The 281419-nt window shown below is 34.3% G+C and overlaps 37 protein-coding genes, 1 long non-coding RNA gene and 1 pseudogene across 47 annotated transcripts; 19 read left to right on the top strand and 20 right to left on the bottom strand.

Annotated features, from left to right (window-relative positions):
* Positions 1-353: 353 nt before the first annotated feature.
* On the bottom strand, positions 354-3080 carry LOC130974264 (inactive beta-amylase 9). Its single transcript, XM_057899067.1, has 3 exons — positions 2686-3080; positions 1601-2083; positions 354-1502 (listed from the first exon to the last, which is right to left on the bottom strand). Exons 1-3 carry the CDS (start codon positions 2917-2919, stop codon positions 618-620), a joined length of 1602 nt encoding a protein of 533 aa, XP_057755050.1. The 5' UTR covers positions 2920-3080; the 3' UTR covers positions 354-617.
* A 12335-nt stretch (positions 3081-15415) lies between these two features.
* Positions 15416-20626, bottom strand: LOC130976661 (probable serine/threonine-protein kinase At1g54610). Its single transcript, XM_057901574.1, has 8 exons — positions 20390-20626; positions 19543-20079; positions 18863-19147; positions 18434-18751; positions 18050-18277; positions 17533-17633; positions 17026-17143; positions 15416-16059 (listed from the first exon to the last, which is right to left on the bottom strand). The coding sequence occupies exons 2-8, from the start codon at positions 19894-19896 to the stop codon at positions 15808-15810; spliced, it is 1656 nt and encodes a 551-aa protein (XP_057757557.1). The 5' UTR covers positions 19897-20079; positions 20390-20626; the 3' UTR covers positions 15416-15807.
* An 8158-nt stretch (positions 20627-28784) lies between these two features.
* LOC130972878 (uncharacterized) lies at positions 28785-32276 on the top strand. The gene is made up of 8 exons (XM_057897208.1): positions 28785-29195; positions 29715-29887; positions 30628-30721; positions 30976-31087; positions 31199-31287; positions 31546-31631; positions 31809-31873; positions 31984-32276. The coding sequence occupies exons 1-8, from the start codon at positions 28845-28847 to the stop codon at positions 32088-32090; spliced, it is 1077 nt and encodes a 358-aa protein (XP_057753191.1). The 5' UTR covers positions 28785-28844; the 3' UTR covers positions 32091-32276.
* Positions 32277-32359: 83 nt separating this feature from the next.
* On the bottom strand, positions 32360-37578 carry LOC130972876 (auxin response factor 1). Of its 3 annotated transcripts, none has more exons than XM_057897205.1 (14): positions 37414-37578; positions 37221-37298; positions 36732-36847; positions 36313-36408; positions 36171-36227; positions 35842-35994; positions 35656-35740; positions 35407-35497; positions 35111-35275; positions 34757-34876; positions 34425-34666; positions 33873-34354; positions 33105-33295; positions 32360-32998 (listed from the first exon to the last, which is right to left on the bottom strand). In XM_057897205.1, the coding sequence occupies exons 2-14, from the start codon at positions 37261-37263 to the stop codon at positions 32827-32829; spliced, it is 2013 nt and encodes a 670-aa protein (XP_057753188.1). In that variant the 5' UTR covers positions 37264-37298; positions 37414-37578; the 3' UTR covers positions 32360-32826. The 3 variants fall into 3 exon arrangements, with proteins under 3 accessions (XP_057753188.1, XP_057753189.1, XP_057753190.1); XM_057897206.1 differs by having other exon boundaries at positions 33873-34336; XM_057897207.1 differs by having other exon boundaries at positions 33873-34261.
* Positions 37579-40561: 2983 nt separating this feature from the next.
* LOC130974427 (uncharacterized) lies at positions 40562-43728 on the top strand. The gene is made up of 3 exons (XM_057899314.1): positions 40562-40638; positions 42953-43495; positions 43539-43728. Exons 1-3 carry the CDS (start codon positions 40562-40564, stop codon positions 43726-43728), a joined length of 810 nt encoding a protein of 269 aa, XP_057755297.1.
* An 8017-nt stretch (positions 43729-51745) lies between these two features.
* Positions 51746-54807, top strand: LOC130974123 (glycosyltransferase BC10). Its single transcript, XM_057898876.1, has 2 exons — positions 51746-52641; positions 53803-54807. Exons 1-2 carry the CDS (start codon positions 52045-52047, stop codon positions 54442-54444), a joined length of 1239 nt encoding a protein of 412 aa, XP_057754859.1. The 5' UTR covers positions 51746-52044; the 3' UTR covers positions 54445-54807.
* Positions 54808-54936: 129 nt separating this feature from the next.
* Positions 54937-60181, bottom strand: LOC130974124 (uncharacterized). Its single transcript, XM_057898877.1, has 14 exons — positions 59961-60181; positions 58977-59096; positions 58706-58765; positions 58483-58584; positions 58003-58086; positions 57806-57924; positions 57609-57710; positions 57338-57454; positions 56819-56884; positions 56645-56711; positions 55931-55984; positions 55749-55838; positions 55595-55633; positions 54937-55503 (listed from the first exon to the last, which is right to left on the bottom strand). The coding sequence occupies exons 1-14, from the start codon at positions 59982-59984 to the stop codon at positions 55384-55386; spliced, it is 1164 nt and encodes a 387-aa protein (XP_057754860.1). The 5' UTR covers positions 59985-60181; the 3' UTR covers positions 54937-55383.
* Positions 60182-62393: 2212 nt separating this feature from the next.
* LOC130974193 (protein FAR1-RELATED SEQUENCE 11-like) lies at positions 62394-65979 on the top strand. Its single transcript, XM_057898970.1, has 4 exons — positions 62394-62557; positions 63069-64080; positions 64544-64987; positions 65110-65979. The coding sequence occupies exons 2-4, from the start codon at positions 63103-63105 to the stop codon at positions 65725-65727; spliced, it is 2040 nt and encodes a 679-aa protein (XP_057754953.1). The 5' UTR covers positions 62394-62557; positions 63069-63102; the 3' UTR covers positions 65728-65979.
* A 238-nt stretch (positions 65980-66217) lies between these two features.
* On the bottom strand, positions 66218-67938 carry LOC130974194 (mitogen-activated protein kinase kinase kinase 17-like). Its single transcript, XM_057898971.1, has 2 exons — positions 67832-67938; positions 66218-67508 (listed from the first exon to the last, which is right to left on the bottom strand). Exon 2 carries the CDS (start codon positions 67436-67438, stop codon positions 66386-66388), a length of 1053 nt encoding a protein of 350 aa, XP_057754954.1. The 5' UTR covers positions 67439-67508; positions 67832-67938; the 3' UTR covers positions 66218-66385.
* Positions 67939-71470: 3532 nt separating this feature from the next.
* On the bottom strand, positions 71471-74423 carry LOC130976069 (uncharacterized). The gene is made up of 2 exons (XM_057900815.1): positions 74250-74423; positions 71471-73126 (listed from the first exon to the last, which is right to left on the bottom strand). Exon 2 carries the CDS (start codon positions 72829-72831, stop codon positions 71632-71634), a length of 1200 nt encoding a protein of 399 aa, XP_057756798.1. The 5' UTR covers positions 72832-73126; positions 74250-74423; the 3' UTR covers positions 71471-71631.
* A 4871-nt stretch (positions 74424-79294) lies between these two features.
* On the top strand, positions 79295-84411 carry LOC130973927 (probable serine/threonine-protein kinase At1g09600). Of its 2 annotated transcripts, none has more exons than XM_057898624.1 (9): positions 79295-79383; positions 79583-79943; positions 80338-80622; positions 81275-81442; positions 81884-82111; positions 82274-82374; positions 82677-82791; positions 82876-83262; positions 83656-84411. In XM_057898624.1, the coding sequence occupies exons 1-9, from the start codon at positions 79334-79336 to the stop codon at positions 83839-83841; spliced, it is 1881 nt and encodes a 626-aa protein (XP_057754607.1). In that variant the 5' UTR covers positions 79295-79333; the 3' UTR covers positions 83842-84411. The 2 variants fall into 2 exon arrangements, with proteins under 2 accessions (XP_057754607.1, XP_057754606.1); XM_057898623.1 differs by having other exon boundaries at positions 81125-81442.
* Positions 84412-84566: 155 nt separating this feature from the next.
* On the bottom strand, positions 84567-85451 carry LOC130973928 (ras-related protein RABA2a). The gene has a single exon (XM_057898625.1). It carries the CDS (start codon positions 85320-85322, stop codon positions 84669-84671), a length of 654 nt encoding a protein of 217 aa, XP_057754608.1. The 5' UTR covers positions 85323-85451; the 3' UTR covers positions 84567-84668.
* A 2805-nt stretch (positions 85452-88256) lies between these two features.
* LOC130974426 (uncharacterized) lies at positions 88257-93003 on the bottom strand (annotated as a pseudogene).
* A 544-nt stretch (positions 93004-93547) lies between these two features.
* LOC130976295 (uncharacterized) lies at positions 93548-95646 on the top strand. The gene is made up of 3 exons (XR_009084640.1): positions 93548-93823; positions 94569-94839; positions 95310-95646. It is a non-coding gene; the product is annotated as an uncharacterized LOC130976295 (long non-coding RNA).
* A 1590-nt stretch (positions 95647-97236) lies between these two features.
* Positions 97237-101360, bottom strand: LOC130976387 (KH domain-containing protein At1g09660/At1g09670). The gene is made up of 8 exons (XM_057901239.1): positions 101202-101360; positions 100913-101062; positions 100173-100258; positions 99642-99781; positions 98551-98694; positions 98357-98473; positions 97913-98056; positions 97237-97830 (listed from the first exon to the last, which is right to left on the bottom strand). The coding sequence occupies exons 2-8, from the start codon at positions 101017-101019 to the stop codon at positions 97672-97674; spliced, it is 897 nt and encodes a 298-aa protein (XP_057757222.1). The 5' UTR covers positions 101020-101062; positions 101202-101360; the 3' UTR covers positions 97237-97671.
* An 11842-nt stretch (positions 101361-113202) lies between these two features.
* Positions 113203-120835, top strand: LOC130974112 (regulator of nonsense transcripts UPF3-like). 2 transcript variants are annotated; one of them, XM_057898863.1, is made up of 13 exons: positions 113203-113645; positions 114269-114375; positions 114738-114833; positions 114951-115049; positions 115184-115260; positions 115359-115472; positions 116354-116498; positions 116861-116928; positions 117724-118156; positions 118609-118701; positions 118792-118910; positions 118996-119047; positions 119857-120835. In XM_057898863.1, the coding sequence occupies exons 1-12, from the start codon at positions 113506-113508 to the stop codon at positions 119032-119034; spliced, it is 1530 nt and encodes a 509-aa protein (XP_057754846.1). In that variant the 5' UTR covers positions 113203-113505; the 3' UTR covers positions 119035-119047; positions 119857-120835. The 2 variants fall into 2 exon arrangements, with proteins under 2 accessions (XP_057754846.1, XP_057754845.1); XM_057898862.1 differs by having other exon boundaries at positions 116858-116928; positions 119857-120834.
* A 3733-nt stretch (positions 120836-124568) lies between these two features.
* Positions 124569-130423, top strand: LOC130974114 (shaggy-related protein kinase kappa). 2 transcript variants are annotated; one of them, XM_057898864.1, is made up of 13 exons: positions 124569-124847; positions 125145-125400; positions 125527-125619; positions 125734-125793; positions 125897-126169; positions 126533-126607; positions 127464-127520; positions 127605-127745; positions 127820-127870; positions 128288-128383; positions 129484-129567; positions 129652-129754; positions 130021-130423. In XM_057898864.1, the coding sequence occupies exons 2-13, from the start codon at positions 125254-125256 to the stop codon at positions 130107-130109; spliced, it is 1269 nt and encodes a 422-aa protein (XP_057754847.1). In that variant the 5' UTR covers positions 124569-124847; positions 125145-125253; the 3' UTR covers positions 130110-130423. The 2 variants fall into 2 exon arrangements, with proteins under 2 accessions (XP_057754847.1, XP_057754848.1); XM_057898865.1 differs by having other exon boundaries at positions 129652-129764.
* Positions 130424-138556: 8133 nt separating this feature from the next.
* LOC130977076 (stromal 70 kDa heat shock-related protein, chloroplastic) lies at positions 138557-142054 on the top strand. The gene is made up of 8 exons (XM_057902078.1): positions 138557-139226; positions 139356-139608; positions 139698-139777; positions 139880-140022; positions 140130-140228; positions 140394-140583; positions 140775-141173; positions 141373-142054. Exons 1-8 carry the CDS (start codon positions 138672-138674, stop codon positions 141766-141768), a joined length of 2115 nt encoding a protein of 704 aa, XP_057758061.1. The 5' UTR covers positions 138557-138671; the 3' UTR covers positions 141769-142054.
* A 262-nt stretch (positions 142055-142316) lies between these two features.
* On the bottom strand, positions 142317-143933 carry LOC130977077 (uncharacterized). Its single transcript, XM_057902079.1, has 2 exons — positions 143471-143933; positions 142317-143387 (listed from the first exon to the last, which is right to left on the bottom strand). Exons 1-2 carry the CDS (start codon positions 143676-143678, stop codon positions 142474-142476), a joined length of 1122 nt encoding a protein of 373 aa, XP_057758062.1. The 5' UTR covers positions 143679-143933; the 3' UTR covers positions 142317-142473.
* Positions 143934-151525: 7592 nt separating this feature from the next.
* On the bottom strand, positions 151526-152029 carry LOC130977027 (uncharacterized). The gene has a single exon (XM_057902023.1). It carries the CDS (start codon positions 151978-151980, stop codon positions 151654-151656), a length of 327 nt encoding a protein of 108 aa, XP_057758006.1. The 5' UTR covers positions 151981-152029; the 3' UTR covers positions 151526-151653.
* Positions 152030-154177: 2148 nt separating this feature from the next.
* LOC130974401 (MACPF domain-containing protein At4g24290) lies at positions 154178-160451 on the top strand. Of its 2 annotated transcripts, XM_057899286.1 has the most exons (8): positions 154178-154496; positions 154585-154944; positions 155820-156058; positions 156712-156913; positions 157648-157716; positions 157925-158111; positions 158763-158929; positions 159421-160451. In XM_057899286.1, the coding sequence occupies exons 2-8, from the start codon at positions 154684-154686 to the stop codon at positions 160108-160110; spliced, it is 1815 nt and encodes a 604-aa protein (XP_057755269.1). In that variant the 5' UTR covers positions 154178-154496; positions 154585-154683; the 3' UTR covers positions 160111-160451. The 2 variants fall into 2 exon arrangements, with proteins under 2 accessions (XP_057755269.1, XP_057755270.1); XM_057899287.1 differs by lacking the exon at positions 154178-154496 and having other exon boundaries at positions 154771-154919.
* On the bottom strand, positions 160386-162180 carry LOC130974402 (uncharacterized). Its single transcript, XM_057899288.1, has 3 exons — positions 161746-162180; positions 160923-161368; positions 160386-160843 (listed from the first exon to the last, which is right to left on the bottom strand). Exons 2-3 carry the CDS (start codon positions 161232-161234, stop codon positions 160709-160711), a joined length of 447 nt encoding a protein of 148 aa, XP_057755271.1. The 5' UTR covers positions 161235-161368; positions 161746-162180; the 3' UTR covers positions 160386-160708.
* Positions 162181-172723: 10543 nt separating this feature from the next.
* Positions 172724-176687, top strand: LOC130977028 (leucine-rich repeat receptor-like serine/threonine-protein kinase BAM3). The gene is made up of 2 exons (XM_057902024.1): positions 172724-175589; positions 176074-176687. The coding sequence occupies exons 1-2, from the start codon at positions 173006-173008 to the stop codon at positions 176481-176483; spliced, it is 2994 nt and encodes a 997-aa protein (XP_057758007.1). The 5' UTR covers positions 172724-173005; the 3' UTR covers positions 176484-176687.
* Positions 176688-177952: 1265 nt separating this feature from the next.
* On the bottom strand, positions 177953-178779 carry LOC130976407 (protein DMP3). The gene has a single exon (XM_057901270.1). The coding sequence runs from the start codon at positions 178705-178707 to the stop codon at positions 178051-178053; it is 657 nt and encodes a 218-aa protein (XP_057757253.1). The 5' UTR covers positions 178708-178779; the 3' UTR covers positions 177953-178050.
* Positions 178780-190990: 12211 nt separating this feature from the next.
* LOC130973110 (uncharacterized) lies at positions 190991-195190 on the top strand. Its single transcript, XM_057897520.1, has 8 exons — positions 190991-191194; positions 191486-192110; positions 192203-192280; positions 192563-192806; positions 193222-193303; positions 193582-193720; positions 194183-194605; positions 194750-195190. The coding sequence occupies exons 2-8, from the start codon at positions 191505-191507 to the stop codon at positions 194945-194947; spliced, it is 1770 nt and encodes a 589-aa protein (XP_057753503.1). The 5' UTR covers positions 190991-191194; positions 191486-191504; the 3' UTR covers positions 194948-195190.
* A 266-nt stretch (positions 195191-195456) lies between these two features.
* LOC130976289 (uncharacterized) lies at positions 195457-198131 on the bottom strand. Its single transcript, XM_057901110.1, has 9 exons — positions 197762-198131; positions 197594-197671; positions 197460-197513; positions 197285-197367; positions 197001-197100; positions 196847-196909; positions 196378-196644; positions 196237-196297; positions 195457-196122 (listed from the first exon to the last, which is right to left on the bottom strand). Exons 1-9 carry the CDS (start codon positions 198023-198025, stop codon positions 196022-196024), a joined length of 1071 nt encoding a protein of 356 aa, XP_057757093.1. The 5' UTR covers positions 198026-198131; the 3' UTR covers positions 195457-196021.
* A 1511-nt stretch (positions 198132-199642) lies between these two features.
* Positions 199643-201184, top strand: LOC130974425 (uncharacterized). Its single transcript, XM_057899313.1, has one exon. It carries the CDS (start codon positions 199643-199645, stop codon positions 201182-201184), a length of 1542 nt encoding a protein of 513 aa, XP_057755296.1.
* A 2004-nt stretch (positions 201185-203188) lies between these two features.
* On the bottom strand, positions 203189-207213 carry LOC130973096 (uncharacterized). 3 transcript variants are annotated; one of them, XM_057897499.1, is made up of 9 exons: positions 206964-207213; positions 206382-206449; positions 206221-206296; positions 205559-205770; positions 204780-205382; positions 204309-204524; positions 204028-204157; positions 203737-203819; positions 203189-203523 (listed from the first exon to the last, which is right to left on the bottom strand). In XM_057897499.1, the coding sequence occupies exons 1-9, from the start codon at positions 206998-207000 to the stop codon at positions 203404-203406; spliced, it is 1545 nt and encodes a 514-aa protein (XP_057753482.1). In that variant the 5' UTR covers positions 207001-207213; the 3' UTR covers positions 203189-203403. The 3 variants fall into 3 exon arrangements, with proteins under 3 accessions (XP_057753482.1, XP_057753483.1, XP_057753484.1); XM_057897500.1 differs by having other exon boundaries at positions 203191-203520; XM_057897501.1 differs by having other exon boundaries at positions 203287-203520; positions 203644-203819.
* A 7798-nt stretch (positions 207214-215011) lies between these two features.
* On the top strand, positions 215012-220269 carry LOC130977088 (ion channel POLLUX). Of its 2 annotated transcripts, XM_057902093.1 has the most exons (12): positions 215019-215494; positions 215640-215708; positions 215785-216402; positions 216562-216744; positions 216894-216953; positions 217051-217254; positions 217357-217605; positions 217832-217930; positions 218049-218243; positions 218751-218843; positions 218962-219225; positions 219418-220269. In XM_057902093.1, exons 1-12 carry the CDS (start codon positions 215138-215140, stop codon positions 219634-219636), a joined length of 2610 nt encoding a protein of 869 aa, XP_057758076.1. In that variant the 5' UTR covers positions 215019-215137; the 3' UTR covers positions 219637-220269. The 2 variants fall into 2 exon arrangements, with proteins under 2 accessions (XP_057758077.1, XP_057758076.1); XM_057902094.1 differs by lacking the exon at positions 219418-220269 and having other exon boundaries at positions 215012-215494; positions 218767-218843; positions 218962-219187.
* Positions 220270-221139: 870 nt separating this feature from the next.
* Positions 221140-222215, bottom strand: LOC130973362 (glyoxylase I 4-like). Its single transcript, XM_057897846.1, has 2 exons — positions 221974-222215; positions 221140-221849 (listed from the first exon to the last, which is right to left on the bottom strand). The coding sequence occupies exons 1-2, from the start codon at positions 222114-222116 to the stop codon at positions 221459-221461; spliced, it is 534 nt and encodes a 177-aa protein (XP_057753829.1). The 5' UTR covers positions 222117-222215; the 3' UTR covers positions 221140-221458.
* Positions 222216-227757: 5542 nt separating this feature from the next.
* Positions 227758-228264, bottom strand: LOC130976952 (glyoxylase I 4-like). Its single transcript, XM_057901919.1, has one exon. It carries the CDS (start codon positions 228222-228224, stop codon positions 227763-227765), a length of 462 nt encoding a protein of 153 aa, XP_057757902.1. The 5' UTR covers positions 228225-228264; the 3' UTR covers positions 227758-227762.
* Positions 228265-229891: 1627 nt separating this feature from the next.
* Positions 229892-235026, top strand: LOC130974424 (uncharacterized). The gene is made up of 3 exons (XM_057899312.1): positions 229892-230309; positions 230394-230782; positions 230881-235026. The coding sequence occupies exons 1-3, from the start codon at positions 229892-229894 to the stop codon at positions 235024-235026; spliced, it is 4953 nt and encodes a 1650-aa protein (XP_057755295.1).
* A 3502-nt stretch (positions 235027-238528) lies between these two features.
* LOC130974826 (uncharacterized protein At5g49945) lies at positions 238529-241047 on the bottom strand. Its single transcript, XM_057899671.1, has 3 exons — positions 239917-241047; positions 239197-239400; positions 238529-239108 (listed from the first exon to the last, which is right to left on the bottom strand). The coding sequence occupies exons 1-3, from the start codon at positions 240895-240897 to the stop codon at positions 238878-238880; spliced, it is 1416 nt and encodes a 471-aa protein (XP_057755654.1). The 5' UTR covers positions 240898-241047; the 3' UTR covers positions 238529-238877.
* Positions 241048-241786: 739 nt separating this feature from the next.
* On the top strand, positions 241787-242960 carry LOC130976621 (protein WEAK CHLOROPLAST MOVEMENT UNDER BLUE LIGHT-like 1). Its single transcript, XM_057901530.1, has one exon. It carries the CDS (start codon positions 242124-242126, stop codon positions 242844-242846), a length of 723 nt encoding a protein of 240 aa, XP_057757513.1. The 5' UTR covers positions 241787-242123; the 3' UTR covers positions 242847-242960.
* Positions 242961-243847: 887 nt separating this feature from the next.
* On the top strand, positions 243848-245838 carry LOC130974056 (nifU-like protein 2, chloroplastic). Its single transcript, XM_057898798.1, has 4 exons — positions 243848-244105; positions 244207-244315; positions 244583-244893; positions 245463-245838. Exons 1-4 carry the CDS (start codon positions 244031-244033, stop codon positions 245652-245654), a joined length of 687 nt encoding a protein of 228 aa, XP_057754781.1. The 5' UTR covers positions 243848-244030; the 3' UTR covers positions 245655-245838.
* Positions 245839-246421: 583 nt separating this feature from the next.
* Positions 246422-250022, bottom strand: LOC130974055 (ATP phosphoribosyltransferase 2, chloroplastic-like). The gene is made up of 11 exons (XM_057898797.1): positions 249680-250022; positions 249395-249454; positions 248943-249056; positions 248562-248627; positions 248361-248468; positions 248188-248271; positions 247729-247830; positions 247467-247580; positions 247302-247382; positions 246984-247103; positions 246422-246773 (listed from the first exon to the last, which is right to left on the bottom strand). Exons 1-11 carry the CDS (start codon positions 249920-249922, stop codon positions 246678-246680), a joined length of 1188 nt encoding a protein of 395 aa, XP_057754780.1. The 5' UTR covers positions 249923-250022; the 3' UTR covers positions 246422-246677.
* Positions 250023-255344: 5322 nt separating this feature from the next.
* LOC130976808 (ribosome biogenesis protein BOP1 homolog) lies at positions 255345-261005 on the bottom strand. Its single transcript, XM_057901733.1, has 17 exons — positions 260889-261005; positions 260650-260808; positions 260420-260574; positions 260025-260142; positions 259814-259915; positions 259525-259681; positions 259308-259416; positions 259118-259220; positions 258793-258943; positions 258579-258711; positions 258381-258487; positions 257923-257993; positions 257778-257838; positions 257109-257336; positions 256653-256737; positions 255810-255988; positions 255345-255653 (listed from the first exon to the last, which is right to left on the bottom strand). Exons 1-17 carry the CDS (start codon positions 260955-260957, stop codon positions 255568-255570), a joined length of 2073 nt encoding a protein of 690 aa, XP_057757716.1. The 5' UTR covers positions 260958-261005; the 3' UTR covers positions 255345-255567.
* A 10139-nt stretch (positions 261006-271144) lies between these two features.
* LOC130976054 (probable magnesium transporter NIPA4) lies at positions 271145-276253 on the top strand. Its single transcript, XM_057900794.1, has 9 exons — positions 271145-271727; positions 272522-272578; positions 273177-273267; positions 273344-273504; positions 273596-273723; positions 273816-273953; positions 274472-274564; positions 275278-275383; positions 275478-276253. Exons 1-9 carry the CDS (start codon positions 271571-271573, stop codon positions 275576-275578), a joined length of 1032 nt encoding a protein of 343 aa, XP_057756777.1. The 5' UTR covers positions 271145-271570; the 3' UTR covers positions 275579-276253.
* A 1190-nt stretch (positions 276254-277443) lies between these two features.
* Positions 277444-280631, top strand: LOC130973231 (protein EI24 homolog). Its single transcript, XM_057897667.1, has 11 exons — positions 277444-277712; positions 277780-277930; positions 278011-278063; positions 278230-278364; positions 278470-278533; positions 278616-278701; positions 278814-278896; positions 279338-279414; positions 279581-279696; positions 280023-280121; positions 280267-280631. Exons 1-10 carry the CDS (start codon positions 277537-277539, stop codon positions 280087-280089), a joined length of 1008 nt encoding a protein of 335 aa, XP_057753650.1. The 5' UTR covers positions 277444-277536; the 3' UTR covers positions 280090-280121; positions 280267-280631.
* The last annotated feature ends 788 nt before the right edge of the window (positions 280632-281419 follow it).

The raw sequence follows: 281419 nt of genomic DNA, 5'->3' as shown, positions 1-281419 counted from the left end.
ACAGGCCAGAAAATTTTCTCTTGGTGCTTCTCACTGACTCTCTGAATCAGTGTTCATCTGCAACCTTCTCTTCTTCTATAAGCTTCCCTGTAATAGATTGAGATTGTTATGGACCTTAAATTTAAGTCTAATTCATTGGATAACATTGTCATGTCATGGCTATCACAAGACACAAGTGCTTCTCCCTTCTTTGTAAAAGTATTGCTCCCTCCTCACCTTCCCAGTAGAGCAATGTTATTTGAATCCCCAAAAATACATCCAACAAAATGTTGAGGTGAACAAAGATTTTGTATTAGAGTGAAGATCACATCAAAATCAAACACATTATGAATGAGAGAGAGAAGGTAACCACATTAGTGAAGATAAAGTATTACTTCTACCATATAAAATGTTTTTAAGCTAAATAATAATATATTGACTAGCAAGGTCATTTGACATTCACCTTGACTATTTTACAAGACACATAATTGTGACGGAACTAAGCTTGTTGAGGTTATAAATAAATAGGCAACCTCACTCACTCATCTTACAAAATAAGCTGTCCTCAAATCTGTTGCAGGAATAATAAATTGGTATATATACATGAGACTATCAACATCACAAAGTCACAATATTGCTTAGGCTGCTTGCATGCTAACGCTTGATTCTTGGCTCGTAATCATAGATTGAGTGCCTTCTTCTTCTCCCGCAATTGGTAGATCATCAGAGTGCAGTTCCGGTTGATTAAGGCTCCTCACAAATTCAGTGAATGATGGAAAATGATCTGGAGAAAAGAAATATGCTCCCATTCTTTGATATGTGAACAAGTCCAATACATTATCTCCTCCTAAATTCTTCTTGATTTGTTCAAAACCTCCCAGAACTGCAGACTCGGATGAATTCTGACCGGAAACTTGCACGCCATGCTTTTTGCAAGCTGCCATGATTTGTGCAAGAAGCAACTCAGGGCTTGAACGGGTTTCATTTGGCTGGTATGCATCGGACAGGTCCATTCCAGGTAGTATCATTTTGCATGAGTTCCTAGCAAACAACTCGGCCACTGGCTCATACCCGTCCCCCTTAGCCGTGTTATAGAACCCTGCTGTTAGCTCGGAAGGATGGGATCTAGTTCCATACCAAGAGTGCATAAGTGGAATTTTTCCATATACTGTCACTCCAGTGTCACCAAAAGTTGAAGAAGCTAATGAAAGGATTCTATCTCCATGAGCCATAAGCTGTTTGGAATACCATGAAAGAAAGAAGTCCCCATATGGAGACTCCCAAGAAGCCCCATCCATGAAGAAACCGGAGAACGGTGGCTGATCATAGGTAGGGGTATCATGCGGGCCACCAAGCCCCCATAGAGGATTTCCAGATGCTTCAGCATGCTGCTTGAGAACGCTGAGCATGTTTTGGTCATAACACTGGAACTCCCCAACTCCTTGAGTTTTACCATCACTTGAGAGACGATGGTGAGACGGATAACGTAGCTCGCCATCTGGTCCTAAACCCATCGATATGCCCTGCAATATTTAAAGATATTGATTACAACCTTGTCACCATACATACTAATCTTAAATTGGATATTTGATCACATAGTTGTTGGATCCAAAAATCTTACCGTAATTGTAGAGCCCATGAAGGGAGAGAACGAAGACTTGAAGCTCTTGCAGAAACTCTGATACACTTGAATTGGAGTCTTCCCATCAAGAACAGGAAGAGTATCAACTGCCAGCGACAGGCACTCTTTGTAATGCTGTCCTGACCGATCCTTGAAGTAAATATTGGGTTGAGACTCGCCAATCCGGGTAACCCAATTGGGCAAGGGGATATTGGGTTTTGTAGATCCATGAAAGCAAAGTGTCACATGGAGCTTAAGACCCACCTTCTGAACCATCTCAGCAATAGCAAGATAGCCAGACCAGTCATATTTTCCTGCAGCATCTTTCTCAACAATTCCCCACCAAACAGGGAGCTCAACACCTTCAACTCCTAATAACTTCAAAGCTTTTAGACCAGCTGCAATTGCTCTAGCATGGTTTAGTGAATTGCAGTCTTTAGAAACTGCATCTAAAGGCAGACCCACAAATAATCTTACACCATCCTGCATCATATTATCTAAGCCATGTCAGTTTCTTTTTAATCCTTGACCTTGAACATCATATAACAACACCTAATGCATTTAGTTTGACCCAACATGTAACATGAGATTTGAAATGATGCAAACAAATCATATCAAGAACTTCAACAATATATCATACAGGGATAGCTCTAGTGATTAGCATAAAATCCAGATGAAGAGAGAATATCTTATCCACATTTAGCCCTTACAAAACACTCTAGTCTTTGATTCTCATAGTTTTCAGTTTTCATTAATAAAAAAATCTAGGTAAATGTAAGAAAACCATACCCATCCAAATAAAATAACATAAAATACTAATTTGTGTTGACTTATTAAGTTATTATTCATCTAGCTGGGTGGTTGATGTTGTTGAATAATTCAACACAAATATTTACATACTCTGAATTTAATTCAAAGCTAACAATATATAGAAAAATCAGGTCAAAACAAGAACAACACAGAACTATTTAATTAATTAAAAGCTTCTTCCTTGGTTAAACCCAAATAAAAATCCGATTTTTTCACAAGATTCTCACCAACCAAAAACAGAACCCAGCATGCAAATCAAAACAGAAAAAACTTACCGATTTGGATCTTCTACCAGCACCAGAATGCTTCTCCGCTTGAACAGGTTCAGACTGAATAGCTCTCAGAGTGAATCTCATCCCAGCTTTCTTCCACCTAATGTTTTTCCCAAAACAAACCCTATCATTCGAAACCCTAAAACCATCCTTCAAATTAATAAAACCCAGCTCCCTATTCCCCAATTCGGGCATTCCCAATTTAGCTTGGGAGCTTCCAATCACCGAAATCTCCATGATCAACAGCAAAAACCCTAGTAACAATCACACCGAACGAAATATACCGTAATAAAAATGAATCAGAAAAATCCACTTGAAATTTCCGATATAATTAACACAAGAAATGAAGTATCTGAATGAAAGAAGAGATTTTGAAAATGGATAAAGAAGAATTGGGGGTAACATCATATATAAAGGTGTGGAACTCGCACACGCGCTTTTTCTTTGAAACCGTAAACGTGAGACAAAAGATTGCGTAAGAATGTGCCACGTGTCCCTTTCATAGGAAACCAAAATTGAACCGCATAATAATACTGTTGTTATTTTTTTTTCCCTAAAGAAAGAAAATTATGAATATTAAGAACCGAACAATAATATTAATTAATTAATGAATATTAATAATATAATACAGTAGAGAATAAAAAAATTGCGTGGTCGGCACTAGCTATTGGCCAATTCATGAGTTGGACATGGCTGGATTATCCAAAATTATTAACCTACTTAAATTGTTATATTCTATTTTAAAAAAACAAATTTGATATATGTTTAACAATTTGTTAACAAGTATTTTAAGAGTATTAGTTAAGATGAGTAATAGAAATAGTAGTTTTGTAAAAAATAGGTGAACTTTTTTGTATTTGTAATGTGTTTATAAAAAAAATAGAATTTTTAACAATAATAACCTTGTCTTAATTAATATCCTAAAAATAGTTATTTAGCAACAAGATTATTTTTAATTATGTAATCATGAACAGAAGCTGCTTACGAGGATAGATTCCAATCCAGTCCCATGAATCTTATCGGTTATCCCATTATTGCAATTTGCATACTTTATCCAAAAGAATAATGTTACTTTATTTACAGTAACTGAATAACTGAATATCACAAATGTGGAAGGAAATAATAAAAATAGAATAACGCGTAGGGGCAGCAACACTAACGAATCTGCGGGTACTCATTCCACGGAAATAGATTATCTTTATTTTTTTAACACTTGAGAGAATAAAATGTGATTTCTCACCTTTAATTTTATAAGTGTGATTAAAATTAAATAGGAGAGAGAAAACAATAAAAGGTGAGATCTTCCACTAAACACAATCCAATTTTTTGTCCACTTTAGAGGATCCATTCCCCTCATTCCACTTCCATCAAATAGGATGAATTTTCTACGAGGCAAAATTTTAGGCTGAACATAATCGGATTTAGGTAATATTCACTCTTATTCGTTCCATATATATATATATATATATATATAATATATATATATATATTATATATATATATATATATATATATATATATAAAATAATTAATAAAATGATTAAAGATTATATTATTAAAATTTTTATTTTAATTTATGTGATATATATAATAGTGATTATATAAATTTTAAATTTTAATTTTATTTGTTGAATTTTAATAATTATAAAAACAAATAGGAACAAAATGAATTAGAGTTCAACTTTTTACTATCTACATATAGGAATGAGACGGGTCTATGTGAATTATTGTATGACAAAATTGAATGTATGACAAAAAGTCGCCCTATTTACGTTATTGCCACCTTAATAATGTGGTAAATAAAAATTTAAAAATTTATATTTTAAATAGATTAGTCTCTAAAAAATATTAATTAAATCCTTTAAAATAATAAATATGGACATATTACCTTCAATTTATTTTCTATAATTATGATAAAAAAATCTTAATTTAAACTAATATATCTATGTTATTGTGAAAATTTTCATTGATACTTTTTTTTTTAAATTAATTTATCTAAAATATAAATTTTTAAAAATTTATTTATCCCTTTAAACATAAAAATAAGATTGATAATGAATATAGAGTTAACGCCTAATGTTTTATTTCACATTGGATTCATGCAATTAACTCCACTATCCCTAACAAGTGTAACAAATTTAAAAATCCTAACAAAATAAAAAAATTTTCGGTGACTTAACAAAACGAAGTTCAATTATTGTTAAATGTTGTACTTAGGGTAGCTAATAAAAGTTGGGGCATATTTGCTTTCTGTTTTATTTTGGTATTAAATCAAAACAAAAAAACTGATTTGTTGTCTTGACCTCTTTTTCCTTTTAGAAAAAAATTAAAATTGAAACTAAAAGTTCCTTATTTTACCAATGTGAGCTATTACAAACAAATCTTATCTACAAATTAATAAATCAAAATTTACAAAATACTGAAATAGTCGTATTATATATTACTCTTAACTCTAGTTGGATAGACTTTCTTATCAAACATTAAAAATCCACCACAAAAATGTTGTAATAGTGAGTCTACACCCTCATTATCCTATCCAAATCTAATAGACTACACTGCACATTTAACTGTTGATTAAATTATTGGTTTAACAATAATTTGTACAATTTTTTATCACAACCATGTTTTGAATATATTAAAAAAAATTTTACTAACATATATCCTAATACAGTACAATAAGATTATTATTAATGAAAATTTTTTAATAAATACAAAATAAATATATTAAAAACTTAATTTTTGTTATAATTTTAATATAATTTTTTAAATTTATAATCTTTAACATGTATTTTTAAAGTATATATTAATTAAATTTTATTAAAAATTAGCTACTAAATTTTTACGTACTTTTGTTCATATTTTTATTATAAATATAAATTTAATTTGTTCATATTATTTATATAGCATTATTATAATTTGTGTAGGCAAATCCCATAAATATCGGGAGAATGCAAGTGGCATATATGACTACTCGGCTAGTAGTAAATAATGAAAAGTTGAAAAGTAATAATATATAAATACTAGTGAAAAATTCTTTTAAATAAGTTGATAAAATAAAAAGGCAAAATTGTAATTATAATTAATTCATAATTTTAATTATACATAAATCATAATATCTTAATTTAAAAAAACTAAAACATTACTTTCTTATTTTATAAATAATTTCGCTAAGTCCACACCTTTTATAATAAATGTCGTTTTAATATTAGTATTTTTCAACAAGTAAATACATATTATTTTTACTAATGAGTTATAGTTCAAATAGCATAATTTTTTCATACTCACCTAAAGAAAAAGTATGAGGAGTCAATTGAATATTTGTACAATATGTACAATAGAGATTTAGAGAATATTAGAGATATAATCATTAGTGTTACCTTTTCCCATCAGCCGAAACTTTTGGGATGAGTGGTATCATGACGTGATATTAAAGCTCTAAATCCGAAAGGTCAAGAATTCGATTTTTGGTAAACCCTTTATTATTCCTAGTACTCGAATGATTATTCTAAATAGTATAGGGGGTGTTCATTTTGTAACTCAATAGCCCATTATACACATTGTATCAATAGTCCATTAGCTCTGTAACAGGACTCCTCACTCAAAAAATTGTGGATTCGAGTCTTTTTTATTTTTGGTAAAAAAAACACATTATGTTTATTTTACTGATTAAAAACAATTTATATACATAATTAATTAACTGCAACTATTTAGTTTATGAAATTTTCATTTTTGACAAATTTTTATATTCGAAAAAAATTGATCCTATGGTACTATGCATGTAGCTATGGTGGGGGAGGGTGTGTATGAAAAAAGGGACAGAACAGAAGGCGTTGGTGTTTAGGTTCACGGATTGAATGATAGGTTGTGGATTAACATGCCACGTGGACCATAGATATGCTTCATTGGTTGCTGCTGCGTCTGTGCTGACTCACACCCCCTTTTTATGTGCTGTGTGTTGTGTGGGTGCCATCAGATTTTCATTCAATTCATTGGTCCATCCAGATCTCTAATTCTTTTAGGGAAAAGTCTAGGGAGCCAGCAGTTTTATTGAATTTTGGCCAGCATGTAATCAGCAGAGGAAAATGAGTCATTGAATGAAATTTCACACCAATCTCACACCATCAAATCATCATTGATGGTTAGTTGATGGCTAACACTCACAAAAATTACTAGCCCCCTAGCATTGCTCTTCTTTTAATAGTACGCTACATATCTAAATTTTTTTATGAATTAAATTTAATTAAATTAAATAATAAAATTTAAAATAATATTAATTATAATTACTTTTTATTATATCAGACGAATTTAATTATATTTAATTAATAAAAAAATTTATATGTGTAGCATTATTTTTTATTATAACTTTTCCATGGTTCTCTTTTTGGAATCTCTCTGACTCTTCTATGACTAGGATCAAACCATGCACTTTTATTTCTTGGATAACAAAAACTAAAAGCTCCTTCCCTTTACACAAAACTCCTGCTAAAATTTTTATATTTCATTATATAAGAGAAGAGAAATCTTTTATGTGGACCTTGCTTGTCTTGCCAAGTTTGCCATGTTCAAAATCCAAAAATTTTTAATCTTAAGTTAGTGGTTATGATCTTTGTTTTAAATAGATACACTTGGATTCAAAATTTGTCTTAGTTAAGTAATGGATAATAAATGTTATTATTATGTGTGTAAATATGTAGTATATTGTAAAGTGAAAATTCGGATACAGTCGACTTTACGTGAAATTAATATCTGAAAACTGTCAGATGATTTGACTGATTTGACTAAATTTTCATCTAACGACTCTTAAATATCAACTTCACGTAAAGTCGATTTCACCTGAAAATAAAAAATTGTCTAACTCGTTATCTAATAAGAAAAATCCAAAATTTTATATTTTATTTTTGTGGATAATTAAAGTGATTTTTAATGGAAGATTTATAGCACTAAAGTGGTAAGAGATTGAAACCATGTTGACAAATAAATTAATCTTCTTTTTAATTAGTATGTTGGGTTGCTGCTATCTACTACTAATTGTTGCTTAGAAGTTAAATTAAGGATTAGAACAAATTATTATGAAGTTTGTGCTTCCAAGTATTTAACAAAGTGTTATTGTTGTGCAAGGTTTACTCTGTCTTGTTCTTTTTATTTTCCAAAGAATTTTATTATTTGTGAAAAGGAATTTGAATTATAATAGCCGGAAAAATTGAAGAGTTTATTGTCATTTTGTGGCCACCCGAAATTGATCAAAACCAACTTTGAGCATTGAAGGCGTTATGGAGCCACATGATAAACACGTTGCTTCTAGTAGATTTATGTTTTAATCTCTTAAATTCCTAAATCGTAATAATTTTTCAGTGTAAAAAGTATACTTTTTAATATTTAAAATTTGTTAAAAATTTTAAAAATAATTATTATTTTATTTTATTTAATTTTATTTCAAAAATTTTCGATTTACATTAAATATATTCCTGTCAGTTAATTTAAAAAAAAAATTAGAATCAATTTAGTAACAATTTTACAAGAATAACCATCAACACAAACAAATTAGAGGTAATTATTATGCATTATTACTGAATTAGTTTTAAATTGTTTAAAAATTTAACTCTCGGAGATATATTTGATGTAAATCGAAAACTTTAGGAACAAAATCGAAACAAAATAAAATTTTAGATATATTTTTAAAATTTTTAACAAATTTTAAGAATAAAAAATATACTTCACCATAACCTTTAATTTTATAAATTAAACTTATTGTATTCTTAGTTAAAAAAACATGAATAATTTAACAAGTAATAGTAGTGTAGAAATTCATAAGCAACTTTGAGCCGGATCTGATGGTTTATTTTTCTTAAAAAAATTATTTATATATAAAATTAGTTTTAATAAAAATATTATACAATACTAAAAATTAACTGCTAAATATGTGTATATTTGTAGGTAACTTACGAGTATATTTTCTCTATAGAATAATATTAACTATTAAAATAATTAAACTTTCTAATAGTGGAAAATAATCAGATTTTTTATATGAATAAAAAAAATTCCTTCATTATATATGTACTTTTATCCATATTTTAATTATGAGTATTAATCTAATTTGATTAGTGTATGATCATAAATATGAATCATGTTTCATTATATTGTTTATAAAAATTAATTATAAATGTGAATTTAGTTTTGTTATATTGTTTATGAAAGTTGATTAAAATATGATTATTGTAGTAGATAGATAATTGATTTTTGGTATCCATATAATATGGTGAATTTTTTAAGGAGTAATTACAAAAAAAAAAAAAAATTAAAGAAGCAAATTTCCACAAGTAATTATTTTTCAAACCCAATGATTGAAGCTTGATTACCAAAAACATTATTGAGTCTTGACAAGTTGGAAAAGAAATCTTAGATTAGTATAATAATACTACATATACCACTAGTTATATCTGAGATTTGTGTGGCCTTAAAGGAAGTTATATATATATATATATGAAAAGTTTGATCCTATGTACTACTAATAATGAAAAGGAGACTATATTGATAAAGATAAAAAAAAAAAATATTTTTCTAAAGATGTTTACATATATTATAATATTATTGAATATTTTTATTAAATTGCTCAATAATCTATTTTTTAATAAATTATAATAAAATTAATTTATTATAGCAACAATAATAAATTCAGTTGTTCGCACTATAGTTATTAAACCCAATTTGATTCGACCAATTTATATAATCTAAAGTGAATTATGTTTAAATTTTTTTATAAAAAAATAAATATATCCCTAATTTTTATTTTTAAAAAATATAAATAAAAATTATGATCCAGTAGATTATATAAATTGGTCGGTTTGACCGAATCTGATAACAATTAAATTTATTATTATTGTTTAAAAAAATAAATTTTATTCTAATTTTTTAAAAAAATTAAAAATAACTAATTTATTAATACGTTTAATAATAATATAACACATAAATATTTTTACAAAAAGATGTTTTATGCATCTTTACGAGAGAATCTCCTAACGAAAAACAGTTTAAAAACAACATAACTTGTGGTAAAAAACAATTCCTAAAAGTTATGCATAGCTTATCGTATAAAATTATTAAACATTTGAATTAATTGCTCATGTCAATTCCTCTTTGAAATCCCAGTTGATTAGCATCTTCCCAGAAAATTATTGAGAAACATGTAAATTGACAAGAATGTAACACATATTTTGTTGTTATTATAATTATAGAAGAGAGATTACTAACATACCTCTTAACATCATTATTGCACTAATAAAGTAAAAGTTATTATAAAATAAAGTATTGTTTTTTGATAATTAATTAATAGTCTGGAACTATGTTTTTGTTTTTTTAAATAAAAGGGTAACCTTACTGTATTTTATTTAGACTAAAATTTAGTTAAGTGAAGTTCCGTTTAATTAAATTAATTTTTGATGTACACTTCCAACTAAACAATTTTTTTAGGAGTTAACCTCCAAAGTGAATTTTGATATTGACATCGTGTATTAAAATTATTTTTAAAATTTTAATAATAACATTTATATTTTTGAGATTAGCAAAAACGTACTATGTTAATTTCTGATTTATTTCTTATAAATGGCGTGCTGATGTGATTTGATGATGTGAATCATTAGTGACACGTGCTATTTTATGATTTGACAATATATAATGGTATAATGTCGAATTGATTAATAATATGTGACATGTTGATGTAGACTATTACGCCCACAACCAATTTTAGATACGACTCATAATAATAATTATGTTATTTAATAAAAAAAATATATGATTGATTAAAAAAATACATATTGTTAAAGTCCAAAATACAGGCACGTATTTTATAGAAACTGAAAAAATAAAAAATATATATTTTAATTATTGATCTCTTGTTAAAAATAAACATTTTGTTGGATTAAAATAAAAAAATGTGTTTAATCAATAATATAATTCTTTTTGACAAATAATATACTTATATATTATAAAATTTATCAACATTAAATTATTGTAAAAATTATATAATTAAAATTAAAAACTCAAAAATATACTATAAAGGTACTTGTATTTAAATGATACGTGAACAAATAGAATTAAAATTAGTGCATCTAAAGATGTTGAGAATTTTAATTTTACAAAAAAAAACTAGTGGAAGAACTAATTGATATACCATATTCAATTTCGGAATTAAAATGAGTCACTTAATACAAAATCAAAAATTAATTTGGTGTATCTATAATGATGACATGATGAATGACATGTAAACGAACAATGTTGTGACACGTGGCACAAATTAACATATGGCCAAATAATATTATGACGAGATAAATACCAAATCGGTATCCGAAAGATTTTGGCGCTGACAAAATAGCACCTGACTTTTGTTATTAACAAAATAGTCCTTAAATAATTTTTAAATTTGACAAACGTGCCCCTAAGCTTGCCAGAGTACATTTCCAACAAGAAGGATGCTAAGGTGACTACCGAAAAATTCAAGGTAGAATTTTTAATTAATTAATTAACCAGTCCAACCTAAAAAATCTAAAATCCTCCTTTCTGAACCGTAATCCTCCCTCTCTCCCCCCTTTGAACCTTAACCTCCGCCCTCTCCAATGCACTCTCTCACTCATAAGTTGCCATAAACCTGAAAAAATTCTTGAACCCTAATCTAGCAAAAGATTCTCCCTTCCCATCACACTCTCACTTTTTCAACCATGAATTATTCCAAATTTACAAATTAATTTACAATTCAAAAAGATTAATAACAATAAAACTCAGATAAATGCAAACAGATTCATATACAATAATCAAAATAAAATAAAATAAAGTTCAATATAAACACCACAAAAGTAAGAGGCATATTTAGACCAGATCAGAAGAATAAGAGACAAAAAAGGCATGACACAACGGAATTAAGACGGAACACAGATAGAGGAGATAGAGCAGCGACTAGTGGTGGAGCAACGAGCAGAGGTAACAGAAACAAGGCCGATGAGTAAGACACTGCTGTTATGTGTGTCTGTTCTTATGCTTGACCACATGGAGGGAAGCGAGCCACTGTGAAGCACATACCTACGAGGTGACATTGAGGAGACAACAATGAAGGTGCAGGGACGACGAATAGTGGGTTTATGCAAGGCGACAACGGTGAAGGCTCATGGACAACGCGACACCAACGGAGGAGACAAACGACACAGGAGTTGGCAGACGCAGAAGACCCAGCGACGAGATGCCAACCGTGCGGTGTCAGTGACAGCAGCTCTGTGAGACTGAGAAGGTTGAGTTCTATTGTCGTTTTTGGGAGAGTGCATTAAGAGTGTGAGATAGTGCGTTGGGGAGGGGGATTAGGGTTCAACGGGGAAAGGGAGGGGGATTAGGAGGGATTGGGGATTAGATTCTGGATAAGTAATTAATTAAAATTTTCACTTTGAATTTTTTGGTGGCCACCTCAGCATCCTTCTCATCAGAAATGTGCTCCGACGAGTTTAGGGACACGCTTGTCAAATTTTAAAATCATTTAAGGATTATTTTGTCAATAACAAAAGTCATGCACTATTTTGTCAGCACCAAAATCTTTCGGGTATTGATTTGATATTTACCTCTATTATAACACTTGACACAACCGTTCATATCAGCATGTCACGTGTCACTAAGCGACTCATCATCATACTATCACACGTGACTAAAACATAAAGTAATGTGTCACTTATGATCTACATCAGCAAGTCACGTTAGTCAATCATTAACGAAAAATGGATAAAAAACTAATGTAATACTCTTTTGCCAGTTCATAGACGTAATTAGTGCAATTAAAATATCATAGATAATTTCAATATACGATACCAATCTCAAAAACTATTTTAGAATTTAACTCTTTTTTTAAGTAAGAAAACAACATTTAAAAAAAATTAGTGACTAAAATATTAACATTTATCAAGTAAACTATAATTCCATTCAACTTATTTAAAGTTTCTCTAATTTTTTTTGTTTTTCATAATATCTTTTAGTTTGACAGATTAAAATTTAATTCGTCATAATTTTAAATTTTATTTAAAAATTTATTTTTGATCAATAAATTATTATATACACAAAATAAAATTTAAATTTAAATATTTATTTTTTTTAGTGATAAATTAATAAACTAACCACTTGATTAATTTAAATTTATTTTTGAACTAATATTTTGACATTTCTACATACAGGGTCCATTAAAATAATAAAATAACCCTGAAAATAATAAGAAATACGTGGTTCATATGGATATGGATTCATTGGGACAACACCGCAAAATAATTGACCCAATTCAATCATTCAAATGTGACTATGACCTGTACTTGTCCACACGATAATATTATTTTTTATTTTTCTATGATAAAATATCTGAATTATGGATAGATTTTTATTTTTTACTCTTCTATTGTTTTTTAATTAAAAGAAAAAGCACTACTTTATTTCCAGTTTCTACTTTCTAGTTTCTACCACCCATCGCCTTCTAAGCTCTATTTGCCATGCCAATTAAATGGAAAAAAATAATTACCTTGCATTATTTCTAATCAATGTGCGTAAAACAATTTGTTTAAATTATCAAAACAACTATGCGTGTGCTCCTACGTCACAAATACGTTTTCAATTTGTTAAGAAATCGTCGTAGAAATATTTGAATATCTTAACTAAAGTCAAGAAATTGCAATGACATAATTTAGATACAATCACATGCAAAGTTAATATATTATCTTCGTATGCTAATGCTAATAATCATCTAAACAATAACATAAAACAAGCATTAGACTAGGGATTTTCTCATGGCAATGTAATCACCATAATTTGTTTACATCATTAAGCTCTTTGGTCTAAAATTATTATTATTATTATTATTTAAAATGTAGAAACATTTATATTTATTCTTTCTTTGAGCCGTTGGTTTTTTTTTTTTTTTGGACAAGGAGCTGTTGGTTATAAGTTATGATGGGCCGCCAAAAATTACTTCCTTAATAAGGAGGTGGGCCAATAGGACCAGGAGGCCCGGGAGGAGAATATGGGCCTGGAGGACCAGGAGGCCCAAAAGGATTTGGAGGAGCAGGAGAAAAATCAGGGCCAGGAGGTCCGGGTGGTGGCGGTGTAGGTACAGGTGGCGCCGGTGGAGGGGGAGGTGGAGGTGGAGGCGGAGCTAGCAGCGGAGTCTGCGGAAGAGGCGGCGATTCAGCTGGCCCACCAAAACACTCTTGTAGCAAGCAACAACAGCAAACTATGTAGAAACTGTGTCAAAAATTGGAAAAATTGTAGAAAATAATGTTCAATAATTTCCACTTTCATAAATCATAATCATAGTAGTATATTCTAATTTTCTTTAAAGTTCTAAGTCATCATTTATAAATTACATATTGACTAATGCTAATTAAAGCAAGAAGGAAAAATGTTACATACCAAGAAGATATGGCACTACATAGCCCATTGAAGAAATTGCCAAGTACGGATATTGGGCCGGGAAAGCCCGGAGGCCCAGGCCCTCCAGGAGGAGGTGGAGGTCCTTGGGGCCTCATCCTTAAGATATGGCTCGATTATTGCACTCTCCAACTCTAGTGAGAACAAAATATATATATATATATAAGATATAGGTGCACCAAATAATTGAATGGTTGATAAGACCAAAATTAGTACTTGGGATTCTCTATAGATGCCACGTGTCCTACAATACACAAACCTAAAAAACTTAAATATAAAGAGGTTTGGAATCTAACTATCAAACTCAACAACTGATTTTCTTCAATCTACCCTTCTTTATAATACTTAGGGAGAGACCATAAATGTTGGTACATTTTTATTTTAATGATGAACTAGAAATAGCACCAAATTTTGAGATGGGGAAGTTTGTTTTATTCATCAATGGAAAGATGTTGTGTACCTATAAAAATTGATGTAGAATGGTAACTCAAATTGGTTCTAGACACCTTGTATCACTTGAATTGAGCACAATGATTTGACCATATGAAAAGAAAAAAAAAATGAGTTAAAGAAGAAGAATGAAGGGGAGAGAAAGTGAAAAAGAGGGGTTTCAAAAAGAAGGAAAAATAAAGTAAAATTGACCACGGTTTAGATCCCAATGTAACACTTTATTTTCTCCCATGCAAGGTGATTGTAATAGGCTTATCCATAAATTTTAGGTTAAATTATCCAGTGAGTCCTACACTTTCAGTAAAATTGCAAATTAATCTCTACATTTTAAAAGTTTATAATTAAATCTTTAAAGAGAATTAAAATTTACAATTTAGTCCTCATCGTTCAAAAAATGTTTGATTTAATAGAATATTCTTAGTATATTCTCTATTTTAACAGAATATTCTTAATATATTATGAAAATATTTTATTAAATCAACACTTTTTGACCGGCGAAGACTAAATTACAAATTTTAATTCTCTTTAGGGATTCAATTACAAACTTTTAAAGTGTAAAGACCAATTTACAATTTCACTGAAAGTGTAAAAATCAACTGTGTAATTTAACCTAATTTTTATTAGCCCTAGGTTGAATGATGATTAAGATAGATAATTACTTTCAAATAAAGGTAAAAAAATGTTTATTATGTCGCTTTCACTTTGTCATGTTGAGTTTTGATATAAGCTCCACTTTAACATGCTAACTCTTAGTTTCTACTCCAAGGTGCAAAGGAAAATAATGGAAAACATTCATTCATTCATATTTAGAAATAACAGCTTGAAAACTATGTATTAAGTACTGCACAATTCACATGATTCTGGATAAGCTGAGGTGAAATGAAAAATGAAATGGTTTGAAAAAGTAACAAAATTAGAGAGAAGGGTAAATAGCAAGGTTTCCAAAACCTATTTTATTAGAAGTTCATCTAACCTAATTAAGCTTTTAAAACTTAAGAAAGGGGAAAAAAATTAATAATAAATAATAATAATATTAATATTAATAAGATATACAAGATAGAGAATAAACCTCTGATCTAGTGGCTTTGTTACCAACTTCATGGATACTCCTAAAAAATGATTTGGTGTTATACTACAAGAATCTTTCTCTTTGAATCCTCACACAATTGTGTGTTTGAGTCCTCCTTTGAGATGTTTTTGAGTGTATATGCCAATATGCCTCCTCCGACCGACCGGTCACCTACCGTGTTTTTTCTTTCTTCTCGGTGCACCACCGCCGGCAGATTCTACCAAGGGGCCAGACCACGTTTGCATGCTTGATTTCGGTTGTGAGAAGTTCGTGGAACTAAACGGAACATCGGGAGGATCAAATGCCGGATCCATGTGATGCGAAGAACCCAATGGATAGCCTAGAGTTCCATCTTGGTGGGGAGGGGGGAACTTCTCACTCTTGCTCTTCGCGTTCGCATGTGTTATCTGTCTCCGTCTCTGTGACAAGGGGTTAAACTGTTAGAACTGCTATCAAGAACTGGAAGCAACCGATCATCGACGAAGTGCAAATGAATACACTAATTTGACAGAGAGTTAGGGCTCTAATATTCTCTAGAGACTCTTACCAAATGATGGTGGAAACTCAGGTGCAGTCGACTTCACGTGAAGTTGATAGTTGAGAGCCGTTAGATGAAAATTTAGTCAAATCAGTCAAATAATCTAACAACTCTCAGCTATCAACTTCACGTGAAGTCGACTGCACCTGAGTTTCCACCCCAAATGATTAAAGACACCTTTCTACATTATTCTATCTATTTATACTATTTACCAATTCCTTACTAATCATTCCTAACTAGCTAAACTAACTCGCTCACTCTTAATAACTAACAAAAAGGCATGAGGTACTTTAGGAATATAAATTAGGAGTTCAAACAGACTTGCACACACAAACAGTACAGCACATTCTCCTGAAGGGAAATCAAATATCCATAGAATTTAATGTACCACACTCTAATTTAATTATGATATGAGCTACAATATCCAAATCATTCTATTGTCAGTAACAATTTCAAGGCTTCAAAAAGTGGAAGAAATTTAGATAAATGTGATGAGTTGCATGTTTACACAGCATATACAGATACTGTGATGATCCATAAAGCCAGACAAATGCAGTTATATACACTATATACGTAGGACCAAATTACGCCCGGTGTTAATTTAAGTAAATGTTACATCGTTGAATAACTTTTTATTCGTGTAATTTTTAAAATAGTTTAAGTAACTTATGGGTGCTGCAACTTTGCTTATATATATATATAACTTCATTTGCCATGAGACAGTTTTCTTCCCATTAGTTCAGTACTAGGTTCCAGTTTTCACGAAGTTTCATGTCTATAAGCCAAACGGTGAAAATTAATACCGAGGCAAAATTTTAAAGAGAATGAGATGCCTTATCTGACATACATCAATATTTGCTTGCAATTCAGCATTAGCCTCTGGAACTGGAATTCCCCTGCCAATTCTATCACGTGGTCGGGATTTCTTGACACCATCAGCATTAGCTTTACCAGCTGCTCTCAATCTACAGTCATGACATATCTGAATCGTCAATTTCTCATCTTTGAAAGAAATATCTTCTACTCGATGAAGTATGATGAGGAGGTGGAGAGAAAGTAAAGATGGTGAACGATAACTAAATAAACATGTTCCAAGTTCTATACATACATGCTGAGAAACTCCCTCAACTATGTAAAAGGAAGAAACAAAAGCAAAATAAATAAAATGCAACATGGCAGAAATAGAATTAAAAGATGGATATTTATATGGATGTAAAAAGACGCATAAGCAAAACCGCGTCATAACATGATCAAGACATAAATAACATGCAAGCTTTCTGGTTAATTTGTACGAAAACAAGGTTTCGTCAGAGAAGCTATCAATGAAATCATGTCAAAAGTGACTTAAGCTAACCTTCTAGCTTCTTCATCACGTAGTTTTGCATCCATCTCCTTGCTGGGAGGATATTTTGGAAGACTTGACGGATCACAAGCATAAGGTTTTGTTGTAAAGAACTGCAAAAGAGAAGCAAATAATGTCAAATTCGGATCCTTACATTGCTACGATTTTCCCAGGAAAAAAGCAACCCAATTTGTTGATTAAAAGTGTGAACAAAAATAGGTGCTCAGCAGTTCATCCATCAATAAATTCATTTTAACTTTGTTCATGGTCAATTTCAAAATCCAAAAGATGGCAATTCAAAACTCAAATAACAGTTATTAAAAAGCAAAGAAATGTATTTTGTAAGTTGATAGTTGCTAGTAACATGGTATAATCCAGTATAAAATTGCTATTCATAGTTATTGCATTAACATATGAATTTTGTTGAATAATTTAAGAATGAAACATCATAGAGATAGACCAATCAAGCAATTTTAGCAGAAGTGTTAGTCTTCCATAGTCAATTTAATGAATTCAATTATTATCTTACTTCACTATGCAATGCAGCAGTGGCAGTCAGACGCTCTGCTGGATCGATTGCAAGAAGGGTCTCAATAAGTGGAAGGGATGACGGTGGAAAATCTTTAAAAGTATCTGCTATGCACCGCTTGTACGATTGTTGGGGTTTAAAGATTGTTGCATGTGGCAACTTTGATTTTTTCCAATATTCATCAGAAGGAGAACCACATAGCTTAAATATCTTATGTAGCTGTTCCACCTACGAAGCATGAATCGCATATTATATTACCAGCAAAAGTTGCGAAAATAGAGAAGCCATGGAGAGCAAAACCTTCTAACATAGATTAGTAAATTACAGACTGCTCTCAAGGTGCAAGTACAGAACCCATATAATGTAATAAACCGTAGAGATTACCTCTGTTCGACCAGGCATAATTGGCTTTCCAGCCAACAATTCAGCAAGAATGCAGCCAGCACTCCAGAGGTCCACTCCGACACCATATTCGGTGGCCCCGAGAAGAAGTTCGGGAGGACGATACCATAAGGTCACCACTCTACTGGTCATAGGATGCTTGTGATGAGGATCAAAGAACGATGCTAATCCAAAATCAGCAATTTTAAGAACTCCATCATTGTCAATAAGAAGGTTTGATCCCTTTATATCACGATGCAGCACATGACGGTTGTGACAATGTTCCAGCCCCGAAAATAGTTGCTGCATGTAACATTTAACCTAACACACACAAATATGATCAGATATTAAAGGCCAACCTTATGAAACCACCAATTAATCATATATTTCAAGCAACAAAAAATGTACTTAAGCACTTAAATAAAGTAATACCTGAGGCTCTGTGAACTTAATCGCTGGATTTGTAGCGAGTCCAGCCAAATCATGCACCATGTATTCGAAGACAAGATATAGGCTACATGACATTCTAGAAGTCACTAGACCTTCCAATTTGACGACATTGGGATGATCCAGGCGACGCAGGATCAGAATCTCCCTGGCCATGAATTTCACACTCTCGGGCTCCAAATTGTCAAAACGAACTTTCTTTAGGGCAACAATCTTTCCCGTTAAGGTATCCCTAGCCTTGTAAACATTGCTGTATGTACCTTGCCCAATCTGATTGGAAAAAAATAGTAAGGTGCCAGTGAGAGCAAGTAATGTGATGATTTTTTATTTCATTTTTTTCATATATTACTAATTTTAGGTGTTGCTCTTGATTACATTAACAAAATAATCAAACAACATAAACAATATGGTAATTCATTTGGATTAAAGAATCCCCAACTGCAGGCAAAGAGCAACACATTCATAACATCAACATCCTTCATTTAATGAAATGAACAATGAAGAACATCTAAAAAGAAAAACAACAGATGCTCAAAATTCAAATAGCAAGAAAACATGACCACCATCATCAACATCAAATCAAATCAAATCAAATCAAAATAACAACCAAGCTTCCCACACTCCAACAGAAAACATTAAACTTAAGAAAAATAAAATCCTCTCACCTTATCAAGCTTCTCAAAAGTGTCAGCTCTCCTAGGGGTCAATCCATTGATGGCTTCACCAGCAACCTTGGAAAGCCAAGAGGGCCACCCTGCTGCCACCTGCTCACCATGAACATTGTTTGGTGGATTACTCAGTCTTGGATTTGGTTTTGAAGATCTTCTCCTCTCACCTCTTTGCCTTGAACTCCTCTTCTCTTCTCCACCACCACCACCACCACCATTCTGAGTCTCAACAACCACTTCTGCTTTTGCTTCCCTCACTTCCTCTCTCCTCTCTCTCCCCTCCGCCGCCGCTTCCCCTTCTGCCGCCGCACCGGACTTTTGTGATGACTGTCTCCCAAACACACACCCCATCTCTCAAAATATCTCCTTTACTCATAACCTCAACTCATTACACACATTTCCACCAAACCCACATTTTTTCCCTCTCATTTTCTCGCCATCCAAAGAAGCTGCTCCACCAGAAACAACAACAACAACAACCACTCCTCAGCTCTGAGAAAAAACCCTAGTCATGATTCACCCACCACACTGACCCTGGAAGAAAAAAATAAAGGAAGCTTGAAATGTGGAAACGCTAATTCAAAAGACCCCAACTTTTGCAGACAAAAGTGAAGGAGCAATGATTTGGAGACACCCCACAAACTTGTGGTGCAGTCAAAGGAAAACAAGACCAGTGTTTTTGTGTATTGTGTGTGTGTGTGTGTGTGTTTTTCTTTTGAAGGTGGGTCTCATAAAAATTTAATCTTTTTATATTTTTATTATTTTTTCCTGCTTTTGGATTTTGGATATGGAAGAGAATCAAAGTTGAATTGAAACAGTTGTGTGGGTGGTCTTAGACTCTTACCAGATTCAAAGATCAGTGAAAAGAAAGAAAGTAATGGTTTTTAGAGAGAGAAAGATGTGGGGAGTGGTGGTGGATCTCACTCTCTCTTACTTTTTCTCTCTCTCTCATTCTCCCACTATGATCTTTTACTCTCTTACTGAGTTATTGTAGTTCACTCTAATTGGTACTGTGTGTGCTGCTGTTATCAAGTGAAGAAGCTTCCATGGAAAACCTTAGACTCCAATCAAAGTAATGAGACTGTGTACACAAGAATCAGACAAATGCACTATACTACTATTCTGTTTAACTCTTTGTACAGTTACATTTATGTTAATCACAATCACTTTTTTCATTTTTTATGTTTTAAATAATCATATTATATATAAAACTTAATTTTAATGTCTTTTATATAATTGTATAATCACATTCATTTTTTTGGATTATTCACGTGATTAATATAAAAAATAATTATTTTTACTGACATGTCATTACGTAATTTAATAATATGTACAAAAAATCAATCATAAAATAAGTTATTTATATAAAATATATATTACAATTATGTAAAAAACATGTATATTTTACATAAATATATTATGGTTGTTTTTTGGTGTAAACATAATATTTTTTCCTAAACTCTTGGTAACAAGCGTTTCAATTTTTTTTAAATATAAGTTAATATACAAATTTTATGTATTAAATACATTAAAAGAATTTATATTTGCATATTTTTAATCAATATTCTTAAAATATTTTTTAACGAAATTTTTTTAAAAAATAAAAAATGTTACGTACCAAAATAAATATTACTAGATAGTAGGTAGGTCATTTTTCTTTTAATTAAACCATCTCTAAATTTTTAAATCAAATATAGCCTATAAATGACCACTACAACTACAAGTGAGGAGGATTCACTTCAAAATGTTGTAAATTTAGTAAATTAACTATCAAAATTATTTTTGCAGATGTAAATAATTTTACTATATACTAATAATATTAATTAAAATATGATAACATTTACTTTTTAAACAATTTTATAAAAAAAAATTGACAACACCGTTGAGCAAGAATCTCATGTAATAAAAAGTTAGTGGATATGTAATAATCTCTAAATTATAACATATTAACTTATCTAACTATCTATTTAGGGAGAAGAATGAATATTGGATACGGTAAAAATACAATTGTATTGTTTATACATTAAAAATTAATTATTAATTTGTCATTTCGTATAAACATGTGTGTTTTTTTTGTGACTATAGAAATACATATTTGATATTCTATAAAAAAAATATTCTACTATTAATTATTTATCTATTATTATATATATAATTATTTTACATTAATATATTTAATTATTTTAATGACTGATTATTTAATTTAATATATATAAATATCTATATCATAGTTAATTTAGTAATTCATTTTTAATATACAAAGAATATTGTTGGTAAAAGTGTATCGTTTGGTTGGTGGGGAAGGTACATTGGATCACATGATGAAAAATAGTATATGAAATTTATTACTCCATCTTTTGAGGGACCTGAATTAGAAATGTGAACTTGGAACTTGGTAGTTAATTTGGTCTTAGATTAACGATCAAATTTCAAAACAAGGGAAAATAAATATGCATACTCAATTTTTTTTGTTAACAGTATTTTCCAATTCAATAGATTAATTTTTGACTTGTTAGATTGAAAAATATCGTAAATAACAAAAAAAATTTGGGTTGAACTTGTACTTCAAAAACTAAAAGAGAAAAAACAGTTACAATTTCGTTTAATTTACGGTGTAAATGTGTAATATGGTATTATTCTAGTAATTATTTTGAGTTGTTGAGGAAGTATTATTTTATTTTATATATAAAAAAAATTGTTAATATAAGTAGTATATTTATTTTATCCAAATAAATAATTAATCTATATCTTTTAAGATTAATTTGACTAAAAATTTTATATATTTCAGTTGAACTCAAAATCGTATATACAACACTTATCCTTAAAATTTGAGCGTAGTTCATTCAAATCTATTTCAAGAGGATGTGCTTTTTATGATGTTTTAATTCTCTACTAAATTATTTATCTATTTTCCTACCACATGTTTGTGGTTCTTATTCAATCAAGATGTGGAAAAAGAGAGCATTAAATTCGTGTTCTATTTTCTGAAAATAAATAAATAAATAAAAATAAATAAATATATCTCTAATTTTTTAATTTAAAAATACATAAATTTTAGGATTTTTTTATTTAAATTAAAAAAATAATATTTACTGATTTAAATAAAGGTATAAGTATTTACCAAATTACATTTGGAGTCAAATCTCGGACAATGGAAAAAATCGAAAAACACATACGGGACGCGCTGGTCATATCCCGGATGCACTCGAGATATGAACAAAAGAGCATATCGGATACACTGCATCCGAGATATGCTTTGACATGAGGCACTGCATCCGAGATACGTGTAAGGAAGCAAAACAGGGATACTGCATCTGAGATATAGTCAATATCTGATGTTATAAATATATTGTATGCTTTTTTTTTTAAATATTGTAATGTTATAGATGAAAAATAGTCTCATAACAATCGAAGGTAACTAGTTATATAGAAATTATGCTTCATTACACATTAAACACATTTAATAACAATTAGTACATTAAAGTGACAACATTGGAACAAAAAGACCTAAACGCTAAACTGCATGCGTCGTCATGGATCCGAGTGGAGCGCATTGGGACACCCACGTCTAGTGTGGCCCTCTCCGCGGCAGAGCCCACATCTCTTCTCCGCACGCTCAATGGCATCCATCTTATTCCGGATCCAAGTGGACACCGGCCTACCCGATGCCTTCATGCTCATGGCTTGGTTGGGCTTCAAGCGTGCACCGTACCATGGAGGCCACATCTTTTCGTCTGGTATCGGCGAAAACTCCCTCTCGTATACCTTGAATATAGAGACCATCGTGTACACAGGGTCCACAAAATGACCCCACTCAATACTCACAGCTGCACATGCCGCCAGGACGTGTCGACATGGGTAATGCAATGACTGGAACAAGCCACATCGCATGTACGCTCGAAAAGGCGAACCCGATATGATGTCTGTGACCAACCATCTACTAGCTCCATCTCTTCTACGCTAAAAACGGACGCCCTACGATCACAATGGGTGACTCGCAACATCGGCAAACTCTCTGTTCTTATCAATAGCTGCCAATAGCTGTTGCCAACAGACAGGTATGCGATCCACCGAACCGACGTACCTCCCTGTGAATATTAATCCAGTGTCAACAACATGCTAAACAAAAAACAAACGTATAGAGTCTAATGCATCCACAATATAATGTGAAATATACCAGTAATTCAAGTTCTGTCGTAATGCCACACGAAGACTTCATGGACAACCATTGGAGAATTGCTTGCATTGGCAGTGATATTTTAGCCTATATGACTCCAGCACTCTGTACTCCGGATTCCGTCGAATACTGTAGTTCTTCACTACCAGTAGGACTGCTTCTCAGTTGCTGAACCTATGTCCAATTCGGAATTTCACCCCCACCATCCGTGTTGTAATCCTCCCCGTCCCCAGCGTTCAAAAGATCGTCCGAGTGCATTGTATCCAAGTTCAACGTCTGGTAAAGGCTAGGAACATCCGACAGTCGAGGAATGGCCAAAGGCAGAGGTAGCAGAAACCTACCAACGCTGCCACTGGGAGTCTCCGGCACAAATTCATCCTCTGACACTGTATCAATCGATGACTCAGACCCGGCAACATAGGTGGAATCGCCCTCACCGTCGGAATCATCGGCACTATCATGAGGCTGGGCATAGTGGATTGGTGTCGCCTCGAGCGGCACGACTTCAGGACCCGGAGGAGACAGCCCATCCCCATCAATTACATCTCGGACTACATCATACAACTCCATCACACGGTGGGGTATCAGTCGCGCATGTACGTCGAACATGGCCCTCACATACTGATCCCCATCTATCCAGAATAACCGGTTCATAAACCCACCGTTCGGAACCACATACAAAAATCTATATGCAATCTTCCCAACCTCCTTTGTTCCTACTCCTCCCATATTACGCAGCATGATCGTCTTTAGTGCATCCAGGGTATCAACCCGTAAGTACGCAGCATCACAGTATTGTCTGACTCAAATATCACCCATTCATCACCGTGTCTGACTATCTCATTCGGATAAACCACCACAAAAAAGTATTGATTGTTCTCCATCAGAGCAAAATCGAAAGAAGACAAAGAAATGAATGGATTGTGAATTGTGTGAGGAGAGGTATTGGAACGGTCTTTATAAATAGACTTATTGTACAACATATCTTGAGTGCTGAGATCTTAATTATAATCTTGACTATATCTCGGATATAGTGCCCCTGTTTTGCTTCCTACACGTATCTCGGACGCAGTGCCCCATGTCAGAATATGAGCATATCTCGGTGCACCCGAGATATGACCCACGAGTCCCGTTATATATAACGGGATCACTGCATTCAAGATACGTTTGATTTTCGATTTTTCCCACTGCATCTGAGATACGACTCTAAATATATTTCAGTAAATACTTATATATTTATTTAAATTAATAAATATTATATTTTTTCAATTTAAAAAAAATTCTAAACTTTATGAGTAATTAAAAATATAAAAATATCTCACATTTTAAAAAATAAAACATTTAAATTCTTTGGTCGTCCAAAATATATAAAGATAAAATTGATTCCCAAAAACAATTTATATATCATGTTTTAAAAAAAAATAATATTTTTATATTTTTAATTAATCAATAATTTATTTATCTTCGAAATAAAAGATTAGACACTTAACCTAACATATGCACCATGGTTAGGGGAAAAAGTGTTAAACTTTTGTGACAAGCTAAGACCAAATTTTAGCTTTATTGTAAGCGTACAAAATATATTTGCCAGTCCAAGAATATTATTGATCTTTAGGCACAGTATTTTTCTACCATCTTTATGCAAAGTTTGTGGCAGTCCCAAGTAATTTATTCTCCTTTCTTTTTTGACATCAAATAATTCATTCTTATTTTGTGTACCATTCTGATTTTGCTTTTCTTTTATAGCAAAGTGTGACAATGACAAAGTAATAGAATCAATTCAATCGTTCATAGCCATGAAAGTTCAAGATTGCATGCCTCCGACATCATCACCAAGTGTGAAAATAATGCCTTTTTTACATAATAATTGGACTCTTGTATATATATATTTTTTCTACTTATATTTAAAAAACTATAACAAAAAATGATTGAAAAAAAAGTTAATTAATTAATTCTTTCTCACAAAAATATTATTACCTATGTTAAAATGTTTAAATTCATTAAATTTTTCTTTCAATTTTTTACTTCCACTTAAAAAGATTTTCTTCTTTATTAAATTGCATGCCCAAAAAAATAAACCCACAATATTGGTTATAAAGATATATTGATTACGGATTATCTCTGCCACTTAATTATTTAGTATTCAATCAAAATATAGTTTGTGGTGACCCTATTATATTAAATCGAATAAATTTAATTTTAAAAGTTAGTTTTTTTTTGTGACTATTCTAAAAGTTAGTTTATATAGCAAAAATTACCTCTCATTTATAAATACTATAAAAAATTATATCATAGTTCAATGTGAGACCTATAATAAAAGTATATACAATATGATTAAGTTGCGTTGGAATATAATGATACACAATGAACACCAATATAATTATGTGGTATATGGTAATGTTATAGGAATTGATTTGCAATTGTCTTGTATCACACTTATTGTGTGAAAATTATATAATAATATAATGGATAAAATATAATTTTTATCTTTTAATGTTTGTAATTTTTTTTTTAAAGTATCCCAAACATTTAGTTTTATCTAGTTTTATCTTTTAATATTTTTAATTTATGCCAAAATTATTTTTGAACGTTAATTTCATCTAAAATTTTAGGAACAAAATAAAAAACTATCATAGATAATTTTGATATAAATAAAAAATGTTAAAAATAAAATTGAATAAATAAAAAATATTAGAGACAAAATCGAGTGAAATTAAAAGTTAGAGATATTTAAAAAAAATCATAAATATTTCTAACCCTAATGCATGTTGCACACAATGTATTTGGGAGAAAAAAGGATAAATAGGTCATTGACCTTTTGGTTTGTGGACATTTAAGTTTCTGAAAATTTGAAAATATATTTAAATTTTTTACCTTTTCAAAACCTGGACATATTGATCCCTGAGTTTAATTTGTCTTATTTTAAAAACTCTACTCTCACGTATGCATCTGTATATCGGCCAAATTAGAACGACGGAAGCCACATTTGATTTTTCTGTTAAGTCTGATAGATCTAAGTGAACAAAAAAATCGATATATCTAAATTTTGAAAAAATTAAAAATTTAAATATATTTTTAAATTTTCAAAAATTTAAATATCTATAGACTAAAAGATCAATGACATATTTATCTTTTTTTCGTATTTGGGGGGTGACAAGTGAGATTGGTTGTTGCTTTACATCATGGTAATTGGCACTGTCTTTTCCATTAAGGATAGAGAAACATTGAAGTGTAAGGACAGCTACAACAAGATAAAAGAGATTATTGTTGTTATAAGGCAGGTGAACCTAAACATTTTCATATTGTCTCTGTCCCTTGGGATGTTGATTCTCATACATGCATCTATAATTTGGTTATATTTTAATGCACATCATGTATAATTTGGTTATTTTTTTATTACTTAGCTTGTGTTTATGTGAGTAAATTTGTATTATTTTTACCAAAAGTTTTTATGTACTTAAATATCGGACCATATTAATTATCATACATTAACAAAATAATAATATTAGGTATATACTAAAATTAATTATTAATTTTAATGTACTAATATATTTAGATAATTTTTTAATATTTAGATAATTTTATTCATCTAAACTCATCTTTTATAAATATAACGTTAATTTTATTTTTTCATAAGTAAATTTATCAATTTTTTAAACATTTGTAAATAAAAAAAGTAGTTTATTCAATTTTTTTTAAACTTTAATAAGGGTTTAAAGATAAATATTACCAAAACTAAAAGTGATGCCCAAAATGAAAGTCAATAAACGGAAAATTTTGTCTCTGTTGTTCCGGAATCATTTAATATAAATAAATGTACACGCCATGGAATATTGATGCATATGTAATTTATTAACCCATATTACATCATTCATATTTCATAATCATAAAATAGTCATAATAAAAATTATTATCCATACAGTGCTACAATTTGATTGGTTTTAAAACAATTAGGTGGAATTGACTTCAGGGTATTGAAAGCAACACTTTTATTTGGTACTAGTAAGTAAATATTTTGTACTAATATGCAGAACTATATATTTATTTCTTTTAATTATTTATATTTATATATATATATATATATATATATATTCTCTACAAATTATTGATTATTATTTTCTTATTCCCATTTCTTAATGACTAATGTTTTAGTACTGTAGTTTTTTTATTATTGACCACATTTCAAACTATAGCTAAATGCATTTTGCCACACCCTTGCGAGTAGTAAAGAGAAAACGTGGCATTGTGATTTTTTCTTGTTATAGATGGAATTAGGGGTGTTTGCGGTGCAGTTTGGATCGATTTTGAGTAAAAAACTCATTCGATCCGAACACTAATTTTAGTAGTAGTGCAGTTTGGATTGGATGTTTTTTTAAAAAAATTCGATCCCATCCGATCCAATTTCAAGCGATTTAGATGAGATTGGATTTGCGGTTTTTTAAATTAAAAAAATTAAATACATATAACAAATCTCAACATCAAATTTTAAATAATTAACAATAATATAACAAATCTCAACAATATTTTAAAAAGCCAACATTAACATAACAATAGAAATAAAATTATAGGTTAGTTAAAATAAATAAATAAATAATATTTAACATAAAATATTTATTAAATAACAATAATACATGAATAATATAAAAATGTATAAAAAATTGAACATATTATAAGTGTAAATTAATAATAAAATAATTATATTATAACACATTGTGCGGTTTAGATTGAATTGGATCGGTTAAAAAAATTAGATCCGAAATTCGATCCGATCCAGCGGTTTAAAAAAATAGAATCCAATCAAATCCGAATTAGTGCGGTTTTAATCGGTTTTCGATTTAAACTGGATCAGATAAACGGTTTAATTTGGATCGAATTGAATTTGAATACTAATTTATCACGGATCTAAGTTCTATTTAAAAGTCTGTCGTTGACCAATAAATTACTAAATTACTATATGTACAAAATAAAATTCGAACTTCTAATTACTTATTTGCGAGTAAATTCATCACTAAGTTGGTTAAGGGACATTGTGATTGGTTGGTGGTTCACACACGTTATGCCCAAAAAAAATGTAATCTCGGGAATTGAGATAACATCAAAGAGTTAAAAAATTGGTTTTTTGATGAAGATGGGATTGAGATCAATCGTTCATCTCAGCTCCATCACTCTCTGCATGCACCACACTCAAACTCAAATTCAGTTTCAACGTTTTGGGTTCCCTTATTCTAAGTCCAAAAACTTGTTACCCTCACTATCCACTACTCCAAGTTGGGGTATTAAGCTAAAGTCAAACACTTTATCTTTATCTTTGTCTTTGATGGCTAGTGCTACCCATTTTCAGGTCTCGGCAGAAGATGGTTCTGTTCCCAGTCAAGAATTGGGGTCTTCACCTTCTCATGCAATTGGACAACACGACCTTCTCATCGTTGGTCCTGGTGTTCTTGGTCGTTTGGTTGCTCAGAAATGGCGTGAGGTGCTGTTTTTATTTCCTTTTCATGTCTCTTGTCTATACAAATTTGATGTACTTTTATTTGTAGCTATGATGTTGGTGTATTTGATAATTGTGTCATCACAGAAAATATATGATACTGAGAGTTAGAGACGGAGACAGAGACAGAAATCTAGACAAAGACACATATATTACATAAAAATTGTGTCTTTGCCTTTGTTTTTGTCTTTGTCCCGCTGTTCCCGATTTTGGGGTGGACAGAAAATTGATATACTTTTCATACCGGGACAGAAACATTTGACATGTACATGTTTCTATGTTTGTGTTTTCTTCCAATGTCTTTGTATTTGTGACTTGATTCACTCATTCAGCATACATTCAAATCAGTAAGTTCCTAACTAACTTGAATGTATGCCGAATGAGTGAATCAAGTCACAGTATTTCTGTCTTTAAATGTAGCCCAGATTCGAAGATTTGAATTTTGATCCTTGTTATCAATATGCTTCTATGGATATGTTTGTAACTTTGTATTGACCGAAGCAGGAATATCCGGGTTGTCAAGTTTTTGGACAAACTGTAACCACTAATCATCATGAAGAGTTGATTAAATTGGGTATTAGTCCCTCTTTGAAGTGGACAAAAGAAGACTACAAATTCCCTTATGTGATTTTCTGTGCTCCACCTTACCAATCTGCAGACTACCCTGGTGATCTAAGGTGAGCAATTTCAGAGTTGATTAGCTTGAAATATTGAGCACCTTTGTGAATTAAGTCCCTTTTTGTGAACAATCTTCTGCTAAGTAGGGTGTTCTTACTCCCTATAATCACAAGGCTTTAATGTTTCTGTTGACTATATATATATATATATATGAAATACAGATAAGTATTTTAGATGCGAAAATTGCTTCTTTGAGGATTATATTGTTTTGCTAGATTTCTTGTATAAATATTAAAGCTTTGCACTTTCAAACTTCGTTCACAAGGATTATTGGAAAACATGCCATTATGGAAACTTAATTTACGTGGGAAACATGCTTGCATAAAATGGTGCTGAATTATGTGAGAAGTCTCAAGCCTTCAACTGTTACACTTGATTTCCTTCCCTGGTTTTATGTTATAACTTGCAAAAAAGCAACAATTATTGTGGGTCATGCATGATCACTCTTGTTTTCGGTGTTCTTATATATGAAGAGTTTTCCCAAATAGATATCTGTAAATATCTTATCAGTTGTATGTTAGAGCTATTTCTATATAATCAAAACAAAACTGAGAAAGTGTAAATTTAATGTTTATGTGTGTTAGCTCTTGTTCTTCTTCAGAGTTTGACAAGGGCCTCGAATGTGATACTTATGTATATCCTTCATAAAAAACATAAACATACTTAAAATAGAAGGAAACTAAATCAGTTTACAAGGTGTAGTTCCGAACTGACGTGTTGTGAACTGTCAACCAATCAGGCAAGCTGCTTTGTGCTGGAATGGCGAAGGTGCTTTTCTGTTTACATCAAGTTCTGCTCCGTATGATTGTAACGACAATGGCTTTTGTGATGAGGTAGGAAACATTGTTTTGCTGCTTGTTTTTTGTTTTTCTTGTCATATTTGAATCAATGATATTGATATTGTTTACATATCACATCTACAAGTTTGAATCTGTTTGTGGTTGCTTCATTTGTGCAACTGTGCATCACTTTTTTCCTTGTTATCTTCGGATTTATATAATTATAGAATCATGCTTCCGCATCTTCTGGTGTATGAATGATGGTGCCAAAGTGTCTTGTTCCCAAGGTTTGATTTACTTCTTTGTAGGATACTCCGGTTGTGCCATTTGGGAGGAGCCCCAGGACCGACGTCCTTCTTAAAGCTGAAAATGTTGTGCTGGAGTTCGGCGGCTCTGTCGTAAGGCTGTCCGGACTTTATATATCCTTTTCAGTTTTCGGTATTCTATTTGCTCTGATCCCAAAGATCATTTTCGTCTCGGTGGTTTTTTCTTCTATGTTTACACTTGATGTCTACCTTGACCTTTAAAACAAAGAAGATAGAGGCGCACACGTTTATTGGTTAGAGAAGGGGATTGTCGAATCTCGACCTGACCACATCCTGAATCTTATACATTATGAGGTCAGAATGTCATTGCATCATCTTATTATACTTGCTAGATTATCGAAGCTCGATATTATTTGGCTTTAGCAGCTCAAGTGTTGAGGTTATTCCACTATGTTCTTTCTCTTATGTCCTTTGTACTTGAGTATTTTGTTTCCTAGTTGTATTTTCTCAAACCATGAAATTGCTTTTTTCCTTTCCATGTTTCCATATATTGGCTGTCATTTTGAAAAGATGAGTATTTTGTTTTGAAAAATGTGTCGGCATGGAAACCAGGATGCAGCTTCCCTTTCGATTACAATCTTGAAGAAGAAATGTCGCAGAAAGATTTTCTTGGGTTGTGATAACCACCCTTTATCCAGGTTACAAAGCTTCCCTTTACTTTGAGACTATGTAAAATGTTATTCATTTGATAATTTGCTTATTCTTTCAAGTTTCACATATTTGTTCATTATTGTCACAAGTGTTAATTGTTTCCATCATTTCCTGTTTAATCATATTTCTTGGAAGACTCTCACACCTTTTCTACATCATGGCAGGCAGGAAGTGATGGATCTAGTCAACCAAAGTGGGAAATTTAGTAAAAGATTTGAGAAATTCACAGGTAAAGACTTGTTTGATTTTGAAAACAGTTGAGATTGAAAATCAAAAGTAATTAATGAATCATAATCACAATTTATCTTGGTTTACTTTTTTTTTTTTTTCTTTTGGTAGGAACCGATGATCCTCTAGGTAAGAGATTAAACAACTCGAGAACGCGCGCCGAGCTAGGTTGGGAGCCCAAGTACACTAGCTTTGCACATTTTCTTGAGACCCTCTGAATGATTATAACTGCTGATGAGTGTATCATAATTTGGTGTTGAAACCAACTTATTCTGTTGTGGCTAAAGTGCTGAGGTTTATAGTATTTTTTTTTATCCCACATTCTTGTACAGAAAGGATCATCATCATTCACCAGTTGTTAAATGGCCTCAATTTCATTGTGGGCAATTATATTTATACATTCATACCCATAATATACCGTTTTAAAGTACAATTCATCAATTTTGAAATAATGATAGAAAGAAATACTACCAATTATCTGAGATAATTCAAATGAAAATTTGGCTTGTTATACATACATTAAATAGTATTCAAAGATTACAGAAGGTTATATACAGAAATGACATACAATACATCGAGATAACTACTCAAGAAGCAGAAAAGAAAACCAAAGCATGTGTATTAAGATACTCGATCACAGACTGATTTCTTAATGCTCGGGGAGCATTCAAAACTGAATAAGCTAGGAACATGAACCATTGGAAGAAGCATAGTGCCCAAAATAACAGAAGCCTATCTTTCCAGGCAGATCAAACAGCATAGTATCAAACCAGTCTTCTGCTTGGAAGTGTTGATGCTGCCATGCCGCTTGGGATAAACAGAGAGTAAACCAGTAGTGGCTCCTATAGTCCATGATGAAGTGCTTGTCAAGTTCATCTAATTTCTCTCGCGTTACACTTCCATTCTGATGTTTATTGTAATATGGCGACGAGTTTTGCTTTTCTACTAGAAGTACTAGCAACCAGGCCCCACAACGGATGACTGATCCTCTGGATTCACACCTGCTTCAGCATCCAGTTTGCTTGGTTTAACCACTTCATTAATTGGAAGTCCAATTTTCGGTGAAAGTTTCTTCACCTCTTCTACTGTGTAGATGAAAATTTTCCTCACGACACTACAGAACTCACTGCAGTAAATTAGCAAGCTAGAGTTTAACATAGACATACAAATATCCTAATAATATGTGACAAAAATATTATTCTACGTAAAAAGCTAGCACCAATGGATCTTACAGCCATGGATCATCTCCAACCATCATCATGTCATCTTCATTATCAGTGTAGACAACCTGCCACTTCTTTTCAGATCCACAGAGCTCACCCTTGATGTCAAACATCTCTTCCAATTTCCAAAGCAGATCCTCATATCCATCAAACCTTGTCAAATCCACAGCCCTTCCAACAGCCATACCTTGCATGTGAACCTGGAATGATATTAGAATTTTATCAAAAAAAATCTCATTAAACAAATTGAGGCAGGCACCACCATCTTGTAAAAAAGGAGGAAGTTAACCCTTTTTGCAAATTCTAGGAAGAAAAAAAAAATGAACCTCTAGATTGAATTGAATCATCCAAAAAGCAGAAGCTTTACAACAATCTTATTGTAGCATTTATGAATAAGTACCTAAGAGAATATTTAACTACCGATAATATGTGGATTCCATTTAAAATATTTTGGTTAGTTGAACCATTTGATCATGATTCTGAATGGACTAGGAATGAAGTTTTATTGTGTATCAATGTCAAAAACTTTCAATCCAATCTCATACTAATATGTATTCATTGTGTCAAATGCTGTCAATCAATGCAGAATCATTCTAAAAAATATATCAGAAGCTACAAATCATCAGACAATTCTGTATGATGAAGACATTCAAATAATTAACCTACAGCTAACTAAGGAAGTGCATAGGGAAAATGTCAAGAATGTTCAAGGATTCTAAATGGAAAGCGAACAAATGTGTCTTACACCAACATTAAGTACAAGTTATGCTATCTAACCTTTGTGCAGCTTCTTATTTGCCTGCTTTGTGACTCCTGGGGAGACCGCAGGCATGATTTTTCAGCATCACAACTTGCAGAAGGAATATCCGATTGATTAACATTTGATGGTTCAGACTGCTGATCAGACTCACCATCCAAAGATGGAACAGACCTATCATCACCTACCCTTACTGACAAGGTGACAGTTGGCAAACTTTCTTCTGCATGAGCATTGTCAAGTAACTGAATTCCAAAGAGTCTACAGCCATTTCCAGTGCCTTGTCTCTTTTCAGCAGATTCTTTAAGTGCTATAGGTGAAAATGATTCTGTAGAGTTTTCCATCCTATTCGACCAATATATGGACTTGTTGGGTGCAGAGATATTCCCGCCAAAACCAAGAAATTTGGCTGCATTAGAATTGAATTTAGGTGATGGATAGAGGTCTCGGCCATGTTCGCGATAGGAGAAAGATGGAGATTCAACTGGTGGTTTCCATACACCTGGTGCAAAGATAAGAATGTGTGCAAAAGAATAACATTTGCTTGAATAAATTGTATAAGAGCAAGATACCTTGCATTGATGAATCAGGCATTGGTGAAGGCAGGATGGGAGGCCGCGATCTCTTTGTTCTTTGGGCTGGCTGGGAGTTTGCTGCGGTGGTAGATACAAGTGGCTCCAATTCCCATGGAGAAACTCTATCAGGACGCAAAATTGACGATGGTTCATCCCATTGAACCTTCAACGATCGCCACTCAGAATCAGCCCAAACTGATGATGTGCTATCTCCAACGCCAACAATTGTCCCACTGAACCTGTATTCACAAGATAGGAATGTTTATCAGACAGGATGACGTGCTAAACTTAAAATAAAATAAAAAAGGTAAAGCAACTAGCTTGTGCACCTTCTTTCAGGAACCTCATCACCTTCAAATCTCATTTTGAATCTCATACCAACTGAGAGTTTATGATTTCGAGCTTCAAGATATTTATTGATACTCACAATAAACTCCGACCGGCTTGTTCTGAGATAAACTTTGATAATCAGCAGAGCTTATAGTCATTAAAGTAATAGACAATAAATAAAATTATCATCCCTATCCCTATCATATATAAAATAAAAATTTTAAATTTTAAAAACTACAAATTAAAAGATGGTATACCAATCTCTCTGAAAAAATGACAAACTGAAAACACCAACAACAAGAATTAAAAGCATACTACAACAAATAATAACTTCATAGCGCTAAATACAAGACCTGGGTTTGTAAAATACTGAAAACAGTGTTCCGGTGGCAATGGCGTGAGATGCAGTAGCCAGAACACCGAGATGCATGCTGTGACTGGATATAACCGAAGATGGCATGTTGTTTTGCTGTCTCATGAGCCTCCTAACTCCTACTCGGAGCTCTCCATTTTCACCCCTAGAGTAATTCATGGAACAAAAACCAACCACAATGACTAAAACAACAAAATTAAATGAAAAATGCAAGCTATTTTTGTCTTGCTCCTTCAGAAAGAAACAGCACTTCCCCTATTAAAATAAACAACTTGCCTTAAGAATATAAATGCATCACCAGCCACTAATTTTTTGGAACTGACGAAGACACTCCAACCAGTTGTCAGTAAGTGGCGTCTTGGTTGCCCTGCAAATTAGTTTGTGCATTCAGGAACTTAACGGACTGAGCGAACATCAAATATCAAATTATACAGATCAACAAAATGATAGATGAGTGTCAAAGACCCCACCCATTTATATATGCTTTCAAATAAGGAAATATGAAAAATATAAACCACTTAATACCTCGAAAAATATGCCGAAAATGCCATTCATTCCCATGCAAATCAGTTGCAACCAATTCTTGCCATGGTGGCTGCTGAGACATATCCTGAACAAAATAAGGAAATTATGAGGAGGCTAAATGTGATCATAATAAAGAACTTTTATGTTTACTTTTTTGTTTTTAAAAAAAGGTTGAAAGATGCAAACCAGTGGTGGCAGACAATCATCCGCATGTCTTCGAAGAACAGAGAAACCTCCATGGGTGCTGGTGTCAGAAGCAGTAAGTGTCTTGCAAAATGAATGGACTGTACACCTTGGTGGCTCAGGCAGAGGATCATCAGGGCTTACCACCTCACTTTGCTAAACCACAACAGAAAGAGAGGGGGGGACAAACACAATATGAGAGGGGGGAAAAAGGAGAGAAACCAAAACAAAATACATCATAATAGGAAAGGGACTTGAGAAATAGAATCAAAATAACCAAAAAGATTTAACTATAAAAGTAATATCAAATAAAGAATAAGACAGGAACTAACATCTGCTTCAGGAAGCAAAGTTATCTGTGCATATACTTCATCGGTTTCAGGTTCAGCCTACAAGCATGATGAATTGATAAGTGAATGATGATCATTATATAACTTGACCAATTTCCAAATGAAAAGGAAAAGTGCAACTCACCCGAAGATGAACATTGACCACTTTACATAGTATCTTAGATGGAAGATTAAAGGAAGGCATTTGCTGCTCTAAACCTTGATTCATAGATGCCTCGAGCTATATAATAATAAACGGCACAGGTAAGAGACTAAAAGAATTCTATAATAAAAGAATGGGAACTGAACTTAACAATACCACAAAATCCATGTAATCAACAAAAAATTGGCATGAATTATAGCTCAAGATTAGTCATTCTTCAAAATGAATAAACATAGCTGATAGCTCAGCCTAGTCAACATCAATAAAATCTTCAAGGACTGATAAAAGAACAACTAAGCTACAGCATCCAAGACTTCAGCTACAGCAAGGCTTAGAAAAGCACAAACATCTCACTGGAATTGAAGCAGGAAATTAATAACTCAAGGCCATGCAACCTTTACCTGTTCCATATGACCTTGTGGAAAGTAATAAACCCTTTCCCCTTCACGAGGAAGAGTGACAAGAGGTCCAGCACAGGCATGCCACAGTTCCTTGTATAAAGCATCATTGGTTGCCCCTGTAAAAGGATGAATAAACAACAAAAGGGGTTTTGAACTTTTTTTTGCTTCCAGATTTGTTTTCCCTTAAAAAGAAATTTAGAAACAATGCAGAGCCGCTGACTTAAAAGTCCCTTTTTTAATCCGATTATATCACTGAAATTCAGCTGCAGCTCAACGTGGCAGTTCTAACTAGTGATGTGTGCTACTTCTTTCTTGGCCAGAAATCCAGAAATTACAATCCCAGTTAAACAGAAACGCATTCGAAATCCACCACAGTAAGCATATTGGGGATACCGAGGTAGGCTTGAAAGTAATTTGCATTTGTAACTACGTTTGAGTAAATATAGAATTAACTGAAAACTGCGCAAAAGGGGGCAAAAAAAGTCAAACCTGCATGAATTGTAGTAGATGACTGAATCTGATTTGAAGCCATATGTTGAAGAAGTTCGTAAGTGATGTGCTAGTTTGCTGGAGAAGAAAAGAAGGGAAAATGAAAGGAAAATAGAGAAGTGAAGAGAAAGAGTAGATCCAGGTGAGAGAGAGAAGAGAAATGAAATCAGAATGAGAATCGAAGAAAGCGTACCAAGTTGAATTGAGAGTAGGCTAGGGTTTGGGAAAGGAAGGGGGGGAAAGAAGAGCAGAAGAGCGTAGATCGAATTAGATCGCTGATAAGGTCGTGTTTGGTTGAAGCCGACAAGACCCACTCTGTTCCCTTTCGCTGCTGCTACTGCCTCGATTCTTTCACCTATTTCCTTATTTCTATTTCTGTAATAATATCATTTTTTTCTGTATTTTATTTTAGTAGAATTAAGGACTTATTTGGACTTGTTTGACCGAGTTTAAGAGAAGAGACTTTTTTTTTAAGTTATTTTTTTTTGAAAAATTTTATAAAAAAATAAAATAATTTTATGTTTGGATATTAAATATAAAAAAAATTTATTTATTAATTATTGTTGAGTTACTAAATTAATTAGTGGTTTTTTTAAAAGATTTTATAAAAAAATAAAATAATTTTATGTTTGGATATTAAATATAAAAAAAATTTTATTTATTAATTATTGTTGAGTTAAGAAATTAACTAAATTAATTAGTGATGACAAATATTATTTTTAGGCAAAATAAATAATTAGTGTTGATTAATTATAATTGTATATTACTAATTATTTATTGTTGCAAGCCAAAATTCAATTTTATAGCCCAAATAGAATGAAAAACAAATAGCAAGAATGGTGGGCTAAAAGCAAAAATAGAAGCCCAAGGAAAAGCAAAGAAAGAAGTCAGATGGGCCAAGCGGGTTGCTTAATGGATATCCGATCCAAACCCAACTCAATTTCAAATCCCTCCAAATTGATCTCACTACCAAAGCAACGTTCTTCTCTCCCATGTCTTAGTCAAATCACAAAACTCAGAAAAGTGAGAAAGAGAAAGAGAAAGCTTCTTTCCTAAGGTGATCATCAAATAAGCAAGAAAGAGAAAGTCCAAGGTTGAAACGCAGAAGTCTAATCAGCAAATTCAAGCCATATCAAGCTTAGGTTAAAGGTAACCCATTTTCTTTTACATGCAACACACTTTCTTCTCTTCATCTTCAACTCTCTGCCACTCCGTTTTGAGCTATATGAAAAAGAAGATTTATGTTCTTCTCTGCTATAAATCCACAGTCTGAAACATGTCTTGGGACCAAGTTAGTTTTCAAGTGTTCAGATTCGGTTTACCATTGGAAGACTCTTGTGGTTGCTGTTTTATGACTTTCGGTCAAGATGGAGAAGTCAGAAGCAAAGGTTCTACTCTGAGAAAAATGAGAAAAAGTGAGACAGTGGGTTGGTGAAGTTCAAGGCTCTAGGAGTTGACCTAGGAAGAAGAACCCAGCAACATGTAAAGAGATAAAAGAAGACTTTCTGCTCATTCAGGACCAAGGAGAGAAAACCAGAGAGCTTGGTGAGTTGTGTTCTGAGAGGAAGTTCCTCTACTTGGATAATGCTTTCTTTCAAAGAAGCATTCGGTCAATACTGAAGAACTGAATTTAAGGTTTGCAAATCTGGTTTTGCACATAGTGAAGAGGCTATTGATGAAGTCAATCTCCTTCATGTTTTACAGATTGTGATGTACTTTTCTATGTTTATCTTTCTGTAATTTCTTGTGAGAAAAGGCATAGTAAGAGAGCTAAAGTAAAAGCCATGAGTAGAAAAAGGCTAAGTGATACACTTGAGAGAAAAACCTAGAGTTATTTTCTGATTTCTTTAGGTATGTCTATGTCTTGTATCTTGTACCTGTGAGGTATCTCTTTCTTAGTTGGGTTAGCACTAAGAGTAGATAGTTAGGTATTAGCATAGCCAATGTCAAGTTAGGTTAGAACTTGAGTGTGAAATGATTGGGTCAATCCTGTGGAATTGGTGTATGTAATACTTTTAACTATAGTGAAAATTTCTCCATTGTTGTGGAGGAGACTGGACGTAGGTTGCATAGCACAAGGCAACCGAACCAGGATACATGCTGGTGTTAGCTTTTCTCTTCTCTGCTGTGTTTTGTTTTCTGATATTCATGAGACAAAAATAAATTATCTCATAAATTTCCGCTGCTGAGTACAAACAGAATCAAAATTGAAAGTTTGTTTTAAAAGATCATAGCTGCAACTTAAAAGGAAGGCATAGATTCAACCCCCCTTCTCTAAGCCTACCACAACCTTCAATTGGTATCAGGAGCTAAGGTCTCAAGAATCAAGCTTAACCGCTTAGAGCAAAGATCCAATGGCGAACAACTTGGGCACAACCACAGTTGCCTACACTCTCATTAAAAGCCAGTCAAACAATCAACCACATTTCTTCAACGGAAAGAACTATGCCTACTGGAAAGAAAGGATAAGGATCATCATCCAATCCATTGACTACAACATATGGAAGATAGTTGTGAGCGGTCCCAAGATTCCAACAAAAACAAGTGATGATGGAGTGGTGACTCCAAAAGAAGAAGCTGAATGGAATGAAGATGATAAGAAGAAGATGGAGCTGAATGCTAAAGCAATCAACCTTCTTCACTGTGCTATCAGCTTTGAAGAGTACCGGAAGGTATCTAGATGCAAGACAGCCAAAGAAATCTGGAAAAAACTCCAAGTTACACACGAAGGCACTAAACAAGTCAAAGAAACGAGGATTGATATGCTGCAAAAAGAGTACGAGATGTTTAACGTGAAGGATGGAGAAAGTATTGATGAAGTGTTTGAGAGATTGTCAATCATAATCAACAACCTTGATGCTATGGGTACAAACTATGCAGAATAAACCTTGGTGAGAAAACTCCTTAGAAGCCTCACAAAAGAATGAGAAACCACTGCCACTGTCCTAACCGAGAGCAACAACCTAAGCCCCATAACCTATGATGAGCTGAGAGGAAAACTCCTTGCATATGAAACCACACACATAAATCCGGACTCAAAGAAAAAGGGAATAACCCTCAAGTCAAAAGTAGAAACCAAAGAGAGCGAGTCTAGTGATGTTATTTCAGATGATGAACTCATATTTTTTGTTAGGAGATTTAGAAGAATGATGAAGAACAAGGGCAAGCACAAGGGTTCAAGCTCAAAGGAACACAAGATGGACTTGAGTAAAGTGACGTGTTATCATTGTAAAGAGTCTAGACACTTCAAGCTAAACTGTCTCAAGCTCAAAAAGGAGGACAAAGGCAAAAAAAAAAAAAAAGGAAAAGAGTGCCCATGGCAGCTTAGGAGGATCTTGAGAATGACTCAAATGAAGAAGAAGAATCTGAAGGTGAAGATAAAGACTGCTTCATGGCTGGAACCAACAATCTTGATGAGGTAAATTATTATGATTTGACCATTGATGATTTACATGCTATCATTGATGATCTCACTTTAAATACTTCAAAACTGCTTGACAAGTACAATGAATGCAGATCTGAAAGAGATGTGTTGAGAGCTGAAAATGATTTTTTAAAAGAAAAAGTGAAGGAAACTGAATGTGCTTTAGACATTATTGAAGAAAACAGATTTTTAAAATCTGAACTTGAAAATTTAAAAGGAAAGCATATTATGGATCATTCCCAATAGCTAATTGCTGAGAATGAAAGATTAAATGATATGATTAAAAGGTTGAATGGTGACTTAGCAAAATTTGCTCAAAGTTCTAGTAACTTGGACAAATTACTTGCAAGTCAAAGACCATTATTTGAAAAATCTGGATTAGGTTAAATAGCCAAAGAAGATGCAATTTTTAATGATTCCTCTATAAAATTTGTAACTTCTTCATCAAATATTAAATCCACACCAATCAAATCTGGTATTGGATATGTTCCAACATTTGAAGAAAAATTTGATGAAGTATACACAAGTGAAACTGAACATTCACGAAGAACCAAACCTAGTTCAAATAGGTCAGGTTTGGGATTCAACTCGAAGAATGAGGTAACTTTCAAGAAACCACATTTTTACAACAAAACCTCATTTTCGAAAAATCTAAAGGTTTTCAAAAATTCTGGTGAAAATACTTTTGCAAAGAGGAATAATTATAACAAAAATCAGTTTGTTAAAAGAAATGCACCTCTTCCAAAAACCAGAAAATTTCAATCATTTAATCATTTCCAGCATGGTAGCTCATCAAATTTTCAGCAACATGCATCAGAAAATCACTGTTTTAATTGCAAAAAAATTAGTCACTTATATACACAATATTTCATTGAAAAGAGAGTTGTGGGAAACCAAATTTATAATGTGGTTTGTGATTTTAATGCACTTGGACAACCAAGATGGATTAACTTCAAAAGATCCAAATTAATTTGGATACTTAAGGCTACTTGAAACACTTCATGCAGATTTGCCTAGCATCCAAGAACAAAAAGGACATGTGGTATATGGATAGTGGATGCTCAAAGCACATGACTGGAAGGTCAACTTATTTCATCAAACTAAACAAGTATGATGGAGATTTTGTGACCTTTGGAGATGATGGTAAAGGTAAAATTATTGCTGTTGGAAAAGTAGGTAATGAACAATCTACTTTCATTGATGATGTATTTTTGGTATGTGGTTTGAAGCACAATCTTTTGAGTATAAGTCAGCTGTGTGATTTATGATATCTAGTGACTTTCAAAAAACTTGAATGTTGTGCTATTAATGAGAAAACAAATGAAGTGCTTTTTGTTGCCAAGCATTTTAATAATGTGTATGGACTTACTCTTGATAAACTAAAGGATCAAAATATAGCTTGTTTTCATTCTAAAGAATATAAAAAGTGGTTATGGCACAAGAGATTGGGCCATGCAAGTATGTTTCAAATAAACAAACTTGTAAAGAAAGAATTAGTTAGAGGTCTTCCTTTGATAAAGTTTGATAAAGACATCACATGTGATGCTTGCCAAATGGAAAAATAAACAAAAAGTTCTTTTAAACCAAAGGAAGACATCTCTACTAAAAGACCACTTGAGTTGCTATACATTGATTTATTTGGTCCAACAAGAACTCAAAGCCTAGGTGGTAAACATTATGGTTTAGTAATTGTGGATGACTATACTAGGTTTGGTTGGGTTTTATTTCTTGCACACAAAAATGAAGCATTTTCGGCCTTTAAACCTTTTTACAAGAAAATTCAAAATGAAAAGGATTTAAAAATCTCTTCTATAAGAAGTGATCATGAAATTGAATTTGAAAACAATTTATTTGAATTCTTTTGTGAGAAATTTAGAATATCACACAACTTCTCTTGTCCAAGGACACCACAACAAAATGGTGTTGTGGAAAGAAGAAATAAAAGCATATAAGAAATAATAAGAGCTATGCTTTGTGAGAGTAATGTTCCAAAATTCCTTTGGGCTGAAGCGGTTAACACAACTTGCCACATTTTGAATAGAACAATCATAAGGAAATTTTTGAAGAAAATCCCTTTTGAATTTTGGAAAGGTTACCCACCAAACTTAGACTACTTGCACATCTTTGGATGCAAATGTTTTATTTTAAATAACAAGGATAATTTGGATAAATTTGATCCAAAGGCGTATGAGTGTTTGTTTGTAGGATATTCCACAATTAGTAAAGCATATAGAGTTTATCATCAAGATGCTATGATTATTGAGGAGTCCATACATGTTACATTTTGTGATATTAACTTGGTGCAAAGTATTTTGGAAGATTGTGATGCAGGGAATCAAGTTCAAAAGGAAAATGAAACAGCTCAAAATCATGAAAATGAAAATTCTGGACAAGCTAAACCAGAAACTGCAACTGCTGAAAATTCAAGAGACAATTCTATTTTGTCTCATGAATCTGAAGGAACTCCTGAAGCCAGTAGCACTCAGAATCCATTGGTACCTGAATCTGCCTCCAAGTCTACCAGACCTCATGAATGGAGATTCTTGAAGAATTACCCTGAGAAATTTGTTATTGGGGACGTCTCTCATGGAGTTATAACTTGGTCCTCAACTAGAAAGGCCAATAAAGAGACAAACATTGTCCTTCTCTCTCAAATGGAACCTCAAAATGTCAAAGAAGCCCTTAGTGGCCCTTCTTGGGTTAAAGCAATGGAAGATGAGCTTCTTGAGTTTGAGAAGAACCAAGTGTGGACTTTGGTTCCTAGGCCAAGTGGAAAGAAAGTGACCGACACCAAGTGGATATTTCGGAACAAGTTAGGAGAAGATGACAGCATTGCAAGAAACAAAGCAAGGCTAGTGGCACAAGGATATGACCAATGATGATTATCAAAATAGACATTCATATCTAAAGGGAGGTGGTGCAGTGAAACAGCCCAAAGGACCTACTCGATCTGAGAGGGTGGTCTTAGATGATAAAGATGATGAATTTGTCCCTGAAGAATCTCCTGCTCCTTCCACCAAGGGTACTTCCATCTCTACTGGGAAGAAATCCATTCTGCTGAATGTGGTCAAGGATGTTGTTTAAGAGTTTGTCTCCCAATCCAATCATATGATTGCCATGAGTAAAGAACAAAGGAAGCTGGCTAGCAAGCATGAGAATTGCCTAAGGAAATCAAGGGATAGAGTGGCTGTGTTTATGATTTTTATTGATAACCTTCAAAAAGATGAAGACCTTGCCACTGATGATAAAGAGGAAGCTGGTTCGGAGGAGAATGGTTTTGATGCCTAGATTTGTCTCATAAAAACTGCTGCTGATGCTCTCTTTTTGTCTCATGAATTCTATTTCTTTTGCTACTATTGAACTTCTTTTTTTGGATAACTGTAATAATTCTAAATACTGCTGCACTTTTGGTAGTTTAGTTAGTATTTTGAACTGTGCACTAACTCTATCTTGCAAGTTTTACGGTGCTATTTTTGTTGATCTTGCTTGTTTTTTACCCTTGATGACAAAAGGGAGAGTAGTAGTAGCTAGCTTTTGAAACTTGAATTTGGACTGATGAATACCACTGCAGCTACTATTATTTTTTGTGATGTCTGTCTGACCGCTGCATTAAAACTTGTCTTCACATGTTGAAAATGTTGCTGCTTATTTGATATGTTCAGTATTGGGCTGATTTTGTAGTTGTTTAAACTCCCTTAATCAAGATAAAGATGCGTAGCTCTTTATTGTGCTCTCTATAAATGAAATGCAAAACATGAACAAAGAGAAGAAGCATGAATCCAGGGGGAGCCACTCTTGAAAAAGAAAGGGAGAGCAACATAAACACCATTCAAAGGGAAGTTTCTTGATCTTACTCAAATTTATCTCCTTTTTGATTTTTTGTTTAAATATGTTTGTCATCAAGGGGGAGATTGTTGAGTTAAGAAATTAACTAAATTAATCAGCGATGACAAACATTATTTTTGGGTAAAATAAATAATTAGTGTTGATTAATTATAATTGTATATTACTAATTATTTATTGTTACATGCCAAAATTCAATTTTATAGCCCAAATGGAATAAAAAGCAAATAGCAAGGATGGTGGGCTGAAAGCAAAAATAGAAGCCTAAGGAAAAGCAAAGAAAGAAGTCAGATGGGCCAAGCGGGTTGCTTAATGGATATCCAATCCAAACCCAACTCAATTTTAAATCCCTCCAAATTGATCTCACTACCAAAGCAACGTTCTTCTCTCGTCTGTCTTAGTCAAATCACAAAACTCAGAAAAGTGAGAAAGAGAAAGAGAAAGCTTATTCCCTAAGGTGATCATCAAAGAAGCAAGAAAGAGAAAATCCAAGCTTGAAACGCATAAGTCTAATAAGCAAATTCAAGCCATATCAAGCTTAGGTTAAAGGTAACCCATTTCTTTTTACATGCAACACACTTTATTCTCTTCGTCTTCAACTCTCTACCACTCCGTTTTGAGCTATATGAAAAAGAGGATTTCTGTTCTTCTCTGTTATAAATCCACGGTCTCAAACATGTCTTGTGACCAAGTTGGTTTTCAAGGGTTCAGATTCGGTTTACCATTGGAAGACTTTTGTGGTTGTTGTTTTATGGCTTTCGGTCAAGATAGAGAAGTCAGAAGTAAAAGTTCTACTCTGACACATTGTTTGGATTGAGGGATTTTGAAGGGAAAGAAAATGGGAGGAAAGAAAATAAATGGAAAAGAAAATTTTTTGTTGTTTGGATGAGAAGAGAAAATAGAGAGGAAAGAAAAAAATAGTGTAGGACCCATTAAATTATTTTCTCTCCACACATGAGAAGAAAATGAAGAGAAATGGGAGCAATATGAATAAAATTACACATTTACCCTTATCATTAATAAATTATAATTTACATACATATAATATATATAAGGGTATTAATGTAATTTTATACTATTATGATTTTCTTTCTTCTCACTTTTCTTTTCTTCCAAACAAAAGAAAATTTTCTCTCTATTTTCTTTCCATCCATTTTCTCTTAATCCAAACAACATACAAATAACTCTAATTTTCCTTCTATTTTCTTTCCACTCATTTTCTTTCCTCTCATTTTCTTTCCTTCCATTTTCTTTTCTATATCCAAACAAAGCCTGAGAAAAAGTGAGACAGTGGGTTGGTGAAGCTCAAGGCTCTAGGAGTTGACCTAGGAAGAAGAACCCAGCAACATGCAAGGAGATAAAAGAAGACTTTCTGCTCATTCAGAACCAAGGAGAGAAAACCAGAGAGCTTGGTGAGTTGTGTTCTAAGAGGAAGTTCCTCTACTTGGATAATGCTTTCTTTCAAAGAAGCATTTGGTCAATACTGAAGAACTGAATCTGAGGTTTTCAAATCTGGTTTTGCACATAGCGAAGAGGCTGTTGATGAAGTCAATCTCCTTCATATTTTACAGATTGTGATGTATTTTTCTATGTTTATCTTTCTGTAATTTCTTGTGAGAAAAGGCATAGTGAGAGAGCTAAAGTAAAAGCCATGAGTAGAAAAAGGCTGAGTGATACACTTGAGAAAAAAGCCTAGAGTTATTTTTTAATTTCTTTAGGTATGTCTATGTCTTGTATCTTGTACCTGTGAGGTATCCCTTTTTTAGTTGGGTTAGCACTAAGAGTGGATAGTTAGGTATTAGCATAGCCAATGTCAAGTTAGGTTAGAACTTGAGTGTGAAATGATTGGGTCAATCCTGTGAAATTGGTGTATATAATACTTTTAACTATAGTGAAAATTTCTCCATTGTTGTGGAGGAGACTAGACGTAGGTTGCATAGCACAAGGCAACCGAACCAGGATACATGCTGGTGTTAGCTTTTCTCTTCTCTGTTGTGTTCTGTTTTCTGATATTCATGAGACAAAAATAAATTCTCATAAATTTCCGCTGCTGAGTACAAACAGAATCAGAATTGAAAGTTTATTTTAAAAGATCACAGCTGCAACTTAAAAGGAAGGCATAGATTCAACCCCCCTTCTCTAAGCTTACCACAACCTTCAATTATATTTGGATATAATTATATAAAAATATTTTTTATTTATTTATTACGTGAAAATATATTTTTTGTAAAAAAAAAGATTTTTTAAAAAAATATAAATTGTAATTTCTTAAAAAATATTTTTTAAGTAATTTTATTTTTATTACTAGAAATTTACTAAATATGCTAAAAAATAAAAAAAATTATTAAGTTTTTTTTATTAATTTAACATCACCCAAACAAACACTTAATAGTAAAAAAAATAAAAAATAAGTCACGTACCTTTTTTTCTACAGACATTTTCGTCTCAAAAATTAAAAAATACATTCATGTTTTTTATCCCTCTAAAATCTGGACAAATTTACCTATCTGTTAAAGTGATTCCATTGGACCCGACGAAAAAGTCTGACGTGGCTCCCGTTGCATTGACTTGGCCGTTATGAGAGCACACGTGGCATGTAACTTTTTAAAATAGGACATATTAGTCCTCCCACACCAAAACAATGCTGTTTTACCAAGACCACTCCATACACATTGTAATCCCTTTATGCAATATGCATAACACCCATATCACACTCGGAGAATTACTGAAAACTCTAAGAAAACAAACAATCAAACTCCCTCCTCTCTACTTCTCCCTCTAAAAATTAGACATGTAGAAGAGCAATTGTTGTGGTGTGAAGTCAGTGTCGGAGGCGGTGAAGAAGGTTGCATTGAGGTCGTGGTTGCTGTCTTTGTTAGAAGGTAAAATCGCGTTGCTTAGCGATGAAGTTTTTGTTATTCATCTGTAAACTAATTTTGAAAGCATTATGTGTGCATGTTGATAGTGTGGGTAAAAATGGTGGATGTCGAATTTGAAGGAGGGATTGTATTAGGACAAAGGTGTTTCATTCATAAATTTTGTTTCTGATTTTGGAGAGCAGTTGATTTTTGAAATGTGACTATATTATCTGTTGTGTATATAGTTGGTTGAACTTACACATAGTTGTTCATGGATTAATTTCAGATGGTTGATGTTTTTGTAGTGTCAATTTTTTATCATAGAGATAATTTTGTCAAAGCAAGTGATGGATCCTTAGTTTATCAAAATGAAAAGGTAAAAGGATTCCCTGAAATGGACCTGGACTTTGTGAATTTTGGAGATCTGGTAATATTGTTTAAGGATTTGGGATACCAGTCATACAAGGCAGTATACTGGTATGATCCAACAAGAACCAAAAGATACCTGAGTTTCACATATACTTTGACCACCTTGTTGATAATCTCGAAGTTGTTAATAATGTTGGCAAGGACAGTGATGGCACAGTGGACATAGATGATATTTTAGGGGAACTTAAGACATCCTCCTCCTCAGATGATGGGTATGAGATTACGGAGGATGTGTTATATAAACTTTCACCAGTTAAATTTAAAAGTGATAGTACTAAAACTCACAGTAGTAAGGGGTTGTTGGTGGCAAGAGAAAAAAAGTCTAAAAGGTAAAAAGAAGGTAGTGACCTCGAAGAAGCCAGTTGCAAAGAACTCAGAAAAAATCTGGTATTTGAGGATAAATCCTAATACAAATACAGTTTCACATAGTTGCTTTACTTACTTTATAAAATGGACACCCTATAAATAATCTGTTAGGGTTGCTGCTCGTTTTCGACATGAACATGATTGCATATACTGCACAAAAGAACTTTGGTGAGACGTCATTTTTGTCATCTGTTGCGTTAAGACCCGAACTCGCAGCGAACTGGTATTGTCTTCTTCCACCTCCACTTCTTCTTGAACTTGATGATATTCTGTCGGGTGCTATGGGACGAAATACTGCCCCCTTTTCATTCACCACTTCACCGTTTCTATGCATTCGAAGGATTAAGGCTCATAAATTTAAAATATTGTGGGTTTTGCTGAAATAACATTATTTTAGTGTGGGAGGACTAATATGTCTTATTTTATAATTTACATGCTACGTGTGCTTTCATAACAGTTAGGTCAGTATAATGGGAGTTACGTCAAACTTTTCTATCGAATTCAATGGAGTCACTTTAACGGAAGGATAAATTTATCCAATTTTAGAGGGATCGAAAATATAAATATATTTTTTAATTTTTGAAAATATTAATATTAAAAAAATTCAAAGACCTGTTTATTATTTTCTCTAATATTAGTATTATGAGTAAAGTATCGTTTTTGTCCCCAACGTTTGGAATAAGTCTCAAAGTTGTCTCTAATGTTTCAATCATCCTATTTAAGTCCCTAACATTTCAAAATTGACTCAATGTTGTCCTGCCGTTAGGAATCCGTTAACAGAATTGACGGTGGGACAAAATTGAGACGATTTTGAAACGCTAGGGACTTAAATAGGACAAAAATGTTGGGGACAAAAATAATACATAGAAATAATATTAAAGAAAAGAGACTGATACACGATTTTAATGGTGGGATTGAATAATTAGTGATAAATTATTCACCAATTTATAATGTTAATATTAAAGAAAAGATAAGATTAGAGTATCTAAATCAAAATAAAGTCTTAAAAATTGAAGATAGAATTTTAAAGTTAAGATAGATGAATAATAAGATAATAATTTATAAAAACGATAAGAAAATTGAAAATGGCGTCGTACACAATTCAATTAATTGGGTAACACAACCAACCAATCGATTGAATTGGACAAATCCATATTGCTTTGATGACTTCAATCGATTGGGTAATACAACCAATCGATTGAATTGTGAGACCTCAAGTTGCTTTGAAGCATTCAGTCGATTGGGTAGTATAAGAAATCAATTAAATTTTAAAAAACCAACATTTTAGTCATCGTTCAATCTATTTGGTAATATGACCAATCGATTGATTTTTGCAAAAATCATGCTGCCTTGCAATTTTCAATCAATTGTTTTGTGATGACCTGTAGTCCAATCGATTAAGTTATGGAAAACCTGAAATTCAATCGATTGTTTTGATAATCCAATCGATTGATTTTCAAATAAACACGATTTCACAGCCTGAAGAACGTCACGGATCAAATGTAAACTTTTAATCGATTGGAATGGCCAAAAAATTTATTACGATCAATGGAAGATATAATTCATTATTGTTTTTTATTTTGATTGTTAATAAACATAACAGATGAATGATAAAATAATAATTTATAAAATAAAAAATAATTTTTATAATTAAATAAACATATGAGGTTAATTTATAATTAAAATTAGAAAAAAACTATTTAGCAGTTGTTAAAAAAACTTAAAAAATATATTTTGTTATAGGATCATTTAATGGTCTAAACGTTTTGGACCATCAAATTCAATCGCATTAGAGCAGCTCCAATGGTGAGTGCCTTAGCAACTTTTTCTGACACAAAATGAGTTCCTTCCGTTGAAGCAAAATGAAATAAGTCCTTGCACAAGACCCAATGAAACAAAGTCCCTCTAAATAGGGACTGAAAGTAGCGAATAATAACTTGCCATTTGGCAAGTTATTATTTAAATAAATAATTATATAAAATTTTAATTAATTATATTAAATAATTATATTAAAATAAATAATTATATTAAATAATTAAATAATAATTAATTTAGTAATAATTATAATTAATTATATTAAATAATAATTAAATTATAGTTAATTTATTAATAATTATAATAATTAATTAGATTAAATAATTAAATTTCTATTTAATTAATGATTTTTCTTTGTATTAGGCAATTTCACAATGTTTGTCGTTAACTATAAAGTTTAATTATATTTTTTTTTTGTATTAAGTAAGTTTATAAATTATTGTAACCCTGAATTATATATTGTGTATTACTGTTATATATAAATTTATTTAATATTAATATCTTTAATAGTGAATTATTTTTAAATTTAAATATTTAAATTATATTGTTGAAAAAAATTAATTACATTAATTTCAAGTATTTTAATTAATTAATTAAGTGAGATTATAATAGGGACTAAAATTAGTTTTTTCTAATGAAAAAGAAAGAGATATTTTAAATTTTTATTTAATATTTATAATATAAAAATTAATGTGAAATTATTTTTTATGACAGATGAATTATAAACAGGAACTGCGATGAATTTCTTACGGAGATGGTATGAATTTCTTATGGGGATGGTCTTAACTCCTTTCCTCGCAACTCTTTCCTCCTTGACTTACTAGAGACGTGGCTAGGTTGTAGGGCTTGTTTAGGTAAGTTTCTAAGAAAAGATTTTTTTTTCGAGTTATCTTTTTTTAAAAGATCTTATTGAAAAGCAAAAGTAATTTTATGTTTGGATATCTCATGTAAAAATGTCTTTTTATCTATCAATTATGTTTTGATATAACAATATAAAAATACTTTTTTGTTTATTTATTACATGAAAAATATCTTTTTTTAAAAAAAAAAAGATCTTTTAAAAAAAAGATGTAAATTACAGTTTTTTAAAAAAAATCTTTTTTTAATTTTACTAGTGCTTTTACTTTTACTACTAGAAGTTTGTCAAACACGTTAAAAAATAAAAAAAAATCTTTTTTTTATTAAAAAAGATCTTTTTTTAACAAAATAATGGCGCCCAAACATGCACTTAGTCTTTGACGGATTTGATTAATAGAGAGGAGCGATGTGCCTTGAAGCATAAATAAATTATTAAACTTCTTTGTTATTTAATTTCTGAGTGGTGCAGAATCTTTGCAAAAATAGAGAATGGACCGGAATATATATTTTAGAAATAATTATTAAAATTAAGAGAAATAAGATAAATTAATTCTTTACTATTTAGTTATCAGATATTTAAATTTTTAAAAATTTAAAAATATATTTAAATTTTTAATTTAGACATATCAATTTTTAAATTTAATTTATCTAATTTTAATTTTTCTTTTACATGTACATTTTTTGTATATAATAAAAATCCTATTTAATTTTTTGGTTAGGTATTAAAGTATAACAGACTCAAATAAACATAAAAGATTGACATTTAAGATTTAAAAAAATTAAAAACTTAAATATATTTTTAAATTTTAAAAAATTTAAATATATCCAAATCAAAAAATTTAAGAGATAAAAAAATCAAACACTTATTGTGCTTTTCTCTAAAATTAAAAATAAAAGTCCAACCATCCAATAATAATTGGAACGCAAGCGTGGGCTGTGTCTGTGTTCGTGTGCGAGAGAGAGAGAGAGAGAGAAGAGGGTTCGAAGAGAAGAAGAGGACAAGATCCGATGGAAAGACAAGAGAAGACAACATCATGGTCATGGTCGTCTTCGTCAACCGCACCATGTTCCACCAATTCCTGATCTCTTTCTTTTCCCGTCTCCATCATCAACAACCCCACTCACCACCACCAATCTTCCAATCCAATCCATTGATTTGCCTCTCTTCTCTTCCAGATCCAATTTCCTCCGTCTCTTCAAATTCTTAATCGCAACATCATAATAGAAGGATATGGGAAGAACTCGAGGAGGAGAGGGAAGGGATGATTCAAGCGCAGTTGGGGAAAAAGAGAAGCACACTTGTTTGCTTCGAATGGCTCAAATGCTTTCATATTTGATGGTTTTTGCAGCTGGTGTCATGATTGGCCTAACCACGTGTTCCCAAATCAATGGAATCTTTGTTTCACAGAGACAACAATACTCTTTAATTAACCGCGGACTGCCGCGCCCGCAACCCAGTAATTGCAGCCTCAACCAACCGCCGCGGATTCTGCTTCCGCCGCGACCTCCTCTTGATCCCGAGGATCAGTTCCAGTGCATGGACATTGACAACTTCGTGCATCCAACCAATCTCATCCATTCCATGTCGGATAATGAGCTCTTCTGGAGGGCTTCCTTGCTTCCCAAGAAAGAAGAGTACCCTTATAAGAGGAAACCCAAAGTGGCTTTCATGTTCTTGACCAGGGGACCATTGCCTATGTTGCCACTCTGGGAGAGGTTCTTTCTTGGACATTCCAATTTCTTCAATATTTATATCCATGCTCCTCCCGGATATCACCTCCAGGTCTCCAATTATTCGGCTTTTTACGGCCGCCAGATTCCGAGCAAGGTATCAAACTAGATACTGTTTTTTTCAGTCATAGATTTGTAGGAAGATAGTTAATAGTATGCTTCACTAGCATCCTTTTAGTAAAAGTAAAAGACTTGAAAGAACACTAGATTTTGCATGTTATTTGGAGATAAATTTTTAGCAGATTGATAATCAGATCCACTCTTAATGCATAGAGATTATTCATGGTAGACTTTTGAACACAAGATGTATCTATTTGAATTCGTGTTTGAGAGACTTTTGAGCTAACTTCTTGTTACAGAGCAAGGATGATCATAAAGATAATCAATCATCTTGGATGATCATTAGATTATTTGGGTTCTATACTTACAGGGTCCAATATTGGTAGATTCTATTCTTGTGACTTTCTTGGCTGCAGTTCATAGATACATTGGTTATTTCTTATCGAACGAAGTCCTAGGTATCATCGGCTACCCTAGCAACGGATGGTACTTCATGCATTTCGTGCAATTATATTATCTATCTCGGTGGAGATCATCAAACAGTGAGCTCTTCTTACCTGCAATTAAGAAATCACACGACCAGAATTTGTTTGGTCATAGGAACAACTATAGACATACATGCTTAGCAATGTCTCTTGAGTCTCGACTCAGGAATGTAATCATATAAGAACATGACTTCCTAGTATATTATTGCACTCGCTCTTTATCGAAGATAACAGTTGCAGCCTACAGAAGACAAGGGACATGAGTTGCAATAGTGAGTAACTGAGGAGGAAGAAGAATGAGGTGAACTGATTTTTTTGGATAGAAGTTATGGTTTCTAATTAATTTGTAGCATGAGATGTGGAAGTGGACAAGGGGTATGTGATGTTTGAACAATTTGTGGATACTAGAGCCTAGAGGGGAAACTACAAGGGGTTTGGATTTCCTTTCAGAATGCCAATCAGCATATATGATTCTCTAAAATTGCAATCATGATATTTTTAAAGCTATAAGCAGATTCATTGGCCTGATCATGTCAATATTTAGTTTCCTAGCTTGATGTAATGTGCATATGCAGTGATGTCACAGTAGTAGGTACCAGTAACATGCATAATCATGTATATATTTGTGTCAAGGACTGCAGCTAATTGTCCTTATTGAACATATTTTTTCTTATATGCCAAATTTTGATAGATTCTTATGATTTCTTGTTCAGGAAGTTTCATGGGGAACAGTAACCCTTGCTGATGCTGAGAGGCGCCTTTTGGCGAATGCACTGCTCGACTTTTCAAATGAGCGGTTTGTTCTTCTTTCGGAGAGTTGCATCCCGGTCTACAACTTCCCTACTGTGTACAGATACCTCATTGATTCCTTCCACAGCTTTGTTGAGTCATATGACGATCCTTCCCGTTACGGGCGTGGACGCTACAGCCGGAGTATGCTTCCTGATATTCAGCTTAGACACTGGCGGAAAGGGTCTCAGTGGTTCGAGCTTAACCGTGTTCTGGCTGTTTATATAGTGTCCGATACCCGATACTATACCCTCTTCCGCAAATACTGTAAACCTGCATGCTACCCAGATGAGCATTACATTCAAACTTTCCTTAACATGTTTCATGGCAGTCTTAATTCTAACAGAACAGTGACATGGGTTGATTGGTCTCTGGGGGGACCCCATCCAGCAACCTATAGTAGAGCCAATATAACTGTAAACTTTCTTCAAGCTATAAGGAACAACGGAACGCTTTGTCGATATAATTCCGACATGACTTCCGTTTGTTTCCTCTTCGCTCGCAAGTTTGATCACACTGCACTGGAGCCCTTGCTTGGCCTTTCTTCACAAGTCATGAACTTTTGATTCTTTGCACATTCATTCATTTCTCTGATATTTCTAGGTTCTAATTTGGTAGGGAACTTACAACTTTGGCACTTAATCGTTTTGCATTGGTCTAGCTGTACAGGTATTGTTAGAGAGAATTTTGTGTCCCCTACCACAGTATATTAAGCCAATAGGGAGAGATTTGGTTAGTATGCATCGGGTTTTAGGTTCAACTTTTATTGTTATTTATGTAACCAAAAGAGAAACAGAAACATTATTGCAAAAACAGGACATTGTTCCTTCAAAGAAGGACATCCGGTAATACACAACTTCTTTGGTAATGTCTTCTGTCTCAGTTCTTGATTTTCATGTCAGCTAAAATAATATAAGCCAGCTGTAGTAATTTTACATTTACAATTCTGAGAAATAAATAAACTACATTACATTCTAAACTGTAAAAGAATGCCATTTAAAAAAAAAATACTAATTACTTTTGAGTTACTTGTCATGAACAATAATAGTACAGTGCAAGGCTTGTGTTATTTTAATTAGTTGAAGATTTAGTTGGTTACAAAGAATAAGGGTATATTTTTTATGCCCAAAACAACAGCATTTTACTTTGATAGTTCCTTTAGTCCAAACCATGAAACCTATTTACATTAATTAGCATTCACAGGAAATAGAAATCTACAACTTCACACTTCTGTGACTGTTATCAAATAAAGTAATGAACACCCCTATACCTCCCTATGTACACCATAATACAACAGAATGATGGAAAAATTACCCTTCAATGGCAAACAGGCAATGTCTCTATGAACTCTCTTCTCTCAGATTCCACACTTGACAGCAAATCAAATGCTCCATCCAAGACTTGAAAACCAAAATCGGATGCAAAGTAACTTATCTCGTTGACTCTGAATGATAACCGAAAATGCACACTGTATTTGGATTTTGATCAACCAAAGCCTCAGTATATTAATGGCTAGTCTGGTTTGCCTGTGGTTTATATGGATCAAGCCAACATTTATCCTTCTCTGCTGCATCTTTCCATCTTTTCTCAAAAACTTGCATTTCAATATATGATTGCATCCTAACCTGCATATAGTAGATTGTTTTGTAACATTAATGGGCTGCAATTGGGTTAAAGGTGTATAAAAATCTAGGTTACACTCATAAACCTACTTACTTTAGCTCTATCACTCTCTCTATGGGAGTCTGATGGCACCTGCAAACAGAAGGACATTCCCTTACTAAAATTTATCGAAATGTGCTCGAACTTAAAAAGCAGGGGCTAACCGTTATCCTTAAGTTACCCTACTTATGAAATTGAAACCACTTGCCTCATTGCCATTTGAGCCACCAAGAGTAGGCAAACCCAAATGAACTATGTACTCAGAATCGACCACACCAACGTTTCTCATTCGATCACCCTGAAACATTGTTAAGAAGAGAATAACTGACATGCCAGAAGAATTTTGCATGGAATGAATATGCATTTGCTACTGCTGTCGAAGCAAGTTACCTGGGCGCAATAGCCAAGCTGCCTGTCCAGGCCCCAGGCATGGATTAAGTCATTCTGTAGAGTGTAAAACAAGGATATGATTGTATACATAAACGCGGATGGCTACAAAGGACTAAACCAGGTGTAATTGAAAGGTTGAGCATGCACTAATATAAGACGATAGCAGTAGTTCACCAACCACATGAGAATTTAATTGCATAATGAAATAGACCCTTTAGTAGAACACAGTACCAATAAGACTGAGAAGAACATCAAATCAAATGTAGCACATGGACATGAATATATGATCAAGATCATATCCAGAGGATTTGGCAACATTTTGGTCCTTGAAGAAATATTTCAAGGGACAAAATCCTGTCTCAGGTTTCAATATCCCTGGGGTGGTCCCTCAGATCCTCACAAGGAGGACAAATTAGTCATCGTGTATAAAAACATTCTAACAGTACGGACCGCCGGGGACCAAAATGGCATACAAATTTCACCTTCAAAAAAGCTTTTCAATTGATTTAATCCACCATAGACAAAGATTCTTTGGTCAATACAGAATTTTAACATCCTTACCTGAGTCATTTGACTAGGTATAAACTTAGACAATTAAACCATAACAAATTGGAAATGGAAATCTTTGATATCATGTCATAATGTTCTCAGGCAGAGATAATTTATCATAATATTCAGAACATGGGACAGAAAAATGGCCATTCTTATACACACCTGGATCAAGTGCCATACACATTGCCAAGATTTTCTAGAGAACACTGGTGCCATCATTTCCACCCAACTGCAAAACAGTTTCTTCCCTTTTATATAGCGGCAAAAATGATCCAAGTAAGTTTAGAACGAAGTTAAGAGAGAGCAACACATGATATCAGGTTTATAGCTGTTTACCCTATGCAAGGAGGAGCAATGCTATGGTCATCACACCTTCCACTACCTTTTAACTTATAGTACCTTCTGCACAAAGATAATACCAAACGCAGTTGCTTAAGATAAAATAATTATTTAAAAAAAAAAAATCAAGGGTGTGATCTAACAGCAATCTTGGTAATAATGCATTACATAAGCAGGGACGTACAACCTCAGGAGATATATTATTTAAGGACAATGTTAATCTTTAGAATGTGTTCCACAGGTGTGTAGCAGACAAGTATGGTTCATATAATACGACAAGAAGGTAACTTTCTTGTGTTGTCAAGTTTTTCGCATTAGCACAGTTAACAGAGATGCTGTATCTGCGGGTGTGATTGTGCACATATAATTTGAGACATAACCAGCAAAACAACAAGGAAGTGTGTAACATTGTAGTTGATTAATAAATTGTGTTAGTTATAATGTAATAACAGTGTAGGCCAAGCAATAGAGCAATGTTTGTTGCAACTTGAAAGAGGTGAGGAAAATAAGGTTAACCTGTGAACTTTTGATCCGGCTCTATGAACTGTCAGCGGATGATGAACTTCTGATTTATTAGGATCCAAAGCAGGTTGCGATATCTCTAGTCCCTCTTCCTTAACAATAGATAAATATCTAGTACATAATCAACAAGCCAAAATGTAAGGGATAAAACCAAACCATTAAAAGAAATAAGAATTTGCTACTTTTCACCTAATTTTGTCCTACTCTTCTTGTGAAGTGTGTTGTGTGTGTGAGGAAGTTTCGAAGACAAGCAAAGGTAGCTTACCTTTTTGGGTCAAAATTTTCAACAAGAAGGTCCTCATCCCAAAGAAATATATAATTGTATTCAGCAACTATGTCTGGATGCAAAAACCGTTTCGCAAACCACCTGTGCCATCATATAGCACTATTTTGTTCAATATCAAACATGCATTCATCCCCATGCAGTACAATTTGGGAAACAAATTCAAGAGTTAGTTATACCATTTTGTTTGATTGATAGCAGACACATGTATGGCGCGATTACTCCAAGCTAAATTCTTCCATCCATCCACAAATCCATCATAGTGAAAAAGCATCACAACAAAATCACTTGAAGGGAACTACCAAGCAATGTGAGTCAGCAAATGTAATATGAACATTATATCAGAACCATATTGTATAAGTAAAGCAACTATCACCTTTTCAACAATTTTATTAACAATTTCTTTCTGCTTAACTCCTACTGCAATAGCCAATAAGCTCAATGGGTGCTTTGAACTTATCTGAAAAAAAAAAATGCAAACAACCACTAAAAAGAACCGTTCAAGAGAAATAGAATACAAAAGTAAAACTAATTTATAACCATTTTTTAGTACTGAATTATGAGAAAATCAATTTATGTGTAGATATTAACATAAAATTAATTTATATTTGGATGTATTAACTCAAAGCAATTTGAAAGTGGTAAAGTCTGCTTATAATCAACAGATTCCAAAATTTGTTCATGTTATAAGCTACTATCCAACTTAATTATTTTTCTTGTTAATCCATATACTTTTTTCTAATCAATCTCAAAACTTATTTAAGAATAGCTGTTATTTCCCCCGAAACCTGGATTTAGATTATAATAATATGTTGTTACCGAAACACACACTTATTATTGGAAGCTTAAGACTAACATTATTCTTTCCAGAGTCCCATAGCGGCCGCATTTCTAAGTTAGATGTTTTAGCAACAACTCCTTCAGGCAACGCCTCGCTTCCAGAAGGCCAGCATTGTCTCTAAGGAAACAAACACAGGAATAGAATTAGAGGTAGCTCAAGTATTTAACAAGTTACATGTAAAGAAGCCCCCCCAAGAAAAACCAATCACCACCACCAGAATTTCCACACAAAGACAAACCTTGCATGCATGCGATTTTACGAGTGGCATTTTATAAATTAGTCCCCATCGTGCTAATCTCTGCATGTGTAATGCCCAAAAGTATGTGAGATTCATTGTTTTGAAAATATATAGCATTAATGAAAACTCAACACATAATTAAGGAAAGTCCATAAACTCAACACATAAATATTTTTGTTTACAGTTTACTTTTATACTTTTTTAGCTACATATACTTTCTGTCTAGCAATTCAGATTTCAGTTAGAGTTCGGAATAGAAATTCGTACTTACTTGTTTATACTCCTTCATGGTGAACGCATTGCCAACTAAGTAAGCACCACAAACCAACGATATCACAATGAGGAAACTCCAAAGGAACATCCTATTCTTTGGATCAGACAGGACAAAGCCCTGACAAAGATGAGCATACTAACATGAGAAATTGCTATAGTTCAATAAACTAAATATAATCTCTTAGAAAGTTAATCTTAAAGGAATTATAAATAATTCCTAGGAATTTTAATATGGGAATATCATATTCCCATGTTTGGTTCAAAGTTTGAAAAGCTATTCTTAAGCAAGTTTGATTCCAGGGAATCAAAATACCATCATTTCAATTCCCACCTTCCCCTTGGGTATCTTTGATTCCCATGAGAATGGAATGTTTGTAACAAAGTAATACTTGAACCACACACACCCTAAGAGTATTCTGTCGTACTCAAATCATAACTCACCCAGAAAAGCAAAGCAATGATATAATTTATATGGATATGATTAGGGGGGAAAATTTAAAAAAGTATCTACTAACAAGTCAAACAAAGTATAGAGGAATGAGAATAACTTGTACTACATATCTAACAAGTTACGAAAAGTGAGAAGAATAAGGTTTCCTCTTTACTCTGGTAATCATAAAGTAGTAAACTTTTGGATTTATACAAACACTGGAATTATTACAACACATCATCCAAAATTTTAAGCAGAGTAAAGCATAAGCATAACTGGGTTGAACATCAATTGATACAGAGCTTCAACACTAAACAGAAGTCAAAGTTGAATAATCAAACTACATAGATACAGAGAGCAAATGCAACTCGAAACTAAACCCAACATGCTGATTTCAAAATTCAAATACATTACCTTATTAGTATTTCTAATTCAACGTTAAATAGCTCAAAATAATAGTAACACAAAAAGCAGGGTATCTAAAATGAACAGCAACAGCGATGAATAAGAACACGATAATCCAGAGAGAGAAAAGCCGAGTGAGGAGCTTACCGGTGCAGAAGTGAAAGGCTTCATCTTTTTTGAGATTGAAAGAAGAAAGAGGAGTACATAAATAGAGGGATCAATTGAGATGAAAAGAAGAAAACTTTTGGTGGGTTTCTAATTGAGAATCACCGAAAAGCAAAGGAAAGAAAGGAATAAATAGTTGGAGAAGAAGAGAAAGAAAGGGAGGAACCGAATACTATGAAAAAAAATACTAACTTCATTATTCGAACACAAAGGGACAAGACAAAAAAGAGAAGAGAATAGAGACAGACTTTAGTCAACGTGTTCTCGTTAAACGACGTCGTAAGTCGTATTCAGGCACCAAACCAAACAGGGTACCAAGTTGGTGGAAATTGATCTTCTCCAGATTTTTTAACACTTGACAAAATACAGTGTGATATATAACATTTGATTCTATAAGTGGGATTAAAAATAAATAAAAAAAGAGAATAATAAATGGTTAAATTAAACACTACACACCATTCAAATTTTTTTTCATTGAAGAGGATCCACTCCCAGTTACCAACTTCCAATTTTCTTTCATAATTTCATTACTTTTATTATTTTATTTTCATGACATTTTAAGACAAGAAACGTTAAAAATAATAAATAGAAAATTAAAACAAAAACCAATTAGGTTTTTATGTGACTCGTTTACTTGTGTTTTTAAAGATAAAATAAGTATTTGTTTTCTTTTTTTTTAATCAATTGTTTATAGTTTTAAAAAAACACAAGAATAAACGGTTTTTATGTTATTTTTTAGAACTTGCTTTTAAGTTGAAAAGAAAAAATAATAAGTTTACAATTTTTTTATTTTAGAAAATAAAAATTCTCATTGTTATTCTATTGGATTAATAGTTAAATTAATTTTTGAAAGATGAAATATTTTTTAAATTCATTTCTAAAAGATTCTATCAATCAAAATGGTCTTTCAAAAATTATTAATTAATCATATTTATTTTTCAGTTACTCAATTAACCATTTTCGTCAACGTAAAATGTTAATTGATAATAATATAGTATATATGATACATAATATGTCTAATTGGACTGATTAAATATATTTTGAAAATCTATCAATTTAGTTACTAGATTATTTTGGGAATAAAGTTTATGTAATTAGAGAAAAGAATTAAATTAATAGATTTTCATAAACATATTTGATTAATATTTAGTTAGACATATTAAATATTATATATGTTATCAATTAACGTTTCACAATATCATTCTTTAAAAATTTTTAATAAAATGACCGAAAGACCAATATAATTAATTTTTAATTTTTGATGGACCAATTCAATTAAAAAATTTTTAAAAATAAATTTAAAAATTATATTATTTTTTAAAAATTAATTTGACTATAAATCTTTATTTTATAGGATTTTTCTATTGTACCTATATGTACATATACATACTATTATTTAAAAGATAATATACTTAGTATATTTTATTAAAAATTTATCTAATTATTTTATATTATCCCAAGAAATAAACATATAATAAAATATTTTTTCAAATAATAAGTTGTATAAAATAATTTTTTTCTTATTACTATAATTGTAATTTTTTATTTTTCTTGAATACTGTATTTATATATTTATTGTATTCAAATAATTAATTATTTTTTTATTTTAAAAAAACAATTTTATAAAATATATTTAAATATATTTTTTATTTTTATTTTTATTTTTTACTTGTAGTTGTAGTTTTGAAAAGATTTTTTTTTTCAACTCCAGACAAATGAGCCCATATTATGTGTGCTTTAGAAAACTATCATGTATTTAAATAATTATAATCGAATTAATATTTATATTGTATAACAATTAGTTATTTTCAAAAATTAATTTTAATATTTAAAAAATTAGTGCAAGTAATGAACTATAAATTCATAAAGATGGGTCTATATTGTTTTTTTTTATAATATTTTTTTCTTTATCTATAAAATGGTGTCAAAACTATTTTGAACTTTTATATCGAGTTAATAGAGTCCTACTTCAATTTATAAATAAAAAGTGTCAACGACTTATAATTCAAATGACATAATCTTTAGAAATGGATCCTCTTCAGTGGAAAAAAATACTTGAGAGAATAAAATGTGACCTTTAATTCTATAGGTGGGACTAAAATTAAATAGGAAAGAAAAAATAATGAAGGATTAGATTAAACACTTGACAGCATTCAGTTTTTTTTTTCATTTCCACTCTCCATACTCACCTAAGAAGTTACAAGTTCGAATCTTCCTATTTTCGATAAAAAAAAACTTATTAATAAAAAGTCACCAAAACAAAAGTTTGAGTCTTCCTATCTTCTTTAAAAAAATTAAAAATTATAATAAAACTATAAAAACGGATAAATAATTAGAAAAAACCAATACACAATCTGTAAAAAAATATAAAATAATAATTATTTCACCAAAAAAAAAAAGAAAAATTCGAGGCTACTTCATTGAACATCACCACCCCCATCCAACACGGTCTCTTTCTGGCTCTCTGCTCCCGTTTCGGTACCACGACGGCGTGGCCATCCAACTCCGGCGGCGACAGAGCATGCAGCGGTGCACTCCCATTTTCATTTGGTGACCAGCTTCAGCAACCTTCTTCTCCGGTCAGCCCCAAACCGAGATTTCAGTTTTGTTTCGAAACCCTTTGTTTACGTCATAATTGGATTTTGGTGCTGGTTCTTGTACATGTAGTTTTTTCATACTTTAATTCCATTTACTCACCAATTCTGTAGAATTTTAACGCTACCGTGCAATGTGACAGTGCGATGTTTCCCCAATTTTCTAGCTTCCTTCTTATTTTCCTGATTACCTTCACATCTGAATATTGATCGTTTATAAATTTGTTTACTTTTTTGTTTTCTGTAATTAGTTATGCACAGTGTTTTCAGGTTCTCTGTTCCTTTTGATGAAGAAATTTTGACTTTTATGTTATTTATTTGTCTCACTACTGTTATTTTTCTTGCGTTATTATGGAGCTCATATTATTATTTTCTACTATTTAGATGAGAACTGATGATATCATTGCTTTGTTGCTTGTTTTATATCTGTACTTTTTTTGTTTGTGGCAACTGATTATTTGTCACTTTGTTTTCTCACTAAAATATTTGGGCATAGGATATCTTTAAGTTAGTCACTGGAAAATTATAGTATGTCTGAAGAGGCTGGATCCATGTTGGTTGCTTATGATGATCCCTCGGACCAGCGGTCACTATCTTTGGATGATACAAGTAGCACAGAGGAGTCACCTGGCGAAACCAGGCTCTCCTTGGAAACGGCTAATGATGCCATTCCGTATATCGGCCAAAGGTTTGCTACTCATGATGCTGCTTATGAATACTATAGTGAGTTTGCAAAGAGGTGTGGATTTTCAATTCGACGTCACCGTACAGAGGGAAAAGATGGTGTTGGTAAAGGACTTACTAGACGTTATTTTGTTTGTCATCGCGCCGGGAACACTCCTGTCAAGGCATCAACAGAAAGTAAACCTCAACGAAATAGAAAGTCTTCTCGCTGTGGATGCCAAGCTTACATGAGGATAAGCAAGACAACTGAATTTGGATCCCCAGAATGGCGGGTGACTGGTTTTGCCAACCACCATAATCATGAACTCTTAGAGCCAAACCAAGTTCGATTTCTTCCTGCATATAGAACTATTTCAGATGCTGACAAAAACCGAATCCTTATGTTTGCCAAAACAGGGATATCTGTTCACCAAATGATGAGGCTTATGGAACTTGAGAAGTGTGTGGAACCTGGATATTTGCCTTTTACGGAAAAGGATGTGCGTAATTTACTCCAGTCATTTAGAAAATTGGATCCTGAAGAGGAAAGCTTAGATTTACTGAGAATGTGCCGGACTATAAAGGAGAAAGATCCTAATTTTAAATTTGAGTTTACACTCGATACAAATAACCGTTTGGAAAATATTGCTTGGTCATATGCCTCATCAATCCAGTTGTATGATATTTTTGGTGATGCCGTGGTTTTTGACACAACACACCGCCTAACTGCATTTGACATGCCACTTGGTATATGGGTTGGAATGAATAATTATGGAATGCCTTGCTTTTTTGGCTGTGTGGTTCTACGAGATGAAACCATGAGATCATTTTCCTGGGCACTTAAGGTAGTATATAATGCAGAATTTAGTGTTGTTAACATCATTTAGTTTTTATTCAATTTACGTTGTGGCATGCTAGTTTATTAAAATGCTTTGTGGTTTAATGAATATAAACAAATGCTAGGGGAAGATATCTTGTTACTAAGATTTTGTGTAGTCAACTAGTCATAAACAATAAGCAGTTGCTAGTCTAAATAATTTGCAAACAGTTAAGTGAACCGTTTTTAAATTACTGCAATTGCAAGGAGTTCCTTAATAACTTGCTACCCTTTGGTAAATGTGTGTAAGCACCCTATGCTAGTGTTCTCTGTCCTTCCTATTTTTTGAAAATGGATGTGTTATTTTATCTGTGGATGCGAATTTCTTTCTTATTCCTTTCTCCAACCTGAGTGGTCTGTTAATTCATAAAAAGTTCTTTGGCTCTTTAATTTACATATTTTTTCCTTCCTTTTTCAAATCACCTTGAAAGGCTTTCTTGGGGTTTATGAATGGAAAGGCTCCGCAGACGATATTAACCGACCAAAATATATGTCTCAAAGACGCAATATCTACAGAACTACCAACAACAAAACATGCCTTCTGCATATGGATGATAGTGGCAAAGTTTCCATCTTGGTTTAATGCTGTTCTTGGGGATCGCTACAATGAGTGGAAGGCTGAATTTTATAGACTCTATAATCTTGAATCCGTTGAGGATTTTGAATTAGGCTGGAGGGAAATGGTTTGTTCTTATGGACTGCATTCCAATCGGCACATGGTCAATTTATATAGCTCTCGCTCACTTTGGGCATTGCCATTTTTGAGAAGTCATTTTCTTGCAGGAATGACTACAACTGGTCAATCAAAGTCAATTAATGCGTTCATTCAACGGTTTCTGAGTGCACAAACCCGACTTGCACATTTTGTTGAACAGGTACTATCTATCTTGGCTGAGATATTGTTATATTGATTTTGATGAGTATTCACTCTGAAAGTTTTAACGTATTCTTTAGAAAGAGAAAAAGCTTAATTTTGATTTATGCTTGCATATTTCAGGTAGCTGTCGCCGTTGATTTTAAAGATCAAACTGGAGAACAACAAACCATGCAGCAGAATCTCCAAAATATCTGCCTCAAAACAGGAGCTCCTATGGAGTCACATGCCGCTACAGTCCTCACTCCTTTTGCCTTTTCAAAGCTTCAAGAGCAACTTGTGTTGGCTGCACACTATGCTTCTTTTCCAATTGAAGATGGTTTTCTTGTGAGGCACCACACAAAAGCTGAGGGAGGTCGGAAAGTTTATTGGTCTCCTCAGGAAGGAATTATAAGTTGCAGCTGCCATCAATTTGAATTCTCTGGAATTCTCTGTAGGCATTCTCTTAGAGTTCTTTCAACAGGAAATTGCTTTCAAATCCCAGATAGATATCTTCCCATCCGTTGGCGTCGAATCAGCATACCCTCCTCTAAACTTGCTCAGAGTGCACCAAATGATCATACTGAAAGGGTTCAGTTTTTACAAAATATAGTGTCGTCTCTGATTACAGAATCTGCAAAGTCTAAGGAACGGTTAGATATTGCTACAGAACAAGTTTCCATCCTTCTGTCTCGCATTAGAGAGCAACCAATTTCATTACATGGTGCCAGAGATTTCTCTTCCATCAATAGAAATCTTTGACTCTGGTTGAACTGTCAATCTGGTTCAATTATGGGAGGTATACAGAAATTATTGACGAGAACACAAAATTACTTGATACTGTCATGGCAGTTAAGGTAGTTGAAACTTGAAACTATAAGAAGGCAGAAGGTTGTAACGTAACATGAAATTCTTCTTTAGAAACATTTCTGTAGAGTAAAAATGCTAAATTCTTCTAATGACAAGGCTTCTGTTGAGTACAAATGTATATAGATTTGAGAAAATTTGTTTGTATGCATCTTTGTATTATGGCACTCTAGTAACCATAGCTAAGTTTTTAGTGAAAAACGGTGTTTGTAATGTAAGAAGAACCCTCTCAATGGTCAATGCAAAGCATAGATCTATGAAATGCATCATTTATGAAATGCACCAAAATGTTTATCTAACTGTGATGCATTGTGAGGTATTTTCAAAACTCCATTATCCTTTACATTTTGGAATCTTGTATTATTTACTTAAGAATCCTATTCCTTTTATTAGAAAGTTTTTACACATAATACCAAAAACCATGTGAAGTGTAGAGGAAAAGAATGCATCAACACCTTGACAACCTATTTTTCTCCTACTCCAAAGCTGTACATTTGAATCCTGTATCTACATTCAACACATTCTCTGTTTACTTTTCCCTTGATTCTCAAGTTTATCCTGATCTAACAGTAATCCAACTCCCAGACGACCATAGGGCACTGTCTTCTGGTTGGCATACCTTGCTTCCTACTGCTCGATCATGGCACGCGAACGGGTTTCTAAAAGAGAGCTTATCATGTCCCCGAGAGCTTTCTAACTCATCATCTAAATCACAAGTATCCTCAAAACCATGAACCTCCAAAACACTTGTTGGTGAAGATACACACTGTTTTTGTTGAGAAGATCTTCTTGAACTCCTTGACAGAAATGGATGGTGAAGCAAGTCCTGAGCAGTACACCTCTTTTTGGGGTCTCTCTCCAAGCACCTGGTCAAGAAATCCAAACCCTCCTTGGAGAAATGAGCTGGAAGTTGAGGTATCTCGTCACCATTGGCGATCCTCAGCACAGAAGCCATTGGATTCGACACTTCGCCGGCCCAAGGATACCTTCCAGTGGCCATTTCAATAACTGTGCATCCCAAAGACCATATATCAGCAGAAACATCCAACTGCTCATTCCTCAATACTTCAGGGGCCATCCATAGAGGAGTCCCTCCTAAACGCGCGGCGGCCTTCAAGTCCTTCACCCTTTTGGCACATCCAAAGTCTGCCAATTTGATGTTCCCGGATGAACCTAAAAGCACATTCTTACACTTAAGATCACAATGCACAATTCCATGCTGGTGAAGATGCTGTAAACCATGAAGTATTTCTCTAGTATACAACCGGACAACATCTTCATCCAATGATCCACCAAACTTTTGAGCCACATCTGCCAAGCTACCTCCAGCCATGTACTCCATGAAGACATTGAGATTACCTTGGTCCTCCTCTTTCCCCAGATATTGAACAATATATGGTGATGAACTTAAACTCTCTAGGATTTTCACCTCATTACTCAAAGCCTCACAACCAGCCCCTATATGTGCTGATTTCACCACAAAAAGCCCTCCGGTGGATTTGTTCATGGCCAAATTAACTGTACCGAAAGATCCGGTTCCGACCAATTTCCCCTTCACCCAATCATTTGGTTTAGGCAACACGGATTGGCAATTTGAACAAGCCATTCTTTCCTCCAATTATCAACAAAGACACCAAAATATGGAAAATTTGGTTTCAAAAGATTCATACACACAACTGGATAAAAGAGAAAAACAGGTTGACCATTAACTAATGAACTCTTTCCTTAAACTGAATTAGAAACAAACAACTCGTAACATCAAATGGGTATGAACAAAAAACGATTTTTCTTTGACCCAGAGAAAAAAGGTTGAATCTTGAATCCAGCCAAAGCTATAAGAAATTAAAGGCCGAATTAGATTCCTTAATGAAGAGGTAAATAGAGCGGTTTCCCAACAATCGGAAAACCGCTCTATGAACGGAAACCCCTTGTTGCTACTCAAACGTTCTTTTTTGTTGTTTCAGGTTTTTTGGTTAAAAGTTGAAGAAGGCGAACTAACCAACCACGCTGAAGGGAAATGTCAAGTTATAAAGAAACAATGGGGTTTCTATTTTGCTGCATTCCGTTTCTAGCCATCCTTAATTGTTGGAACTCCATTTTTATCGGTTTCTTTCAGCATTCTGAGATAATATAGGGATATGGATATATAGTACTACTATATAAAGTAATTATGTTATATTTCCAATAATTATTTTTTTTGTGTGTGTTTTGTTGAAACTTGAAAATGAATCTACTTTCTGGAGGTGGTGGTGTTGATGAATATTGTAGATTATGGCTAACCCTCATTTGTTATATAATTGAAAACAAAATGACAGTAGAAACATAGTTGTCAGATTCGAATCGGTCAAGTTATTGAGTTACGGGGATATTGGTTCAATTGTTGGGACACTGGTTAAGCTTGTTAACTCAGTTTTATGTAAATAAAAAATAAAAAATAATAAAAAAATTATAATTAAAATTTAAAATACATATTTTTACTAATAGTTTAAGAATATCTAAGGATTTTAAAATAATATAGAGCAGGAACAATAAGTATTTTTGTTAATTTTATTCTATCATAAATATTTTATTTTGTTTTTATATTAAAATAACTATTATTTTTAAATTTTAATAATTTATTAATTAATTTATATCTATCATATTATTATATACTACAAGTATTTATTAAAAAATAATATTGTTAGATATTATATAATTATAAAAAAAGTAAATTTATAATTATTGTTAAATAAAAATATAATTAATTTAAAAGATAAATGAGTTTATAACTAAAATTAAAATAAATTAAATAAAAATAAATTATTTGATATATATATATATATATATAATTCACAAATAAATTAACAAAAAGTATAATAGCCTATTGGCTATGAAGGGCATCTTTTATATTAAGAACAGGGGTGTGAAACCCACCTTAGGCATTTTGAAAAAATTTCGGTCAGATCGATCTCATCGATTTGACCGATTTTTATTAGTTCACTCCGAATTTGATCAGTTTGTATTAGTTTTTTACTTTGTTCGGTTAAAGCAACGAATTGGAACGGTATAAAATTGGGATTTCAATCAAACCGTTCGATCTAGTCGATTTTAATAACTATGAGTAAAAGTGAAAAAAGAAAAATTTTTATGTTAATAACTATGAGTAGAAGTGAAAAAAGAAAATTTTTTATATTTAAATATGTTTATAGATTATTTTTTCATGAATGAAAAAAAGATAGTTATTTAGATATAATAAAATAGGGTTGTTACACATTCAAGTATTTTTTTATCCAAGTTCATTTATGTAGGCCCAACACAAACAAAAACTACTCTCATTCAAAAAGTGTGATTACACGCGCATCTTCTTCTTCTCACGGTCATTTACACATGGAATTTCTTCTTCTTCGCCTTTTTCTTCGCGTTCTTCCTCCTCCTCTTCCTCCTTTTCGTGTTCCTTCTTCTTTACGTGTTTTCTCCTTATCGTCATTCTTTTGTTGTTGTTGCTGTTGTATTTTTTTTCTTTTCCTCTTTCTCCTGTGAAAAAGCAATAGAAGATGAGGAGGAAGAGTTTTGAATTGTACTGAACAGAAATAAACTGAAATTATATCCAAAATGAACCGAAAATTAAATTCAGAATGTAAACTCGTTTCAAAACAAGTACAGACTAAATGTACCTTATTTAAATCCAGAATGAATCGAAATTACTTCATGATTGCGACACACAAACTTAATTCGAAAACAAGCACACAAACAAAATTGAATCATGAACAAAAACACATCCACATCCATCAAGTGATTTTGCAATATTATGAGTTTCTTCTTCTTTATTTGATTAAATGAACAAGACAAGAAAAGAAAAACATGATGAGAAATTTTGAGGAATTTTTTTCTTGTTTCTTCTTTTTGTTTGATTTTTCTTCTCTTTTTTTTTTTTTGTTTTATTTCTCTCAATATAGTGAAACAAGAAGAATCATAACAAAATAATTCACTCATAAATGAACAAAGATTATATTTAGAATGAACCGAAATTATATTCAGAATAAACCTAAAATTAAATTCACAATGTAAACTCGTTTCAAAACAAGGACAGATCAAATGCACCTTATTTAAATCCAGAATGAACCGAAATTAATTAATGACTGTGATACACAAACTTAATTCAAAAACAAGCACAAACAAAGTTGAATCATGAACAAAAACACATCCAAATTCATCAAGTGATTTTGCAGTATTATGTGTTTCTTCTTCTATGTTTGATTAGATGAACAAAACAAGAAAAAGAAGAACATGACGAGAAGCTTTGACGAAATTTTTTTCTTATTTTTTTTTGTTTGATTTTTCTTCTCTTTTTCTTGGTTGTATTCCTCTCAAGATAGTGAAACAAGAAGAATTATAATAAAATAATTCGCTTAGAAATGAACCGAAATTATATTCAGAATGTAAACTCGTTTCAAAACAAGCATAGACCAAGTGCACCTTATTTAAATCCAGGATGAACTAAAATTATTTAATGATTGCACACAAACTCAATTCAAAAACAAACATACAAACAAAAATTGAATCATGAACAAAAAAATAAGAAATAATAAAAAAGAAGGAAGAAGTGGTGATGACGACGGTAACGAAAGAGAAAAATAATAAAAAAAGGAGGAAAAAAAGACAGCATAAGGGGTAAAAAAGGAGGAGAAGAAGAAGTGTGAAGGAGGAAAAAACGGAAAAAAGAATCGCATGACTCTAAATTACTTAGATAAACTTGAATGTTAAAATTGTTTAGATATGAAGAATAATTCATAATAAAAATGCTCGTAAATATAAAGAATAATTTGTTAATTAAATGTATCTTAATTTTGAATCTTTTTTTTCTATAATTTCGAATCATTTACTTAATAATAACAACAGATATTTTACAATTAATTTGCTAACAAAATTTTTTTATAAAATTTATTACCAAAATTAATAAGATAAAAGATATATAAAAGCTAAACACAACTCCGAAATACACCATTGTAAGATGGGTCATATAACATCAGTCAATTTTCAACCTCATTTTTACCCCCAAAAAAAGAAACATTCCTCGTCCCAAAAAAAAATAAAAAAAAAGATACGTTTAATACCAACTACAATCACTCAATTTCATAGCCAACGGCTTCTATGAGTTTGCCATGAATTCACTCACTTTAAAGTTTAAACGACAAAATCTCACTTTCCCGTGAACATTACTCCCCTTTATTTTTTGCATTACTGAAACTACCACATTTCGACGACTGGATGCAAAGCTTTGATCTAGTACACTGCCTTCGGATAATCATCCCCACCAAGTGGATTAGACAGTCGTCAATTAACAGTAAGAAAATTCTTGAATTCTTCGAATTCTCCCAAAAACCCAGCTACTTTTATATATAACTTGTTAAATTATTACAAATTAAAAATGAATAATTGTATGCATTTTTTGTTTAATCATTTGAAACAAATGTGCTACAATATACTTTTACAAGAAAGCGTAGGCCAACTAGAACATATATGCTTTTACAAATGTTATGACCTTATGCAAGAGTATTCCAACATCTCTAGACTCTAGTACAGAATTTAGAAGCTGGACCCTCAAAGAAAAAGTTGTCGTGATGGTACAGGAAAATTAAAAAAAAAAAGTACTCACAAATTCCACGGCAAAACATTATATCTAGAATTAGCAAACAGAACAAAAGTTTAAAAAGAAAAGGTAAAAAGAAAACATTATTGAAGCTAAACCCTTTACAATCAGTTTACTTTTCCACAAAATTGATATTTCACCCAAAGATAAAATCAATTTCTAGCCAGCCTCTAAGACCCAATAACCTGTGTTGGGGATCGCATGGGCCAACCAAGAAGAGGCGGCGATCCGGGAGGGGTTGCACTCCGGCTGGGAGAGAAGAGGCTTAGTTCTACAAATGTCCCTGTTGAAGCAACATCCTTTTCTAATGTCCGAAATGAAATTGATCCCCGCTTGGTTGAAGCATCAGAATACCTACCAGGGCTAGACCGAGAATTTTCTTCAACAACATCTTCCAGATGACTCTGGTTAGCAATAAGAGACATGGTATCATTATTATCAACATTAGTCCTCCTAGCTTCCAAGTCTTGTAGATTCCCCAGCGCTAAACAATCTGCAATTGGACGGTACACAAGCGTGCACATACACAACCCAGCACAACATACAAGTGCAAGAAAAGCCAAGAAAACAAAGGCTTCAAACTTCATATGCTCAGGTTCGGACAAAACAGATAAACCAAGAAAAAGAACCCTCAAAGGAAGGAAACCTGAAACTGAGAGTAGCAACGTATACACCCTCTTCTGCAAACCCTTATTAATTACTAATTTCAAAATCCGACTACCAAGCCAAAAAAGGTAGGAAGTCAGGATAACGGCAAAAAGGCCAAGGAGAATAGTACTGAGTAAAGGGTAAGTACAGAGAGTATCATTATCCCTTGCCATTGACGACGAATCAAAAGCTGTAGTTGTAAAATAATGAGGTAATTTCTTTCCAGAACCATTATTCTTGTTTAACTGAGGTCCAACCAGAATAACAAAAAGCTGAAGAACAAACATTGGGAAGCAGTAAAGAAGAATATATCCAGCTGTCTTCGCATTCCACTTTCTGCTCATAATCCCAGTTTCTAGTTTCTGTAACGGTGCTCGGAGGAGAAACACAAGTGTGAGGAAGAGGCATGGTTCCGCAAACCCCAAATTTGATACAATGTAGCATTTGCAGACAGTTTCCTTCCATTTTAAGTGAAGGACACGTCTTAACAAGGTTAACCGAATAATCTCACCAAGGCCCCACCAGATTGCAAATAGGATGAATGTGATTCTGATTATCCAAGGACCACTAAAATAATGGAGCTGAAAAAACCCCTGTTGACGAATACGAGAACGGAAGTAAATTGAGTACGCAATGCACATCAAACCAAGAAGAATTAAGATGGCTACTAGACAAATTGTCACCACACCGAATGCATCGGCAGCAATACTCGTCAGGTGCATTACCCGAAATACAGATTCCACGCATGCTCTCTGACAGCATGGATACAAGAAATCCTCTATTGCCGGTGCCTTCTTCCCAGAACTAAATTATAATTTGCTGAGAACCTAATATTAATATCAGATTGCTGAGTCCCACAATTCAAGTATGCATAGTCACCCAGGGTAGACGACTCCACAGCAATCCAGCTCATTCATGTAGCTAGTGTTCCATACCCTTGAAACTGCAACAAGAATATGCGTAATGCATCAACCTCAGAACATATGTGCTCTAAGATTGATTATCCAATTCAAGCACCTATAAAAGAGGGTTAAAAAATTAATTAGTAATGCGAGTTAAATACTTCAATAATTCAATTGCCAAATAAAAAGAAAATTTGATCATACTCGTGAGATTGAAATAGATTCAAAGACAAAGGAAAGACTTTTAAATCGTCAAAAAGCTTAATCATAAGTTAATAATTGCGCACATGTCAATCGATAGCTGTGGGGGGAACAAAATTGAAAATTAAAAACATGAGATCGCCATCAATGAGCGACAAAAGCATTAAGTTCCGTCCGACACGCGTAAAAAGGGTTGATAAAACTACTTATAATAATCACATAAAGAACTATTATTGCATTAGAAACCGTCAAATTGTTCCGTGCCTATAATACACTTGGTTGATAATACAGAATGCCTAAGACCAGTATCGATTGGTCCCCGGAAAAACTTCAAACCAAAGGCCCATGACTCATCCTCTTACATCAGGGAATCTAGACCAAATAGATGTTCCAACAAACGGGCGTATAAGTGCAGACTACTAAATGCACTTGTCCACAGAGAATTAACTTCAAAACAGTAACGAGGTCCTGTTGAAGTTTGAGAATAGGTTCCTTGTTTTCTGGTATCTTCCAATCAATTATTCAATGACACAAGAAGTACAATATATCACCGTTGTGCTAGTTAAAAGGATCTCTGAAAACTACTGCTAGTAAGGTCATAGCATAAATTTCAGAAACATAGCAATAAATGAACACTCGCTGATAAAACTTGAGAGAGAAATCAAAATTAAGATAGCAAGTATGCAGAAAGCAACTATTGATAATGCAAGTTAACTTATTGATAAGCAAACCATTCATTCACAGTTAAAAAAAATGTAAACAAAATCAGAAGCCAGCCAGGTTTTCGGAGAGCAACCAAAACCAAACCAAATAAAAATCATAACAGGACAAACGATACAACAAATCAAAATTAGAATCAAAATCAAAACCTATGCTTAATCTTCAGAACACAAAATGCAGGGTAAATTAGTAGACAAAATTGAAGATTACAGAGGAGATCACAGAGAGAACGGAATATGCAGTAAAAAAAAGAGAGAAAGAAAAGAAAAGCGGAACAATGAAGCGGAGAAAGAAAGAGTAATCAAGAGAGAGCTTACAGAGCAGAGAATGTTGATCCGACACCGAACGGGGAAGACAATCGAAGATGGATCAGCGAAACAAGGAGAGAGAGAAAGAAGAAACCCTAAATCTAAATTGCAATGGAGGAAGAAACGAGAGAGAGAGAGAGAGTGCAGGGAAGGGAAGGGAAGAGAGGAATAGGTGGTCAGGTGAGTGGGACTTTGTTGGTGACAGGCTGTCTCCAGCTGTCTACTCCGAACCTCCCGCTTCGTGGATAAAAGCCACCTGCTTCGGAAGCAATTCGAACCTACGTGGCACTACAGTGGCGGCGTCTACACTTACTTTCCCCCTTTGCTTTTTCTATATTTTTGTTACTCTAACTGCTAATAAGAGCAAATGGCCGGAATTCATTATCTTTATTTTTCATTTTTCAAGAAAGTCCTCGCCGCTATTAAAAATCGCGCTTTATCTATTTTTTTTAGAAATAAAGGAATTTTAGCAAATTATTTTTCCGTACATTGAATTCAAGCTAAGTTTAAGTTGGTGAAAATTTACACGCGACTCCACACTCCACGATAATTCTTAGATAATTTAATTAATTTAATTAAATTTTTATTTAACGACTCTGCTACTAACTTCACATAAAATTGATGCACTTGAATTTTTACGTATAAAAAAACTTGACTTTATTGGGTTCACATAAAAAAAACTAAAATATTGTTGAGAGAGAATAAATTTATAATTATTAGATTATTAATAAAAATAAATATATTTATTAATTTATATTTTTATTTATTAAATATAAACAAAAATAATAAATATGATATTAGTCAAAATAATAAGTATTTTTTACTTTAAATAAGAATGTATATGTTATGGTCAAGAGAAAAAATAATTAAAAGATATTTTTTTTAATAAATGGTTATATATTTATTTAAAAAAATTATTATTTTATTTTTATTAACTTTTAACGTTTTTTTGTGACTTTTTTTATTTTTTTGTGACTGTTAACTTTAACTTTTAACGTTTGATTATACATTTCCTTTTATTATTTTTATACAAAAAATTTTTCATCATAAAATTGGTCAAATCAAAATAATAAATGATTATATATACGATATTAATATTTTTATTTTTTTTAAACCATGACATTCTGCATTGGGGTCCAGTAAATTTTTCCATTCAAAATTTAATAAGAATAAAGATGAGTCATGAGTGTATATGTAAATAAATATCTTACGTGTCGATAAAATTAGTTAAATATATAGAATACATAATAAAATATAAAAATATATATTACAATTAATTAAAAAATATTAAAAAATTACCAGAATTTATTATTTTGATTATTATTTAATTATTAATTTAATTTTTTAGTTTAATTTTTTTAATTTAGTAATTCAATCGTATATTTTATTCTATATTTTTAAATATTAATAACTAACTAATAACAAATAATAATAAATTCTAATAATTTTTTAGCATTTTTCTTAATTAAATATCACATATATTATACACAAATATATAATTTTACATGTACATAATACCTTTTTTATATGCAAAAATGTAAATATCTTTTTATATATAAATATTTTTATGTAAAAATAATAATTAAAGTGTGAATATATATTGTTCTTGCTGGTAAAATATGTTTAACAATCCCGATTTTTGAGTACGTGAAATCTTTTTTGAAGATACGAATTTTTTTGAAAGATCAGTAAAAAGAAACATTTCTTCTGTATCAGCAAGTATCTCGATCTTCATTGTTATTATATTATTTTTAAACCAGGATCTCATTTGAGGCACGCTCGACAACGCAGTCATGAAGGACCTAGTTTTTAAACCGTAACGGTTAGAAGTTTTGATTCTGGTTTCCGTTAATAGTCTCAGTTTAATTAATTGGACTCGATTCATGAGAGGAGAAAGATAATAGTATAATATTATCATTATATTAGTATTAGAAGTTGTTTGAATGATATTATAAGATTACTTTGTCTGTTTTAGTTAAAAACAGAAAATCAGTTTAACCAAGTTCAAAGTTTACTAGTACAATTTAGCACCAGCACTCTCTGATGACTTTAGCAATGTTAATGCCTCATCATACATGTTCTATTCTCATATTAAGTATGTTACTAGTGTCACTTATGCTAGTAGCTCAGAAAAAGGATTTTTAGAGATATTTTTACAAATATTCTGATACATCTAGTTTTAGTAGTTATACACTTGAGATATTTTAATATTATTTTAACCCACCTCCAAACCAACCAATCACAACTCACCCTACACCCCCAAGACTGGTTCATTTTCACCTTGTGGCCGAAAATTACAAGAGAGAAAAGAGAGAAACTTTCATGACACTTAAGTATTCAAAGCTTGATTTCTTCTGAACTAAAACTCAAATCAAAACTTCGATTTCACCAAAATGATCATCTCTTCTTCCTATACATAACCATGTAACTTATCAAAACTGAAAATAAGGTGAGATGGCTATTCCTTTTCCCTTTGAATTCGATTTTCAAGGAAGTATGCTTAAAACATATGTTTTCTTGATGTTCTTCCTTAGGAATCATGCTTAACTTGACTTGTGAGCCAAAACGTTAATTTCCAGTAAGTTTAAGGTGAAAAATCCCTTCCTAACATGTTAAGTGAGATTCGGTCAGTTGAAGATTTGTGGATTTAAAATTGTTTTTAATGTGATTTAGGAAAACAAATTAGTAGTGCTCAATTTCTGATACGATCTAGACATACTAAAAATTGGGTCGTTACAATACATCCGAAATATGGCTTATTGCAAAAGAAAAGACGTCATATTTTCTCCATAAATGAAGTGTACGCGATAGAGCGGGTACCTATAACTCTAACACTCATATATATAATAATTTGAAGATGAAAGTGATAATGATTTAAGTGAGTATTAAGTTTTTATGTGTTTTAGCTTTTACCTTATATAGACTTCTTTTAAAAATATGACTCTTTTCAAATATTTTTGGTTGACAAAATATTAGTAAGCATGTGTGTGGATCCTAAGTGTTAACAAAGGTGTGTGCACCCAGCCTCCAACTTTACTTTCTCTTTCGTTTTTTTGTAAAATCTCTATTTTTGCATGCTCTTTTATATTTTTAAGTCATTTTTGTCTTATAAATTTTAAACAGTTTAAATAAATATATCAAGTTATTGAATAAGATGAGAATTGAAATTAATTTAACAATTTCAAAAATTTAAAAAGCATATTTATTCAATTAAACTCAATTAAAAGATTACATAAATATGTATTTACAAAAATTAAGTATAAATTAAATTAATACATTTTTTTAATTCAACAATTATTATAAAATACAGATTTATCAGGATTACAATATGATTATGTTTAGAATTTTAACGTCTGTTTTAATAATTTCTTTAAATTATTAAGGAATGACGTGAAAGGAAATAATTTTTTTGTTTTACTTGAATGATTATATTATATTTCTTTGTTTAATTTGTTCTCTAAATTATAAGTGACAGATACCAAATTATACTCAATAACATTATGAGTCATAAAAACATAACATTCTTTTGTCCTAATATTTGAATTATAGATTGTAACTTTTGAGTTATGGCATCATATCATATACTATATTAAAAATTTTAATTATATCCAATAATTTTTAATTAATTATTTTTATATGAAAATTATCTATATCTGTAGTTAAAAAAAAGGATGGATGGTTCTATTTGTGTACTATTAAAATGTTAGACCCCCGCACATGCGTTTTGTTTTATTTTTCACCTACTCCATTATTGGTTGTCAATTTGCTTACACAAAATATTCTCAAGTGTAAGATGCAAACTAATGTACGTTTGATATACTTTAATTGAATATATAGCTTATTATGGTTAGATGACAACTTATATATAGTTGTAGGAATTCTAGATTTTTTAGCGTAAACTGAATTGACTAATTTTTTTGGTAAAAATTTAGATACAGTTAGTTTTATATAAAAGATTTAATTATTTTATTAGTCTTTATAATTTTATTAAATTTTTAATTAAATTTTTATATTTTTTTTAATTAGGTTCTTGCACTATTTTAATTTTATAATTAAATCTTTTTTAGTGTAAAAAAATATTAGAGTTAACTAAATATTTTTTTATAAATTTAAAGTATTTATAATTAAAAACTTAATTAAATCGTTGACCGCATGTATTTTCGTAAAAATATTACGTTAGTTTTAATATTTTTAACATGAAAAGGACGTAATTACAAAATTAAAAGTAATGTAAGGACCTAATTGAAAAGAAAAAAAAAAGTATAAGGACCTAAGGAAAAATTTGGTAAAACTATAAGCACCTATAAAGTAATTAAACCTATATAAAATTTGGTAGAAACTCAGATGCAGTCGACTTCATGCGAAGTTGATACTTGAGAGCCGTTAGATGATTTGACTGATTTGACTAAATTTTCATCTAACAGCGCTCAGATATCAACTTCACGTAAAGTCGACTTCACCTGAGTTTTTACCATAAAATTTATAACTACAAATTATTAAATAATTTAATAAACTTAAATAAATTATTATTTAAAAATTTTCAATTATTAATTTAAACTAACTGTACTTAAATTTTTACCAATTTTATTTGTATATGCAGCATTAGATTTTTTTATTTTTGATATTGGAGTGGTATGGTAGCGGTGTTTTTTTAAAATGTGGATTGTTGGGGTGTTATACTCAAATGTAAAATCGTTTAACTAGAAAAGCAGAAATCGGACCGTCCGATTTGTGGAGGTATAGAAATCGGACGGTCCGATTTGTGAGAGGTACAGAAATTGGACCGTCCGATTTGTGTTAAAAAAAATTAAAAAATTTGAGGTACAGAAATCGGATCCTCCAATTGTATACTTCCACAGTTTTAAAAAACACAAAAATTACAATATTAAAGTATATCACCATTTTTATTTCCATAACAAAAAAAATTAACCGCAGCATTACAGTAAAAAAATGTATATATTATTCCTAAAAGGCCCCACAAAAGAACCGAAGAGGACATGGGAAAAAAGTTAACAGAAAAAAAAAAAAAAAAAAACTGGAAAGAAGAGAAGAAAGAGTAAAAAGTGGGAGCGGAATGTTCTCCATGGCGCGCAATGTTGATTTTCTTTCCGCTTCACTCGAGTGTAGGATCCAACATTTTCAGGTCTCTTCTTCTTCGTTCTTTGTTGCTTGTCCATCAAGTCATTCACTTTCCACTACTTTCCATGCATCCTTTGGCGTCGAGCATTTCTAGCTCTCTTACCTCTAAAATTAGATCTCTCTTATTCCTTCATTCTAACCTGCTCATGATCCCACTCAATTCTAGGTTTTTTAATTTTCCGTTGCATTGTTACATCTTACAGCCTTCACTTCCCATGCATCAATAGGATTAGGGTTTTCAGATATATGGGTTGCATATGCTTCAAAGGGAAATCTGCAGAGGAATACATTGCAGAGAACCGCATAAGAAGGGGCAAGTCCAAGGCGTTGAAATCAAAGCGTGCGAGTAATTCTCTTCCCCTCATAGACGTTGGGAATGATGCCGTCCAAGGGGAGAACGAAGAGGTTCAGGTGGCTGTGGCACCCACGGTGTTCAGTGTGACCAACGGGGAGCGAGGAGCTCTGGTTATCGCTGGATGGCCCTCTTGGCTCGCTGCCGTTGCTGGGGAAGCCATTAATGGGTGGATTCCACGTAGAGCTGACTCCTTTGAGAAGTTCGATAAGGCAAGCTCAATTCTGCTCTCTGATTCATAACAAGTTTGTAGGTTGTGTTTCGATTCCATATTTTTCTTGGATAGAAAAAAGCATGTATTTGTTCAAATCTTAACTACCAAAGGAGTTTCTATATTTTCTATCTTAAAAGAGACTAAACATAGCGTAGCTTTTCATGTTTAGGTCAATTGCAATCAAATGATATTCGATATAGTAGTAATAAAAAAAATTAGGTGGGTTAAACATGCTTTTTTGTATGTAGCATTATTTTTAAGGAATATATATATCTTCTTTCAGCTGATATGCTCCCTTGTTTGACATTCATCTATAAAAATTAAAAAATGAGCTTTCTTTCTAGTGGTTTTATTTCCCTATAAGTATGAGTAACTCTCATATCATACTGCAGATTGGACAAGGAACTTATAGTAGTGTTTATAGAGCTCGTGATCTTGAAACAAATAAAATTGTTGCATTAAAGAAGGTTCGATTTGCTACTATGGATCCAGAAAGTGTTCGCTTTATGGCAAGGGAAATTCTTTTGCTGCGAAGGCTTGATCATCCAAATGTCATGAAGCTAGAAGGCATGATTACTTCCAGGGTTTCTGGTAGCTTGTACCTTATTTTTGACTATATGGAACATGATCTTGCAGGGCTTGCAGCAATACCTGGCATCAAGTTTTCTGAAGCACAGGTACTCGATTTGATCATATGTGCCCATTTTTGTCATACCCAACTGCAGTTTATCTTTGAAGTACCTAAAGTTTAGTTCATAGTTTTCTTTATGCAAAAACAGTTTCTCATGTGTCAAATTTGATGAGCCAAGAATACCATGACTATTTTACTTTGAATGAGTAATTTTAAATTTTATGAATTTTGCACCATCTTGCAACAATCCTCTGTAGCTGTGAAGACTAAGCAGATGTTTGTAACTAATTACCTTGGATGCTGCACAATGTACATAGGATCAAGCGTGTGGTTAACTTATTATTTAATTTGAAACAAATCTGTTTAAAGCAAAAGGAAAAGAAAACATTGCTCCTTTTGAAAAAATAAAAACAAGAAAAAGCTGTTGTCATCACTGTTTTAGAGTCCTAAAGTTCATGTCGTATGTGTTGTTTGATTTTCTTTACTCGTTAATTAGCTGTTGGTTCTTTTGATTTCATAATGGGCTAATCTTTCATGTTGTGCTAAAGATCAAATGTTATATGCAACAACTACTTCGTGGTCTTGAGCATTGCCACGGTCGAGGTGTTATGCACCGTGACATCAAGGGCTCAAATCTTCTAGTTGATAATAATGGCCGTTTGAAGATTGGTGATTTTGGACTTGCAACTTCGTTTCAGCCATCTAAGGGGAAGCCTTTAACAAGTCGTGTTGTAACCTTGTGGTACCGACCGCCTGAACTTTTACTCGGAGCTACAGATTATGGAGTTTCCGTGGACTTATGGAGTTCTGGTTGTATTCTTGCTGAATTGTTTTCTGGAAAGGCTATAATGCCTGGACGAACAGAGGTAATGTTCCTTGTTTCTTCTGTATGCTTGTATTCTACATTTTATGGAACTATTGAGCCTTTATAATGATTATCATGGGCGGCTTCTTATGATGAAATAAACCCAAACTATTATTGGTGCATTTCTTTTTAAAATATGGATTATTTGTTTTCGAAAAGAAATTTACAAGTCACTTCCTTGATGCAAAACTAGAAGAAGTGTAAAGGATCATAATATCAACTTTTAGGATCATGTTTTCACTATAGAAAAGGAGCTCAAAGTGAAGCCAAGATCTTTGGAATTGTGCATGAAGGAAGGGTGCTAGTATACCTTCTTGTTAAATACATCTGATTGGTCCCATTGGAATCGTTAAATACACCTTCAATTTTCTCAGAATGTTCTATTTATATGTGATTAATTTGTCAAGGATTACTACGGTTTCATTAGGCACTATCATTATAGGTGGAGCAACTTCATAAAATTTTCAAACTTTGTGGGTCTCCTTCTGAAGAATACTGGAAGAAGTCAAAGCTGCGAAATGCAACAATTTTCAAACCTCAACAACCATACAAACGGGTTGTTTCTGAGACTTTCAAGAATTTTCCTTCATCTGCACTGGGCCTATTGGAGGTACTTCTTGCTACAGAACCTGAAGATCGAGGAACAGCATCTTTAGCACTTCAAAATGAGGTAGTTACAAGTTTTATTTTCCCTAACTTCACCCCCATGGCCCCATAGTTTTTTCTGCATGCAATACGTCAACTTAGCAATTTATTCATTGTGACCTCAGCAACTTTTTCTCCTACTTATTATTTTTCTTGCTAACTATCACTTTTTGTATCTCATGTCCAGTTCTTTACCACAGAGCCACTTCCATGTGATCCATCAACTTTGCCAAATTATCCACCGAGTAAGGAGTTTGATGTCAAACTTCAACAAGAGGAAGCTAGAAGGTATTTTTTTCTCACAATAGTGCAAAGCTATGTTGATAATGTATGCTTTGCTTATAGGTTGTCCTTTCTATTCATGTGCTAAACTAAAATATCAAGGGGAAGGACATTTTTGTTTTTGTATACTTATAACAAGAATCATAAAGTGGTTCTCCATTCCATTTTATTTCTTTGGCAATTCCTTGGAGATGATGATTTCTTGAACCCAGCTGACCACTTATTTTCTTCTATTTTTGCTTGATATATGATACTTCCGGTTTTGTCTCTATATGTTACTATTTTTTACCCTTTTGTGTACTTTAAAGGAGAGAGAGATCAACAAATAAAGAGCGTGAACAAGGATCAGTTAGGAGGAAGTTAAAAGAGTCTAAAAATGTTCTAGCTCCTGATGCTAATGCTGAATTGCAAGCATCAATAGAGGTATGTTCAATAATAAACTTGATATTAATAGGTCTCATTCTCAGTAGAATCAATTTACATTTACCACTATTTTTCCTTCCCTAGAAGCGACAAAGGCAACCTAATTCAAAATCCATTGTTGAAAGCTACAATCCTAAAGAGGATGGCAACTCTGGCTTCCCTCTTGGACTTGCAAAGCCAAGAGTTCTCAGTGTCTTCTCTCATTCCGGCCAGTCAATGCATCCAAGTACATATGGTTCCTCAAACAATATGAATTTGAAAGAGGAAAATGTTCTTATTGGCTTCAATCATGACTTTGGATCAAGGCACACTGAATTGAGTAAACAAAAATTTCGTTGGCTTGATGGCACACAATTGTCCAAATTTTCTGGTTCATTTGCAGTTCGAGGTGATGGCAATTCGAATGATTTGCTGGATGGACTGAAATTGCACCAAAAGGACTTCAATCCTTTTGAAAAGGATCTTACCATGGTAAATAAATTATTGATAATAAGACAATCATTTGTGCAATTATTTTCAAGTCAGCACTATACTCTGCTCTTTTTGAGAATGGTTGAAAGATGTTTGATGGGGTTGAGACTATGGTCTACTTGCCTATCTTCATATACATATTTCCTCACAACATCCATAATATGTTTAATACAATAAACCAAGTGATGTTGGGGGATTTGTGCTCAGGATATATAGTAGATCTTAGATTGCATCTGGATATTGTCTGAGACAACAATACAGAGATAATAGATGCAGAATTTCATTTGGTTGTATACTCTAGAAACAAAAAATTTTATTCTAGTAAAATTTATATATTTTCTGCATTCCCTAAAACTAGATCAATTACTTACCAGCTCTTGTTTGTGTTGGCAGGGTTATGCTTCCAAAAACAAACGCTTCCACTATTCTGGACCATTGTTGTCACAGGGGGGGAACATTGAAGACATGCTCAAGGAGCACGAAAGACAAATCCAACAGGCTGCCCGCAAAGGTCGTTTGGAAAAGGACAACACAAAAAAGGCTAAGAAGGAGAATGGCCTAACCGAATCACTACTATAGCACCAAGTGTGAATTATAACTCATAAGTGTCTTTCAAGATAGTTTCTATGTTGATTCATTAATTTAGGATGAGGAAACTTGGACACAAGAGCACGAGATTATAACCATAATGCTGAGATAGATCTTTCTTTCCCTTGGTGCATCTATCTACCAAGACGTGGTTCCAGACTCAACGAGCTTCAGCAAAGTTAACAACCACAGTAGATATTGTGCAGTGTTCTAACCAACAGATTCACAAGTTTCTGGGAGGTTGATATATATAGCCCTACAGATCAAATCAAATCCAGTGATTCATATTCCACTGCTGGTGGTTTGCTTTGTACATATGAAACTGATTTTGTGGAATGACATTTTCTTTGTTAATTTTCCTCAAGTTCGGTGCGTGGTCAGAGCTAGAGAGAATCCTTTAGCATAGAAACTCTGGAATGTGAAGATTTATAGACATGTATAGGAACGATATAGCTTCTTTAAGACTCTTGTATAGTCTATACATATTTGTAATACAAAATGAAATAGAAAATAGACACGACAGAAAGAATAATTGAAATAGATAATTTAGTAAGAGCGATTTTGCAGTAACATGCATCTAAATTACTGTATGTTACGTTTTTTCAGGTATTTCTAAACTTGAATTACTAATTTCTTACTTACCGGAGCAGGATTTTTATACTATAAATCTAACGATCCATCCATTTTCTTTATCCACATAACATAATAGAGTAATAGTTCAAAAAGAATACTAAATAACGAGATTCTAAGTTCAAAGTTGATTGACTTGACAATGTAACAAGAACAAGAAAAGGCAAACAAAACAAGGAGACTTCCCTTCAAGATGAGCAACAAGGCTTCCCATCCTTAGCATTGGGGTGGGGTGCAGCGACGGTGATGGTCTTGCCTTCTTTAAGAGCAGTAGCAGCAGCGGCGTCGGCCGAAGAAGACAACGATTTCTTGCTGATTATGCGGTATATCTCAGCAAGAATGGTGTGGAAAGCCTTGTCGACATTGATGGACTCAAGAGCAGAGGTCTCAACGAAAGAAAGGCCTTCTTTCTCGGCATATGTTCGTGCATCCTCGGAAGCAACAGCTCTGAGATGCTTGAGATCAGTTTTGTTGCCGATCAAGGTGGTGACTATGTTAACATCGGCGTGGTCTCTGAGCTCCTTGAGCCATCGGCCAACATTGTCGAAGGTTGTCGGTTTGGTTACATCGTAGACAAGAAGAGCTCCAAGAGCGCCACGATAATACGCACTGGTTATTGCTCTGTATCGTTCTTGTCCAGCTGTGTCCCATATCTGAGCCTTAACCGTTCTTCCTTCAACCTCAAGGGTGCGAGTCGCGAATTCCACGCCGATTGTGGATTTCGACTCTAAACAGAACTCGTTGCGTGTGAAACGAGAAAGCAGATTGGATTTTCCCACTCCAGAATCACCGATCAGTACCACCTTGAATAGGTAATCGTATTCTTCATCTGACCTCGCCATTCTCTCTCTCTCTTTCTCTTTCCGCTTCTTCTTTATCTTACCACCTCACTCTTTTTCATTTCATTCCCTTCAACAACAGTCAAAACACACTACCAACATTTCTTTTTCGTTCCTATCAATAAAATAAAACCTTACACTATCATTCTTATAATTACGCTGCCTATGTAGCCTTGTCCCTACTTGTAACCATTTTTTATTATTTCAAAAAATATAAATAAAAATAGAGGTATAAATTTTATAAATAAAAATTATAATTTATTAAGATAGAATAAATGACTATTTGTACTTATGAAATATGAAAATACTGACATATGTATTTACACTAAATCAAAATTAAATTTGTATCTTCCTAAGATATCTTCTGTGTGACAAAAATATTTATCTTTGAAAGGTTAAAGTACAGCGTAAGATATAAATTTAGTTTCGATCTAGTGTACATATATATGTTAGTATTTTCATTTTTTATGATACAAATGGTTATTTATTTATTAAAATATTAACAACTTTTTTTTTCCTGCGTTTCTTTTCCTTTCTTTGGAAAGAGGAAAAGCAAGCTAATTAGCTAAATCTTGTTAACTAGAAGCCAGCTGTGAGTAGCTGGCAGGTAATGTGTGTGGACAGACATCAAGGTTGTGTCCTGTCACCGCAACTCAACATCATGCGCATCGAATTACAAGTGCATAAAGTCACTGTGTTTTCCTTTGGACAAAAAGTCACTGTGTTTTTTTTATTTTTATGTCCATGAGTTTTCGCCGTAAGTAGAGTTAATTCGTAAATCAACTTAGTTCTTTGCACAAAGATTTAGTTTTGTCCTTATTGATAAAACGAGGTAGATCGTTACACGTTAAACGTCACCCGTCATAAAATTAGAAACATGTCAAATGACACTTGCTATTGGTGAAAATACTATATTACACAACTATGCAAGTAAGCATTTCATTAACACACTAAAGACAAATAGGTGACATTAACTGATTCAGAAAAAGTCTACATCGATATAACTTTTTCATCTAAGTTATCCAAGTAACTTTAATTAGAGGTGCCTCTTTAACTTCTTTACGCGTATATTATATACGTATTTTATTTAATATAAATTTTGTTCTCTTTTCGCGTTTTCATTTTTCTTTTTCTTCTTCATCCTAATAAAATTCGTCATTCTCTTCTGTTTGCGTTTTTTCTTCTGTGTTCACATTTTTCATTATTAATCTACATTGAATTCAACGTAATAAGATTCGTCGTTCTTCTTCTTCATTTTTTCTTCGATCTACACTTCTAAATGGAAACAATGAATGATTCAACTTCAAATCAATTAAATGAGGTTATTACGTTGAGAAAGTTAGGAAATGATTATTGCATGCTATCACAATAATCTTAAACACTGAATAAAGTAAAGTGAGGCCACCAAACCGAATAATATTCATTTGGTGAATCAAAATCACAAAAGCTACCAAACCAAACAATGTTCATGTGGTGAATCAATGGTGATCAACTTTCAATCAACAAGAATATATTTCTCCTCCTCTTCCTCCTCCTCCTTCTTCTTTCAAATTCGCGCACGTAGGTTCTACGTCTTCTTCTTATTCTTCTTTCACTATAATCATCCCAACAATACAAACATTTTACTCGGTTAAGTGGAGTTGCTCATTTTGATTCACTTGATTGTTAATGTATTGAATTGAATCCTTGTACATGCAGAAATATTTTTCTTACTAATTGAATGTTTATCACGTTTTATTCAGCACATGATTAGTGTTCAGTTCAGTAGTATTGGTAATTTCGGTTCACCTGATTGTTATATGTTCAATTGACTTCTTTTACATGGAAAAATGCTATTCTTGATGATTGAATATTTATAACGTTTTATTCAGCACATGAATGTTGCTTGGTTCAGTGGAGTTGCTCATTTTGATTTATTTGATTGTTAGTGTGTTCAATTGAGTCTTTGTGCATGTAAAAATATTTTTCTTTGATGATTAAATGTTTATGATGTTTTATTCAGCACATGAATGATGTTCGATTCAGTGGAGTTGGCCACTTCGATTCATTTCTGTTCTGCACAATTTAAAACTCTTCTTTCTCACCTTCTACTGCTTCTTTACCAGGGAGAGAAAGAGGAAAAGACAAAAAAAATACAGCGGCAATAATAACAAAAGAATGAAGATAAGGAGAAAATACGAGAAGAAGAATGAACGCGAAAAAGAAGGAGGAGAATGAGGATGAGGAGGAAGGCGAATCTATGTTGCTGTTTTCGTTCGTTTCTGATTGTTCTTTGCCAAATCTTCTCGCGATTCTTCTCCATTAGTGATTTTCGCAGAGAATGTGACTGAAATTTGAGTGATTTTGAGAGAGAGTCGAAGAGAAGGAACAATTTTGTGTTGAAAAAGAAGTAACGTTTTTTCATAATGAGCGCGAAATAACGAAGAGTTTTCAAGCGCGTGTTTTCACTCGTCATTAATGTGCGTGACTCTATTTGAACTTAGGCTAACTTAGTTACATGGATGTGTAGCGCGCCCCTAATTGATTCAATTTACAAGTATAAAATTTCATAACCAAATTTATCAATTTTAATATTAAAATGAATTTTTGAATTTAGATTATCTAAATTGAGAATTTTACTTTAAAAGATGAAATAAGAAAATTTTATTACTAGATTAAAAGTAAATATTATCATCTATCATATTATATTTTATTCGTATAATTAAATAAACTGATAATGTGTATAATTTATATTTAAATTTAGCCACCAAAAAAGAAATTTATATTTGAATTCAATTTGCATTTATTGATAATGTAAAAAAAGTATACATATATCTAAGTGTGTATTATTACATCATAAAAAAATAGGGTAAAAAACCCTAATAAGCCAAGGGAAGAATCGTGTAACGTAAATACGCCAATTTAAAAATCGTTTCACCAATAAGCCAAACGCTATCTTTATGTAATTCGAACCAGTGTGGTTCGAACTACAAACGTTAGTAATTCGAACCAGGGTGGTTCAAATTGGTGGCAGAGAAAAATTGAACGTAATTCGAACCAAGGTGGTTCGAACTCGAGATGAATATAATTCGAACTGGCCAAACTCGAATTATGCATTGGAAATCGAAGCAAGTAATTCGAACCACCCTGGTTCGAATTACCCTTGGCGTGTTCCTTCATAATTCGAACCAACCTGGTTCGAATTAGTGGTGATTCGAGTATATAAGGAGTTCGAAGCACCCTCATTCAAACTATTCTTCCTTCCCCCTGCCCCACCAAATCTCAGAGAAAACGACCCAGATCCTCTCCGAGGAAGACCTGAACGGAATACTCTGTAGATGGGAGACGATCCAGCACGTTTGTATCGCTTGGACGGAGTTGCTCATATAGCCGGGGTCATCAACGACGAGGTTAGTACGGAAATATTTCTGATTGTAGCGGTATTTGCGAGTTAGTGGTTTTGCATGTGGGTTAGATCGTGGTTTATGTTAGTGGTTTATGTAGGTGGTTTATGTTGTTGGTTTATGTTGTTGGTTTATGTTAGTGGTTTTAGTTAGTGGTTTAAGTTAGTGGTTTATGTTAGTAGTTTATGTTAGTGGTTTAAGTTAGTGGTTTAAGTTAGTGGTTTGTGTTAGTGGTTTATGTTGGTGGTTTATTTTAGCGGTTTATGTTAGTGGTTTTAGGGTGTGGTTTAAGTTAGTGGTTTATGTTAGTGGTTTAAGTTAGTGGTTTGTGTTAGTGGTTTATGTTGGTGGTTTATGTTAGCGATTTTTGTGAGTGGTTTATGCAAGCGGTTTATGTTAGTGGTATATGTAAGTGGTTTTTGTTAGTGGTTTTATGTTGATGGTTTGTGTTAGTTGTTTTATGCTAGGTGTTTTATGTTAACCGTTTTAGGTAAGGTGTTTTATGTTAGTGGTTCTGCTGAAGTTGTTTTATCTTAGCGGTTTAATTGTGCGGTCTATGGGTTTGTTTTACATGCGGTTTTATTTACTCCATTATTTTGTTCATGCGTTATCGTGCTGGTTACGCTTGTTGTTGGTTATTAAGCTGGTTCTAACTGTGCGATGCATTTCATGGACAGCCCCAGCGATGCATTAGGAGCATGCGGCGACAGCAGGGCATGCGACTAGATGACAGATACGTTCCGTACTTGCAGATGGCAGGACTATACCATCTTGCAAGGCTGAACGACAGATGGTTCCGGTTAGACGAGGCCCTTGTCAGTGCATTTGTCGAGCGATGGCGTCCGGAGACATACACGTTTCACATGCCGTTCGGAGAGTGCACCATCACTCTTCAGGACGTGGCATACCAGTTGGGCTTGCCAGTGGACGGGCGTTACGTGAGCGGCTGCCTGTCAGAGTTCCATTTATACATCCAGGGTGGCCGTCCAGCCTGGGTGTGGTTCCAGGAGCTGCTTGGAGTGGTTCCTCCTCCCAGCCAGGTTCAGAAGTACGCAGTGAACTGCAGCTGGTTTCATGAGACTTTTGGTGAGTGTCCCGATGGAGCAGATGACGAAACTGTGCGGCGATATGTCCGTGCGTATATTATGATGTTGTTGGGCACGCAGCTGTTTGGGGACAAGTCTGGCAACCGCATTCACATTAGATGGCCTCCGTACGTAGCTAGGCTGGAGGAGATGGGTACCTACAGCTGGGCCTCTGCAGCACTGGCATGATTGTACCGGTGCATGTGCCGAGTGGCGAACAGACATGTCGTCAAGTTAGCAGGCCCACTTCAGCTACTTCAGTCTTGGATCTTCTGGCGATTTCCTCGGTTTAGGCCTTCTGGGTTTGATACGATCAGCTGGCCATTGGCCTCGAGGTACTCTACTAAGCCTTCCCTATTTCATTTTAGTATAAATATATCCAAGTTCATTATTAATGTATTAGAAACCCTTTAGGCACATTTAACTAGCCATACGACACATGTATTATGCAGGTGGTCAGGATACAACCCTTCTGCTAGTGAGAAGGGTCCTAGAGTGGAGATGTGGAGGCTAAGGATAGACCGGGTACAGGACAGTGAGGTAAGTAATCTACTTAATGAGTTTCTTTATTTTAGCAGACTTTATGATATGCCCTGAATATGGAGATTTTTCTGTGCAGTTTATCTGGATGCCGTACAGCACTCCCGATCTACTTCAGGTTGTGCATCCACATCTCTTTGGACGGTTCGGATCTGCCTCGTCCGTATTTGTTCGTATCCTGGTGGACCTCGGATGACCCTCTCTCGCACGCCTCTTGTCAGGGTCCGGTATGACAGTAGGCCCGTCGTATGGTGGCCAGAAACCCTCTGGAATGGGAGGTGTAAATCCCATCCGATACACACTGAAAACCGAACTAATCTGGTACACGCTGTGAACATAAGTAGTCCAGTTTACTCGTGAGTAGGCACAACATGCAAGCGCGTGCTGACATGGAAAATGAAGCGCCTGAAAGTAGCCGCAGTCACATGTCCGGGAGGCAAGCGATACTCTGTAGCTACCCAATGAGAAGGAACCAGTCGGAGTGGTTTATGCCACGGTGAACTCGGAGTTATCCCTGTCATACAAAGTCACCGTGAAGCACCTCGCCGTCTTCAGATTTGCCTCAATACACTTTACCAAGTGTTGACTGAATTGTTGTCTGGTTCCCATTTGGGCCTCAGCCTCTCTCCCCTTGCGAACAAATATTTCGGCAAGCCTTCCGTATGTTGCCTTCACTAGTGAGGATACAGGAAGGTTTCTGACACCCTTGAGGATTGAGTTTACACATTCCGAGATATTCGTCGTCATGTGACCGAATCTCCGACCCTCATCACGATGCTGAGTCCACAATGAATAATCAATCCGGTTCGCCCACTCACACATAGCCGGGTCTTCAGACCGCAGTATATCAAACCAGTAATCAAACTCAACCTCGGTCTTGGCATACGCCGCATTCACAAGAAGCCTCCGTGCATCTTTGCTCTTGAAGGTTAGGGCAAAATTAGCAGCTACATGTCGAATGCAGAATGCGCTGTATGCAGATGGAGGTAACCAACCTCCATCAGGAGCCTCTAGCGCAGCCTTGATGCCGTTATACCTGTCCGATATAACCAGCAGACCCGGCTGCGGTGTCACGTGCTGACGAAGGTGGGAGAGAAAGAATGTCCAGGACTCAGCATTCTCACCCTCAACTAGTGCGAATGCAACAGGTAGAATGTTGGAGTTCCCGTCCTGTGCAATTGCAATGAGCAACGTTCCCCCGTACTTGCCATACAGATGGGTGCCGTCGATGCTGATTAGCGGCTTGCAATGGCGGAATGCCTCGATGCAAGGTGGAAAAGTCCAGAAAAGTCTGTGAAAATACGCTTGAGACTCGTCCACCTGTCCTCCAACTCGAACGGGGCTCGTCCTTAGGACTGCAACAGTACTAGGCATCGTCAGCTGGACACCCAACACCCACCTAGGTATCTCGTTGTATGACTCATCCCAATCACCGTAGATGAGGGCAATAGCCTTCTGCTTTGCCATCCAGACCCTCCTGTAAGTCGGCCTAAACCCAAAGTGTGCTGCGGTGGCGTTCAGGAGCACCTTTATGCTGACAGATGCATCAGCCCTAACCATTGGCATAATGAACGCCGAAATCACATGATAATCCAAACTCCTGTGGTCACTTGAGATGGATGTGGCCAGGCAAGTGTGAGGTCCATTGTACCGTTTCACCTCCCAAATGCCCTTGCGCTTCCGGAGACTCAGCCGAATCAACCATGTGCACCCATTCCCAAACTCGGAACACTTGCCCACATACCGGCGATGATCGGACTCCACTACCTTGTACTGTACCCCTCGCTGGATGCTGTAAGTCTTCACACTTAGAAGGGCCTCATCTTTATCCTGAAATTGCTGACCAACCTGGAACTCTGTCAGACCAGCAGTCCCTTCCGCATCTCTAGCTCCGAATCCAACAGAGTGCCCAGAAACCCCCTCCTGCCTCATGGCATCCAAGTCCAAAGAGGAAAAATGTGGTGGATATTGCTGTGTGCCAGTGCTAGAACCACCCGCCGCCAATGCAGGCTCAGTCGCTCCAATATCATCGCCGCTATCATCGTCAATCATTTCCGGCTCGACGTCATCCTCATCTGCATAACGCAACACTCCGTCTCCAACGCCAAGCGGTGCAACGTCGAGTAAATCGTCCGGAAGATTTACCCTTGAACGTACGTCTTCACCAACGCTGCCATTGAGATCAACAGCAAAAGACGGGGAGGCGACAGCTTGGACCACTGGCTGGTAAACAGGGACGGAGGAAGAAGCAACGGCAGGCCGGGAACTAGAACCGGCTTCTGTGGCTAAAGTGGTGGTATTCCGGTTCGAACCCCCTGAGCTGGATACCACATCAACCAGCTTTGCCAACAACTCTGGGGTCCTGACCTCCGGAAACTGCCGCTGACAAAGAAACATTACCTGCAAGTCCTCATCACTACCGATCGTGAAACAATCATACTTCACAGAATCCTGGAGCACCGTGACTGGAATGCGATAGAAAAACTTCTTCACCCGCTTTGCATCTTCCAGACCGAGCTTCATCAGTACAGATCTAACAAGGTCGTCATAGCTCGTCCGAGGAGTTACGACAATACAGAGAGGATCTTTATCTGTGAACTTCACTCTGGAACGCGTTTTCCTCTTAATGGATCCTCTGTGGTGAATCAAAACAACAAAACTCTCCTCACTAGCCATCTTACTCCCTCTACTCAGAACCAACTCACGTTTAGACCGGTTTTATAGACCAATGAGTCCCACTAATTCGAACCGGCCCAGTTCGATTTATGTTTTGTTTAATTCGAACCAGCTTGGTTCGAAATACGTTGGCCGGACCCTCTCTCTATAATTCGAACCTCCCTGGTTCGAATTATGTGCCGTCAAGGTTCGAACCTACCTGGTTCGATTTATGAAGAAAATTCAACTAGTAATTCGAACTGCCTTGGTTCGAATTACTCTCATATGCAGTTCGAACCAAATCGGTTCGAATTATATAAATACAAGATCTTGCGCTTTATTGAAACGATTTTCAGTTTGGCTTATATACGTCAATTTGAGATGGCATTGGCTTATAATGGTTTTTTACCCTAAAAAATAAATTATTCATTTTAAATTTATCTAGATATATAAATATAAAATCAATTGAATTATACATTAAAATTAAATTCTTTATATTTATATTTAAAAAATGTGCCATCAACTTGACGGTGCATTCACCGCATTGTTGGTAACTACTTGCTCGAGTAGAAGAAGATCCCAACTTCAAAATATTATTATATATAAAAAAAAATCCCCATATTCTAGTCCAAAAAAAAAAAAATCCAAATTGAAATTGGCAGAGTTCATTTCAATATTTCATCGTTTTCATCTTTCTCTTTTTCGGATTGAAACCAGATCGCATCATATCTCACTCTCTTTTTTTCGATGAAGCTGAAGCTGAAGATGATTGCGATCCCAACAAGCAGATCCTACACTTTCCTCGTATTCCTCGTTGCCTGCACTTTCCAATTCTTTCTAGGTTCGCTTCCATGAATTCAAAGATACCATTTTTTTTTTTGGCACATTCATAATAGCATAGGTTAGTGCAAATTAGTATAGGTTTAACCTGTTTCAGTTTTCGCATTTGTTATGTCTCTCTCAAATTTGTTATCAGAAATTGAAATTCATGCGTGGTATAGTATATAGGAAAGGGAAAAACAAAAATCGTAGTCTCACGCTCTATTGTGACTTAGAAGCTATGCCTTTTTCAGTTTTTACTGTTATCTATATCCAATTCAATGCATTTGTCTGAAGCAATAAGCACCAGATCTTTAATATGTCAGTTTGAAATTTCATGAATTTTGGTACATTCATAACTCAATGACCCTGAAGGTAGCCTTGGCCCTTGGAGCGTGTGAGCTCAAAGTCATGGGTTCAAGAAGTGGAATCACCCGCTTGTGTCAAATTAGATTTCCTATATTACACGCTTAGGGTGCAGTCCTCACCATGCTTAACATGAGATGCTTGTGCAATGGCACTGGGCTTCCCTGCTGTCATTGAGTGATGAATGTTCCAAAATTCCTGAGTGATAGACAAAAAGGGAACCGAGTATGTGTGCGTCTGATGGCATTTTCGCGCTTCTTGATAGTGTTTGTTGTTCAGTGTGCCTGTTGTGCACAAAGCATAGCAACTGTAATTTGCTTTCTATCATGAATCATGATCAGTTTGTTTTTCCACAACAGACTAGAGTATATGATTTTCCATTGGGTGTGTGTACTTCTCAGGCTTTTGTGATGATTCGCCTAATTCTAAAGATGATAAAACGACAGCAGCAAATGTCCGCGGCACCGGTTCTCTGATTGCTATTATATTGATTGTGCTTGTGGTGTTTTCTTTGCTCTCCTTTTTACTTTTCAAATTGTGGCGGAAGAAGAAAAGAGAAGAGCAATATGCCCGTCTTCTGAAACTGTTTGAAGAGGATGATGAGTTAGAACTTGAGCTTGGCCTAAGAGACTGACCTTCGCCATTTTGCATCTTCCCATGATTGTAATGCAGGTTTGTATTTATTCCTTCATATTTTTCACGATACGAACTTGATATAGGTGTTGCATACGGCCCAACTTGTTGGGGATCAGAATTAACTCCACTCCTCTTTAAAATAACAATTCTGCAACAAATATTCTCCAGATTCATTGGTAGTTGATGGAACAAGTTTACTTTTCAAGTTATCTGAAGCATTCTATTCCTAATTCTTATCCATGCAGCTGGGAAGACTACTGCCTACTTAGCATCTAAATGTTACTGTTGTTTAATGCTTTTCAATGATTCTTAATGCTCCTTATATTTTGATTTTGTGCTAATAATTGGAAATGAGATAGTTTGTTCGATGTTTAGAAATAACAACTTCCTAAGCTTTTGTTTATTTAGTTATATATTTGAGGCTTGAGGGGGAGTGAGTGGGTTATTTGTTCATTACACATTGATGCTAATCATGTCATGATTCTATTTAAATGTTCATATTGCAGGCTTAGGTGAGATTGCTTATTGTGAATTTTTCGCTCCTTGCATAGCCATTTGCCAAGATGCATATGACAATGTTTGGACTTGCTGGGGAAGAAAGAGCAGAAGACCACAATTCAATGTTTGTAATGCTATTCGATTTTTTCCCCTTTTTCTTTTTTAATTTTTTCGTAGAATTTATTTATCTAAATAGTATAGGTAAAAAAGGCTAACTTTGCACAAAGTGATTGGATGAGTCTTGTAGAGTGCATCTGAAATCTGTTGATATGTTATATGTACGATATTGTAGTCTTGACATGTTGAAGGTTTTGGTAAAATTCCAGACTGCAGGCTTCACTTGAATCTTGTCTCCTTTGTTTTTTGGTTTAATTATTCTGTCGGTCCCTATAGTTTCACTGAATTTTCAATTAGATCTCTATAATTTTTTTTTTTGATTGAGTCCCTATACTATATCAGATTTTGTAATTAAGCTCCTACTGTGACAAAAACGATGGAATTAACAGAATATTCTGTTAAACAAACCAAATATGTCTAATACTTTACTGAACATTCTGTATAGTTTAACAGAATATTCCGTTAATTTCAACGTTTTTGTCACGGGAAGGACTTACTTACAAAATCTGATATAGTATAGGGATCTAATTGGAAAAAAAAGTATAGAGACCTAATTGAAAATTCAGTAAAATTATAGGGACCGACAAAATAATTAAACCTTGTTTTCTTTTTGCGGGGCCAGAAATTTAACCTTATGTATTGGTGTTGCATACCAAAGTTTCTGCATTCTAGTAGTTTATTCACACAGTGCAAAATATCCTTACACTATTAATCAATAGAAAATTAGGAGACTAACACATCAATTGTCATGGTGACTGGTGAGTAGTTATTCACCATAATTGATTTTCTTTTTTTTTTTTTTTAAATACTCACATTGTAAACTCATCCTTCGTCTCTTTTTAGGACAAGAAAGAAAACTTCATGAGACGCTAAACAGCACTTACAAATTCAGAAAAGATCATATATCTAAAACTAGTAAAAAATGAATGTGTTCTACATCTCAACAATCAAACACATAAGTGGAGCAAGTCTTAAGACAAAAATGCATATCTATGGTGGAATTGTATCGTTAGTGAGAGTTCACTCTGAAAGTTGGTGTTGTTTTGACTTTTGAGAGAGAAGAAAGACCCAACTTTGTCCATGGATGTAGAACCTGGCAATGGTTCTATAAGTCTTGCTGAGCAAACAAACGTGAATAGTCTCAGCTGAAAATATATTCAAAGAGATAAGGATAGATAGTAGGTTACAGTTAAAATCCATAAATTTATTTTAATTTTTAAATATTTTGATGTATTATGCAGTTTAACTGCTACCCTTCAGTCAGATTTTTTTTTTTCTCCCAAATTTTTTCTCATGGTTTTATGTAAATTTATACATTTGCACTTTCTTGTGTGGGAGATTGGGAATTCACTCACATCCGTGTCTTCCCCACATTCGCCTGTTCTCAAAAGTTCTCTTCGCATTCTCTTTTTAGACTGCATCAACATACAAATTTAGTTGGGAAGCAACAAAATAGAATTGGATAAAAATGAGACCAAATTCAAATACCCTTTTGATTTATTCCATTTGTTCCTTGTTAAAAAATTATTCGTTCAAACAACTTTAAAACAAAGAATTTGAAAGCCTGCGCAAGAACAAAAGATAAAAAATGATATAAACAATTAAAATATAGAAAATCACCATTACATAAATGGTATTAGAGAAGTAGACTAAAATTAGTCCAAACTCCAAACATGTGATAACCAAGATCGACTACTAATTGCCATAGGTGCTTAAGCGACTCTCAGTACACCACTTGGCCATCGTAATTCATAGCATAAATAAACTTACAATTACAAAGCAGATGTCAAAAAAGAAAAAATCATGTTGCAATTGCAATACAATCAAAACACTCCACTTGTTTTATTTAGTTTGAGAGTCAATACTCAATACCATGCATATTTATAAATAGGCATAGTATGTAATCTAATGATCTGACAAATTGAAGGGGGGAAAAAACAAATAAAGCAAAAGAAAGAGGGGAAGGGGAATCTATGGAATAGCACCTGCAAATTAGTTAATACACAACAGCAAAATGAGGGTCAATGTTCTAGAGGTTAATACACGAAAGAATAGAAGCCAAGGTGAAATGGTCAATTAAATTGAGTGGAAAACCATCTGTCATCCCAACAAGCTGCTTGAGGAGGCTCAACCCCGAAGGTGTCTCCGGTGAATAACACTGAAAAGGCCATCACAAAAACTCTAAGAGATCAGATGCTAATAATTTAGATTGAGAAAACTGTAGGGTCATGATCCATAGTCATCATGTCGGGGTCATCTTCCTGTCTTGGCTCGCTTCATTCCAGTACTGTTAAAAGGCGACATGCTCGGACTCATGCTTGGACTCATGCTTGGACTTTCCTCCCTCAAAGTACCATTGAGCATGGCTAACTCCCTCAATTGCTGCTTCTTATAGTGATCCAGGGATTCATCCTGGCAGGTTAGCAATGGTCAGCATGAGACACAGAGAGCGAGGCACAATTAAAGTGATCAACTATAAGAAATGTATTTATACCACTGGCTTCAGAAGATTTTCGAGTATCCTCACAGCATGATCCAAGCGATTATCAATTATATCTTCTGGAAACTCTGCCTCCACCAAAACATGCAATGGCTCTTTAAGATGCTCATATCCAGGTTTATCTTTAAGCTTCTCTTCCTATGAAGAAAAGTTGTAAATCAAGAAAAATGGCATACTGTGTGTGATCCCTTTTACTTATATGGTGGTGTTTTAGTTAGCAGGTGAATTTTTTGTGTAATAGATCCATGTGAATTCTCATGAATCTAATCTAACATATTTTCACCCGACTACAAATTTTCACACCCTTACTATGAAAACTCAAAAGAATAGTGCTAGGAATAGCGTAAATTGGGGGAGGAACGTCAAATGCAAGATACCAAGGTGAAACAACTGAGAAAAGAATCAACTCAGAGCAAAACACAGTTATACCAACTTTACCTTGATAGAATCCTTCACAGAGCCACAGCCCCTGATGTAAACCCTACATTCTGTCATGGCTTCTACTCTTTTCAACGAGTTCCCACGAGGCCCCAGAATTCGGCCAACAAAATTATACTGCTGAGATTTTAATCAAGAAACTATTAATTGATATAGAAAAGAAATTGTAAACCGGTAAGCAAAAACTGAAGAACATTTGACTTACATTTGGATTTGTCTACGGGGACATCAAGTCTGATAACTCTCTTAACTACAGGTGTAGCAGGAACTCCTTGCGCTCCTGGCCAACCCATTGGTGGTGTTTGAAATGATGCCATTCTTTGGAGATTTCCATTGTCCTGCACTTGCAACAAATTCACATTGTTGAGCACTCCCTATTTTATAATTAAAATTGTGATAACAGCCCAATCTGACTTGCTACCAAGTTCCCTCACAATTCCAAAAAAATTGTCATCTCACTGTTAATTGCCCATTTACAAGAAATTTAGCATTTCAGTTAATAAGCCAAAGAATCTGAGATTTTTGCACTCCTTGATTAATGTTTGACTGCGAGTAGAGGTCATGCAGAAAGCTAACTGATGAGATTCTGCACAAATTTGACATCTCATATCCATATTCATCAGTTTAGTTACATGCTTCCTGATTTCCCATCTCTAGCAGACTGCCGGAACTATCCATCCAATCATGTAATGAGCATGATAAAATAAAAAATAAAACAAAAACAAAAACTTATTTTAAGCTTCAGTGCATAAGGGATATATGAATATGTGATATGATTCCATCATGTGGTAACCAAAAAGACATGAAAATGGAGCCAAAATCTAGCGAAACAGCTACAGTGAGTTTGTTCTAACTGTTACCTAGCTGATTGAAAGTATATGGGCTGGTGCTAGGCAGATTAAGAGAAATGAAAAACATACGCTTCTGATTTCTAATACAGATTAAATGTGGAATAACTAAGAAATTTAAAATAATGCCCATCAAAGTACCACTTCCCAGTTCTTTGACATGTCATGCACCAAAATGGCACGATCTTGAAGCTTTCAGTGATGAAATGCACACAAACAAGTTGCACTAGCGCATTCGAATGCATGAAACACGTTTCTCAAAAATAAGCTTTGAAGTTGAATTCCAGCTTTATATATTAAGTAAGCTCATTTAAAAAGCACAGGTACAGTAAAATATCAATTAAAAATACATAAAGGAGATACGCATTATAGCAGTGAAATAATAAGATTCGAGAATTATTTGATTGACATTACTAGCATCAATGACTAAGCAGTACCTCTATTGGTATGGTAGGCCATCCCTCCAGATCCGTAGGCCTACTAATTGGATGATGACTTAAGGATCTAAATGGACTATCTGGCTCAAGTCTTTCATGATCCATGAAACCTTGATTGAAGCCTGATATCCGTCTGATTTCTGTAATGCCACAGTACATATTGAGATAAACTAGAAAAACTTACAACAGCAAAAGTGGTATAAGCAGGGCTCTTTTAAGGAAGCCACCAAGTTTAGCAAATGAATAGTATGCACAAATAAATGACACTAAAGAGTGATTGTTTACATGGAAACACCAAATAGACATGAAACTAACAATCCTAGCAAACGATTTGATCGCTTCTATCATTCATGATTTCATGGTTGGTTACTTATCTATCTTTCCCTTTACTATTGTTAAGATATTATTCACATTGTTATAGAAGTAACTATTTGGGATCAAGGAGTCATGACAATATCATATTGTGAAGATATCTATAAATTAGAAACCAAAGAAACTACTGCTATAGGAATGGTTAGGTGATTTTTAAACCTTGAGTCAAGAGCCTTGTACATTGTGGCAGAACTTGCACAAATGGTCCCAACTTTTGCCTCTCTGCCAGTAATTCAGACAAATATCTGCAATTTCTCAGCAATTAATTATGCATCCATACGGCCGCACAATGCAGAAGTAGATTATACTTGAGAATTACAAATTACGACCATTCCGACCAATATTATCAATACAATTTAATTAAATATTGGATCTCATTGATTCACATACTGACATTGAGCGTATTTGTTTATGCAACCCCATTAAGTTAGTAACCTACTTGTTTTTCTTCTCCTTGAATTTTTGCAGCCTGTTTGGATAAGTTTTCCAAACACACCATTCATAAACAAGTAATAGTCACTTTTAGACTTGCAGAAGCAAGAATAATCGCTCCTACACCCCAGAGATCAAACGGAACAGGTAAAACGGGTAAAAAAGATGTGCCAAGGAAGTATATGGAAGATTAAGCCATGGCAATTAGTGAATAGTGACTCCAATCCAAGACTCAGTCTAGGCTCATGCTTTATATTAGTGAATCTCCAACAAAGGAGCTGATGAATAGTTAGTAGAAGATTAAGCGATGGCAATTACCGTCAAGTCACTCAAGTGAAGCAAATTTATGTTCTACTCTCTCCGTGATGCGAATTGCAACATTAACAGTGAAGGCACACAGAGCAGAGTGTAATTAATGAAGCCTTGTTTGAATTGCAGATTTTAAAATAAGATTAATGGAAGCTTACCTCTCTCGATCTGAAGGAATGGAAGAAGATGATGACCTAATTGGAGACGGAGGAACTGCTGGAGGAGGGTACTGAAAATAACTCCCAGATGGGATCCTCTCTGCCATCTACTCTCACTCTTTTTCTTTCTATCTTTCTTTCTCTCTCTCTCTGCACCTCAAAGTCAATCCACACACCTCAGTTAGTTAGTTAGTTACATAACAAACCATAGGGGAAAGTGGACACGAATTCCGCGTGACGAAATTAAAAAGAAATAAAGAAAAGGAGAAGGGACGAGGTTGACGGTTACCGTTGGCAAAGCCCTTAGGAGGGGGAGGAGGAGGAGAAGCGGCAGCGGCAAGAGAGAAGAGAGGAAGAGAGGAAGGTAGGGATGGGGGTGGTGGGCCTTTTATATTTCATTTCACAGCATCACTTACCAACTCACTCTTCACTCTTCACTCTTCACTCTTCACTCTTCACTCTCCAATCTTTTACCGCATTCCCAATCTTCTCTATTTGCCTTCCGCTGTTTTCATTTTTTCCCCACTCATCATAGCATGTGTCACGTGTGTGTGCGCCATTTAATTTTCATCCCTCAAAACTAAATATCCTTTACAGTCTTTTGCTATTTGTTCAAAAAATAAAGTATTTTTTAGAGTAAATACTCAATTCGACCTTTGATAATTATTTCGTAAGAATTAGGAGGTCTTCAACAAAAACAAAATGTCAAATTTAATTTTTGAATTTTATTTTTATGGAACTGATTAATTCTTGTGTCAAAAAAATATAAAAAAATATTACTACAAGATTAATCAATTCTATAAAAATAAATCTCAGAAGATGGATTAAATATTTTTTTATTAAAAGACTCGTTGTCTTTTAAAATAATTGTCATAAATGTTTAAAATTTTTCTCTATTTTTTATAATTTCAAATCATTAATTTAATAAAATTTTTAATTGTTTAAATAATTAGATTAATTATTTAAATAGTTAGAGATTGAATATAAATTTTAGAAATATAAATGATTGTTTTGTTCTTTAAATAAATAATTAGAGACTAAAAATAAGAATAAAACTAAAATTTATTAAACAACTTAATATAATAAATATTAATATTTTTATGTTAATAATTAATAAAATAAAATATTTTTTTATTTTGTAAAATTATAATATTTAAAAGGGATAAGTATTGTTTTAGTCCCTAAGATTTAGGGTCAAAATCAAAATTCTTCTTCCAGAAGAACAAATTCTTCTTCCATTAACAAAACTCAAAACTTCAAATCTTTAAATACAATTAACAAAATTCAATTACAAGAATTAAAAATACCCAAATTAATCTCTAATTACAAAAACAAAAAATCTATAAATTTAATTACCAAGAACAATAACAAAAATCAGATAAAAAACAAGAAATTAAAAAACAAAAAAAATAACAGCAATCCAGAAATAAGAACAAAAACAAAACCAACAATAAAAATTAAGAAATTAGAAATTGTGATGAATAACATCAAATTCTTTAAATCTAACAACAACAACAAATTCATATTTTTTTAAACAAAAAACATGAAACTATATCTTATAAAAAGCATGGAGGTCGCCGTTGCTGTTCTTGGAGGTCGCCGTCAGGGTGGAGGTTGCTGATGGCTGTTGCTGCTCTTGGAGATTGCCGCGCCGTCGAGGTGAAGGTCGCCTTTGGCCGCTGCTACACTTGGAGGTCGCCGCATCGTCGAGGTGAAGAAGAAACGGTTGTGTGTAATTGTAACACCCTAATTTTTAGTACCTCATAATCGTACTAAAAGTTCGAGCGCTACTTACCTCTATTCCTTTATTTATATACTACGTTTATTCAATATTGAGTCTTCGCGAATACGAACTGAAACTCTTATTAAGAAAACAAAAGGTCTTTACTTTAAAACTCTTAATTGGCCAAGGTATGGTTTCGGTTTTAAAGTAAAGACCTTTTGTTTTCTTAATAAGAGTTTCAGTTCGTATTCGCGAATACTCAATATTGAATAAACGTAGTATATAAATAAAGGAATAGAGGTAAGTAGCGCTCGAACTTTTAGTACGATCATGAGGTACTAAAAGTTAGCGTGTTACAGTGATGGAGAAGAAGCTGTGTGTGTTGTGATGGTTGTGTGTGAAGAAGAAGAAGAAGAAGAAAAGAAGAAGAAGAAGAAGAAGAAGAAGAAGAAGAAGAAGAAGAAGAAAAGAAGAAGATAAGAAGAAGCTGTGTGTGTTGTGACGGTGGAGTAAAGAAGATAGGGTTTAGAGTTAGAGAGGGGAGAGTGTAGGTTTAGTGAAAGAAGGGTAAAATACTAAAAAAAATGATTTTAATACCAAATAAAATGTTAGGGACGAATTTAAATCCAAAATAAGGTTAGAGACGATTTTGATATTGACCCTAAATTTTAGGGATCAAAACAGTACTTATGTAAGAACCGGAATTTTCACGTATAACCGTTTTAACAAAATAATAATTTTTAACTGTCCGGAGTCGGTTCAAAAATATAGAAATGATATTTTGAAAATAAAAAGGTAAAATTTGATTTCAATGAATTTTTCTTAATTGGAAAATGTATCTTTTTCGAAAATTTTTTATAAAAATGCGTACCGGTGCTTAAGCCGGCAGTACCGACTCTAATCTGTTCGGTACCGCGTATTTTGGAAAATGAGATTTTGAAAATTGAATTTATTGTTTTGAAAAGACAAAAATAATTTAGAATCGAAAACCGGACATTAACCTTAAAAATTTTGGCCCAAAGTGAGCCAAACGGACCTAAAATGCTAATAGATTGGACCGGATCCAAACCGAGCCCAAAATGCAACATATATATGCTCATTAAATGAGCATTTCAGCTCATTTTCACCCCAAAATAAGAAAATGGGCGCTCGTAAGGAAGAGAAGAGAAGATTGGTTTCACTATTCACCTCCTCCTTCAAAGCTTTATAACTTTTGATCTGGAACTCCGATTGACAAGTCGTTTTCAGCCACGCAAAGCTCTTGTCGAACCCGTCATTTCTAACAAAGTTTTATTGGTAAGATTTTAAAACTCAAGCTCCAGTTTTCTACCCTAACTTTTGTGTATTTTCTGTTATGGTTTTTGAGTAGATTTTGTGATTTCGTTTGTTTATGGGTGATCTAGCATTGGAATATTATTGGGTTTTGCTTCTAATCTCGTTGGGTAAGGTAAGGTCTCACTAAACCCTTGTATTTAGTTGTTTTGTGAATCTTAGGTTTGATGTTGGTATGTTTTATGATGTTAGATTGAGTTTTGGTGTTTGTTGGAGTTGGTTTGAGGTTTTTGATCGAGTTTGGTGGCTTTATTTTGGTGTGTGGTGCATTTTGAGAATCGGCTAAGGTATAATTTCGGTTTCTTTTATGTAATATGTAATGTTTCTGAACACTTAGACTAGTAGACCTTAGGATAGAATTGAATTGATGTTAATTATTAGTTGTTATTGATTATTGTGGTTGATGATGATTGTTGGAAATTGTTAGTGTCGGTGAGTATTGATGGTGATTGGTTATAATGAGGAATCATGAGGATTATGGGAATTTATGGTAATAAGTAAATGTGCAATAATTGTGATGGTTTGGAATGATGTGTATATGTGATTTATTGATGTTGGATGGATGGATGATGAGAATGGAGGTTTGTGAGTAGGAATTGTGGGAGAAATAGAGGATTTGAAATTAAATGCTTTAAGTATGGTGTGGTTGAATAATGATAGAAGTGTCATTGGTAATGTGTAGGAATGAGTAAGATTGAGTTTTGGTATGGTTGAAATGAATGAAACTTGTGAATTTGAAAGATTCAAAGTTTGGTATCTTTTTGGATTTTGAATTTTGTGGTTGGTATCTGATGTAAACTTAGGTTGAATTTAGAGTTGGATGAAGTGAGTATTAAATAGTTTAGATGATTGATATGGTTGAGAAATATTTGGTATGGATTCTTGAGTGATTTTGGTATTGTTGGGTTGTGAATAATTGGTTTTAGAATTGAGAGATTTGGTGAAATTGAGTCTTTAAGGTTTTTGTTAAAAATGGGTTTTAGTCCAATTTTGGTGGATCATATCTTGAGCTACATCTTTTCAAATTGATTGAATTTTATATCAAATAAAGCTAATTCAAAAAGCTTTAAAACGGTATAGATTTTATATAAATCAGAAATTTGTAGAAAAAGATATGATCGTTGGAAGTTAGTGTTAAAAATCTGATTTATGTGATGTTGCTGAAATTGTAGGTTCTGGTTTGTGCGCATACACACTACTGTGCGTGTGCTCTGAATAGGGGCCACATTTTTATTTGTGCATACGCACACCCTATGATTTTCAGAAAACGTGCGTACGCACAATTCAGGTGCGCACGCACACACAGAGATATGCTTACTGTTGAGAGTGCTCACACACTCTGGTGCGCACACACATTCTGTGAAATTTGCACGTTGTGTGCACGCACAAGCTGATAAAACTCTTCTAGGCGTACGTACGCACAACCCTATGCGTATGCACACTATCATATTTTTCAATGAAAACCTTGTTTTTAGCCGTTTTACCTCCCCGACAAGCTTACAAACTTCCGTAACACTTGTTTAAAATTTTTTTGCCAGTTTTAGGGTCTTGGATTAAGGGAGAAAACAATAAAGGAATAAAAAGGGTATTTTAGTTATGAGTTTAGAGCTGGTGACATAGATTTGGAAGGTCCGTGTAAATCCTAGCTTGAATTGGTGAAGGCTGAGTTGTGAAGTATATGGTTGAAGAGATTTTTGAGAAATGGGAATGCTTATGATGAATTTGAGAAATTGGAAACCGATAATGGTTATGATGAGTTGAGAACTTGGACAGGAATGATGAATTTATTGGATTATATGGGAGTGTGTGGAGCCTATATCTCCGGCTAGCAGTTTTTTCTACTGTATGAGTATGCAGAGCCTATATCCCCAGCGTAGCAGTTTTTCTGCTGCAATAGTGTACTCAACACCATATCTTTGGAATGATTTATGATGAGACAGTTATTGTTGTTTCCTTCCTTGCCGCATGAATGTGCGACTGTGCGGAGCCTATATGTCCAGCATGGCAGATTTCTCTGCTATATGAGTGTGCAGAGCCTATATCTCTGGGCGTGGCAGGAAAGCTACATCTGGGAGAATGTGTTGGATTGGCATTTATGAACTGACATGTGATATCACGAGCCAATAAGAAAAACATTCATCATATGCGTATTCTACCTGTTTGTGTGCTTTGCTTAATTTCTGTTATGCCTAAATGAATCACATGTTTACTTGCTAATTGTTCTATTTGCTATACATGTACTTTACTTATTTGCATTGCCTGTGTTTTCTGCTGAGATTGAGGAGGTTCGGTAGGCGGTGACGATGGGATCACACGGAAGTTAGGTTAGTAAAGACTGTGGGATACAGCGGTATGATTGGTATTAATTAGAAATCTCCCTAAGTTTAGATAACACTATTTATGGTTTATGTTTCAGTTGTTTATTTTTGTTAAGCTTGAATATCTGTATAGATGTGAAGTTCTAGGATTGTCTTTAGCGCTCCGGAACCTTACATCTTATATATGGACACTGTTACCATACTGAGAATCTCCAATTCTCATACCATATATTGTTGTTGTTTTTCAGATGCAGGTTGCAACCCACCACGATGAGTTTGCGGATATGTTGACAGAGTGGAGGATGATCTTTCTCATGTTTTATTCTACTTTGCTTATGCTGTAGTTTTTCTCTCATCTTTTGTATATTTTATTCTGTTGCCTTAGAGGCTTTATTCCTGAAAACTTTGAAAGATAAGTTGTTGCTGTTTTAAACTTCAAAACTCTTTTATATTTCAGTTTGATTAGCCGGCCTAAATTCCACAGGCTGTGACTAGTCCTCTTTTTGGTATTTCAACTTATATATATATATATATATATATATATATATATATATATATATATATATTGTTACTTAAATTATTACCTTGTATATCTTGAAGCTATCTACAAAGTTTTATATATGTTATTATGTCTTTTTCTATTCGTATTTATATGTTTAGTTATTGTGTGTGAAGTGTGAACACTTCGCGTTTCGTAATTTCACTTTATGTAATTTGAGCTTTTATTCCTTTATCGGGTCGGACTGGAGGTGAACACCTGTGGAGACACAAGCCAATGACTTAAACCTCAATAAGAGAATTTCACTTCTCAAGCCAAACTCATAATATGTGAAAGTTTTTACATGTACTAAATAACAGATCTAAGTTTACGAAATTATATCAAATTAATTTTAAATTGGGAGAGATTTTTTGAGGCTTTGAAAACCTTTAATTTTTAGTTGATTTAATCTAATTTTATAAACTAATCATGTTAGTAACCAATTACATCTGTCATGTGTGTATTATGGTATTACTTAATGTGTTATATTAACAAATTTTATTGTTATTAGTAATCATAGTGACAGAAAAACTAATGTAACTAACTTAAAATATTTAAAAGATAAATTTAATTAAAAAATTTCGAAAACTAATTTAAAAAATAAATAATTTTTTAGGGACAAATTTAAATATTTATTATTTTTTTATTATAATAAACATAAATATTTCAACATATTTATTTAGATAAATATGTTTTTAATGCTATCACTGTCATCAAAATGTTAATTAATGAAAATAATTTTTTTAACAATAGTATGAAAATATTGTATTTTGTAATAAACACAAATATTATAACTTTTATTATTTTATTTGTGCAGTGTTATTTTAATTAGTACACATGGCATGAAAGTTTTTTTTTTTGGTCAGGTATGAAAGTATTGTATTAACGAGTGTATATTGAATTTCATTTGGACATAATGTATTGAAGAAAAATTATGATCGGACACAAATGAAAAAATATGGTGAAATTATAGCTTAACAATTTGCAAAATTTTTTGCAAACAATGTCCAGTTCCACAAGCCCAAAACGCCATCCAATCACTTCAAGCCACTGAAACAATAATTAGGCTCAATCCATTGCAAATTCAGTTCAAGATATCATGAAAGCCGCTTGTTAGATTAGTCTTCTTTTGTCATTTTAGGTATTATCATTTAATCCGTGAAGCTATATTATTTAATCCATGAAGTTAAGCTGTAATCGGATTGGCTTGAGTTGAATTTAGAAGAAATTGATAATTAAACCAATTAAATTTGATCAATTTAAAATAGATTAGGTAAGTATATTTTTGTGATTAAATTTAAATCAATTATATCATATTGCATTAATTTAAATACTAAATTATAATTAAATTTCTAAAAAAAAGAAAAAAAGTTTTTGTAATAAAAAAATAAAAAGAAAAAGAAAAAAAATAAGTAAATAATAATTGAAATTTGATTAAAGATAAATAAAAATTATATAAATTATATATTATTTTTTAATATAAGATAATGAGATCAGTCCGGATTTTAAATTTAAAAAAATATATATTTTAAAATTTAAAGTTTTTATTTATTTTTTTCAATAAAGTTAGTGGTAATTCCTATATTTCTTTTCAAAAAACATATTTTTGTCTCAATCTTGTATTTTGTCATTTTTAATAAATAGAGAATGAGTGATTGAATTTAGGCACATTTGTCGCGAAGGCAATAGAGGTATGTATTTATTGGTTAGAGAGAGTCTTAAGGTAGTATTTGATGAAAAGACAGAGACGAAAAAACTGAGACTGATAGAGATTGGAATAAATCTCATTATTCTGTTTGGTGCAAAATGAGATATAAAAATTGAAATAAGAATGAAACTCTAATTTAATTTGTATAAAAGGTAAAATTGGAATTAATTAATTAAAATGAGGGTATTTTAGGTAAAAAATGTTATTAAAGTTTCAGTTTGTGTCCCTACTTTTTAGAGGTACTGAAATACTAAAATTTTGGAGATAAAAATTTTAATACCAGTCTCTAAACCAACAAATATGATACTGAATTTTAATCTCTCAATCTCTATCTTAATACCTCAAAACAAACGCTAGTTAGGTGTCTCACAAACTTTCAATTTGTGAATCTCCTCTCATCTATTTTATAGCTCATTTTAAATGATGATCGTAGGGGTTTCTACCCAGATTAATTTCATTTTTGTAATTCTTTCTGGGCTCTTAGCCCCATGCTTTACCCCCAAAAAAATGCATATATTGCTTAAATCATGCTAATTTTTCCTTTAAATTTCAATAATAATTTTAAGAATAGTTTTTGTTTTTGTAAATAATATTTTCTTTACAATACTTAAATAAATAAAATTTTTATTATATATTTATGTTTACTTTTATGAAATGATGTTTAAATAAGAAGATACAAAATATGGAAAAAATCATAACATAAATGTATTTTAGTATGTATAGTATAATAAAAATAAAATTTGAGTGTAATGGAATGATCTAAATATAAATAATTAAAATTAAGATACAAAATGCTTAAAATAATTAATTTTTAAAATAAAAAAAATAATTAAATTCATTCTTTTATATGACGTATTTATTTTACGTTATAAAGTCTACATATAATTTTAGATTTTTAAAATAAAAAAATTCATAAATATTTTTAAGTAACTAATGGCAGAGTTTTTTTATTATCCTTTTTAATATGATGTTTTTTTGTTTTAATACATTTAAATAACATTAATAAAAGAATATTTGTGTTTTTTAATTAAATAAAATAAATTTTAATCTTTTGAAATATTAATACTAAAAAAATATTTTGCCCTTTTAATTTTTTTAAATTTTGATTTTTTTATTTTTGTTATGATTTTGTAATAATTTGATATCACCCAAAAATAAAATAAACTCAAATTAAAACAATAAAATAAAAAAGGTTCAAAGTCGCAAATAGAACTTTAATGCTTATTTTTCTTAATTGCAAAACACTAAATTCTATATACAAAGTTAAAATTTTTTTCTCTTTCTTTTAATAAAATTCTATATAATTTTGAAACACCAAATCACGTGCCGAGTATGTGACATTGTTCCCATACATATATCTTAGCCGTTATCATTGGAACTTGGTTCCCAAGGTTAATAACTGTTCCAAAAAATCAACAAACCAAGTTACTAGATATAAGATTAGATATGAGTTTTTTCTCAACTCATTTTCATACTTTTTAAAAGTTGTAATATTTATATTTAGTAAATTAAATTAAAAATAATTTTTAATAAACATAAGTAATATTAATTATATTTGATAAAATAGTTTTTAAAATTTAAAAATATTATAATAGACATAAATATAAGAATTAAATTTAAAAATTAGTTAACATATGAAGTTATATTAAACTTTTAAATTTTGAAAATTACAAGCCAACTTTAAAAAACTTTATTTTAAGTATTTTTAAAAGTATCTTGATCTTTTAAAAACTATAAACACAAATACATAATCTTTTTTATTTACTAAATACAAAATAAAAAATTTATACTTTTAAAAAACACAAATACCTTTTCAAAAAATTTTACCAAATCAAAACCTCACCATCTTCTTTATTGATTTTTTCTTGTAGATATTCCAAGGAACTTATTTGAAACTCGCAATATATGAACCAAAATTTTCATAACCAAAGTCCTAATTTATCTCATTCATATAAAATGTCTCATTTTTTCGATCAATAATGTAACGATAAAAAAATATTATATATTAACTTAAGAATATTTATTTATTTTGGTCCCAACAAAATTTCGAACTAAATATTTTAATTTTTAATTTAAATTAATTATTTGATTTTTTTATTATTAATTAATTATTTGATTAATTCTTAACAATTAATTTCATTAGTCACTTAAATTTTTTATTCCGTCAATTTTAACCGTGAATAAAATGATCTATGACAATTTTAACAGAAGATATAATAGTCCCTGACTTCTTCTGTTCAAAAACGATAATATTCTCCCCTAATTTCTATCATATCTTGCATAATTCTAACAATTTAACACTGCAACTTTAAGTTACACAATGTACACTTTACAACTTCAATATTCACAAGAAAACAAATCTTCAACTTGTTATCAACCAATTGATACTCAAAAAACTAATGACTATATCTCTCAAATATTTGTGGTCTTTGATAGATCCCATAAATCTAGATAGCAAGTCCAATTTTATTAAGACCCGTCATCGTTGTCACCATCTCCCTCCTTCTCTGTCCCATCATCTCTATAGTCATATTATCTACCACTCTGATAATTTTCTTTAGTTTCTTCTCCGAATCAACGTTCACTAATCACTTCAATTTCCATATGAACAACGACGGTGACATTACTAGTTGTACTGATAGTTTGGATGCGAGGTTAAAGTTGTCTATCAATTTGGACTTTGGGAGAAAAGGAATGAAGCATTAAGGTCCATTCCAAATGAGAATTTGCATATCATGTCAAAGGAGAATCTTCTCATAATGTTCTAATGTCTAACAATCTATATTGCTTGCTAGAGAGTGAAAAAAGGCGTGCCATTGAGATAGTTATGGAACTTGGTATTGAGGATGTGATTGACGTTGTCGGGATTGGAGGTAATGTTGTTATCGAGGAAGTGGAGGTGGATGCTTTTGGTGGATGAAGTGCGAAGAAAATAGGTGTACCAGTCACAGAAATTTAGGAAGTGTGTAGTCCATGACATGTTGAGGTAGGTGCAACACGTGTGACAGTTATACCATGGCTTGATCTTGAAACTGAAGAGGAGAAAGAAGATGGAGAAGAATGTTGTGAAGGTGAAGAAGGAGAGTATAAATGTTAAAATTATACAAGATATGATGAAAATTGAAGGAAATCGGCGCCATTTTCAAACAGAGGGGGCATGGACCATTTTGTACCTTATTAGAGTTGTTAGGAATTATTTTGTTTTCCGTTAAAATTGATGGAATATGAAATCCAAATGACTAACAAATTAATTGTTAAAAATCAATTGAATAACTAATTTTAGTTAAAAACTTAAGTATCTGGTCTAAAATTGTTTAGAAATTAAACTGAGTAAATCCTCTTAAGTTAATATATTAGACAACTAGAAATGACGCTAAAAAACAAAATTAAGGACAAATTATATATCATACATTAATTTATCAGAAGAGCTAAGTTTAATATTTATAACAATTTGTTAGTGTCATATTATATGAATTGATGAAAAAGAGGATTATTCTACATTACTTATCCTTTTAAATATTTTTTAATCTGTTTTCTTAAAATGTTTTGTGGTAGTTTAAATTTTCATTAGAGATCCATGTATATCAAGTTATCAACATGAATAAAAACGTATTGCATATAATCCATAATATCGTATAATTTTTAGAGTAAAATATATTTTTTATCTTTAAAGTTTGATAAAAATTTAAAAAATACTTATAAATTTTATTTTGTTTTAATTTTGTCTTAAAAATTTTCGATTTTCATCAAATATACATTCAACGGCTAAATTTTCAAACAAATTAAGACCAATCTAATAATAATACATGAAAATTATGTTTGATTTGCTTGTATTGAGGGTTATTTTTATGAAATTCTTGTTAAATTGGGCTTAAATTTTTTGAAAAATTAGCCGTTAGAGGATATATTTGATGCAAATTAAAAATGTTTGGGATAAAATTAAAATAAAATAAAACTTAAGGATATTTTTAAAACTTTTGTAAAATTTTAGAGACAAAAAATATAGTTTATCTTTATAATAATTATCCGAAAAGGTATTAGTGGTTGACCCTATATAATAATAATTTTATTATTATATTTTTTGTTATCTCATTTATTTTTTAAAATATTATATTTGAGTTTTACCTTTCCCTCCAAAATATCTCCCAAAGATATTTTATTTAACTATTTAATAACATAAATCACATTGAAAAAAAAAACACTAATAAAGTTCTGTCTGTATGTTGTCGAGGTATAGCAATTTAATATATTTTTATTTTTATTATGTTATTCCGTCTGTATTTTTTTATTGATTTAAAAGTATTAAAACAAACATAATATTTTTAATTATATCTCATCTGAGAATTCTGAATTGGTTAGTTTAAATAGCCCCGGACTGTGGAACAAGGGAGTATCCCGAACCTACACCGAAGTATTGACGGCGATTCTCAAATATCCCAGACATGGATTAGCCAGAACAGTGGAGAAGCAAGGAACTGCTAGTTACATCTTAAGTCTGTAGTGACTCATTCATCATCTGTTAAATACAATTTTGTATCTTCATATTTTTGTTTCATACTTGTAAACAAAGTAACAAACACAGCCTAAGTGGCGTTACGTGTAAATTAAATTCTATTTATATTTATACTGATATGTATAAGAGTGGCCTCGTACATTCGTAGATTACACGTTTTATAAGAAAAGAGAAGCGAACGGCAAAACGCAACGTCGCAACGGTATATGCTTTCCGCTCGCTAAGTCCTTTTGACATAACACACACTCTCACTAGCTTCGCTTAGGGCAGATGGCAATTTGGGGCTTTTTCTGCGTAATTAGGGCACACAATTTTCTGTGATTGATCCTCGCAAGCGGAAGAAGATGTAATACCAAAGAGATTCTCGTTCTTCATCCTTCATCTTTGACCGTTTCCGCGAGTGTCGTAACTGCAGGACTCGAAGCCGTTTTTCTGTTAGGGTTTTTCGTCGTTGTCGTCGCATGAAGGGTGCGTTGGATCGGACGAAGGTGGTGCTGCGGCACTTGCCTCCTACGATTTCTGAGGCCGCACTTTTGGACCAAATTGACGGCACCTTCGCTGGCCGCTACAATTGGTTCTCCTTTCGTCCTGGAAAAATCAGGTTTGCGATTCTGCATTTCCGCTCCTTCAGCTTATAATGTTTAGTTTCTTTTTTCTTCATTGTTTCTTTGCTTTAATATTCCTTTGTTAATGTTTATTTAGATATTGTTTTGTTCCGTTATTGAATCTTGTTTTATGCAAAGAAATGCCAGATTGATATCAAAATCCTTGAAGGGATAGTTTAATGTCCAGCATATCTTTTCTTTTAGTGTCTTTTTGTGCTTGTGCATCGACTGCGGACGTTTCTGTTGTAGCAGTATGTATATGAAGGAAGAGTGGCTTTGAAATCATCCTTGTTACTTCTCTTTTGTTCTACATTCTTACACTAAAGTTATGGTTGCGTGTATATCTCTATTACCGGAGCCAAGTAACCCTGGTTGAGGTTTGCCCTGTTATTGGGAGAATAACTTTAAAATATATTTGAATTGTTCACCATGTTGTTGCCTGTTTCATTGGTAGCACTCCTTTTTCTTGAATTCCTTTATTTGAAGGTTTTTTTTTTTTTTCTCGTAAAGGCTGACCGTCTATGATGCGATTTGTTATATGAATGGATGTGCGTTTACAATGCGTAGCATATATGTTAAGCCTTTTCTTTTTTTAAAAATCTTTTACATCGATTTTCAGCCAGAAGCATATGTCCTACTCCAGAGCTTACGTTGACTTCAAAAAGCCAGAGGACGTTATAGAGTTTGCTGAGTTCTTTAACGGCCACATCTTTGTAAATGAAAAGGGTAACTATTGACATCCTCTGCAATTATTCATTAGTCATGTGTATGATCTTGCAAAAGTAAAAGGGTTGTATCATTGTCATCATTATTGTAGTTGGATTTTGGTCAGTGCATTTTTACTAGCTTCTATAGATATGTCTCCAGTACCGAAGCTGGCTCTCCACATATTTTAAGCAATGAGTGGAATATCTGACTTGGGACAGGGTTTACGTTGCATATACTCAATATCTTTTAAGGAATATGTGTCGAAAGCTTTAGATTATCATCAATTTTGTATTCAAAGTAACTTAATCCACATACACACTGCATCCTGACTCTGGATATCTCTGTCTCTCTCTCTCGCTGTGGCTGTATTTCCTTCCCAGGAGCACAGTTCAAAGTCATGGTTGAATATGCTCCTTCACAACGTGTTCCTAGACAGTGGTCTAAAAAGGATGGCCGAGATGGGTCCATATACAAAGGTACCACTTAGACAGAGACTTGACGTATCTTTCAGGGTATATGTTAGTCAATTGGACTTATATGTATTGAATCTTTTCCTTTTGATAAATATTAGTATTTGCATGGTTAACATCTAGATTCTGAGTATCTGGAGTTTCTTGAACTTCTTGCCAAGCCTGTTGAGAATCTTCCCAGTGCTGAGATACAGTTGGAGAAAAGGGAAGCAGAACGATCAGGTTAGGCAATTAATATGGAAAATATGCAATAAATTTTAGGTTTGAAAGTTAAGCAATATAATATCGTTCATTGACAGAATTGGTAGGTCTGATATATCTTTAATTTTATTTATTTGATTCGTGTTCCTAAGCAGGTGCTGCAAAAGATAATCCTGTAATTACACCATTGATGGACTTTGTGCGTCAGAAAAGAGCTGCCAAGGGACCTCGGGTATTCTTGCATCTGATTAACTCATGAAGTCCCATTATGTGTGCATTTGTGTATCCATCTGTGCATGTGTTGAGATGTGAGAGTGAATGTTTGTGCAGAGATCACTTTCTAATGGAAAAGTGAGTAGAAGAGCTGGCACATCATCAAATGGGAGTAGTTGTTCTGCCTCGTCAAGACGAGGTTCTGGAAAGAAGAGGATTTCCACCACAATGGTGTGTTGCTTGTATTGTTAATTTGTTCACTAGTTCATTAGAGAGCAATGTGTTTTTCATTTCTAATTCTAAGTAACCACTTATATTTTGCTGTGGGGACTTGGGATGAATAATTTATTTCCATTTACCTGATTGTGTCAGATTGCATAGTTGTCTCCTTGCTAGGGTAAAAAGATCAATTTTTGGTTCTGAGAAGTTAAGTATTAGTACTGGCAATTAGATGCAATATTTTTCTAAACAAGCTGTGATATATTTTTATTTTATTCAACCTCATTCTTTTGTAAAACTGTGGGAGGGAAATAAATACTTTTGATTTTTGTGGTATTGTTTGGCTTATGAAAATAGCAGAAGCATGAAATAATATTTTTTCTTATTTAGAGAAATAGGTAGTGAGCAGCTTATATTTTAAGCAGAAGCAGTAGAAGAGAGTGAAATGATCCTTAAATTTCATGCACCATTTTTTTTAAGAAAATATCATTTATTATCTATTAATTTAAAGGATAATAATTTCTTTTTTAATAAAAAAAGTACTTCTATAATTTCATCAAAATATAGAAGTATCTTTTTTCAATGTTTGCTCCTGTTTCTGCTTTTGGGAAGAAAAAACACAGTTCTCTCAAAATCTTAACTGAATGGCCCCAATAATATATTTTCCGGAAAAAATTGCAGATGGAACTTAGAGTGATATGATTAAAAAATGGTCACTTTAAATTGTTATTAATATATTAGTTTACTATAAATCAAATTTTTAGTTCATCGTAAAACAATGCCAGTATTTGATAATTCTCTAGTTGTTATTGCTTGCACACACAGATATGGAGAATGATCTTGGTTCTAACTTGTGCTTAACAATGTCTGATTTTCACTTCTATGTCGGACAGTATGTTGCAAGAGACACAGGGAAAGGTTCCACTGGAAACGACAAAACAATTTACACTTTGGTTCCCAGGCAAGGTGATCAGCATCATTCAAGTAAAACTTCAACTGTGGCTTCCTCAGATGCAAACCAAACACTGGATGAGAATGGTAAGTTTATATTTTTGTTTGGAATTTAGTTGTTATTTGTTTCTCCTTTACGTCTCATTTACGGCTTGGGGCCCATGTTTGAAAACCTCTTTGAATGTATACATTTGTTTTATTTGATGAATTTAGGGCATTGAGATTTTTTCTTCTAATATAAGTTGTGATATCAGCATAATCCCTGTGCCCTGTTTCTTAACTGGCTCTCCTAGCATTCTTGTTTCTGCATCATCATCATCATCATCATTATATTATTATTATTGGAGTCGCTGTCTATTTTTGTATGAGTTAATAGTTTAGCTTTGTTTTCTTCAATTTAATTGTGTTCAATGGGGATTTGCTTAACACTTTGTCCTTTATTTAAGGAGTTGCTGGAAATACTGGTTCCGGGAAGAAAGTCCTGCTTCTTAAAGGGAAGGAAAGAGAGATAATTAATGTGAGCTTCTTATTTTCATCTGAGTAGTCCATTTTATTTATATGCTTGCACATGTTGCAAAAGGATTCGTCTAGAACCCTTAGGATGTGTTGACTAGAATGCATATTTTGATGCACAAGGAAGAAAATGCAGTGTGGACAAACCTGACCTGAATTGAATGAAAGTTGTTCTATTTACTGTTCTTACTCTTATGGGAAGCAACTTTGAAATTCTGCTTCTTTATGTTGTGACGTCAATGTCAATGAGTTGCCACTGGTCATGTCTAGTTTGTATCAATCAGATGCATCTTGATCTGGTTTTCTGCAATTATCGCCTAAATTTTAATTAATTTAATTGATTCATTCTATTTGAATGTTCTCATGGATGATAGTATCCTTAAATCATCCTTTTACTAATTGGAGTTGTTGATAAATGTTGGTTTCAATGTAACCTTAGTGGCTCATGAAATTGACGAGGAGAGAGGTTAACTAATTTATTAAGATTCAAGGATGGCACTTGTTTATTACTTGTCAGTTAATAATAAAAAGGTCAATGTACTATAGAGAAAGCACTACTTATAGATGGTATTATGATGCTTATCATTTTATTGGCATAATGGTTCATACTAAAGTGACTTTGAGGATTATTTTCCTCTAATATGCTGCCTTATTGCTCATGACATGAAATATGATGAATCAGGAATCCACTATAAGTTCTGGCATGGATTGTTCTTTGGTTCCTTTTATTGTGATTGATGGATTTATCATGTATGATCATGCTATCACTTCATATTTTGATGGGTTTCTTATTGTGCAGGGGCCTGATTTAGATAGTTTATTAGAGCAGAATAATGTAACATCTTCAGCCAAAACAATTGTTGGCTCAGCACCTCTGAAGCAGAATCAGAGGCATGAAGGTAGTGCAAGGATTATTAGAAGCATACTCTCAAACAAGGAAATGCGTCAAAGTCAGTCAGCCAGGCCTCAATCGGAGCAGACAATACCAACATCTGATCTACAAAAAGAAAGACAACCACCTCGCCCTGTACATGTGCAATTGATTTTAAAGGGTTCTAATGGGACACCAGAGAATAGGATTGGCATGCATGATTCACGTAATTCAAGTGAGAGGCTGGAGAAACGTGTTAGGCATAAGGATAGACCTGATCGTTGTGTATGGACAAATCGTTCAATTGGAGGCGATGATTCTTTATCATTGTCTGCTTCCTCACAAGTAGACCATTTGGAAGGTAGATGCTTCATTATTTTTACTATGATTTCAATGACAGGTCTTCTGAAAAGCATGTTTTATGAGATAGAACTGTACATTTGGTGTAAAGCTCATGATCTTTGTAAAGGACTTTGCCTCAGACATGTAGAGAGATTAGAAAGCTATGCCTTATAGATAGCTCTTTTGTTTTGTCTCTTGTATGGAAGATCTCTATCCTCCTTGAATTTGTTCTTCTGTCTTAATGATATTGTCTTATCAGTGTTTTTTTTTATGTAATTATTATTTTTATTTATTTATTTGTTCAAAAAAGAATCCTTAGTGCTTGTATAAAATGTGAAAAAGCGAAAATCAGTTTTAATCAACGAGGCCACTGATGTTTAAGGCACAGCATTGTATTGTTGTCTGGAAATCTGGTGCAGCCTGCCTATGTGTTGTTCTCATTTGGTAATTTTTTATATGTATCTGAAACAGGTCATGCAGAGTCAAAACATGTGACAGCACATGTAAGAGGTGGGGATGTAAAATCGAACGCAAGTGGTCGTGGCAGTCATTCCTCAGAAAATGGTTGGTTTTTTGGCTTTGGAATATAGGATCTTTATGTGTGTAAATTTAGATTGGTTTTTGTTTAATTTTCAATGCTTGTGTGCTTTTCAGGCTTTGGTAAACATTTTGGTCGCCGAGGACCAACACATCTGAAGGATGTTGATGGCTATTCTGTTGCAAATGAGGGAAAGCATCATAGAAGAACTAGTGGCTCACATGGTTCCCACGAGGTACCTAAATTTGATTTCTGCATGATTGTACACTGTATATTTTTTTCTGGTTCAATAAAATGTCAGTATCTCCTATGAATTGCAGAAACAGGTTTGGGTTCAGAAAGCAAGTTCTGGGACCTAGTGTATTTAGATTGGTGAGACACAATCTCTTGATCAGGCCTGTAATTACGTAGCTTAGAAACATGCTTTTTGCTGAACTGGTATTAGGACTTATCTGACATTTTTTTTCATGATTCTTATAAAATTTCTTAGTGTGGAATTGTCATATATTAGGATAAAAATCCATCCATATTGCTGTGCATCTCATACCATTTTTTTTTAGATTTTGATTAATTTAATGTTTTAAACAATCAAGCAGATTTTTCCCCCTATAATATAGTTATTAAATTAGCATTAGCTTTATGAAATTTTAGTCTGCACTGCAAGGAGTGGTTAGGTTTTGCTTTTAACAGAGGCCTCATAATTGTCAATCTTATATCAAAGAATTTGTGAAGATATTATGCAAAACTTTTATTTGCTCACAATTAAACACATTCATCTTTAATAGTTAAGTTGTATTCTAAAATGTGCATAATTATCATAAGTCTAATGCATAAATGACAAGTCTATATAATAGAAGTCAAGAAGCAGAAGTGGGAAAAGCCCGAAAAACTGCACCAGCTATAATGTTAAGCCACTGAGATTTAAGGGCCTAGTAGCTTTTTCTAGAAACCGTAAAAACCCAGATAAAGATAAGAAACACATCCAGCCCAAGAAAACTTACATTTCAACTCAAATTCTGTTTTCTGCATTAGCAAAGTTCATACAAGAGAGAGGTAACCATAGTGAACTGGTTGATGGCATTATGTTGTTTTCTAACTGTATATGGAAATTTAATGATTTTCAGTGCCCATTTCTGTTTTCTGTATTTACCTGTGTGAAGGTTGATTATTTTCCTGTGCAGTGGTAAGCTTGCTGACTTGCAATTTGGGAGCATCTATTTGCTAGCTGCTGGATTCTGTCTCTTTTTGGTTGACAGATTCTTCTAGGTAACTGAGTTTGTGTGGTAAAAAATTCTTTACAATTGAAATATTCGGACATAGAATTGAAGATGGGATCCGTTCAGAGAGAGAGAGAGAGAGAGAGATTATTGGCATCAGAATTCCTTGGTCTCCCTTTTACAAATTGTAGATGTTTGAAGAATTGTGGATAGATTTGAATAGCCTGGCAAGTTGACTGAGTAATGGGCATTGTCTGGGTTTATATTCCAATATCTTAAATAGTTTAGGTGTAAATATGAATCCAGGATTTTGTGTGTCCTTAGCCCCTATTATACAATCTCTCACTAGCTGTCCACCAAATACAAGTAGGAGCTTGCGAAAATGATCCTGGATCAGTTTTGGACTACCTCTCTGCTCATTTACATTGAAGGAACACTCAAATGGACTATGTTGCAGGCTTGCTATGTCTTCATCCTTTCGTTGACTTTGGAGTTTTCTCCAGGACACAGACACGGAAATACCATAGATGGTGTGTTACTAAGGATAAATAAGGTCTTGCGGGAGTTACTAGTGTGTGGATATTGTTTTGGCTCTAAAATATTATTGTACAGTGTGGTATTGCATACTTGCATGTCTCAGCAAAACATGGCTGTTACACTGCTGGTTCATGATTATAAGTTAATTAATTTTGTGAATTACCATCCTTAACCTTCCCAAACGTAGTTATAAACCCATGTTTAGATTATTGTGGATGTCATCCGTCTGTAAAGTCCTTTATGCTATTTGGGTATTAGAATTCCATCAGGATCACATTGGTGTCATGGTGTGTGGATGTTTTTCAATTGTAAAGTTTGGGAGGGAGGACGTCTGAGACGAAATATCAAGTTTATCCTTATATTTAATAACATCTTTTTACCAAATTTACTCTGGCTTCCTTCTGTTGTTTTTTCAATTTTCATTTTTAGCACGTGATTTAAATATATTACTGTGGAAATTCATGTAGTCGGCTTCACGTAGTAGTTTTCATGTTTTTCATTTAAAGATGATAGTTAAAACTTAAAGGTTATTAAATAGTTTAATCAAATATGTTAAATAATTTAATTTTTATTTATCAATTTAATTCGAGCCAATTGCACGCTGGTGTTTACTTTATAATAATACACACAAAGAAGGGCACATTGATATTATTGATTTAGCTTCTCTAATGTTGTCTCACATAAGTTACTCAACTCTTGGCTCTTTTATTATTATTATTATTATTATTATTTGTTCCCTTCTATTTGTTGGTTTGGCACCCTCGTCCAGCAGTGCTAACATGAAACGTCAACTTAGCAATGGAATAGGAAAAGATAGACTAGACACTAGAGGATTGGACTGACTCTACCCTCCACCGCATAAAATTTGTTCTGTCTTCTATTTTTTATTATGACGTTTAAATGTTATAAATTAAAACTAGTGGTTGTGCTCAATGTGTTTCACTATACAAGAATTTATGGCAGAAACAACGGTGGTCTTTGTCTTCTTTAATTCATGGTATAAAGTACTGTAGTAATTAGTCAGACTAGAGGGACCGTTTTTCGTGGTCATTTGCGCACATGAAATAATGGTTAAGATTATATGTATTAATATTAAATAATCTAGTGAAATATATTTAAATATTTGAGAATTTTTAATTATCGTGATATTTTTATATGAATATATCCTTAGTTGATGATATTGGATTAAGAACCTTTTTTCTTGTTCTCATCCACAAGACTAATGGATACATCATTTTAAAAGCTAGTAGTGGTGGTTAAGGAGGCAAGGATGGCCTACATATACCGTGTCAAGCAATGCGTAGATTGGAGCGAACATGCATCTAGAATATTCTTCCCTCTCCTCCCTCTTCATTTTCTTAAAATTCGTTTTATATTAATATATATATAATACTATAAATCTTTATTATACATAACTGATAACTCCCCCACTCACCAAGTACTATTTTAGTATATGCTTCAACTTGGGATGTTCACCCACTTTCACTAATCCCATGTTAGTAAGGTTGCTTTTTATTATATACCTTTGAGAAAAAAAAGAGGTTGCTTATTATTATGAGTTTGTTTGGAATGATAGATATTGGAATTTATTTAAGATTTTTTTTTTTACTTTAGAACAATTAAAAATAAATAATTTAAATTCTTTTAAAATTTTTAATTTTCATTTTTTTATTTATAAATCAGACTAAAAAATGTCTGATTTTTAAATTCACTTACACACTTTTTAAATTTAAATTCTATTTTATTAATATATTATAGTCATTTTAAGTCATCAAATTAAACTTTAAATAAAAATAAATTAAAATTTTTTTTTCATATTAAATAATTTTCAAACAACCTTTATATGTTTGGACCACTGCTCATTTGTGATTTATCCCATAAGTGTAGTTTTTCAATATAATGAGACTGATGTTCGGTAAAGTTAACACAATGCTAATGTAGTTCATCAAAGAGGAAGATGACCTATTACTAATATAATTATGTTAACTAATGAGCTAACTACGGGTGGCAATTGGCAGATAAAGAGCAGATTTTTGTTCTATTAGTCGTCTCGTCTAATAATAATTCGTATGAAATTTGTTCAATTTTTATTTGTGGGTAATAAAAAGTTGAATTTTAACTTGTCTTTGTGAGTATTATTTCTATATTTATTAAAATTTGATAAATAAAATAAAATTTTAAAATTTATATAACCAACATTACATATATATAATATAAATTAAAATAAAAACTTAAATATAATAAAATATTATTAATCACTTTATTAATTATTATATATATATATTAAATACAGATATTACTTAAATTCAATCTGTCATCGCTAAAAACCCATTTTAAATAGTATTTATACTTTATAGAATTTTTCACCTTGAAGTATTATTAATAAATTGTTTTGAACGTTAAACTCTAATTCAATTATAAAAAACAATGATAAAAAATTTCATCAAATCGCCTATATGATGGAATGGAGTGGCCTTTTCAATCTTGTGCACATGAAAGCATGCTGGCAATGGAAAACTAGGCAGGCTTAAAGTAAAAAGTAAGCCCTAGAGTTCAATAGCACAAATTATTACAATCGAGTTTGCGTTCTTCCTTCCTTTAAAGACAGAAAAAAGTTTTGGTCAAAACCATTATTGTTAATCATGAATCTACAAAGTTGATAAAATTAAAAATCTTAGAGACAAGTAAAAGTATCTTCAATTTGATCTTAGTTTCAAGTTCATGCCCAGTATTTTCAGGAATTTTTTTAGGGTTATTTACATATTTTCCAGCTTATTCTTACACATTGTTTTTAATATGAATAAATTACCATTTGTACCCATAAAAGATACAGATGTTACAAATATACTTATATAAAAATAAAACGACAATTATAACTACAGAAAATGGCTTCTGTGTGCCAAAACTACCCGAAAGTTGGTTACATAATTGGTCTGTTAAAGTATTTTTGGCACACAAAAACTATCTTCCGTAGATACAATTATCATTTTATTTTATATGGATACATTTGTTATTGTTTGTATCTTTTATGGATACAAATGATAATTTATTCTTTTTAATATTCTATAACATAATAAAATTTGATATTTGTATTTTTATTAGCATTTAATTTTGATGCTCTAAAATATTTTATATATTTATTTTTTATGAATAATCATTCACATTGTCAAAATAAAAAAATTATTTTTATTAATATTTAATTATATAATTAAATACATAAATAAAATTATTTTATATAGATTGATAATGTATTAAAATTAAATTTATTTTATTCAACTACCGTTCTACAAATAATTGATCTAATTTAAATTAAAAGTTATATTCTATATTTTATAAAAATATTATTAAAACAGAAAACTGAACCAATGCAACCTAAACTGACATGAAAATTAGATTTATAATTTTATTGTATGTGGAGGATGAATATAGAACAAAACAATTGCTCACTCGCTTTCTGTTGTTTTCATTTCTTTTTATATACAATCATATTATTGATTTATTTATTTGTTGCTCATATCTATAGAGTATAGACTATACACACTTTAACTACGAATACCGTATAACAATGAGCCTGTATTATAATGCGTATATGTTTGTATTATATATAATTCTGAGATATTTTTTTTTTTGACAAAAAGGTCAGGTTCATTTTTAAAAAATTATCTATTTTTTAAAATTGATTTTCGAACATTTTTTTAAATTAAATCCATCTTTTAAATATTTCAAAAATTTTAAATAAATCACGTTGATCATTTTATTATTTTTTTGTTAATAAAATTAAAATTTATTAATATAATATATTAAGTAATATTATAATATATATTTAAAAATTTTAATTAACTATTAATACAATGAATTAATATTATATTAAATTAAAATATAATTAATAAAAAAATTGAAAATATTAAAATTTTTTAATTTAATTTTATAAATTTATCATATTAACTGTTAATTATAATTATTATGTATTGTGATATTATATAACTTATTACATTAACAAATTTTCGACGGTAAAAAAACGAAAAAATAACATAATTAACTTAAAATTTTTAAAAATTAATTTAATTAAAATTAAAAAAAAATTGAGGATTAATTTGACCATGATTACTCATGTCTCATGATTTATTGGATTTTGTTATCCGCAGAGCGAAGAATAAGAGAGAAAAGGAAAATACAAAGCAGCGACACACCGAACCAAACTCTCGCTGAAGAAGAAGAAGAGAGAGAAAGTGAAGAGAGTTGGAGCTGATAGTGGAGGGAATTTTCTTCTTCCTTTTTCCGATAGCCGGCGATCGCTTCACTTTGTCGGAAGTCCGATCCATTGTTCGAAGTTAAGGGAATAACCGATAGTCACAAATTGAAGAATCGTCAGTAAAATGAAAGTGCACTGCTCCGATTCTCGTCACAGAAGCTTTCAGGTTAATCAATCTCACTCTCACACAACCAAGCGCGATTCTCTTTAGTTTCTATCTTTTCTGTTCGGATTTGATGGATCTTTCCATTGTTGATCGATTTTGTTGTTTTCTACTATTTTTGCTACTTTCCTTTTTGTCCCCTGCTTATTACTATATCGGTTTTTGTCTTTCAAGGGATTAGATCTGACCAAATCTAATTATCAATGTCGCTGCTAGTTTAACTTGGTATGATTTCCGTTGAAGCTGTTACACTTACAGTTACAGTTACTGTTACGGTTATGGTTATGGTTTTGGTTACAGTTACCCGGTGAACAGTGCTTCGATTTTGGAAACAAGAGAGAAGAGAGCTTAGAAGGCAGAAAATAGTGGCATTTTGTGGTACTCTTGGAAGGAAGGAAGTCACTCACTCATGGCGTCGGCAAGCCTTGGAAATGGTGGTGTTGGCAGTTCCAGGTCTGTTAATGGCTTCAGGGGTTCTTCTAGTTCAGTTGATTGGCTCGGGAGAGAGATGCTTGAGATGAGATTGAGGGACAAAGCTGACCATGAAGAAGACAGAGTAAGTAGCAATCTTCATTTTTGTTTTGTGACTTTTGAATTTGAATTTGAATTTGAAATTGAAATGTTGGAGCCTTTTGATTTTGTGGCCATCATAGTAAGTTACCATTGTGTTTGTGCATTCCAGGATAGTGAGCCGGACATCATTGATGGTGTGGGTGCTGAAACTGGACATGTGATTAGAACCAGCATCGGTGGCCGAAATGGCCAATCTAGGCAGGTACAATATTTTTTGGTCAATTGGTATTGGAAAAACCTTGATAATGTGAATGAGAAACATTCTATCACTAACAATTTCTCCTTTGGTTACTGGTCATTGATCATTCTCTAACAGAATATTAGCTATATTGCGGAACACGTTGTCGGCACAGGCTCTTTCGGTGTTGTTTTTCAAGTGAGGCAGAACCACTCATTTTTCTTTGGATGTCTTTTGTAATTGTTGTGCTGTTAATACGTGACATACTGTCAGTCTTGAATTCCATTAACACTTTTATCAGGCAAAATGTAGAGAAACCGGAGAGATTGTAGCCATCAAGAAGGTTCTCCAGGATAAGCGCTACAAGAATAGAGAACTACAGATAATGCAGATGCTGGACCATCCAAATATTGTGGCCCTTAGGCATTGTTTCTATTCAACGACTGACAAAGAAGAAGTTTACTTGAATCTTGTACTTGAATATGTTCCTGAAACTGTGAATCGTATTGCAAGGAACTATAGCCGAATGAATCAGCGAATGCCTTTAGTATATGTAAAGCTTTATACCTATCAGGTAAGTAGTTTGCTTATCTTTGTATCTGGAAATGGTAGCTAGATACTCAAATAAAAGTGGCAGAGAGGATCATATCCCTGAACTACCACAAATAATAATTCGATGATAATATGTGATTGGCCTTTGAAGAGCTCAACTAACTAGTCTCTTTTAATTCCTTCCTATTTTTCCCCCTTAATAATGAGTTTCTCATTTTTTGATTTATCTATTTGAAGAATTTTAGTTTAATAGATTCTTAGATAATATGGATTTTTCAAGTTGTATTTGTGATAGTCTTTCAGAGGAACAGAAAAAATTAAAGAATTATGTTATTTTTCTTTTAATGTCTGTTGATGTTTTTCCCATCTCCGGTTTTGGCTGCAGATTTGCAGGGCCCTTGCTTATATACATAATTGCATTGGTATATGTCACCGTGACATCAAACCTCAGAACTTACTTGTAAGACATTGCTTTGAATAGTTGATTTGTTTGTTACCTGGAAGTCATAATGGGCTTGCTCCGAGGTGGAGCCTCTTGTATTCTATGGATGGCTGTAGCCACCAACAAACTTATGCAATTATTTGTTAATTTTGCAATTACTGCAACATTTTTTATATTTTCTTAATTTGGCCCCTCCTTCCAAAAATTTCACACATATTTACTAACTAATGTTATTTAAACTTAGGCTTATTACAATCTTTTATTTGGATTATAATTTAGAAGTAAAAAAAATTTTAATGCACTCAAAATCTATATAAATCCACATTGAAAGGAAATATTTCTGAATTGCAACTAGCATTTTATGTTCACAAACAAATAGTTAAACATAAGATTTTCATCAAGAAAAACTTATTTTGTTAAATCAATTTTCATCTTATATTTGTTGAAAATTTTATACACCTACTTATTCCTATATCCTCAAATGTCTATTTCTGCGCATAGCAACCAAAGGTGACTTGCTTTTAAAACTACTTTCCAGTTGTATTTCTCTTTGATCATTGGGTGCACTCTTGAACTTCTCATTTTAGCTTGTGGTGATTGTTTAATGTATAGTTTTGTCAATGCTGGAAACTAGGAGTGGTTTTAGCATAATCAAATACTTCTTCCTGTTGCTCTATATGAAAATGCCAGACTTCATTTTATCATAAGTGGACTGTCGTGTTTCTTGAACATGTAGGCCTCATTGCCTTTTAGTAATACTTGTGAATTTAGGTTATGCTTAATTTAACACAAAGATGGTAGGATCTTTGTCTGGTATGCTTATGATGGCATTAGTTACTATTTGTCGTACTCAGATAAACATTACTTGTGTCAGGTGAACCCACACACTCATCAGCTGAAACTATGTGATTTTGGAAGTGCTAAAGTGTTGGTAAGATTTTGTGCTTAGTACACTGATTGTAGATAGAGGTTTTTTCGTTTTTACTCAAGCTTCATCCATGTTTTAATTCATCAGGTGAAAGGAGAACCTAATGTTTCTTACATCTGTTCAAGATACTATCGTGCTCCAGAACTTATCTTTGGTGCCACTGAATATACAACCGCGATAGATATATGGTCAACTGGTTGTGTAATGGCTGAATTACTTCTTGGACAGGTAATTTGATGCTTGAATAAATAGGTCTTTCCTCATTTTTGCATTTCTTCCCTGAAGCTCAACTTATATTGCAGCCTTTGTTTCCTGGAGAGAGTGGAGTCGATCAACTTGTTGAAATCATCAAGGTGAGGATTGCCCACGCGTTTTATAAGGATAATTTGGATTTGTCTGTCATAGAATTTTGTAATCCTTGAATATTTAGTGATTATGAAATATTTTGTTTGTAATTTTTGTAAAGTTCAGGTCAGTTGATTCTGCTAGAAATTATATATGTTGTGGGTTTATTCCATGGATTTTGCTATATTTCCTGGCTCAAGGAAAGGGAAATCTAAGTTTTTTTTTTTGTGCGCAAAGATTTCCAGTCTTGCTTGTATAAATGCTTTTCGTGTGTGGTTTATTGTCTCTTTCTTCAATCAAGTGAGATACAGCAATTTCTTTACAGATAGATTTCCCTAATTCTGTTATTATTCTAATGAAATAGCATTCCTTTTTCACTAATCCCGAAAGGAGTCCTGATTTTATTTATTTACTTTTAATTTCAGGTTTTGGGAACTCCAACAAGGGAGGAGATAAAATGCATGAACCCAAATTATACTGAATTTAAGTTTCCACAGATAAAACCTCATCCATGGCACAAGGTACAGGCTCTATGTGCTTTACTTTCATTCTTTAATACACTGTAAAAGTGTGAATGCGTTTGGTAATTTGGGATCAAGGTTCAATGTGTTTATGCTAGTGGTTTGCCTGGATTAGCTAGATTTTGGCCACAGTTTACCATTTACCTGTACTAGATACTTCCTCCAAGTTACATTTCGGCGGCATGTTTCTTTTGAAAACATTTGCATGCTTTTTCTCCAGTGTTTGTAAATAATAAGCAAATCTGGGCAATTGAGCTGCTGGATTTATTTTAACGTCAGTCGTCTTGAGTATTATTCCTTAAGTGTGTGAAGGAGATGTTTCATCTTTATAGAGGATAAGTGTCATTGATGCGAAAGGAAAGCATAATCCTTTTTACTGTAGGGGAATCTTTCAAAAGATAAAATAGAATAATCAGCTATACTCTATTACATTTTGAAACAAGAAAAATATTTTGAAGCCAGTGACTTGGTACTGATGGTCAGGACTTGGTCTCTGCTTTCCTTACATTTTTGCAGTGCTATCTTCACCGCTTATTCTTTATTTGATCCATGTATGGGTACACCATCTTCTAGTCTAATTGCACGTGTTGTAGTATGATCAAAATCATTATCGTCCTGAGTTATTATGGCACTAGATAGAGTTGTCTGTCAATTTAGGATCTGTCTTCTCTCTGAGTTTGATATGTGGCCGCACGGGGCTATTGACCTGATATGGATACGGTTGGATCAGCCTTGATTAATATCAAGGACCATGTGAGATAATACTAGATTAGGGTCAATTTTGGACTATATTGATGCTCTCTAGTCACTTTCAGAGATGCTTGAAGCGTACAACAGTGCTAGATGTTAAAAATTGTTATATGCTTCGTAATTGTGGTTCCCTGTGGTTGGTTGTGACGTATTCAGACATCATAGATCAAGGAATATACATTAATGTCAGGGTTGAATCTATATCTATATTCTTAGAGCTGTAATGTGCTTTGGTGTGTAGCTATTCAATTTGAGCATATGCAAGAGTATTGGTAAAACTTACAGTAGTTAAAAGGAATCTTATTTGCATGGAGTATTTAGTAATGAACTAATGATATCATAATTTACAGGTCTTTCAAAAACGTTTACCCCCAGAAGCAGTAGACCTTGTCTGTAGATTTTTTCAGTACTCTCCCAATCTGCGATGCACTGCTGTAAGTTTGGACTCTCCATTTCTTGTTCTTGTTTCCTAGTTTCGTCTTCAATTGAATTATTTGGTCCATATTATGGCACTGCAGTTGGAAGCTTGCATTCATCCCTTCTTCGATGAGTTGAGGGACCCTAACACCCGGCTTCCTAATGGTCGCCCACTTCCACCTCTGTTTAATTTTAAGCCTCAGGGTAAGTTAAGGTACCTACAATATCGATCAACACAATCTAGTTTTGAAATTCTAAACGATAACTCAACATCAACGTGATCATAGTAATCTATTGAGGAATAAAAAATTGGGGTTGAATCATTGAGGAATTGTTTATGGTACAAGTAAAGATTTTTTGTTTATTATTCCATAGTAAACCTTTTTGTTTTTCCTCTCATGGGGGATTCTTTCAAATTTTGTTTGTGTTGCATGGCCCCGACCTTACTGACTTCGTATTGATCCTTGCAGAACTTTCAGGGATACCACCTGACGTCATCAGTCGGCTTATTCCAGAGCATGCTCGTAAGCAGAACTTGTTCATGGCATTGCACAACTAGCAAGTTATTTTTCCTTTTTTCTCCCCAGTACTAGCACTCTAGCAGGCTGTAAATTATCGGGTGCATCTGAGAAAGAAAACAAAGAATGCCACAGAAAATTCCTAGGATTACCCTTATATTATTATATGATAATATAATATATCATATATAAAGTTGAACGTTTTAAATTTCTTGTCGGAGGAGGGTTCTTTTTCTCTTGTTGCTTAAGAGAATGTTTTGCGTATAAAAATCTCAATACAATACAGGTGCTCCGACTATTTTAGACCCTGTTTGGTGCCTGGCACAGGATGAAGCAGGATGGTATGCATATAAAATGATGGTCTTTATAATTTTGTATGAATGGCGAGTCATTAGCTGCTTATGATTTTTTTATGTTTTTATTTTAGTTTTTCTTTTTTTAATTTATTTTATGGGTTTGCATAGTGTTTCGGAATTCGCTTTTGGTGCTATAAAGTTTAAACAAACATTTAAACATGCAGGCTTGTGTTTGAGACAACCCCCCCCCCCCCCCCTTTCCCCCAACCCAAACACGCAAGTACATGCTTATATTCTAAATACAATAGATTATTTGAAAATTACTTTTGTATTCAAACAAATTAATTACTTTAGAAAACAATTTTACAAATAAAAAATATTAAAACTAAAATTTTCAGCATTTTCAAATACATGTCCATTGTATTATTGAAATGGCTATTTTAAGTGGTGCTAGTATGTTGCCTTCACAATGGAAGGTTAAGAGAGGGCATGATCATGGTTCCATTAATAATACAATGCAAGGGCTGAAAACGAAGTTGATAAACCAGTAAGGAAGGGAACTAAACTTCAAAGAGAAAGAAGTGATCACCAAGAGGAACGTACGTTGTTGCTGTTGCAGTGTTGCCTGTTGGAGACCACTTTCTTCGTCATTCATTCACAAAAGGAGTAGGTCACTAGCTTGCTCAAATTCAAGGTCAATTGGTTAATTATGCAACTTTTAATTTTGCATAACAAGTCTCTCCCTTCTTATGTTCAGCTAAAAATTAGCATATGGTAGTCGGTCAATTATTTTAGGAAATGGAAATTTAATTTACTAACAAGGTCAGAAAGAAATGTAGGTATATGCATCATTACGTAAGTTGAAGTTAGAGAACAATTTGTGCAGTAAAGAGAGCGCACTGTCACGGCCTTGGACACACTTCAATGCTACCGTGCCGGCACTCGGACTTACTCAACCTCTTGAGCTAAGACCAAGTCAGCCTAACCGTCAATACTTAGCAAGAAAGCTAAGAACACAAGAGAACACAAGAGAAAGGAAGCTTGATGGAAAGAACATTTTATTGCTCAAGTGTTTGTTACAAATGATTCACACACCCTCATACTAACTCTTACCTCCTATTTATAGCCATCCACCTCCTCAATGGATGGTTAGGATTAAATCTAATCAATGGTCTAAATTAATCATCTAGAACCTTCTTTATAAATATCTATCCTACCACTACTTTCTAAATACTTCTAGATTGTTCCATACAACTCTTCATACTTTTATATCAATCCACACTCTTTTAGAATATTCTATGATCTTCTAGAGTCTTCTAGAACCTTCTAGGGTATTCCAGGAACTTCTAGGACATTCTAGAACGTTCCAAAACCATCTAGAGTATTCTCAGACACTCTAGAAAACTATACAAACACTGTTAAATCTAACCTTCTAAAAATTTACCATGACATTCTCCCCCACCTAATGCGCAGACGCCCTCGTCGCGTTCTGTTCATGATAGCGCTCTAGGTGTTCTTGGAATTGCCATAGATCTTCACGAGCTTCCCAACTAGCTTCAGTTATCGGAAGTCCTTTCCACTTGATCAAGTATTGGATACTTGGTGGTACTCCTCTTCGTCGCACGACGCGATTAGCTAAGATCTCTTCGATTTCTTTATCAAAGGATCTAATCACCACAGGCGGAGCACGACTCGAATCACCTCTACTCGGTTCATCTTGGTCTTCGTGATATGGTTTAAGCATACTCACATGGAAGACCGGGTGGATCTTCATAGAGGGAGGGAGTTGTACTTTGTAAGCAACTTCCCCAACACGTCCAATGATCTCAAATGGCCATTCGTATTTACGGATTAAGCCTTTATGAACCTTGCGAAACGCTTTGAATTGTTGTGGAAGAAGTTTGATCATTACCTTGTCTCCCACTTGATAGCTTGCATGCCTCCTCTTCTTATCTGCCCATTTCTTCATCCTCTTTGCAGCTTTGTCGAGGTAAGAACGAGTGACATCTGCTTATTCTTCCCAAGACTTAATCATATGATAAGCTCCAGGGCTCTTCCCTGAGTAAGGGGAAGGAAGAGAGTGAGGTGTAAGCAGTTGTTGTCGAGTCACAATCTCGAACGGACTCTTCTATGTAGACTCACTCCTTTGCAAATTGTATGAGAACTGAGCAATATCGATGAGTTTTGTCCAATCCTTCTGATTAGCGCTTACAAAATGTCTCAAGTAACACTCAAGTAAGACATTTACTCTCTCACTCTGCCCATCTGTTTGAGGATGGAAGCTTGTTGAAAATTGAAGCTCCGACCCAAGGAGTTTGAACAGCTCTGTCCATAGTCGTCCTGTGAAGCGTGGATCTCGATCACTAATGATGCTCTTAGGCAATCCCCAATATTTCACCACATTCTTGAAGAATAGTCGTGCTGCCTCCTCTGCGGTGCAGTCAGTAGGGGCGGGTATAAAGGTAGCATACTTCGAAAATCGATCCACTACCACGAGAATAGATCCAAACCCCTCAGACTTCGGTAAGGCATAAATAAAATCTAGAGAGACACTTTTCCACGGTCGCTCTGATGGAGGCAGAGGTTCCAACAACCCGCTTGGTGTCTTGTTTTCAATCTTATCTTGTTAGCACACAAGACAAGTCTTCACATAGCTCTCTACTTCATCTCTCATTTGAGGCCAATAATAAGAAGATTCAATGAGTGCCAAGGTCTTTCGCTGACCTTGGTGACCAGCCCACTTGGTGTCGTGAAATTCTCTCACTAATTTTCTTCTTAGATCTTCCCATTTAGGAACGTATAGTCTTCTCCCTTTTGTGTAGAGAAGGTCATTGTCTAACCAAAATCTTTTGGTCTTACATTCTCTAGCTAACTCCATCAACTTCTTGGCTAATGGATCGTGATGCAACCCTTGCTTGATGGTATGCATAATATCTCCTTCAACCATAGAAATGACCGTCATCCTGTATGGTTTTGAGATAGACGGTTTCGCTCCTAACTCTAATTCAATGTTGTTATCCATCTTTCTTCTAGGTGGTAACTGCTTTGGCAATTCGAGAGGTATCACATCCTTATTTTCTTCAAGGACTTCCTTGATTTTAGGGGGAACATCTTCTTCTTTGGCTGTTGACTCCTCTTGTAGTAAAGGCAAAGATATCATCTCCTCCTTCTTGAAACCTTTCTTGAGTTGCATGGTCGAGAGTAGCGGAATTCCTTCAGTCTTTGAGATTGTAGAGACTGTGCATGGAGACCCTTTCTCCATAACGCATACTATATTGTAGTATGGCATAGGTATTATATTTGCCTTCCTTTGCAAATCGAGTCCGATAACTATTTTAAAATCGTCCACGGGTGCTACTGAGAAATCCACAAGGCCCTTCCAAGAACCAAGAGTCATCTCAACCCTTTTTGCTACTCCCTTAAGGGGTTCACCCTTGATATTCATGGGTTTGAACCAGCCATTCTTTTCGATGATTTTCAACCCAAGCCTCTTTGCTTCATCAGGCGTGATGAAGTTGTGTGTAGCACCAGTGTCAATCATAGCCATGACAGGTTTTTCATTGATAAAGGCTTTGACATACATCAAGCCTTTCTTTTCTGCAGTACTTGCTTCTCTGCCCTTCACAGCATTTATGTGTTGGATAGATTCAACACACTCAGTTACTTGAGTTTGAGCTTCTCGTTTGTCGGCTATAGATGCCAAAGTCCCTAACTTGGGACAATCCTTTATTTGGTGTGGTCCCTTGCACACGAAGCATCCTCCTTTGGGCACGAAAGCCTTCTTCTTTTCTTCGTACTCTTTCTTTGAAGAGAATTTTCCTTCTTTCTTGGTTGAGAAACTCTTCCCCTTGTCTCCCCGCCTTTAGCAGAACTAGGCTTGGAGGAGGACTTGGGTTTAGAGTCTCCCTTATGATACTCAGTGAGTGATTCGGCCACCACAATGGCCTCATCAACATCCTTAACATTCCTTCTTTGTAGTTCTTGCTTTGCCCAAGGTTGGAGTCCATCAATAAAGAAGAACAATGCATCCTCTGATGCTAAATTGGGGATTTAAAGCGTGAGAGTAGTGAACTCCTTTACGTAATCGCTAATCGTACTCTTGTGCTTCAACTCTCTCAACTTCTTTCTCGCTTCATAAACCACATTCTCGGGGAAGAACTGTCTTTTCAACTCTCTTTTTTTTAAAATCTTTCCATGTGGCTATGTTGCAAGTACCCTTTTCCATATCTACGCACTTTCTCCTCCACCACAAAGTAGCATTATCAGAAAGGTAGAGAGCTACCTTTATTGCTTCTTCGACCACCCCTTGGCCTTCAAAGTACCTCTCCATTTGCCATAAGAAGTTCTCCACCTGTCGAGCGTCCCTCATGCCCTTGAACTCCTTTGACTTTGGGAGATCAATCTTTGTCGTCTCCCTTATAATGGTTGGTCGAGATTTTGTCTCCACGAACCAAACTCGAACTTCCTCAAATAACTTCAAGAAATTCTCAAGCTTCTCTTCGACTTGGAGCATGCTTTCTTTGAAAGCATCTAGTTCTCCCAACACGTGAGCCTCGAGAGTCTCCTTGTCATGTTCTATCCTTTGGAAGCGCTCATCCATAGAGGATAGAACATTTTCCAATATGAAAACTCTTTCTTCTAAGAAGTTAGAAGGCTCACTTGAAGAACGAACCTTCTTTCCTCCCCATTGAGAAGGAATAGCATTTCTTCCCCTTTGAGACTCAACATGCTCCATGGTTATACTAGAAGCCATACCCACAAACTACTTGTGCTTCCTCTCGAACCTTACTCTGATACCAAATTGTCACGGCCTTGGACACACTCCAACACTACCGTGCCGGCGCTCGGACTTACTCAACTTCTTGAGCTAAGACCAAGTCAGCCTAACCCTCAATACTTAGCAAGAAAGCTAAGAACACAAGAGAACACAAGAGAAAGGAAGCTTGGTGGAAAGAACATTTTATTGCTCAAGTGTTTGTTACAAATGATTCACATACCCTCACACTAACTCTTACCTCCTATTTATAGTCATCCATCTCCTCAATGGATGATTAGGATTAAATCTAATCAATGGTCTAGATTAATCATCTAGAACCTTCTTTATAAAATATCTATCCTACCACTACTTTCTAAATACTTCTAGATTGTTCCATACAACTCTTCATACTTTTATATCAATCCACACTCTTCTAGAATATTCTATGATCTTCTAGTGTCTTCTAGAACCTTTTAGGGTATTCCAGAAATTTTTAGAACATTTTAGAACGTTCCAGAACCATTTAGAATATTCTCAAACACTCCAAAAAATTATACAAACACTGTTAAATCTAATTTTATAAAAATTTACCGTGACAGCACGGTACACAACTTGGTAATAAGAGAAAAAGAGAAGGGTATTGCAATACATTACAACAATGATAAGGACTTATGCCAATTGCCAAGGCCTGGCAATCTGCCTGTAAATTTGTTCACCTCGCCACATCGTTCATGTGGCTTCCCGAGAATTCTACTACTAATGTGTGCCTCATGAATATAAGCTACTAGAATCATCCTATTTCTTTAGAAAGATCCCGTTCTAGGAAGTCCGAAAACTGAAATAGTATATAAATAAGGTTTTTATTTTTATTTTTTTGCTATAAAAGATCTTTTTATATGGTCATCTGATTGTACTAAACTGTATAACCCAGTGTTGATTGAACATTTAGATTATTTTGTTAAATAGTATGTTTTTTTAAAGAGGCTTGCTACACATACAAGTCTTTTTGACTTACAAGTTTTACAAGTTGCTACACATTAGAGTCTTTTAATGCGTTATTTAATTTCCAAAGCGCTACACTCACCGTGAATTATGAACGACTCCTCTTCCTCTTCCTCTTCCTCTTCCTCTTCCTCTTCCTCTTCTTCACTCACCGTGAATTATGAACAACTCATCTTCATCTTCCTTTTCCTCTTCCTTTTCCTCTTCCTCTTCCTCTTCTTCTTCTTCTTCTTCTTCTTCTTCTTCTTCTTCACTCACCGTGGATTATGAACAACTCATCTTCCTCTTCCTCTTCCTCTTCCTCTTCTTCTCCTTCTTCTTCTTCTTCTTCTTCCTCCTCCTCCATGTATTTCTTCGTTATTCTCTTTGCCTTTTCATTAGTTGTTTTATTTGCGTTTATTACTGGTATTCTTGCTTCGTTTTTTTTCGATTTTCATGGTTTCTGAAATCAAGCTTTGAAATCGTTTTGAAGATAATGAAACTTCAGAAATACACCCAAACGATTATAGAAAATACACCCAAACGATATTTCTTCGTTATTCTCTTTACCTTTTCATTAGTTGTTTTACTTGCATTTATTACTGGTATTCTTGCTTCTTTTTTTTCGATTTTCATGGTTTCTGAAATCAAACTTTGAAATCGTTTTGAAAATAATAGAACTTCAGAAATACACCCAAACGATTATAGAAAATACACCCAAACGATTATAGAAAATACACCCAAACGATATTTCTTCGTTATTCTCTTTGCCTTTTCATTAGTTGTTTTACTCGTTTATTACTGGTATTCTTACTTCTTTTTTTCGATTTTCATGGTTTCTGAAATCAAGCTTTGAAATCGTTTTGAAAATAATGAAACTTCAGAAATACACCCAAACGATTACAGAAAATACACCCAAACGATTATAGAAAATACACCCAAAGGACACTTTATGCATAATTCAGAACTCTTTCTCTTTCTCCTCCTCATATTCTGCTGCTTCTTCTTCTTCAAAAATGATTTCAGAGCTTGATATCAAAAAATAATGGAAATCAAGAATAACGAAAAAAGAAAACAAAGAGAAAAGCACGTAAATGAAGAAGGAGAAAGAGAAGGCAAAAAATGAAAGAAAAGAAGAAGAAGAAGAGGAGGAGGAAGAGGAAGAAGAATGTGCAGCAAGAAGAAGAAGACGATGCAGTGAAATTATGCAGTAACGGTTGAAGAAGGAGAAAGAGAAAGTAAGAAACGAAAGAAAAAAAGAAGAAGAGGAAGAGGAAGAGGAAGAAGAACGTGCAGTAACGTTCAAGCGCGTTAATATAATAACTTGCAAAGACTTGTATAAAAAAATGCTTGTATATGGAGAATTTCTCTTTTTTAAATCATTTTATCACTGTTAGCAGAACCGGACCGGACCGACCGGTTCGACCGAAAAACCGGTGAACCGGATTCTATACCGGTCCGGTCCGATGATTGGACCGTACAAGGTTAAGAACCGGTACAAACCGGTCAAACCCGCAAAGAACCGGTAAAAATCGGTCAAATTCGGTAGTAACCGGTTCGACCGAACCGGAACAATTTAAAATTTCCTCAAAATGGAGCAGTTGAGGTTCGAACCCCCACCCCTCCAGGAAATAAAAGGGAGCTGCATGCACCAGGCTAGCTTATCTATTACTAATATTTATGCAAATTAAAATATATATTAATATTATTCAGTAAATAATTTATTTTTATTTAATTTATTTTAATTTTAATTATAAGTTCACTCATTTTTAAATTAATTATATTTTTATTTAACAGTAATTATAAACTCACTTATTATTTTTTTCATAATTATATAATATCTATTAATATTATTTTTCAATAAATACTTGTAGTATATAATAGTATAATAGATATAAACTAATTAATAAATTATTAAAATTAAAAAAATACTTATTTTAATATAAAAATAAAATAAAAATATTTATGATAGAGTAAAATTAATAAAATACTTATTGTTTCTGTTCCATATTGTTTAGAATAGCTAGATATTTTTAAAATATTAGTAAAAATATGTATTTTAAATTTTTAATTCTAAATTTTTTATTATATTTTATTTTTTATTTACATAGGACCGAGTTAACCGGTTCAACCAGTGATCCACCGGTTAAACCAGTGACCCAGTGACCCAGTAGCCTGACCGGTTCGATCATCGGTTCGATTCTGACAACTATGCATTTTATAATTTTATAAAAATCTAAATACTAGAAAGTCAAAATGACTATTCTAAAAGTCAGCTGAATTAAGAAGTATGAATGGATCATGGATGAAGAACCTAACCTACCCACCAGCCTCGCCGGGTCAAAACAAAGGGAAATGGAGCCCCGAAAATCCAACGGGCAAGCATAGGATGATTCTAGAATAGGTACACGTGGCAGCACGCATAACCCTCATCCTCTCGTCAAAAACCCAAACCCTTCCTCATTGCAGGTTGCTGCTTGTTGCTGCTCTATCTTCTATCCATTTCTCTTCCACCAAATCCTCTCTTCCAAGAATTAGATTAGGGTTCGGGTTAGGGATTTCCCATAGAAATGGCTTCTTCAAGCGCCCAGATACACGGTCTCGGAACTCCATCCTTCGCCGGCAGTGCCTCCCTCAAGAAGCAAAATAGTCACCGGACGGTGTTCCTCGGCCAGAGGCTCAGCTCCTCATCGTTCCCGCGCTCCGCGTTCCTCAAGCTCAGGAGCACCGCCGCTCGCAGAGGTTACAACGTTGGTCCTCTCAGAGTCGTCAATGAGAAGGTCGTCGGCATCGATTTGGGAACCACCAACTCCGCCGTGGCTGCCATGGAAGGAGGCAAGCCCACCATCATCACTAACGCCGAGGGTCAGAGGACTACCCCTTCCGTCGTTGCCTACACCAAGACCGGCGACAGGCTGGTTGGCCAGATTGCGAAGCGGCAGGCGGTGGTGAACCCGGAGAACACCTTCTTCTCCGTTAAGAGGTTTATCGGAAGGAAGATGTCGGAGGTGGACGAGGAGTCCAAGCAGGTCTCCTACAAAGTCATTAGGGATGAGAACGGCAATGTCAAACTCGACTGCCCCGCCATCGGCAAGCAGTTCGCCGCCGAAGAGATTTCCGCTCAGGTTTTCATTGATCCTCTACGATTCTTTTTTTTTTTTTGTATAATTTCTTCAATTTGTGCTGATAGTGTTGCATGCCATAGATAGGATTCATGTTCCGTGAGTGATTTTGGGGCATTTTTTGGGTGTTAGGTTTTGAGGAAGCTTGTGGATGATGCTTCAAAGTTTTTGAATGACAAAGTAACAAAGGCCGTGGTCACTGTGCCTGCTTACTTCAACGATTCTCAAAGGACTGCTACAAAGGATGCTGGTCGGATTGCTGGTTTGGAAGTTCTTCGTATCATAAATGAACCAACTGCTGCCTCCCTTGCCTATGGATTTGAAAAGAAGAATAATGAAACAATCCTTGTGTTTGACCTTGGCGGTGGTACTTTTGATGTCTCGGGTATGGAAAACAACACAATTCTGGTGTCCCTTGTTTGTTAAAATAGTTGTGTTGATACCTGTATTCATTTGTTTTTTACTCTGGTTCAGTGCTTGAGGTTGGTGATGGAGTGTTTGAAGTGTTGTCTACTTCTGGAGATACACACTTGGGTGGTGATGACTTTGATAAGGTTGGAATTCTTCCATTCTATTTTAGCATGATAAGTTATTGGCTTTTGTTCTGTATAATGTATTATATCTAAATGTTTCATGTTATTATCGTTTGGTTGTAGAGAATTGTCGATTGGCTGGCTGGAAACTTCAAGAGGGATGAAGGTATTGATCTTTTGAAAGATAAACAAGCTCTTCAGCGCCTTACCGAGACAGCTGAAAAAGCAAAAATGGAGCTCTCGTCATTGACCCAAACAAACATCAGGTATTTTACTTCTTCACGGAGCAGTCTCCAGCCAAGCTAATAGTTTTTTTGAATGTGCTTTCCTTGCTTTGTGAAAACTCCTGAGATATTGATTTGTATGTTTTCAGTTTGCCGTTCATAACCGCTACAGCAGATGGCCCCAAGCATATTGAGACCACCCTTACAAGGGCTAAATTTGAAGAATTATGTTCAGATCTTCTTGATAGGTAATGATAGCTATTTTTCCCCCCCCCCCAAAATGACAAACCTTCTTGATGCTCCATATCTAAAATGCAGCAAAAATACTCATGTATCATGTATAATGATGTATAATCCTGTATAATGATGTATAATCTTGTATAATGATGATCCTTGCATGAATTCTGTGACAGGCTAAAGACCCCAGTTGAAAATTCATTGAGAGATGCAAAGCTCAATATTAAGGATATTGATGAGGTGATTCTTGTGGGTGGATCAACACGTATCCCTGCTGTCCAGGAGCTTGTAAAGAAGATGACTGGGAAGGACCCAAATGTCACTGTCAATCCAGATGAAGTGGTTGCCCTTGGTGCTGCAGTTCAGGTTGGATCTTGCTGTTTTCTTGAGAAAATTTTCAACTTGATTATTTTTGGTTGGGAGGTTGATTCCTTTTATTATTAGTTTTCGGGGTGGGTTTGGTGCCAGAATTATTTGTTATGCATGATAATTGTTTTCTGGGTACCATGTTGGCTAGATTCTGACTGATGTCTTCTGAATTTTTCAATTTATGTTAGGCTGGTGTCTTGGCTGGTGATGTCAGTGACATTGTTTTGTTGGATGTTACACCATTGTCTTTGGGTCTAGAAACTCTTGGTGGTGTAATGACAAAGATTATCCCAAGAAACACTACTCTTCCCACCTCGAAATCAGAGGTCTTCTCAACAGCTGCTGATGGACAGACCAGTGTAGAGATCAATGTGCTTCAGGGCGAGAGAGAATTTGTCAGGGACAATAAATCTCTTGGTAGCTTCCGTTTGGATGGTATCCCTCCTGCACCTCGTGGGGTTCCTCAGATTGAAGTCAAATTCGACATTGATGCCAATGGTATTCTCTCAGTCACTGCGATAGACAAGGGCACAGGCAAGAAACAAGATATTACAATTACTGGTGCTAGCACCTTGCCTAATGACGAGGTAAATTAATTACATATTTGAACTACAAATGGAACTGAATTTATCCTTTTGGTATTGTTGCCATTTGCCAACCTCCTCTTTTTTTTTTTTTTTTTTTTTTTTAATCTTTTTAAAAATGAAAAACTTTCCAATATTAAGATGACATTAATTATAAGTTAGAAGGTTGAATGACATGTGGCTTGAATGTAATGTAATGCAGGTAGATAGGATGGTAAAGGAAGCGGAGAAATTTGCAAAGGAGGACAAAGAGAAGAGAGATGCTATTGACACCAAGAACCAGGCGGATTCAGTTGTGTACCAGACTGAGAAGCAGTTGAAAGAGCTTGGAGACAAGGTTCCTGGCCCCGTGAAGGAGAAGGTTGAAGCAAAATTGGGAGAGCTTAAAGATGCAATTTCAGGTGGTTCAACCCAAGCCATTAAGGATGCCATGGCTGCTCTCAACCAGGAAGTTATGCAACTTGGCCAGTCCCTATACAACCAGCCAGGAGCTGCAGGCGCAGGTCCTGCTGCACCTGAATCTGGTGGCCCTACAGAATCATCGGGCAAGGGAACAGATGGAGATGTGATCGATGCTGATTTTACAGACTCTAAGTGAGGAGTAAGACGGATTATCCAATAGCTTTTTTTTTTTTTGGTGCTGAATTTGTAGTGATTTTTGTCAATGGAAGAGTGGGTGTCTGTTTCAGTTTAAAGTTAGACACGGGTTTTTATAGGTGCTCATTGATAGTTCGCGTTGTACCTCTTGGAAATTTTGGCTTTGAAATACAGTTTCGAGGATGGTATTTACAGTCACCGAAAAAATTTATGGTATTTACAGGCTGAAATTGTCGTAAAAATTCCTTGTTGATTCAAGATTAGATAAATAATAGATTTTTATTTCATTTCGTTGCTTTCCTTAGTATTGTTGAATGATAGTGTCTATTCAGTATGCTGTAATGTAACACGATTAGCTTGCGGGTTTAATTGTATATGTAAATCATGTGCTGGGTTTGAATTGAGAGTGGAGTAATGGTGCCACGATGGTGTTTTGCTCTGTTCCTCCGCAGAGCGTATGTGCGTCCTTTACGGTTAAAAGACCCTGTTTGATTAGGGAAGGGAATCTAGAGAGAAGGAAATATGGTGAACTACTGCATAGATGTATTTACAAATGAAATTAATATTATACTGTAGAAAACAAAGCTGTATTTACAATTAACGTTTCCCAGCAAAAATTCCTTCTAGCTTAGGTTATCTTCCTATAAATAAAACAATAGAAAAATGAAATGAAAAGCCTTTACACAAGAACAAGGGAGGAAATTGGTTATTCCCATATAGAGTTTCTAGGACTCTGAGGCACACTACCAACTCTTTCACCCATGCCACCACCGTATGCTGGAGATTCATCGTAGTATCCGTACCCTTTTGGGGGTCTGCAATTATTATTATTAGTAGGCGGATAATAATAGTTGAAAGTACTACTACTACTATTTGCACTCCTGCTACCCATATCCGACCTCCTCAGCGCCAAAAGCGGCGGCGGCCTTCCCATCCCAACTAATTGATCTTGTGGCGCGGTTCTTTGATAAGAAGCAGGCAGATGAGCAGGAGGATGGTGGCCTTGGTTCTGGCCCTGACCCTGGCTCTGGCCCTGGTTCTGACTCTGGTGGCTCGGGGAATGATTGTGATAATGGTTATGGTGTTCATGCTGTTGAACGGCAAGGCTGTGAATGTTGCTTAGGCTAGAAATGCTGGGAGAGCTGTGCACTCTATGCATGGTGCTACGGCGGCCTAGACCGAGACCGAGAATGTGGCCGTGGAAGGGCGGCGATTCGTGGACGAGATCCGTGGTGTGACCGTCTGGGGAGTTGGATTTGGGGGATGAACAGGCAGAGGGGGCGTTGAATGCAGCCCTAATTGGACTAGGCCTTGACCTTGGGCTTATGCGCTGGAAGCCGTTAATGGCATCAATGTAGCGCTGCTCCAAGGGGTAGGGCTCAGTCCCTGATGTTCCTTGGTTATCTTTGTCCACCACCAAAAGCGGCTTCGACGGGCACATGAATGTCCGCAGCATGGGAGCTCCTCCAACTTCGTGACGGTCATGCTCGTCAATCATATGCTTTAGATCCTCGTCGTTCCTCACCGATACCAGTGTGTCCAGATCTTCCGGCACCAGCTGATACTTTAGCACCATGCTTTCTCCTCCTTCGATCATTCCATGCAGCTTCTTCATCAACTCTAAAAGAAACAAACAAACGTCACAAATGTTAGGTTTTCCTATTCCACGGAATTTTGAGATTTCGTGAATCAAGTGTTCTCACCGTAGAAAGTGACGTTCCTAGGGACAGACACGACGCGAGTCTCGCCGCCGACGTACTTGAGGAGGCCATCGGAGGGACGGGGAAGAACCTTGCCACCATGGCTGCACATGAACTTGACCTTGCTCTTTGGAGAGGAGGCTGCGGATTCCGGGTTTGCTGTTTCATCAGCGCCGTTGGCAACGCTAACATCGCCTCCCTCTCCCGCCATGGTCGATTGTTCCTTCTCTCAGTATATTAACCAAACAATCAATTATGCGAGTGCTTTGGAGAACGCAGTGGAATCGATTTGATTTGGAGAATGAAAGAAATCAAAAGACGAAAAGAAAGTGGAATGAAAAGGGAAAAAGAAGAATGATTCGATTTGGGAATAAGAAGCAAGTTTCTAATTGAGGGTGTTCGATTTGAGGCAGTTATTCGCCGCTCCTATATTCGCGTTTTCATCAACCGCTCAATCCTTTTACCCTCTTTGTGAGGGAATTCAATTTGAATATATCTCTCTCTCTTTTGGATTACCTTTTTTTTTTATCACGATATTTTTTAACTCAATATGATAAAGATGAATCTCAACTTTATTTAAGAATTTATTATCGATTAATAATTTATTGGAACCTATTCACGATAAAAACGCTTATGTTATAAAATAAATAAAAGATATAAAATAAAGATATATAAATAGAAAATTTTAGTATTAAAATAATTAGCTCAATAATATTTATATATATATATATATATATATATATATATATAATAATAATATTATATGTTGTATTGTGTATATATATATAAAGATAGAAAGAAATATTAAAAATAAAAAGAGAGAGAATTGCATATGTTTATTGTTACTATCTCAATATAATAAAGATGATTAATATTGCTATTAATATTATATGTAAAGAGTAATAGAAAAGAGAATTTAGAATATTAATAAAATAAAAGAAGAGAAGAAATTGTAGTAGAAATATAAAGAGAAGAGTATTTGATTGCAACATAAAGAGAGGATTGATCTTTATTTTGTATTATTGTATGTTCTACGTAAAGGCTATGAAACATTATTTATAGTAGTACAAAATCAACCTTCATTAAAGGTTGGTCTTCAAATTTCTTCCTTGAAAATAAACCTCTTTGCATGGGAAAGATTATTAGCCGCCCAATTGATAAATGGGCATTCATTTCATGTTTATCCCAACACTCCCCCTTGAATGCCCATTAAGGATTATGCCTCGTTAAAACCTTACTAAAGAAAACCCAGTGGGAAAAAACCTTAGTGAAGGAAAAAGAGTACAATATCCTTTAGTGATGGGGACTGCCTCATTAAAAACCTTGTCAAGAAAAACCCAATGAGAAAAAACCTGACCAAGGGAAAAAGAGTACAGTCTCCCCCTCTTGCCGACATCATTTAATGTCTCGAAATCGGCGCATTCTAATCTCATGTACCAATCTTTCAAAGGAGGATTTTGGGAGTGACTTTGTAAATAAATCTGCCAGATTATCACTTGAACGGATCTGTTGGACATCAATTGTCCCTTGATTTTGAAGGTCATGAGTGAAGAAGAATTTGGGAGAAATATGCTTTGTTCTATCACCTTTGATGTATCCACCCTTAAGTTGAGCAATGCATGCTGTATTATCTTCAAATAGGACAGTTGGAGCTATCTTATGATCAATCAGTCCACATGATGATAGAATATATTGAATCAGACTCTTCAGCCAAAAACACTCGCGACTAGCTTCATGAATTGCCAGTATTTCAGCATGATTAGAGGATGTTGCAGCAATTGTCTGTTTCGTGGACCTCCAAGATATAGCTGTACTACCATATGTGAACAGGTATCCTGTTTGAGATCTCCCTTTATGTGGATCAGACAAGTATCCAGCATCTGCATAGCCAACTAGTTGTGACTTGGATCCATAGGGATAAAACAATCCCATATCAACCGTCCCATGAAGATATCGAAAGATTTGTTTGATTCCACTCCAATGTTTTCTGGTTGGAGAGGAACTATATCTTGCTAGTAAATTCACAGCAAATGATATATCGGGTCGCGTATTATTAGCAAGATACATTAGCGCTCCAATGGCACTAAGATATGGTACTTTAGGACCAAGGATATCTTCATTTTCTTCTTTAGGACGGAATTGATCCTTTTTCACATCCAAAGATCTTACGATCATTGGTGTACTTAATGGATGTGACTTATCCATATAAAATCTTTTCAAGATCCTTTTTGTGTATGTTGTTTGATGAATAAAGATCCCACCTTTTATATGCTCGATCTGCAGGCCGAGACAAAACTTAGTCTTTCCAAGATCTTTCATCTCAAACTCTTCTTTTAGAGTTTTTATAATTGTTGGAATCTCTTTAGGAGTCCCAATGATATTTAAATCATCAACGTACACAGCAATTATAATGAATCCAGATGCAGATTTCTTTATAAAAACACATGGACAGATATCATTATTCTTGAATCCGTTTTTGGCCAGATACTCAGTAAGATGATTATACCACATTCGTCCAGATTGCTTTAGACCATATAAAGATCTTTGTAATTTGATTGAGTATAACCCTTGCGAATATTCATTGGATGGTTTAGATATCTTTAGTCCTTCAGGGACTTTCATGTAGATATCTCGATCTAATGAGCCGTATAAGTAGGCTGTTACCACATCCATTAAATGCATATGCAGTTTATGATATGCAGATAAACTGACCAAATAACGCAATGTTATTGCATCCACTACTGGGGAATACGTTTCTTCATAATCTATACTGGGCCTTTGTGAAAAATCTTGTGCCACAAGTCGGGCTTTATAGCGCACAACTTCATTTTTCTCATTTCGTTTTCTCACAAATACCCAATTGTATCCAACAGGCTTTACATCTGCAGGTGTACGGACTACAGGTCCAAAGACTTCACGTTTTGCAAGTGAGTCTAATTCAGCCTTCATGGCTGCTTCCCATTTTGGCCAATCATTTCTTTGTCGACATTCTTCGACTGATCTTGGCTCAAGATCCTTACTTTCATGCATGATATCTAATGCCACATTATATGCAAATATTTCATTGACAATTGTCTTATTTCGGTCCCATTTCTCTCCTGTAAAGACATAATTTATCGAGATCTCGTCATTTTCACAATTTTTAGGTACCTGAACGTCTTCTGGCGTTATATCAGAATTTTGGACAATTGCAGGTGTCTTTACTATGTCTTTTTCAACAGGAATATTATTTACCTCTTTTCTCTTTCGAGGATTTTTGTCTTTGGAACCGACAGGCCTGCCACGCTTCTGGCGTGTATTTGCTTCCGTGGCTATTTGTCTTACTGGGACATCAATTCGAATTGGGGCATTTTCCGCCCTACCACGCTTCTGGCGTGAATTTTCTTCAGTGGCTACTTGTCCTACTGGGACGTCAATTTGAATTGAGGCATTTTCCGCTGGTATGTAAGATTTGTTTATCCTCTTTGTATCAGAAAATGCATCAGGCAATTCATTTGCTATTATTTGCAAATGTATAATCTTTTGAACTTCTAGTTCACATTACCCTGATCGAGGATCTAAATGCATCAACGATGATGCATTCCAATTAAGTTCCTTTTCAGGAAGCTTATTCTCTCCCCCTAATGTTGGAAATTTTGATTCATCAAAATGACAATCCGCAAACCGGGCTTTAAACACATCACCAGTTTGTATCTCAAGATACCTCACTATAGAGGGAGAATCATATCCAACATATATCCCCAATTTTCTTTGGGGTCCCATTTTGGTGCGATTAGGTGGTGCAATGAGAACATATATCGCACACCCAAATATTCTTAAATGGGAAACATTTGGCTGCTGGCCAAAAGCTAATTGTATAGGAGAGAATTGATGATAACTCGTTGGCCTCAAACAAATAAGTGCTGCGGCATGTAAAATAGCATGCCCCCAAACCGAGGTTGGGAGATTTGTTCTCATAAGCAAGGGTCTAGCAATTAATTGGAGGCGCTTAATAAGTGATTCTGCTAACCCATTTTGTGTGTGAACATAAGCTACTGGATGTTCAACACTTATTCCATTAGCCACACAATAAGCATCAAAAGCGTGGGAAGTAAATTCACCAGCATTATCAAGACGAATTGCTTTGATTGGATTTTCTGGAAATTGTGCTTTTAATCGAATAATTTGAGCCAGTAATCTCGCAAACGCCAGGTTGCGAGAAGATAATAAGCACACATGTGACCATCTCGAAGATGCGTCTATTAGGACCATAAAATATCTAAAAGATCCACATGGTGGATGAATAGGTCCACATATATCACCTTGAATCCTTTCTAGGAATTCAGGGACTCGAATCCAACCTTTACTGATGATGGCCTTAAAATTAACTTTCCCTGAGAACATGCAGCACAACAAAATTCACTAGTTTTAAGAATCTTCTGGTTCTTTAGTGAATGTCCATGAGAGTTTTCAATAATTCTCCTCATCATGGTTGTTCCCGGATGACCCAATCGGTCGTGCCAAGTTATGAACTCATTTGAGCTAGTAAACTTCTGGTTTACAATGGCATGTGATTCAATTGCACTAATCTTGGTATAATACAACCCAGATGAAAGTGAGGGTAATTTTTCTAATATAACTTTCTTATTTGAATCATGAGTTGTGATACATAAATACTCATGATTTCCCTCATTCATCGTCTCAACATGATATCCATTTCGGCGAATATCTTTGAAACTCAACAAGTTCCTCAGAGACTTGGTAGATAATAGTGCATTATTTATTATAAATTTTGTTCCTCCAGGAAACAAAATTATAGCTCTTCCGGAGCCTTTTATCACATTGCCTGAGCCAATAATAGTATTAACATATTCCTCTTTTGGCACAAGATGGGTAAAATATATATCACTTTTGAGAATAGTGTGCGAACTTGCACTATCTGCAAGGCATACATCTTCATTACATATCTTTGTCATTCTCTTCAAAAACAAATAATAATAAAATGAGTAGTATGCACAGTTAAATTGAATACTTGATCATAATTATTTTTCTAATAAACACTGTACATAAAATAATGTCATTTACTAAAATTTTATTTTAAAATTTGACACATTTAATAATTTCAAAATTCATAAACATTAATATTTCATTATTTATATACATCACATTTGAAACTTAAATACATAGAGAATAAAACTTAACAATAAGTTCTTTACATTATTTATTTACATATATACTTCACAATCCCACATATTAAACTATTCCATCATTGATCAAATGACCAATATTTCCTTCAAGATCCTCAAAGAAATCAGATACATCATAATGAGTGGTGGAGTTCTCAGCATCATTTGAAACAAAATTTGTTTCCTTTCCTTTGTCGTTCTTTTTCAAAGATGCTTGGTAAAGATCGACTAGGTGCCTTGGGGTACGACAGGTACGTGACCAATGGCCCTTTCCACCACAGCGGAAACACTTCTCCTCGGTTGATTTATTCTGCCCAATATTCCTTTCTTTATCCCACTTCTGGTGAGATCCTCTCTTTTGAAAATAATTCTTTTTCCTTCCATAATTTTTCTTGTTATTAAAAGCTTGCCATTTACCTCTTCTGGGGTAATGATTTGCCGCATTTACTTCAGGAAATGGGGCAGCGCCAGCTGGGCACGCTTCATGATTTTTCAATAACAACTCATTGTTGCGTTCAGCAACAAGGAGGCAAGAAATTAACTCAGAATATTTTTTAAACCCTTTCTCTCGATACTGCTGCTGCAGGAGCACATTCGAGGCATGGAAGGTTGAGAAAGTTTTCTCCAACATATCATGATCAGTTATGTTTTTCCCCACATAATTTCATTCGTGAGGTGATTCGAAACATTGCAGAATTATATTCATTTATAGATTTAAAATCTTGTAGACGCAAGTGCGTCCATTCATATCGAGCTTGAGGAAGTATCACCGTTTTTTTATGATTATACCTTTTTTCGAGGTCTTTCCAAAGATCTGCAGGATCTTTTAATGTGAGATATTCATTTTTCAATCCTTCGTCAAGATGACGACGAAGAAAAATCATGGCTTTAGCTTTATCCTTCTGGGATGCATTATTTCCAGCCTTAATGGTATCTCCAAGATCCATTGAATCAAGATGGATTTCAGCATCTAATATCCATGATAAATAATTGTTTCCAGATATATCAAGAGCATTGAATTCAAGATGAGAGAGCTTCGACATAATGAAAAATTGTTACCTGAGTCTTCCTAAAAGTTTGATCAGAGTCTCGTGCTAATAACGTGTTGTAAAATAAATAAAAGATATAAAATAAAGATGTATAAATAAAAGACTCTAGTATTAAAATAATTAGCTCAATAATATTTATATATATAATAATATTATATGTTGTATTGTGTATATATATACAAAGATAGAAAGAAGTATTAAAAATAAAAAGAGAGAGAATTGCATATGTTTATTGTTACTATCTCAATATAATAAAGATGATTAATATTGCTATTAATATTATATGTAAAGAGTAATAGAAAAGAGAATTTAGAATACTAATAAAATAAAAGAAGAGAAGGAATTGTAGTAGAAATATAAAGAGAAGAGTATTTGATTGCAACATAAAGAGAGGATTGATCTTTATTTTGTATTATTGTATATTCTACGTAAAGGCTATGAAGCCTTATTTATAGTAGTACAAAATCAACCTTCATTAAAGGTTGGTTTTCAAATTTCTTCTTTGGAAATAAACCTCTTTGCATGGAAAAGATTATTAGCCGCTCAATTGATAAATAGGCATTCATTTCATGTTTATCCCAACAGCTTAAAACGTTTTAAAAAAGATATTTTTTAATAATTAAAATTTAGTCTATATAATCGATCAAATTATATTATTTTTGTCAAAATTAGACCAAACAAATTAATTTGACCAAAAAATCGATAAATCAAATCTTGAACTAATCTAAATTAATAGTTTTTTATAAAAAATAACTAAAATCTTCTTATTATATATATTAATTTTAAAAATTCTAAATTTTAATCCTATAACTGCATAGACAAAAAAAAAAGAGTTAGGATTTAAAATTATATATATATTTAAGTCATTTTCTATAATAATGGTATTGTAATTATCTTTATAAAAGATATTAATTTAGATTAGTTTAAGATTTAATTTATTAATTTTTTGGTCAAATTAATTTATTTGGTTTAATTTTGATAAAAATAACACAATTTAATTAATTATATAAATTAAATTTTAATTATTAAAAAAATATTTTTTTAAAAAAGACGTTTTAAACGTCTTTATATGAGTGGCACCCTAAATTATTACATGTACAAAATAAAATTTAAATAATCATTTGACCAACCCAAATTGATTACTCTCACAAGTAAAGACTGGAATACAATAATGCCTACTATTTATACATCTATAATTCTATATTAGCTATCCATAATTAAAATGTTGCACATATATTGTGTTAAATAATTTAATTAGTAATTTTTAATTATCATCTTCCTAGTGTTATTTGTTATATCAGTAGTAATATTTATTTAAATTCATCACATGAATATACCAGTTTAGATATCCATAAATAACATTATTGTTATTATTATTACTAGGCATCCATTTATTTATTAATTTATTTTTTATAATTAAATATAAAATTAATTAACACGGTGACGAATTGTTTATTTTAAAAAAAAGTATACATCAACATTTTTCCCATTTCTATTATATATAATATAAATAAAAATTACATAGGTATTTGATTAATATTACTATGCCTTGAGTGATTAAGACAGAGCACACGTGCCTTAACAGCACATGGCAGCAGCAGGTGTTGCTTGAACAATATGCTACAATAGCAATATTTATTCATACATACAAAATCATTAACATACATCTTTTCTTAATAATTCCTTCCAATTTTACCAAATGTACCTTTTAAGAAACTATCAGGCAAATCAAAATGATTTATTGAGCGCAGGTTTAAATGAAAGTCGTCGTAAATCTACTTTTTCGGAATGAAAGCAATAAAATACGCAGAGATTTTGCCAAAATTATACATAAATAGATCCGTACTTAACATTACTGAAATGATTATATAATTATTTGATATTCATTCATTCTTGCGATAATTAATAAATATTAAATAAGACATATTTTGATTTTTTTTTTTAAATTAATGTAGGACTCAAAAGAGTAGTACTAGAGTCCAAGAAGGCGCTTACAAGCTTTAAAGATCTTGCTTCCTTCCCTTCCAGTACTGTGCTTCTTGTTTGCCCTCACCGGAACATCATTTTCCGGTGATGTTATTGCCACGTACTGGTGGTCGTGGATCCTACAGTACCTCTCTGAAACCGATGAAGATCTTCTCATTGAGAATGCCTTCTTGAGAAACCCACCAGAAGAAGAAGAAACTGAACCAGTCCTTCCCAATATCACACCAAATCTCTCTCCTCCTCCTGATGAGAAATCTATAGATCTTGATTTGTGGGCACTACTTATTTTAGAATACCCAGCGTTGTTGTTCATTGTGATTGTGAGAGAGAGAAAGAAAGTGATAGGAATGTGGGGGCAGTAATTCAATTGAGAAGAAAATTGCATACGTGTGTGGATGCATGTGTGTATATAACATGAGATGAGATAGATTTGGGTTATGATTGCAGGTAAAAATTACTATGGTAACTAACAACTACTAACAACAAACAATGGAATAATGTAACAAGAGGAGTGTTTGGAAATATTTGGTAACAAAAGAAAATCAGTCAAAAATAATTATAACTTGTCTTATTTTGTATTTATTAATTGTTGCGACAATTAATGAATGTTAAATAAGATAAGTTGTGGCTGTTTTTTTTGTTTCTCTAGTATTACCCAGGAGTGCTAGGAAGACAATAACTTTTGTGATTTATAGTTATCAATTAGCCATCAATGATAATTTTAATGGTGAAAGATTAATATAAAATTTTATCTAATGACTCATTTTTTTTACTGCTTACATGCTGATTAAAATTTAATAAAGTTACTGACTCCTAAATTTTGCATGTAACAATGTTACATGCACGCCCATCAAAATTTATTTTTCTTATTATTAATTAATCATTAATATTTAAAAAATATAAAATAAAATATATTATTAAATTATTAAATTAAAAAAATTAAGTAAATAATAAAATAATAGTCAAAAACAAAAAATGCTGATAGTTCTTTGTATTTCTCTACATAATGTGTGGTGGTGATACAAAGTTACAGTAAGATCAGAGTGCAATGAAGGAAAAGCCTTGGTACTGGAACTCACATGTCCTCATGTGAATTCTCAACTGCCGACGCTAGCTACCATTTTATCAAATAATACTCCTCTAAATCAATAAATTTAACAAATTAATTAATATTACTTCATTTTTTATTTTTTGGAGAACTAAAATTTAGAATGAAAAAATAATTTAAAACAAATTTTAATTCTAATCTTAATTTTTTGTTTTACTATATTTTTAATATAAACCGTTGAAATTTTTTAAAAAATAAATTACTAATTAGATTAATTACATAATCTGATTTTTTTTTCATTTCTTATACTGATGGATTATTTACTGAAAAATACTACAATAACCTATTTTTTTACTATATCATTCATAAAGTATATTACAGAATTATCATTCACTACTATAATTTTTCTTTTGAACTGACTCTTTTTCTTTTACTATCTTACTAATATTTTTTCTTCATTGTTTTTTACAATTATATTAAACACGTGGACGGTGGATCCCAAAGTCCCAACTTTTTAAAGCCATAATCACCAAATCATTGTGGACTGCCATGGAATCTATTCACACTGCCTTTTAAAATTTTAGAACAACATGTTAAGAAACTAGTACGACCGAAATGGCATAAGGTTAAATTGGTTTTGAATATTTTCTTCTACATTTAAAACCCCAAACTTAGGTTGGAAGCCGAAATTAATTTCGGTGGAGACTCAGATGTAGTAAATTTTCTATAAAATTGATATATGAGAATCGTTAGATGATTAATAAATTTGATTAAATTTTTATTTAATGGTTCTCAAATATTAGCTTCAGGTGAAGTTAACTTCACATAAATTTTCACCTTAATTTTGACGGAAATTATCCAAACACACAGTGGAGTGCACCGTTTTAATGTTCTAACATATATAGTGTGGGGTTAAAAATCATTGAAAAACAAAACACAAATTGTATAACTTTTTATAGCAATGGGGTTTCACAGCACATGATAAGAATATATACATATAGAAGGGTTTTATAGAAAAAAAGTGAATAAAAATAAAAAAAATATTTTTTAATCTACTTGGTAAATAGAAATAACAATTAAATTAGCTTTCATCACATGATCAAATTTATTCCTGAAAAAGAAACCAAATTCATTGAAACACTTTTTTTTCCATTTTAACTTGCTTAATTAATGACATTTAATAATGTGGTTGATTTGTCAACATAGTTAGTTCAAAATCAAGGAATTAATTTAATAAATGTAAAATTGAGACATTAATTTAATTATTGTATAAAAATTAGAAAGTCAGTTTCATTATTTTTGTCCTCTTTAAAATTATAAATATTTGAAATTTCAAACATTAATAATACAAAATAAAAAAAATTAATTTTTAATACACTCATAATATAAAAATTTTATATAATTATTTCATATAATTATAAAATTCTTTTACACTCAATCTGAGTCCACAAAATCTGCAGTTGAATGTTGAAACTTCAAACTTGAAAGTTGACACCAACAGCAACGCCAAAGCTCCAAGCTTTCTCACTCCTTCTCCTTCTCTCTCTCTCCTCATAGGTTTCACTTCTCTCCCTCTATCCCTCAATTTCACACTCAAAATCCATTCTTTACGTTAGGGTTTCGAAATCGCACGCATTGCTGCTCCTTAACGCCAATTCGCCATCGAGCTTAGCACATGGTCAAGCACAGAAATAGTGATAAGCTTTCAAGCACCGTACTCATGCATGTATGAAGCTGCAAATTACACGCTCTGACTAAGAATGCTGCATGTGTTGGAATCGGTGGGGCGCCGAATCTCTCAATTCTATCGGTTTTCTTTTAGGGTTACTTGGTCTTATCTCACATTTATGTGCGTTTCATATGTCACAGGTTTTCCATTTTTTTGAAGTTGAACTGAGTGGTGTGTGCTTGAATATGCTAAAGTGTGGAATTTGGTTTTGACTGAGAGGTGATGCGTTGCGCTGAGATATGGCACTTAAAGTTCCAGCTAATAAAGCTGCTGAGATTGCAATTGGGTCCATTGGCCGTGGTTATGATATATCTACTGATCTAAGGCTCAAGTATTGCAAAGGAGATTCCATAAATTCACGTTTAATTGAGATCGATGAACTTGATGTGAGAGAGGTGGTTTTACCGGGTGGAGTTTCAATTCCAAATGTTTCCACATCTATAAAATGTGATAAAGGGGAACGCACTAGATTCAGGTCTGATGTTCTGTCTTTTCAACAGGTAAAATTTCGTTTTTTTTTTTTCTTGAATTTCGTAAATAACTGTTGCTTGAATGAATTTTCTGGATGCTTATTGGAAGTCAGATTTTCCTTTTGTTTCTTCTTTGGAATTAACTTTCCTTCTCTGATGGATATTAGATGATAGATGGGTCAATAAATAAATTAGCAACCTATTTAACTACCACCAACTTTAGTTTTGAATAAACTGAAATATAGGATTGTTATTACTCTAGCCTCAGATTTGCAGAATGGTATTGTCGTTACTGGTAAAAAATTGTGCTGTAATATGTCATTATTCGGAGGGGAGCCTTGGAGCAACAGTTGAGTTGTCTCCGCGTGACCTCAAGGTCAGGGGTTCAAGCCATGGAAATAGCCATTGATGTAATTATCAGGTTAGGCTGCGTATATTACACCCTTTGGATGCGGCCATTTCCCGGACCCTGCGTTAATGCGGAGTGCTTGTGCACTGGGCTGCCCTTTAATGTGTCATTATTCATTTCTTATGTGTATTCACGATTAGTGGCCAAAGCCAACGAGTGAGTAGTCACTCAACTGATAAGATTGATCTATGTCCATGCAAAAGGTCTTGGGGTTCAATTCTTGTCATATGTAATATCACTATATTCCCTCATTGGATCATGTGGCATATATATAACTCAGTGTATGTCATCTTTGGATTATGAATCTATGTGATTTCTAAATTTCGTTGTACTGAATTTCTTTTTTTTTTTTTTTGGGTCATGGTTTGAATTGCATTTCTGAGTGCTTTAAGAAGGAACAGAGCAAAATATAAAAGTTTATTTGTCTCAAAATTTCAATCATTAAGAATTGCATACGTTATCTCCCCCTCATCTGTGTGCTTTTAATTGTTTTCAGATGTCAGAGCAGTTCAATCGGGAATTATCTTTGACTGGTAAAATTCCGTCAGGCCTTTTCAATGCTATGTTTGAATTTTCTGGGAGTTGGCAGAAAGATGCAGCCCATACCAAAACCCTTGCTTTTGACGGGGTGTTAATCACACTTTACACTGTTGCATTAGAGAAGTCTCAGTTAGTACTTTGTGATCATGTTAAAAAGGCTGTACCACCATCTTGGGACCCACCTGAATTAGCAAGGTAAAACAAGCTCTCAAATGGTAAAACTTTTTTAATTTTGATGCCGAACAAAATGTTATTGTTTGAATTCTAATTTTGACCTCTTGGACATGTTTTATCGCTTCCTATTATATTGTTTAACCTTTTAATGGTTTTAGGTTTCATGGGCCTTTGGCTTTCATTATATTAAGATTCTATGTATCTATAAGATAGAAAGAAATTTAGCTGTAGCTGAATAGATATAAATCCTTATCAATTCCATCAAGGGGTTTCCAAATTATTTGTGTTGGGATTTATATTTCGGTGATAATGCTAAAACTATGTCAATGCATGCATACAGCTGTGCATTTTTGGTGGCGGGCTTCATTTGATTGGACTTGTTAATGATGGCATATTTGTCTCTATTTTTTATGTTTACCTACAGTTAAATCAATAATATATAAATGGATAGATGGTTATAACCAAATTAGGATTGAGTTGGATCTGTAGTCTTCTTATCATTTAGTTTGTAATCTCTAAGTTACACATTGAGACTAACTTTGGGGTGCAACTTCGACTGACTCTCCAAAAAAATAACTTAGTTCTATTATGATAATTGTTTTTATTTATCTTTAACTATATTTTCATTTGAAAGTTGAAACAATAGCCAACTAGTTCCATTCGCAATGTCCCAGATTTATTGAGACCTTTGGTACCCATATTGTTGTTGGAATGAAAATGGGAGGAAAGGATGTAATATATTTGAAGCAGCAGCACTCATCAGCTCTCCAACCTGCCGATGTTCAAAAAAGACTGAAAGAGATGGCAGATAGGAGATTTATGGATGCTACTGGCCAATATACAATTGCTTCAGATCAAGTTTTCCCAAATGAAAAGGTTTGTGAATAACTTTATGCATTTTTTTCATGATTTGTTTACAAATAGAATAGTTAAAGTCATTTTTTGCATCTTTCTATTACCTTTTTATCTTCGATCTTTGTAGTAACTTAGCACTGTCACATTATAGATATTATTCCGCTGGTGTGGTTAACCACCCCCTTCCCCCCGGTGGCACACCCAAAAAAAAAAGGAAAGAAAACTGCATGTTGCCTTTTGTCTGATATAAATTTCTACCTAAGGTTGTTAATAAATAGATCTCTTTTATTTCACAAGATATTTTTAGTGAGAATATGAAAGTAAAAGCATTAACATTGTACTGTGGCATTTTTTCCATATGGTTTGCCACATGGATCATGATTGTTAAAAAATATTAAATAGAAGAAAGATACTTTCAAAATCTTCAGGGTGTTATGCTATGGCTTGGCTGGAGGATGTGAGGATTATTTGTTTGTTTAAGTATCATTACTCAAATAAATTATTACTTTTTGCTAAGTTTGTGTGTTGTAGTCATTATGTTAAACTGGTTGTATTGATGATATTCTTTGTGATGTTCTCTTGTCCACTTTGAATTGGAGGATATTTAATTAATTCCCATTGAAATGGATAGCTATTCTTTTGGTTGGTCTCTATGTGTGTGTGTGTATATATATATATATTTTATCCTCCATTTCATTGTATTATTCTTCCCTTATAATGGATATTCTTTTATATATATTTTTTGCTCCCCTTAGTTTGGAATCCGGGAACAGAGGCTAACTTTCGCTAATGTGAGTCCATCAAGTTCTTATTCGCATAAGGAGGTATGCATTGAACATTACCCTTGACAATATTTTTGGCAGTTATTGTTATTGTTAGAAACAAGGATAGAATCATATTATATCAAAGAGTATCAAATATGCTCCCTTAGGATTAGTTTTGATATTATCATTACTCTTCGGTATTATATGGTTCTATCCTGGTTTCAAACACTTATTTTAGTACATTGTCCTCAAATTACTTTTAGAGCAGGACATAATATTCACTTGCAAGAGGAGGGGTGGAAGTGATAACAGAAACCTATCCCACAACGAGTGGTTGCAGACTGTTCAGTTAGAGCCTGATGTTATCTCAATGTCCTTCATTCCAATCACATCTCTCTTGAATGGAGTTCCAGGGAGCGGATTCTTGAGCCATGCCATAAATCTTTATTTAAGATGTGAGAAAATTTTGTTCTTTGTTGCATTTTCATATCTCAATATCCGCATGACTGCATCTATTCTCCACAGACAACATTAATGTGTGCATATTCCTGGCCTAGAGTGCATTTCTCATATTTTACGTCAGTTTTTTTCTTTCGTTGTATCATTCTTCTCTTTAGGAGGATTTCTTGTCTTTCATCTTCTTGTCTTAATATTATTCTTTGTTCCAAAAATAAAATAAGATAAGAAATGTCTGTCTTAGTATTTTTGTGTTTCTTATAGATGTTGCAAGTATAATTGTTGTATTGACTGGATATCGTTTTTAGTGCAAATGCTCTTGGCTCTTGGTGTGGCTTTTAAACCTGTTTACTAGTTTCTTGCTGGTTGTGTAAGGGAGAAATAATTACATGCCAGCTGAACAGAAGTGGAGTATTTCAATTTCTTTGCATGCTGAAGTTTTTCTTGAATTTAGATCTTAATTTGGTGGGCTTTGAATAAAACATAACTAACATAAAATACTTATGATTACCTCCCCTATCCAAATGATATTCCGGTGGAGAAATCTTTATGCTACCTAGCTTTTTGAGTGTTTATTTTAGTTTTTTATTCTGCCTAGAATTATAATAAATGGGAAAAAAAAGTGTCTCATTTTACATTGATTCTTGCAGATAAACCACCAATTGAAGAGCTTCACCAGTTCTTGGAATTCCAGTTGCCAAGGCAGTGGGCTCCTGTATTCAGTGAACTTCCTCTTGGTCCACAACGTAAACAACGGAGTTTTTCCTCTTTACAGTTTAGCTTCATGGGGCCAAAGCTATATGTGAACACATCACAGGTAAACATTTTCCTTCTTGGCCCCGGACATCTAACTATTTCTTGGCTGTGCCTCTGATCCTAAGAAATCCACGTTCATGCCCTTTGGATGGTGTTATTTAGCAATTAGCAGGGAAACAAAATAAAAAGTGTGATAGGAAAATCTGTGTGAAATGACTTTTAGGATGTGTAGTAGTTTTATATCTTTATTAGCTTGGAGTGATTATTGTGTTTGGTTAGTTTTGCTAAACAAGATATGCATCCTTTCTTGTTTATGTTTTAAGATTATGCTATTAAATTATTCAGTTGTTACCATTCATTAACACACCATTTTCTAACTTGGACATTCTGAAGTTTGTGCTCGACATTCTTTTGTTTTATTTTGCCTTAAGTGGAAACTGGGTGTTTATTATACCAGATAGTTCCTTTAAATGCATCCTCAACTTGAATTATATATTGGTAATTCAGTAATTTTAGGGCTCAAAAGAATAATTTCTTTTCATGTTATAACAGGTTGACGTAGGTAACAGACCAGTGACTGGTCTTCGTCTTTATCTTGAAGGTAAAAAGAGTAATCGTCTGGCAATCCATTTACAACACCTTACATCTCTTCCAAAAGTCTTCCAGCTTGAAGATGATCCAAATGGCAACTTTCGGCGTGAGTCCTATGATAAGAGATTCTATGAGAAAGTTCAGTGGAAGAATTTCTCTCACGTGTGCACTTCTCCTGTGGAACCAGAGGATGAAGTTTCCATAGTAACCGGAGCACAACTCCAAGTTGAGAATTATGGCATAAAAAATATACTCTTTCTGAGACTTCGATTCGCAACCGTACTAGGAGTTAAAGAAGTAAAGCATCCCGAGTGGGATGGATCTCCTGGACTGGGAGCCAAGTCTGGACTGATATCTACTCTCATTAGTCAGCATTTCACAGCAACATTTCAGAAGCCACCTCCACGACCCGCAGATGTTAACATAAATTCTGCTGTCTATCCGGGTGGTCCTCCTGTTCCTGTTCAAGCTCCCAAGCTTCTCAAATTTGTCGACACAACCGAGATGACCAGAGGGCCACAGGAAACTCCAGGCTATTGGGTTGTGTCTGGAGCTAGACTTGCTGTCGAGAAGGGCAGGATCTCTCTGAGAGTTAGGTATTCTTTGTTAACTATATCGCTACCGGATGAAGAAATGTTGGATGATCAGTAGCTAATTCTTTCTGTTGTTCGGGCCCGGCCTTCGCTTTCAAGGAGGGAAGTGAAGTTATCTCCAACAAAGTTGGCGGTTTTGGTAATCAAGGAGTTCATTGAAATGATGTGTAGGGATACAAATGTTGTGTTACTTGAGGAATCCCACTGCTTTACCCTCTTACTCTATTTTCACTCTGCTTTAATTGTAGATTTTCACAGTCCAACAAGAATGACTTGCTCAAAAATACCATTGTATGAATTCACTTTTAGAAATTAATGTGTAGACACGGAAAATATATATATATATATATATGAATCTAAGTTCATTGAGAAAATATATACAACTATGGGATTAGCTAATTCATCCTTTCATTGCAGTAGATATTGTCAATGTTCCAATGATACATGGTTGGTGGCTATTTTTTCATTACATGATGTTTTGATTGGTGCTTGCTTCTGTATTTATTGGAATTTCAAACCAACTTAGATGAAAGAAGGGCTCAGGCTTACAAATTGATATATAAATAAATAGTAAAATACCCTATCTATATACTAGTATCTCTCTGTGTATACAATCAACACAGATAAGAATACATAAATAGAGTTGATAGCAGGATCTAACAAAATAGAAAATTATGATCATGAGAAGGCCAATAAGCCTGTTCTCTTGGACAAGAAGGCAGAGGAGCAGGCTGAGCTATGTAAGTTGGATATTGTTGCCCTGGCATCAACACTGACAAAGATGCTTCAACCTGTTCATACACATTCTCATTCTCATTCACATTCACATTCACATGTAAATTGTATGCATATATGTTGAAAGAGACTTACAGTTTGAGGATTTGTTCCCTGTTTGCAAGGCGGGGCGGTTGCGGCCGTAGAATGAGAATGTGGGGTTGGAGAGGGTTTGAATAAGTGTTCAAATATGGCCATTATTACAAACATTGATATCAAAATGGCGGTTGCAACGAAGCCGAAAGAAATAGCACTCATGGAGGATGTCCCAAAGCCCTTCCATGGAGCTGCTGCGGCGGCTGCTGCTGCTTCTTCATCAACTCCCCTATATGATGATGGAGCTGCTGCAGATGCTGTGTATATGTTCCATCCCTTTGTTTTTTCACTGTTTAAATTGCTCCTAGACATAGAACACTGAACTAACTAACTTGTGTTAATGTTTTCTTTTTATCTTTTATATCAACCACAAATATCTGTGAGATGATGAGGCTATGCTGCTTCTGAAAAACATATCTATCTTGGTTTGAATCAGAAATTCTTTCCTGAAACAAAAGATAAACAAAAACAGACAACACTTTCAAGTTTAGTGACTTGTGAAGTACACATCATACTGATCTACGTCTGAGATATAAATCTGACTCACCAATATCATTCACACAAGTCATAAAAAGACATAATAAATAGTATGTATGTATGAACACCTCAAAAACAAAAAGACTACCAGTGTAGTTATATCAAATGCTGTAATCACATACATAGAAAGCTTGAATTCAGGCATAAATGGTATAAAGATGAGAGGAATTGATTAAACAGAGAATGTACAATATGTTAAGAGTAGAAGCATTCAGAAGTAGTTAACAGAAACAATGCAAACCAACCAGAGAGAGAGAGAGAGAGAAAGAGAGAGTAAGATTTTTACCTTTGGATGAGAGGGAAGTATGGTTTTCCAATATGTTAAGGGTGACAGCAGCCATCTTTTAAGGCAAGAAAGGAAAGCACACTTGTCTTTGCAATATGAAAATATGTAAAGACAAAGATCTATGATACACTTTTGGATTTATGTTGCCATTTCCATGAATCCTTATGCCTAACTTATTGAGTACTATACACTATATACTACTAAACCTGACCTTGTGACTTGTCAGAAGAACCAAACTTAAAGAAATATGAAAGAATGGGCCTTGCTGTCTGCAGAGAGTCACAGCTAGAATTTTCATTAAGTGCCTTTAAATCCAAAAGTTGTGTTTTTTTTGTTATATTTATATTTAATGCTTCATTTCATTTCATGTCATCTCATCTAGGTTGTTGTTGTTAACACTTAACACAAGGCTTTAAGTCACATGAATAAGTAAAGTGGCTCCTCTAGTCTAGTGGGGTCAAGTTCAAGTTCAAGTCATCATTTCTAACCACAACATTTCTTAGATGAACAACATTAATCTAATAATAATGATAATAATTGAATACATACATTTGAAATGTTTAGAGCTATATAGCATGTATAATAAGCAGCATTGAAATGTAATAATGATGAAGATTGGATTATGAATCTTTGATAATCTCATAAAATTAATTAAGATGATGCATGCACTGATGATTAAAAAGAAGAGGAAAAGACTGCTATGCTGCAGAGTGTAGTAGTGTCTTGCAAATACAAACTCATAATACATATTACAAAATACTAATATGATCTACAAACATAAACAGGCATAGCACTAGTAAATTAAAAGGAGTAATTATTATTGTTACTATTATATTCATGATTAAATAATGAGGAAAAGAAAAAGTTGGACATGGTTACAGCTAAGCAGTAGGCAGATCTAGAAGGAGCCATGATTCAAGCCAAGAAAGAAATGTGTGTGTTGTTGCTGTTTACAGGAAAAAGGAGCAAAGCTACTAAAGCAATGTGAATATGAATATCATGTTGACCACTTTCATTTCTCATGCTTGATTAGCCTTAACCTTAGCCTAAGTAAAATAATAACCCTATTCAAAGTGCCTGAGAAATGTGAAAGGCATATTTATTTATTTATCATTTATCAGTAACTAAAAAACTTAACAGAAAAATGAGGAAAGAAAAGTAGAAAGGCATGTCACTTTCACATTAGTGTGTAACAATCAATTGGTTTTAGAAGACATACACCAATAATAATGATTGCTCAGTTGACATATATGTATCTGTTGTGGGGTCCTAAATTGTCTGAGTCTGGGTACTACTTGAATTTCAAGTAATGCAAAGAATGAACATATATTTAGTAATGTATAGTAAGTATATTGTAATAAGAAGATTATTCATGATGGAATTGATAGATACACTGAATCTACATTTAGTAATGTAGAGGTAGGCTACTGTTTGAGTTCAAGAAAAGATGGAATAAGAGGGTGAGGGCTGCCATGACCCCATGACAAGATAGCGCACTCAAGAAAGAAAGAAAAGATTCAACAATGTATATGTCTCCATCTTAAGCAACCTTTCACTTTTTTCCCATCAAATTAAATTAATTTTTTTTCCTTCTGTATAGTATAATTGAATTCTTTGCTCTGCATTCTAAAACTATTTTTTAACAAAATCTCATCCAAAATGTTAAACATGTGTGAGCTAGAAATAGAGTTTAAAGGGTGCATGTGCAAATTCATTTCTTAACTAATTTTAAACTCAATTTGTTTACCTTTTAACATAAATGTTAGTTTCAAGCCATAGTTTAATTATACTAAAAGAAACATGTGCATTATATTAGCAATTCTTTTAAGGAAAAAGAAAGAAAGTTTGTGATATTTAGCGTGACAAAATGTTATATGCGCATTAAAACTATTATATATTTATATAACTTTTTTTTGTTCAAGGCAGAATTTGAACCCCCAACACTTATTTAAACGGACTAGTGAGTTAATCACTAAACCAACCCAACTTGGTTTGTGTGTTTTAAATTTTAATATATGTTTTATATGAGTTGTTGATTTAGTTACTAAGCCTTGCCCGTAACAGGGTTGAAGTTTTTTATTTTTATTTTTGAAAAAAGATCTTATTAAATTATCTGTCTGCGATATGATTTTAGAGAGAACTTCTTTTTTTAAATTTCTCCTTTGAGGAGGTTTGTTCGAGTGAATGGAAGAGTAGGGGTAAATTATGAAGAAGAAGATTGCATATCATTGTGTTAAATTGGGTTGGGCCAAGGGAGTTGCAATATAAGTTTTTGGAGCCCATTGAATAAGTTATGGACCCAACTATACTTGCCTCTGAAGTTCTACTAACGAAAACTAACGTCTGAACTTGTACAAAATCAAAGTCACTTTAATGTTTCGTACCAAATTAATTTGAGTTGGTTGATTAATCAATTCATTCGTCTGGTTAAATAAGTATTGAAGTTAATCAATTTGGGTTGGTCGAGTAGTCAGCTTACTCGTCCACTTAAGCAAATGTCAGGGATTCGAATCTCGCTTTGTGCATGCAGCAACCTATTGACCAGCGTTTACGACGGATTAGTGCTTGACCTATCGGATTAGGAGATACGGTGGACAAAAAAAAAGTGAGTATCAGTTTATTTAATTTTTAAATTACATGATAATGATAAAAAATTAGACATTTTAATTTGGTATTTCTAAACAACTGTGAAAAAGTGACGAAAATAATTATTTAACACTGAATATATGAATATAGAAATTTAATAATTTACACAATAATTTTTTTAATGTTTTCATGTTAAAAAATGGGGTGACAGGAGATGTATATGTAAATTGATATATTATTTCTATATATTTTGATATTTTAAATACTTTCTAATTCATTTTAAAATATTTTTCTCTCATTTAATCATTTCTTACAATTTATAGTTTAATCCATATCCATGGTGACTACTTAGTGCCAAGGGCTTTAATCTGAAATAAAAAAATATGCCTAAGAAAAAAAATTGTCTCAAATTTTCAATAACTCAATTGGTTTATTAAACTATTTAAAACAAAATTATTAATCTCATCTTGCTGTAAAATACTACAGAAGCATGTGCAGTATATATGGTTGCAAATAGTGTCGTTACTGTTTGGGTCTAAGACTAAAAGCATGTGATAGATAAAGTATCATTGACCAACTAAATTAAATAGGAATCTTATTACCATTGGAATATGGTTATGGTCATAAAAATACAAATGAGTACTTTAATAATATAATAAAATGACGAGGAATTAATGAGTGAATGATATTGCCTTAATTACAACATCATGACGTGGAAAAGTAATAACAATGCATATTATTTGAGAGCCATATGGAAATTAAATATTATTATTTGAGATATGATATGTATGTATCTAGAAATTAATAATAAGCCAAGAGAGAGGAGTATGTGGACAAACCAATTTATCAATATGACTTGGATTTCCACCAAAACGACAAGGATGATGCAAAGTGCAAAGCAAACCCCACAATATAAAAATACCAAGGTCAATGCGAGAAATACGATCGAAAAAATTGAACATAATGAACGAGTAATTTTGTCAGTATTTTAAAAAAAAAATTTGTTTGTGTTTTTTATTGATGATTTTGAATATAGTATCAAATTTTTCTGTAATTTTTTAGATAATTTAAAAGATTTTTAAAAAAATTTTTAAATTTTTTTATTATAATTTTGAGTAGAAAATATAAACGATTTTTTATATTAGAGTGTAAAATAAAAGATAATGTTTGTTTGAGATTTTAAACTGTATTATATATTTTTTTAATGAGAATAATTTTTATATTTAATTCGACTTTAATAACAATAAGCCTTACATGTATAATAAATCTGTTTATTTATTTATTTTTTTATAATGTGAAAATTCTATACGAAATACTCCTAATAATAACATGTTGATATTATAATTATTTGGATTATGTTATTTATCATTCTTATATTTTTATTTATTGAAGCTACTAGTATTCATAATTATTGATGTGTATATGTGATGTATGGTTGCCTCATTGTGTCTTCCCCTTTTGAAGAAAGTGCTCTCTCATAATCATATAACTCTCTTAGCTTTGTTTCATATCATACACCAACTATGACAAGCTAGCTAAGATCATAGTATAGGAAGATTTTTAAGTGTATCGTCATATCCGTGAATCAATAATTTTTAACCGTTGATCTTAATTATAAATATTATATATATTTTTTATAATTAAGATCAACGATTAAAAATCACTGAAACACCGGTATAACAATATACTTAAAAATTTTTCTACCAGTATAACGATATACTTAAAAAATTTTCCATAATATATATATAGCCTCATGAGAATTTTGGCAATCTCTCCAATTCTCCATTGAATAAGTTAGTGAGAAAATGGGAAATAGTGTATTGTGGAGAATTTTAAGAACCAAAATAAGTAAATAAACATGACAATTTGTACTATTGGTTGCTTTATTTACCAAGTTTAATTTTGTAATTACATTAGTTTTTTTAACATCGTTCACGTAATCAATATGAAAGATAATTATTTTTATTAATATAATATTACATAATTAGATATATGTGTAAAATTATTTTATCTTAATAGTGCATTAAAATTAATTTTTTATTAGTATAATGTTTTATTTTTTTAAATATAAAATAAATATATTAAAATTTAATTTTTTTTATTTTTAATAAACAAATTTTTTATTTATAATTTTAATATGTGTCTTTAAAATACTACATAAATCCTAGTTACATATGTAACCCAAAATTTTAAAAGATAAAGTATATTTTTTGTCCTTAAAATTTGATAAAAGTTTTAAAAGTACCCCTAAATTTTATTTTATTTCAATTCTGTTTAAAAAATTTTCGATTTGCATCAAATATATTATGAAAACTAATTTTTCAAAAAATTTAAGACCAATTCGATAATAATTTTAAAAGAACAACCTTTAAAATAAGTAAATTAAGCATAATTTTTATATATTATTGTTGAATTAATCTTAATTTTTTTTAATTTAACTATTAAAAATATATGTAATACAAATAAAATTTTTTTAAAATAAAATAAAACTTTAAGGTATTTTGCCTATCAAACAAGAAGCCAAAGTAATTGCTGATTATGAGGTCCAATTGTTGCTAGCATGTGTTTTGAGATTTGTGACAAATTTCTTAGGAGCTTTTCGGTTCCATTATTAATATAATTAATGTCAATCTTTTAATTTGTCTTATTAAGCTTTCAGCGTTTGTGGAGTTGAGCTTTTGAGACAATGCAGTTGTTTTTTTATGATTGTCTAAGATTTTATATGTATTGATTATTTCATTAAAAAAAATCAAATTATTTATTCTCATAAGTATTCTTCTAATATTTATTATTTATTCTCTTTTGTTGGTAATAAAACATTTGACTATTTAAACTAATTAATCTGGAAGTAATGGAACTTTGGAAGTGGTAGATTAGATAATAAAAATTTTTAATTTTAGTGTTATATATCCCACTAGTTTAATTAGAGAGTCAACTTTTTTAATTAACATTATTATCATTTTAATTTTTTATTTTAAATTTTTAAAAATATATTTTATATCCTTATTTTTTACTTAAATTTTAAATTCTCTAAAAAAAGTTTTAAAAAATAATTTTACAATTAAAAATATTAGTTAATATATTGACTACTTAAAAAATTTTTTTTTTTACTCCATTAGAAGAAAACTAAGTTAAAAAAGCTCAGCAGAGAGTGACACAGTGAAGAATTTTATAAACAAATATATAACTGAAGTGAAGAATCTGAGTTCAGGAAGATCAGAGAAGTTGGAATATGGCATGGGGTCTGCTATGTATATTTTGATATTTTCCTTTTAACTTGAAACAATTGGTGGAGCCAATATGTTCATTGCTTTATTTACAACACTTTCTTTTTTCTTTTTTCTTTTTTCTCTTTTTTTTTCTTTTATCTAATTTAGCTCCCTTTTCCTCTTCTTTCTTATCTTTCGTTTTTTTTTTTTTTTTATCTTTTACTCTTTTGCTAACGGATGCATATACAAATGTGAGGACCAAGAAGTAATAAGCTGGCTAGCCAAGCCATTTTTCAAGGAAATGACTTTAATTTATTTAATTTTGAGAAATTATGACTTTAATTTAATTTCTAATTACCATATGTTTCAATTGTGTTTTTTTTTTTGTCCATAGTATCTCAGCTTGATAAATTAGGTTGTGTTTATTTACAGAGACAGGACACTGAGACAGGTAGTGGCGAAACTTAAAGTAAAATTTTGGGGGGGCCACATAGAAGATAATTGTAAAAATGCTTTTGATATGGACTCCATTTAAGATAAGCTCGTCTAATCTCATTTCTCTGGTTTTGGTGATATTGCCAAATTTAAAGCCGTTTTTCAGGGTCTTGTTCCAAAAAATTAAGGTCAAACTTATCAGATGTAACTTTTTGAACTTTTAAAAGTTGTATCTCACTTTTTTCACGATTCATTAAAGTAGAAAAACTATCTACATGTGTTGATATTGTAAAAATTATATGTTCTCCTTCTTAAATATTAATCTTCCTCTTAAAAAATGCATCAATTCTTTAATTTTTCATTATTATTTTATAATAAAATTTGAATATATATCCTGTAGAATATGTAAAGAAGAAGTTAGAAGAACAAATATTAAAATTTATAATATTTATTGAATTTTTTTTATCAATTTATACAAATACAATAATATTAATACTTATTGAATATTCGATTATTTTTTATCATATAAAAAATTAAATTAAATAAATAGTAAAATATAAAATATCTAATTTTTTATATTTAAACTTAAAGGTAGAAAGAGTGTTGCTTATTAAATTTATTGGATACTTTAAGTCATAATAAAGTATTTAAACCAATTGAATTATTTTTTATCTTTTGAAAAAGTACTACTAATTTTTTTATAAAAAATTTGGGGGGGCCGTGGCCCCTCTTTGTCTGAACTAAGCTCCACCACTGGAGACAGGGACACAAAGACATAAAATTGTGTTTGGCAGAGGAGATATGGACAGAGACAATGTATCCAGAGACACTGAATTAGTGTATTTTGTGTCCATCCTAATAGAAAGGACACAGAGACACTAACAAGGGACACAACTTATTTTTTATTTTTTCTTTCATTATTCTTGTTAATTTTTCATAATTATATTTTTTACTATTATATTTTTCATCTCAAATTTTTTGAATGAAAAAAAGAGAATAAATTGAATTTTTATCATTTGTTCTAGTTTATCACCAAACAAAATACAAGAACACAAAATTTTGTATCTCTGTTCATCAATATCTTGTCTTGTCTTGTTCTCGAAAACAAACGCAGCCTTAAGGACTAATTTATTACGGATCTAAACTCTATTTAAGATTTGTCGTTAGTAAATAAATTACTACATAAAACTATTCAAACTCTAATTTCTATTCAAACTCCAACACTTATTTAACTGGACGAGTGAGCTGACCACTCGACTAACTCAAATTGGTTTATACTTCAATTGTGTTAGCTCCAAGTCAAAAGGAGAATTATGATCCTATACTATTCCAGCATTGATAGATCTCTTTATTATGAAAGCAATTATGCTGTCCGCAACCCTCATTTTGCTCTTTTATCATGATGTAATTCCTTTTTATTATATTCTTATTCTGATACCTCTCCTTTAATTCTCTTTCTAAGATTTTCTTATTTATAAGTTTGGGGCCATCTAATTTAATAATTCAAAATAGGGGACTCTAATCTAATCATTCTTTTCACTAAAGCTAAAAGCTTGACTACACTTAGTTTTTTTTTATAAATATTTTATGTAAAATCAATCCAATAATTATTTGAGTTAATTATTCTCTAAACTATCCATGTTTTTTAGTCAAAGTTATTCTGCCCAATTGGTTTATAATAAAAAGAAACCGAAAAACTTTGTAATTCCTCCTTCTCATTATAAGTTAGTTAAGAAGAAAGCAACAAATTAAACTCCACAGTTTCTTGATTGTTTCATTCACATTCTTCTACTTCCTTTCATTTTACCAAAAAGTAATAGTAGTAGATAAAAAAATCAAATAAAGTGATATTTATAATAAAGTGGTAAGTACTTATAAAAGAGAATAGTTGTCGCAAAGAAAATACTAATTAAGTTGCTGGATCAAGGAATTGATGCTTATTTACTTTTCCCCTCATGAGGTCATAACCTTGAAGAGTTTGTGTATTATTATTTATAAAAAGAATGGTATGTGAATAGAAAATTAATTATTAAATTAATTATTATATATTTATATATAATATATATTATTTAATTTATTTTTATTGTATATTTTATATAAAAAATTAATTTAGTGACTGATTTTTTGTACACATATAATATAATTATATTATTTATTACTGATCCTTCATGACGTATGTTGATTAAATGTTAAAATCAGTTAGAAAACAATATAATGTTAACTAAAACTATTTATAACTAATAATCAAGAAACACGATAAACAAAAAATTCGTAAAGAGACATCAATAATAAAGTAAAAGGCAGAGAATGACTCCAGTTCCTTCTTAGCACTATTATAAATAAAAAATATTAAATAATTAATAAAAATTTATTATTTTTAGTCAATAATTAATCAATAATACTTAAAAGTATATACTAAAATTATGTTATTAAATTATTAGACTATAAAATTAAATTAATAACTAAAAATATTAGTCAAAAATAATAATTTTTTCTTATATTCGATTTTTTTTTCTTAAATTATAACCAAAATAGAATTATTATTATTAGGAGAGAATATAAAATGAGAGGACATTCCGTCCAATTCAAAATCTTAGAATAGTAAATTAACGAATTTTTTATTTTATAAACTTCTCACTTTTTCTTATTTTTTTTAATATATGAACTAATTTCATATACTATTTCTCACACTTAGAACATTAACATACAAGTGATTGGTTGTTTTGTTATTTAATGGTACTAAGAAAGTAGCTAGGAAGGAATATGAAGATGAGAAATGGAGTACGCCATGGGCTTCAGTGCAATGATGCACTATGTCTCCCAATGATTGGAGCGTGTTCTGTAGACGGCACTCACTCATGTGCGGATTGGATTCAACTTGGCAAACTTTGACATTGTAATGCTAATGCCATTACCACACTGTACTATATATATATCAACTATCATTTCTATTTGTACAACAATCTTATCCTTCTCATGCAAATCTTTGTCGCTCCATCACCTTGTACAACCACTATTAATAATGTCTCTGAGGAAGCAAACAAGAAAACACAAGATTTGTAATCTTGGTATTAATGTAACAAGGGTCAATTAAGACTATTGGAATTTAGGTACAAAGTATGATTACATGAATGATGAGTATGTAGCATTGCATTGAGTTAAGGTAAAGTGGAAGCAAGTGAACTAACTCAGGCTACACATAGAAATCAAAGACAGTGACTCTTCAAAAGGGAAGCAGGCCTGCCCTGATTGTGACACCTCGGAACACCAACTTATTGCCATTAGATCATCATCTTGGATCTTATATCTTATGTGGACCCAAATTACAATTGCATACATACATGCATAGAGAAACAACAAGAGCACTCTTTCCCATGGATTCGTTTTTTTCTTTTCCTTTTCCTTTGAGTGAGTGGGTTTATTGTATTTTAATTTTTCAGTACATACAGTAGCATTCTTTTTTAATCTTTCTCTTTTGCTTTTAATTTCTTTCTTTTGTAGTAGTGGAAGATCAAAGCAAGATTATCTATCTATCTCTTGCTTTTGCTTTTGAGCCCTCTCTTTAAGACCTATCAACTCTTATTTATATTGTATTATTGAATTAAAAGCAAAGGGCATAGACCCAATTAGCTCATTTTCCATACCTAGTTGGTCCCTGGCTTGTAGGGCAAAGAAGAAGAAAGAATAAAGTTTGAGGCAGGAAAAAGCTTCCACTGCTGGTTCCTTTCTTCCATGCAAAATCTATCTGGAAACTTATTATCAATTGATCATTCAAACAACAACATAGTCGTACTCATGATTTATTAATAATCATCATCTTTTAGTCCTTACACATCCCTCTGCCACATGTTCCCAATTTCCAAATTCTTAATACTGTCATACATATATAGGACTTGCTTTAATTTGCTTGGGAAATGAAACCATATTACTATGTATTATTGATTCATGAGATGAGAATATAGACACAAATTCAACACAACACAATGGCATGCAAATTAAAGTTGCCTTCCAATTCATTCATTCCCCCAACCAATTGAATATTGACATAACCAAATCCTGACAGCATGGCATGACAACAGAGACACCACCATATTTTATGGGGGGTCCATCTTCATGATAATTTACCATACAATACATTCCTTCAAATTTACTACTACAAAGGAAGTGAGTAATTATTAATTTTTAACTGCGGTATACATGAGTGCTGAAAAGTCAAAACAGAGAATGGTGGGAATGCCAAAGATGGAAGGCATCTATCTCATTGTAAAGAAGGATAAGTTAGCAGTTTATGGATTGTGGTAGGGAAGTGTATACGCGGTTCAATACAATTTTAGAGAGTCCCACGGGCCACTACACTATACAATACAATACATTATATTTATATGATATGATGCACCAGCACCAGTCTGCAACAGTGCCAACCACTTACTGCCACTACTCACTTTCCATTCTTTTGTTTGAATGCTAAGGTGGAAGTATAGTCATTTAACAAGTGTGTGTAGGATTCCCTCCGTCAAAGTGCAATTCAAAGCAATAAAGACTAAAGACCCATTCTTTCTTTCTTTGATTAAAGCTAAAGGGCATTTTTGTCATACCATCCACACCAGTCACCACTTTACTTTATCATGTTGCCCTAATCTAAGCTTTAAATTTCGGTTATCCATCTAACCCCTTTTTCTCTTTTATATTTTTTTCCTTTCTCTTGAACCAACTCTTGTATTGCTTTTTCCTCCGAGTGTGAGCTTTTCCCTAATAAAACCATAAAGCAAATAAGGATAACAAGTAAAACATTTTTTCTGGGAGTGTGCATCACTTCCTCACCATCTTCTTCTTGTTCTTCATCAAAGAAAAAAAGACAGTAAAAGAAGAAAGGAAAAGAGCAAATTTTACAAAAGTAAGGGCTTAGCCTTGGCTTCTTCAATTCCTTGTATTTCAAGACATGTAACGCTTGAAGCTTCTCAGATTCCCAACTCTTTCTCTCTTACCTTAAAACCTCTTCGTCTCTCCAAACTCTTGAACCGTATCAAACCATGTCCACCTTGGCCTTCACAACCCTCGTTGTTTCGCTTCTGTTTTCTCTCCTCTCTTGCTCTGCTTCTTCTTCAACCCTGCTCAGTGATTTCCATGCACTTGTTTCACTCAAACAAGGATTTCAATTCCCAAACCCAGCTCTCAATAACTGGAACACTTCCAATCCGGTCACCGTTTGTTCATGGACCGGAATTCAATGCCATCGGGGGAGAGTGGTTACCGTCGACTTAACAGATTTCAACCTCTTCGGCTCTGTTTCTCCTTCACTCTCTCAACTGGACAGCCTCATCCACCTATCCCTTTCCGGCAACAACTTCACCGGCGCCATTGACGTCAGCAACATGAGCAGCCTCAAGTTCCTCAACATCTCGAGCAACCAGTTCAGCGGCCACCTCCATTGGAACTACTCCACCCTCCATAGCCTCCAAGTTCTGGACGCCTACGACAACAACTTCACCTCCTTGCTTCCCGTGGGGCTTCTGAGTCTCAAGAAGCTGACATACTTGGATCTTGGCGGCAACTACTTGTACGGCGAAATCCCGCCTAGCTACGGCAGCCTGACGGGGCTAGAGTACCTTTCTCTGGCGGGAAACGACCTTCGGGGAAGAATCCCGCCGGAGTTAGGGAACCTAACGAAGCTGAGGGAGATATACTTAGGCTACTACAATTCCTTTGAAGGCGGCATTCCGGTGCAGTTTGGAAAACTGACGAGTTTGGTGCATATGGATCTCTCAAGTTGTGACTTGGACGGTTCAATTCCAAGAGAGTTAGGGAAGTTGAACCAACTTGACACTCTTTACCTCCACATTAACCAGCTCTCCGGTTCAATCCCGACGGAACTGTCAAACTTAACGGCTCTCGTGAATCTGGACCTCTCCAGCAATGCACTCAGCGGGGAGATTCCGGCGGAGTTCGCCAACCTCAGCCGACTCAAGCTCTTCAACCTCTTCTTGAACAGGCTTCACGGCTCCATACCGGACTACATTGCGGACTTCCCGGAGCTGGAAACGCTTGGCCTCTGGATGAACAACTTCACCGGCGAGATACCGTACGGCCTCGGCTTGAACGGGAAGCTACAGGTGCTTGACTTGTCGTCCAACAAACTCACCGGTGTGATTCCTCCTCACCTTTGTTCCTCTAAGCAGCTAAGAATCCTGATTCTCCTCGACAATTTTCTCTTTGGACCCATCCCCGACGGTTTCGGAACGTGTTATAGTCTCACCAGAGTGAGGTTAGGAGAGAATTACCTCAACGGAACCATCCCTAACGGCTTTCTTTACCTTCCTAAGCTAAACTTAGCCGAGTTACAGAACAACTACCTCACCGGAACCTTGACGGAGAATTCCAATAGCTCCTCTCAGCCTCTTAATTTAGCCCAGCTTGATTTGTCAAACAATGCATTGTCCGGTCCACTGCCCAATTCGCTTTCCAACTTCTCCTCTGTTCAGATCCTTTTGCTCAGCGGCAACCAATTCTCCGGTCCAATTCCGCCTTCCATTGCAGGACTCCGACAGGTACTCAAGCTTGATCTAAGCAGGAATTGGTTGTCCGGGGAAATTCCGCCGGAGATTGGGCACTGCGACCACCTTACCTACCTTGACATGAGCCAGAACAATCTCTCTGGCTCTATTCCTCCTCTCATAGCCAATATCCGCATTTTGAATTACCTCAACTTGTCAAGAAACCATTTGAACCAAAGCATCCCCAAATCAATAGGCACCATGAAGAGTCTCACCATTGCAGACTTCTCCTTCAATGAATTATCCGGTAAGTTACCGGAGTCAGGACAGTTTTCGTTCTTCAATGCTTCGTCTTTCGCAGGGAACCCTCAACTGTGCGGGTCTCTGCTCAACAACCCCTGCAACTTGAGCAGAATGACATCCCAGCACGGAAAACGCTCTCCGGATTTCAAATTAATATTCGCGCTGGGGCTGTTGATCTGCTCCCTGGTGTTTGCAGTTGCAGCCATCATAAAGGCGAAGTCGTTCAAGAAGAATGGAGCCGGTTCGTGGAAGATGACGGCATTCCAGAAGCTGGAATTCAGGGTGTCGGACATTCTAGAATGCGTGAAAGACGGGAATGTGATCGGAAAAGGAGGTGCCGGGATTGTTTACCACGGGAAGATGCCGAACGGAGTAGAGGTGGCAGTTAAGAAGCTACTGGGAATCGGTGCGAGCAGCCATGATCACGGGTTCCGTGCAGAGATTCAAACACTGGGGAACATAAGGCATAGAAACATAGTGAGGCTACTGGCGTTCTGCTCCAACAAGGAGACGAACCTGCTTGTGTACGAGTACATGAGGAATGGAAGCTTAGGAGAGGCGTTGCATGGGAAGAAGGGTGCGTTCTTGAATTGGAACTTGAGGTACAAAATCGCCATTGATTCTGCTAAGGGACTCTGTTACCTTCACCATGATTGTTCGCCCTTGATTGTCCACCGTGACGTCAAGTCCAACAACATTTTATTGAATTCCAATTTCGAAGCCCACGTGGCGGATTTCGGTCTCGCTAAGTTCTTGGTGGACGGCGGCGCCTCCGAGTACATGTCTTCTATTGCCGGCTCCTACGGCTACATTGCACCCGGTATGTACTTGCACTTGTTAGTTGGCAGTTAAGTTAGTTAGGGAAATGAAATAAAAGATTTTAAGTAGAAACTCAGGTACACTCGATTTTACGTGAAGTTGATATTTGAGTGATTTGACTAAATTTTCATTTAACAACTTTTTCAGATATCAACTTCACGTGAAGTCTTCGCTTAAATTTTCCCTAAAATTTTAATTAGGATAATCAAGGTTAGGTGCATAGTAATTATAGTAAATAGTAGTTACAGCTAGGCAGGGGGTGAGTGAGGGATGCAAAAAGAAGTGCATGGAATTTTATAGAGAAACGAGAAGAGAATTTGTTTTGGGGGGACAATGAGTGTAGTGTTGAGCATTCAGCACCTGCGAGTGGGGACCATAAAACTCTCATTTCCTTTCACAATCTCAGAGAGACAGGTCAATCTGACAGTTCGATATGCCCAACTCTCATACTTTCTATTAATTGAAATTGGTTGATTATATTGCAGAATATGCATACACACTGAGGGTGGACGAAAAGAGTGACGTGTACAGTTTTGGAGTAGTGGTGTTAGAGCTTCTAACCGGAAGGAAACCGGTGGGGGCAGAGTTTGGTGAAGGAGTGGATCTTGTGCAATGGTGCAAGAAAGCAACGAATGGACGGAAAGAAGAGGTTATGAACATAATTGATCAGAGGCTGAGCGTGGTCCCCAAAGAAGAAGCCATGCACCTTTTCTTCATTTCCATGCTCTGTTTAGAAGAGAACAGTGTGGAGAGACCCACCATGAGGGAAGTCGTTCAAATGCTTTCTGAGTTCCCTCGCTCTTCCTTCTCTCCTCACTTACACCAATCTTCTTCCTCTCAATTACCTCCCAAACACAAACCTCCTACTTCTAATAATAAACATCTTTTGCTTTAATTACTACTTATTAATAATATTCATCTAAATCTTCTTGTTAATTATTTTCTTTTTTTCTCCGGGCTTAGATTTTACTTTAGTCATATATAGAGAGAGAGATGTAGGAATAGTGACTACGATTAAAAGGATTGCATTGGTTTACATTAATCAGCCTCAAATTCATCCTAGTGGCAGTGGGCTCCCCAACGTTCTTTATTTGTATTTATGTTATTATAATAATGATATTGTTAATTAAGTTATCTTTTTGTTCTATTTGCAAGAAGTTTTAAAACTACCCTTACAATCCATTAAGGAATATGGTGCACCTTCTAGTAGGGGTTGTGGAAGGATTTAGAGTTAATATCTGAATGGCGGGGTCTAATTAGTAATTAGCCCAGGCCCATTCCATCTTTCTGTCCAGGCTGCTCATGAGAATTGGGGATTGTATGTCTTTGACCAATTGACCGGACGAGAATTTCGAGCCCTTACAATGGCCTGCTTTCTTTTACTTCACCCAACACGCTGCTTTTGCTAATCTCATGGAAAATAGTCTTGTCTAGGGGATATATCAAGCCCAAATCCATAACTTTCATTTCATCAAACTCAAATCACAATGTCAACGTAGCTTATAGCTACTTGTTTATTTTTGGCTTGCTTATAACTCAAATATCAACCAAAATTTATTACTTTTTATTAATATTTTTGATAATCAATCTAATTTTTTTAATTCAGGAATCTAATAATATACTGTGAACTCACATTTTTAAACATTATTAATTAATTGCTATCAAACACAATAAATTTTATTAGTCTTCTAATATTTTTTTACAATTTTTTGAACGAATCTATCAATTTTATATTTCAAAAAATAAAGGTTGTCCTTAATTTTTTTGAATATATATTTAAAGAAAAAGTCTAGAGAGCCAGCAATTTTATTGCATTTTGGCCAGCATGTAACCAGCAGAGAAAGGTGAGACATTAGATGAAATTTCACACCAATTTCACACCATCAAATCATCATTGATGGCTAGTTGATGGCTAAATAAGTTTCTAAAAATTTTTATATCTGACATTTTTATCTTCAAAAAAATTTATTGCATTGAGATATCTAAACTTCTAAAAAATAAGATATATAAATTTTTATTTTGGTTAGATATATTGTTTTTACTTAATCAAATAAATTATCAAAAGTGTAATGAAAACCTCAACATAATAAGATGTGTTTGAGAGGCATGTAACTAATAAATTGAAGAACTCAAATTGCTTGTAGAGCTTATGAGTCCCAACAATGCTTAACGTTAGAGGTTAGCTATTAGAAAAGAAAATGACATGAGAGCTGGCGTGCAAGCCTAATAAATATGTTATTGGTACGTAGAAGCATCCATTTGGTAAGGATTATATATAAAGGTTGGTCGATATAGATAACACACGTAAACAATATTAGCGAATGAATTAAAGTAGAGGAAAGTTGTTAGAGTTGGAGTCTAATAAACAAATTAAACTCTTGAATTGTTGAATTCAACGACTAATTAATAATAATAAGAAATTAAAAAGGAAATACAATTGGGAGTGGGAACATGAGGAGTCATCAGGAGGAGGAGGAGGTTGAGGGGGTAAGAGGGTAGCCAATGCCATGGCGAGTGGTAGGGAAGACCACAAAGAGGAGGCTGCAGAGGAGGCCGATGGCAACGGGGACAATGTCAAGAACCTCCTGAGTCTCATGCTGGGGCCGAGGGTAGAAGCAGCTCACCACGTTTTTGTCTCTCAAGGCCACGGCGGAGAAAACCAGCACTGACAACACTGAATGCACCCAGTCAATGGGCCTTATCTTGTACGACCTTAAGTCCTTCGGCAGGCCCGTTCCAGACCCATCAGGGTAGTCAAACACCCACAGGCCCGTAGGGGTTGCGAGCCCGTGGTACACCTTTCCGTCTGAGGCCTTAACGGAGTCAGTGAAGCAGGCCAGGAAGCAGGAGAGGCCCAGCAGGAGGAGGAGGAGCAGGGTGAGGAGGCGAGTGACGGAGTCGCAGACGCCGTTGTTGGTGAAGAGTGGCGTCAGCAGCTGGAATGCCAGCAGGGTTCCCGTTGGCAGTAGGTTCGCCAAGTTGGCTGTGCTTGTCAGTGTTTGCGACACTGCCCACCGCGATGCCGATGGAGCTGATGCTGATGCTGTGGTGGCTTCTTCCTTCTGCGACGGTTGCTTGCTTGTGCTTGTAGGCCTTTGTCTAACTGCTCTTGTTGACATTATTGGATCCACAAAAATCAATAATTAATCGGTGAAGCAAAATTAGATTTAAATTGCTAGCTAGGTACGTGGTCGATTGATGTATATATAGAGAGAGAGAGGGGAATGGATTAGCATTACTCAAGTCACAAGCGTGTTTGCGTTGCTTGTCGTCTTAAACGTTTTAGTGCAGTGGACTTCACGTGAAATTAATAATTAAAAGTTGTTAGAGAGTTGTTAGATAAAAATTTAGTCAAATTAGTCAAATTATTTAATAATTCTCAATTATCGATTATACCTTAATTTTTACCTTATTATTACTACTGGATAACGTATTTGTTGTTGTTAATTTTTCTTCCATGGAGTTCCCTTCTAGCGTTAAATTGATTGGTTCAAGTTCAACCTTCATGTGCTGCGTGCAAATTGAACATGCATAATCATATTTTATAACTTCTATGTCTTGTGTCTGCTTATATATATGATTACTATAATATATTATATGATGTAAAGTATGGATGCCACGATATTATTATACCACCAAGTCAACAACTTTCATCTCCAACCATAGAATGGATATTCTTTTTCATACATTGTAACAGGGGTGTGCATGGGCCGGGTGAAACCGGGTTTGATATGATCCAGATTCGGCCCGAAATATGTACTGGGTCCATTTATGAGACCCGAACCCGACCCTAGACCCGATGAAACCTATACCATTTCGGGCCACAATTATACCGGGTAAAAACCGGGTGAAAACCGGGCCGTTAACATTATATTACCTTGATACCTTCTTGTAAGTTAGCATGTAAAAATATCCAAATTTCTAAAACTCCAACCATTATTTGACATGGTAAAATTCACTTAGAAAAATATAACAAGAACCAACTCTTCTCTAAAATTAAAGCATAACCATAATCAATACTAATATTGCCTAATAATAACAAATATTTAAATCAATATAAATAACACAATATTATGCATTAGTCTAAAGTCTTATGCATTTTAAATATAAAACATTAACTTATAGTCTTATATATAATGACTAATAACACAAAATATTAAGGTTTACAATACTTAAATTCCACATAATAATAGTCATCATCCATCACTAATAATACAAAATATTTATTGTGTATGGTGACCGGGCCACCGGGCCGATTTCGGGTGACCCGAGCTATGGCCCGGACCCGACCCGAAATAATGACCGGATCTATTTTTGAGACCCTAACCCGGCCCTAGACCCGATGAAATCACACCAAATTAGCCCCTAAACTGTTCGGGACCGGGCCGGGTCTTCGGGCCGGGCCGGGCCATGCACACCCCTACATTGTAAGATTCTTCGATCTATTATGTAAAAATAATTTTTTATGTTTGAACTTGATACATTTCAAAGGTAATAATTAAAGAAAAAGTATAGTAGAAAATAAAAATACTAAATAATATGAATAATAGATATATTGAATGTTTATTTTATTAGCTGTATGGATGATTATTCTAATATTAAGATTTAATTGGATAATATGGAGATGTAGTGTGTTTTGATTTAATTAGTAATTGTTCATGTTGTTCAAAAAAAAATTATTGATTAGCTAGCATAATCCATAATTAAATTGGGGAGTGTCAGGTAAACAATGATTATCTTGAACAACATGAACAACCACCAATCAAATAAAAATACACTACACACTAATTTAATGCTACTAATTAAATTTAAGATTAATTTACTCTTTTAACTCTATTAATTTATATTGTTCACATATTATTCAAAAATATTATTGGTTATCTATACTTTTCTAATTAAATTATGCAATGAAAACATATTTTTCACAATCCCAATTGTCTCTGCATCCAAAACAATTAAAAAAATAAAATAAAAAAGATTCCTCATATAAATGATTATTAGTTTTTTATTGACGAAGAGAATGTGAAGATGCTGATTAAATAAATGACAATTTACGTGAAGTTATAATTGATCTATGTTGTGTTTTTTGGGTTTTTTGTTTTCTTCTCCCCCTGTTACCTACCAAAAATTAGGTGCTTCCAAAGCTGAAAGTTTATATTCGGGTAGAATAGTTACGATGCGTGGCGTGTGTGATTGTTATGTATGTTAGTCAAAAGTCGGTTTAGGTAAATATTATCGTATAAACATAACTATATATTCAATTCATTTTTGCAAGTATATATATAAATACATGGAGAAAACGTATAAAATACTAAAAGGATAGTAGGAGGAAAGTTCTTCCATGTTCGTTCGTGCATGTTCTAAATAATATGGAACCAAATATATACCATATCAATACCCGAGTTGTTATAATTAATAACCAATGTAAAAGGGATTAACCTAATGAATAGAAATGAAAAAAAAATATTATATTTTGTAAATTCACAATAACAGTATATTTTATTAATTTATATGATATACTATATTTATAAAATTCTCCTTATTTCTTATTATGATTATAATCATATTTAAATTTAAATGAGTTATTAAACATGAATTTCGAAATAAATTAAAAAAGGTGAAAATTTAGGTACAGTTGATGTTCATACCCTGACCCAATAATAAAGGCCCAGGATCAAGCAAAAGACCTAATCCAAAGGGTTGGGCCTCACTAGTACCAATCTTCATCCTATGAAGTCGGTACTCACTACGACTTGTTCTAAAGAAGTCGGGCACGAGGGTTAGCTGGCGGATAAGCACTCATTCAAATGAGTAACTGCCCCTAGAATCTCTCTAATCACTTCTACGAGTCATATCCTAATCTCCCTAAGATAATGGGACGGTTGCCACCCTAAAAATATGGCACTACTCCAACGGTGGTTATTGGTTCACCACTATAAATACACTGACACCCCTCAGGTATCTCTAAGTCCAATACTCTCTAGACCTGCTCACACTCTTGCTAACTTAGGCATCGGAGTGTCTTTGCAGGTACCACCCCCATCTCCTCGCACGAACAAGTCGGACGGAGACCCCCGAGTTGCAGACCCATTCGGAATCCTCCTCCTTCACACACTTGGGCCAACCAACGCCGTTTAGCCCATCAATCTCCGGTTACCCACCGTAACATTCGCGCCTGTTGCTGGGGACCCGAGAGATCGACCACTAATGGCGGACAGATTCTCCGAAGAGGGTCATGTGGAGACAGATTCTGAACAAGAGAATCTGGACACAGGCAATAATGACGCAGACTTCACCCTCCACCAGGGAACTAATGATTAACATAGGGAAGGTACTTCCGGAGTAAAAAACCCGAAGGTAAACTCTTCAGAAGGGCGCGAATCAGAGAAAGAGGGACCATCCCATGTAACTGAACTCATGGGATTAGTCCACAGTCGCCTGGAACAGTTAGAACAAGAACGGGAGCGACAAAAGGAAACTGAAAAGAACCTAAAAGAGGAGATGAAACGACGAAAAGAGTTAGAAGGAAAACTCTTAAAGTTAGAATCCTCCCTTAAAGGTCGCAACTCCCGTGACGAACGAGAAGAGCCGCCCTTAGGAGGGGAGGATCCTTTTAGCGAGGACATAATGAGGGCAAAAGTTCCGAGGAACTTCAAAAGCCCCGATATGGACCTCTATGACGGAACCACAGATCCAAAGCATCACCTGAGCAATTTCAAAAAGTCGGATGTACCTAGCTGATGCTTCCGACGCTACGCGATGCAAAGCTTTCCCGACCACTCTATCGAAAGCAGCGATGAAGTGGTTCGACAGCCTCCCCCGAGGTCAGTTACCAGTTTTGAAGACCTCTCAAGAAAGTTTTTGATGAGGTTCTCTATCCAGAAAGACAAAGTGAAACATGCACCGAGCCTCCTGGGAATAAAACAGGAGGTCGGAGAATCCTTACGAGCCTATATGGAAAGGTTCAACAAAGCATGTTTAGAGATTCAAGACCTGCCCACAGAGGCAGTCATAATGGGGTTAGTCAATGGACTCAGAGAAGGTCCCTTCTCACAGTCCATATCTAAAAGGCACCCCGTTTCTCTAAGTGATGTACAGGAAAGATCTGAAAAGTACATCAATATGGAGGAAAACGCTAAGCTGAGAGACCTGAGTTGGCGACCTGGGCACCCTCCCTTAACAAAAGAGAGGGAGAGGGAAACCAAGAAAAAGGAGGAACTCGGTCTCGAGAGACCAAGAAAATACCACTCTTATACTCCTCTGAAAGTTTCTATAGTGGATGTATACAGAGAGATTTGTAACACTGAAAGACTGCCACCTCCTAGGCCCATTAAAAATAAAAAAGGGGGGAGCCGCAGCGATTACTATGAGTACCATAAAATATATGGTCACTCTACCAACGACTGTTACGACCTTAAAAATGTGATAGAAAAGCTGGCTAGAGAAGGTCGGCTTGATAGATATCTCATAGAAATGTCAGACGGTCATGGGAAGTTAAAGCGAGATGATATGGATAAAAGAGACCCACCGCCACAGACTCCGGAGAGACATATCCATATGATCTCAGGAGGGTTCGCGGGAGGAAGACTCACCAAATCCTCTCGCAAAAGACATCTCAAAAGAGTCTACCAGGTCGGAGAGGAGTCATCTGACCTCCCTACCATTTCATTCACAAAAGAAGATGGGCAAGGAATAATCCCTGGACACAATGATCCAGTGGTAATAACTATGATCCTGGCAAATGCCCATCTCCACAGAACCCTAGTAGACCAAGGAAGCTCAGCGGACATCCTTTTTAAGCCCGCTTTTGACAAACTAGGGTTGGATGAGAAAGAATTAAGAGCCTACCCCGAGACACCCTATACGGATTAGGGTACATGCCAATAAAACCACTGGGATTTTTGCCCCTCCACACCACTTTTGAAAAAGGGGAAAAATCAAAGGCTTTGAGTATAGACTTCATAATCATTGATGTGGGGTCAGCATATAACGCTTTAATCGGCAGAGCTACCCTTAATCGACTCGGAGCCGTGGTATCCACTCCCCACCTTTGCATGTAATTCCCGACCTCAGCAGGGATAGCAACGGTAAGAGGGGATCAAAAGTTGGCAAGGAAATGCTACAATGAAAGCCTAAATCTGAGGGGAAAGGGCAGAGAAGTCCACACAATAGAGCTCGGCGGGTGCAAGGGCCAGAGAAGAGCTGCGACCACAACCGAGAGGAAAAACCGAGGAGATACAGGTCGGCAAAGAGGAAGGGAAAAATACTTATATAGGAGCCAACCTAGGAGAAACCCTAAAACAAGGATTGACTAAGCTCCTAAGAGATAACTCCGACCTCTTCGCCTGGAAGGCCTCTGACATGCTTGGGATAGACCCCGGGCTCATGTCCCACAAACTCTCGATTTATCCGGGATCCCGACCTGTACAGCAAAGAAGACACAAGCTCGGCCCAGAACGAGCCCTAATAGTAGAAGAACAAGTACAGGCGCTCCTGGAAGCTGGCTTCATCAGAGAAGTCAAGTACCCAACATGGCTAGCCAATGTAGTGCTAGTCAAAAAACAAAATGGCAAATGGAGAATGTGTGTCGACTATACCGACTTAAATAAGGCATGTCCCAAGGACCCTTATCCACTGCCAAGTATTGATACCCTAGTGGACCCCAGCTCGGGGTATCAATACTTATCATTTATGGACGCCTACTCGGGATATAATCAAATCCCAATGTATGAGCCAGACCAGGAGAAGACATCATTCATCACACCCAGAGCTAATTTCTGCTACGTGGTCATGCCATTCGGATTGAAGAATGCAGGAGCGACATATCAAAGGTTGATGAATAAGGTGTTTTCCTCTCACCTTGGGAGTCTAATGGAAGTATACGTCGACGACATGCTGGTAAAGACCAAGAAAGAAGTCGACCTCTTGTCAGACCTCTCACAAGTCTTTGACACCATAAGGCTGCACGGGATGAGACTAATCCCGCAAAGTGCGCCTTCGCGGTGAGGCAGGGAAATTTCTGTTTGAATGGCTCCTGAATGTGAGAGGCTTCCAGGAGCAAAAAGTTTTTAAGCCAACCTCCTATCTGAGGCCATTTGAAAGCCCGTCTTGTTTATCCAGCACAAGGCGTCTTCAGCCCTGATAAGAGAAGATGAGGTCGGACAACATCCAGTTTATTTCATCAGTAAAGTTCTACAAGGCCCTGAGCTAAGGTACCACAAACTAGAGAAGTTTGCCTACTCCTTAGTAATAGCCTCACGAAGGCTGCGACCTTACTTTCAGGCTCACACAATAAGAGTCCGTACGAACCAACCCATGAAGCAAATCCTCCAAAAGACGGATGTTGCAGGGAGAATGGTTCAATGGGCAATAGAGCTCTCCGAGTTTGACTTAAGATATGAAACTCAGATGGCGATCAAAGCCCAATGCCTCGCCGACTTCGTTGCAGAATACGTAGGGGATCAGGAGGAAAAACCAACTACATGGGAACTCTATGTAGACGGATCCTCCAACAAAACAGGAAGCGGCGTAGGCATAATATTGGTAGATGAAAGAGGAACCCAGATAGAGGTTTCCCTAAAATTTGAATTTTCAGCTTCAAATAATCAGGCAGAGTATGAAGCCTTGATCCCTGGATTGAAGTTGGCAGAAGAAGTCGGTGCTACAAATGTGATGATATACAGCGACTCACAAGTGGTGACCTCCCAGATAAGCGGAGAGTATCAGGCAAAGGACCCAAATATGAAGAGGTACTTGGAGAAAACTCTGGAGCACCTTGGGCGCTTTGAAGAAACCGAGGTTAAACACATAACTCGGGATCTAAACAGCAGACCGGACGCCCTATCCAAGTTAGCGAGTACCAAGCCGGGAGGGAACAACAGAAGCCTGATCCAAGAAACCCTCCAGGAACCCTCAGTGGTAAAAATAGAAGACAAACAAGAAGTCCTTGAGGTAGTCGGTTTAAACCTCGGATGGATAAACCCCTTGGTCGAATACATAAAATTTGTCATCCTTCCAAAAGAGGAAAAAGAGGCCAGGAAAATCCGGATGGAAGCACAACATTACACTTTGGTGAGAAATATTCTCTACAGAAGGGGGATATCAACACCACTGTTAAAGTGCGTACCGACCTCAAAAACCACCGAGGTGTTAGAGGAAATCCACAGTGGAATCTGCGAAAATCATCTCGGAGCAAGGTCATTAGCCAGGAAAGTAATCAGAGCTGGATTCTACTGGCCAACCTTGCAGAAAGATGCCACAGAATTTGTGAAAAAGTGCCAACCATGTCAGATGCATGCAAATTTCCACGTAGCTCCCCCAGAGGAGCTCATCAGCATCACTTCTCCATGGCCCTTTGCAAAATGGAGAATGGATTTGTTAGGTCCTTTTCCCCAAGCGCCAGGACAAGTCAAATACCTGATCGTGGGAATAGATTACTTCACAAAATGGATAGAAGCAGAACCATTGGCCACCATCACTGCTCAAAGAAGTCGGAGGTTCCTCTACAAAAATATCAGCACAAGATATGGGATACCTTATTCCATTACTACAGACAATGGAACCCAATTCACCGATTCTACCTTCAGAAGCCTAGTAGCCAGTATAAAAATAAAACACCAGTTCACCTCGGTGGAACACCCACAAGCTAATGGGCAGGCCGAGGCAGCCAACAAAGTCATATTGGCAGGGCTAAAAAGAAGATTACAAGAGGCAAAAGGAGCCTGGGCCGAAGAACTCCCCCAAGTGTTATGGGCTTATAGGACAACGCCCCAATCCGCCACTGGAGAAACGCCCTTCCGACTAGTCTATGGCGTAGAAGCAATGATACCAATAGAAATCAATGAACAAAGCCCAAGGGTAATTCTCCATGACGAGATCGGAAACATACAGGGGCACAAAGAGGAGCTCGACTTGCTCCCCGAAGTCCGAGAAGATGCCCAGATAAGAGAAGCAGCATTGAAGCAAAGGATGACTACAAGGTACAACAAAAAAGTCATTCGAAGAACATTTGCCCCGAATGACTTGGTCTTAATTAGAAACGACATTGGAGTCAACAAATCAGGGGAAGGAAAACTCGCTGCTAATTGGAAGGGACCATACAAAGTCAATGAAGTCTTAGGAAAAGGTTATTATAAAGTGACCGACCTGAACGGCACTGAGTTCCCAAGGTCGTGGCATGCTTGTAATATGAAAAGGTACTACAGTTAAAAAGCGAACTCTACTCCCTGATGTACTCTTTTCCCAACTTCATGATTTTTTCCCAAAATCAAAGGATTTTTTCTGGAGAAGGGTTTTTAACGAGGCATCATAGTAGAGGCTAAGGGAAAATAGGCTATTAAAAACCCTTAGTAGCAAGAAGGTACCTTCCCAATCAATAAAGATCTTTTTTCATTTACAATATCTCTTATAAACTCCTTTCTATTTTCTATGTCTTTCTACGAAACGCACCGACTTAAGCTCGACAAAACGTGAAAATCCCATGAACCGATCTAGATAGTCGTCAGGATAAAACGATGAGGTACAAGTCGGTGTAAAGAGGTTATATAAGTCGATAGTAAAAACTCGGAAACACTTCGACCCGTAAATCGGAGTGAAGAACCGAGTAGAAGAAAAACGCATCGCAAAAATAACCTAAGTCATAAGAACTCAATAAAGCAAAGTTGAGTATAAGGAATAACAAAAAAGAGATGGAAAAAACCTAGGAAAAAGTTTAAAGGCTGTCCTAAAGTCCTTAAACAAAAAGGCTCAGAAAAACAGACAAGCCAAAGGGAAAGGTTTGCAGAAAAAGATCAAGGGGACTTCAAAAAATCAAAATCAGAAAAGCATACACGCATAAGGTAACTTAAACCCTTATCCAAAAAAGGGAATTTATTTTGTTAATTTAAAACCCTTATTAAAAAGGGTACTTTTTAAATATTTTGTTTACGGCCTTAAAAGGCCAAAAGAAATTGTCCAAACACCACCAACAAACAACATATAAAGAGTTTAAAAAAGGGGGGACTCACAGGCCGAGCCCCCATATAGCCATAAAAAAGTTATTTCTGCAGATAAGTAGATGGATCACCACCACCAGAGTCAGGAAGAGCGCCACCAGGACCGGGAAGAGAGGCAACCACGGGAGATGAAGAGGAAGTCGGAGGAACAACAAAAGAACTCGAAGCGTCCTTGGAACGAGGAGGGGACTCAATAATCCTCTGCCCCCGAGTCTTCAATTCTGACTCGGAAACGATTACGGGGGCAGGAGGATCCACAATAGCACCATCAATGACGACTTTGTCTGGATCTAAAGGAGAAAGATCCAAGTCAGGAGCAATAACCCCGACCTGCTCCTTGAAAATCCTCCAAGCCTCCTCGGCACCATCAGCAATAGAGTCCTCCTACTCGGCATACGCATTTCGAGAGTTCAGCAAATCCTTCTTCACAGACACAAGATCTTGAAATAAACTCTGATAACTCTCCTGTGCTGTTTTCCTCAAGCCCGCCTCCATGTTGCATTGGGCTTGCAACTTACTCTCCTTCTCCCGAAGGCTATCCCTCTCCACCCTCAGCTTGGCGACCTCCTCCTTCAACTCCCTCTCATGCCCTTGATAAGAAAGAAGCATTCCCTCCAGCTCCTCAACTTTCGAGGTTAACCCCAAAGAGCTGAGAGGAGTCTTCTCAAAAATATCCAAGAGCTTGCCTCAAACACCCGCCGCCCTAAAACTCTCCTCAGCCAGAGTGGTAAGGTGGTTCCGAACAGAGACATCATCCATACTTATATGAGGATAAATGTTCTTTCGGACGAATGCAAGAGCATCCACCTTAACCCCACCATCAAAAGAAGAGCCAGACTCTAAAGTCTTGCGCTTCTTCTTCTCTGGCTCAGAAAGAAGTTGGGCGGAGGGGAGCGGCCGAGACAAAGCTGAAGAAGAAATCACAATGGGCTGGGAAGGAGTCCCCACGTTCTGAGGAGGAGGAGGTGGAGGAGGAGGATAGACGATTGCCCTGGTGCCATCAGTTCTAGCCCGAGATCTTGCCTTAGCCTCCTGAACTCTTTGGTAAGATTCTTGAGCATTCTTCCTTGCCATATCTGCAAAAGTCACAATTAGCAAAAACAACAAGTCGTCAAAACCTCAAAGTCAAAAGATACAAATCGGAAGTAAGAAATATATATACATATATATATAAGCTACCTAGTTGCGACCGAACAAAAGTCGGCGATCCCTGGAGGAATTTTCTAGTATCCAAGTATGGGGCCCTCCCCCACACTTCTCGGAATAACCCCACAATGGCCGCCTCCACCTCGTCTAGGTCGTCCAGACCGTACTTCTCACAAGGGGAGGCCTTCAACCAATAGAGGGGAAAGCGAGGGGAAGAATTCTCATCCAAGAAAAAGGGGTGGTGACCCTCTACAACTTGCACTTTGAAAAAATAATTTTTGAAATCGTGGAAGGATTCGTCGAAGAGGGTGAAAATCCTCCGACCTTGAATGGCTCGGAAAGACACCCATTGCTGCTTGTTATTTAGTCCACTGAAGGGCTTAGTCATGTGGAAAAGATAGAAGAAAATCCTCAAAGAGGTCGGAAAGTCCAAAGCGTGACTAATAAATTGGTAAATTTTCAGAAAACCCCAAGAATTGGGGTGAAGTTGGGTAGGGGCAACTCGACAGTGGTGCAAAACGGACATCTCAAAATTCGAAAAAAGAAGAAAAATACCCAAACGGGTGATCATACATTCATACATAAAGAAAAAATGAGGGGCCGCCTCATTGGCCCTCCCAAAACAAACCCGGTCTTCTGGACCCGGGACTACCAACTCATACTTTGGCTCGTCCTCCTCAAAAGTACAAATTCTGTGGTGAGTACGAAGGTGGGTGATAAACTCAGCATCGACCAAGGGTTCCTCCCCTAGGACCGTGACATCAACCCATTGAGAAAGAACATCTACGGAAGCCATTTCTTTTCTTATAAATGGTAACAAAAACCTACAAAAGGAAAAGAAAAGGAAAATAAAAAACACGGTCCCTAAAGGGAGGAAATACGGAACTAAAGTCTACAAACCAACCTATCCATCTACAAAATAAAAGCATGCAAACATAAGGCATGTTACGAAAGAAGAAAAGCTAACCTTTATCCAAAAATGAAGGTTGGAAAGAAGCAGAAGTCTCCGAAACACAAGAGCGCAGCACGAACGAAGGAAGAGGAAATTTGAAAAATCGCAGAAACGAAAAAATGAAAGAGAGGGAAAGTATTTATAAACATGCTAAGGGGCATAATGGTAAAAGCGGGGCAGTCATTTATGAGAATGCACCGTTACCAAGACCTACGCACATCCCTAACGGACACGACGCTTGATTAGACGTAACTGTCAGAACCAAAAGGACACGGAAAGTCACGTCGGTTTTAAACCATCACGTCGGTCCGCCAACAAGTCGGCTACGACCCCGAGCAGAATACTCGAACCCAAATCTTGAAAAAATTGGGCTCGAGTAGGGGCACTGTTCATACCCTGGCACAATAATAAAAGCCCAGGATCAAGCAAAAGACCTAATCCAAAGGGTTGGGCCTCACCAGTACCAATCTTCATCCTATGAAATCGGTACTCACTACGACTTGTTCTAAAGAAGTCGGGCACGAGGGTTAGCTGGCGGATAAGCACTCATTCAAATGAGTAACTGCCCCTAGAATCTCTCTAACCACTTCTACGAGCCATATCCTAATCTCCCTAAGATAATGGGACGGTTACCACCCTAAAAATATGGCACTACTCCAACGGTGGTTATTGGTTCACCACTATAAATACACTGACACCCCTCAGGTATCTCTAAGTCCAATACTCTCTAGACCTGCTCACACTCTTGCTAACTTAGGCATCGGAGTGTTTTTGCAGGTACCACCCCCATCTCCTCGCACGAACAAGTCGGACGGAGACCCCCGAGTTGCAGACCCATTCGGAATCCTCCTCCTTCACACACTTGGGCCAACCAACACCGTTTAGCCCATCAATCTCCGGTTACCCACCGTAACAGTTGATTTTACATGTAGTTGATAGGTGAGACTCGTTAGATGAAAATTTAGTCAAATCAGTTAAATCATCTCACGATTCTTAGCTATCAACTTCACGTAAAGTCAACTGCACCTAACTTTACACCGTTAAAAAAAAGGAAAAATCTTAAAGTTTCTACATTTAAATTTAAGACTAAATTGGATAGCTAAAAATTTATCATTTGATGGAACTATTGTAAGTAATATTTATATTATCTAATATTGTTTAAAAAATATAAAATTAAACTAAATTTTGATTATTGATTAAATTATGTTCCTATCTTATTCCATGATTATTATTGCCAATTGGAGAAGTACTAGTAAGTAACAAGTAAAAGTCACGTGCGAAAGGTAGAAGGTAATGAAACGCAGCGTTTAAAGTTGAGAATAGGGATTGGGTTTTCGGTTTTCCATATTACATCGTACGGTGTTTCGTCGTTCCTCCTCCCTCCGTCGCCGTTGCCACCGCAGAAAAGGGTTTTGCACTCTACACCGATTTGAATCCTTCATTCCTTCTCACTCGCGCTTTCTAAACACACTCTCCATCCACCCAACTTCGCACCATATCCCTGTTCCTTCTGATGTAATTTCTCTCCTCTTCTGAAATATAATCTTTTAATTGCTATCTTAACCTCTTTTAGCTGATAATTCTGTTTGATTTTAGCTAAATTCTAACCACGTACCTATTCTTGCGAAATATTACGTTTCTTTTCTTATTATATACAAAATTCAGATTATAGGTTTTGTTGTGTGCTGAATTAGCACTTTAATTTGTTCTGCAAATATTTGGTGACCCTTTAGATGCATTGATTTCTGTAATTTGTAGTCTGGTGAGTTAAAAACTTAAATTTGGTGTTAATTGGCTTTGGAACAGAGTGTGGTTTGGTTAGAGGATGAAGCGGAAGCGTGGGCATAAAAAGGGGAAGGGAAAGAGCAGTAGCAAGCATGTAGTGAGTGGTAATGAGACTCAAAATAAGGAAGAAACCTCTGCTTTGGAGCATTATGGTACTAATAATGATAATGATGATGATAAGGATGATAACTCTGGAATGGAGGTTGACACACCTTCCTCAACTGGGACAGATCAGCAGCATTACAATGTGGCCAGCATTAATCCTGATGGCTCCATTGATAAGGCTGTGGGGAAGCCACTCGGGGTTGGACGCGTTAAGGTGAAGCTCAAGACTCCAAAGATGTTGGACTCCCATTCCCAGCACACGTCTTCGGATGCTCCCACGCATAGTGACACCGATAAGAGTAGCCAGCAACACGGCTTTGACAAACAAGGTGTCGGTGCTGATAGGATGGAAGACAGTGCAAATTCCTTGCCTGATATGAAATCCCCTGTTCCATCGAAGAGGGCTGCTACCGCTAGCATCAAAATTAAGTCATCCAAGGTCTTGGCATCCAATGCTGACCACACAGTTTCCAGTGAGATTAATCATCCGAAAGAAAGAAGTCTCCGATATAATAAGCAGGAATTGGACGCTTCCTTAGTTGTATGTTTGAGCACTTTAGATTTGTTTTCCCGTTGTTCTACTTTGTTATCGCCTCAGAGAACATTTTTTTTAACTTGGTTTCTTCTGCACAGGTAATAAGGAAGGTAATGAAAATGGATGCTGCTGAACCCTTCAATGTTCCTGTTAATCCTGAAGCTCTAGGAATTCCTGTAAGTAATATTTTTTCTTTTTGGATAAAAATTCCTGTAAGCACAATTATGTAAGCAACATTAGATGTGCTTTCAGATATTGGTTAACATGTGCTGTCTCTTTCTAGATCTTGAACCCTCAGGCATAGAAGTTATTCCACAAGGATCTATGATATTTGTTGTTCCCAGGAGACTAATTTGATTTGTAGTAAAACTGGAACCAAAAAGTTATCTTTTGTCCCCCCAAAAATTTGTGATTAGTTGATTACAGGTGTCTAATGTCATAATGCTTTCTGGAACCAGGACTATTTTGATATCATTGACACTCCAATGGATTTCGGAACTATATGCAGCAATCTTGAAAAGAGCGAGAAGTACATGAATTCTGAGGATGTTTATAAGGATGTTCAATACATTTGGGACAATTGTTATAAGTATAACAATAAAGGTGACTATATCTTGGATCTTATGAGGCGAGTGAAGAAGAATTTTATGAAGTACTGGACTGCAGCTGGGTTATATTATGAACCATCAAAAGGGAGTAAGGGTGAGACTTCTGTGTACCCGTCCATTATTTCTTTCTTTAGTGACAAGGATAGGTATCAAGCATTTAGTGAGTCATTCTTGACTGCCATTTTCTTTCCTGTTTTAAATATTCTTGTGATACAATATATGAATAGGACTACATGTGTTTGTTTATTATCTCTGCCATTTTGTCTCCAAGCTTCTTTTTACTTTTGGGGTCATGCTTAGGATGGGAGATGGGTCAATGAGTGATAGATGTTAAAATATTGAAAAGTAGGAAGTTTATAGTTAAGCTATATGGTTTCTGAGATTTTATTTTCACAATCCTACTTAAGTAAATGAAAAGAAGATGAAGATGAATATGCTTTTTAATTTCGTGAAAGATGCTAGACCATGGTCTTTTGATAGCAATTTGAGCATATTCTTCTAATGAGCAGGAGCAGAGGATGCTGCATTATCTGGTGATGGAAAAGTAGCGAAGGGTGGTCAAGCGAAGCAGAAGTCAAAGAAACGTCATGGGTGAGTACACTCTCAACGGTGATATTAGAATACCTATGTGGTATAATTGCTGTTATGATTGGAAGTTGATATCCCTTAGTCTTAAATTGAATGAAATCTATTGTTAATTATGTGTTTGTGTCAGTAATACTGTTTTACATAGAAATTATAGACTAATATCTTTGACTCCAGAAGTTTGATACATGATTGATGGCATACATTACTCTGCAACAATATTGCATTGTAAATTCATATTAATGGTGATACTATTATACTTAAAGCTTTATCTGATTTTGCAGAAGACACCATAAACATGATTGTTTATGTGCTATTTGTGTGCTAAAGCGCCGAAGGAGGGAACGGGAGGAGAATGCTCGACTTGCTAAAGGAAACTTTGGATCTGGTGGTGATAAGCTTGCTAAAGAATTTAAGCAAGAGGTATGGTAATGGATCATTGCCTACATCTTATCCTTTTAATGTCCTGCCAGGAAATTTGCCTGGTGGTTTTAGAGGTATCTGTATCCCTGTGGTAAAATTTGTGACTGAAGGTGTTTTTTATTGCAACTGATTGTACATTTTTCCATTTTTTCTTTTTTTCCACAATTCTCCATGGTTATAAACTAAATTCATTATACAATACAGAAACGAATCTTATCAGAATGGTCTCTTTATATATTTTCTTTATGCTATAGAGTATTCCAAATAACACAATGTTTTTTAAGTGGCATGACGATATTGCTCTCCCATTTGGTTCCTATTACATTTGTTGACATTAAATGGGATTAAAAGCTCATGCAATGAAGAAATCCTAGTACATTATTTTTTCCTTTATGACCATGCAAACTAAGTATTGACTAGCACGTGATATACGTAGACTTGAAACTTTTTCTTGGTTTTCAGGAATCAATGCTTGTAGAAAGCCCTGGTGGTGAGGATTCATCATCAAATATGAATGATTCACTTGGCACTGATGGAGATGCTGAAGATGACAAAGGAGAGGTAGCAAAAATGGATCTTAGTGGGAAGCAGTGCAGCCCTTCCAAGGGAAAGCATGAAGACATTGATGGTGATGATGAAGATGATAATGACGAAGACCACAGCCAAGAGGAAGGGGAAGAGGAAGAAGACGGAGAGGAAGAAGATGAGGGGGAGATTGAAACGGACAACCCGAAGCGACAGATGGATGAGGCTTCAAATCGGTCACATTATGGAGGAAGTTTGGCCGAGAAATCTAATGTTGGAGATGTAACCACTCTTCGTGATGAATATGCAGCGACCCGGCAAGAAGGACAAGCTGCAGTAGTCCAGCGACAGAAGCACAAGGTATTTCAAACAATTTCTGATTTAGGAAACAATAGCATTTGCACAAACTTCAATTAGGCATGTAGCGTGATGCGAAAGGCTGTTGCGTTTAGTTAGTTGTAGTTGCAACTGCAGGTTTTACTAAACGGTTTGGTCTGTCTGTAGGAATCACGAGATAAGCATCAGAAAGCTCAGCTGCTTGAGAGCTTATATGTCGAAAACCCCAAGCTATCAAGTTTATGTGGTATTCTCTTCCCCAACAATACTCAATCTGTCTGGAGTGGACCACATTCATTAGTACAGCGTCAGAATTCAAGTCGCACTTCTTCAATTCACGCGGCAATTCGGACTTTGATGGACTAGCTTTTTTGCGTTACTATTTTTAAATTGATTCACTACTTGCTAGCCACCATCCCAAAATGAATGATAATAGTTTTAGTTCATGTGATGTGTTACTAAGTTTAAACTAGGTTTTGTAGCTTTTGCCCTGTCTCTCGGTTTTTAGTATTAAGCAGGCGTAGGGCAAAATGAGTCACATTACTGTAAACATAACACTAACGAGCAAATGCATCGTCATTCTCATTTCTATTTTCTTGTTTCTCTGCCCATGCACTACTACCAGTGTATAAATCTTAGTTAAGCTCAAAGTCTACGAAGAATTTTATAGGTAAAATATAAATATTTTTATATTAATAAATTTAATTTAATTTTAATATACTAATAGTATAAAAATTTTACACATTACACATGTATTTAATTACGTATCACCAAATCAACAAAAATAGCTATTTTTGACAATCAATGCGTAAATAATAGTCTAAAATAGCATAATAGCATAATAGTACCGTTTAAAAGAGCATAATAGTACCGTTTAATGAAAAACGAAACTCTAAAATGTCTGTGACAAGGCATGAGTTACACCGGAAAAGTGAAAAAAAAAAAAAAAACTAACAAAACTGAGTAATCACTTGTATAGTTGTATGAAAGAATTTGTGCTTGCTTGACATGGCCCCCATTACCATCGATATTTCTATTGGTGGAACCATGACAAACAAATAACGGCTATGTTACATTTCTTTTAGAGAAATGCTAGAGGAATATCAAAATTTATTGGTTTTGACCATCACTTTTAGCTATCAACCAAATTTCTTTAGTTTAGTAATCCAACAACATACTTCAACATATACCTTAAAACATTGATGACCAAAACAATAAATTTTGATAGCCATCTAGTATTCCTCTTTTCTTTATCAACAAAGACCATAAATAAAAGATAAACGTTGTTGGTGAAAGTAACGATATCAGAAAGTAAGTCCAAGTATAGTAAAATGAAAATCCTAATCCACCAACAAATCAAAATCTCCTAATTCCTAAATGGCACATTTAAACAGAGAGAAGCAGCAATGGTTAGACGGACATCTGTGTCCATGGCATGACTTAATTAGGCAGATCATATTTCACTTCACCTAGGTATAGACCACATGCCGGGGCCATTGGACTTGCGGCTGTAATAGTCTTGGCATTCAAGATTCTTTCAACTGAAATAGTGCGTCATTTGAAACATGTTAGTCAATTCAGGCTATAAAAAAGGATCAGATAGTACATTATCTTATTATTAAACACACGCGAATAGAAATGAAGGATATTTGTACCGTCTGGAATTGTTAGGTTTCCAGTTCCAACAACTTTGAGAACACCAACAAGTAGTCTAACCTGAAATTCATTTAACAATTGGATTCAGACCAAAAAGATTGTGATTGTGGAAAAGGAACTCAAAAGGGAAGATATCAAACCTGATGGTAAAGAAAAGAGCGTGCGCGCGCTGTTACCACCAAGCAACGATGCTGCCTCCTTTTGCCAAATCCTATATCTTCAGTTGATGTGGTTCCTTTATCAATGCTTGCACTAGAGCCAGGAGGAGGAATAACAGTTTCAGAGTTGCTGTGGCAGCCATTCAGATCCTGATTATGTCGTTCTCTATCCATTGTATTTGGAAAATACAGACTTGGAATTACCTCGCAGACGCCGAGTTCATCTAAAGTTCTGATTGGTGATGTTGCCTGTAGTAGGGCAATTTATTTATGGATAGTTCATATAGACTTGAGATTATATGATCATAGAATTGGCATTTGACTAAACCAAAACTCTATTGACTGAATCTCACCACCATCGGGCAAACTCCCTCAGGCGAAACTAAACCTATTCATTGTTTTTAACTATAAATTCTGAAGTACTATTTAGAAACTGGAGAGAAGAAGCAACCTGACAACCGGCAGCCCTGAAGGAACTAAAATCATGGCGTCCGACAAGAACTTTGCAAGCTTCCTGCATGAATTGTATGAATAAAGTCTTGTGTCTTTTACAGGAATTTTGAGTGCACAATGTAGCAAATATAGAGAAGCAAAAGCTAACTAACTCGCATAGCTGAAAGGTTAAGCTCTTCAGGCACATGCCATGCTCGATCTTTCTCAAAGGCTGATACAGGCTCTGGCCCGGACAGCAAGCGATAAAAGTATCTGAATGGAAGTTCCAAATAAATCTCAATTCCCACAAATTATGATAAACACAATTCTATGGCAATGCCTATTCAGTTTTATAAAATCCAAGATCACTATTATATGATGCTCTACTTAACAGTCCCTACTCACTACTATACACAATCAAGTACAATTTCATAGATCTTTGTCACAGAACACTCACGTGCGCTCTTGTGCTGAAAATCTGGCATGAAAATCGAGTGGAACGCAACGGACATCAATAACCGTTAAGTCGCTATCATTCTTCTGAAGTAAATAAGTTTGACAAAAAGAATAACGCAAATTGTGAGCACAATGATCAAGAATCCAGATCGAAGGAAAGCTAGCACAAGTGAAACCTGCAAGAAATGGTTGACAGCTCTTCGAACGACGGAAGGTTCATGAGGCGGTAACTGTAATTTGAAAGAAGAAGGAGTAAGATTACAAAGAGTGAAGAGTGAATCGATAAATAGCATAGAAAAGGAATGGATACCACTTCACCCGGCCTCCGTTTACTGGTGCGTTGGATATCAACATGACAAACATTTGACAAGGCATGGACTCCTGCGTCCTGCACTTGAAACGAAATCGCAATGCTCGAATTGAATATAATATGATTTACAGAGTGAGTGAGTGAGTGAGAGAGTGAAGTGATACTCACAGTTCGGCTTGAACAGGATACGGTAACTGCTTGGCCAATGAATTTGGTGAAAGCCTGTTCGAGAGCACCGACGACGGTTCGGCAAGAGAGTTGCTTCTGAGAACCGGAGAAGTGAGTGCCGATGTACTCGATGGCAACCAAATAGCGTTGGATCCCAGCCGCCGAGTTCTTGTGGGTCATGTTATGGTTATCGGGTTTTGATATCTTAGAAGGCTTATTATTATCAGTTTCAAATTCAAGCGTATGCTTGCAATTGTTTGTCATTGGGATTTGGGAAATCAAACTACAAAGGACGCCTTATTTGATTTAGGCGCCGCTTTGCCTTTCTGCTTTCCTCCCACTCTCTCCAATTCATAAAAGTCTCTAATTCATTGCTGCAGACACTATCCCTTGCTTCATCACTAAAATGCTATATGTACATTAAAATTAAGAGAAAGTATAGAAAATTAATAGAATATTCGTACAATATATACAATAAAAATTTAGAAAGTATTAGAGATATAACTATTAGTGTTATCTTTTTTCATCAGTTAAAGTTTTTGGAATGAGTAGTATCATGATATGATAGTAGAGTTCTAGATCCGAAAGGTCAAACATGATATATTTATTATCCTTAATATGGGTGATGTTCATTTTGTAACTCAATAGCCCATTATACACTTAAACCATTGACTTCCTAACAGTATTCACAAATTAATTTAGGTGATGTTTAATTTATTTTTAATATATATTTTATACTAAAAATTAATTTTAGTAATTAATTTTGATGTATGCATAATATAATTGTTATTTTTACATGCCGATACTCATATATTTTTTTATCAAAATCTTTTAAAATAAAAAATTGGTAAAGTAGTCAAATAAAAAATTAATTATCTTTAAATTAAAATAATAAAACATAAATTTCATAAAAATTATAAAATTATTAATAATTAATTATTTATTGTTTTATTAATTTTTTCACCTTAGAAAACTTAGATTCATATTTTTCTGTCCCAAAAATTTTAGTTTAGAAGTGAAAATATCATACCATGTATTAAAAGAATTTAAATATTTTAGATGTAGTAGTTAAAATAATAGAAATATTAAATATGATGTAAATTATAGGATAAAAAATGTAAATAAGACAAGGGAGTTGAGAAAATACGCAAATCCGCTAAATTGAAAATTGCTTCACGAATGAGCCAAAGCACATTTCTATGTAGTTCAAACCAAATTGGTTCAAACTCACTTTTCATGTAATTCGAACCAAACAGGTTCGAATTACACATTGTAACCCATATCAACATAATTCGAACCAATTTGGTTCGAACTCTAACTCAATAATTCGAACCAATTAGGTTCGAATTACACACATTAAGTAATTTGAACCAGCTTAGTTCGATTTACACAGATCATATTTCGTACTAGGCTGGTTCGAATTAGTGAGGACCAGACCTGTATATATATAGTGTGAACGTGAGTTGCTATCATTAGAGGAGAGGTAAGATGGCTAGTGAGGAGAGTTTTGTAGTGTTGGTTCACCACAGAGGATCCATTAAGAGGAAAACTCGTTCCGGTGTGAACTTCACTGATAAGGATCCTCTCTGTATTATCGTCAGGCCTACGACGAGGTATGAGGACCTTATTAGCTCTGTACTGCTGAAACTTGGTCTAGAAGATGTGAAACAGGTTAAGAAGTTTTTTTTATCAAATTCCAATCACGGTGCTCCAGGAAACCGTGAAGTACAATTGTTTCACAATCGGGAGTTATGAGGACTTGCAGGTCATGTTTCATTGTCGGCGAAAGTTTTCAGAGGTGAGGACACCAGAACTTTTGGCAAAGTTGGTTGACGCGGTGTCCAACTCGGGGGTTCGAACCGGAATACCACCACTTTAGCCATGGTAGCCGGTTCTAGCTCCAGACCAGCCGTTGCATCTTCCTCCGTCCCTGCGTACGAGCCACCCGTCCAACATGTCGCCTCCCCTTCATTCGCTGTTGATCTCAACGGCAATGTAGGCGACGAGGTCGGAGAAGGGGAATATCTGCGGACCTCTTTACAGTGTGCTGTACCGGCTGGGGTTGGAGATAGATTCTTGGATGATCCAGAGGACGATGATGTCGAGCCGGATATGGTTGCTGATGACAGTGGCGATGATGTTGGAGCAAGTGAGCCTGCTGGGGCGGGCGGTGGTTCTAGCTCTGGCACGCAGCAGTACCCTCCACATTTTTTCTCTTTGGACTTGGATGCCATGAGGCAGGAGGGGGTTCCTGGGCAGCCGGTTGGATTTGGCGCTAGAGATGCTGAAGGGTCTGCAGGTCTGACAGAGTTTCAGGTTGGTCAGCAATTTTTGGATAAAGAAGAGGCCCTCTTAAGTGTCAAGACTTACAGCATCCGTCGAGGGGTACAGTACAAGATCGTGGAGTCTGACCATCGCCGGTATGTGGGCAAGTGTTCTGAGTTCGGCAATGGGTGCACATGGTTGATTCGGCTTAGTCTCCGACAGCGAAAGGGAGTTTGGGAGGTCAAACGTTACAACGGACCACATACTTGTCTCGCCACCTCCATTTCCAGCGACCATAGGAGTTTGGATTACCATGTGATATCGACATTCATTATGCCAATGGTTAGGGCTGATGCATCCGTCAGCATCAAGGTGCTCCTAAATGCCACCGCCACACACTTTGGGTTTAGGCCGACTTACAGGAGGGTCTGGTTGGCGAACCAGAAGGCTGTTGCCCTCATCTATGGTGACTGGGATGAGTCGTACAACGAGCTCCCAAAGTGGGTGTTAGGAGTCCAGTTGACGATGGCTGGTACTGTTGCAGTTCTAAGGACGAGCCCAGTTTGTGTCGGTGGACAGTTGGATGAGTCTCGAGCTTATTTTCACAGACTATTTTGGACGTTTTCACCGTGTATCGAGGCATTCCGTCATTGCAAGCCCCTAATTAGTATTGACGGGACCCATCTGTATGGCAAGTATGGGGGAACGTTGCTTGTCGCGATTGCACAGGACGGGAACTCTAACATACTCCCTGTTGCATTCACATTAGTCGAGGGTGAGAATGCTGAGTCGTGGTCCTTCTTTCTCTCCCACATGCGTGAGCATGTGACACCGCAGCCGGGTCTGCTGGTTATCTCGGACAGGCATAACGGCATTAAGGCCGTGCTTGAGGCTCCTGACGGAGGCTGGTTACCTCCGTCTGCATACCGGACATTCTGCATTCGACATGTTGCGGCAAATTTCGCCCTCACCTTCAAGGGCAAAAACGTAAGGAGGCTACTTGTGAATACGGCGTATGCTAAGACCGAGGTCAAGTTCCATTACTGGTTTGATATTTTCTTAGGTCCGAAGACCCGGCGATGTGTGACTGGGCGAACCGGATTGAGTATTCGTTGTGGACACAACATTGTGATGAGGGGCGTAGATTCGGACACATGACGACGAATATATCTGAGTGTGTGAATTCGATCCTCAAAGGTGTCAGAAATCTTCATGTGTGCTCGCTAGTGAAGGCAACATACGGAAGGTTGGTCGAATTATTTGTTCGCAAAGGGAGAGAGGCTGAGGCGCAGATGGAAACCGGACAACAATTTAGTCAGCACTTGGTGAAGTGTATAGAGGCCAACTTGAAGACGGCTAGGTGCTTCACGGTTACTGTGTACGATAGGGATAACTCCGAGTTTACCGTCATAGAGACAACTCCGACTGGTTCTTTCTCACTGGGTAGCTACAGAGTCTCGCTTGCATCTCAGACATGTGACTGCGGATACTTCCAGGCACTTCATTTCCCGTGTCCCCACGCACTGGCATGCTGTGCCTACTCACGGCTTACATGGGAGCCTTACGTCCACCAGGTGTATCGTCTTAGTTCGGTCTTCAGTGTGTATCGGATGGGTTTCACACCTCCCATTCCGGAGGGTTTCTGGCCACCATATGACGGGCCGACTGTCATCCCTGACCCCAATAAGAGGCGTGCGAGAGAGGGTCGTCCGAGGTCCACTCGGATACGAATCAATATGGATGAGGCAGATCCGAACTGGCCAAAGAGATGTGGGCTTTGTCGGCAGCCCGGCCACACAAGTCGGAGTTGCCCACAGCTCGGAGAAGCAGAGCACACACGGAAACATGATTAGGTGTATTTGTGGCTTTGGTACTTTTGTTGTTTCAATTTCGCGTTTAGATTCCACTATTATCGGTTTTCTTACTTGTAGTTGGTGACTGATAGAATTTGTTAACGTTAGTGCGATGTACTTTGAATGGGATTTTAGTTAATGAATATGTTCTGTCTGCGCAGTTTTAAACGAAATGTATGTCTAATGCACACCGGAATAAATAACTGTACGAGTTTTATTAAGACATGATGCGAAAACTATGTTTGTAACTTAAATTGCTGTGTGGAACGAATTCTTAGTAATTCGAACCAATTTAGTTCGAATTACTTGGTGACTATTTTTTCATTGTAATTCGAACATAATTGGTTCGAATTATGTTGATATGGGTTACAATGTGTTTGGTTCAAATTACATGGAAAGTGAGTTCGAACCATATTGGTTCGAACTACATAGAAATGTGCTTTGATTGATTGATGAATCAAATTTTTCTTTGGCTTATTTGTGTCAAATTATTTTCTCCTTGGCTTGTTTATGTTTTTTACCCTAAATTATAAGGCAGATTAGTCAAAATGCGTAAGTATTTCAAATTTTATGAAACAAGAAAATAATATATATTTTTTTCATATTTTCGTTACATTAGCTAATAGTATACGTTAAGAATAATAAAAAGTAAATACAAAAAAAGTTAACATAGTCAAAATAAACATATATAGACAAAGGATCCCGCTAGGGAGACAATAGACTATTTATACAATGTGTACCTATTGAATTACAAAATGAACATCCCCAATACTATCTAGAATAACAATCCAAGTACTAGGGATAATAAACATCTTCCCAAAAACTTAAAATCTAGCGCTCTAATACTATGTCATGATACCACTCATCCCAAAAACTTCAGCTGATAGAAAAAGGTAACACTAATAATTATATCTCTAATACTCCCTAAACTTCTATTGTATACATTGTACAACTATTTCATTGGCTCCTCATACTTTTCCATAGACAAATGAATGAATATACATAAATAGACAAAATAAAAAACAAGGAAATAAGAGGAAAAGTTAAAATGCTGCAAAAATTGCATAATCTCATTTGTGATAATTTAAATGTGTGACAAAAAGACATATTGTCAAAAGAGTAAATTAAATAAAAGATAGATAAGTCATTGAAAAAAGAAAGAATATAAAAAAATTTGGATAAAATAATCAAGAGATCTCCAAATATAAATAAACTTAATATAATTCATGGTAAGGTGAGATATATATATATATATATATATATATATATTCCTCATGTGGTTGTCCAATTAGGAGCAAAATTATTATTATTATTATCCACAAAAGCTTCACAAAGTGCTAAGGCCAATCATGCACATAATAATGTTAACATAATCATAGGTATAAAACAATTTAATTAGACAAAATCACAGGTATAAAACAATTTAATTAGACAAAATCACAAAGATACTCATGAACATTGAACAAGGGGATATTACACCAAAAATGAAGAAATAAACAAGAAAGTCTTTGTTATCCTAATAATCTAGCTATTTTTGCCAGAGGAATTTAGAAAAAGTTGCTTTGTAAGAGAGACTATGTTATCTTCTTGAGTATCACTTGATTGCATTCCTATTTTCTTCTCTCCTGCTTTGGCAGTATTCTGCTGAAAATTAACAGACAACTTGTTACAAAAGCCCAAGTAAATTTACCCAAAAGAAGTTGCTATAGCATGCAAATCAGGAACTAATAACTAATGTAGCAACATGGCATTACAAAATCACACCTGTGATTAACTTTAAATACTGCAATTCACATACTAATGCTCCAATTGCAAATGTGAATGAGAATCATTCCATTCAGCAAACATGGAACTTACTTGGTAACTGTCATACCCATATCCTTCCGGTCCTGGGATTGTAAGCTTAGGCTTGCTTCGATATTGTTCTGATCCTCCAATAGCTGATAAGATTGTATACAAAAGTAAGAATGTAAAATAACATGAGTGGTTTTTTAACTTTGAAGAGCTGAGCACAAACTAACTCTAAAAGGCACTCTTTTTCACTTTTAAAAGCTAATAACAAAACTACCTGAACTTTTTATTAGTTTAGCAAAGTGAAAAATTGGTTTATGCTTTTCATAAGAAGCTAGAATAAACCATCAAACTTACCCTTGGATCTTTTATCTGAACAAAGTAATTTCTCTCGGTTCTCATAGAAGTCATAATCATCTAGTAGAGATGTCTTGGCAGAATAGCTTTTGAAGATATTCAGCATCTCCAAGCCCTGCTTTAGTGCAATCTGCAAACCATATAAGCACATGTTTAAGGAAGTTGCAGTTTAACAAAGGATCTAAATAGTCTTTTCACATGGTTATGCTGCAACAAACACTTTCCTCCTAATCAAACACAAGCAGCAATCTGTCTCCTAAACACTGAGAACTAAGAATTACCTCTTGTGTGTCCCTAGTGTAAGTTACATCCCTGTTCTCGTTTTCAACGATGATACGAATGTGACAAAATTGAGTGTTGGGAACATCCTTTATTATATGCCACCTAATTGGGAAGAATCCATTGTATTTGTAGAGTTTCCAAAACTTCATGTCTTTGTTGAAGTCCACTGGTCCAAGCATCTCAGCTACTCCAACAAACTGCCGGCTAGCATTCACCTAATTTGACAACACATAAATACATATCCAATCTAAGAAAATTCATGAATAAAGATGTAAGGATATGAACTCCAAATTCAACAATATATGTTAGATTAAAGAAATATGGTCTTAGGTAACAAGAATTTTGAACCAACAATCCAAGAATATGGACATATGCAATTATTGGACATAAAACCAAAAGGAAAATATGCTCATCTTCTAATAAGATAATTTAATCTAAAGAAATAAGAACATAAAATGATCGAAACTCACCGAGAAGAACAGGAAGACTGGACACTTTGTCCTTGTCTGGATCGATTTAGCTTCTGCACTACGGAATGCATCGTTCAACTTCTTATTTCCATATGAGGTGCTAGTCCAAACATCATATTTAATGCTCTTATGAATGTCATCTTCATTGAAAGATTTAATGACATAAAATTTAGCAGTTTCATATTCAGTTTGGAAATCTGGAAGGTTATATTTATCTCTGCATATTGTGATTGCAAAGTCATTCTTAGTAGTTGAAGATTGTAGGAGAAAACCAGTGTAACTACCCCGAGGACCTCGAGTTAGTGGCGTTGGCATTTCATATTCTTCACTCCTCGATTTGTCTAACAATAAAGATCTATCATTTACAGTAGATACTATCTCATTTGTCCTGTTCTTTGCAGGGGGTAAGGCAAGCCTATCATTCACACTAGATACAGATGGTATACTATTTGCCCTGTAGTTGGCAGAGGAGAAAGCAGGGCTGCCCTTTGTCCTATTGTTGGAAGGGGAGAAGGTATGGCATCTTTGGTTGGTGCCTAATGAATATTTTCCATTATTGCAGGTCCTTGGAAGACTGCCTGCTCTAGAATTAGAACGCAAAGTCTGCAGCAAAACACATTCAAACATGATGTTACACAAGTATTACAATAAAAGTTGAATAAATCTGTGCATATTACAACAACTCTACCATCCCTCAGAGTAAATATTGAAACAAGAAGCAATAATACCAAGTGATCTCATGAAATAAACAAAACCTCATAATCTTACAATTGATTTACCTTATTTAACCTTTCAACATCCGCTGCAGCCTGCAATAATGTTCTAGTCAAATAGCTATTCCTAGTTGCAAAGTCAGAGCTATTTGGATTCGCTAAACCAGAATGATTTGGGTTACTTTCTGCCATTACTGAACCATTGGCTGTTTTGTTTTGCAGACCAGCAGATATTGAGACTGATGAACTACAAGGTTGAGTTTCTAATACGTTTGTATCTGCTCATTGAAAATGTCCAGTGCCATTGACACCCATAATAGTCCCTTGTTAGTAAAGAACTAAAGACCATAGCAAGGAGGATCATAACATAGAAAGAAAGACAAATTATTGTGTTATTCAAAGCTCAACAGTTGAGAATGAGAACACCCCATAATCTGCTATTCTGCTTATTTCAATCATCTCAAGTTTTTAGTTTTTTGTATAACTACCATATGTATATTGGTACAATATATGATCCATAATTCATTATGCCTTAAATCTCTATTCACTTGGTCAATTCGTATAACTGAAATCTTATTTTTCAAATGTGTTCAATGTTTTCAGAAATCCGTTTCTCCATAACCACAAGCTCACTATTATAGTCAAATTTTATGTGGATCAGGAACAATTTTGTGATATGTAATGAGAGAAAGTGTATAACATAAACATGAGGTCTTGATCAGCCTCACCTGTGAAACCAGCATTGACATCTTCAGAGGAGCTCACTGATGTGAAATCAGATGGGATTTCATCTTTCATTAAGACCTGTAGAAATATCATGAAAAAAACAATGTACAGCAAAATCAAACCTTGTTGGGGAAATGTGAATTCGTAAAATTGTGAAACATACCACATCTTCCCCGTCATGTTGCTGGTGGTTAGGTTTTGCTGCTCCTGTTCCTGTTGTCTCACACAAAGCTATATATCGCATGGTTAAGTATAACAACCTTTATTGAAACTTGAGCAGTTAACTCCCAAATTTACATTACACACAGATGAGTACATACAAAAAAAAAAGAGTACTAATAAAATTTTTTAAGATAACAGATATGAACAAATTAATTTAAATTAAAATAATAGAGATTAATTTAACGATAGTATGTTATATCTATTATCATTTTTATTGGTATTAAAAAAAAAAGACTAATCTATCCGTAGATTCTTTGTCATTCTATTCCAAAAGATAATTAAAAAATGGCTTAAATAATTTATGGTTTTTATAAAATATTTAGCTTCTATTTGAGTTGAATTAAAAAAAATAAACAATAAAACATTTATAAAATAGTTTGATTTTTATGCATGTAAACAGAAACAAATTTCATCATCTCAAATTTTTAGGGTTTATGATTTAATTATATACAACTAGGAGAATAAAAATTGATATAAAAGGAATGAAAACCTAGTTGGTGAGAAAGAAAGAAAAGAAGGATACAGTTGTGGAGGTGAGAGACTGAGGGAGTGCTGCTCATGATGAATTATGAGAAGAGGGAGCGAGTTTCTGAAATTAGAAGAAGATGCGGTCTGGTCTGGCCATTAATAACGGTGTCAAATGTGGAAGTGATAACAGAGAATGAGAAAGAGAGGCACACTGCACAGCTTCCTATATCGTAATAAATATTGGTCAAAGTTATTTTCCTCTGCCCCTTTGGACGGACTAGAAAGCTTGTACTAATAGCTCATACTAATAGCTGATAAAGTTGGCTCTCAAAACTCAAAAGACCTTACTAGGATTCAAAATTTGATTATGATCAAATATTTGAAACTAATCTATTGTTGTATATAAATATGTCATGTAAATAAATTTGTGAGGTAATGTCTACGATTAAAAATTGTTTAATCTATCCCAAAAAAATAATATAATGGTTCTAGCCCAAAAAAAAAAACAAAAGAAGGATAATATAAAAAAAAATTATTCTGATTGAATTTGTTGAGTTGTTAGTTTACTCTTTTATTTAAGTAAGTGTTGAAATTTAAATTGTGTATTATGCAGTAATTCATTAGTTAACACTATACCTTTATAAAATTTAGATTCGTAACGAATTAATTCTTGTCCTATCAAATCGAAAAATACCATGGGCCAATCATATAAAATTGTAGCATATTTATATCCAACAGAAAAATTTAAATTTAGCTAGTATGTATTCTAAGAGTACATAATTTAGAGCACATAATAAATTTATTATTAATTAAAATTTTAAATTTTTATTTAATAAATAAATTAAAATTTTAAATATTTTTTATTTTTAGTAAAAAATTATAATTTATCATTTTAATATGTCTTAAAATACAAGATAAATAAACTTAAAACATTCAAATTTATTTCTTTTTACATCTTTAAAAATTATCTATCATCTAATTTTGTACTCCATTGATTACGTATTTACGTTCAACCTTTGACATTAACATATGGATAGAATACCAAAGAGAAATCTACTATAATTCATTCAAGGTTTTGCTTCTATTAATATAGGTTTAGTTCATATTTATTCTAAGAATACAAGTTACGATTATTATTAATAAAAAGTGTTAAATTTTTATTTTAATAAATACATAATAATTATATTAAAAATTAAATTTTATATATTTTTTATAATATTTTTTATGGATTTAGCTAATTTTTATTTTAAAGATAGATATTAAAATTATAAATAAAAAATTTTTTATTAGAAATATAAAAAAATTAAATTTTTAATTATATTTATTAAAAGAATTTAAAAATTTCTATTAATAGACATTATTTTTTTATATTGAATAATAATAATAAATATGAAGGTAATCAAGATAACAAATAGAGTTAATAGTCAAAATCGTCCCTTAAAGATTTCCATCTTCGTCCTCAAAAAATAAAATTAATCAAATTCATCCCGAAACATAACCAACCTGATCGCGTTAGTTAGGGGTGTTCAAATTCAAACCGATCCAAATTAAACCGCTCATCCAATCCAATCCAAACTGAAAATCAATTAAAACTGCACTAATTCGGATTTGATTGGATTCTATTTTTTACAAACCGCTAGATTGGATCGGATTTCGGATCTATTTTTCATAACCGATCCAATCCAAACCAAACCACACAATGTGCTATAATATTATTATTTTATTATTATATTTACAATTATACTTATAACATGTTCGATTTGTTATACATTTTTCTATTATTCATGTATTATTATTATTTAATAAATATTTTATGTTCAAAATATTATTTATTTATTTATTTTAACTAATCTATCATTTTATTTCTATTGTTATGTTATCGTTGACTTGTTAAGATATTGTTAAGACTTGTTATGTCATTGTTGGTTATTTAAAATTTGATGTTGAGACTTGTTATATGTATTAAATTTTTTTTATTTAAAAAATCGCAAATCTAAACCGATCCAAACCGCTTGTAATCGGATCGGATTGGATCGGATTTCCAAAAAAAGTTCATCCAAACCGCACCGCACATAAATTAACCTTCGGATCAGATGACTTTTTTCCTTAAAACCGCACCGCGAACACCCTAGCTTTAGTCCTTCTGTCATCTCCTGCGCTGAGGTGGCTAACGCTCGCTAACATGGCTTGTTAACTGCCAACGTGGCACTCGTTTAGTGTACCCTCTTGTTACTGATAAGATAAGTTTGTTAGATCAACTCAAATCAGTCCCTAAATCCATGGAACCTAATCCCAAATCCAAAGGAGTCGAACCTCACCTCTATAGCAGATTCCATGTTCCTAGATTGTCCATGCTGCCGCCCGCGTCACTGCCTAGGCCTTCAACGCCGCCATCGCCTGCGCATCGACGTCGTCTGCATCGTAGCCGTCTCCCAAAGTAGAATCCATGGATTCCATGATGCTACTGGTTTTGATTAGAATGCCGGCTCCATCTGCTGAAGACGATGACGTGATACATTGGTTGAATTATGGAATGGATGAATCTTTTTCACATGACTATGGTTCTGATTTCATACATGAACTCTCTAGGGTCACTATGCATGAAATCCCTCCCTTAAATAACCTATCTTTGTTGGACAAAAGAAGCAATTCCAATCAAGTACTTAGGGACTCTCGCAAGAACTATGCGCATCATGCTTTTGGTTCAGAACAAGGGGTCCTTAACAAGGACTTTTCGGTTATGGCTAGAGGAGAGATTGAGAAATAATCGAGAATGCTCATCAAGCACCTTGTGGGGAACTGGCTCAAATTTTTTCATCTGCTTTAAGTGATTTTTCTGGGTTAAAGTTGGAATTAATATAGCTATAGTTTGAATTAATTGTTCCAAGAGTAACGATGGAAATGAGAGGAAGAGGAGAGATAGAAGTGAGAGGAAGGGAGACAAGAGTATCAAGGCAACCAATAATTGAATTTGAGATTAGGGTTTATGGACTTACGGACTAATTTGAATTGATCTAATAAACTTATCTTACTAGCAACAAGAGATACAATACCACGTTAGCAGTTAACAGGCCATGTTAGAGAGCGTTAGCTACCTCGGTGCAGGAGATGGCGAAAGGACTAACGAGACCATATTGATTATCTTTTGGGGACGAATTTGATTAATTTTATCTTTTGGGGACGAAAATGGAGATTGAAGTATTTTTCAAAAATGATTTTGACTATTAACTCTAACAAATATTTTAATTTGAATAAAAACCATAAATTTAAGTCATACAAATAACAAAAGATACATATTTCTTAAGAAAAAAAAAAGTATATATACACCAAATCTTTCCGAATTCTCATACAGCAGACAATAGATTTGAAAAGAGTAAAGTATCGTTTTTATCCCTAACGTTTTTATTTAAGTTCCTAACGTTTTAAAATTGACTCAATATTTTCCTATTGTTAGGAATCTGTTAACAGAATTGACATTAAGAAAAAATTGAGACGATTTTGAAACGTTATGGACTTAAATAGAACGAAAGCGTTGAGAACAAAAAAGGTACAAAGAAATAAATTTTAATTTTATCTCTAATAATATATATACAATAAAGTATAAATTGTACTTTTTATCTCTAATGTATCAAAAAATTTTAATATTTAATTTAGTTAAACTTTATTTTTAATTTTATTTTTCAATAATATCAAATTTTTGCGGTAAATAATTATTCAATTATTTTTTTAATTTTATTCTTAATCACGTTATCTTCTCTGAGTGAATTAATTTTTTATTAAGAGAAAAATTAAAAAATAAATTAAGTAATTATTTATCATAAAAAAATTAAAATTATTGAAAAAATATTAAAATGTATTAAAAATTAAAATTATTAAAATTATTATCTCACACGTTTTAATTACATATTATATAGTTAAATAAGATAAAGTTTAATTTATGTAATATTATATTAAATTTAAAATTGACAATTTGATCAATATTTTGTCGGTTAAATTAAATCTATCACTTCAATATTTTTCACCAACTACAAGAAATACGTAAGTTATAACATTACAATACAATATAACAACCGAATCATAATAATTACACGACGTAATTTAATTAGTTGTTGTTGTTACCATAATTATTTTTCCAAATTGATAAAAAATTAAAATTATTGAAATTATTTAATTTTACTCTTAATAAAAAATAAATTCACTTAAAAAAATAATGTGATTAAAAATAAAATTTAAAAAATAATTAAATAATTATCTACTGTAAAAATAATGATATTATTAAAGAATAAAATTAAAAATAAAGTTGAACTAAATTAAACATTAAAGAATTTTAATATATTAGAGACAAAAAGGTACAGTTTATATTTTATTGTATATATATTATTTTTTTTCGCAAGTTTATATATTAGTTATTTTACAAATATTTCATGATGACTACAAATTTTTAAGTGTAAAATTATAAAAAAAATTAATTTATTTAGAAGGAAAGTAATGTGATTAAGTGTAATTTATTTATATGTGATTAAAAAATAATTGAATATTATGTACAGTAAAAAATTAATATTATTGAAGGATAAAATTAAAATTTATTTCTATGTATCGTTTTTGTTCCTAAAATTTCCGTCCTATTTAAATTCCTAAAGTTTCAAAATCGTCTCAATTTTGTCACACCGTTAATTTTGTTAACGGATCCCTAACGGTATGACAACATTGAATCAATTTTAAAACGTTAGGGACTTAAATATGACGATTAAAACGTTAGGGACAACTTTATAACTTACCTAAATGTTAGGAACAAAAATAATCCTTTACTCAATTTGAAAATAAAAAATATCTTTGTGGGCAAAGAATAATTTATTTCTTTAAGAATCAAATAGAAATATTTTTAATGTGTGACTCAAATTAATTTCATATATAAATTCTCTATAATATTACATATGACTCAATATTTATCTTAATTGTAAATTGGTACATTCCGGTCTTATTGGATTGATGATATAATTACTGGTTTAAATTTTTTTTTTTTTTTAAAAAAGAGTGTTAATATTTAATTTACTGGGTTGAGTGATTGTTGGGCCTTAGAGAACTTTAATCATCTAAAAGTAGTTTATTTATTTTAGACGTATTGCATGTAAATTTATATTTAACCTTTTTTAAAGTATTGTTAATAATCATGAAAGAGATGATTATAATGACAGTTGATTCTAATAACACTATTAATAATTTTGATGTTACGTTTCTAAAATTATAAATATTTTAATAAAGGATATTATATTGTGAGTTTTATTTGATAACATTACTCCTTTTTTACATAGAATTATAATAAATACAGTTCAAACAATTATGCAAAGAATAGAAAAAATAGAAGTGGCATCATAATTTCGTTTAGATAACGATAATAATAATCAAAATAGTAATAAGAGTCATAATAATAAATTCATAATAATCTTTTATAATAAATATTGTAATAATAAAAAAAAGTTTAGAATCAGTAACTTTATTAAATTCTTGTCAGTATGTAATTAGTAAAAGAAAAGTGAGTAATTTCACACAATTGAACTAAATTTTACACCATTAAAATCATCATTAATGGCTACTCGATGGCGAGAGTGGATATTCTTCGGTGAAAAAAAAGTTGGATGGTGTCCAGTATAAGATCTCACCCTTCATTGCTCTCTCTCCTATTTAATTTTGATCCTACTTATAAAATTAAATATGAGAGATCACACTTTATTCTCTCAAGTGTTAAAAAAATAGAGATGATCCATTCTCCTTGATGGCTACAAATCACAAAGTTACTGCCTCTAACATTCCTCTGATAATATTTCTGTAATAATAAAAATATTAATTTTTTTATGTCTTCACCTTTTTAAACAAATGTTTTTGAATTTTTTTTATTTATACTCTTAAAAACTAGAAACAAGAAATAAACAACATTATTTTTACTTTTTAAAATATAAATAAAAAATTATTTCTATAAAAATTAAAAAATTATGAAACGATATGAATTATATTTAGTTATAATGTTAAAACATATAGTTGGTTTAAGTGGTGGTGAAGTTTTGAAAAAACGTACAGGGAGAGGGGAGGATTTAATATATGTGGTGTACAAGCTTAGAATAGATGTTAATTTCTTCTATTTTCCTTTTGATACAAAATGTTATTTATAAACCGGTCTTTCTTTTTAAAGTAAATTTAATTTTTTACCTAATCTTTTAAGATTTATATTATACTTTCATCATTGAAGAAGCCTCCTTAAAAATAATATTGTTTTAAAAACTGATAAGTTCCAAAATTCTTTAATCAAGTGAAAAAAATTTGAATTTCATCTTAAATATAAAAGATCCTTTAAAGCTTTAACTGCCTCTCTTATTCTAGAAGAAGCATTTATTTTTAATGTATAAAAATAATGTAAGATTATTTTTACACGAACACGAGACAAGGTAATATACAAATTTTAAAATTTTATAAGACATGAAAATACGCATATATAAAATATTTTTTAGGTAAATTGTAATAATATTTTGATATTTTATTAATATTAAAATATAAGTTAATATTTTAATTATTTTTAATATCTTATTTTAATTATATCAAATATTTAAAATATTTTTTGTTTTAATAAATAATAATATATACTATATTTGAATTTATTTTAAAAATATATGTTAAAAATAAGATTGGATATGCTGACACGTGATAGTATTTAAGTGTGTCCAAGCATGTTCGGAGAAGATTTTTTTATTTTTTATTAAGACACGGTTGGACACGACAGACATGCTTGTCGGACGAATGTCGGTGAGTGTCGTGTTTAAAATGTGTCCGACACGCAGACACGATATCTCAGCAAAATGTTCGTACTTCATAGATTATAAATAAGTACAATTTAGTAACTTGTTTCACTGTGCCTTGCTTACGCTTAGAATTATTCTGCACATCCAAATAATTTTAGCATCCAAGTTTATTCAAGTAATTTAAAGCCACGCTTTTTCTTTTTCTTCGCCATGCTTGTTTCAAATTCATGCATACACTTCTTCTTTTTTTTTTCTTCTTTTTCTTTTTTTTTCCTTCTTCTTCTTTCCCGCGCTTGTTTCAAATTCATGCATACGTTCTTCATCCCTGATATTAAGTCTTCTTTTTTTTTTCCTCCTTTTTTATTATTTTTTATTTTTGTCACCATTATCACCTCCTCCTTCTCTTTCTTCTTCTTTTATCAATTTTTGTTCATGATTCAATTTTTGTTTGTGTGCTTGTTTTCGAATTGAGTTTGTGTGTCACCATTATTAAATAATTTCGTTTCATCCTGGATTTAAATAAAAGTGCAGTTGGTCTGTACTTATTTTGAAACGAGTTTACATTTTGAATTTGATTTTCGGTTTATTCTGAATATAATTTCGGTATTCAAAATTTTTCTTTTTCACCTTCTACTGCTTCTTCACCAGAAAAAAAAGGAAGAGAAGAAAAAAATACAACAACAACAAAATAATGACAATAAAAAAATACGTGAAAAAAAAGGAATGCAAAAAAAAAAAAGAAAAAAACGCGAAGAAGAAAGTGAAGAAAAAGAAGAAGACACTCCAAATGTAAGTTGAATATGAGAAGAAGAAAAAGAAAAAGAAAAAACAACAGTTGCGTGTGTAATCACACTCTTTTAATGAGAATAATTTTAATTTTTTATTAATATTAGACCTACTTAAATGAAATTAAATAAAAAAATACTTGAATATGTAGGAACATATTTGTGTTATCGGAATTCCTAATTTAGCAAGGTTGATAGAAAAGTAGTTCGAAAGCACAAGCAGCAAGTATATATATACACTGTCGTATAGCAAGCAATACTTCTCACTGTGATCATTCTGTTCCACGAAACATGGATTTCAGTGAATGACCGTTCACATGATTTGGCGTTAAATTCACCGACAAGTTGACTAGTTTGACTATACAACAACACGAGTTGAATTATGAATAATGTAATTTTTTTTCCTTAATAAATTTGTAGTAGTTAATAAGAAGAGCAGCAAAGTTGATAGGGTAAGTAGCAGAAAAGAGTAAAGACAAGTTTAAAGAGCAAACGAGAAAAACCGTAAACCGAAAAGTGGTAGCGTGTGTTGTACAGTAGAGCCCACTAAAACAAAAACAGAAAAAAGAAAAGAAGGGATGCAGATTAAAATATAGCAGAAAATGGTGCAGTGCGATTTCTCACTCTAATTGAACAAGTCTATCGTAGATCCAATGCGAGAGAACAGTAGGGATGATGATGGAGGTTCAAAGCAGCTGAAGAAGCCTCCATTGAAGAAGACAAAGACTGTGCCTGCTTCTTCAACAACGCATCTCAGAGTGTCAGTTGAGAATGCGATCGCAGTTGAGGAGCAATGGAACTTCCCTTCCTTTCTTGGTACCAAGCCAAGGAGGAGGCGCCCTTCCCCTAACAACCTCGATTTCTCCAAATCACTCCCTTCCCGCTTCGATCCCCCTCCTCCTCCTCATCCTTCATCGCCGCCATCACCACCACCTCCGATACCACCACTCACTTCCGATACCAGCTCCAGGAGACCGCAACACCACAACCGCTCTCCCTTCTTCTATCTGGTTTCAATTCAAATCGTTTCTTCTGTGTTTTTTTATTCCAATTTTTTTTACCTGTAACAATTGTCAGCTAGAGCTTGCTTAGTTATAGTGGCATCATTTCTGTTAACATTTATTTTTGATAATTCTTACCCCCTTTTTGTTGCAGCTTTTCGTCACTTGTATTATTTTCGTGCCTCATTCAGCTTATCTACAGTATAGGCTTGCAAAACTAGAGGTATATGATAATTGACTTGTACTGCGTTCATCTTGTTTATGATGGATGAAATACTCATACAAATTCTTTGCCACAGCATGACAAACTTCACATGTGCCGTGAAATTAGTTCTTTTTCCGGCATTGGAAGAACTCCTGTAGAGGAAAACGTTGGCTCATTTTCTTATATACTGAATGCAGACAGTAGAACAATTGCATTGTACATTGTGATGCTCACACTCATTTTGCCTTTTCTGCTGTACAAATATCTTGATTACCTTCCTCGAATGATCAATTTCTTGAGGAGAACAAACAATAACAAGGAGGATGTACCATTAAAGAAAAGAATTGCCTATATGGTAGATGTATTTTTCTCCATATATCCTTATGCCAAGCTCCTTGCCCTTCTCTTTGCAACTCTGTTTCTCATAGGGTTTGGTGGTTTGGCATTATATGCCGTAACCGGTGGTAGTTTTGCTGAAGCACTTTGGCATTCTTGGACATATGTAGCTGACTCTGGAAATCATGCCGAAACAGAAGGGACGGGCCAGAGGATTGTATCTGTCTCAATTAGTTCCGGCGGCATGCTCATATTTGCTATGATGCTTGGGCTTGTTTCGGATGCTATATCAGAGAAGGTTGATTCACTCAGGAAAGGGAAGAGTGAAGTGATTGAAAGAAACCACATACTCATTCTTGGCTGGAGTGACAAATTGGTAAACTCCTCAATGGTTGTACATGAATTATTTTCAATACCTGATATTTAACTTGGAACATGATGTTGACCACCAGTTTAGGCTATTTATGCATCTAACAGTTCTTAATTGTTTCATCTCAATATGAATCATGTAGCTGACATGTAAATTTGATTGCAGGGATCACTTTTGAAGCAGTTAGCAATAGCAAATAAGAGTGTTGGTGGTGGTGTTATTGTGGTTCTTGCAGAAAAAGAAAAGGAGGAAATGGAAATGGATATAGCAAGACTAGAATTTGATTTCATGGGGACTTCTGTAATATGTAGAAGTGGCAGTCCTCTTATACTGGCCGATCTAAAGAAGGTATTGATGCCGTATCTTTGTTCTATTTTCTTAGGAAAGGATAACTTCTCACGATATTTCTGTGGATGATGGTTTGAGTGCTTTCACATAAATTCCTTCTTGACAACTGTTCTCTACCCACTCAAATTTTTATAACTATTTATTTGCAGGTTTCAGTTTCAAAGGCACGCGCAATCATTGTATTAGCTTCAGATGAAAATGCTGATCAGGTCATTTACCTCATTACCTGCTTATTTGTTCGTTTTTGTTGGTAACTCATTCTGAAATTTCTTCTTAGTCTTTTCTTTTCTCTCTTTCTATTTCCAGAGTGATGCACGAGCTTTGAGAGTTGTTCTCAGCCTCACAGGTGTAAAGGAAGGCTTAAGAGGCCATGTTGTTGTGGAGATGAGTGATCTTGATAATGAACCCCTAGTGAAACTTGTTGGTGGAGAACTCATTGAAACAGTTGTTGCACATGATGTAATCGGACGCTTGATGATTCAGTGTGCTCTACAACCCGGCCTTGCCCAGGTTATTCTAAAGTTTGATGATATCTCTGCTAAATTTATCAACCAATGTACGTGACTTTGGTATAATTTTTCTTTGGTTCATTTGTTTTGTTCTCTTGGCCAGATATGGGAGGATATACTGGGATTTGAGAATGCAGAGTTCTACATCAAAAGATGGCCTGAATTGAATGGTTTTTGCTTCAGAGATGTATTACTTTCATTTCCTGAAGCAGTACCATGTGGGATTAAGGTTGCAGCAGATGGGGGGAAGATTGTCATAAATCCGGATGATAATTATGTTCTGAGAGATGGGGATGAAGTCCTTGTCATAGCGGAGGACGATGACACATATGCTCCAGGTCCTCTTCAAGAGGTTATCTTTTTGTTCTAACTTCTCTTGCAACACGATCCATTTAGGCAGTTATATTAATTGAGTGCTTAGGCAGCTAGGCCTTAGAGTGTGTCATGTGTAGTATATTTTTCACATTGTCTAGGATTATATTAAATCAATGGTTATAGGTAACTTATTAATAAATTTACGTAGTTAGACACCAGCAGCATATAGGACACCTTGTTTCTAATTTGACATATTTGTATAGGTACGGAAGGGCTTCTACCCTAGGAAATCTGATCCACCTAAGTTTCCCGAGAAGATATTATTCTGTGGCTGGCGCCGTGATATTGATGATATGATCATGGTAATTCCCTAAAAATTGTGTATGCTCTACAATACTGCCTTTTCTCATAATTATTTTGATTAGCTGCAATGCAGCAAAGCCCTGCCATGTAATTTCATAATTATCTATTGTTTCTTAGGTTTTGGAAGCATTCTTGGCTCCTGGTTCGGAACTCTGGATGTTCAATGAGGTTCCTGAAAAAGAAAGAGAGAATAAGCTCATTGATGGAGGACTTGATGTTTCTGCGCTAGTGAACATAAAGCTGGTCCACAGGGAGGGAAATGCTGTCATTAGGCGGCACCTGGAGTCTCTTCCATTGGAGACTTTTGATTCTGTAAGTTTCAATATTCTATTCATATTTTATAGCATGTCAAGCTTGTATATATGAATCAGTGTGCCTTCATGAAGGAATCTTCTAGCATTGATATGCCGTGTGAGTTTTCCAGGGCTCATGTTACCAGTAACCAAATTATGTAATGCAATAGATGACCAAATTTCATGCTAATTGAGTTGATAAGAATTCTGGATAACCAATGGCAGCTTCTGTCTCATTTGCAATTATTATTTATTTATTGACACTTAAAATGAAAAAGAAAATAAAAATTCTCGTTAGGATGATAGCCTGTTATATGACTTAAAATAGTTTTGTTTTCAAAATAAAATTATAAGGAAGTAAGTTCTGAAGTAGGAACTTTACTAACACTAGATATCCCTAGATTAGAAACAGTTAAACACACTAAATGAAGATTGACACTAAATATCCCTAGACTAGAAACAGTTAAACACACTAAATGAAGATTTTCTTCAACTGTACACTAAGTTACTAACTCTGAGAGAACAGATTCTTATTCTTGCAGATGAATCAGTGGAGGACTCTGTTGCCCATTCTGACTCAAGATCTTTAGCTACACTTCTACTAATTCGTGACATACAGGTAGTCCCAATTGTTGCATTTCATATTAGAGTTTTGATGCTCTCGTCACTAACTTGTATCACCTTGTTTTGTGAACTGAATTCTAATAAAAATAAAATCGCCTCTTTTGTTTTTGTAGTCAAGACGACTTCCATGCAAAGACTCAACATCGTCTTTAAGGTTATCCGGGTTCTCTCACAGCTCTTGGATCCGCGAAATGCAGCAAGCTTCAGATAAATCAATTATAATCAGTGAAATCTTGGATTCTAGGACTAGAAATCTGGTGTCTGTGTCCAGAATCAGTGACTATGTGTTATCAAATGAGCTGGTTAGCATGGCACTTGCTATGGTGGCTGAAGACAAGCAAATCAACCGTGTTCTTGAGGAGTTATTCGCAGAGGAGGTAGCCCTTACTTAAAACTTTTTCTTGCTATTTCTCATACTGTTGATGGATCTCAGTTACTATTTCGGTATTTATGGTCACATCCCTTTTGGATCATCTAGTTTGGCATTTTAAGGCTATAGTCTATCTCATATGGTTTTAAATTACAAAATCAAGATTACATTTTTGGAAATTTTTGTTCAATTATGGCAGGGGAATGAGATGTGCATCAAACCAGCAGAATTCTATTTGTATGACCAGGAAGAAATATGTTTCTATGACATAATGATCAGAGGTCGTTTAAGAAGGGAAATTGTTATTGGTTATCGCCTAGCTGACGAAGATCGGGCGATTATCAACCCTTCCGGGAAGTCAGTTCTCAGAAAATGGTCTGCAGGTGATGTTTTTGTCGTTATAGCATCAGGTGATTGACAAGAGAAGGGAAGGGAATAGTACCATTCTTGTGCCTTGTGTATGATTATGTCCTAATTCAAGCTTACACTCTTAGTGAATGGATGACCCTCCTTTTCCCTTCCCTGTCTCAAACTTGCACTGGGACAAACTGTCAACTGTTAATAGAAGCTGGGGTTTTGGAGGATGCTTATACTAATTGAAAGCAGGTAGCAACAGAGATTTTGGCCCTTCACATATTCTTCAAGATAGTTGCTAACCACTTGTGGAATATTATTATGATTACTGTTATTATTTGTAGTGCAATGCAACTTGTGAACTAGTCTTTCAAGTTGTATTAGGTTAACTAACAAATATGTAGAAGCTCTGGACTCATTATTCAATAAGAAGATTTTGCTCTAATTCCAAGAGGACATATATAAAGTTCACTTTGTAATTTCTCAACTGTATGGTTATTCTGGTAATAATAATAATAATAATTAACAATAGCTGAGGCTGATGATGCATGAATTAGTGGCAGTTACATTGCCAAGTGTGAATGGATCAATCAGGCTTTAAGGATTTGTTTGGATGTTGGAAAGAAAATGAAAGGAAAGAAAATAAGAGGAAAGAAAATGGAAAGAAAAGTTGAGTTATTTATGTGTTGTTTGGATGAATAGAAAATAGATGGAAAGAAAATAGAGAGAAATTTTTTTTTTTGTTTGGATGGAAAGAAAAGTGAAAAGAAAGAAAATCATAATAGTATAAAATTATGTTAATACCCTTATTATAAAATAAAGTATAAATATTTTTATTTATTCATATTTTATTATATTTTATAAATATTATAAAATATTATAATTTTATATATTTAATTTAAATTATTTATTTAATATATATAATATTTAAATATAAATTTCTATTATAATAATATAGTAAAACTAAATTTATATTAATATTTGTTAATAATAATATAACTAAGAGTAGTATTGGAAATACAAAAATATAATACTTTTCTTCTAGTTTTCTTGCTTGTGATGGAAAGAAAATTTTTTTAGTGGGACTCACACTAAAATTTTCTTTCCTTCTTATTTTCTTTCATAATCAAACAAAAGAAAATATTATTTTCCACCCATTTTTTTTCCATCCATTTTTTTTTCACTCATTTTCTATCAAACCAAACATAGTGTAAGGGAACGGAAGCTGGAGGGGTATGACCTTAGTATGTATGGCCCAGTGTTTTCACTCTGCTTTGTTAGTTGTTACTTGTCATGTCAGGAGAGGCAAGCCCATGTGGCCATGTGCCACAGAGAAAATGCAGTGCCTCAAAATTCAATCCAATCCAAGTATCGAATTCCAACCTTTAATAAGGTCTTCTTCTCATCAACCACCTCTCCCAACAATGACATAACCTGCCCTATTTTTTCTTTTCATCATATCAGTTTAATCCATATTTTCAGATTAGTGTAAAATTTAGTGTTGGAAGCCCAATTTACTGCTACGAATAAGTGGATTACACACTATGAAAAATTGGCTAGCAAAAGGTGACTAGTTTCCCTTGTTAATTAATTGTATAAATATAGTCTATTCTTAATTTTCATCTTTTCTGCATATCTAGACAAATAATAATGAGCACGGAGACTCTTTTTATCATTATGCACAAATGAAAACAATTCATCTATTTGAACTATCACATATCCAGACTAGACCTGAATAATTACGAACATAATTCATAATCAAATTTAGACAACACTCTTCAGTCTTCATATTCTAATAGGATTTCATAATGCTTTAATTTCACAAAAAATGTGTATAAATTTTAAAATGATTAAGGAGACTGCTTGGTAGTTGTGATTCCGAGTACTCATATTGAAATCTTCAACATATCCATCACCAAATTATCCATCATCATGATTGCTTCTTCTGCAGAGCAGTTGTTGTTCAATGTTCTTTTTTCTCCATGCTTCTTCAGAGGACATGGTGAGGAAATTGGAAGAACAGGGAGGTTCTGGCAGTTACAGATTTCAATCATGTAACCGTCGGGATCATGAAAGAATATCTGATCTACTTGGACTCCACCATCTTCCACAACTGCACTCACATACTTTATGTTCATCTCATCCAGTTTCTTCATTATCACACTCATGTCAGTGCACTGAAACGATATATGATTCTCTTTTGGGTTTATGGATCTTGTCTCCACCGGAACCATATCTGACTCAAGCAAGTGTATTCCAATTCCGTAGTTGAATAACCTGAACCACAAAACGTATATATTAGAGTTTTATTTTGTTGCTGACAGTGTAAAGCATTTAGAGTTTTATTTAAGTGATAATGCATGCTAAGAAGCAATTAAGTCAGAAGTAGAGAAGAAGTTACCAGGCCCCTTGGAATTTGAAAGAAGAAGGGCGCTTAATGAGGACAAAGCCCAAGACATCCTCGTAGAACTGAACTGATTCAGTCACACTCTTACACACGAATGAGACGTGGTTCAGTGAAAGCAGAGGCAGTGGACTTGCCATCTCTTTCTGTTAGTTGTTTCCGGGTGAGAACTCAGTCAGGTTATTATATAGAATCACAACCTCATACCCCTTAGTAGTTAAGAATTGAGAAGCCTTTAGTTTATCATCTACTTAAAACATATTTTTATATAAGTTTATAATATACATATATAAAATACGGATTAGTTGGATAGGATTGAGATTCAATTCGAACCCTACTCGACCCGTACGAAAACTCTACTCGCTGCGGATCGAGTTGACAATTTTACTCAATCGGATTGAATTGGATTGGATATCGCAAATAAGATGCATGTTACCACCGCTACTTTAAACTTACAAGATTATGCCTTTTCTTCAAGTTATTAAGTTGTTACAAAAATATATTTTTTTATTGTGTTTGATAAATTTTTAATAATAAAAATATTAAAAAATAAAATTTTTATTTTTATTTAAAAAATATTTTAATATAATAAATAATATTTTATATTATTATTATATAAATATAATTGTTAAATTAACAAATATTGTTAGATAGAATATTTAATATTAATTTATTTTTATTTTTTTAAATATCACTTAATTTTTTTTTAATACCGAATAAAAAATATATTTCTTCTGCTCTTCCCAAAACGTGCTCCACGTTGTTATGATTAGATCATACCATCGAAAGGTCCGCGTTTGTTTGGAAAAGTCTCGAGTCTCGACGGTGACCCACCAAGTATGTCTAAGTTCCGACAAATAGGAATTGCAATTGCCATTCTCCTTTTTTTTTAAATTATTTTTAATTAATAATTTTATTTAAAAATAATTATATGTAAGTTTTTATTTTTATATAAAAAATAATAATATTTTATATAAATATAATATTAAAATAAAATATTATTTTAATCATTAATGTTTAATTTTTAATATTTTAAATATCTTATTTTTGTTGTAAAATTTTTTAATAAATTTAATTTTATTCTACTGTTAAATTTATACGAATAATTAATAGAATGAATAACATAATGTTAACAACGTTACTAATAAGTCATTTTTTTATGTTAAAAAATATAATTAAAATATTTTTGTAACATTTTTTTAATTTTCTTTTTGTGAAAAAAATCATTAATTCTATCATCATTCAATCATCAATGTTTTAGAATTAAAAAAAATTATGCTAGTGATCATTAGTAAAATAATTTTACTTATTTATTTATTAAAAATAAATATTATTATCTCTTAAATATGTTAATTATTTATATTAAATTTAACAATAAAATAATAATAAATTTAGTTAAACTTTATTGGAATTGAAATAAGACGATTAAAATTCTTTTAAGATTAAAATAAAGTGTTTTAAACATTGAAAATTGAATTAAGAGTTTTAATAACTTAGACCATCTACAGTAGGGAACTCATTCTAGTCCCTATTTATGGCCCACCTGTCATAAAAAGTAACTCCACGTCAGCTTTTGCATCATTACCAGTAAATAGGAACTCAAAAAATCTCTCTCTCCTCCATTAGAAGGAACTAACTTTAGTTCCTATTGTGGTCTCACATAATTAATTAATTAAAGTAATTAAAATTAATATAATTATTATTTTTTATAATAATATTATTTAAATTTATAAATTTAAAATAATTTAATATTATAAAATATTAAAATAAATAACTTAAATTTGGTTAGTATTTTAAATTTTATAAATAAAAATAAATAATCCAACTAAAAATTATTTTATAATATGTAAAAATTAAATTTATTTTTTATGTAAAATAAATTTAATTAATTATAATTTAATATAACAATATAAATAATATTTGATATTGATTTAACATAATTATTTATATTAATTATAATTTAATATAACTAATTATTAAATAATTAATATAAATAATTAATTAAATAGATATATAAATATTTAATATAATAAATTATTATAATTATTAATAAATTAATTATAATTTAATTATTCAATATATATTTAATATATTTTTTATTTTTTTATTAACTTACCACATGACATGATTTTATTAGTTGTTGCAAGTCCCTGTTTAAAAGAACTCTTAACCTTGATCCACGTGAAGAGTCCTCTTTTTCTTTTCACTCCAATGGTACTTGAGTCCCCATATGTCAGAAGAGGAACTCTATTTCTTAGTATTGGAGTTGCTCTTAGGGACCAAAGCTTTAATAGTGGTAGTAAGTAAAAGTATATACTATAGGCTATGTTTGGTTAGTGTCTTTCGGATACATAGACATATACATAATATACAAAAATATATAAACATAAAGATATATAGATTTTGTAATGTGTTTGATAATAATATATAAGATACACATATAAATCAAATGTCAATTTTATTTTCTATATTTTATATATTGTGTCTTATATATTAATAATTTTAAAAATAATAAAAAATTAAAAATCAAATTTTGTGTTTTATGTATTTTTTTGTGTGTCATAATTTAAAAAAATATTAAATATATATATTTTGTCCGTATTTATATACTATCATATTTATTCAAATTTATATCTCAAATGAATAAACAATAAACATATATCAGTATATCACTATATCTAATAATTATCTCAACAAACAAAATATCCATATAGACAACAATAGTCTTGTCTCTTGGTGTGAACCAGTTACTGCATTTGACTTCTTATGGTTTGTTCATACTTGTCGGTATAATATCTCACATTTAGAACACCAAAATCATGTCATAATAGTTGCATTATTTTACTAATTAATTTGAGTTAAACCCCAAAATGGTCCCTGAGATTGGCGTTTTGCACTGAAATCGTCATTGAGATTCCAATTGCACCAATTACGTTCCTGAGATTGAAAAAAATGTACCATAGTAGTCCCTGACCCATTTTTCATTAACGACGTGATGACATGGCATGATGACGTGGACTGTAAGTGACACGTGTCACTTCATGATTTGGCCACGTGTAATGGTAAGATGATGTGGTGACCAGTGACACGTGGCATGCTGATGTGGATAGTTGTGCCACGTGTCACAATGTTATTTGACCACGTGTCCAGTTGTGCCACGTGTCGCAACAGTATTCGTCCACGTGTCTTCCATTATGCCATCGTTGTATATGCACCAAATTAGTCCCTCACTTTGCATTAAGTGACTTATTTTAGTCCTTGAAATTGAATGTCGTGCACCAAACTAGTCCCTTCACCAATTTTTTCTCATTTTTTTAAATTTAAAATTTTAATATCTTGAATAAACTAATTTCAATTCTATTTTTTCATATATCGTTTAAATACAAGTGCTTTTATAAAAAATTTTAAGATTTTAGTTTTAATTATATAACTTTTTTTAATAATTTAATATCGATAAATTTTGTAATATATAAGGATGTTATTATAAAAAAATAATTATATGATTGATTAGACACATTTATTTCATAAAAAAATATGTGTTTTTAACAAGAAATTAATAATTAAAATAAATTTTTTTTCTTATGAAATATACGTTTTCGTTATGTATAAATGAGTTAGATTGAAGGCACTTCAACCACCCTCACTACCACTTTTGATCTCTGCAGTCTAGACGAAAGAGGTCGGAGATGATAATGAGGAAAGCTTGAAATGCCTTCACGTCAACTCCAAGACGGCAGCTATTAGAGGTATCCGCAAGAAAAAAAATATTGTATAAAAGTACTGAAAAAGGTTGAAGATGGTAGTGAAGGTGCTTGAAAAGCCTTCACGTTAACTCCAAGTCGGCGAATAGGGTATTTGCAAGAGAAAAAATATTTTATAAAAACATTTTTATTTGAAGAATGTGTGAAAAAATAGAATTGAAATTAATGCATTCAAAAATATTGAGAATTTTGAATTTATAGAAAAAAATGAGAAAAAATTGATGAAGGGACTAGTTTGGTGCACGACATTCAATTTCAGGGACTAAAATGAGTCACTTAATGCAAAGTGAGGGGCTAATTTGGTGCATATACAACGATGGCATAATGGATGACACGTGGACGAATACTGTTGCGACACGTGGCACAACCGGACACGTGGCCAAATAACATTGTGACACGTGGCACAACCATCCACGTCAGCATGCCACGTGTCACTGGTCACCACATCATCCTACCATTACACGTGGCCAAATCATGAAGTGACACGTGTCACTTATAATCCACGTCATCATGCCATGTCATCACGTCGTTAATGGAAAATGAGTCAGGGACTACTATAGTGCATTTTTTTCAATCTCAGGGACGTAATTGGTGCAATTGGATTCTCAGGGATGATTTTAGTGCAAAACACCAATCTCAAGGACCATTTTGGAGTTTAACTCAATTAATTTGGGTACATTAATGGAAAAAAGTGATAGATAACGGTAAAGGCAGTGGCTGAGCAGCTTGAAAGTTTGAGTGGGAATTACACGTGATACAGTGCACGGCTGTTTCTGTTGTTAGTTCACAAACTTGCTGGCTTAGCAGGGAGTGGATCTTTTTCGATTAAAAAAAAAAAAGTTGGATGGTGTCCGATACTAAATTTAACTCTTTATTATTCTTTTTTTTTTATATTTATTTTTTATCTTATTTATAAAATTAAAGATAAAAGATCACACTTCATTACTTCAAATATTAAAAAAAATTAGAGAAAATCCATTTCTAACTTAGCTTAACTTAATATATATGAATAGCGTCATAGTTATCTAACCCTAACTCGAGCCGAATTGGCTGGTTTTACAAAAAATACCAAAAAATAGATTCTTAATCATTTTTGTTTAGAATTTGTTTGAAAAGTATTTAAATGTAAGAAGAGAATTTATTTTTTTTTAAAAATATATTTAAAATTTAATTTTATAATTTAAAATAATTTTAATATACTAATTTAATTCAATTTTTTAGTTTAAAATAACTCTTATATAAATTATTTTTTTATAATGTTATTTTTAATAAAATTATTTTATTAAATATCTATTTATTTAAATAAAAATATTTTTAACATTTGACATATTAAATTAAATTGATATGAAAATTAATTTCAAAATCAAGGCCTTTCGATTTTAATAACTAGGCTTTATTCCTGTCACATTGGCATTGTTTCTTTAATTTCTTTGATTTGATGAGCTAATTGCCTAGTTCATTTACATGGTCGTCCTTAATTTTTCTCCTTTGTACAGCTAGCTAGCCATAAATTCAGTGGCCTGTCATATATATATGATCAGCTTTTTAATATAAGTTTTTTATGTCTGTACGTGATCTCATTTATCATCAACCATCAACATTAGGATATGAAGATACATCATCAGATCAACCCAATACTCCTACCGAGTGCACATATTAAACAACTCAATTACCTGGGATCATACTAATATTGCATCTATATTCTTAATCTTAATCTCAATTTTACTCAAACAACCATAATAGGCTATGGACTACATTCCAATTCTAGAAGAGAATTTAATAATATTCCTAACTCAATTTTAATCGTCCAAATAATCAATATATACATAAATTAATAATATTGTTACTTTGTTAGCCAAATAAATTAATATATGGACACCAAAATGAATTATCAAAATCAACTACTAATATAAAATATATGTTAAAATACAAATACACATTAAAAATGAATTGAACAACATATATATTTACACATATATAATTACTAGAATACATACATAAACTATAATAATATGTTGATTAATGTTAAATTGAAATCTTCAGAGGGCATGATGGTAATGAAGAAATTGGAAGAACAGGGAAGTTCTGACAATTACAGATTTCAATCATGTAACCGTCAGGGTCATGGAAGAAAAGCTGATCTACTTGGACTCCACCATCTTCCACAACCGTACTCACATACTTTATGTTCATCTCATCCAGTTTCTGCATTATCACGCTCATGTCTGTGCACTGAAACGATATATGATTCTCTTTTGGATTTATGGCTTTTCTTTCCACCGGAATCTTATCTGACTCAAGCAGGTGGATTCCAATTCCGTAGTTGAATAACCAAGCCCCTTCAAAATTGAAAGAAGAAGGCCTCTTGATGAGGTTGAATCCCAACACATTCTCATAGAACTTCACAGACTCATTCGCACTCTTGCATATGAATGACACATGGTTCAGTGCAAGCAAACATGATGATTCCGGTGCCATTGATCTCATGTCTCTCTTTCTCCAAACACCAAGATTATCAATTTCAGAAAACACCATAAAATTGAACTTATTTATCTAGCTAAATATGCGTTACCGATAAGTACTAATAACAGATACACCTCAGCTAAATTCTATTTTATTATTGTCAACAACCAATTACAATAGGTCAATAACCTGTTTTTATTACGAGGTGCTCTTATTTTTGACCCATCATGTCACCCATATTCTTACTGTTCTACTGCAAAACGTTATCCACGTTGTACTACTCTTTTAATAACATTAAAATTCAACTACTTTTATTTTAATTTTACCATCCTATGCATTTTGTTGATACATTCAGATGCACCGCACTTTAATCATTGAAATTATGCTAATTCTTTCTTTTAAATTATTGGAAAGTTTTTAAGTTTATTATCGATATTATAGTATAGGGATATTTTAAGTTTTTAATTTTAATTATATATATTATATTGCAAAGTTATGTCAATTTTTATGAAAAACTTTAATGAAATTGTGCAGGTGAAAGAGAGAAATGATGTTGTCAGATTAACAGAATTTTAGTAAGAATTGGATAAAAGAAGATATACAACTGGTAGACTTCCGCTTAGCGATCTTGCGACAGAGTTTCAGTAAGATTGGAGTGGTTGAAGATGTTTCTACGAATACAAAATTAGAAGTACAAAATCAGGAATACACTATAAAAAAGAGGAGAACAAAAATTGGTTGATGAATTTCTTTGTAATTTTTTTTCTTTTTTAACTTTTCTATTTGCTTGTTGTTGTTCTTGCTCCACTTATTGTGTTGAGTTCTCTTATTCAAAAAAAAATTATATATTATATTTTTTTATAATTTTTTTGAAAGAAAGATTCAACATAACAAGTGGAGCAAACAAGATAACATACAACAAAATCAGCGTCAAAGGAAGTAAGCTACTCAATGAACACTAATAGATATGTCCTGTCATTTTTTGTATTGTCATTAATAACAGAAGGAATCCACACCTAATTACTCTTTATAGTTCATGAAGGACTATTGGATAACATCTTCAACCTCTTTTCCTTTATTATGAAACATCCTTCTATTCCTTTTTAGTCAAATATTTCGAATATATCCATATCCATAAATATTATATTTATTTTATTTATAACTAAAAAACCCCCTCATTTCTCTCTTCATTTTGACATTTTCTCTTTAGTTTATTTTCATTATTTCTGATACGAACGGATAAAAAGTCGGTTACGAGTTATAGCTCGGTAACGCATATTCCTATAGATCGGTAACGCATATTCCTATAGATCGGTAACGTATATTCATAATCATAGCTAACCGCTCTGATTAAGTCGGCATTTACTTCGCTCTCATAACGTCGGATATACGAATTAATGAGCAGACGTTATCTGAAAAACGGCCATTTGCGGCCGACCATATAAGAAGCGGAAAACAGAAACCTAAAAGGTAAGCCATTTCAATCCGAGAATAAACATATACTTGAAAACTCTCTTACTGACTTGAGCGTCGGAGTGCCTTTGCAGGTACCCACCTCCTCGGTTCCAACCACCGTGTTTTGTACTCAACTACAAGAAGTTCATCCGACCTATCCCGGAGGACGAAGTTACGCCCGGCATTAACAGGTCAGAACATTTGGCGCTAGAAGAAGGGCCTCCTCTAATCTCCATATGGCTGATGTTCCTCCTCCTACCCCATCCGAACTTCTGAGGATGGTGACTGAGCTTCAACAAGCAAACCAGCGAATGGCCGAGGAAAACCAGCGTATGCAGCATCAAATCGCACAATTGGAACAAGCTCGTCTGGAGCATAATAACGATAACCGCGAACACGGGAATGACGAACGACGATCATTACCCACCCACGTTTCTGACACACCACAACATGGAGACGACGAAGAGCAACATAATGAAGACCCCGAGGATGAGGGGGAAAAGCCCGACAACTCTGTAGGACCATTCACAGCCGAGATAATGAATTTCCAGCTACCAAGACAGTTCACCCTGCCGACCACACTAACCCCATACGACGGAATGGGAGATCCTAAACAGCATGTCAAAAAATTTCGATCAATCATGATCGTCAACGGTGCTTCTGATCCTATTTTATGCCGATGTTTTCCTTCTTTTTTAGATGGTCCTGCACTTGACTGATTTTGTTCTTTGCCTGCAGATTCCATCTCACGATTCCAGGAGCTGGCCAAACAATTTGAGGACCATTTTGCAGCTTCGGCCATATACCTCCACGACTCAGATTATTTGACAACCATCAAGCAAGGCCCGCAGGAGAGCCTGAAAGATTACATAACTCGATTCACCAAGGTCGCCATGAGAATCCCAGATCTCCATCCAGAAGTGCACCTCCACGCCATTAAAAGCGGCCTCAGACCAGGAAAATTCCAAGAAACTATTGCGGTGGCTAAACCCAAAACGTTAGCAGAGTTCCGCGAAAAGGCCAAGGGGCAGATAGATATCGAAGAACTTCGCCAGGCACGCAAGTCAGAGAAGCCTACCTTTAAAGACGACGAAAAAGCTCGGGATACCAAGAAGGGTTTCAAACCGGTTCCCCGTTACGAATCATACACTCAGTTTAACACCAAGAGGGACGACATCATTAAAGAAATTCTGAACTCTAAACTGATTAAACCCCCCCCCGCAAGGCAGGACATTACCCCGAGCCCAAAAACATTGACAAGTCAAAATACTGCACATTTCACCAGAAGCATGGACACACAACCGATGAGTGTGTCATTGCCAAAGATCTCATTGAGAGATTAGCTCGCCAAGGCCATCTCGACAAGTTTATCACAGGTCATATGGAAAAAAGAGCAGCGTCCCGCTCCGACCAACCCCTGGCGGGCCAGTCATCAAAAGAAAAAGACAAGGCCCCCGCTCAACCACGAGGGATCATAAACTGTATTTCCGGAGGATATGCCAGCGGTGGAAGTTCAAGTTCGGCCAGAAAGCGAACATACCGAGCTATGTTAATGATTGAAAGCCCTGATCCAAACTCGGAGCTAGTTCCGGACGTACCAGAACTGACATTTCGCCCTGCAGACTTCAACTCCAGACACGCCAACTACGACGACCCTGTAGTCGTCTCTATCCAATTAGGCGACCTCATTGTTCGAAAAACATTGCTCGACCCAGGGAGTAGTGCCGATGTACTTTTTTTTGCAACATTTCAAAAAATGAAACTGAGCACTAACATTTTGCAGCCATATTCAGGAGATCTCGTCGGGTTCTCAGGAGAGCGAGTCCCTGTCCTGGGCTCAGTATGGTTACAAACCACATTGGGTGAAGAACCGTTATCCAAAACACAGGATATCCAATACCTAGTCGTAGACTGTTTCAGCCCTTATAATGTTATTTTAGGGAGACCATTTTTAAATAAATTTGCTGCTATTGTTTCAACATATCACCTCTGCGTTAAATTTCCTGTGCAGGATAATAGAATTGCAACCATACATGGTGATCTCCATGAAGCTCGGCAATGCTATAATATGAGCCTGAAGCCTATCAAAAGAAACACTGAAGCTCGGATCAACTCAATTCAGTCTGAGCAACCAATCCTGACAGAATTAGACCCAAGGGCCGATTTTCTCGAACGTCCTACGCCAAATGAAGAGCTCCAAAAGGTCACCTTAACCGATGATCCATCAAAATTCACATTCATCGGAACATCAATGAATGAGGAAGTTAAAATACAAATAACAAATTTTCTACGTGCGAATGCCGACCTTTTCGCATGGACTTCAGGGGACATGCCCGGGATCAGTCCATCAGTCATAACGCACAAATTGGCTGTTAGTCCAGCGGCCAGACCAATCTCCCAAAAGAAGAGAAACCTCGGCGCCGAGAAACGAGAAGCTTCCATGGCCGAGGTCAATAAGCTCCTCGAGGCAGGATTCATTCGCGAAATCAGATTCACAACCTGGCTTGCCAACGTCGTTATGGTAAAAAAGAATAACGGTAAATGGCGCATGTGCGTCGATTTTACTGACTTAAATAAAGCATGCCCAAAAGATGCTTACCCTTTACCTTGCATAGACACACTAGTAGATAATTCTTGCGGATATGATACTTTAAGTTTTATGGATGCATATTCGGGTTATAATCAAATCCTTATGCATCCATCTGACCAAGACAAAACAGCTTTCATAACTGAATACGGAAATTATTGTTATAATGTTATGCCTTTTGGTCTAAAGAATGCAGGTGCAACATACCAACGCTTGATGAACAGGATTTTCAACAAACAGATAGGCAGAAACATCGAGGTGTATGTCGACGATATGGTCGCAAAGACTAAAGTCGGCCAGTCACACACTCAAGACCTCGAGGAAATATTTGATCAAATCAGGCAGTATAACATGCGGCTAAACCCGGAAAAGTGTGCCTTCGGAGTAAAAGGGGGAAAATTCCTCGGTTTCATTCTAACAAGTCGGGGAATCGAAGCAAACCCAGAAAAATGTCAGGCAATACTTGACATGTGCAGTCCAAGGACGGCAAAAGATGTCCAAAGGCTGACAGGAAGATTAGCAGCATTGTCAAGATTTCTACCATGCTTGGCTCTGAAATCCTTCAACTTTTTCCAATGTCTAAAGAAAAACACAAAGAGCTTTTCCTGGGACGAAAAATGCGAAGAAGCATTCCTGCAACTGAAAAACTTCCTATCCAAGCCACCAATCTTGCAGAAACCAAAGCTCGGCGAACCCTTATACCTTTACTTATCTGTCACTGAATTGACCATGAGTGCAGCTCTTATTAAAGAAGACGAAAAAGACCAGCAACCAGTATATTTTGTAAGCAAGACACTACAGAATGCCGAACTCAGATATCCAAAGCTTGAAAAGCTCCTTCTAGCACTTGTATTCTCGGCAAGACGCCTCCGACCATACTTTCAAAGTCATACCATCATCGTCCGCACCGAGTATCCGCTCAGGCAAATCCTCTCCAAGCCCGAGCTGGCCGGCCGACTAATTAAATGGTCAATCGAACTTTCTGAGTTCGACATACAATTCCAACCAAGGGGATCCATCAAGTCACAATCCCTAGCCAATTTTGTGGCAGAGTTTACAAATACTCCACCGGAAGAAACAGGTCAGTTATGGACATTATATGTCGATGGAGCCTCAAATCCTAAAGGGGCAGGAGCAGGAATACTACTAGAAAGCGCGGATGGTATAATCCTCGAACACTCTCTCAGGTTCACATTTAAAGCCAGCAACAATCAAGCCGAATACGAAGCCCTTATAGCTGGGCTCAGGTTAGCTGATGATTTAAACATTTCTGATCTAAAGGTTTACTGTGATTCTTTATTAATTGTGCAGCAGACAAACCAAAACTTTCAAACAAAAGATCCAGTTCTCTCACAATATTTAAAGATCGTCCACAGTTTATTAAGCAAATTCTCTCACATAGAAATAGCTCACATACCTCGAGAACAGAATCATAGGGCAGACATCCTATCTAAACTAGCAACAACACAAGCACACACGGCCACACTTTTACAGTCAACCTTAGATAAACCGAGCATTGAGTCAGAACAGATTCTTAACACCCTAACTAAAGACAGTTGGCAACAACCTTATATTCAATACCTCCTTAACAGAACTATTCCAGAGGGCATTGAGAATAAGGCTAAGTTCAGAAGGCAAGCTTCTTTTTTCACATTAATTAATAACACTTTGTATAGGCGAGGATATTCTCGACCATTGTTGAAATGTTTAGACAGAGCAGAAGCCGACCTTCTCTTAGCAGAAGCACATGAAGGAATCTGCGGTATACATTCAGGAGCTCGGAGCTTGGCACAGAAAGCTCTACGAGCGGGATTCTACTGGCCAACAATATGGGAAGACAGCAAACATAAGGTCAGATCCTGTGACAACTGTCAAAAGCATGCACCGATCATTAACATGCCTGCCGAACATGTTCACCATTCAGAGGTAAGCTGGCCGTTCAACAGATGGGGAATAGATATACTCGGCCCCTTCCCCACCGCTCCAAGGCAGGTAAAATTTCTGGTAGTTGCAATAGATTACTTCTCTAAATGGATTGAGGCTCAGCCACTTGCAAAAATCACCTCATCACAAATGATAAGTTTCGTATGGAAATATATCATTTGTAGGTTTGGTATACCCGGCCATATCGTCACAGATAATGGTCGGCAATTTACTGACAGCACTTTCAAAGAATTTTTACATAACTTAAAAATAAGGCACCACTTCTCTTCTGTGGAGCACCCGCAAACCAACGGCCTGGCAGAAGCAGCAAACAAGATCATCCTACAGGCACTAAAGAAAAAACTAGACAACGCAAAAGGCTTATGGGCCGAACTTATACCTGAAGTTCTATGGGCATACAACACAACAGTCCACTCAACGACCAAGGAAACTCCATTCAGATTGGTCTATGGATCAGAAGCAATGATTCCAATTGAAATATCTCAAGGCTCTATACGGACATCAGCCGAAGACCATGACAAATCAAGACAAACAGACCTAGACCTAATTGAAGAAATTAGGGAAACGACAGCAATTCGGCACAGAGCCCTGCAACAACAGGTGGGCCGACGATATGATCGGCGTGTGGTTCCAAGAATGTTCAATAAAGGAGACTTAGTACTTCGGAAAACTGAACAAGCTCGACGACCCCCTTCTCACGGGAAACTCGCCGCCAATTGGGATGGCCCATACCGAATTTCCGAAGTTTTAGGCCGAGGAGCATATAAGCTAGAGCAAATGGACGGCAAAGAGATTCCAAGCACATGGAACGTAAACTCTTTGAAACAATATTTCAGTTAAGTAAGAAAAGTATCTCGCCAGTACTCTTTTTCCCACCTTGAGAATTTTTTCCCCAGTAATGGGTTTTTTGCTCATAGGGGGTTTTAATGAGGCTGGTTAAAACTGAAACAAACCTGTACAGGTATCATTCACTTTAATGCAAATCTTTTTTCATACATGCTTTTACTTAGCATTTATCAAATATAACATTCCTATCTGACAAGCAGTAAATAACGGAAACAATAAGTCGCATTATCAAACGAATGCGCAAACACAACAGTAGCTCGAGCCTTAAAATCGGCCGCAACAAAAAGCTAATTAGGCAATAAAAGGCCTAACCGACCAATTTCGAACAAAATTCTTTCAAGTTCACAAATCCAAAACAGCAGTCCAAATTCAGAAAATACAAAAAAACTTGTAACAAAAGACAAAACACTAAAATCAGTCCGCAAGATTGTCATTCTCAGACACTTCCTCGTCATCCACAAGTTTACCATCTCGAATCACTTTAGCAGGGTCCATGGCGCCAAAATCACTATCCGGAAACAGGAACTTCGCTTGATTAACAGCTCGCACGAAGCCTTCAGCAAAGGCATCCAAAATATCACCTTGCTTGTTTTCTTCAAACTTTTTCATCTTCGAAGATAAGTCGGTAAGCCGCTCTTTCATACTTAACAGATCGTTTTCCTTTTCTTTTAAAAGCTCCGAAATTCTTTCATGACATTCTTTTTCAACTTTAAAATTAGATTCCATGTCACTCAACTTCTTCTTCAAGTCCTTAGCACTAGCCTCACTCGAGGCCAATTCCTCCTTCAGCTTGGCAATCCTTGAAGCTTCGGACAAACTTTTCCTATGTTTCTTCTCCTGGCTACGGCCAATACTAGCCAATCGAAACCCTAAAACCTGAATACATCAAAATATCATCATTACAAAAATATATATATATATATATAAAAACAAACAAACAAAAACACAACAGCACCTGCAAATACTGATCAACACCCAGATCCCCCACCGCTTCAATACGATCCTTATCCACTTCAGACTGAACAACTTCGTCGGCAACAGCAGGAAAAGGAAATTTCTTACACCAAACAGAGGAGCTTTCCTCATCCACATCAAAAGAATGCAACTTCTCCTGCCTTAAAACGAAGTTCGGCAAGTCGTCAAGTTGCAACCTTTCCTCCTCCGGTCCCTCATTTTCGGTAACAGCGTCCGACTTCCTCTTCTTAAAAACAATACTTTTCTTCTTCGGGGGCTGATCGACCTCCCCCCCACCGTCCACTTTTTCAACGTTTGAAGAGGATCCTTCAAAGTTCTTACTTTTGAACCGAGACCTCAAACTAGAAGCGGTCACTCCAGGAAAACTACCACCTGCGCACATGCATGAAAAAACAAGTTAGCAAGATTAAAACAAGTTTTTACCATAACAGATGACCACTAAAATCCTCACCAAAATACTCTACCACTACAGCTTTATTTTCCTCCCACGACAGAAGGTCGGAAACAGAAATTAATCCCCCTTTGTCGACCATTTCAATCAAAAATGAGATTATGCACTCATTGCGACTGTTGATAAATTCAGGACCCAGAATATGTTGCGGATGGCAACACCAGTAGAGCGGGAATTTTTCTCCCAAATTTTCGTCTAGGTAAAAAGGAAACTGCTCGTTTACAGATTTAACTTTCAAAAACATTTCTTTGAAATCCTTGAAAGATGATTTGTACAATTTAAAAATAGAAAACCCGGGGGTACTGTTTAAATTTATCCATAAACCTTTCCAAACACCTTTAGCTTGGAACAGAGAAAAGAACAATTCTAAATCAGGCTTTATTTCCAGAAAATCCATCAAACCCTCAAAGCAACGGATAAAAGCCCACCCATTTGGGTGGATTTGAGATGGAGCACAGTTGAGCTGTTTCATCACACTACACTCAAAATCAGAAAACGGTAATTTCACTCTTAGTTCTTCAATCAGACAGCTATAAACATAGAAATATTCAAAATCATCCAATCTATGAAAAACGCGGTCTGAGCGACTGCATGGCAGCAACTCTATCCGAAACCCATTCCTCACAACCCTACCCAGATTTATCCTACCCACACTCTCAGAATCAGAAAATAGAGATGCACGTATTTGAACATCCTTATCAACCCAGTCATATTTCCCAGAACTCTCGTTCGATGGTAACACATTTTTCTTCTTCTCACTCATTCTCTTTTTTACAAGTATGAAAAAGCAAATCACAAGAAATAAAAGAAGAAGAAAGAACAGAGCTAACCTCTTTTACTCATTTTCTGCTGCTGTCTTCAAACTTAAAGCATAGCGTTTATGAATGCTTCAACTTCAACAGGGAGTTTAATTTACTTTTCAGTTCCAACTTTCAATCCAAACCACACGTTCCTAAATTCCCCAACGGTCCAGGATGTGCGTTGGAAGTTGAACCAAATGAAACATTTAATCAACACACTTACCCATTAAGCAAACCGTTACTCATTTATAAAAAAAAAATATATCAATAATAAAACTTCTCGTGTGCCAAGTGGCAAATCTGATAAGACAAGTTGACCTGGGGGCTGACGTCACCGAGCTATTACTCGCCAAACAAAGCTCAACCTGTTCTTCTCAGATCAGGCCAAGCTTGGGGGCTGTGATACGAACGGATAAAAAGTCGGTTACGTGTTATAGCTCGGTAACGCATATTCCTATAGATCGGTAACGCATATTCCTATAGATCGGTAACGTATATTCATAATCATAGCTAACCGCTCTGATTAAGTCGGCATTTACTTCGCTCTCATAACGTCGGATATACGAATTAATGAGCAGACGTTATCTGAAAAACGGCCATTTGCGGCCGACCATATAAGAAGTGGAAAACAGAAACCTAAAAGGTAAGCCATTTCAATCCGAGAATAAACATATACTTGAAAACTCTCTTACTGACTTGAGCGTCGGAGTGCCTTTGCAGGTACCCACCTCCTCGGTTCCAACCACCGTGTTTTGTACTCAACTACAAGAAGTTCATCCGACCTATCCCGGAGGACGAAGTTACGCCCGGCATTAACAGGTCAGAACAATTTCATTTATAGCTAATCAACAGTATAGTTGGCCCTCATCTAAGTTATATTGCAAGCCTTTTGCGTCTCTGCATCGTTTTAGGCCTATTGCACTTTTAAGTCCTCAATTTGATCAATATGGATTCGAAATATATTTGACTAGCTCATTTATTCGTTTAAACAAATATCAAGGAGTTCAAATCTCATCTTGTACATATAATAGTTTATCGTTTAGCTGTAAATTCTTAAATAAAATTTCAATCCATAATAAATTAATCTTTCACCTACCAAATTAAAAAATACCATAAAAAAATACAGTTAAATAGCATTGTATTCTTTCAAGAAACTACCACATTGAATATGGATCAACAAGGGTTAATAGTGAATTAGCAACGGAAAGAATGTTCTTTCTTTTTCTTCTTTTCTCTCAAATTAGAAAAATAAAAAATAAACAAAACAACAAAAAGCAAATAAGGAAGTTCATTTAGGCTTGTCACAATATGGATTTTGGGCACGCTGTCAGAAAAAGAAAATGAGGATACAACCTTGTCCAAAAGCCAGAAAAAGGTTGCTTGAAGTTGTAACTAGGAGCTTATAGGCAAATGTTTCTAAAATCAACAATTTGGTACATTGCATATCCGCCATAAAGTGGCCACGCCTATCTAGCTTAGCTTCTTTAGAAGAAATGCCGACTAACAAAAGTACACTGCCCTAGTTCTACAAAAGGCAGGAGACCCAACTACAAGGTGGGGGTGGGGATGGTCTTCAACTCTACTCGTGAGTCATCATCAAACACAATAACGCTAAATAATTAGGCACCACGAGCCATTTTCATCCTTGGCATTGCCTTTTTCATTTGGCGGGCGCGCTCTTTTGCCTCCTTCTTTCGAATAGCCTCCGCGCTGAGCTTTGCCTCAGCCTCCTCCATCATCTTTTTCCTCTCTGCTTTTCTTCTCTGCATGGCCTCTTGCTGAGCATTTCGGAGTTCCTTTTGAGCCTCTTGAGCAGCCTTTTGTCGGGCTGTCTCCGTCTTGGACCGAGCCTAAATAATGCACACGGTTCAATTAGAGACCAAAGACAAATAGTATATAAAATTTTCAATCCAAGCATGCATATATTGATAAACCCACCTGAGGACTTAATTTATATCTTCCGATCAAGTCAATGTAATACGGAACAAGAGCCACCAGTCGAGTCATATCAGCCATATTTTTAGCAGATGGAAGCGCAAACTTGAACATCAGTACCTTCCTGTGTCTGCCAGGGTGTTGGTCGGAGAAATGCAAGGAAATTAAACTTTTCCCATATTTCTCAAAAGCTTTTTCACCAAACACCTGCAGCATAGCATTCATTTGAAGCAGTAAGAATAGGGTAGATGATACCAAGACACACATTTCACATGGAAAACATTAAACAATTACATGATCCTAAATAGAATGAAGTACTAAATTAGCACATTAGAAAACTTATATACTAAAACTATAAAAACCAGCCGCATTTAGAAGGAGCATGTAATGAGAGACAAGCATGAATGCATCATACATAATATTCCTCTGAAAATAACTAGAAGCAGCAGCAGTACTACAATAGATTACAAGTATATTCCCCTAGCTAATAAATGAACAAATTACAAGCCTAAAAAGTCAAACTTGCATTCCATTTATGCTTGGGTTAGAGGGTATCCCTATATGTATTAGCACAATTGAATTAGAATCATAGGATACAATATATAGCTAAAGAGCAACCCTAAAGGGATTCTCCGAATGCAGATCAATGCTCATTAGAATTGAAATTGTTACCACTAATCGAATCAAACATGAAAAGCTAGATAAAGAAATCAAAGATGAAACCTGATCAATGACAGCATCGGTGATCAACTCGCCAGCAACTTCCTTGGACTCAGAAATCACAGCCAAATCGTCAGTAATCCACTTGCGGCCATTTGGGGCGGAGACGAAACCGGCGAACCTCTGCAAGTCCTTGACATCCTTGTGCATGGCCTTGGCAGCCTTCTTCTTGGCCATGGCGAAGACCACGTGATCCATGGCGTCGTCGTTCATGTAAACCTCGAAGCTGATCTCGTCCCTGGTAGGAACCACCATGTTGTAGATTCTGGCGATGAGATCGTGGCGGCTCTTGAGCTCCAGTGTGGCCAGAAGGCCCTGGCAGTACCTGCGGCCGCTGGCGTAAAACTTGAAGGTTGTTTGTCCTTCTTTCAGGAGGAGTGGAGAGTCGTCGCCGCCATCGCCGATGCCGAGGAGGCTGAAATTCTTCTCGAAGATGGAGTCCTTGGCGGCGAACTGTGCGGCCCAAGAGAGGGCTATGTTCTCGTTCTCGCGCTTTCCGGTGAAGTAGTTGATGGCGAACATGATGAGGAAAGAGATGCATACGATCTCCACGGTGAAGGAGCGAGGACGCTTGGCGTCGGTTTGGGTGGGAGGGGAAGTGGGATCGGAGACGGAAGCATTGTGATCGGAGGATACGGGATCGGCGGGAAGGTCCTGGTCGGGAGAGGGGTGTTCGATTGGGAGGCCTTCGAATTCGTCCTCGTCCCAGAAATCGAAGGTGGTGGGCGGGGGTTTCGGGAGATCGGAGGGTGCGGGTTTTGGATCGGGTTGGGGATCGGCGGGGGTAGGAGGAGTGAGGTCAGTTGTGAGAGGTTGGGAAGGTGGAGAGCGGAGAGTGGTGGGATCGATAGAAGCGTCTTCGAATTCGTCGTCTTCAGCTTCGAATCCCTCGAAGTGGGAATCGCCGCCAACAGCAACCAGAGAGAGAGAGAGTAAGATGCACAAGTACAGCAGCCGGCGACACCGTTGGCTTTGATTTCCCATTGATGATGATGTTGAAACACACAGAAACGACGACGGAGGAAGTAAATCGCAGCAGAAACAAAAGATAGAGAGACCTACAATCACAACTTGTTGCTTCGTCTCTCAAATCCGGATCCGGGTTAACGCCTATGAACACAATTCTTTTTCAATTCCAATCTTCTCCGGTTTATATCAAATATATTTTTAAATTTTAAATTTTAAATCTTAAATATTTCAGCTAATTAAAAACTAATTTTGTATATTTTTTAATATATTAATAGTTTGAATTTCAAATTTTATTTATGTTAATTAGTATTTGTTTAAATGTTAAATTAATAAAAAAAATTAAAAATATTTTTATTTTGTAACAAACTTTTAATAATAAAATTAAAAACATTAAAAATATTTTAAAATTTTTTTTTCAAAAATCATAATTTATAATTTTTTTTAAATTCTAAATTTTTTTATATTATTATATATAAATATAATTAATAATTAATAATTAATTAATAATTTTTTTTTACATAAAATGTCTAAACATAAAATTATTTTTATTTTTTTAAAAATAATAACTAAAAAAAATCTTCTTAAAAATTAACTCGAACAAATCATTAACCTCCAACCACTGCTTAATACTAATCAGGTTTTCGTAAGATATGATATGAAGAGAAGATTGATATGTGAATCAGATCGCATTGCTTCCACTCCTATTAATGTTCCTATACACGTATGAAATATTGCCAGCAGAGGCAGAGATACATTCTAAGCCACTCACTCACCATAAGATTTTTTTCAATTCGTTTCTTAGAAAATAAATGATTTAATAAAGATAAGAAACTGCACGTGAAATTAATAATTAAAAATCGCTAAATAAAAATTTAGTCAAATCAATCAAATTATTTAACAATTTTAAGCTATCACCTTTAATAAACAAAGGAAGATGGATGAAAAATTATACAAGCAAGATAGAGAACTACCTTTGTAATAAGTTAACGGTTAGTTTGGTGGTGACGTTCATCAATCAATCAACATGCACATACACCAAAACAATCTCTGTATGTGTCTTATTAAGTAACCTTCAAAACTCAACCTCGTTTCTTTCTCTTAATTCGTATATTACTATGGTAAGCTAAGCTAACTACATCAAATTAAGATTGAAGTGGAAGCAAAGAAATCAAATCAAAACTACTGACCTAACCCCCAATAATATTAATGTATTCCTCTCTTTTCTCCTTCAAACAACAACAATGGAACCCGCCATCTCTACGCCTACGCATAATAATGATTTCAGTTCCACCATCGACACCACTCGTCCCTTCACCTCCGTCAAAGAAGCCGTCGCCATCTTCGGAGAGCGGCTTCTCGTCGGCGACATGAACATTTACTCTCCAAAGCCATTCCCAGACCCTGCATCTTCCCCTGTTCAGCAACTACCACAGAGTCCTATCATGAAACCGAAAGAAGTAGAGGAAGACAACGGCGTTGTTCTTGATACACTGAAGAAGCTGGAGGCAGAGCTTGAGAAGACAAAGGCGGAGCTGAAGCTGCTCAAGGAAAGAGGGAGTGAGACGGAGGTGGCGTTGGCGACGCTGAATGCAGAGCTCCACAAGAACATGTCCAAGTTGGCGCAAGCGGAGGCCGCAGCAGCCGGGAAGGCTGCGGCGGCTACAAAGACGGTGAGGTTTGAGATTGAGGAAAAAGGAGGTGGCGAAAATAATAGTGAATATGATGATGAAGATGGAAAGGAAGTAGTGGAGAAGAAGAAGGAGTATATAATAAGAAAGAAGAAGGAGGATTCAAAAACATTGGCTCATATACTGAGCCTCGGAGAGAATGATCATCTTCTATTCGGAGGTGGTGGCAAAAGAAAGAGTATGAAGCAGAAGCCAATTATTCCCCTTGTAGGGGATCTTTTGTTTTTCAAGAGAAAGTCGTCTTCTACCAATCCTCTTTATGCTTCTCCTTTTTAATGTATATTCATGTTTGTTTCATTTCTTTGTTTCTTTGGGGTTCGACAAATGTAAAATCTGTACTACTTTGTATTTTCTTTTGCAACTTTGTCTCTTTCTTCTCTTGTTATGGGATATGTCATGCTTGTAAACATTCAACTTTCTTCCTAGTTTTTATCTTTTATTCCGTACAATAACTAAATGATCAAATTAATTGTTGAAAAATCATTCACTCTTTAAATTAATTTATAAAAAAAAATTTTAATCAAATTTATCCTTTAAAGATTTTAAATTAGTCATATTAATCATTTTGTCACTTTATTTGTTGACGACATCAAAATTTATTAATATGACACATTAAGTGACACTCCGATACACATTTAACAGTCTTAATGGACTATTAACATAATAAATTTAAAAAATTAGATTAAATCAAAATTTAATTGTGGAGAGAACTAACATGTTATAAACTAATCATGTTAATAGTCAACTAAAACTTCTAAGTGTGTATTGGGATATCACTTAACATGTCACATTAGTAAATTTGATACCATCAACAAACAAAATGACGAAAGAACTAACATGACTAATTTAAAATCTTTAAAAAATAAATTTAATTAAAAAATTCTTTTAAAAACTAATTTAAAAAACGACTAATTTTTTCGGGAACTAATTTTACCATTTATTTTTCATAGAGTTAATGAACATGTTATTAAATTATGTGCCCTTAGAATAAGAAAGTTTTTCTTATTAAGTGATGCTCATATAAAAGTTTAAATGCTCATATTCATTTAAATTAAAGATAAAGCAAATTCAGTAAATAAAAGTAAGTGACTGTGTATAGAAGTAGCATTATTTATCTATTTTTAGTTTTTTTTTTGTCAGGCTCTATTTTTAATTTTGATAATATTTTTTGTGTTGAATATCGGGCTTGGAGAAAGGCCCATTGACTAAAGAAAGAAGGCAAAAGGCCCAAAGCGAGCGAAGGGAACAGAACGGCGAAGAAGAAACGGAACTGATTCCATTGGCTGCTGTTGAAAGAAACAACAGAGAAAACGCAAGAAAGAAATCAAAATCAAAATCAAAATCAAAATCGTTTGCAAAAGGCAAAACCAACCATAACCAACAAAAACCCTATTTAGACCAATCTCGAAGAACCCTGATTAGACTTGTTTTGTTCTTTGGGAAGAAAACAAGAGGCACCGATGCAAGCTGTGGTGCTCAATACTCAATCTTGCTGCAGAGGCCTCGAGCCTCCTTCCTCCTCCACCTCCCAAAAGGTTTTCTTATTTATTTTTTTTTTGGCGTTCTTATAATTTCCGATATATAGTTATAATGATGATGATAATTCTTCAATCTGAAATATGAATAATAATAATAGGGTTGGCAGTGGCAGCGCACAAGCTTCTTCGGGAGGAGAGGTAACCTTGCACGCCGCACTTTGAGTTCTTCTCTTCGGATTCGTTTGCCCCATACATCACGGCGCCATGGTTAGTCAATTTATTTATTTATTTATTAATAGATTCTAGTTTTGAACTTCTTTTTGTGAGATTTTCATGGAATTCAAGTTCAGTAGTTGGAATTCTTGATTAATTAAAATTTGCTATAAAATGGCATAAGCTTAATAATTGAATCATTAGGTTTTGATTGGTCCTTTGCCTGTATAGATTTCCTTTAGTTTTGATTGAATTTGGTTGTACATATTTCCTTTCTTAACTAGGAATAAAAGTTGTCTTCATTATTATGCTTGTGTTTAGTTTTGAGGGCCGTTGCCACTCCAAATCCAGCTGTGGAGTTGCCGTTAACCGCAGAAAATGTAGAAAGCGTATTGGATGAAATTCGACCGTATCTCATCGCAGATGGGGGAAATGTGGCTTTGCATGAGATTGATGGCAATGTTGTGAGGCTGAAGCTACAGGGAGCGTGTGGCTCCTGTCCAAGTTCTGTTATGACAATGAAAATGGGCATTGAGCGTAGATTGATGGAAAAGATACCGGAGATATTTGCAGTGGAACCCATTGCTGATGAAGAAACTGGTCTTGAGCTCAATGAAGAAAATATAGAAAAGGTTAGTTCTGTTTAACATTGTGATATTGATATTCTGGCATACAATATTAGTTTTTTTGCAGTTGCTTATTGACAAACCAAATAGACTCATTTTGCACTTATGCACGCATAAAAAAAACTTTGAGAAAGGGAACAACACATGATGGATATAGAAAAGGAAGGCATATGTAGTATATCAGTACCCTTATTGGACAAAGACTAATGAATGAAACTGAACAAGATATTGTTCAAGTTTCTTCACTTTCTAGGACATTTTTGGAAATATCATAGCTTCTGCAATTCCAAGAAGAAAAACACAAAGAACATTAGTGGATGATAAACACTACTTTATATAAGTTTATTGCAATTGTCAAATTTTGGAGATCATTTGCAAAAATCAAACCATGTACTGTCTACTTGGTGGGAATGGGATGATATCTCTCAACTTGAGTAGGTGTATTAACTATGAAGATGAAAAGATGCTTATGTTTCTTTTACTTGTTTATATTTGATAGTATGTTAATATTGATTGTCCAGTAACATTCTCAAATGAAGAGGTTCTAAGTATTTCATATTTGATATGCGGTTTAGGTTCTAGAGGAAATAAGGCCATACCTGGTTGGGGCAGCAGATGGATCTCTTGAATTGGTAGGAATTGAAGAGCCAATTGTAAAGGTGAGAATCACAGGTCCAGCTGCTGGTGTCATGACTGTACGTGTTGCTGTTACACAAAAGTTGCGAGAAAAGATACCTTCTATTGCAGCAGTTCAGCTTTTATCATGATTTGGCCGCTAAACACAACTATCATCGGCATGGCATTCTTGTAATTTTTCGTCAGCAACAATAAGTGTTACCTGTGAAGTGATGTATATGTATAGTATATACGTAGCTACAGGATGGAACTGTTATCGTGTAAATTCAATATTCAAATGATTTCATATCCTGAAAGAAGCCTTGCTTTGGTTTATGTTATGACTTTGTCAGCTTCCTTTTTTCTTTTTCTGTTTCTCATCACAAGTCTCATCATTAGTAGTTGTTTTACATGCGCACTAAAATACTACATACACACCAGAAATCAGACACCAGCTTATCATGTATTTGCATATATTTATGTACATGTTATTAATTTGTGTATTCTCTACTCTTGATTAGTTAAAGACTTGAGGTGATTTGTCAATTTTTTTTTTTCGCGTAACTCAGCATGTGTTTATCATAGCTGGTTCTAAACTCGGAAAAACGAGAAGAATGGTGTCAAGTGATTACCACGTTAAACTCTGTCCATTTGAATTTATTGACAGTTGGACACAATACGATGAGTCTTTGAATCTATACATGGTTTCGTTATGGCATGTGAAAGTCTAACATAAAATTTTATCACATCTCAATACATTTAAGGTGGCAAGAGAGAAAAGGTCAATTAATTCATTGCCGCTACAGTAAAATATAATAGAAAGTTAAAAAATACAACACCAAAGCTACATTCCATAGCAATTGAACCTTCAACTTCAGCTCCACTTTTCCAACTAAAGAAGTAAACGAAAAACAAAGGCTACCAAGAAAATGAACTCGCTTCTTTATCCATATTATTAACAAGTGCCAAAGAGAGACAAAAAGGAAAAAATACAGGCTTGCTCGCTACAAAACTTCCAACCGATATCAATCCAGAAGTTGCTATAAATGAAGATCAAGAAATGCATTTTTAGTTTCTAATTCTGAATGTTGGTGTACTTTGCAGCTTTCATCAAAGTCGATGCGCTTCTACATCCATAGTATATGAAAAAGGTTTCATCCATTGATCATAAATGGCTACAGTCCAAGTTCAGAAAGTAGCTGACGCCATCTTGGAGTTTCCTCATCAAAAATGTAGGTCAAGGGTGATATAAGAACGCCACTGCCACCAATCTGCATTAAATGAATGTAATCAACATAAAAATGAGTATGAGAATCATAGCCAAGTCCATGTAGTAATGCTAGCTACTGCTAGTGGCAGTAATAAATCATGTAGACTAACATTTTATCCCAAACCAAATATAATTGGGTTATTTGGACTCGTGTCATTCAGAATAACATGAAATCCAAAACAGATGCTTTGAAAATAATTTAGAAACTCACCGCTCTCAGCTGCTGTATAGACTTGTATAGTGCCTTCTTGGGTACACATATCACTATGGCGTAGTAGTCTGCTGCAACCTTCCCATCCCGTTTGCAAAAAACAGGACTTATAGTGGGTCCCTGCAGAAGATAATCACATGTTCCTCTTAAAATTGAGAACAAATTGTAGTGAAAAAATAATGATACTGCTCATGATCACAGTAGTCAGTAGATAGTATATGACAAACTTTGCTAACGCAAAAAGCAAATGCTGTAAGGAAAGCCACCACCAGCAAAAAAAATGAAAAATGAAGGTAAGGTGTTCATTCCGAATCACACCTGCAACCCAGATAATGATGGTTGACTCAATACTCTCTCGGCTACTTCCTCTGCACTGCTACCCCTCATGTTTGCAGTGACCTGCCAAGTCCAAAATTAGCAAATACAATGAAAATGGCATCAAACACTAGATTTTGAGCGATGGAAATAATGAATTCTATGCACCGTAAACTGCCCAATGGCCCTCAGATGTGCCTCTAATCTTTCTAGTATCTCATGTGTCGTTTCTAGTACTCCTGTCCGTTGGATCATTGATTTTCTGCTTGCAACAAGAACAGCCTGGAGAAAATTAAATTGTCAGATTGAGAGATAATTTATCAAGGCAAATGCAGAAGCAGTCATCTGGAGGCTGGAACTTCCTATTGTTAAATTGAAACTAATAGATCATGATAGTCAAGGCAAAAAATAAAAGTTAATGATTGCTAACCTGGCTTTCCAACACAGTTCCACCTTCAATTTCCTTCAAATTATTTTCTCTCAGCGTGGTCCCACTACTCACTAGGTCTAAGATGGCATCAGCAATTCCCATCTAAATGAAGCAAAGGCAAACAAATCAACCAGATAAATATCATGTCCAGCATATGGCAGCAGCATCACTAAGACGGACGCAACAACAGTTGATTACTTCATTCCAGAAACAATTGACCAAAATGACAAACAAATGAATAAAAGGGTAAAGGTTTCATATGGCCAAACAATTAATTACTTCACCTCAACCATGTATTAAGATGCAGAATGAAGATATAATATATATCAACAACTGAGACATCACAAACCCCAATGAGTATGAAAAACTGTTAAGTTATAATGCACCACAGTCCATTTTATGGTTGATAATAAGAAAGCATAAACAAAAAACTTCGTATAAAACAAATACTGTTCTCACCGCAGGTGCTGCCTCCAGAGCTCCGTCTGCGGTTGAAAAAGTCACATGCGTAAGTCCATTCTCCCTCATGAATTTGGGACCCAGCTGAACAGTAAGACCAAAGTTCAAATTAGATTTCCCTTTCTAAATGTAAACGATAGCATAAGATTAGAACTGTCAATCGAAACACGTACATAGTTGAACCCAGTAGCAACTCGCAGAGGCTTGTCTTCGGTCCATTGAGGCATCTTTGATAGCTCCTCTAGGGAATTGATATTCTCAAATATTCCATATTGGGGAATCTGGAATGAGAGAGAATACCAAGACAATTAAAATTTCAAAAAGGAAAGACAAGCAGAATCTAGCAGGTTTGGAAAAATGTTATTTTTTCTCACCGCAAGAGATAAGCGGCAATCACCATACTCCAACGCCTCATGGACAATGATAAGATCTTCATTTCCCTGAGGACAGAAAACACATAAAATAAAACCTTTGGCACTCCTGTATATCATGGGACATTAATCCGAAACTAGGATCAAGCTTTAGGGGAAAACACATTCTCATCTAGAAAATTAAAAAAATAAAAAAATAAAAGCATGCTTGAAAATTGCTATCTTGGCTTCGTAATAGAAAAAATAAAATCAAGTTTTAATACTTCATGAGATGAGAAAAAGAAGAAACTATTTGATGCAAATGGCAACATTAACCATAAGAGAACCTTTGCTTATATTCAGGAACAGAAAAGGCATATGATGGAAAAGTTCACACATGCTCACCTGGCCATATTCACTGAGTGTATCAAGACCGACAATGCCCAGGTCAAGATCTCCAGATAACAATTTTCTTACAATGTCTTTTGGCCTTTGAAACCAAACTTCTAAGTTGGACAGCTGCAAAGTAAGAAAACTGATCAATGATAATTTAACAGCATTAGTGGGAAACAAAACAATTCTGGCCATCAGCATATGCTACAACATCCTCATAAACAGGCATTAATTACATTCTTGATTTATTCCTCCGAAAAATAAGATTACATATATATTACAGCCAAATAGCTTTAAATCAATTAGCATGAGACCAAAACACATATAGTGAAGCATGGAAAACAGCCCCATCAAAAGCATAAGCAATGTTTAGTAAGAAACTAGTCATAACTTGAGTAACCTATTCTTATGAAGCTCAAACAATGCCATAGTGGAAAAACGATAGGAGAAAGAAAACAACAAACCTGAGGAATTTCAGCAACATATTGCCTAGGATTAACCTGCTTCACTGACAATTGACAATTCTTCACACACCAAAAAAAAAAAAAAAAAAAAACAGAGAAAATCAGTCATAAGTTAACAAAAGATAGACATGGAATTTCTAGCATTAGCAAATAACATATACAAACTACCAAAACTCTGAGTCCTAGTGGCAAATAAAGCATAATAATATTTTCACCTGAGAGGTAAGAAGCTGAATTGAATGAATACATTATAAGTAAGTGAAATTGGTTTGGAATATGATATACCTTGAGGAGTTCGAGAGTGTCGTTGGACATGCGACCCTTGCTAGGCAAGCCGAGACGGATCTCCTTGCGCTCAGAGGAGAGAGGAGAGCTTCCATTTAGGACGTTGACGTTTGAGGGTTGCGGAATTGACAGCGAAGCGTAGCAGCTCCAGCTGCGGGTGGTGGCGGTGGCGGTGGCGGTGGCGGACTTGACCAAAATATGAAGTGGCGTGCATTGAAGGTGAAGTTGAAGGCTTAGATTCATTGTTGTCCGCGCAGATTTAGATTTTCGTCTATTCTGTCTGTGTCTCGTGTGTGTGTGGCGACTCTACTTGCAATTCTCGGCAATAATGCGACTTCACTGTACACCAATCACCAATACAATATACTAATATTGAAGTCTCTTTATTAAAAAGGAGTAATACTAATACTAAAGCGATAATAACATAAATGAAACAAAATAAAAAAAATTAACTATTTAATGAAAGAAACAGAGCAACCCAATTACCTAGGCTAAAATTTTTATATATGAATAATTTTAACGTGAAATACAAAAATATTTGATTATTTTAGTGTTCTACACAGTTGTGGTAGTAGCACAAAACGTCACTGACGTTTTGTAATAAAAAAATTTTTTAATCATAAAAGAACAAAACGTTACTAACGTTTTGTAATAAAAAATATTATTTTAATTATTAAAACACAAAACGTCACTGACGTTTTGTTAAAAAATTATTATTTTAATTGAAGAAACACAAAACGTCACTGACGTTTTGTAAATAACCATAGTTGTGTTTAACACACAGTTTGGTTCATGATGAAGGATTTCCCCTCTAGTAATACAATATTAACAAGAAAAAGTTCCAATTACCTATATTTGCAGAGCACGAATACGAATTATCATAACTGAAATTACAAATGCATACAAACGCATACACAAAATGGTCCTAACGTAAAAGCCAAAAATTTATTTTGTTTTCGATCTTTTTTTGCTACAAAATAGTTCATCACCGCTGAAACTTTCAGAACCATTTTGTAGCGAAAAAAATGCCAAAATCGAAATAAATTTTCGATCTCTACGTTAGGGACCAAAATCGTACTTAACCCTATATATATATATAATTATTAATTTAGTAACTAATTTTTTAATTTGAATCTTTTAAAATAAGAAAGTTAGTAAAATGGTAAAATGAAAGGTTTTTTTTTTTTTCCAAAGATAATAGGTTATATTTCATTAATTATTAAAAAATGAAATACAAAGATGTCCAAAAGCAGGACAACATAATAAAAGGTGGGGATTTCCCAAAAACACTACACTGAAGGTATTCATCCAACGGTGCGTGGTCGAAAAACGAAGAAAAATCTTAAAGAAGAAATAATGATAAATCAAATTGAATGCACCTAAGAGCTTGTCTCATGGAGATGACAACCTAAACTGTGAGTTCTTTGGATTTCACAGAGCAACTTGACAGAGCTTGCTAGAATGGCAGACGGCATAGAAGTAGAACCTTCAAAAATCAACTGGTTGCGAGCTTTCCAGCAGTTCCAGCAAATGATGGCAAGCAATTGAGGATTACGGTCAGCATTCTTCAACGGGTTAAGTATCTCTGTTAATGCAGTCCACCATGTCCAAAAGTCGTTAGAATTCTGAGGGGGAAGACAGTCACAAAGATAACTCTGAGACCATACGTCTTTAATTCTAGAGCAATCGATCAAACAATGAGTGACTGTTTCCGTTGCTTCATGACAGCAAGGGCATATTGGTGATATAGATGGGATGCGGTGATGAATCTGAGCAAGCACCGGAAGTCGGTCATGGAGAGCTTTCCAAATAAATAGCTTAATTTTGTGAGGCAAGTTCAACTTCCATAGATCAATCCACGGCTTTTTCTGTTGCATATAATTAGGGCAAAGCTCCAGAGGCGGATGGTAAAATAAATAGCCAATTCTGTAACCTGAAGCTGTATCATATTGCTTGGATTTGTTCAAATCCCATTGCAATTTGTCCCTACTCTGCTGAATTTTAACTGACAAAATCCTGTTTGCAACGTCTTGGGGAAATAGTTCTTGAATGAGATTCTGATTCCAATTTCTATCTTCAGTAATTAGATCTTCAACTCTTGGAAACAACTCAGAAATAGCCTGTCTATTTGGCATGTCAGAAATCATTAAAGGATACGGAGGAGGCAGCCAAGGATCCTCAAAGGTTCGGATATCCTCACCAGTACCCACAGCCCAATTAAGACCTTTTTCAACAATCTTTCGGCCTTCCAGTATGCTCCTCCATCCCCAAGAAGGTAAGACTCCAATTTCTGCCGTTATAGCATTACCATTGCTAAAGTATTTACCTCTTAAGATTTTGGATAATAAGGAAGTAGGCTGTGTTACAAGTCGCCAAAACTGTTTGCCTAAATGCGCCAGATTTTGGATTCTGAGATCTTTAAATCCAAGGCCTCCTTCTTTTCGTGGGCGAGTCATAGTGTCCCAGCTAATCCAAGCCATCCTCCTTTCAGAACCTTTTTGTCCCCACCAGAACTGAGAAAGTAGAGAGTGAATTTCCGAAATTAAACCATCAGGCAACTTGAAGCAAGACAATGTATAAATAGGAATAGCTTCTCCCACTGCCTTAAGCAATATGTGTCTACCACCTGATGAAAGAAGATTGCGCTTCCACCCTTAGATTCTTTTCCGAACCTTTTCTTTGATCATACTAAAAGAAGCATTTTTCGATTTAGAGACTGTAGAAGGCAAACCAAGGTATTTATCCTGAGCCCCAATATGATTAATATTCATAGAGTTAGCCAGTAGTGTACGAGTAGTGGATGGAGTGTTGTGGCTAAAGAATACAGCAGATTTATTAAGATTTACCCTCTGGCCACTGATGCTTTCATAAGAATTCAATAAATGCAGGATATTTGAACATGCTTCAGGATTAGCCTTACAGAATAAAATGGAATCATCAGCAAACAGGAGGTGGTTGACCTTGGGACATCGCCTATGTATCTGAAGACTCTGAATTAGTCTATTTTGTTCTGCCTTGTGTAGCAAGAAGGAGAGACCTTCTGCACAAAAAAGAAAAAGATAGGGGGATAGAGGATCTCCTTGTCGAATACCTCTATTTGGTTTGAAGAAACCATAAGGTTGTCCTTCCACAATAACAGAATAAGAAACAGTTGTCACTAATTCTCGAATCCACATGATCCATCGAGAGTCAAAACCAAACTTCTCCAATATAAATCAAAGAAAGTGCCATTCCACCCTATCATATGCCTTACTCATATCTAATTTTAGCGCCATTTCATTTTCGAGACCCCTTTTTTTGTTCTTCAAGTAATGCATACACTCGTGAACAATTAGGATATTATCAGAGATTAATCTGCCTTTAATAAAAGCACTCTGCGTAGCGCTAATTAGTCTATTCATCATACTCTGAAGCCTATGTACAAATACTTTGGAGATAATCTTGTAAAAGACTGAAGATAGGCTTATTGGTCTTACCTGAGTCATATCTTTAGCATCAGAAATCTTGGGAATAAGACAGATCTGAGTGTGGTTAAAACCCTTCAAGATTCTGCCCCCAGAAAAGAAGCTCTTAACTGCTCGAAACACATCACCACTAAGTATGTTCCAGAAATTCCGACTGTAGTAAATCAATCTCCACCTTCGAATTAGATCTGTGTTCTTGCTGCCATTTGACAATCTTATGTCGACAACGCTTTATTTTTTGAGCTAGGATATACATGGTTGAACCATCAATCTGTTCATGCCAAACCTCTCTAACAATCTGGCGTATTTCATCATTGGAACACCATCTTTCTTGGAATTTGAATCGGCGTTTAGATCTCTCAGTTCTCGGATTAGAGTCTAGGAGAAGAAGGGCATGATTCGAGCCTGATTCTGACAGTCTAAGAACCGTTGCATTGGGATAGAGTTGCTGCCAATCAACTCCTACCAGGAATCAGTCCAGTCTTTCCTGTATCAACTCATCACCCCATTAACACAACCTTACCATCGAACTGTTGGGTGACTGAAGTTAATTCAGCAAATTGAGTCATTCTATGTTGATCATTTGAACTGAGATAAACACCTAGAACACCATAGGGATCATTAGAACCAGCTGTCAGAACTGATGCCGCAATGAAAAATCTACCATGCTGTAAAATCTGAACAGTGCAACCATCCCTCCATGCCATTGCCAAACCCCCTGATAATCCATCCAGATCTACAATAAACCATTCCTTGAAACCACAAGATCTTAGTTTTCCTTCAACTTGTCGAGATTGATTTTTTGTTTCACAGATAAAACCAACCTCGGGGGAGTAGGATTTGCAAATCCCTTTAAGATTGTGGATTGTCAGGGTTCTCCCTAAACCCCGACAATTCCACGAGAGCAGTTTCATATTTCTTTGGGTGCCACTTGAAGGCTGGCACCCTCCACCGTCATAGCAATTATATGAGGGTTCTGAGTCTCTGATTTGTTGCTCATGGTGTAGAGAAAATCAGAATTGGTATTCAATGATTCCAAAGAGACATAAGATATATGGAATGAGTAAATTAGAAAATGGAATGAATTAAAAGAGCAATGAATTGGGAGAGAAAACGAAAATTAGGGAGCTAAGTGGAAAAGAAATTAAGAAAAAAATAAAAAATAGAAGAAGATGGAAAAGAGTTTGACGAAGAAAAGACAAAAAAAGGTGTAACCATGGAGGCAGCGCAGTGAAACCCTAGCAGAGCATCGGGCGCTAGATGAGGAGTACGTACTCCCACTGAGATTTTTACCTTCTTATCCCTGGTAAAATGAAAGGTTAATCACCATTAATTTTATAATTTTTATGAAATGTATGTCCTACTATCTTAATTTAAGAATGATTAACACTTCATTTTATCACTTTATCAACTTTTTCACTTTAGAAGATTTTGATCCCTAATTTTTAGTATACACCTAATATTTTGTGAAAAATATTAAGTGGATCAAAATAAGTTTTGTTGACACAAATTTTTTTATACCGTCGTTGTATTCTATTTAGATAACTCGTGGTTGGTTCATATACATGAAGTCTAGTTGTTAATTTATGCTTTGATAAAGTTACTTTAGATTTTCTACTCCTAATTGGTTTAGGTGATTCTTCACTTTTTCTTTTTCTGCGTAACTCATAGCCTATGTTTAAAGAGGGCTTGCTAAATTATATACAAAGGTGTAAAATCCTTTTATATTACAATGCACATATAAAATTATTAGCAGACTTAGCATACTGTAAAAGTGCATATATTGCAAATTAAGTTAAAAAAAAATCAAATTAACTCAAATAAGATTCTTGTGCTATTTAAATTTTTTCTTCTGAGACTTCATATTGTTCTTGAGCTTACTTGGCTTAGTGGCTAAACTGTTCATCTATTTAATTATTAGGAAGAAACATCTGCGTTCACAAATCACAATTTGTTTTCAACGTCAATCTCAATAATAGCATAATATCTCAATAATAGCATAATTTAATTTGTACGCACGACTAATATAAACATAAGAAATTATACAAACGACCAATTATATATTTATATATTATGACAACAATTCTTAAGGGCTAGATGTACGGGCATTTTTTTATTTTTTCCGTTCTGGTTTTAACTCTCCAGACAACGTCCATTGTATTCCTTTAATAATAATTTTGAGAATTTTTTGAGAATATAAATTCCAATGACGGTGTTCAACTAGAGATTTGAAGATAAATGTAGAATACAAAATTTATGCACCATTACAAGAAGTTCCCACACAACACAAAATTAGAAGAAACTCGCTCGCCAGGTGCTTTTCTGTTTAACAAATGGAAGAACAATTTAGTGATACAATTATATGTTATATCAATCAGTCTCTCTCCATTCCCAGATGAATGTGTGTTTAGCAGAAGATTATCCTTAGTGACAGTAAAGCTTAATGAGTTTATCAGCACCCGCTGTAAATAACCAGGGCTGTCTTGGGTGAAATTTACAGTCTAATATACCTGAAATGCAGACAACTCCAACTAAGATACAAAAATGTCTTTATAAATATTGGCATATATTCAAATGCATCACCCAGAAAAGACATGTAGAATGAAACAGATAAATGAAAAGTAAAAAAGGGGCTATATATAAAACGTAAATACTGCAGGTCTCACCTCTCCCGTCTGAACTTGTATGCCCTCGCAGAATTTCCAGCGGAACAATAAGAGGATTTTGATTGAGATCGGAATAAACCATTCCATGAAACACATATGCATTGCAGTCATCTGAACATGAAGCAAACAAGGGGTATGAACGATGGTAGACCACGTTGTTGATATCTTTTGGGTGACACCTGCAATGTTACCGAATTATTTAAAAAAGACTGTCATTGAACTAAAGTACAGAAATGTGAAATTTCTAAACCAAGCTGTTGCCAAGAAATAACATAACATAGCTCATTAAGGAAATGAAAACTTTCTCCGAGAATCAACAAGCAAAGCATACTGACTTCTGTGTTCTCTACTCCCTGTTTAATCTTTGCAATTAATGGACTTTTGTCCTATGTAATGGGTCTTAAAGTGTAACAAATCCCCATGATTGTTGAGAAAAAGAAAAACAACGGTGGGAGATTTTAGCATATCACATTATTTTCCAACATATATTCACAAGAAACCAAAGCAGAAGTTGACACCAAACTCAGATTTTCAATATTACGAATTTTTACCATAATATAAGATCAACACCAATATGGCACATCCATGACCAAAAAATACCGATAAACAGAGATAATATAGTTCAGTTTTATGCTGCCCACTATAGAATTTCTCATAGGTATATTCCTTAAGCACTTTCATATTGCCCTTTGCATTAAAGCAATTCTTACATGCATTCAGGTAGCTGTATAGCATATACTGTATAATATAAAGGCATCAGGAAGAAGATAACTACTCTATCACAGCACAAGTTCAGAGCTGCCTCCAAATAATAATAATAATAACAATAATAACAAAACTTACTTGAGAGTTTTATAAGGTTTAGATGAAAGGTCCATGTCAAACCAACACAGCTTCCCTTCTTTGCTCCCAACAATTAAATTATCACCTATAAACAGAGCATACAGACACGTAATTATGATAAAATATTTTCATTTTTATGAAAAACTAATTGATTATGCAACATCTGCATAACAATAATCTCACCTCCAAGACCCTCAGGAAATGTTATTGTTGGGGATAGAAATAGGCGTTTAGTGTCTATCTGGTGCAAAGCATATTAATAACTTTTCAGAGGACTTTCCCTCTTAGACATGATGAGATTGGGAAGCTACAGTTTACTGATTTCTATGGTTTTCTTTTTTATTATTTTTTAATGGCTTAGGATATCCTTTCCTCGACTCCTGTGTACTGTTTCTTCTATAAACTAATGAAATTCTCTCTTTTGTTATCAATAAATAAATAAATAAATAATCATACCTCCAGGATGAACCGCAATAGATGAGGCTTCACGGAGCCCAGTATCTAGCTTCTTTATGAGCTTTCTCTTCAATAAATCATACACACGAACACTCTGCTTTGTACAAATAAAGAAAATGGAACGAGATGGATGGAAAGTTGATCTAACAGCAAGTCCGTGTAACTTGAATGGAAGTTTTTGTGTAAGCTTCTTCGATAAGTGGTGTATCAGAACTGCTCTTGATTCACGTAAAAAACAAGTCAAGGAATAAAAAAAGCAGCCAAGCCTGATTTAAATATTCAATTCCTAGTTACTTTTAATCCAATAAAGAATCTAAGATATGCTAATTATCTAACACTATTGAACAAGAACCAGCATAATACATTTAGTTTTACATAAGATCCATCAATCAGATAATCACATAAAACACAGTCATAAATGCCAGCAAATAAAACACTAAATAGGTGGAACTACATGACTAATTATTACCAAGCCTAGCTAGTTCTATTCATGATCATTAGCTGAAAAGTCAGACAGACATGCAACAGGAAAATACAGAAACTAAGCATGACAAAGTGAAAATCAAGTCATCATCACTTTGGCACATGTATTCATCCTTGTAAAATAATAAACGGATGACAAATAAGGAAAGTATCACTTTCAGCTTAGGCCGCATTCAAAAAGGATATCTGCTGGCATCACTGTCGAAAAGTAGTCACCTTTCCGGTGCCATTCTACAGCAGTAACAGTCTGCATGAACACATAAACTATAGTTTATACAACTATAATAAAAAACTTCAGACAAATTGGATATGCAGATGAATATGGAAATACCTTAAAAAATTTTAATTTTATACCCCCGTGTTTATCATCTTGAAGCCATCTTACACTAGTTGCCGAGTTGCCTACAAACACACATGATCAGAAAAAAAACACAAATCAGGTTGCAACATCAGAAATGCAAGCATTTTGTACGCATTAAGTCTATATTCTCCCAATATTAAAGAATGTTAGCAATAAAATCAGACTGACTTTTTTGTTTCTAAGACTAAATGCTTATTTTGTGGCCCTAGTCCACTTTGAGGCCCTAAGCCTCTCATAAGCATTGTCAAAAATCAAAACCTTTATATACAGAGAGATTCTGTTTTATTTAACATTTTTCTATGTAGGCCCCTTTTTCATTTGGTATGTGGAATTTTTTTTTCCCATGTTACATTGTAGGGAATCTCTTAGATCATTCTTTTGGGTTTTGAATAAGTGTTTAGAATATAACCACAGAGCATAAAACTGACCAGAATCATCTGATGGTGTAGATGTGTCAACCGAGAGAAGCTCCTTAATCTTTTTCTGTTCTTCGTCATCCCCCAAGCGAGTGTTCAAGATAAGTACATCTTGCCCCCTAAAAGGATATTGGTTAGTGATTTATTTACACAATCAAGGCATATATCGATTATAGAGGAAAACTTAACATATTGGTAAACTGGACCTACAACGAGACAGCCAAAATATGAACATCAGGCAGAGGATTCCAAGCAACACAATTAACAGCTTCACCAACGTCCCATCGTCTAAGACATCTGCCAGTTTCAACCTCCCAGATTCGGACGGTTCCGTCATTTGAACCTGTTCAGACAACAGAAAGTCAGGAACGACACCTTGATACTACATAATTGAGACCAAAATTTATGTCATCAACATCCATACCTGATGCAATCCACTGCCCAGAAGGTTCAACAGAAATTGATGTGACTGCATCTTCATGGCCTTTATACTCAATATAGCATGCTGTGGGATAAGGTTTGAGCTCCTTTCGACTTGGAAGCTTTGGCTTTAAGGACTCAGGATCAATATTGAGCTAGAATAGGGGGAAAAAACAACAAATACATTACATGTGCCCATCTTATATACAAACTAATCAATATATATACACAAATGTAATTCCAAAATAAAAAGTAAACTGGAAATAATATAAAAAATAAAATAAAATTTCTTAACCAAAAAAGTTCTTCAACTTTTATATTTCACTCACACGTTTCTTCCGAACTCGAGGACACAAGTACAAATCCAAGCAACGTTCAAAGCACTCCTTCATGGCATTCTCGTAGGCAGGGATGCTTCTCATAGATGTAAACCTGAACAAAGTGATATTTAATTAGTTATTTAGTTTAACTAAAGAAAAGAGGGACATAGCAAAGAAGCTGGCCATGAGAACACGATACCTTTTTGGGATAAACTTAGGACGATCTTCTTCATACATCAACTGATAAGAATTTATCTCTTCCTGGGTTGGAATGTATTCTAGAGGAGGATTATACGACTCCTCATTGCCTAAGAAGAAAAACAAGATTATATATCACGCAATCTCAAAGAAAAACCAATATCCTCTATCAGTGAATATTTTAACTTCAAACTTGGGGCATTGTTCAATTATAATACCGGGAAGTTTTTGCTTTGGTGCAGGAATGTATGCCAAATGATTTGATTTTTCTGTCAAACCAGAATCATCTTCCCACAAGAGATATGGGCCATCTTCCTCCTTTGGTTTGTCAAAGGTAATTAATCCCTTGCGAATTGCTCTAACATACTGCACAACCTGTATAATCATGAAGCGCATGAGTGGTAATAGAAACAAATAAAGTTTCTTTGTCTCTCCTCTAATATCTCAACTCCACAGCAGTTCACTCATTCCACATTATGCTTAAAGCACAAATTAAGGAATAGTTACCTTTTTAGCTTCCCACTTTGAAGGTATAAACCTTCTTTTTGGCTCAGGTGCATTAGACAATGGATGTTTGGCACCATCCCATTTAAACCAGTCAACATAGTCCTGTAGATTAGCAAAGAGAGACCAATTGAAGAAACAAATTGCGATTGAAGTCTTATTTACAGTTGACAGCCTTAAGCAAAGGATAAAACCGGAATTGAAAGTATCTGACCGGATATGGATTGAAGTCAGCATGTGGTGCCCGATTCTTGAGAAGTCTACGGACGAGTTTGACCTCATCTTTCGTTAGCTCCACTTCCTCGTCATTGTATTCATCATATACTTTCCGCCTTAAATGTTTAAAAATGTAGTAAAATCAAACATCTTATTCTCTAGAAATGAAAATATAACATTTTACATAAATATACTAGGAAATTTATTCCCTCCTATAGCATCCCTAAAGAGCTCAACATTGCAGCCAAAGACAACAACAGCAAAACTTTAAACACTATAGCCATGAAAAGTTCAAAACTAGCTGAATGAAAGAAATTGAAAAATTGGAATCCAGCTTGTGTGCAGTGTATCAAGTGAATGCAATAGCAAAAGAAAATGGAAAAGAAGAGAGACCAATTCTTAGAGTCATCAACATTGGCGAGGAAGGAGCCCAATTTGTCAAGTTTATCTTTCTTCTTGATCTTCTTCCCCTTGATGTCGTATCCAATATGAGGTTCGTCATCATACCAGTGGAGAGGGACATCCCCTACGGTATTTCTGGGAGCCACCTGTCAAAGGAGGAATGCATGTGAGAATCATGAGAATGAAGGTGGAAGAAACGGATATTGAATTTTGGTGTGGACCTCGTCCTCAGAGGAATCGCTCTCTTCCTGATGGAGTCCAGAGCTGTCACTTTCACCGTGTTCATCTGGTTCACTGTCATCACCAGCTGCGGGCTCCGATTCAGATTCAGAAGGAGAACCAAAGGAGTCGCCATCGTCGTCGCCGGAAGCAGAAGAGTCCTAAAACCGAGAAAGAACAATGTATGTGAACGAAGGAATTGAGAAGTGGCACCGAGAGGAGTAGAGGATAGAGAGGATACCTCGTAAGTGGAGTCGGTATCGGAGTCGGAAACATAAGGATCCTCTTCGTTTTGCTTCTTCGGAGACATGATTGAGAAGCAGCAACACTGGTAGGGTTTTTCGTTTTCAGCGCAAGCGGCAACTAACAAAAGGGTTTTAGGTTCACTCTACCTTACTTGTTCAGTTGCAGCGCCACGGCACCAACAACGCACCCACCCGCAGACCCGATCCGGAAACAACCAATAACGCTCGCCACCCACGTTACACCATTTTTTGTGTCAGGCCCACATTGACAAAAAAACCGGATATTTCAGTTCAACCATTTTTTGTGTCAGGCCCACATTGACAAAAAAACCGGATATTTCAGTTCAAAATGGTTAAAATAATCTGACCAACTTGAATTAGGAATGAACATTGCATAAGTTTCGGATTTGTCCTAATTTAGATTTGATCTTAAATATATATTAGATCTATTTTTTAATTCTGACTTGATTTTAAACCCAATAAAATATATACATATCCAGATCATAATTATATTGGATAAAAATTAGATAAAAATCAAATAAAAATCAGACTTTAATCATAATTCTATGTATTTTTATATTTTTTTCTAGCTTCATAATTATTTTTATTAAAAATAAATATATTAATTTATAATTAATATTACATAATATTAGTTAGAAAATATAAGTTCAAGACAAAATGTATTATCTTTTTGAATGTTAATATAGGAAAAACTCCAAATCTCTAATAATTATTTTATATGATGAAATTCATTTAAAAATATAATAAATTCTAACGACATTCTAAAATTAAATTATAATTATGAATAAATACTAATAATATAAAATATGTAAGTCACATATAATTAACACAAAATATTATATATTAATTTAAAGTTTTATACTTTTTAAATACAAAACAATAATTTTAAAATATGTATCTTCATCAAATTGGGTCGGGGTGACCCGAGTTATGCATTGTTTATTTTTTTGTTAATATTAATTTGAATTAAAATAATTTGATAATAAAAAAGGTAATATGTTATGTATTGTTTATTGTTAAGTGTATCAATTCTAAAATAGTTATTAATTAATTTTAGTAATTTACTTTTTTCAATAAATTAAATATATATACTTAATGTGGTCATAAATAACTTAGTAATACTTAGACCCACCAACAAATTTTTATATGTTATTTTACTGTCGAATATGAATATATTAAAATCAGCTCAAAATAGACAACAAAAGCGAAACTCAAAAAAGAGAACTCAAAAAAACTAAAAAGAAATAGCAGTATTGTAATACCCAGTCTAACCGAAATTAATTGAATAATAAGTTAAGTAGAAGCGAATATGGTTGGAAGATTTGGCAATTGGAATTTGATAATTTAAATATGATATTTGGATTCAGTGAATTTTTCCGAGTCAGTAGACATAGTTTTCTGCATAAAAGCGTACAGTGGAATTTTGACCGGCAGTACTGGCTGAGACCTGTCTGGTACTGCAGCTGAGAAAATTGATTATGGATAAATAGGATTAAGAAATGAGGAATTATAATTAAGAGAGGTAGAAATATTTGAAGTGCGATTTAGAGCGCTAATCTTAAAGGTTTTGGTCCAAAGTTGGGCCAACGGACAAAAATAAGTGAATCGGGCCTAAGTGGGCCCAAGACTCAACATATATAAATATTAGTTATGAGCATTTCAGCTCATTTTACCCTAAAAGGAAGGGTTGGGGTGCTGAAATTGAGAAGAGAAAAGAGAAGAGAGAAAACCTAACTCTCTTTGATCTTCAAACCACCATAACTTGAGCTATGGAGCTCCGATTGATGAGCCGTTTATGGCCACGCGTCACTCTTCTCATCCTCTACAATTCTATCTAAATTTTGTGGTGAATATTCTATTTATCTCTGCCCAGTTTTTGAAATTATCTACTGTTACATGTTTTTTAGGTAGTTAGTGTTGAAATCTTGTGATTTTTGGTGTTCAGGGATACTCCAACATGGATTTCAAGTGGGTTATATCCCTAATTCATATGGGCTGAGGTAAGAAGTGCTCAAACCCTTGTGATTTGTCATTTTTATGAGCCCTAGGTTGATGTATGTATGTGATATTGGTTATGTTAGTGTATTTGGTGATTTTGATGCACGATTGGGAGGTTGGTGTTGCTTGTGGAGCTTTGATGCGGCTTGGAGCTAAGGGTTGGTGGAGACTTCCATAGAAGAGGCTCAATTGGTTTGGCTACAAGAGGTACGGTTTAAGTTTCATTTAAGTACCGTGTGGTGTGATGAGAATTCCTAGGCTAGATGCCCCTAGGATTAAGTTTGGATTGTGTAAATGGTTGGTGCTAATATGCATAGTTGGTATGTAATGCGAATTAATGATTGGGTTGAGAATTGTGTGGCCTTGTATGCTTGGTGTATTGAGAATTGATGTATTGGGTAATGAGTATTGATTTGTGGTTTATGCACTTAAATTGTGAAATTGGGCCAGAGGCCGTAAATTTTGGGTCGGAGGCCGGAAAGAGGTAAGGAAGGTAAGTTGATGTGTGCATTGTATGATGACACAAGTGATTGGATGAATTTCAGATAATGAATATGCGAATGATTGGGTTGGTTATTGAATAATAAGGTTTGAGGAGTTGAAGTGTGGAATTTGGTAATTTTGGGTGAAATTATGTAGATGAGGTATGTTTCATTTTGGTTGAGAAATATTATGTGATTATGATTATTGATGTCTTGATGGTATGATGATGCATGAGAGATATGTATGTTGTGATATATGCTTGAGGAATGATTAAGGTTGATTTGTAGGTGAAACCACGTGATAGTGAGTATAATATTGATTATGTATAATGATGGTTGATTGGAAATAGTATTGTTGGAAATTGGGATGAGGAAGGATGTATGACATGTTGATGTGTTTGTAATTTAGCCATTTGTTTGAAATGGGTAAAAATGGTTATATGGCAGTTTTGTGAATCGTGGTAAAGTGTTAATGTATGAGTTGAGGAGGCCTGATGTTGATTTTGGTATATTTTGATTGATTTCAAAAAGGGTTGGAATTGGCATGTTTTGGTTGATTTTGAAAAGAGTTGAAAATGGCTTGTTTTGAAAATGGCACTTTGTGGTTTTGAGTGAAAACATGGTTTTTGGGCATACTTTGACGTGACATAACTTGGACTGCGGATTTCTGTTTTGTGCCAAACTTGTTTAGAAGTGAAATTGAATTCGGGATGTCCATGTCGTTCGAAGAACGGGTGAAAAACGATTTAAAATGAGAAAGTTATGTCCGTCAGAAGATTGGGGGTTGAATCTGTGAATTCTGCAGCTTTTAACTTAGAAAATTTTTAGCAGAATGACCCTCCACGCGTAGGCGCACTTGGCGCGTACGCGTCGTTCTTCAAGAAGGCACCATCCACGCATGCGCGTGGTGTGCGCGTGCGCGTCGATGCGCTGCACCCAATACCCAGCCATTTTCCCGAGAGTTGTGCCAGAGTTGTGCCAGTTTTGTGCTTGGAGCGCAAATGCACCCACGCGTACGCATCGTCTGGCTGTGTTTCAATCCGCGCGTTCACGTGTATGACGCATACGCGTCGATGAGCTTTGTGGCCATCCACGCGTGCGCGTGGAGTACGCGTACGCGTGGCCCTGTTTTCATGCCAAAGTTGATTTTTGAGTTTTAAAAGCCAAATCTCATACTTCTAAGCCTCCGATCTCACCCCTTATGTATTAAATCATTATGATATGCCTAGCAATGAGAAAGGAGCTAGGGGATGTGGTAACTTGCGAGTGAAGCAAGGGGAAAAGTTATGATCAATGGTGATCAATGATGATTATATGAGATATGGAGGATGACGGTGGAAGTACCGTGTATGCCATGAGCCGAAGGGCTATATTTATTGATAAATGGCTGGTTCTTGATTGAACCATGAGCCGGATGGCTGAGTTATTATTAGGTTACGGCAAAACCATTACTGATTATGGCTGAGTATAAATACATATATGATTAATGAATGAATGTGTTAAATGGATAATAATAGAAAATGTTGAAATGTGATGTGTAACCCCGGGTAGTAGGCAGTGGCGTTGTTCATTTGCTCCGGGTATGAGACGGAAAAGGATGTTTATGATAAATGAGTTTAATTATGGAGTTTTGAATGAATGTAGCTCTGATACCTGGGTAGTAGTAAGGGTTGTGGTTCGTCCCACTTGTTCCAGGTTAATGTTTGAGATTTGATAACAATGATGATTGCTTTTAAACTGAACAAATGTATGTTTTGAGATCCTGGGCAGTAGCAAGGGTTGTGGTTCGTCCCACTTGCTCCAGGTCAGAGATTGTGACGCCTGGGTAGTAGTGGCAGTAGTGGTGAATCCACTCACTTCAGGTTGAGCTTTTAAACACCCGCCTGGGTAGTAGCCGCAGTAGTGGTTATTCCACTGGCTCTGGGTTGAGCAGGTAGTAGCAAGGGGGTTGTAGCTCAAACCTACTTGCTCCGCAAGGGGTGTTTCTGTCCAATGGTTAGCTACCAGGACATGTCGGGTTGGCTATATAATCGACAGATGATATCATCAGCCATAGGACAGGCATACATCATTTGCATATGTTTGAATTGTTTGGGTTTGCCTATTTATTTTGGAATTCTACATCATATATGCTATGTTACCTGATTATGTGCTACTTGTTCTACTTGTACCTTATTTGTGTATTACTTGCCCGTATTGCTTGTGTTTGTACAACTGAGAGGCCCCTCATGCTGGTGTCGGTGGATGTTGATGGTTGTTCTTGATGAAATGAATTGGTGATGCGATTTCATGATGATGATGATTATTGAATGAGATAATTTGAGCCCTCCTGGGTAGATGCAGTGATGTGATTTCACTAGCTCCAGGCGAGGGTATGATGTATTGATATAGAATTGCTGAGGCAGAACAACTGGTGATGGTTTTTGCTTATGATTCTGAGTCTGATTCGTGGAAGAGTCAGCGAGTTGGGAAACATGTAAAACCTGAACTAGATTTAGTATCCCCTTACGGCAGTTGCCTATTCATGGATTAGTAAGAACCTATGATGGATAATTGGTGAAGAAGTTTAGGATGCTTAGTGAGTTTTTATTGTAGTGCATTGTATTTATTTGGCACTTTTACCGTACTGGAAACCCATAGGCCCAGGGTTATCATTCCGTATATATCTCTTGATTTTCAGATACAGGTCCAGGTGCTCAGAAGTGAGCTGTGGTTCGTCTGAGAGACGGCGAAAATCTTTATTTTTCTCTACTTTGTGTTTTGCTTAGAATCTCCCCACCTTTGTTTCGAAAAGATTATATTATGTATTGTACTCTTTTAAACTTGCCTATAGAGGCTCTCATGTTTCCTTTGGGAGAGATTAGGATATACTGTTATCAACTATTTTCATACTGTACCCTAGCCGGCCTAAACTTCGTGGGTCGCGACTAGTGGCTATTTACTTATGTTATATATATCTATCTGTTATCTATCTCTTAATCTCCTTTATGCCTTGCCTGTATATCGCTTTTGGCTTCACGGTTTATCTTTTTGTTATCGAAACGTGAGTGATACGTCTTCGCAATTTTATTTCTACTATTTTCAGGCTTCTCGATTAATACTCATTTCGAATTTACCTATATTTATATATTAAAAATCCACCTGAGAGTGGTACCATTGTAATATCATTGACTTATGACTCGATCATAAGGATTTGAATATTAGGGTGTTACAAGTATGGCCTCTAGCAATGCTTATGACTGCTCACGTAATTGGAAATAGAGTGCATAATAATCTCTTCTATTAAATCATTTAATAACTAATCAATATTCGATTGATTGGTTTGAGGTTGAGGTTATCGACAAAATTTTTTTGTCTAAGTTACTTTGTTTCTTTTTGTCCAAGTTACTTCTTTTTTTTGTCCAAGTTTCTTCTCTTTTTGTCTAACTCACTTTCTTTTTTCTTTGTGAGTTTTGGGAGTATCCTACTCCCCTCGAATGGAAATTCTCCTTCATTTTTAATTAAAATTTAAAGAGTATCCCTATTTTTTCAGGATTGGATTTCATATTCGAATAAACCTCGTAATCGTAAGAAAGTAGGCTTTTTAACGACGGGTCTAGCAAACGAACAATTTGGATAGGATCCAACCAATGGATCAATAGGGGAGCCATTTGGTCTCCATCAAAGTCTGCATTGAATCCCTTACAAACTAATTGGTTATGCTATGTTCTTAGTATAAACAGTTTTTTTTTTATTGTCAATATATTGGAATAATATGATTCGCTCAGAAGGATGTCCCCCCTCTTTTGAATAGCCTGTTATAATAGGAAAGCCTTATATCTTGAAATTAATTCATAAAATTGATGATAAAGTACACAGACATTCTTGTGGGTATTATGCACTTGTTACGCAATAACCTCTTAGAAGAAGGGTTAAACAAAGAGGACAGCACGTAGGTGAGATGGAGATTTGGGCTTAGAAAATTCTAACGCACAAAATTTTTCAATAAATAATAAATAATTTAAACCCACTAAAAAATAACTCAACACTTTCCTTTGTTTTTATATAATTATAATAAATATATTTTCTTAAATTATTATAATCATACCTTATTCATTAAATGTTAATTTTAATATAATTATAATAAAGATATTTTTAAAATAAATTTAGAAAAAAATAATATTTTTATTTAGAAAAAAAAATTATAAAAAATTAACATTTCACTTTTATTAATTAAGAAAAAAATCTAATTTTAATATGTTACGTAGATATTATTAATGAAAGATTGTCCCACTAATTTATTTTATAAGCTTTCTACGAGGGATTTCTTTTTTTGTCTGGACAGGTAGCTTTCTACAATATTATAAACTTGGTTTAGCATAATTGGGGTGCGATTTGGATCTTAAAAATTCGATGTGAATCAACAATACAAAGCCAATTTCATATTCCAACAATTAGGGTTGCAAGAATGAGATTATAATCCATGTATTAGGGGTGTTTATGGGTCGGGTGAAATCGAGTTTGATATGATATGGACTTGACTTGAAATATATGTCAGACTTATTTATTAGACTCAAATTCGGCCTTAAATCCAATGAAATCTTTACACTTTAGGGCCACGATTATACCAAATAAAAACCGAATGAAAATCGGACCGTTAACATTACATTACTTTGATACCTTCTTGTAAATTAGCATGTGAAAATATCCAAATTTCCAAGACTCTAACCATTATTTGACATGGTAAAATCCACTCAGAAAAATATAACAAGAACCAACATTTCTCTAAAATTAAAGCATAACCATAATCAATACTAATATTGTCTAATAACATCAAATATTTAAATAAATACAAATAACACAATATTATATATTAGTATAAAGTCTTATGTATTTTAAACATAAAACATTAATGTATAGTCTTATAATAACTAATAACACAAAATATTAAAATTTACAATTCTTAAATTTCACATAAGAATAGCCATCATTCATTACTAATAACATAAAATATTAATTGTGTATGATGACCGGGCCACCGGGTCGAGTTCGAGTGCCCCGAGTTATGACTCGGACCCTACCCAAAATAATGATTGGGCCTATTTTTTAGACCCTTGTCCAACACTAACCTAATAAAATCACACCAAATTAGTTTCTAAAGTGTTCGAAAGCAGACCAGATTTTCGGGCCAGATCGTACCATGTACACCCTACCATGTATCATATGATATAGAAATTGTTACGTACTTATGCGTATTGGCAATTTGTTACCATGTATCATATGTCGTGACAATAAATTGAAAAGAATTTCACTTCTTCAATTAATGGCACTAAATATATGAGACAAGAAAATGAACTTCTCTACCGAAATTTCATACTATATACGCCACCCGACCATCATGAATCCTATGTTATGTGGTACAAATGGTTAGGCACTTAATGTGTTAGTTGCAATGACGCTTGAATAATTTGTCGCATAAAATTGGAATATCATGCTAAAAAAAAGAAAAAAAAAGAAGATAAAAATAAAAATATAATATGAAACACATGAAATTAATATTACTTTATTAATTGATAATTTATAGTGTCGGTCTCTTCATGGCCAAAAGTGGCATTTATCCAAACCGTAACTTTAAATAATGCTATAAATACTGATCGACAATGGCTAAGGATGTGTGGAGTGTGGACTTAACGGGAACATAAGAAATAAGAGTATTACATTGCATTATCATAGCTGTCACAAAAATCACCAAGAATGATGCTAACGTGACACTACACTTGAAGAATTTAAATCCTCTAACTTTTAGATTTTTATTTAAAAAAATAAAATATAAAATTTTATTTTTTAATGTTTTATTTTTTAGATTTTTTGTCTTATTTGTAAAATAAATTATAAAAAGATATATTTTATCCTTTAAAAAAAATCGATATTTAAAAAATTTAAATCCACACTTGAGTACAGCAAACAATAGTAAAAAAAAATTAATTTTAATGTATTAAAGTAGTTCTATACATATATCAAATAGTATAATATCACATCAACAAAAATAATTACTTTTTATATTACTTATATAAATAGTCATATAAAAATATAAATGTAATTATACAACTATATAAAATATTTTATATTATCAATATATCAAAAATTAAACTCCAATAAAAATTCCAAAAATGTTTTAGATTGTGAATTATTATACAATTTAAGTTTTGGGTAGTAATTTATGTTGCCACTGAATACTCATACACACGATATTGGAGCGAGGAGTAACAATGGATGTTACTTCCCTTCAACTTAATGAAAGATACAGAGCAACCCAATTTATCATAATTGAAACTACAACTACATTATATTATATATATTATATATGTATATAAAAATCAGTAGCTAAGTTAATTATTTATATAAAATATATATAAATAAGAATTATTAATTTCACCTAGTATTTTGTGAAAATTATTAAGTGGATGAGAATAAATTTTGTTGAAACAAAAAATTGTTATACAGTCGTTGTAGCCTTTTGCTTACTCATTTAAGTCAAAAGTCTACTTCAATTCAGCACGATGATCAATTAGTTGAAATATAAATATAAAAAATACTACCCTCAAAAAGAATTTAAGAAAAATCATAGATTTCATCGCCAATTGTGGAGCCTAAAATAAATAAGTAAAGATAGCGACGGCGAAACCTTCCTGATCCATGTTGCCTCCACCAGCTGGTCCTTGTTTTTAGCTTTTTCAAATTTCCAACATAATTTGGGGTAAAAAAAAAAGAATAAAATTTGTGATCAATATCAACTCCGAATCTGTTAAGTGTTAACTTTATCTGCTCGTGCTAATTAAAAATTCGAAGCAAAAGACGGTGTACCGATAAAAAAAAATCAATTTTTTATTGATCATTAGTGTGATAAACTAAAAAATAATTTATCATATTATTTTATTTTTCAATTCAAATTTCAAACAATTTCACCACGTAAGTTAGTGAACAAAAATTAATAAAATCACTGATAAATTTGGTCTGAATTTGTATTCGAATTTTAATTTAGTTTATAAAATTTTAATTTTTTTAGTTTTTAAACTTTATAAAAATAATTTATATTAGTTTATAAAATAATTTGTTGACAAAAAATATTAATAAAGTACTAATATAAATAATTAAATGTTATGCTGAAATTTATAATACTGTATCGTTGTAGTTTTAGTATTTAAATAATTTAAAAATAATATTGGTTATTTGTTTTAGGAAAAAAATTTTAATAAATATTATTTATGATCTTTTTAGATTATTAAAATGCTAAAACAAAGAGAGAAAATATAGAGAATCAATAAAATATTTGTACAATATATACAATAAAAATTTAGAAATATCCGATTCAATAATAGTAATATAACCATTAGTGTTACCTTTTCTCATTATTTTAAATTTGTAAGATGAGTGATTTTATGACATCACATTAAAATTCTAGATTTAAAAGATTAAGAATTCGATTATTGGTAAATTCTTAACGTGGTATTAATATTTGTGTGTCGATAATCAGTTTAAAGACTAACGTAAGGTCGAATTGAGTATTATCTCAAATTAATGACATTGGTTATGTGAGGGATGACTGGGCAACCAACCACAATAATAGTTACATAATTGTTACTTGTTAGAATATGAATAACAAATCAATAAATAATGGATATGAATCACATGACAGATTAATAATAAACAAATAAATATACACACAAGTTTTTTTTTTTTTTTTTTTAAAGGAAATGAGGAAGGAAGAAGAAGAGAAGGGTTTTGAGATTTGGCGTAATAATAATGACAATTATTATGACTGATTAGCAGAGAAACAAGAATGGAGTGTAGAACTCATCGACCTTCGTAGCGGTGGCACCACACTGTAAAAAAAAAAAAAAAAATCTAGGTTTTCTTTTCTTTACTTTTTAAAGTTTTTCCCCCTTTTTTTATTTTTGTGTATCGCTTTTTCTCTCTCTATATGGAACCCAATTGGAATTGAATTTGCGATCGAGGAACATCACCTCAGTGCCAGAGACAGTAGTGACAGCTGTATCCACCAGCAAACGCGAAATCCCTTTCAGATTTCGCTGCTGCCGCAAGATCCCACTTCCCTAGCCGGTGTTTTCCACCGCTGTCTCTGCAATCGTAGGGTTTGGGTTTTTGCTTCCTGGTTTTGCGCGTTGCGCTCCTCAGCCATGGCGGCTTCTTCGGGTTCCAGCTGGCGCGAGGGGATGTCCGCCGATAACGTCAAGGGGCTCTGCCTCGCTCTCTCCTCCAGCTTCTTCATCGGCGCCAGCTTCATTGTCAAAAAGAAGGGCTTGAAGAAAGCTGGTGCTAGTGGAATTAGGGCAGGTATTATTCCTCTTTTTTCGTAACAGCCTTGTTCATTCTCCGCAATTCGCTGCTCAAAGTTCTGAATGTGAGGGTTTAATGGTGTCTTGCAGTTCTAGATTTGTTTCTGGTTTTAGGGGTCTACACGGATCCCATTGAACTGGGAGCTGGGTAAGGGAATTCTAGAGTCATATGCCTCATATGAAGCTCTGAAGTTAGCTCCTTAACTTTGATTACTTGCCAAGAGTTCATTTTACAAGTTTGGTTTAGTGTCTGTGAAAAAATTAGATGTTGTATTACTTAAGGATCTGGGTAATTTTAAGTTAAGCCAGTTTCAACTGAATGAAATTTTAAGTTTAGTGTGGATTTTTTTTTTTCCATTGCTAGGGTATTTTTTCTGTTCACATGGCATTTTGGAACTCAGATACTTGTAGAATAGGTAGATCGGCTTCTCATCAAGTTCACGGAACTATTGTGCTTTTTGTGCTCCCTGCTATGGAGTGATTGAGCGATCAATATTCTCAGCATGACTAGTAACGTACATTTTATATACCCAATTAACTTCGAATGAATTGTGCATTAACATAAGTCAATTTCAATAGGTACTATAATTGCTAGTGTTGTTTGGTGTAAATCGTATTGCAAAATAGTACATCTACAATTGTTTCGAGTATTTAACAGAAAATGGAGTTTGATGTGACCTGATCCTGCCATTAGTTTCAAATATAGATACGTTCATGTTGTTGCTACTCATCAGTATGGACAATGGATCATCGGCAATACTAACTGACTTCCCTAATAAATCTCTTTGACAGGAAATGGAGGTTATTCTTACTTGTACGAGCCACTTTGGTGGGTGGGGATGATAACAAGTGAGTTAAACATCATCTGTTTTGTCCTGAATGATTATTTAATTGAATGCTGGACTTTTTCTCATCAACAGTTATGATGCAAATAATTATTGATTGAGTGACATTGTTGACTTGTACAATTGAATTATTCTTTTCCTGGGGGTTGATACCTGCTGCAGCATTTGCTTTGGCCAGTTTCTAGCTTTTTTTAAGACTTTAAGTGGGCAGTTTATGATATAGTTTCTTCTAGTATGCTTTCCAGTTTTTACTCCTCCTCTCCTGCATGAGTTACAAACTTTAAGGAGAAAGTTACTACTTTTTGGTATATTTATCTGACATTTTATCTTTTTTGAAAAGCACATTGCTTAGGCTTGTACATTTCATCTAAATTCAACCATTTTTCTCCACATGTTATACAAGGAAATATTTCCCCATCAACATAAGCTATCCTTAGATTTGACCAATTTGTCATCACATTGTCCAGGGGAATATTTCTATACAGACCAAAAGCCTTCCTAATACTATACTTAACTTCACATGTATATTGATCTGGGTTCCTTGTGGTTATGATATTAATATGCTGATCAATTTTTTCTTCTAACACATCTTATTGGAACAGTGGTGGTTGGTGAGATTGCCAATTTTGCAGCATATGCATTTGCCCCAGCTATATTGGTCACCCCACTTGGTGCTCTCAGCATTATTATCAGGTACGATAAAAGTTTTGCTTCAGATTGATCCTCAACTTTCTGTTGGTAAATTCTGAGTTGAGCTGCTGTCTTGCAGTGCTGCTCTTGCTCATATTATTTTAAGGGAGAGGCTGCATATATTTGGAATTCTCGGCTGCGTATTGTGTGTTGTGGGGTCTACAACCATTGTTCTACATGCTCCTCAAGAACGGGAAATTGAGTCAGTAAGAGATGTATGGAATCTTGCTATGGATCCAGGTAGTTAAGCTCCCCTGCCTGAAATGTAATTTCCTTTACTCAAACTATACTATAAGATTACTAACTGGAATATACAACATTTCTTCTGCAGCATTTCTCTTCTATGCAGCGTTGGTCATAACTGCTGCCTTTATTCTTATCTTCCACTTCATTCCTCAATATGGCCAGACACACATAATGGTTTATATTGGTGTCTGTTCCCTTGTGGGCTCTTTATCGGTATGCAATCTTTTCGTTGTTGATGAGTTGTCTTTGCTCTCTTTGTTGTATAATATTTTTCTGTATTTTAGTTGTAAGTTTTCCTTTGACAGGTTATGAGTGTTAAGGCTCTTGGAATTGCTATAAAGTTAACTCTGTCGGGGATGAATCAACTAATTTACCCTCAGACTTGGGCATTCACTCTAGTTGTAGCTGTTTGTGTTCTTACCCAAATGAATTATTTGAATAAGGTATAGTAATTTTTATTGTTATTCCCTTAAAAGTTACATTTGTTTGAATTTTCATGTACTATCATCTACTTTATGTCAATATCAAACAAGCACTGATACACTTCTTTTTCTTAACAAGTATCATGTAATTGAAACTGGTTTAATAGGATTTTCCATCAGAAGATTCTGTAAAACCTGTTGCGAGGTGTCATGTTTAATGTAGTGTTATTCATAAAGGCTTGTGTTGACAAGAATATAAAGTGTTATTTATCTTCTGTGGCATGTATGTGATATCTTTCTTGAACCAAAATCTTTTCCTTTGGGAAAACCTTCAAGGATATTACGCTGCATGTGATCTCTCGCTCTTTAAGCGAAGTTATAGATCGAGAATTTTGCACCCTGATTTAACAATTAATATAAAGAACTGATTTATTAACTTGGGGAACTTACTTCTTTTCACCTTTTATCCATTTGTGCTTTGATTGCTAGCGCTTTCTACTTCATGATTGACGTTATAATAATTGTTTTTCTGCAATCAGGCACTGGACACATTTAATACAGCAGTGGTATCTCCCATATACTATGTTATGTTCACAACATTAACCATTGTGGCTAGCGTCATCATGTTTAAGGTAACTATTCTTGCCTAACTAATATTGATGTGACGTCATTGCTATACTTTTACAGTTCTGTAGGTTAACTTGAAATAATCAGAAGTGACTGCATATTCTATCATTTGTCTTTTCGAAAGCGCCTCCATCAATTGTATTTAGGCTTGAGTATTTTCTTAATGAACCGTATAGTACTGAGTTTAACGGCACAGCTGCACTAGCCATTCAGGAAGAGAAGTTTGTATTTTTGTTTTCTACTTGCTGCTTCATATTTGCTTCATTAATTACTCCTTGAAAATTGGATGCATTCTGGTAGATCTGTGCTAGGTTTGTCTTGTTTTCCCCAAGAAGGATGCTCATTCTTTCACTGCATTTTAAAAGATCTAGGGAAAACAAAAATGAAAATAGTGGAGAACTTTTCCCCCCTAATTCTCAAGATTTTAAATGGAAGAACAAAATTGTTTCTGAATTCCTTAAAAGAAAGAGCAATATGGATGAAATCTAATTTTAATTATACTCTTACTAGTTCTCTTGGGTGACCCTGACGGACTTGCTGGTTGTTTTTGTTCCTTGAACTGTGTCTATGTCAATTTTAGTGGGTCCCTACATAGACCATCTTAATGAACTGCTTGCGTATCGTGTGTGAGAGAAGATTACTGTGCGAGAGCCATTAATTTTATTGTTTCACATTGTCTGTCCATCGATTGATGATTGAGAACTGAATTTGATATCAGGACTGGGATGGGCAAAGTCCAACACAAGTTGTCACGGAAATATGTGGGTTTGTGACAATACTTTCAGGAACTTTTCTCCTTCACAAAACTAAGGATTTGTCTGATGGTATGCTTTCTGGTGCTCACAAGAACTCTCTGGTGTAAGGTCTTGAAAGTGTTCAAACATGATTTATTAATGTGATTAGTATCATGGTCTGCAGGTTTACAATCGTCTTTATCTATTAGACTTCCTAAGCACTCAGAAGAGGATGGGGGCGAGGGCATCCCTCTGAGACGGCAAGAATCCATGAGATCACCGTGATACATTCTTTGTGTAGCGTCGCATCTTGCACATCTGACAAGCTTGAGGCGCTGGGGGAGGGACTTTGCCAAGGTCATTGTGTATTTTACTGATTATTTCCTTCCCCATCGTATTATTTTTTGTGATACAGTTGGAGTGGAAGGATAAGTTTTTCATGTCAATTGTTTTCGGGGTCCTGGTGATTATGGTATCGGATCTTGCACTTGCATTGTATACTCTTCCCTCCCTACCTCTTCCCTCTACACACGGAAGACAAACGGCCAATGTAATTTTCTGCACACTGATTATATATAGTGTATCTCTCAGTTAAAATCAGAGTATTCTCCATCAAATTTTGAACTGGATAGCCTAGCAATGTTATTATCACTATCTGCTGTTTGAACTGAGCTGAACAAAATCGGTCTCTCCACTTGTCAGTGCAAAATGTGGCAATCAGCCAATCACATAACAGGACAAATGGTTTGTGTATACATCATAACTTGTAATCTTTTCTGGAGTTAGTTCGACTAATGCTGTAATTTAATGGAAGCTGCTTTTATCAGGGGACTATATTACGCAAGATTTACAAGGATTTATTTGCAATTTTTAAGGTCTTTCATGACCGTCGCCTGCATATATATTAGTAATATAAATTTCAAGGGTCGAGTCTGTAATAACCTCTGTTAGAACTCCACAATCACTAATTTACTATTAATAAATATGTTTGGTCAGAAAGCAACATAAAAAACTGTGTAGTAACATAAACAAGTGACTTTTTGTTGTTCCATGTTCAAAGTGGTAGAAAATATCATTGACAAACGATGTAATTAAAAGTCACAAGTGTTTCACCGGTTATATATGAAATTTTACCACCTAGGTTACGAAATTTCGATTTTACAAATACTCTGTAAGTCAACAAATATGTACAGATTGTGGAGTAGTGAAGCCTCTATCTAAAGTGCAGTAAAGTTTAAAATCGTAGCTAGAGATATTTAATTTGTTAGTTGTTATAAATTTAAAATGAACAAAAATATTTTAAAACAAAAATAATCAGTCCAACATAATTCAAAGTCATTTTATTGTGTCAAGTGTTTTTTTTATTTTGTATTTTTTAAATATCATAAAATAATTAAATAATTTTAAACATAATTGTATTATTATAAATATTAAATTAAATAAAATAACTGAGTTGTTATTTCTTTAACATTACCATAACATGAAATGGTTGTAATTTAGTAAAGATTAAGAATTTAGTTTAATGAGTTGATAATATAAAATATTTAAATAATTATTCAATTATATTTTTTTAATAATTATTTACTTCGTTAAAGCAAAAGAGTAGTTTTTTTTTTTAAAATTAGGAGTGAGACTCGAATTCGCGATCTTTAAATGAGTACGAGAAGACTATGTGTTTGTTTGGACGCCATTATTTTGATAAAAAAAATATTTTTTTAATGAAAATTTTTTTAACATGTTTGGCAAATTTTTAATAATAAAAGTACTAGAAAAATAAAAAATATCTTTTTTGAGAAGCTGTAAGTTATATATTTTTTTAAAAGATTTTTTTAAAAAAAATATTTTTCATGTAATAAATAAATAAATAAGTATTTTTATATCGTTATATCCAAACATAATTAATAAATAAAAAATTTTTTTATATGAAACATAAAATTATTTTTACTTTGTGATAAAATCTTTTTAAAAAAGATAACTCAAAAAATTTTTTTTCTTTAAAAACTCACCTAAACAACTCCTATGTGATTTGAAAAAGAGTAGTTATTTTTGTTGTCAAGTGTCTAGACATTAAGTAATTTTATACCCCTGTAAAATTAAATTAAAAATAAAAATGAAGAGTAAAGATGCATAGATAGCGTAACCTTGTAGAATAGCGTTAGGGGGATTAGGCATAAGAGAGTGAAAGAGAATCGTGAGCGTTGAGCGATGAAGTCAAACTAAAACGCTGTGTCGTCTTGTTCGCAATGGACGGCGACGGAGCGGCCAAAGCCAAGGCTGCAGCTGTTCTTTCTCTGTGGCTTCAGGGTTTCGGAGAGGCCTGCTGCCTCCACCGCGTCCTCCTCCTCTGTCTCCGCTCCCGCCCCCTCCTCCGCCGTACCGGCCAGTGCTTCCTCTTCAACGGCTTCATCTTCTTAGGAAGGTTCGTTCCCCTCTCTCCCCTTTCATTTCAATTCCTCCCTTGTCTGATTTCCTTTCAATTTCTGCAGTATATTCGTTCTGAACTCTGTTGTCATCCCTGCCTTGTGGTGGATTCTCCCTGATCAATGCTCGCTCCTTCTTTCTCATCAACTCTGTCCCTTACGTGGCACTCTCATATTCTATTCAATCTTGCGTGTTCTTCTCGTTCAGTGCTTTTACGTGAGTATCAATTCAATTACTCTTCCTTCCACTGTAATATGCTTGCTCCGAAACTCATATTTTCTGATTCTTCCCTGCAGCTGCTTTGGTATTACCCGCTATATGTCTTTAGCATAGTTCTAAGCACAATCTGGTAACATTCTCTTTCTAATCATCTTCTTATGTTAGAATCTTCATTGTTGATGAACATTCACAAAGTACATTGATAATGCCCTAGTGTTTGGTTGGTTCCATAGGAAGGTGCTTCAAGTCATGTTTGAGTTTGTCTTAAAAATTAGGGTTTCAAATAATGTTGTCAGGTATAATGACATTGCCAAGTTTGGGTATGCTGCAATGGGACGATCCAAGTTCACAGGAGAGAAAGACTCGAGCCAGAGCAATTCTCCAACTTCACAAAATGCTAGTCATGTAAAAAAACCAGCTGGCCTGGGAGGGTAAGGTTCAAATTCTTAGTTTCTTTGTCCTTTTCTAGTTGGTGTTAATTATTACTGGATTAATCCATGGTAAAAAGATTCAGCTACGTTGTTTACTTCACTCAGGGTCATGATTGGAATAGGAGAGCAGGTGTACTCAATACTCCTTCTGAGTGTTTTCTTTCTCGAGGTAATAAATTCATTGTAATTTCTTTATTCATTGTTGGTCAAATACTACTCAACTTACAAGCAAGTTCTGATTTTATATGCAGGTCTATGCAACCGGATTTATACCATACATAGGGAAGGTACTCAATTTTTTGCTCCTTGCCTGGATGTATGCATATTACTGCTTCGAGTATGTATCTAGTGTTCTCCTTTCATTTTTAGGGTAAAAGCCTTAGTGTTCTTAACAATTCGGTATTGTTTAACTTCTGTATTTCTTTCTTTGAAATTTTAACTTTGGTTAGGTATAAATGGAATTTCAATGAAGTGCCTCTTGATAAAAGGCTGGACTATTTTCAATCTTACTGGCCATTTTTTGCTGGTTTCGGTAAGGTTTTATTTAAGAACTCATTTGCGTTTTCTTTATTGATCATATGTACTTGTTAGCCTAGAGAAAATTCTTATGCTTGGATCATGTGGCTATTCTTTGACTGTTTCATTGTTTATATGAACAACCTACTATACTGATCTTAGGAAGAACAGGTCAACTTTTCTGTCTGTTGCTAATAAGGATTATAACATTAATTAGTCTCATATATAACTGTGGCATGAGGATTGGGGATTTTCAACTTTGTCAAGTGTGGAGATTTTGAAGGATATGCTGTACCTGTATTTCCATATGGTGTCGCCTTTGTTAGAATTAAGTCCATTAATATTTTCCTATGGAAGAACATTGAACTATTGATAAAAATTAATATATCATGTTCGATTATTTATCCTCTGATTCACTCCATATTATAGATTAAGAGTTTTGTTTATATCCTCACAGGAAGTCCTTGTGTTTTGGCGATATTCTTTTTCTCACCTCTTGTGAGTTATGGGATTATGGCTATTCTTTACCCACTGGTATGTGCAAACCATCTCAGATGTTTTGCTTCTATTTCTTCTTTATTACTCATATATTGAATTTGACTTTTAGAATCCTTTCTTTTTTTTTTTTTTTTTGGTTCAAACCAGAATAACATGTTATCTTATTGTGAATGAATATGATAGTAACAGATTTATATTTCAGTTTGTGTTAACTGCAACTGCGTCAAGAGCTGAGCAAGCAATCTCATTTGAAAAGCACAAATGGAGACCTGCAGGAGTGGAAAAGCTTCCAATATTTTATATTGCTGACAATGTGTCGTAAGCTCCCCATCGCTAATCTTTTTGCTCTAGAGACATAGCATTACTGAGCATACCTATTAGGCAAATGACCCGAAATTAAAGGGCACTCGTGTGGTAAAATAATGGCCTTAGAGATAAGGTTCCGAGCTCCACGTTGATACAGCACTGCTACAAACTGCAGCTAGATCCTTGTCATGAAATACTTCCTTCCCCCTGCTTAGTATCCAGGATTATATCACTAAAATGTGTAAACCTGACCAATAATGGGCTTGCAAGCTCTTCATTACTGGTAGACTTTGGTTATTATGATTTTTGCCCACGTACTTTGATTGGCTTTTGTGCAGAATGTGGATGTTGTCTCTTCTACCCCTGGAGAAACGGGACCAGATGCAAGATAGAAAAGCGCAATAACAACATTGTTCCGTTGTCATAACTTATTGCTGGTAATGATACAAACTCTGATTTTGTCCAGCATTTAATGTTTCATATAAACTTCCTTGTTCCCACCACTTGTCTGTTCTAAAAGGTTGCTTAATTGGTTTTGTTTGATATGTGCGTGCGCGTGCATCCGTGGTAAATGATGTACAGCAAACATTATGTAATAAGTTGATGCAGTGGACTACATACTTGAAGTTAAAGCTACTAACTACATTGAACCAGAGCCAAACAAAATCACCAAAGTGAACCACATTGGAGAAGGGTTTGCATTTTGGTGGGAGTCCCTCTACCCAAAACATTGTAGAGATGAGATTATATGATGAATTTAGTGTACATGCTTCGTAAATCTTTGTGCATAAGAACAACCTTGATTATCATATGTACAGTTGCATACTTGCATTGTTCTAACGTATTCATATTACCTCCCTAGATTGCATTGAAAGTCTTGATACTGCGATGGAATACAATTATTTGAAACTCGTTCTGTTTCTCATCCGAATACTGATGAATTTCTTGGAAAATTTTGGAGCCAGAAAATAGAAATAAAACAAATACTAAATTTTAACTAATAAGGCTGAGATCTTATCTTGCTGTTCTGAAAAAGCCTTACCGCACTAAGGAGAATAAAATATATCTATCTATTGTATATTATTAATTTTATAATTAAAATATACTATATGTTATTTTTTATTATAATTGAAATTAAATTTTTAATTTCAAAATTAAAGGGTTATTTCTTTCTCTCTCTCTCTGTCTCTTATTCCTTAACTTATTCTTTTTTTTATATATTATTATTAATAACTAATTATAAATTTAATAATTAAAATATGTAACATAATATTTTTTAAGTATAATTAAAATTAAATTAAAGTTTAAATTAAAATATTAAAATTCAAATATAAGTATATTATATTATTAATTTAACAACTAAATGTATTACATGATATTTTCTCATTAAAATTAAAATAAAATATTTTTTTTAAAATTAATAATTTTTTTTCCATCCTCTTATCTACTTCTATTTTTTTCTCTATTTCTCTCTATTCTTCTCACTTTATATATAACTTATAATTTATATTTTATATTACTAATTTGATAAATTAAAATGTCATGAGATATTTTTTCATTACAATTAAAATAAAAAATTTTTCTCCAAAATTAACATACTCATTTTTTCCTTTTTCTTTATCTTTCTCTCTCTTTTCTCTCTCATTCTCTATCTCTTTCTACCTTTTTATTCTACACAAAATAAAATTAATAAAACAAAATAATTCAAATAAATTCATAAAATTATAAAACTATA

This window comes from Arachis stenosperma, chromosome 4 (assembly GCF_014773155.1).
Source record: "Arachis stenosperma cultivar V10309 chromosome 4, arast.V10309.gnm1.PFL2, whole genome shotgun sequence".
NCBI lineage: Eukaryota > Viridiplantae > Streptophyta > Magnoliopsida > Fabales > Fabaceae > Arachis > Arachis stenosperma.
Note: the sequence above shows the minus strand (reverse complement) of the source record. Positions and strands in the feature narration are given on the sequence as shown.

Bases quoted from the DNA above. Each gene is read 5' to 3' on its own strand.
- LOC130974264 (XM_057899067.1), bottom strand. From the start codon at position 2,919: ATGGAGATTTCGGTGATTGGAAGCTCCCAAGCTAAATTGGGAATGCCC. The intron at 2,084-2,685 runs GTAAGTTTTTTC...AATATGATGCAG, and splicing joins CTGGTAGAAGATCCAAATCG to GATGGTGTAAGATTATTTGT. The intron at 1,503-1,600 runs GTAAGATTTTTG...TAAATATTGCAG, and splicing joins TCATGGGCTCTACAATTACG to GGCATATCGATGGGTTTAGG.
- LOC130976661 (XM_057901574.1), bottom strand. From the start codon at position 19,896: ATGGGGTGTGTGTTTGGGAGACAGTCATCACAAAAGTCCGGTGCGGCG. The intron at 19,148-19,542 runs GTGAGAGGATTT...TTTTCCAATCAG, and splicing joins CTTTTGAGAAGCTTGATAAG to ATTGGGCAAGGTACATACAG. The intron at 17,144-17,532 runs GTTAGCTTAAGT...TCATGACTGTAG, and splicing joins CGTGATGAAGAAGCTAGAAG to ATTGAGAGCAGCTGGTAAAG.
- LOC130972878 (XM_057897208.1), top strand. From the start codon at position 28,845: ATGAAGATGGGATTGAGATCAATCGTTCATCTCAGCTCCATCACTCTC. The intron at 31,088-31,198 runs TATCCTTTTCAG...ACCTTTAAAACA, and splicing joins AAGGCTGTCCGGACTTTATA to AAGAAGATAGAGGCGCACAC. The intron at 31,288-31,545 runs GTCAGAATGTCA...CATGGAAACCAG, and splicing joins TGAATCTTATACATTATGAG to GATGCAGCTTCCCTTTCGAT.
- LOC130972876 (XM_057897205.1), bottom strand. From the start codon at position 37,263: ATGGCTTCAAATCAGATTCAGTCATCTACTACAATTCATGCAG. The intron at 36,409-36,731 runs GTAAAGGTTGCA...ATTATTATATAG, and splicing joins CACAAGGTCATATGGAACAG to CTCGAGGCATCTATGAATCA. The intron at 33,296-33,872 runs GTTAGATAGCAT...ATATCATTCCAG, and splicing joins AAATAAGAAGCTGCACAAAG to GTTCACATGCAAGGTATGGC.
- LOC130974427 (XM_057899314.1), top strand. From the start codon at position 40,562: ATGACTCAAATGAAGAAGAAGAATCTGAAGGTGAAGATAAAGACTGCT. The intron at 40,639-42,952 runs GTAAATTATTAT...CTTGGTGCAAAG, and splicing joins GAACCAACAATCTTGATGAG to TATTTTGGAAGATTGTGATG. The intron at 43,496-43,538 runs GCTAGTGGCACA...TTATCAAAATAG, and splicing joins ATTGCAAGAAACAAAGCAAG to ACATTCATATCTAAAGGGAG.
- LOC130974123 (XM_057898876.1), top strand. From the start codon at position 52,045: ATGGGAAGAACTCGAGGAGGAGAGGGAAGGGATGATTCAAGCGCAGTT. The intron at 52,642-53,802 runs GTATCAAACTAG...TTTCTTGTTCAG, and splicing joins GCCGCCAGATTCCGAGCAAG to GAAGTTTCATGGGGAACAGT.
- LOC130974124 (XM_057898877.1), bottom strand. From the start codon at position 59,984: ATGAAGCCTTTCACTTCTGCACCG. The intron at 59,097-59,960 runs GTAAGCTCCTCA...CATCTTTGTCAG, and splicing joins AGCCTTTCACTTCTGCACCG to GGCTTTGTCCTGTCTGATCC. The intron at 55,839-55,930 runs GTAACTTGCTTC...ACAATGTTTCAG, and splicing joins AGCTTGGCTATTGCGCCCAG to GGTGATCGAATGAGAAACGT.
- LOC130974193 (XM_057898970.1), top strand. From the start codon at position 63,103: ATGTCTGAAGAGGCTGGATCCATGTTGGTTGCTTATGATGATCCCTCG. The intron at 64,081-64,543 runs GTAGTATATAAT...TCACCTTGAAAG, and splicing joins CATTTTCCTGGGCACTTAAG to GCTTTCTTGGGGTTTATGAA. The intron at 64,988-65,109 runs GTACTATCTATC...TGCATATTTCAG, and splicing joins TTGCACATTTTGTTGAACAG to GTAGCTGTCGCCGTTGATTT.
- LOC130974194 (XM_057898971.1), bottom strand. From the start codon at position 67,438: ATGGCTTGTTCAAATTGCCAATCCGTGTTGCCTAAACCAAATGATTGG.
- LOC130976069 (XM_057900815.1), bottom strand. From the start codon at position 72,831: ATGCACCTGACGAGTATTGCTGCCGATGCATTCGGTGTGGTGACAATT.
- LOC130973927 (XM_057898623.1), top strand. From the start codon at position 79,334: ATGTTGATTTTCTTTCCGCTTCACTCGAGTGTAGGATCCAACATTTTC. The intron at 82,112-82,273 runs GTAGTTACAAGT...TCTCATGTCCAG, and splicing joins CTTTAGCACTTCAAAATGAG to TTCTTTACCACAGAGCCACT. The intron at 82,375-82,676 runs GTATTTTTTTCT...TGTACTTTAAAG, and splicing joins CAACAAGAGGAAGCTAGAAG to GAGAGAGAGATCAACAAATA.
- LOC130973928 (XM_057898625.1), bottom strand. From the start codon at position 85,322: ATGGCGAGGTCAGATGAAGAATACGATTACCTATTCAAGGTGGTACTG.
- LOC130976387 (XM_057901239.1), bottom strand. From the start codon at position 101,019: ATGGCAGAGAGGATCCCATCTGGGAGTTATTTTCAGTACCCTCCTCCA. The intron at 100,259-100,912 runs GTAAGCTTCCAT...GAGAAATTGCAG, and splicing joins ATTCCTTCAGATCGAGAGAG to ATATTTGTCTGAATTACTGG. The intron at 99,782-100,172 runs GTTTAAAAATCA...GTGGCATTACAG, and splicing joins TACAAGGCTCTTGACTCAAG to AAATCAGACGGATATCAGGC.
- LOC130974112 (XM_057898862.1), top strand. From the start codon at position 113,506: ATGAAGGGTGCGTTGGATCGGACGAAGGTGGTGCTGCGGCACTTGCCT. The intron at 114,376-114,737 runs GTAACTATTGAC...TTTCCTTCCCAG, and splicing joins CATCTTTGTAAATGAAAAGG to GAGCACAGTTCAAAGTCATG. The intron at 118,157-118,608 runs GTAGATGCTTCA...TATCTGAAACAG, and splicing joins ACAAGTAGACCATTTGGAAG to GTCATGCAGAGTCAAAACAT.
- LOC130974114 (XM_057898864.1), top strand. From the start codon at position 125,254: ATGGCGTCGGCAAGCCTTGGAAATGGTGGTGTTGGCAGTTCCAGGTCT. The intron at 129,568-129,651 runs GTAAGTTTGGAC...ATGGCACTGCAG, and splicing joins CCAATCTGCGATGCACTGCT to TTGGAAGCTTGCATTCATCC. The intron at 129,755-130,020 runs GTAAGTTAAGGT...TGATCCTTGCAG, and splicing joins GTTTAATTTTAAGCCTCAGG to AACTTTCAGGGATACCACCT.
- LOC130977076 (XM_057902078.1), top strand. From the start codon at position 138,672: ATGGCTTCTTCAAGCGCCCAGATACACGGTCTCGGAACTCCATCCTTC. The intron at 140,229-140,393 runs GTAATGATAGCT...ATTCTGTGACAG, and splicing joins TGTTCAGATCTTCTTGATAG to GCTAAAGACCCCAGTTGAAA. The intron at 141,174-141,372 runs GTAAATTAATTA...AATGTAATGCAG, and splicing joins GCACCTTGCCTAATGACGAG to GTAGATAGGATGGTAAAGGA.
- LOC130977077 (XM_057902079.1), bottom strand. From the start codon at position 143,678: ATGGCGGGAGAGGGAGGCGATGTTAGCGTTGCCAACGGCGCTGATGAA. The intron at 143,388-143,470 runs GTGAGAACACTT...TGTTTCTTTTAG, and splicing joins TAGGAACGTCACTTTCTACG to AGTTGATGAAGAAGCTGCAT.
- LOC130977027 (XM_057902023.1), bottom strand. From the start codon at position 151,980: ATGAACAACAACGCTGGGTATTCTAAAATAAGTAGTGCCCACAAATCA.
- LOC130974401 (XM_057899286.1), top strand. From the start codon at position 154,684: ATGGCACTTAAAGTTCCAGCTAATAAAGCTGCTGAGATTGCAATTGGG. The intron at 154,945-155,819 runs GTAAAATTTCGT...AATTGTTTTCAG, and splicing joins ATGTTCTGTCTTTTCAACAG to ATGTCAGAGCAGTTCAATCG. The intron at 158,930-159,420 runs GTAAACATTTTC...ATGTTATAACAG, and splicing joins TATATGTGAACACATCACAG to GTTGACGTAGGTAACAGACC.
- LOC130974402 (XM_057899288.1), bottom strand. From the start codon at position 161,234: ATGTCTAGGAGCAATTTAAACAGTGAAAAAACAAAGGGATGGAACATA. The intron at 160,844-160,922 runs GTAAGTCTCTTT...GTGTATGAACAG, and splicing joins AGGGAACAAATCCTCAAACT to GTTGAAGCATCTTTGTCAGT.
- LOC130977028 (XM_057902024.1), top strand. From the start codon at position 173,006: ATGTCCACCTTGGCCTTCACAACCCTCGTTGTTTCGCTTCTGTTTTCT. The intron at 175,590-176,073 runs GTATGTACTTGC...ATTATATTGCAG, and splicing joins CTACGGCTACATTGCACCCG to AATATGCATACACACTGAGG.
- LOC130976407 (XM_057901270.1), bottom strand. From the start codon at position 178,707: ATGTCAACAAGAGCAGTTAGACAAAGGCCTACAAGCACAAGCAAGCAA.
- LOC130973110 (XM_057897520.1), top strand. From the start codon at position 191,505: ATGAAGCGGAAGCGTGGGCATAAAAAGGGGAAGGGAAAGAGCAGTAGC. The intron at 192,281-192,562 runs GTAAGTAATATT...TTCTGGAACCAG, and splicing joins CTGAAGCTCTAGGAATTCCT to GACTATTTTGATATCATTGA. The intron at 192,807-193,221 runs GTGAGACTTCTG...TCTAATGAGCAG, and splicing joins ACCATCAAAAGGGAGTAAGG to GAGCAGAGGATGCTGCATTA.
- LOC130976289 (XM_057901110.1), bottom strand. From the start codon at position 198,025: ATGACAAACAATTGCAAGCATACGCTTGAATTTGAAACTGATAATAAT. The intron at 197,368-197,459 runs GTTTCACTTGTG...TATTTACTTCAG, and splicing joins CTGTCAACCATTTCTTGCAG to AAGAATGATAGCGACTTAAC. The intron at 196,298-196,377 runs GTTTGATATCTT...AATGAATTTCAG, and splicing joins GCTCTTTTCTTTACCATCAG to GTTAGACTACTTGTTGGTGT.
- LOC130974425 (XM_057899313.1), top strand. From the start codon at position 199,643: ATGGTAGCCGGTTCTAGCTCCAGACCAGCCGTTGCATCTTCCTCCGTC.
- LOC130973096 (XM_057897499.1), bottom strand. From the start codon at position 207,000: ATGAGCAGCACTCCCTCAGTCTCTCACCTCCACAACT. The intron at 205,383-205,558 runs GTAAATCAATTG...GTTTTGCTGCAG, and splicing joins ATGTTGAAAGGTTAAATAAG to ACTTTGCGTTCTAATTCTAG. The intron at 203,524-203,736 runs GTAAGTTCCATG...GTTAATTTTCAG, and splicing joins ATGGGTATGACAGTTACCAA to CAGAATACTGCCAAAGCAGG.
- LOC130977088 (XM_057902093.1), top strand. From the start codon at position 215,138: ATGCGAGAGAACAGTAGGGATGATGATGGAGGTTCAAAGCAGCTGAAG. The intron at 218,244-218,750 runs GTAAGTTTCAAT...CTGAGAGAACAG, and splicing joins CATTGGAGACTTTTGATTCT to ATTCTTATTCTTGCAGATGA. The intron at 218,844-218,961 runs GTAGTCCCAATT...TTGTTTTTGTAG, and splicing joins TACTAATTCGTGACATACAG to TCAAGACGACTTCCATGCAA.
- LOC130973362 (XM_057897846.1), bottom strand. From the start codon at position 222,116: ATGGCAAGTCCACTGCCTCTGCTTTCACTGAACCACGTCTCATTCGTG. The intron at 221,850-221,973 runs GTAACTTCTTCT...TTTGTGGTTCAG, and splicing joins TTCAAATTCCAAGGGGCCTG to GTTATTCAACTACGGAATTG.
- LOC130976952 (XM_057901919.1), bottom strand. From the start codon at position 228,224: ATGAGATCAATGGCACCGGAATCATCATGTTTGCTTGCACTGAACCAT.
- LOC130974424 (XM_057899312.1), top strand. From the start codon at position 229,892: ATGGCTGATGTTCCTCCTCCTACCCCATCCGAACTTCTGAGGATGGTG. The intron at 230,310-230,393 runs GTGCTTCTGATC...CTTTGCCTGCAG, and splicing joins ATCAATCATGATCGTCAACG to ATTCCATCTCACGATTCCAG. The intron at 230,783-230,880 runs GTTCCCCGTTAC...CCCCCCCGCAAG, and splicing joins CCAAGAAGGGTTTCAAACCG to GCAGGACATTACCCCGAGCC.
- LOC130974826 (XM_057899671.1), bottom strand. From the start codon at position 240,897: ATGGGAAATCAAAGCCAACGGTGTCGCCGGCTGCTGTACTTGTGCATC. The intron at 239,401-239,916 runs GTTTCATCTTTG...GCTATGCTGCAG, and splicing joins CCGATGCTGTCATTGATCAG to GTGTTTGGTGAAAAAGCTTT. The intron at 239,109-239,196 runs GTGGGTTTATCA...TGCATTATTTAG, and splicing joins GATATAAATTAAGTCCTCAG to GCTCGGTCCAAGACGGAGAC.
- LOC130976621 (XM_057901530.1), top strand. From the start codon at position 242,124: ATGGAACCCGCCATCTCTACGCCTACGCATAATAATGATTTCAGTTCC.
- LOC130974056 (XM_057898798.1), top strand. From the start codon at position 244,031: ATGCAAGCTGTGGTGCTCAATACTCAATCTTGCTGCAGAGGCCTCGAG. The intron at 244,106-244,206 runs GTTTTCTTATTT...TAATAATAATAG, and splicing joins CCTCCTCCACCTCCCAAAAG to GGTTGGCAGTGGCAGCGCAC. The intron at 244,316-244,582 runs GTTAGTCAATTT...GCTTGTGTTTAG, and splicing joins CCATACATCACGGCGCCATG to TTTTGAGGGCCGTTGCCACT.
- LOC130974055 (XM_057898797.1), bottom strand. From the start codon at position 249,922: ATGAATCTAAGCCTTCAACTTCACCTTCAATGCACGCCACTTCATATT. The intron at 248,469-248,561 runs GTGAGAAAAAAT...CTCTCATTCCAG, and splicing joins ATTGCCGCTTATCTCTTGCG to ATTCCCCAATATGGAATATT. The intron at 247,831-248,187 runs GTGAGAACAGTA...TGCTTCATTTAG, and splicing joins CTCTGGAGGCAGCACCTGCG to ATGGGAATTGCTGATGCCAT.
- LOC130976808 (XM_057901733.1), bottom strand. From the start codon at position 260,957: ATGTCTCCGAAGAAGCAAAACGAAGAGGATCCTTATGTTTCCGACTCC. The intron at 260,809-260,888 runs GTATCCTCTCTA...TCTCGGTTTTAG, and splicing joins ATACCGACTCCACTTACGAG to GACTCTTCTGCTTCCGGCGA. The intron at 257,994-258,380 runs GTCAGTTTTATG...GTGTGTTTGTAG, and splicing joins TACACCATCAGATGATTCTG to GCAACTCGGCAACTAGTGTA.
- LOC130976054 (XM_057900794.1), top strand. From the start codon at position 271,571: ATGGCGGCTTCTTCGGGTTCCAGCTGGCGCGAGGGGATGTCCGCCGAT. The intron at 273,724-273,815 runs GTATGCAATCTT...TTCCTTTGACAG, and splicing joins CCCTTGTGGGCTCTTTATCG to GTTATGAGTGTTAAGGCTCT. The intron at 273,954-274,471 runs GTATAGTAATTT...TTCTGCAATCAG, and splicing joins AAATGAATTATTTGAATAAG to GCACTGGACACATTTAATAC.
- LOC130973231 (XM_057897667.1), top strand. From the start codon at position 277,537: ATGGACGGCGACGGAGCGGCCAAAGCCAAGGCTGCAGCTGTTCTTTCT. The intron at 277,931-278,010 runs GTGAGTATCAAT...TCTTCCCTGCAG, and splicing joins TTCTCGTTCAGTGCTTTTAC to CTGCTTTGGTATTACCCGCT. The intron at 279,415-279,580 runs GTATGTGCAAAC...TTTATATTTCAG, and splicing joins TGGCTATTCTTTACCCACTG to TTTGTGTTAACTGCAACTGC.